Source organism: Anas platyrhynchos, chromosome 24 (assembly GCF_047663525.1).
Source record: "Anas platyrhynchos isolate ZD024472 breed Pekin duck chromosome 24, IASCAAS_PekinDuck_T2T, whole genome shotgun sequence".
Taxonomy (NCBI): Eukaryota; Metazoa; Chordata; class Aves; order Anseriformes; family Anatidae; genus Anas; species Anas platyrhynchos.
In genome coordinates this window covers 44,079-296,307 of record NC_092610.1, presented here as the reverse complement: position 1 = coordinate 296,307, position 252,229 = coordinate 44,079, and the positions used below count along the sequence as shown (strand labels likewise).

The following is a 252,229-nucleotide window of genomic DNA, read 5'->3' as shown; positions in this document are numbered from 1 at the left end:
AGACTGTTTCCATATGTGTAGATGGGTGGTTCTTCACAGGGATTTTATGTGAATTAGTATTAAGTAGAAATATGAAGCACATGCAGTAGAAGAAACATTGCTCTCTGCAGAGGAGGGACCTACCACCATCACTTCTGGGAAAGGTGGGAAAGGCCAGTGAGGAGGAGGAGCAGGAGGACAAGAAGAAGGCAGTGGGTCTGGCTGAGCATCAGGGCACACGAGTACAATTTCAAGGTATTTATAGTTTGGCACTCATCTCCTCTTGCCACTTGCTGCTGTCAGTTGAGTTTTTCATCTGATGGATGTTGACAGTCAGATGTATCAAGATGCTATCATCCAAGGCATTACAGATTCCTGCGGCATTATTACAGGCTGGGGGAAAAAAAAAAAAAAAAAAAAAAAAAAGAGCTGCTGATATTTGCTGCAACTGAAAACCAGCCTGTTTTCTACTTTTAAGCAGAGAGTGGGAAAAACTGTTTTCAGACTCCTGGAGGTGGCAGACAATGTGCAAATACCAGTACAAGAGGAAAGCAGCCCAGCCTGGAAAACACCTGATGCAAGCCCTAGCACCACAAAGAGCTGTGTCTATGCTATCAAACAGCATCGCCTTGTCTCTCCTTGCCAGATGCCCACCTGCGACCACAGCTTCAGCCCTAGGATGTGAGTTATGGGCAATGAAGCTGTTTCCACTGGAGCAGTGGCGTTGCTCCCTCTAGGTGCCCAGCAGCAGGGGGATGCAGCCCCCAATCCCCAGCACAGCCCAGAGGGGAGCAGGGGAACAGTACCCTGCTCAACATCCCTGCCTAGCTCAGCAGCACAGCATGTCCACTTGGGTGACATTCAGAGTTTTCAGGCTTTTTTTTTTTTAATTTTATTTTTTTTATTTTGCATCTCCTTCCATACAGAGAAATGTGTGGAAGTTTCACCTCTCGTCTGGCTTAAGTCCCACTAGCATCAAGGGGGAAGAATCACACTGAAGAGGAGGGGAAAGTGGTTTTAAGGTGTCTGCACCCTCCCCACTATAAGGTGCCAGATTGATTGGAGCTCTGATTCAGCTAAGCTGAGCAAACATCCTTCAACTGTGCTAACTGGAGGAGGCTCTGGATAGGGCTTCTCCTCTTGGTCACCCTCCCACCGCCTCATGTTCCTTAAATCATGGCTGTACCAACCCCACAGACATGGTACCAAGCCCCTTTAGCACAGCTAGGGCTTGTGGACTTGGCCATTGTCCTCATGCAATCCACAAAATCAGCTTCTATCATAAAATTTCTCCTTCAGCCCTTCTGAATCAGCACTTTTTTTCCACAAGTGTATCTTTACATCTAAACACTCCAATTTGCTCCTTCAGAGGTAAGGGTTTATTATGTGGTCTACAAACCGATGGGTATTCCATGTGTTATCTATACACGGCACCTACACCGTGCTCTCAGCATGCGTTCAGAAGATTAACAATGAGCTCAGGCATCACACTTCATTACACACGTTTATTTGCATCCACGTGAGGGTAATGAACATCCCAAATGACTTACTCTGCTTGCTTGCCAGTACTCGTGGAAATCCAAAATTCCTCCCCAAAGTTCTAAGAGGCTTCAGATCAATTTTAGGACAAAACCCACATTAAATTTTTGCTCTATTACATCTGTTTATCTGTTTACAAAAACGTGTCTTTTTGTTTTGTTTTGTTTTGTTAGCCATGTTACCACAGATAGCCACTGAGCCTTTATTGTCCTCCCTGCAAACACAGCCCCACCATCAAGCAAGCCCAGCTGCAGTTGCACCTTCCCAAACAAAGTGTGGGTACAGCAACCAGAGCCACTTCTGTCACTGCTGCAAGCCTCAGGAATAGCAAGGCATTTCTGGGTTAGCAAGCCCAGTGCTTTTACCCTCAGAAAATGCTGCTACTCGGAAATAACTGACATTCATTGGTGCTAACAGGTTGTTGTAAGTGCACACGCTTTTGTGTGCTCGCTTGAAAGGGGCTTTGCAGCTCAATGACTTCCTCTTTGGTGCAGCTAAAACCGCGCCTGTCTGCAGCTGCCCACTGTGCCCTGTGCCACGAACGCTGGCCTCTGGGAAGGTCACAGCCACACTCTGCTCCCAAGGTGCAGGGCAGAGGGTCCAGCACCTGCTGTGCACACGAGCGCAGCCTGAGCGCCAGCATCCAGGCACCCGAGAAAAGCAAGAGCTCAGGCTGTTAGCACCTGCCAGTTTGGTCCATGGGGAGAGCCACTGCAGTACGCATGGTGTTTCCCAGAGTCATTATTTGCAAGGAAGGGAGGTGGGATGGTGGTTTGATGGTATATGTGGGAAACCGAAACCAGACAGTGGGGATTAAAACATATATTAATTTGGGAAGATGGCTGAAAGCAAATAAATACATGTCCTTAACAGTTCAAAGCTCTGCACATCTGCAATGTGCCACATCATTTTGGCATGCTGTATTTTAGCCAAAATACCTGTTAGCTCCTCACCCCCATGTCCTGAAACCGCAGTGCATCTCATGGCCCCCTCCAGCCCCCTGGGCTGACGGCTGTGCCCTGCCAAGACAGGACTCACTCGCCTGAGCCGCCAACGCTGACAGCACATCCCGGCCCCAGCATCTCCTTGCCTCACCCAGCCTGTGCTGGCTCTGGCTAAAGCCCTGGGAAACGAGGCATGTGATTGCCTCCATAAAACCTACCAGGCCCAGGAAACAATCTGAGGCTGTGTGCAGCCTTCACCCCGGCACTGCCTTGCTGGCGCCAGGGTGCTCTGCGCACCCCCGTGCTCGCTGCCCAGACCCCTGCCCGCAGCAGTGTGCTGCCACGCGGCTGTGGCCGAGCGGCACAATGCTGGCATTATGAACCTGGTGCCAGGGGAACGATCCCTGCTGCACGGAGCAGAGGCTGGCCACGCGATCACTCCCATCTCTGCTGCCTTCTTTTCCCTGTGTGTCTGATGGTGGCAAAGGAAAGCACCCAGGCTCTGGAGCTGCGGGTGCCCCTGCAGCAGCTGCAGGGCACTGGGGCAGTGCTGAGCTGCCTCTGGTGATGGCAGCAGCATCCCAAGAGCTGCAAGCAGAGGGAATCTGCTGCGGTCCAGGAGATTGTCCACGGAAGTAACCACAGCCCTGGGGTAAAGGGGAAAAGGAAACAAACAAAAATAACAGAAATACATAATACAAATTTAGGAAGGGACCGCAAGGCAGAGGCAGCACTGGGAAACTTGGTGCTTCTGCAGAGCACAGACTGTGCCCACCTGGAGATCTCTGGAGCCTGGAGGGGCTCTAGGGAGGTGCCAGACAGGGCGAGAGGGACAGGCCGTGCTGGCTGTGCTCCTTCCTGCTCCTGTGGGACCCTGAGGCTGTCAGAGCGTGCAATGTACAGCAGAATCACACCAGCCCCAGGGCCAGCTGGCAACCACGTCCCCATCCTGCTCTGTGCCCCAGACCACACAAGCCCCAGCCCTTGTGCATTGCTGGGGGTGACCAAAAAAGTGCTGTGGCCAACAGGCCCCCCACAGGTGCAGCTGTGAGGTCAAACATCAGTAACTTCAAGGAAAAGCAAAGTGGAAATTAGGAGCTGAGCAGCAGAGTTGCAACAGAGGGTGTTTTGGGTGACTTGGAGGGGGACGAGACCCCCCCGAGGGGGAAGCTTTTAGGTTCAGAAGGAATCACACTCCCAGGTGATGGCAAAGCCACTTCAGCTACTAAGTCATAGCCCCAAATGAAAAAAAAAAAAAAAAATCATTTTAATTTCAGTAGGATTGGAGTTAGTTCTGGCTCCAATCTCCACTGTGGGCTCCAACTCACTAGCCATGCCTTGGGCTTGGCAGCACCCAAAGGCCATGGGCATTTTGGGGCTGCTCCCTCTGGCGATGCATCCAGCCCCACAGAGGAACAGAGAATCTAAAAATATGCCAAACCTCAATTTGTCTACAGAACACAAAGAAGCTCCCTTTGCTTTTTGATTTTTCAGAAATCTACCCATTCTGAAATGCCAATGGGAACATACAAAATCACCCTTCCATTTTAACTGCTGCTCTCACAAATAGTGATGCAAAAACAAATAATTTATGGCAAACAATGTGAATTTTTGTGTCTGGTCTGTGGTCTCAGAGCATACATTATCCAAGAAGTTTTCTGCAGAAGCCAAGGAAACCAAGACAGTTGCTGGTGGATTCTCACTTAACAAATCTCCCTTCAGCAATGATCAAATCAGGAATAAATCCAAGTTCCCCAGCATGGAGAAGGCCAGGACCATGGGAGAAGTCCCAAGGTCTGTGCCCCACTGTGCTTGCTGATATGCAGGCACACCATGTGCCCTGTTTGCATCAATATGGTGGGACACACGAGGTCTAAATTAGGGATAAAATGAGCCCAAAGGTGCTGCACACACACACACTCCCAAACCCAACACCAACACCCACACACGCACCCCCAGGGAGAGCACAGCTTTGCTCGCAGTGAAGCAGCTGCGTGACCATCTCGTGCTTCAAATGCAGAGCCGGAGACATGGGGAGGTGTCAGGTTCAAAGGCTCACGTGTGTCATATGGATCCAGACACTTCAGCCAGTGGTAAAGAGGTTCCGCTTGGGATTTGACATTGTATAAGTCTGCAAACACTGGTGGAAAGGGCAGCTCTTTATTGATCCAGCCCCAGTGCCTTTTTGATAAAAACAGCTGCTTACCAAAACGCGAAGCCACAGGGCAAGGCTGGCCAGCTGACCCGGCGCCTGAGAGGAAGGGGAAGAGCAGCGATCCCTCTGCATCTCCGTTCTGCTCCTCCCACGCGCATTTGGGGCTTGAATGAAGGCAGGGGCCACCAGGAGGGTCATCCTCCTGGTCATACCCTACCAAGAACCCCAGTGCCCCCAAAGGACGTGGCGGGTTGCATTTCACAGCCAGCTGCTGCTGCCCTGCCCTTGTGAGTGGGCAGCACAGGAGAGCAAGTGCGGGCTGCAGTTTGTTACCAGGCAACTTCTGAAGCAGATAGAAAAATGAGTATTAACCCCACAGCCTGTGGGTAGAGGTGGATTCAAAGATGTTTTCCACCTTGGAAAAAAAGAATGAAAGAAAGAAAAGAAAGGAGGAAGAAGAGAAGAAAGGAGAATGGAAACAAGCCAAGACCTGACACATCATCACCCAGGGAGGAGCTCAGTGGAGCCAGCTCGCAGGGATGTGCCCGGTGAGAGGATCATCCCTGCTGAGCAGTGACCACGACACAGTGACGCTGAAGGCAGAGACCTGTTTGCAGCAGGATGGGGGCACTTGGCCACAGTCTTCCAATTTTCACCTTCTGTAAATACAAGTCAAGTCATCTGTGGCTTAAATTGTGATTAATATTACTGTTGGTATCTCACTGCAGCCAGCATGAGGAAGGTTTCTTTCTTCTTTTCCTTTCCCCTTTTCCTTTTCCTACCCTTTTCCTGGGACACCATATAAGCTGTGACACCCCAGAGGCTGAGCACACACGATCCCCCCCCCGGGGCCCATCAGCCCTTCCCTGAGCTGCCCCTGTCCTAGCAGGACAGTGGAGCCTGGCGGAGCGCTGCGATGCTGGGGGGCTCACGGACAATTATCAGCATGCTGGGCCACTGTGCAGCCCTGCCCGGGGCCCCTCAGCCCCACACCAGTGCCCTGCGAGGGGCTGGGGGCCTTGGAGGATGTGCTGGGGCTGCTGGGGGTACCAATGCCCCCCAGGCACACACTTGAGATTCACCTTCTGTGCCCAGGTGGCAGGAGCGGGCTCGCTGGCAGGAGGAGGCCTGCATGCCCCGACCTCAGCCCTGCGCCCCCGCACGGAGCTGCTGCAGGTGGGGAAGGGATGGGGAAGGGAAGGGGAAGGGAAGAAGAAGGGAAGGGGAAGGCGGTCGGGGAAGCGGAGCGCGAGCGGCGGCGTGGTCAATCCACAGCTTTTGGGGCCTATTTAAAGAGCGGCCGTGGGAAACTTCTTCAGACGTGCGGTTTCTCTAAACTGAGGGACTGGTGTCATCGCTGTGCCGGGTGAGTCACAGGCAGAGCAAGCGGGGGGTGACCAAAAAAAACAACAAAAAATAAAAAAAAATAAAATAAAAAAACCCACAACCCCAGCAGTGGCAGTGAGTGCCTCTGCCTCGGAGGACCCAGAGCCCAATTGCCTCCTGCACAGAGGATCAAGGTCAGATCTTTTAGGAGGACGAAGCTCCAAAGAGTTTTGTGTTTGTTTGTTCGTTTTTTCTCCTTTTCCCTCCAACAAGAAAAGAGTCCCCTGCCTCCAGAAAAGAAAAACGAACAAACAAAAGCCACAATTTCTTATCTAAAATTGTGTTGGGGCTGGGGAGGGCGGGAGTGGTACCGAGGGCACTTCTGGCCTGAAGGGGAACCTCGAGGGGGCCCTGGGCAGCTCTATGGCCTGTGGGTGTCTGTAGAGTTTGAGCAGCCCTGACCCTGTCCCCTGGGAGGGGCCCTGGAAGCCTGGCCCAGGGTCAGCCCCCCAGGAGGAGGAACCCAGGTGGCCCCGGAGAAGCCCAGCTCTGTCCCTGATGCTGCAGGGAGCTGAGGCGGGTCCGAGGCTGGTGGGCACTTCAAAAGGCCGTTCTCTCTGTCCTGAAGTTGTACGCCTCTTCTGCAGTTGTCCTAGCAATGGGGGAAACTGAGGCACAGCCCAGCACACATCCCCCGTTCATTGTGGGTTGGCAGTATCTTTATAAACCTGGGGTTGCCCTAACCTGGAGTTGCTCATGCTTTTGAAGTGGCACTTTTCCATGTGAAAATACACATTTCTGGGTCTCTCAATGTCATCGTGTGTGCAATGCAAGGTCCTCCAAACTCCCTCGGCTCCAGATCCTGAGTGGGACCAAGGGGTGACTTTGGCCACAAAGGAGAAATGCCGAGAACCAGGAGGCAGCTCTCCCTACAGGAAATGTCAGCACCAAGGCAGTGGTGGGGTCACAGAGGCTTCAGCAAGCGCTGCTGACGTGCGCAGGGAGAGCAGACACGGCTCGGGGGGGGGGGGGGGTTGCACCTCCCTGTAGGCGTCAGGTCTCCTCGTGAAACGAAACTGCTCTGAGATTGAAGTTCTGAATTCTTGTAATTTGTTCTGAATCATTTTCAAATAGCCTCTGCAGGTGACTCAACCTGGGAGGAAAAAGAATAAAAATCACAAAACCACATTTCATTCATGTTTGAGATGCACCAGCAGTCTGGGGAACAGGGCATAGATGGTTTCGTGCTGCCAACAGCTCTCGGCAGCAGGCAATGAGCAGCGGGTAACTCCAGCACTGAGCCAGGGCAGAGGCAGCAAACAGGCACTGGATTCTTGCTCCAGGTTCAAGAATGCATCCCAAATGCTTCTACTACTAGAAATGAAGGGCGGAGAAGTTTCCAACACTGAAGAAACCTCTCCTGCAGAGGCAGGGAGGCATTTCTGTAGCAGCACACAGGGATGTCCCTTGACCACAGCTGGTCACGTTGCTAACGTGCAGGGTGTGGGTCTGGCCATGAGCAGGGGCACTCCCAGAAGAATGGATTGTCCTCGTCCAGGAAAAATGCTCCTGGGCATTACTGAGAGCTGCAGGAGAAAATATAACAGTCCAAACCCAACAAAATGGATCAGAAAGGGGGAAAAAATAAAACAAGGTCTGCATTTGGTTTGGGAGGAAATGCTTCATTTCAGGCTCAAATTTTTCTCACGTTTTAATTTAGAAAGTAAAACCTTATCGTACTGAATCTACTTCCCCTCAGGATGTCTCTCCAAGTTAGAGAGAAATCCAAACCCTTCACTGCAAGCACTTTGTGCTTTGCTTGCAGTGTCCCCTTGGCAGGGACGGACGAGCAAACCCGGTGGCACGTCAGGGGTGCTGCAGCGGGATTTTGGGGGCACTGTCGAAGAGGTTCAGGGACCCGGCACCATGCAAGCACAGGGACCGTGGCTTGGGCTCTGCACGGCTTGAAAGGATTTGAAACCCGGCAGTCTGCGCTGCCCGCAGACACTTTTGAACTTAGCAGGAACCCTGTGGTGACACATAGACATGGGCCAGAAGTCACCTTATCTGTGACCCAGATAACTGCTGCACAGGGGCCGGCTGGGACTCAGGCTCACGCCCGCTGCGTCTGCTCCCCGGCAAGAGCCAGGCTGACCCCGACAGGCTGTAAATGCAGTTGCTGTGATGAGGAGGGCTGCAGGGAGCCCCAGCCCTCGCCGGAGGCATCTCTCCGGGGAGGCACTGGTGTTGAGCAGCCAGGTTGGCTCGGGGATGGCTTTTCACCATTTCTGCCCCCAAACCGGGCCACGGTGAGGGCAGCAGAGAGGCTGCTGCAGGACAGGGAGCATCCCCAGGACAGGCCCAGGCTGCACACAGGACCCCGGGGCTGGGCCTCCTCAATGCGGGCGCCCCCCTCACTGTCGCCTGCCATCACTCACAGCCAGGAGGAAGTGGAGGAGGGCATTTCCCCCCCCAGCAGACAGAGCCACTGCATGAAGTCATGAAATCGCCTTTTCTCAGCGATGCAGCAGACACAACACGCAGCAGCTTCCGGCGCCGGGGGGGCTGTGGCGCAGCAGCTCACGCACCCTGGCCACGGCTGCGCTCCCCAAGCAGAAGTCTGTGCTGCGCTGGGGAAGTCGCTTGTGGCCGGTGGCCCCAGGGCTGTTTGCAGCCCCTGCTGTGCTGGTCCGGCTGCAAGGGGGCAGCAGGAGGGGAAGGAGATGTGACTTCCAGTGCCCCTCCACCTGCAGCTCTCTGGGGTTGAAGAAAAGCCAGCACTGCAAACCCCACAAGGGGTTTTTCTTTCTTTCTAGTGAGAATTTATGCTCAATTACCGTCTCTCAGCACTTTGCTCCTCTCTTCCCCAGCACGTAGCAGGGCTGTGAAGGTGCCACAGGCAGCAAGAGCCTGGTGGGGGTGGTGGCCATGGGGAGGGGAACCCCAACCCACTGCGCTGCTCCAAGACCACAGGTCCAACGTGCTGCGCTGCTCTGCAGGCAGAGGGAAAGAACAAAACCCAAATCAGCCCTGTCTTGGAAACAGAAAACAAACAAACAAACAAACAAACCAAAAAAAAACAAACAAAAAAAAAAAAAACAAAAACAAAAACAAACAAACAAAAAAACACTACTACAAAACAAGGTAACAAAACCAAAGCAGAAATGAGAGTTTTTTATGGTTTACATACTGAGAGGCACACCAAGCCTGGGCACTCTGCTTACAGTGCTGCACTGCCAGAGCTGGCAGGGGGAAGGGTGGGCACTGGGGGCCACCTCTGCTGCCAGCCCCCGGGCCCTGGCAGGGCCAGCCATGCCACTGAAGTGAGGACAAACTCGCTGCTTTCTGAGTCCAAGTGAAGCAGTTCTGGGCACACACTGCTAGACCACAGCCAGGGCCACCCCCAGTCTCCTGCTCTCTCAGGACCAGTCCCAGTCGGGGTGATGCGAGCCTCCCTGCAAGTAGGATCTCCCCCTCAGCAAACACGAGCAGCCTCCCCAGGCAGAGAGCTGGGGCCCGAGCCCCATGCAATGGGCTCACACGGGTAGCTGCAGGCACTGCAGCACAAACACCTTAGGAATAATTTACCAAGAAAACCCCTATCTCATAAGCACTTCAAACCATGACTAGTGCATTTCCTTCATTACCAGCCCCAAACTTCATTAGGAATTACTTATTAAATGGGGATCTAACCTTTCTCCCGTCTGGTAGCAGATAACGAGTGTTTCATTAAGTCGTCGTGAGCGACCAGCAGCTAATGCAAGCTGCATCCGCTGGATCCGAGGGCTCTGTACTTCATTAGCGAGGGATTGTTATGCCATTTATAATTAAGTGTTCTATGCTTCGAAATACGGCGCAGCAAGCAGTGGCAGCAGTCATGGCGCAGGCAGATGGGACTGGAGAAGTGTCCTGCAGTGGACACATGCTGCAAGCGCCGCAGCGCCTGCAGGTGGAGGCAGTGCAGCCACAGCTTGTGTTGCTGCCAGGCAGCGGGGCTCTGCGACACGGCTGAAAGCAGGGGCTGTGCTCTTCCTCACGCTGCTGCCAGGGGGATTTCAAGTGTGCCACATTTTGCTGTCCCACTGACTTTGGGTGGAAGATGGCTAACATGAGCAAGGGAAGTGATGGGATTGGATTCTCACTGGGAAGGTTTCAGGTGAAATTTCTAGCGTGAAATTTGGCCCCAGAAATGAGGGTTTGATACAGCTATGATCAACTGTAGCAGGAATATCACCCACAGCCTTATCCCTAGGAATATCACAGCCCCCTTGACTTATCCCTGTACAGCACAGACTGACACAGAATCTCCCAAAGCAGCCACTCACCCTGAAGGAGAAAAACTCTAATGAAAAGAATAATTAACAGATGGCTTCATCCCTACATCCAACGCCAATAATTTAAACCTGATGAGCGAGGAAAGAAAAACCACACTCCCATTATTTCAGACTCACTAAGTTTGGTCAGTTGGGTTGTGTTTTTTCATGAGCATGCTGTCTTGCGATAAGTAATTTTCCTTAATGCCTCGAATCACTCTTGATACCACTGTGGTGTTCCTGTGGCCAGCATGAAGTATGAGGAGGTCACAGCAGATGTGTCTTTGCTGGGATGGGGTTTCAATAAATGTGAGTGACCACAGAATTTAACAGTGGAGCCCAGCACCACTGCCCACTAATTGCTTTAGCATGCTTCTGGTACCACCACAATTTCCCCTCTCCATTGCTAGGATTTGTCTACTTAATCAAATGCCCTTCATCAGGATTGTAGAAAGATGCAGCCTTGATATGTAAATACCACTTTTTCTGAGTCTTCAGTATTTCTTCAGAATCAAGTAGCCATGCATTTAGCTCAAGAGACAGCCCTGCCCAGAAAACATCTCCTTGCATCAGGCCTGGAGGACTCCCAGTTCTGTTTCCCCAGTTCAATAAGGTGCTATAATGACCCGCTGGTGACACAGCTCAACACCTCACATTTCTCAGATGAGGAAACTGAGGGACTGGTAGGGAATCACCCTCCACCTATGGTCACCCCACAGGCCAATTCTTATCTGGGAAAAGGCAAAAGGTGTGAAAGCACACCAAAGAATCAGGGCACCTCCTGGGTGCTCCCAGCGCTTGCGGAAAATCAAATGCCTTTAAGGCAATCAGAGCTAAAAGCCCAAAGACGTCCTTGGGAAGCACCAGGCAAACCAAGCAAAACCCTAATGCTGCTGAGAAAGCAGGGACTGGAGCAGGGGCTGAGCCCAGCCCAGCAGCCCTGAGTCCCAGCCCCGCTGAGGGAGTGCTCAGAATCCCCTGCGGCTGGCAGACCCGCTAGAGGCTGCTTGGAGTCATCTCTATTGAACGAACGCATGGCATTATGGCTTGTTTTGCTTTAACTAAGTAAAATCCATCTGTGTTATTGTGCTATTTCTATTCCTAAATCTTGCATTACATTGAAAGTCTTTTAAACCATCTGCACAAAAGGACTCTATGTGGTTTCTAGGGCATTTTCTGTTTAACTTGCATTAAAGTGTACCGAAGAGCTACAAGTGCATTAGCGGTCCTGCTTCCAAATTGCTGTTATAACCTTTGCCCTCAGCCAATCAATCTTGCTGACACCCATTAAAATGAGCTCATGGTGCCGTTTTTATGGCCGGATTAAGTGGTATATCTGTAGCTCAGGCGGTTCGGTAAGGGCGTCACACTGCTAATGATTTCTTTATTGATCTTTAATGATTTCCTACATTAGTACAAGCAACATTAGCCTCAACAACATGCTCCGGGACAGACTGACTAAATAATTCACTGCAGCAAACTGTGATCACATAACTGCACATTCCTCCTTTGCGTTAAGAAATGGAGGTGGAAGCTGCGTAATTATATTCTCTGATATAACAGAGAAAGCTGTTTCCTCCCCCCAGTTTTCTCCCAGCCTCCCCACCCCCAAGCCACTGACAGCCCTGTGGTGTGAAGAAATTTTCCCATAAGGGGCCAGGGATCTGCCCCAAATTACTCACCAGAAGAAATTATTAGCACTGTCAAGGCTTTGCTCTGCTTCTGCCAAGGAAAAGCAGTGCCTTAGGGGCTGAGGGGACATTAGGATGAGCCAGGGTCTGACAGGTCTCAGCATCAGGGCGCTGCTGGGATGATGTTCAGAGGAGACATCACTGATGTAGGATGCCAGATGCTGCCACTTACCCATCCACACCCTGGCACACACGTTCCCCTGCAGGACACCCCACAGCCAGGGTTTCACAGCTACAACAGTATTTAAGATCCAAATTCCCAGGCTGTGGTTTGCTTCACGTAGGGACATCTGGGCAGTTTGGGGAAATGTTGCACCAGGGCTGCCTGCGAGGGGAGGTCTGAAGGTTCCTGGACCTGCTCTGGCTTGCTCTGCTTCACCTCTGAGGAGCAAAGAAGAAATAAGAGGTTTAACAATCCTCAACATACTAAAACAAACTTTTAAAATCACTGGGATGAGGCTGACTTTCATTCCTAGCTGGAGTTCAGATGGAGGTCTCCCTGTGCCACCAACACACACAGGATGTTTAAAGGAAACCACCTACAGAGCTCACCTGTAGAGGAATGGCACGGACAGCACAAAGGCATCCTGCAGGCAAAGTGCTCTGCTGCACTGGTGGTAAGAGCAGCAGGGGAGGGTGTCCATGTCCCAGCTCCACACCAGTGCCATGGCAGGGTCACGCAGCTGCCGCAGCAAGCCAGACACCAAGTGAGCAAGGAGGCTGCCACAGCCACCTCCTGGCCACAAAGTCCAGGGGAAGCCCTTCAAAAGCAGATTTGGCAGCATCACTTTGTTATTTCCTTGGTTCAGCCTACCCCAGAGGTTCTTCCTTTGGTGGCACACTGAGGATCTAGTCCAGGACAGCGAGAGCTGCTCCCTGCCAGCTTCTGGCCACTAAGCCAGCCTGCCCAGCTGCATGGCTCAGGATGCACCAGGTGCTCAGGTGCTGCGAAAAACCCAGCTGCAATCTGCAGACTTTCTGCCGGGAGGTAACGGGGAAGCGCCAGTCCCGCTGCCGCACCATTTAATTGGGCAAAGCACTCAGTGGCGTGGGTCAAATTCTCCACGGGTGCTGGTGTAAAGCCAGATGAGGCTGGGCATGCCACAGTCTTCATTAGCGTAACTGGTTGCAAACCACAGCTCTTGACCTGCAAATAGAAATGATTTCTTCATTAATGGAAATGTCAACAGTGGGGAACCTGTGGTTTCTAATGACACAGCCATTTCATCAAGCATACAGACAAACTATTAAGAAAACAAAAAAACTGTGGCCTTCTTCCCTCTCCCCCAACCTAATGCAGGGATTTTTTTTTCTTGAAATGAAATGTGACACTTCGAGGTCGTGCAGAGAAGGAGCTCTTTCCTACAGAGACACAGAGTTAAACCTCATCATTACTCAAATTCACAAAGTAAACCCTCCCTGATGCTATCACCGGTACATCAGTGACAGGAAAGGCTTCAGGATGGCACCTGCGAATGTCACAGCTTGGTGGGTCCTGAGGACAAGGCCAGAGGGGCACAAGGACATGGCGTGGTTGAGACAGGCTGCTTTGGGGAGTGCTGTGTTTGCCTGTGACCAACGAGGTGTCTTAATGGTGTTCCTATTCCTACTGCCCTCCCCTATCCTCTCACCAGATAGCTGCCAGGGGGACTGCTTGTGTGACACAGGGCCTCTGGGCTTTCATAGGATTTTTCTGTGTCCTACAAATCACCGCTGACATCAGGTGCCAGGGTACCAGTGCAGAAGACAGTGGAGGCACTGCAGCCAGTGCCTTCCCCTGCCGGCACTTGCCAGCCCCTGAGCATGCAGAAGCTGAGAGCTCCACTGGGTGATCTCAGTGACCAGGAAAAATGTGCTAGAAAAAAGGATTTTTTTGGAGTCTTGGTACAGATGGGCCTGCTAAACAAATGAGACTGCTCAGATGAGTCCAAATTAGAAGCCAGAAAAGACAGACCGTGGCTCTAAACAAATAAACAAACTAAAGCAAGAGCTCATTTGCATCCTTCAGCCCTCAAATAAACCGCAGAGGATATTCTTGGCAGAAATGCAGCGACAGCATCTAACACCTGGGGTAAACTCTACTGTCAGTAGCACAAATTGCTGTGCCAACCCCATGTCCCACACACCAGCCCTCTTAGAGCTCCCATCAAGCACAGCAGCAAAACCTGCCCCCAAAACTTGCCAAGGGCTATCTTCCACCTCTCCTGCCCGGACGCTGCAGCACAGAAGATGTGCTTGTTGCTGCAATTATTTGCATGAGCAAAGCACCAGTGGCAACGCTGAGTTTGCATCATGTTAAGCAGAACCACTGCAACCCAATGCCTAAGTTGGCAGAGTAGGATTTTGCAAAAAAAAAAAAAAAGATGCACTGGAAGGGCTGGGAATGCAAGAATCGCTATGACCCCATGGGCACCAGCTCAGGTGACAAACGGGCATCCTAATGATGGTTCAGAAGTGAAAGCCGGTGTCCAGCCCCGCAGTCATGGGCAAAGAGTGGAAAAAATAAACAGAAAAGACTCAACTGTGGCTAACAACAACAACAAAATAATAATAAAAAAGCCTGCTTATTTTATTTTTTTTGGTGACTTTGTTTTGTTTTATTTTATTATTTTATTTTATTTTATTTTATTTTATTTTATTTTATTTTATTTTATTTTATTTTATTTTATTTTATTTTATTACGGCTATCCCTGGGTGGCTGAGCATGGAGGGTGGCAATGCTGCAATCTCAGTTAGAGAAAGTGTGTTCTCTACTGAGCAGAAATAGACCAAAAGGCAAGAAAACAATCAACCAACAACAACAACAAAGCATTGAAGCAGAGCACTCAGACAAGGTAGAGGCTCAAAACTGATCCTGCACTCCAGAGAGGCATTCTCAGAGCAGACTCAATTGCTGGGTCCTGAGCTCATGAGGCTCAGGCCCAGCCCTCTCCACGCTGCCACACCGCGAACAGCACAGGGCAAACATCCCCTGCCCCTGATGCACAAAATACCAGCTGGGACTTCAGCCTCCTCAGCTCAAGCTTTACAAAGTATTTTCCAATATTATGTTTCCAACACTATCCTGCCGTGCCTGTGGAGAGAGCCTCATCACATGCTCCATCAACACCCCTCTCATCCCAGCTGCCCCGAGCTCGCACAGGAACCATTTCCCAACGGTGAAAAAACACCGTGGAGCAGTGAAACCGGCTCCTTGATGCCAGCTCTCCTCTTTCACAGCCTGGAAGATGTGCAAGGCTGAGGGCCTGCCCATGTTTTCTTCAGGTGGACATCTCCACAGACACGCTTCACACCTCAAAAAGCATGCTCTGAAATGTGCTTCCAACAAATACTGCTCTGGTTAACCTATCAGTGGGAAGATGTAAAGGCTACCAGTAAAGGATACAGTCATCAGGCGAAGTCCTCAGCTGGCAGAAATCAGTGTAGCCCCTTGAAGACAAGAAAGCAATGTCACATTTTGTTAGCTGAAGCTGCATTTATGCACACATTCGGAGTGGTGAGGTGGTAGTGGCCAGGAGTGCTTTGTGCGAGGCTGTTCAGGCAGCTGCATCCCTAAGAGACGCAGCAGGGAAGGCTGGTGGCAAACACCATGCCCTTGAGTAACTTTGAGTAATTATTTTTTTTAAGGGGGGTGGGTAGGGGAGGTGGGTGTAAGGTATAAATAGATAAAGTGACATTTAATTGCACAATCTACACACAATCAGTGTTAGATAGCTCATAAAGCGGCAACAGCCTTGCTGCACCAGAGGGAAGTGTCAGGTGGAGATGGATTACAGCGAGAAAACAGATATTTTTGTTCTCATCCATGCCCTTTACATTTATTCAGAATAAAACGCTTATACTCCAGGGAAAGAGCATCCCCTGGAAGGAGCAGTGATTGACTGTTACTTAGGGACAACATCGTGCACGGGACTGCCTCCCACAGCCCACGCAGAAACCTCATCCCCTGGGCCTTCAGCCCTCGGGGCACCGGGGCAGCCGCGGCGGGGACGTGCGGGCGGGGAGCTGGGCCAGGAGCTGGGCCAGGAGCTGGGCCGCGGACGGCGCCGGCAGCCCCAAGCGGGCGTCCCAGAGCCTCGAGCCGCTGCCGGCCGTGGCCACCGAGGGCCCCCGACGTCCATCGGCCAGGGGCCCGGCAGCACGGGGCTTTGTCTCCCTCTAGCGCACGCCGCCCCGAAGCGGCTCCGCGGCTCCCGGCGCAGCCCCGGGGCGCGCAGGCCTCGCCCGGGGGGAAGCCGGCCCGCGGCGCTGCTCCGGGGTGAGGCCTGCGGAGGGGAGAGGGCGGCGGTGCCGGCCCTGCCCTGCCCGGCCCGGCCCGGCCCGGCCCGGCCGTGGCCGCCCTGCGGCGCGGAGCGGGGCCCAGCAGAGGCCGGCGGCCGCCGGAGCCGCTGCTCGGAGCGCCCGGAGCTCGCGTCCTGCGGCGGGGCAGCCGGGGGAGCTCCGCCTCGTCCCACACCTTCCGTATCGACTTTCCCAGTTTGTCCTGTTAAACAAATGTTCTGGCAGAGGTACAGGGGGACTCACTATCCTTGCATTACAGTATCCAGCCCGCTGATATATCTATTATTCATTTATTTTTCTATTATTCATTTATTCACTGGGAATTTAGAGGCAATCAAAAAGGCACTCTTGGTCATTTTGCTATAAAAGCATTTTTAATCCTCTTCTCTGCCAATGCAAACTCGTCTCTCTCCCTTAAAATACATTAATGACCCATTACAGGGATGGGATCTGATGCCCTGCTTATATATAGGAGCGTCTTTGGAGATTTTGAAATTGATATAAATAAACCGGGGCCTGTTGTTAATGCGTTCATTAAGCAAGGGGTGGGCTGGGATGAGGAACACAATATTTTCCACTCCGAGCTCTCCAGAGGCTCTCCAGTCAGATGTTAATGCCTAAAAACCAAACCAAAACAAAAATGACAAGTTGGGCTCTCCTGCCCTGCCCCCCAGAAGCCACAAGGACTACTGCACAGGTAGCACAAGGCTGCCCGAGCCCAAATGGTACCAGGGATCACACTGACACCTTAAAACCACCCCAAATCCCCAGGAATTATTTACCAGGCACCAGCATCCACACTTGGCTCATCCAGGAGGATGAGGCAATCGCACAAGGCAGTGGCAAAAGTCTTATCCTGCCTCTGTCCCCAGCCCCACTGCTGTCCTGTCCATCCATGCCATGCTGTGGCTCCGTTTTTCACCTCTCAGGCACACGACTGTCATTGTAATCCAAGCATACAGATAACCTTAAATTAACAGTCACTGATAATTTAGCCAGTGCAGCTCTGCATGGTGAAGCTGAACACTGGTCCATTCTTATAATGCATTCATCAGCACATTTACCCCCCTTATTTTTCGGGGGCTGGGATCTTACATCGTCATCCTTCCTGGGGGAGACATCACGGCTCTGCAGAGTACAGACCAGCACTGGCACCTCTGTCCTGGAGCCTCAAAGCCATAAGCAACTGGGGTCAGACTCGTGCTCACTAAGGGAGATGTCCTTTGGCATCAGGGGGTTCAGAGCAGATTCCATCCACATGTGAAGGCAGAGGAGCAACTAGCAGAGTACCAGCTTCAATGTTATTCCAACAACAGGGTAGTATCATACGAAACACAATCAGGTATGTCAGTCAGTCTGCTCATACACACTGAGAATTTCCTTGATTCACCAAAGCAATAAGAGTCAGAAGAAATGATCCCGTTCTGCAGTGTGTGTGCAGTCTGGGCCACTGCTTTCTTCCTCACCTTCAAGGACCACAAGTCCCTTCAGGGTCCATATCATAGTCTTCTCCCAGGAGCTAGCAGGACCCTCGTCATTAATTATTATTTTGATGTGAAACAGCAACACCTGCCACCATGCCAAGAACCATTTGCAAAGGGCAGCTCAGGAGGAGATGGATGCACATCACCACCTCTGCTTTGCATCCTCAGCAAGTACTATTTTTGAGTCAAGGGGACTTGCAGGGGAAATATCAACCATGAAAATCCAGCAGCAATGGGAGAGCAAAGAAGAAAAAAAGAATTAGACAACAGCTCTACTCCTATGCCTCTACTCCATCTCTCCCACTGCTCGACAGAGGGGCAGGAATGTCCCTCTCCCCTGGGCCACAAAAAGCGATCAGGCTCATTCAGCAGGGCTGAAGGCTGAGTGGTAAGCCCCAGGACTGTAAGTCAGCACCCCCAGGATGGGATGGCTTCAGTCCAGCCCCAGGGCTGTCCCAGACCCTGCACCCTGTTTGCTGGAGGGGGCAAAGCACTGTGGTGCTGGGACCAGGTCCCGGCAGCTCTCACAGCTGCATAATGTCTCCTCGCTTCTCTTTTCCCCCCTGTGATACTGCAGCCATTCTCAGCAGTGGTCACCTCCCCCCATGAGGTTGCCTTTCCCCACTTCTCCCTTTGCTCCCAGCCTGAGATACCAATCCCCAGTCCCACAGGTGCTTCCCAGTCCTCAGCAGCTCCTTTTGCACGTGTGAACAGCAAGAGCAGCTTGCGTGGCCACCCCAACACACCAAGACCTCTGCAAAGAGCTTCTTGCTCCATTGCATGGGGGAACTGGCCCCAAGCATTGCCTGAGGTTGCTGAGCAAGACAAGGGCAGGACAGGGCCATTGTGAACCCAAAACCCATCCTCCAGCCACCGCTTCCCCCAGCCCTGCCGGCTCAGCACACGCTGCGGCTCACGGCTGCGCCATGCTCCAGGGACAGTTTTGTGCTGTCACCCACCACACAGTTGCCTTTCGGGGTTGCACACTGAAACAAAGCCAGAAAAGGTGGTTTGCTGGTGTCCTACTTCTTCTTTAGCACCTCAACCCTTCTTCCACTTCCGTAAGTGGCTTCTTTCCCCATATGGCCTCTGCTGCTGGCTTCGTCTTCCCGGAAGGCATTTCACCTCTCATCACCCTGCTGGCCTAGGAGGATCTCCCCACCCCAGAGAAAAGAACGAAGTAGTGGATGGACTGTAAATAAGGCTTGCCTGGGGACTGGCTTGCTTGGCTGGAGATTTTCCATTTATTTCAAAGAGCCCTGGTCCAGCAGCCCAGCCACAAGCTCCTGCAGCACCATGCCGTGGCAGAGCCCAGGCAGCTGAGCAGCCATGCCAGCGGACACCCCAGGTTGCACTGCCCCTGGGTGCGCTGGCTTTTTAAATGGAAAGAAAAAAGAAAAAAGAAAAAAAAAAAAGAAACCCTCCAAACCCCCACCAAACAAATTTCATCAGCATTATGGAAAAAAAAAAGGGGGGGGGGGGGTATTGCGCCTGCAAACATTCAGGCTCCTGAGCAAGGTCTTTCACGGGTAATTCCTGCTGTAATTAACATCTCTGAAGTTAATGTATCCAAGTTTCAGGGGATAAAAAGATGCATTGTTAACAGCCTGCGCTCCTGGTTGTGTCCTGTCCAGGCTGGGGTTGGACTGACCAGGAAATCGCAGCTTTCATCTGCTATTAGTGTCAAAACAGCTGTTATACCCCGGAAATTAAAACTATTCACTCTAGTAAAGTTTTAATGTCCGCGGTTTTATTTGACGTCCTGTGACTTATGGGCTGGACTGGATTCCCCTGCTCTGATCTCCTGGATTTATGAGCCTGAAAAATTCACCAAGCGACTCTTTCAGTGCTGCAGTGACGACAGGCCCCATGCTGAACTGATGGGGAGGGAGCAAAACACAGCTGCAGGGCACCCAGCACCAATGGAGAGGTCAGCTCAGCCACAGCTGCAGGACGGAGAGCCATCCTGTCCCAGCCACAACACCTCTGCCCGAGTGCCCCGTGCGGGGCTGGGCACCACCACCTGCAGCATCGCCTCTGCCTTTCCCCACAACAACATGGAGCAAGAGGCAATGGCCAAAGCACAGCACCAGGACAGGTGCAACAGAGCACAAAGGGGAGAGAGCGGAGAGCAGGGAGGGGCTGTGGGGAGGACAACAGGAGCAAGGATCCGATCGGCATTTCACAGGCAGCTCGGTTTCCAGCTCAGTAAACTTTGTGCTGCTCTGTCCTCAGGAAACCTCCCCACTGCCCGAGTGATGCTCTGGCTGCGATGGCTGAGTCCATCCATCAGCACCTCTCTGAAGGGTGGCTGGAATGAAGCAGAGCATGGCAGGGACACCCGAGGAGAAGGGACAGGTCTTCCAGCACTGCATGGGGACATAAGGCACAGTGGGCTGCACCAGCCAGTGCTGGAGGTGGGGACATGCTGCTGCAGGAGAGCTAAAAATCCACTGTGTAACTCACCCTGGCCTCAAACTGTCCCATGCATTTTATAGTCCATGGGTACCTTCCCAGCCACTGGTACCTCCCTGCAGATTTTCATGCTGGTCCATCCAACCAGGGATTTGCACATCTGGGAATAAAGAGCGGCGGCATGACCCTGCAGCAGCTGCCACCAATGAGAGTTTTCACTGCAGGCAAGGCAAGCAGATCAATACTGTGTCCTAAATCTTAGGGAAGGTTATGCTTCACACTGTATCTCCCTGCACAGAGGCAAGGAACTACAAGCTGCCAGAGGGGAACACAAACCCGGGAGAGCAGCGCCAGCTGCAACAGGAGAGTGGCTGCAGCAGGAGGCTCTTGCTGGAGCTACAGCAGTAGCACCCTGGATTTCAGCAGGCAAAGAAATGCTTAACAGATGGATTTTGCATCCATCCTTGTGGCTCCTAGAATATCTTCATAAGCCACAATGTGCCCTTAATCCCACAACAAAATCAAGTCAAAGAGCAATTAATATTCTGATACCTGTGGCTAGCTGAAGTGATATAGAGCTGAAGAATTCTTTTTCCATTTCACTCCAACTGTGGTTTTGTTTTTTTCCAGCCATTCTCTGGTCAGTGGTTTTAGGGGCACCAAGGTTCACTTTTGTGGGTAACCTCCACTGTTAGCTGTTGATTTAATTAACTCAGGCTCCTCTGCCTTCTTGACCATACCAACCCCAGCAGGGCTGGATTTCAAACACAAGCCCTGAGTATTTCTCTTTTACAAAAAGTGAGGGATACTGAGGGGAAGCAAAGCGCCAAATTTATCTCCAGGTAGAGGAGGGGAAAAAAAAAAAAAAAAAAGTCTGAACAACTGGACTCTGCAGAGCACTTTCTCCAGAGCACAGGGAAGGGAGCAAGGAGCCACCTGGGCACCAGGTCAGCACCCAAACTGCCACACAGTTACTGCAGGTCTCAGCAAAGCAGAGTGTACAGGTATGGCAATATTGTTTGCTCAATCCTAACCATGATAAACAACAATTGTTCATGTCTTTTTTTTATTCTGCAGTGGAATCAAGTGTCAATGAACACAGCTGATAGTGATTAATGACAAGCACAGTTGTTGATAGTGAACACTCAAGGTATAACCACAGGATCCCTCCGGCACCTCCAGGAGGCAAAACCAAATGGTAGCTCCTGCTACCTCATGGAAATCTGACTGTTTTCCCCCCAACCCCCCCCCAAAAAAAAAAAAATTCTGGGCAGGCCCACCATAGAGATGATCCCATACACCAGGGATGGGGACCGCTTTGCCCTGGCACAGCCCCACAGCTGCTGTCCATGCAGTCAGCATCTACAACGTCCTGCCAAGTGGGTTTTAAAGAAGAAGGCTTCAAGTCCTCTGGGTTAGAAAAACAGCAGTTACCTACAGTCCCAACAGTATTCACTAACAAAGTCACCAACCCAGACCCATGCAAGAAACACAGACCCCAGGGGCTTAGCACCAAGAAACCCCAGCAAGAACTGTGGATGTCCTTCATCCCCTTCCTGAACTTCCCTAACCTTCACTGGCAGCCGAAACCCTGTCCGAGTGATTAGCCCAGGCAGGTGCTGCTTTGTTTTTAGCAATCTCATTGAAATTTAAATTGATTTGTTATTTATCCAACTGACAACAAAGAGAGAAAAAAAGTCATAATTCTGTGCACTGGGGAGATTGGATTCCTGTATCACTGTCAGCTGCATTAACTTACTTCCTGGATCTAAATTCAATTAGGGCAGCATTCCCTAGCATTAATAAATCAATACCAATGCCATTTTGATATATTTTGAATGTCTTTCATTATATATTTCAGGGCAGGGATTAGTGCTGAATTAGAAGTTAATGGGACGTGACAAGGCAAATCAAGTTGGGTAAGTAAAACCTTAGAGCCGTTAGCTATAATTGCTTTCTGTTTCAAAAGATTGCTTTGGTGAAACAATGAGTTGTTGAACTTTTCTCGTTGGGAGCAGTCCCAGCCAGGGGGACTGTCTCCCTTTACAGTGGAGGAAGAACAATTAAACACAATCAGAAAGCCTCCAGCAGGATGTGTGTCTGCACTGTGATAGTGTCATAGCATTTACTTCTATGGCACCAAATGCCTCCTGCAGCAGCGTTTGGGGCAGGCTTGCACCTCGCTCATGTCCCCATAGCCCCTGGGGCTTGCCATCTGCCCGCAGCGGAGAGGTTGGGCTACGCCTGCTGTCACATCACCTACACCAGCACCACACACTAGCTTTTATACCAAAGGATTCTGGGAAAATTGAACTGATTTCAAGGCTTGATTAAAAATAGATGAGAGAAAACATTGGTGCTGCGTTATGGAATTTGTCCCCAAACCGCTGTAATGTGGTCTTATGAAAACCAACATGAAAACCCACCAGCACGAGCATGAGTCCATCCATTTGATCTGCATGTTCACCCTGTCCCTCTCATCTCATCTCAGGTATTTTTCCACAGCAACAGAACAGACAAAATGCTGCACACAGGGACTCATTGCAAAGCAAAGGGGAGTTCCCAGAAGTGACAGAAGAGCCTTTACCTGGGACAAGGACAGTTATGGATATTGGGAAGAGCACGAGGAACAGGTAAAGAGAGCAGTGCTGCCGGCACAGCTAAAGGCATAGTAGGGCATCCTTAAGGCTAAATGCAAGAGGCAATCCAGGTCCTCAGCTGGGGTTAATCTCACTGACTCCCACAGATGACCTGGCCCTGATTTTGGCTGCCTATTTCTCTGGGCAATAGTCCTTTGATAGCTGCTGCAGTGAAGGTAAATCTTCACATCTCTTCCCTGCCGCACATGAGCCTGCTGCCTCTCAAATTGATCAGGACAGTACTGATTGTAGATTAAGTGACTGGCTATCAGTGACTTGAATCCTGTCCATCAATCACTCAGTTTGGTCCCTTGCAAAACATTAGTGAAGTAATTCATCAGGGCAACTCTTCCAGACAATAAACTAGGCACCTTACAAAATGGAGCATGCAACTGTTAAAGGTCTTAAAAGCATTTTCCAATTATGAATGGCCTGAAGGGAGCCATTCGTGCTGCATCTGGGGATGAATAAAGATGGAAAATAATAGTATATCAATGGTATTGCAACTTTGCTGTATTAATCTTTTAAGAATTAAAGTTGCTTGTCCCTTCAAAACAGGAATGGCACAAGATGCCTCTGGATTTTGATGCATTAAAAGTGGAAAAATTTTTAGTCTAAGATTTCTTCTGACCTATCCCCATGGACTTTGTCATGGTCATGTCCCCTCGAAGCTGGGGAGCCTGTACAACAGACAGAGGCGTGTGGGAAAGGGGCTTGATTGCTAACGCAGTTTCCTAAGTTTTGGGGCCAAGAAGCAAACTTTCAGGGGGATCCTCCAGCTCCCCCACTGAGCAGCAGCAAAGCTGATGCATGCAGAAGGCAGCAGAAGACAAATCCTGCACTCAGACAAGCTCATCACCACTGCTTTGAAAATATAGATGTTTTACTGAACCTGGGATCATCCAGGACCCCTCTCAAAACCAGCTCAAAAATCAGAAGTCAAACACACAAAAAACCTACACACCCTGCCAGTCAATCTCATGCCCTTCGCCAACTGTCGTGGTGAAAGCCAAACAGACACAGCCGTGCTGGCTACTCCTGCACCAGAAAGCTTCCTCCTCTACCAAACGCCTTGCTGAACTCAAACTCCACAGCATCAGGAAAGACTAGTGTTTCCATTGCCAGGCAAGCAAGTAAGGCCCCAAGTTGCATTATGGTGTACATAAAATCAAAATCTGCTATTAAGAGCAATTTGGAGTCAGGATTGCCCTTTGAAACCAGGTGTTTTCACTTTCAGGGGCACCATGAGCTGCAAGAATGGGACATTTATATGGATTTTCCATAGCTGACTTGGAGAAAAAAAATAGCATGGAGGCAACTAAACCATAGCCCTTTGAAAACAAGTGCAGTTGCATCCTTTTGGAATTCATTAGATCCTCCCTCCTCAAGCGGGCAGGTGCTGATCTGAACCGTGGGTTGTACAAGGGAAAGAGGCACTAAAAGAAAAAAAAAAAAAAAAAAGACCACATTTTTGATCAAAACCATTTAGCCCAGACAAAAAACAAGTAGCTCTTTTTCCGAGTAGACTCCAAAGACTCATAAAAGGATGCTGAAAGCTGAATGACCTTATAAACCTCAGCCCCAAGTGTACTTGGAGGCAGCTTGGCTCAGACTGTGGCATCCGATGAGGTCCTGGAACTGCTGTGCCCAGCGGGAGCGCACCTGAAGGCAGAGACCACCGCCCTCTGGGAGATGCAAAATGCCAGAGCAGACCGAGCCACGGCTGTGGATCCAGGCCTGGAGGCAGGATCCATCCCTCCCACCCGCACAGTTTGCAAAATGCCTCCATTGGAGCTTGGCTTCTCTGAAGTCCTTTTCTCTGGCAGGGCTCTATGAGAAGCCAGAGACATTTTGGCCACATCTGCGGCTTGCCAAATTAAACAGGTAATTTTATTCCCACTTCTGAGCTACTATAATGGGGGTTTATAACTCCTAGAGGGTCTGGAAAGTCAGCCATCACAGGCTTTTATTTAACTTGGCCATGGAGACAGAAAATAAAAAATAAAATAAAATAAAATAAAATAAAATAAAATATAAAATAAAATAAAATAAAATAAAATAAAATAAAATAAAATAAAATAAAATAAAATAAAATAAAATAAAATAAAATACTTGCTCAATTAACACAAGCATCAGGGAGGATTTTTCCACCTCAGATACACACAGCACACTCTGCTGGACATGCTCCTCTCATTGATTCAATGGTAGTAGCTAAATCTGGACAAAACATACCCAAAATAAAATCCAGGCCTTCCTGGCATTGCATCTCAGGCCCCCAACAGGGAAAACCAAGTGGTGGCATGCCAGACTTGGCCACCTTCACCCAGCCAGCAAGGGCCACACAAAGGTGCCTGTGCATCTGTGGGCTGTACTCGCCCGGCTGCGCTCTCCCCAGACCCTTCCCTCGAAGCCTGCACGTGTTCATGCACGCGCTCTTGGCCCTGCCCTAGTGTAAAGGACACCTGAACTCTACCCAGCATGAAAAGGCAACAGCCAACACTCAGCCAGCTGCTCCCTGCAACTGTCCCCCGGTACACTAAAGGGATTTATTTTCCTCGAGTGTTCAGATTTTATTTTTCAGGTCCCAATCTTTCACATCAAGCAAACAGCAATCAAAACTCAGCAACCCATGCTGCCTCTCTCCCTGCAGACCCCAGCCCAAAGTGCCCCTGGTAGCCCCGTCCCAGCACTACCTGCCTCCCCCACCTTCGTGCCAGGTGAGACACTGAAAGCAGCCACGATCTGTGCTGGTTTCTGACGACTTCCTTGTCTCACACAGCAGCTTCACCCACTCCGGGGAGAAGAAGAAGAAGAATCAAGAATTGCTTTGCCCAGATGCATTGCACAACCTTTAAAAAAGCAGAAGCCCTACTTGCAGAGAAACCTGCTCTGGGCAGCTCAGACAAACCCCAAACCTCCCTGCCCACAATCTTGAGCAATAATTTATCCCGACCACGACGGGGATGTTCTCTCCCCATGTTGCAGCTCCCTGAGCACAGCACAGCCCTGCGCACAGCCCCCAGAAAGGCCTGAGGTTTGCTCGAGCCGTGAGGAGCACCCACCCAGCTGCTGTGGTCTCATTACGAGAGCCTTCATGATGCAAACGTGGCACAACAGTGCCAGCCACCTCCTAGCCCAGAGAACGAAGGAGGAGGTGGAGAACAGGGACTGGAAAGCTCTAAGACCCCACATCTGCCTAAGGGATGTTTGATTTTTCTTACTTTTAAGTAATTGCAGATGTAAAATGAACAGCAATAAGAGCCTGAGCTGCTGAGGCCCAGAGCTGATGCGAACTCCCATGTACAAATGTGAAAATTAGATGAGGTGTTGGTTGACCCAAGGGGGGAAAAACAAAAAATGAAAATGTTTCAAACATTCCAGCAATAAATCGGGCAGTTCCTGAATTACTACTCCATTAATGGAGTCTGCTCCACGGGCACACCATTGAAATCTGCTATAATCTCACAAAAATCAATGCAGTGATAGCACGACCAGTCTGGAATAATTTATGCATTTTCTTGGACTCCTGAACAGTGTTTCTTCTAGGAGGCTCAAAGACATCAGTGATGGGGACAGTCCCGCAAGCACATGCTCACCTTAAAGCCCAGCCCTAGTGCCATCGTCACGGGCAGGTGGGTAGAAGCAAGCATGGGCAGAGGAACATTACTGGATCAAGAGCAATCAGATCCAGGACTGAAGAAAACAGGAAAAATCATGCAAAACCCACATTAACAGCAATCAGAGCAGTAGCTCTCCTTTTCTAGATGAAACAGAGCTCTTATTTCCCTCCCTGGAGAAATTTTTGAGACTCCCTTTCACCAGGATTAGAGCCTGTCACAAAGTCAGTAGGACTCATTTCACGGACGAGTCCATCTCCCCCTACTTCTTGCCTTTACTTCAGACATGACCTTTTGATTTCTCGGGTAGAGTGTAAATTACATGTCGCCAGCATAAAATATTAAATCCAATTTATATTTAATTATTGATGTTATTATGTATTCCATAGTAATGGCAGCAGGAAAAAAAAAATCTACCCCACCATTAAATAGCTTGGTTGCATTAGCAGCTTCTTGAGGTTAGATATCTTCCTCTGTTCCTTCTTAACGGTAAGATTGATGGGTATGGGGAAGTTTGTAAATAGTCTTCCAGAAATATTTTATCTGATTATTGTACCTATAAAAGGGATCAGGGAGGGGGAGAAAGGGCCTTTTTAAACCGCTACTAATTATTTGTTCAGATAAAGGGCAAACAGCTCGGCGATCTGTGTGCATCTAATGCTCTCCAGCAACCCCACTGGAGGTCGGTTGCTTCAATAGCCCCCACAGGCAGAGACAAGGCTATGGAAACCAGCCTGGGTTTAAGAAAAAAAAAAAAAAAAAAGGCAGTGGAGAACCACAGTGGTTTTTCCAGCTGAGACTTAACCAGTGTGTTAAACTGAAGTTTGACGTTTTTACTAAAATATTAATTGATTCTACTTCGACTTGATTAAGCTAATTTTCTATCCATATATATTTAATGCCAGAGCGATTCAAGGTACACAGAGGTTTGCTGTGTAGGTTTTGCTTCTCTTGCCCTCACGTGGGACAAGATGGATTTATGGACGTGCAGCATGGGCTCCCGCTGGGAAGGAGCTCATCCAACCTCTGCAAACACCTTCACAACCTGCCCTGGCCAGGCTGCACGTCCCACTGCCACCGCTGCCCTGCTCTCCTCCGGCCAGGGACACAAACCCACAGCTGCTGGGCTGCAGTGAAGGCTGAACCTCCCCGAGGAGCCCTGAGCAGTGCCCACCCCAGCTGCGGCAGGGCAGCGAGCAGCCACTGCTCCTGCAGGGGGCTGCTGACAGCCACCCCACCCGTGCCCCCCATTCCTTCCCCTGCACAAATGCAATAATAAATGTATTTATTTCTGCAGCACCCGTGCCCCCTGCCTCATCTCCCAGCACAATTAAAAAAAATAACAATAATAATAAAATACCATTATCCCTCCCACTTAAAATTTAAATCAATAGATTAGATGGAGAGAATCCAACTCAAGAAAACTGAAGAGAAATAATTGGTCTGGGGGCTGACAGCAGGCTACTAAGTGCTCAAGTGTCACCGTGCTGGGTGACAACCTTTGGGACCAGCCAAGCTACGGAGGCAAGGGGGGAAGTTCCTCCCCTTGAAGCACGTCACAGAGTTACTCCCCACAGCGTCCAAAAGATTTGCTGCTGCTTTCCAGCTCCCACCAACACCCTGCCAGCATGAAAAATAACCAGGTTTGGCATTTAAAGAAATGCAGAAAGGGAAGACAGAAAGAAAGAACGAGGCCCACAGGAACAATTGCATAGCAGACAAGTGAAGAGAGCCAATGCACAGGCTCCGAGCAGCAGGAGGGCAGGGAAAGCTGAATGACTGCTGCATCGAAAATAAAGAATTTGGGTAACTCATGAAAGGCTGGGAAGCCGCAGAGCCCCCACAAGCCCAACCTTCCTTCCAGCAGCCTGCTCCCGTACAGGAGGTTTGTTCAAACAAATGAGTGGGTTCCATGATATTTCTCTCCCCTTCATTTGGACAGCTGACAAAGCCGTCAGAGCAGCTCAGCTTCACCACGGCCCCACATGCTGGCAGCAGATGGGCAGCTCCTCCAGCGAGAGCTTCTCAGCTAAACCTGCACGTTGAGTGACATCAAAACGCTATGCAAGTTTCATTCCGTTTCCTGAAGTATCATCTTAAAAGTCAAAACTGTCAAACACATTATGCCAGTGTTTCAAAATAAAGCACTCCCCCTTCTTAATGGGAAAGGTTTTTTGTTTATTTGTTTTCTGCTTAGAAATGTTCCTTAGTGGCTTTTTAAATCTGGCCAGGAGCCTTTTCCAAACAGTTCAGAAGAAAATACTTTGTTGTTTATTTATTTATTTCTAAGTGGATTAGCTGAATGATCTTGTAGGTATTTTCAGAGAGGTAAATGCAAGGTTAGCCAACAGCCACCCTATCCCCAGCACAATATGGAACAAAGACAGGGGTGTAGACTCCTGAAAGCTGCCAGCCCCAAGACCACAGAGGACAACCCAATTCCTCCTGCAGTGCGTGAACAGCAGCCCCAGGCCAGGCCAGCCCAAATTTTACCTTTTTGCTACTTTCCAGCCCTTGGTTGTCCCAGGGGCTAGACACCCTGGGAATGGTACAGACAGTACATCAGAAATTTTGACACCACAACAGCCCCAAGGAGCAACAACAGCTTTCCAAGATTCAGATTTTTCAAAGCAGGCTCTGCATATTGTAGCACAGGAGCAAGTAACACCCCCCCCCCCACACACACACCCCTTCACCAGATCTCTGGGGAGATGCTCAGGTGCAGCAAAGCCACAGTCACAAGCTGCCACCCCTCCCACCACCTGCAGCTGATTAATCCCTAATTGCCTCCACCCTGTCAGTGCCGCCCTGGGGGCAGCTCAGGTGCCAGGCATTTTATGCTGCACCTTATCATCCCCCAAACCATGCCAGCTCCACATTGCAGGCCTGGGCTTCATTTCTGAACCTGCAGGACACAGGGCTCTAGTGATCTTTAATGAGATTTGTCCCTTGTTACGCCCCCCTTGATTTCAACCAACCCCTCTTTTCCATTCCCAGGAAGGAAGCTAGAGTTGTGCTATGCCTGTGCTGCTTCCGCTGCCACATCTGCACCCAGCTTGCTGACTTCTCAAGAAGCTGCTTTCAGCATTTCAAGTTTTCAAGTGAAGCGACTCTCTGTTGCTCCTACTTTTGTGCTCATATCTTGCCAGGTTGATATTTCCTCCTAATGTACTCGTACACACTAGGTCTGTTGTTCAACAGGTGTAGGGGAGCTGAGCCCAGCAACTCCTCAGCTCAGAAAATTAATTTTTCTTAAAAGTACTTATGCCACATCACGAAAGGATGCTACCGCCACGACAACAGTGCTAACTGTTGCACCAAGCCCTGTACTGTCCCCAAAGAGCCTGCTGGATGATGCCTTCCTAAATCACAGCTGTGCACGTGGATGGCTGATTCAAGGATGTCTGCAAGAAGCTGCCATCAAAGCAGATGTGGTGCCAGCCCTGTGCTGGCCCAGGGACCCGTGTGTCTTCATTACCATTCTCCTGCTAATAAGCATTGGCTTTTTATTCTATCAAATTATCCCCTTCGATGCCTAAATCAAGTTCGAGCCAAGTCCTCTGCCAGGACCTCTGATCTGGCAGCATCGATTCCTTAATCACGTTTGTCCATGTCCTGATCTCTACAGTTACTTTAATGGATGCTTATGTACATGAATTATAGTCCAGCCCGTGATGTTTCTCAGAAATACTTAGAGGGCCCCCAGCAAGCACCAGGGACCCGTGCAGCCCCATGCTTGGCTTTCTACACCTAAAAATGTTGCCTGGATTACTTTTTTTTCTCTCTCTCTCTCTTTTTTTTTTTTTTTTTTTTTTTTTTTTTTTCTGAAGAGCAAAATTCAAGGTGCTTCAGTCTCTTTTACAGGCACATACGGACACAGAGGGACGGCTGTGGGAGCAGCGCTGCCGGATGCACAGAGCTGTGGGCACAGGCGTGTCGACAACCCCAGATCACTGCTGATGCCTCCTGCCAAGAGGCGGCTTGCGAGCGGCAGGTGAAAGCTCTGCCCGGAGCAGCGGGGAGGCACACGGTGTCCCCACGGCCTGCAGCAGGCCAGGAGCCGGGCCGGGTGGCTGCTCCACGTGCGGCTCGTTCCAGGACCTCGGGAGCAGGAAATTGTCCGGGCACCACTGCGGCGAGGGCCACGTGCAAGCCCCGCTCCTCCCAGCGTCGACAGGAAACCACAGAAAAGCCTGGGCCTGGAAGGAAACAGGAGACACTCTGGTTCTGAAGGGAGGAGGGATAGCGAATGCTGACAGGTGGGGATGTTTCAGCGAGCACATTTAACCGCTCAGCAGGGACTTGTTGCTCACCTCAGGCTCAGCTCAGCCCCATGAGGGGTGAGTGCAGAGGGTGCAACGCTCCCCGGGGTGCTCTGCCTACTGCACACTGCCCCAGGCACTCCCCTCCCCTCCTGTCCCCTCCACATGAGCCCCCTTGGGCTCCAAAAGCTTCCAGGGCCATATTTGTTTCCCCCCCTCCCACCTCCTCCTGGCGGCATGACATTGCCTGCTAATTTTACTCTGTCTGGCCGGAGCTCGCAGCCACTGGTTCTTGTTACGCCTCCTGCAGAGCAGCAGCGCAAGCACGCAGCATTTTTGCAAAGTTACAGGGTAGCAGAAATATACTCGTTTTGTTTTTCCTTTGGCCACTCTGTCGCACTTCCAAAGTTGGGAAAAAAAATTATGAAGTAGCAAGAGAGGAAAAAAAAACACATATTAGACAAACACATAAATAAACTCTGATTTTGGGGGTTGATCGCACTCCAGAGCAGAAAGGAGAGGACAGAAAGATGGAAAAAAATCAAAATCCAGAATATTAGAGTACGTTTTTTTTAAAGAAAAAATAAACAACCCAAAAAAACAAACACAAAAGCAGTGACGCCAGCCCATCGTGCAGCAGCCCTATGGAGATGGGCCGTTGGCAGCAGCTCCTCATTGCCAGCCCCAGCCAGGAGCCCTGCCCCGCAGCTGGGGTCCACTTGGATGAACAAATACACATCTTCTGCTTGTCTTTCCTGACAGATCTGCTCCCTGCCAGCCCCCTCAGCACGGGTCTCAGCCGGGCAAGCACACATCTTCACCTCATGCCATTGTGCCAAGTCCCAAGTAGGCAGCAAAGGGAGGAAGGAAATGAGGATGAACTGAGGACAGTTAAGGGCATCTGGGAGAGATGTAAAATGTTAGTGAGAGGGAAAGCAATGAGGTGTATTTAAAGGAAAAGTACTGTCATGGAAAGGAAGGGATCTGGCACCAAAGGAGGGCAAGTAAGGCTGGCCAGCAAGTAAGGGCTTGGAGCTGTGGTCAGTGCAGAAGTCCATGGGGCACTTGCTCAAACAGCCCAGGGAAAGCCGTGACAGCAGCGAGTGGAACAAGGAGCTGCCACCTGCCCCCATGGAGGACGAGGTCTGGGGAACCACTGGGGACACTGGGGGAGCTGCTGGGTATGGGACCCGAAACCAAGCTGCAGCAGAGGGAAGCCAGGGGCACTGCTCAAGCCCATGAGGTTCCAATCACGGCCCTTCCTGAAGGGAAAAACACACGTAACAACAGAGGGCACAGAGCACAAAATGCTGCTTTCACCCAAAATGTGAGAATTTAAGCTGTTGGTGCACAGGATGTTTAGGTGTGGGGCTCGGCACCCCTCGGCACAAGGTGGGCACCCGGTACCACAGAGGGAGGAAATCATCCCAGCGGCATGCGAGGAAGCTGCGGGGCTGGGCTGGGATCCGGCATGCAGTCCTGGTTAACACATGTCGCAAAACTGAAAGCCAAATGGAGAAGGAAACAGAAGGTGACAGTAAAGATACCGTGACTAAAGGGATCTTCCAGGGCTGGTTAGAGGAACTGGCTTTGCCTTGAGGTGGTCGGGGATGTGCTGGAGCGCTGTGCACAGCCCCACAGATACCATCAAAATGCCACCCAGGTGGTTACAAGAATGACAGATAAAGGCAGCAGAGCAGGAACATATTTGCAGAAGTGACACCCTCTGGGGCTCAGCACTGGTTGTCGGCTTGGCCTCATGGTTTCTCAGTTTTTCTCCCACCAGACAAAGATGTCCCTGCTCCTGCACAGACAGAGGGCTCACACGGGGAGCAGCTCCTGACTCCCGCCTGGGATTAGCACCCTCTGAGGGCTTCCTGGCCCAGGCCAAGGGTTTGAGGGGGGCAGAGTGCTGGTGCAAGGTGCGTGCTATCAGCATGCCTCTAAGGCCTCCTGCAGTTAAATGACCAAATGTTTTTGCATCACTGTGTTTTCTGTTTTGGTGCATTTGTTATCATGCACAAAGGAGGAAGCGACCACTCCAGGTACCTCCCAAAACAGCAGGAAAAATTTGCATCCCCCCAGCAGAAACCAGTGCTGCTGAGCCTGCCCAGGACCCATGGGTGCCTGGAGTAAAGGATGCTCTCAGCAACTCTCACAGGAGCACTTCCTACAGGATGACTGCAGAAGATTTAAGACAGGTTACAGCCTGGGAGACTTGAAGCACTGGAGAAGATCAGACCTGAGTTTGCATTTTCCTGAAGGACAAAACCCCCCCCCACACAAGAAACAGCTCCCAGGTTTGATTTTCTGCAAGAGTCAAACAAATCCAGCTTGCTCACAGCCCCTCTCTGCTCCTTTCACCAAAGCTTCACCATATTAAGCAGCTGAACTGCATCATCCAAGGAGTGTCAAATTGGTTTTAAATGGTTCTAATTATAACCAGGAAGTTTTAAAGTGTGTGGGTGGAAAGGAATGCATCAGATTAATTTAATAGCAGTTACCACGGCACAATAGTCCTTCAATTAAGAGTTCTTTCTGTCTGTTTTTTTTTTTTTTTTTTTTTTTTTCCTGTTAATAATAAATGTCACAAATGAGAATAGACATATTACTTCATCAGATGCTTTGGCATATCTTGTCGCTGAAAGCCTTTCGTGCAGAAATAGTAGCTGAAAGGGTAATTTTATAAGGCTTAGCACTCACTTAACACTTTAGAGACCAAAATCATCCCTCAGAAGAAATTCAATAAGCTGCACCTGTTTGCATCAGAGCAGAATCCAACTCTCCCCTTGTAGTAGCAGGACCGTGCTGTGGTGCCTCAGACACAAGCCTGCATCCTGCTGCTAGGAGATGCCTCCAGTGGCTGGGGAGACCACAGGGGACAGCTGGGGGTCAGGGAGCCTGGGGACCTCAGCTCTGTGCTCTGGAAATGCTCTCACTTGTTTTCCATTTTGTTTTCCCAGGCCTCTGAATCCTGCACCGTCCGTGGGGTGGCTCTGCAGGACACACATGGCTGGGGGTGTGGGTGGGCAGCAGGGGTGCAGAGGCTGGCCCTGGCGGGGTCTCTGCAGGCGGAGAAGGGCATGGCCCGCACAGGGGCAGTTTCCTCTCCCCCTCTGGCTTTGAACAGTATGGGGGGTTGCTGAAAACCAGGTGCTGAGATGGGAAACCGTGTGTTTTAACACTGCTGCTCTGCAAGGAGTGTCTGCGAGCGGGGCTGGGAGGCTGCTGGGCAGCCCCGGGGAGCAGCCTGTGCCCCAGCTCCTTCCCAGGGCTGCAGACAGGGCCTTGTTAGCAGAGGTGCTGGGCAGCGGTGCCCACACAGCCCCGTGCCACAACGCTCTGTGCCCCCCTGGGGGCTGCTCCCTGCTCTGCCGTGGGCCGCAGTGCACACCTCGTGTGTCCCTGGAAAAGGCAGCCAGCGGCCCCATCACTCCTCTCTGAACTTCCTTCATAAAAGCTGGCAAACTTCAGCCCTAATTGCTTCACACCTGGGTTACAGACGTGGTTTCCAGCATTCCCTTCCCAGAGCCACGCAGTGTGCTGGGGCAAGCTCACATGTCCCCGACCGGCCTCCGCTGTCCTCGCAGTTTGTTTCTCCCTCCCAGGTCCCAGATGCAGCCAGGCAGGTTCCTCCCTACAGCTGGGAATTTTGCTTGGATCTAGCTCCCAGCGCTGCGGAGGGGAACCCTCTGGCTCTGCCTGAAATAGCCTTTACTGTTATTTTTTCCTCTTTAAAAGGTTTATTCTGGTGGGTAATAAGGGGGAGATCACTGGGATAGGGGAAAACCACAGAGCAACCCAACCCAGCCAGTTAATGATGAGGGAGGATGCAGCGGCTGCAACCAGGAGACAAAAATACTGGGAAGAGCCAGCAGAGGCATCTTTAAAAAGAAAACCTGTGGCTGGCAGGAGAAGTATTGAGGCTGGGGGGAATCAGGAGACACCCTGGCACCTCTGGGCTCCTCAGGACACTGGGAAGAGGATGGGGGTAAGAGGGGCATAGCCCCTCTGCTGGCAGTGGGCACCCCACAGACCCACAGCACCTCTGGATATGCACCTAGGGCAGTGCACTGGGAGCACTGGGGAGATCTGGCCCCTGTCCCCACCCTGCACTGATGATGAAGTGCAGCTTGGGGGTAAGGTGCCTGCTGTTTACGAGCACCGGCGGTCCTTTAATATTTAATGACAGCTAAAGTGTGCTTCCCACACGGGGGGGCTCAATGCGGGGTTACAAGAAAGTGATACTCAGACTGGAATTGCTCAATCTCAGTGGTGGCAAAAAAGCATCAAAATGAAATTTCTTGCTCCACCCTGCCTGGTTTGCTGTGGGGGGGCAGGGGGAGAACAACAAATCAGGGGCAGTGGTACCCAAAGCACCTGAGGGGACCTGGATGCCACCCCAAGAGCTTCTGCGGCGCCGTCCTCGCTCAGCGCTTCCCTGTCCCCGCTAAGCCTTGCTATGAGGTCGATGTTTGCCCCACAGCTCTGGCAGTTTCATGCCACAGGAGTTGCCTTGGACGCCATCAAGTGCTGAAAAACAGCAGAGATTGACTAATATTCTCCAAAATACAGCATTGTCTTTGTGATTTGTATTTAAGTTTGGCCAATGCAATATCGAAGAGGTGACTGGAGGGACTTTGGTACTAAAAACAACACACAGGAGGTAAACATGGAGGTTTAGTATTTTACCATTGCGGCTTTGAGATAGTTTATGACACTGGGCTAATAACTCACAAACCAAAATCTTCATCGATCGGGAAAAATGTCATGTTATCAGCCCCCTGTGCCTGGAGAGGCATCTCCCTTGCAGCACCCCCTGCTTCACTGCCCACCGGGGATGTGTCCGTCCCAGTGTGTCCTTTGGGACGTGCCCAGCACGACACCCTTGCCATGGGCCCCATTTTCTGGGACAGGGTGCCACAGGCTCAGCCCCTCAGCAGAGAGGATCCCTGGGGCCAAGCTTGGGCTTCATCCAGGGCAGAGGGAAGATGAGGATCTTCAGGATCCCAAATCCTTGGGGTGCTTCTCAAAAATGAGATCCTGGGGAACGTTTCCAAAGCCACCTCAGTGCCAGCCAGGGCTTAGCCTCCTACAAGGGTGATTCCAAAAGCAGATTTTGGTGCATGTTTGGTTTTGCCTACTGCCCACGGCAGTAAGAGGTGAATCTGCAGCATCTGCCCAAGGGGCTGCGGCTTGTGCTCCACAGCAGGAGTGGTTCCTGTGGAATGGAGGGCGAAGCAGCCCCAGCAGGGAGGGGAGCAAACCCCCGGTGTTCACGGCAGGCCCTTGGCCCCACAGTGCTGCAGAGTCGATGTGACTTGTGCCAGGACCAGTGGTGCCGCCTCCATGCTGCCTGGCTCATGGCAGCTTCCCACCGGCCTCCTCCCTCATAATCGCGACAGGGGGACCACAGGTCCCATCCCTCCTGGTTATTGGCAGCTAATTAATTGCCACTTGTCACATTCCCCTGGGGAAGCATCTGCCCCCACCAATCAATCTCTGCTGCTGCTGGGTTTGAGGGGCCTCAGAGACATCCCCAGCCCACCAGGACCAGCAGGGCCCATCGCAGAGAACCGGGCTGGCACCTCCCGAATCGGCTGCACATGGGCATGGCCCCATGCCACAGGGTGGTGAAGGCCAGCGGGTGACGCTCAGGGGCATCTTTGCTGCATCTTTTGCCAGCGGGTGATGCCCAGGGGCAAACTTGCACATCAGCCAGGGCCTGAACAGTGAGAAACTCCAAGGTGAGCACCCCAGGCTGCTCGCCTGCTGTCTCACAGCAGCATATTTCTGTGATATATACTGTAAATCTGCTTCATTTGAAATTCATAGTTAATGACCGAGTTGCTCTCATCCAGGAAACTCTGTGAGGTTCCGGCTTTTAAGGGAAAAGATGTAACCAGGCAGGAGTTGACAAGCACTGCAGAGAGCTGCCCCGCTCTCTAGGCACTTAAGAAGTCTCCAAAAGAAACCTCACCCCCGAGGGACGGCTGTGATCTTCAGCAAGGAGGGGGCTAGGGAAGAGCTGCTCGGGGTGCCCAGGCTGTCACCTCTGCAGGACTGAGGCTTTGGGCACATCGCTCTGGGAGGAAGCGATGAAATTCCTGCTGTGTGCCACTTTGGGGTCACAGTGGGCTGTGTGGGGTCAGCAGTGCCAGGAGCTGTGTCTGGACATGTTGCTGCTTCCTCCCCTCACCCTTAGGGCTGCAAATCCCAAGAAACCCCCCCCGTGCATCCCCCAGCCCATCATCCCAGCCTGAGCTACGATCCTGGACTGATAGGGTATAACATGGAAAGGGAAGGCTTGGGCAAAGCTCACCCATTGTCCCTCATCTGGCAAAACTGTGGGATCCCCCCCACCCCACTGCCTGCCCCACGGCAGGGCTGGGACCGGGGACACCCAGCGGGACCCCGAGCAGTCTCAGGGAGAAATGGGGTGAATTTGCCATTTTGCCCACCACCCGCTACTAGCATTAAACACAAACCGTTGCCATCATTTCAACTATGTGATCAGGAGCCTAATTCAATACAATTAGGATCATTGTTTGAGGGTTGAGCATTTAGCTGAAACCCTAAGCCAGTCCTGCAGTAATTTGGCTGTGGAGGAATTGATTTTGACCATCAGCACTTTCTCATTTTCAATAGAGTATGAACGTAACCAGGTTAATTTCTGTTAAGCACATTACCCAGGTACTTTTTGCTCTCCAGCCCAATGATTATGTGTCTGATCTGAAAGATTATAATTGCAACCCAACAGGACACAAACTGTAGTCTATGATTGAAAGGAACAGGATTGAAAGAAAAGCAGCTTCTCTTCTACCTAAAAAACAAACAAACAAACAAAAGCAGACAATCTTCATTTTTCCCTCTCTCCAAATGTCTCCATAGTTGTGGTGGTTTCTAAATGCAATACGGCAGTGTGGGAGATCTGTTCCAATCAGTAAATACGTCCTGAATAATCTTATCTTCAATACGCTGGCATGTCTGCAGCCTCACTGGATTAATGCCTTCACTGCAAGTTTGATTTGCTCCTATGCAAGTTGTAGGCCTGGGTTTCCTTCCCTTTACCTGATGCTTCTGCTTGCAAAGGGCTTTCCAATGTGACTGAAGCAGGGACCCCCACCTCACGCAGGAGAGCAGGGGTCACCCCCAGCACCCCCACCAGCCCAGCATCCCTCAGGCCCCCAGCCCCACTGGCAGAGGGGATTTGGCCGTGTCAGGGTCACAGATGTCAGCATGCTGCTGGGAAGGCACCGCTGTGAGCTGGCCGGCAGTAACACAGCAAACACCCCGAGTGTTTCACCCTCGCTCAGCCCCGCAGCTCCCCCAGGCCTGCGGCAGGGAACGGTTCTCACCCCAAGGACATCCTTTCCCCCCGCTGCTGCCACCCACCCCCAGGCTGGGGCTGGGATGAGCCCTGTCACCAGCCCTGACTGTACATTACTGCTCCTGATCATAATAACGTTCTTCCGCTTATAAAGCACCTTTCATCACGAAGCAGGATGGAGGGCGGCAGCTGCTGAACAGCACGGAGCGGTGCAGCACAGGCAGGGCCGGGCAGGAAGTGGAAGCGGCTCCTGCAGCTGCTGGGACGGTGCAGGAGAGCCGTCCTCACGCCACCGCGTGCTGGAGCCTTATCACATCCCCCGGCATGCTCCCAGCTTCCTTCTGACACGCAAGGAGCCCATGTGGCAGGCTGCACATGACAGCGCCGATGTGACGTGCAGCGGCTGTGCAGGGGGCAGCTGCACCCCGCAGGTGCCCAGGGGAGGAAAGCTGCCCTTGGCCGTGGCACAGCACCACTCCTTCACGCCTCCTCCAGCAGTGCCTGCTCCCAGCACAGCAACCCTGACCCACGGCATCGCAGAGCCCGGCTGTGGCACTGCGCAGGTCTGTGCGGGGCCACGGACACAGCGACGCCGCGCACTGAGCCACGGCACCAGGCACCAAGCACGGAGGCCGGCTGACACAGCGGTGTCCTGGCTCGGGGTGAGGGGCTGGCCGGCCCCCTGTCCCGGCTGTTGTTTTAAGCACCACCTCTGTACAGAGGAAGCTGGGGGTGGTGCAGAAGCTCACGTACAGCACAAATTGTGCTTTCTCTCCCTGCACAAAGAGCTGCTGCATCGCAAACCTGCGGCATCTTCCCTTTCTGCCTCATCATGGCCCCAGCATGAGGGTGAATGGCACAAACCCTGACAGAGCACTGACCTCCCTGTTCAGCCGCCCTCTCCTCATGCCCCACGGTGCTCTCCCAAGGTCTGTCCCAGACAGACAGCGCAGCACCTCCCCGGGCAGTGCCAGGGAAGCACTGTGCTCCAGCTGGGACACTCTGCCTGGCAAATAGTTCAGACCAAATGCTCAAAATCACTGACAAAGGAGGGTTCTGGGAGTCCCGCAAGGCTGCAGCCACGTTCCACCAGGCACCATTGGCTGTGGCTGCTGCTCACTGGAGCAGGACCCACTCTGACTACAGGGGACACTGCCCTGCCTGCATCAGCCTCCCATGGCCAGGAGCAGGGAGCAGGACACCAACGTCAGGACCCACGCCAGCGCCTCCAAGGGCTCAGCCAAGCCCTGTGGGTGGGAAATGTCTTCAGGGCCAGGGCTCATTACCTACCGAGGCTTGGCCTTCATCGGGGGGGGCACACTGTGGCCTCTGTCACGCTGGAGCCACAGTCATTTTTCTGAGGAACAGCACAACCCATGCCATTCGCTGCTGCCCAGATTGCCTGATCAACACAAGGAGCTTCATGCTGCAAGGATGCCTGGTGCCTCTGCAGAGGACACTCAGACCTGTACCCTGCGGACCCCCGATAACAGCGTCACATTTGCTGTACTGGCTGGGAGATAACTGATGCTGTTCCCTCACCAACCCTCAACCAGGATCTTCCCTTTTGAGAGACAAATATAACTGAGATGAGTCAGTTCCTCCAAGCTCCCATCCCCTGTACAATATGTAACTGGAATTTTTCATTTCGGCACTGCAGGGGAGGCATAACTGGAGAAGACAATGGAGTCAGCTACAACCCAAAAAAGCAGTGCCAATTCTGTGTGCATGAGAAATAAAAACATTTTTAAATCTAAAAATAAATTAACTGTAAATGACAGCAAGAGCAGATCTGCATGTACTCACTGTCAGCCTGCGCAGGACCAGTCCTCACTCCTTGGCATGAGGGAGGATTGGGTGAATTCCCTGCTCTTCCAGGTCAGGCTGTGATTTGCAGCAGTACCACCAAGCAGGTAATGCACTCGGCACCTGCATGAGGAACTGGGCTCACCGAGTTGGCATCAGACCCAGAAGCAAATCCACAGAAGCCAGGAAAACCTCTTGGGTTTTTATAACTGCATTATGGTAGTGAGAAGGGAAAAGAGGCTCCACCAAGCTCAGTGCTAGGCTGGGCCAAGGCATCATAGAAAGCCATAAAAACCATCCAGCTTCCCATGATTAAATAAAAGGGCAGCATGTACACAAGCAGCCGATGGCCCCACTCTGCAGAGGGACAGCTGAGCTGCAGCCTCTTGGAATGGAACTTTGTCAGGGAACGGAGCCGATATCCAGCAGCCTCTGCTAAGGCCACCTTCCTTCCCTGTCGGCCCCCCCGGTATCTCCTAACTTGTGTTCGGAGCAACCCCGTGCTCAGGTATCCCAGGACATTGCCTGGATGCTCCAGAAAATGCAAGGGCAGCTGAGGCACTGAAGGCAGGAGGGGCACAGCTTATGTGGTGTTCCATGTGTGCTGGTGACCTCTTCCCACACATGGTGAAGATGGCCCCTGAAGTCAAGCACTGTTTTAGGGCATGTGAGCAGGGCCAAATCCTGATATTCTTCTTTACAAGCATCAAGACTTGCCAGGACATGGCCAGGGCTGCTGCTGCTGCAGCAGCAAGATGTTTCTTTCGGCTTTCCTTGGCTCCTGTCATGCGCTGATTGCCTCCACTAATGAACATTTCCACGGGGCCACCTGTGCAGAAGGCGAGGACATCCTTGCTGCAAAGTGCTCAGAAGCAGTGAGCAGAGACACTGGTACAACCACAGTGCGCTGTACCTCAGCCCGACAGCACGCCGCCCAGCTCACTGTGCAGCCCGGACAAGCACGCAGCCGGCTGCTTTCCTCAGCAGCCAGGTGAAATCTCCCCTCCTCCAGCCCTGGCGAGCCCCATCCTCGAGTGTGCTGGCAACCCTCGCGTGGCCAGCCTCAGGTGCCTCACAGGCATGTAAATGTGATGCTTCCCAACCAACTGCAAGGGTACAGAGAAGGCAGGTGACGGGAGACTCCTCCACCAAAAAAAAAAAAAAAAAAAAAAAAGGAGAAAATCCTCTCCTCTTTCTTGAGATATTGTCAACGGGGCTATGTAAGTGCCTTCAGCCTCCCATTCTTTGCCCCAGTGTGCTCTGTTTCACAGCGCTAGTTCCACTAGGTTTGGCTTTCTTTCTTTTTTCTTTTTTTTTTTTTTTTTTTTCCCCTCTGACTTGACTCCTTGCTGGGTGATGCTGTATTTGATATTTTTAATCACTCAGCATGCATCAGAGTTTGGCAGTGGAAGAAAGTGAAGTTAAACGAGAACAGAGAGAGTTCGCCTCAGCCAGGGCTCGTTGCCACTGTCACAGCCCCTCAGCGCTTGTGCTGCGTTTCCCTCTGCTGGAAAGGCGCGAGCTGAGGCCGGCCGCGTGGGATCCTGCAGCAGCTCTCCCCCTCCTGGGGCCCGCATCGTGCCCGCACAGCCCCCAGCCCCCAGCCCCCAGCCCCCAGCCCCCAGCCCTCCGCCCGCCTCCGCTGCGCGCCGCCGCACACCTCTTACACGCGGAGAGGCAGCTGCGTGAACCCCCGAGACAAACCCTTACACCCCGATAATCAATTTATAAGCTTATCATCAGCGCTGCAGCCGGACAACCCCGGCCGCCCCCGACGCACCGCGGGAGGTTTCGCTCCCCTGGCTCAGCCGCCGCGGCCAAACCTCCCCGCGCTGCTCGCCCCGAGCGACCCCGCGGCGGGCGCTGCGGAGCCTCCCGGACAAGGAGCAGCCGTGGGGGGCCAGCACCCGGCTCCTGCCCCCCGTCTCGCGGCGGGGGCTGATTTTTGGCTTTTTGGCCGCGTCCCCTCCGCGCTCCCCGCCCCGGCTCCCGGCGGCGCTCCCCGAACCCCGGCGCCCCCCCCCCTCCCCCTCCCCGCCAGGGGGCGGCCGAGGCCGCGGCACGGGCCGGGCCGGAAGTGCGTCGGCAGCAGCGGAAGCGGAAGCGTCGGCGGCGCTGATGGCGGAGGTGGCGGCGGCGGCGGAGGCGCGGGGCTGCTCCGAGGCTCCCGATGGGGTGAGGCGGCCGCGGGGGGACCCGGCCCGGCCCGGTCCCGCTTCCCGCGGCGCCCGCGGCTCAGTGCGCTTTGTTCCAGGGCTCCTCGGGCTCGGAGGACGAGGCACGGCCCAGCCCGGCGGCGGCGGCGCAGAAGCGGGAGCGGTGGCTGCGCAAGTTCCGCGAGCTCCACATGAAGCGGGTGCGCGGCGGTGGGGGGGTGGGGGGAGTGCGGCCGGCCGGGGAGGGCGTGGGCGGCCTCGCGCGGGGCCCGGGGTCGGGACCCACGCACAGCCGGCCCCCGCTGCCGCGAGTACCCGGGGCTTTGGGGGGTGGAGTTTGACGCGTCTGCAGAGCTTTGTGAACCGCTTTGTTCCCAGAACGAGGCTCGCAAGCTGAACCACCAAGAAGTGGTAGAAGAAGACAAAAGGCTGAAGTTACCCCCGAACTGGGAAGCCAAAAAAGCGCGCCTGGAATGGGAACTGAAGGTGGAGGAAAAGAAGAAGGTAAACACAAAGCTGTGGCTTTCCATGAGCTGCAGTGAAGCTCCCCCTTAATGCCTGCAGGACTCAAGAGAGAGTTTACAGGGGGGTTATTCCTTGGACGCTGTATTGTTGTTGAATATTACTTGTGCTGTATTAGGAGTGTGCAGCAAGAGGAGAAGACTATGAGCGAGTTAAACTTCTAGAGATCAGTGCTGAGGATGCTGAGAGATGGGAAAGGAAGAAGAAGAGGAAAAATCCCGATCTAGGATTTTCAGGTAACAGTTTAACTATATAATTATCCATATTCCTAATGAACACCTTGTTAATATTTTAGTTGCAAACTGAATCATGAAATAAAAACCTTCACCTTAGCAGTGATTTTCTTCCAAAGATTATGCAGCGGCTCAGTTGCGCCAATACCAGAGACTAACCAGGCAGATCAAACCTGATCTGGAGCAGTACGAGAAGCTGAAGGAACAGTAGTAAGTGTAACTTCAGTCATCTATCTCCCAGGTTTTTAATTTTGTAATAAATACTGAAGACTTAAAAAACTAACCCTTTCAGGGATTTCTGTATATTCTCTCAAGCACTGTACTACTAGCATTTTGAAATGCATAGCCTACCTGATCATCCTCCTCCTAATCTCTACTTCGATAGAGAAAAGGTAGCATTGTAATTAATGTTTTTTTTTTCCTTCAAATTCAGTATTACTGAGTTTGAAGCAGTATTTTGTATATTGGAAAATATTCAGACATGCAAGTGAATTACTCTATTTCTTGGAGTCAGTTGTGGGTTTTTTAAGTTCCTTTTTTTTTTTTTTTTGTGGAAGTCTGACAAATTTTAAATGAAGTTCTAAAGTTTAGAATTAGAGTTTCAGTGTTGATTTTTCTGTCTTGTATGGGCATGTGATATTGTCTCATAGTTTGTCTCCAATACTAGCAGTTACCACTGCATCTTCAACTCCTGCAGTTAGACACGAGTTAATGCCTTGTGATATTAAAAACCCAAACAGAAACAGTGGAATTTCAGTCAATAGTTATGTAAACTGGTGCCCGTCTGTTCCCCTTGCGCAGTGGTGAAGCATTGTACCCAACATCTGACAGCCTTCTCCATGGAACTCACGTGCCAACTAAGGAGGGGATTGATAGAATGGTTGCAGATCTTGAAAAACAGTAAGTAAATAAGATAAAATTAAGAAAAGCGTGGCGTGTAGGAATTGTGTAATGATGTCCACGTGATTCCTCTACATCTTCACACACTGACACTTGTCTTACAGAATTGAAAAACGTGAAAAATACAGCAGAAGACGTCCTTACAATGATGATGCGGACATTGACTACATTAATGAGAGAAATGCCAAGTTCAATAAGAAGGCAGAGAGGTTTTATGGGAAGTACACAGCTGAAATTAAACAGAACTTGGAGAGAGGAACAGCTGTCTGAACGGACATACAAAGTACATCCTGCTGCCTCTCCATGCTTATTAAAGTTTGATGTGGATATTTTGCATGCACTTTTAAACTGTATCAGAAATATACTTGGTAGACCTCAAAGTAACTTGTACAATCAGTAGTGTATTTAATGCAGTAGCCGTAGTGCACGTAGTATATAGCACAGCTGTACAGAGCTTTTACTTGCAGAAGTAGCCACCTCCTGTTTCACATTCCAAATAAATAAATAAGCTCTTGCCACATGATTGAGAATAAAGCATGTCAGTATGTAAAGAAGGGCAAAGTCCCTGAAAATATTTGTTTAGCAAGAAGGTAAAAACCCTTCAAGAATGTGCATTACTATTCTGAGTGGGAAACTACTCAGTGTTTGTGATTTGCCAAAGGTTGGAGTTCTTCCAGGGGCAATACCTGAACAGTAATCACAATACTCAGGCAGAACTATGTTCCACCCTCACTGAGAGGGCAAGGAACGTGTACAACCTACAGCACAGTTCATATCACTGCAAACTATGGAATTGTTAGTACATCTGACAGCATTGTGTGAGTTGTCCCACTAGAAACCTCAATTCTTTAAGTAGCTGCATAAGTTTTTATTCTACATTCACCAACTCTGCACTCACACCTCAACAAAAGTAAGGCCTGTAAGTGTCCAAGTCCTATACTGAAAGTTTTTGAATGAAGATAGCGAACCCTCTCTCTGTATTCAGGCAAGTGACTCATTTTAAAGATGCTTCCTGACTGGAATATTCCATTTCAGTTCATTTTAAGAGCCCTTTGTTTTTACAGAATTCTTAACCCTCAGGGTGGTCCAACATTGAAGCAGGCTGCCTAGGGAGGGGTGATACCTATCAGAATCAAGAAGCATTTGGAAAATAGCCTTAATGCTTTAACTTCTGGTTAGCCCTGAAGTAGTCAGGCAGATCCAATGGTCTTTGTAGGTCCATTGCAAATGAACTCTAAACTGATACAACAGCTTATTAATTTGCTTTCACATGTCATAGGGTCAGTCTTCGTAAGCCATGGAGCTAAATGCACAGCAGTGCTAAATATTTATGTATAATCTCTACAACTGGTTTCATGAAGCCTTCTCAGCCAACCTTGGCCCTTGCTTACTGTCTTACAGTGATTCTTTACAGGTTGTTTTTAAAGCAACCTGAATCAACCACAAGCCTGCAAACAAAGTTCAGGATTTAAAAGCAGAAGGTGTGACGGCTCAAGTGGAATGCTTTCAAAAGATGGAATGGGCAAGTCAGTGTCTGGACAGCAATTACTCCAAGAGGAAGGTCACTTTTCAAGATAATTCAAGTGATCTGTTGTACTTTGTGGTAATCATAAGGCAAGTGAAACCTAAACCTGGAAATAACCACTTACGGGATGTATGTCAAATTACTACTAAACAAAACTCCAAATACTTGACACATTGAGAAGCCAGTGCAAAACTAAGATTTATTTACTTGGGTCAACAGTTACACAGGTAATTTAAGTGCTCAAAGTAACAGCTACTAAACTATTCTTTAGAAAAAGTTACCCACCTGTAAGTTCTAGGTCATTAAAGCAATACAAAAATATTTACAGATATACACAAGATTCCCATCTGTGGCTTCTGGATCACCGTGCTTTGTATCTGAAAGAGAAACCTAAGATTTCAAAATTAAAGATCTCCAAATAAATACCCAATATTAACAAGTCTTCAACCTGATCAGAAAACTTTAGACCTCACCATTGGGGTATGCATACTACTACAGTCTGAGAAACAGTAAGATATTAGCGTGCCCGGAACAGTGCACATTTAGGTGAGAAGTTCACAAATGTTTTCTTCTCCTCTTTCTTGACAGGAACCCATTGCCCATAGGGACTTCCCTTTTTGTCATCTTCTCTTCCTGGAGAAATTGATGGTTCTTTAACAACATGACTTGCTGGCCTCTGTAGCACTGGTTTTGCCATTGTATTCTGGAAAATAAATTACCTTTGAAAATGCTAAAAAGATAAGGAATATACCAAGACCTACTGACTCCAAGGGGTTTATTCGCATTTAAGTCAGACTGTTTTCTTTCCAGCTCACAGGAGACCCAAGGACTACTAGGCATCAACTACGTACAATTAATTGACATGGGATTCAGGAAAGTTTTTTCCCCATAGTTGTGCATTACTAGAATTTATTAAGTTTTGGTGTAAATTGTTTCTCACATACACTTTTAAGTTTGTAGTACAGACACTCAACATTAAGTGTTGAAACGTAAACACAGATTGTAAACACACTGCTGTTTTATGTTTACAGTACTGCTAAAATACTGATCTAACCCCTCTAGTAAAGTAATTGTGAAACCATCAAGTTCAATTGTTATCGTTATTTAAGAAATTTAATTTGGCATCCAATGCTGTGGAATGTAATACAAGAGTGATGAATTACTGGACTTCCATTTTTGGAAAGTTCACTTACATTAGGGCTGAAAGAAATGCTCCTCTGTGTGGTTGCTCTCTCCATTCCACTTTTGGTTCTATCTTCTGTTAGTCTTCTGGGTTGCTAAAGAAAAGCACACAAAGCCTAAGTGGAAAGATACAACATTCTATGCAAGTTAAGGCAGTCATTACAGGTTATCAGTTTTCCAGTATGATTGTTTCAGTTCTTCACATCAAAAGTAGCTGTGAGCTTCTTTTGATGCTTTTTGATACTTTTTTTTAATTGTATTTTTTGTACTTGATGCTTTTTTTTTTTTTACATAGGCAAACAGATCCATGTTGAGGTCGGTTTGAAAAAACATGTATTATCTTTATCAATGTCCTTGTGCCAATTCACATGTGACCTGATATCCATGCCCCAGTTAAGTCTTAAAGAGGATTCAAATGATCAAAGCATGGAATGCTATACAATGAAATGTAGTGTTAGATTAAGTTGCATGACGTTCTGCATATTAATCCTGCAGAGCTTTGGATAACAACAATAAACTTATCTGCAAGTGATGCAGGCCTCCTCTTCTGTAATCTCTCAACATCTGGAATATATTGCATATATTATGAACGGGATGCCTGTACCATTTGTCTAAACCCCTTAGCAATATGAAATAGCAGCATCTGATAGATTTAACAATTAGTGCAATTTTCAATTTATCATGAATCAGATTAATGCATCATAACAGAGCCGAACTACAGTTCAGTTAAAGTTGCTCAAGTTTCTCCCTCCCTTAAATTTACAGCAACTATAGCCCACAAGTCCCTTAATTACCAACAGATTTTCTTCATCATGTCTGGAACCATAGTCATGATTTCTATAAGACAGAAATAAAGCATGTAAAATGCATTGCGTGTTTGGGTATGTAATTTCTGGGAAACAGTTTGTTGCATACGAAAAACTTGTAACAGTTAAAAAGTAGCAAAATCAACCTTTACTAAAAACTTCAACAGGCTTGGTACAGAGACTCTTTGTATTAGCTCAAAAAGAGGCTAGTCAACATAACAGGCAGTACTGTATTAGAAGAAAAACTTGAAGAGCTACATTTCGCACTCCTCCCTAACCTAACACCAAAAGCCTGTATGTGAATCAACAGCTTCTCAAAGCCCAGTGTATTTTCAGTGTAAAGTCAAGTCTACAGTGGTTTCTACAGCACTTTTAAACATTAAGTCATTTTTTGTTCAAGAGTTTGAACTTGTAACCATGAACTCCGCAGCTGAAAAATACCGTAACATCCACGCAGATCAAAAGATTTTAAAAACATTTACCTTTTAATCAAGAATATTCCAGTTCACTCTTACCTCATCTGACTCCCCAGAATCTTCATGCTCTTGTTTTATATTATTTGTCTCCTTGGAAGGAGTAAGGATCTTCAAACTTGCAGGCAAGACTATGTTATCTGTTCCCAGAGCTTTTGCAGCATTAGCTTTCGCAATTTCCAGAAGTTCCCTCTTTTCTACAAGAAAAACAAGAAGTGCCATTCTCTTATGTTTAAGATCAAAATGTACCCGTTCATGCAATCCCAAAAACTGAACATATATAGCCACTGCACTTAAGCAAGCATCAACTCTGATTAATTTTCATCTTAACTTTGGAAATTTAGCTTCAGCTGAAATACAAAAAGTATCATCTAAACTAACTGGTTTTTGTTTTAATGTATTTTTCTAGCCATGCCAAGATTTTCTTCCAAATTCTAATTATCAATTATTCTCTATAAAGCAACTAGACTTATTAACCAGACAAACTCAGCTCTCTATGAAGTGCACACTTTCTGCCTCATGCGCGATGCAAGTCTCACTGTACCTTTTTCACTCAAATGCAGAGGTGACCTACTACGAGATCTTGTTTGTGACCTGCTTCTCCAGTTCCTGTAAACTTCAGGATATATGGTTCGCCCAAATCCATAGTATCTTCGGCCTCTTGAACGTGATCTGCTTCTTGAATAGGACCTTCTGTAATAGGATCTTCCACGAGACCACGACCTACTGCGTGACCTAGACCTTGGGGAACGGTGGTACCTCCTGGAGTGTCTGGCACGGTACCTTCCTCTGTAACTCATGTAGCCACGTGATCTTGAACGGCTTCTGGAATAGGAACGAGAGTATCTCCTGTACCTCCGGGAACTATTTTGTCGAACCCGTGATTTAGATCTGGACCGGCTCCAACTCCTGGAGGAAGCTGAAGAGGATGTACTTGAACTAGACTGCAAACTACACGAGGATCTACTAGATGACCTTCTTGATGACCTATCACAACTTCTCTCAGATCTCAAACAAGAATATCTTTTCTTTGGTGAGCTGAGTTTCAAGTCATCCATGAAGTCTGCCATATCATCAGTCTTCTTAACCGTCACTTCTTCCATGCAGATACTTTCAGAATCTGATTCTGTTTTTATTGTTGTTCTGTAATACCCAATCTCCATTCCTGAGGGGTGGGGAGAAGAGAAGCAAAATCATTTGTACGGAGCAAGTCAGTTATACATCAATTAAACATTACAACATGGGCCAAAAGTTCAAGAATAATTAAACACACAGACTATTTTTCAATCCAGATTATTAGCATGTTTTATGCGTAACAACTTTAAATTTCATTATTTCCTCTTCTGTAGTCAGTCTTCTATGTGAAATTTAAAAATTGCTCCGGTTTAAACCATGAAGATGTCTCTGGAACTTTAAGAAGTTTGCGTAGGTTTTAATACCCTTCACTCAGTGTAAACACACACCTTTTGTCAAAGAGATACAAGTTGGTATTTTCCTTACACAGGAAAATAAAATATTCTGAAAGTTCAGCAATCACTTCAAGATCTTGACTGAAACGCACTACAAAACTGCCTCTGCACAACCCTCCACACATCCCAGCAGCACACGCAGCAAATCCCTGTTAAAAATATTGTCGATAACCGGTAAAAAACAAAACAAAACAAAACAAACAAACAAAAAAAACAGCTCATGTCCCTGGACGTGCCCCGTTACGGTAAGGCGTTAAAATGGCCGCCCCCGCCCGGCGGCAGCCATTTCACGGCCCCAGTTCCTGCACTGCGGCGTAACCAGCCCGCCCCGCTCCTTACGGCCGTGTCGCCGCCCCACAGACCCCGGACGGCAGCTTCCATCACACCGCGTGTATTCGGTGCTCTACCAAACAACTCCCCCGGCCTCACCACAACCTGTCGAGTCCCACGCTCACCGTAAGAAGCGTTCTCCCCGCTACTACCGCGGGCAACCCGCGCCGCTTCTCCCCGGCAGCAGGGCCCAGATGGCCGCCGCGCGATGCCGCTGAGGGAACCGCCCGCAGCCGCCTGACCGCGCCCCGCGGCGCTCCCAGCACGGCGGGCGCAGAGCGGCAGCGCCCGGCCCTCGCACCAGCGGCACCCCGCGCCGGGCCCGGCCCGGTTCCGCCGCCCTACCCCGGTCCCCGCAGGCTCCGAGCCGCAGCGGGAGGTCCGGCGCCAGACGCTGCCTGCGGGCACTCAGCGCTGCTGCCCCCCGAGACGAGCGGCGCCGGCGCCGACCGAAGCTTCCAGAACCCGTCCCCCGCTGACGCGCCGAGGCCAGCAGTGCGCACGCGCCCCCGGCCGCTCGCCGGCTGACGAGGCGCGCGTGCGTATTGGACGCCAGCGCCCCGCCCCGCGCTCGTTCAGGCGCATGCGCAAAGCGATGCCGCTCGGCGCACTCCTGGCGCTGGTGCGCCTGCGCGCGGCGGCCCCGTCCTCGGCCCGGGGAGCGCGAGGGGCCGCGCGTGCGCACAGAGCACCCCGGGCCGGCCGCGCGCCCTCGCTGCCGCCTGCTGCCGGTGAGGGGGCCCGGCCGCCGCTCCGGGCCCTGGGGCGGGCGGGGCGCGGGGCGGGGCCGTTCGCAGCCGTTCGCCGCCGCCTCCTTCGCGTCCCGCAGCGCCGCCCGAGGGTCCCGGCCTCGGGCTCGGGAGCGCGGCCGGGCCCCCTGAGGCCCCGCGGCCGCCTGGGCAGCGCTGTCTGTCGGTGCCCGCGAGGCCTCGGCCCCTGACGGGGGGCGCCGGGGGCGGGGGCGGGGCGCCGAGCCGTGGGGGGGGGGGGGCTGTGCCGTGAGAGAAACGCCTCTGTCTGTCTCCCCAGCTCCTCAGGGCGCTGCGCCATGTCAGGGCTGCTCGAGAGTGTGAGGTGCTCGGAGTGCGTTGACTGGGGAGAAAAGCGGAACGCGATCGCGTCGGTGGCTGCGGGAGTGCTGGTAGGTGCCGCGCTGCCCCCGAGCTGAGAGGGAACCGCTGGGAAGCAAAAGGAGGCCACGGGGAGGGGGGGGGCGTTAGCAGCAGGATTAGTGCTGGGATGTGCTCTGGGTGCTTGCAGCCGTGCGAGTTTTTCGGTTTCTATCCACGTGATTACTATTGGAGTAGATAAATCACGGGTTTTGCTCTTAACTGTTACTGGACTAAACTGAAAACAAAACTAGGCGTGCCATAAACGAGCTCTGTAAGTATGTTTTTGTAAGCTGGCATTTTTTTCCTAAAGCAATCTTTTGTATTGTTAAAAGGTTTGCATCTGTATTTTAAACTATTGTGCTTTCTTTTTTTAATAGTTCTTTACCGGTTGGTGGATAATCATAGATGCAGCTGTGAAGTACCCTAAAATGGAAGACTTCAACCATTCTTACCATGCTTGCGGGGTTATAGCCACAATTGCATTCCTAATGTAAGCATAACTTTATCATCAGAGCTACCCACTCATAGAATTTCTGTGCTGTTACGAATTTAAAAAAGAGCATAGGCTTTAAATTGAGAAGTAACTGAGAATAACAAATCAAGGTAATATCTGATTGTTAGTAACATCAGAGAATGGTTTGGGTTGGAAGGGACATTAGAAACTATCTAGTTCCAGTGCCCCTGCTGTGGACAGGGACACCTTCCACCAGCCCCAGGCTGCCCAAAGCCCCTTCCAGCCTGGCCTTTGGCACTGCCAGGGGTGGGGCAGCCACAGCTGCTCTGGGCAACCTGTTCTAGTGCCTCACCACCCTGAAAGGAAAGAATTTCTTCCTAATATCTATTCTAAAACTACCCTGTTAGTTTAAAGCCGTTACCCCTTGTCCTATTATTATACTCCCTGATAAAGAGTCATCCTTCCCTCCCCCCCAGCTTTCCTATAGGCCACTTCTAGGTACTGGCAGGTCACTGTAGGATCTCCCCAGAGCCTTCTCTTCTTTAGGCTGAACAACCCCAACCTTCTCAGCATCTCTTCATAGGAGAGGTGCTCCAGCCTTCTGATCACCCTAGTGGCCCTCCTCTGGGCCTGCTCCAACAGGTCCATGTTCCACTTATGCTGGTGGTCCTAGAGCTGAATACAGTATACCGAGTGGGGGTACTGCAGATATGTAAGAGCAGATTAGAGGAGGAAAAATCACCTCTCTCAACCTGCTGTTGTGAACCTTCTTGTGAAGCAAGCCAGGATAATATGTCTTATATTTGTTTATAGTAAGTATAGTAACCATCTAAAAAACTGGACATCGTACAGACCCACATGTTCGTAGTATTTCGAGATTATTTTTTTTTTAGGTTTTAGCGTTGTTCTCCACTTCCAAAAAAAAAGTGTAAGAAGTGCACCTCTATTTAAATGGGTTTCTGAGAAGTTTCTCCTATTGTTTTATAAATATTTTTTTCTTGCTTTACCAATGTTTACCCACTTCCATCCTGTTTTCCACTTCCATCCTATTTTGCACATACAGGATCAATGCGGTGTCTAACGGACAAGTTCGGGGTGACAGTTACAGTGAAGGCTGTCTAGGACAAACAGGTAAAGTGGTGCAGGTTATCATATAGGGATCTGTGTGAAGTCCATAATTCTTGGAAGAGTTGTAACAACTATACCAGTGTACACGTTGTGTTTTTCTGCATATCTCTGGTGTGTCACAAAACATGCTCTGAAACTAAAGCGTGTTCAAAGTTACAGGTGTCTGTACTCAGACACAGGCACAAAACATCCATACGTCTTTTTTTAAGGTGCTCGGATTTGGCTGTTCATTGGTTTTATGATGGCTTTTGGATCTCTGATTGCTTCTATGTGGATCCTTTTTGGAGGCTATGTTGTTAAAGGTAAGACACAACATGGAATGTGATTTGATCCATTTTTGAAAAGTTCAAATATTTTAAATGACTACAGAATTTTTGCAGCTTATGTTTAGATTGTTTCTAAGGAGGTCCAGTTTCAATATTTTGGTTTCCTGAACACCCCTACTTTCCCTTTTTCTGTTGTGAAAGGGAAACAAGCTGCCTTGCCCATATGTAAGGAATTTGGGTAGCTATTGTTTGATGTCAGTGGAGTAAAATTAGCAAAGCCTTAGGCCGCAGTATGAGCTCCCTGTAACCTGGTATGCAGTGGTGTCAGTCACAGCAAGCCACACTGTGCAGGGGGCCTGGGTGGCAGTGATGGGGAAGGGGGGATGTGCTGACCAAGGACGGCGCCAGATGAGAACCTGCCCCACAACAAAGAACGGCTGATTTGAAGGAATATAACTTCTATGTGTCCAGAACTGATTGCACCACAGTGGATGAAACAAAGATTTTACAGGTATAGGAACCCACAGAAAGTTTTCAGTGGGGTCCTTCCTTGGAGGCATCCAGCTTGAGCTGATACATGGGTACCATTAAATTCTCACTGCTTTAAATAGTTGACTCTTTTGAGTGAATTCCAGATACCTGGGGAGACCCATTTTGCTAGGGGAAACAATGGGGATCCCCTTACATGAATGCACATTTTGGGTTATAGAACAAGACAGATTTCTTTTATTAGGAAAGCTAAATGATTTTGTGGAGCACAAAAGTCACTGAAATTATTTTCTAGTGGGGTTACCCTTGTGCTCATCCTTGTTTTGCACAAGTGAGTAACAGAAATTGGAGAAAACCATCTTGTCAGAGAACAAAAAGGGTTATACCAGATGTACAGTGCTATCTTAATTCCATGAGAGAACAATCTGCCTTAGGTGGATTTGTTACTAGTAGTAACAGCGCTAGAAGTTTGTTGTGAGATGGAGTATTCTTGAGAAGTACTTCTGAAGAATTAATGGAGATTTTTGTTTTCCTTTAGAAAAAACAGTAGTATACCCAGGAATAGCTGTGTTTTTCCAGAATGCATTCATCTTTTTTGGGTAAGCCTATTGGCCTTTGTTTGTTTCTTACTGATTGTTTTCGTTCATTAAAACTGGAATTTGCTGTAATCTGTTTTTTACTTCAGCTCTATTGTTTTGCAATTGGATATGGGTGAATAAACTGTTGGTTAAGGCACTCTGTGATCTGTCTGCATAGGTCTTGTTGCAGGACCAGGACACGGATTTACAAATACTTCAGCTTGCTCCCTGAAATCATGTATTTAAAATATTAGGTATTTAATATTCTCCCTTACATACTTATGTACCTTTATTGTTTTAAACAGAGGACTGGTCTTCAAATTTGGTCGCACAGAAGATTTGTGGCAATGAACATGCCTATGGAAGTGCGTTGGCTATGTCTTTTTTTTTTTTTTTAACTGCATAACTCCAAAAATTTTGTAAAACCATTTTGTATACAGTGACCTTCAATTGTGTCTGAAGATAAAACAAGGAAAAATTAAATCATAGCACTAAAAATTCTGTTTTCTTCTTCTGATTTAAATGTAATGTTTTTGACAAATGTAAAACTGCTACAAGTAACAATGGAAGTCACTTTTATACGTTTGCTGTAAGTAAATAGAATAGTGGAAAACTGATGTATTTAACCAACTGTTTCTATAATATTTACAATCCAAGACCTACTAAAATGCTTTAAAACAATTTTTTAACATATTTATTAAATATTTCCTATATCCAGACAATATAAACAGTTCTTCAATTTCAAAATTTACTGGTACGTGGCTTTTCTTGTATTAAATAGAATGGTGCTGCTTTAGACTTTTTTCCCCCTGAGTAATTCATTTATTCTATGGTGATATTGAGAGAGTCACTGGTAAATAATTTACTGTTGCTGTGGATTACACAAGTACAAATTATACAGTTGCTCTAGCTGTAAATAGTTCATCCACAAAGCTTGCTGTAAGATATTTCCTAACAACAATAAAAACGAGGGAAGAATACTCTTCAGCTGGGAGTTAGACCAGGGACGGTCACTACCAGGGAGAATTCTGATCCCATAAGCATACTCACGTGAATGGTGAGATACAGGAAGAGCTGTTTTACCCCTTCCTCTACATACATTTTGGCTACTTGCTCAAGAAATCGCTGAGCAAAAAGATGTGGAGGAAAGGGAGGGATAAAATCTGATTCTAGCAGAAGTCATTTTACAGAAAACATCAGAAGAACTTTGTGTTGCAGAAGTTATGTTTGTTTCATTGCTGAAAAGTAAGAGACTGAATATACAAATTCAGCTTGGATTGCAGGATTACAAAGGCAGGAGTGCACTAACTGTGAGATAAGGCAAGTGTGTGAGTGCATATGTATCAAGCTGAATAGCACTGTAAGCTGATGGAAGCTGCATGAAGTTGGTAAAGTAAGAAAGATCACTGGCTATTTTGTGGGCTGGAATTAAGAAAAACTGGCACTTCCTCTCTGAGTAACTTTGAAACCTGTCTCACATTTCCTTTAATTGCAGTGATCTACTTTGTTTATTCTCTAGTGAATGAGTTGAGGTCAGCATACATTGCTACAGTGAACAAAGAACTTACCCTTCATTTTCAGTGTTGCAATTTTCCCCTCATTACTTCATTTTTAAGCAAGTGTGCTGAGTAAATAAAAACAATCAAAGCTTGACTTTTTTAATTATGTAAGAACTTGCATATCAACTATTTGGAAATAATGAAGAAACACAGGATTGTAATCCATAAAAAAGGGGCTTGTTTACACAGAATCTTCTGCACAGTGAGGCTGTAGCTCATGGACCAAAGCCCCTGCTTGTCTCAGCTGGAGTCCTTTGCAAACAGGTATGTGCTGTGTTCCATTCAAATCAAAACTAAGGCCTTTAAAAGATATTACTGGCAGTCTTAAATCAATAAATTTTAAAATCTTTTAATTTTCCAAGTTGATCATCCACCCAGTACAAAAAATTAAAAAAAAAAAAGTGCTATTACCTATTCTTGTATCTACAGTGTAGAAGCTCTATACAATGTTTCTTAAAATGTTTAAAAACCAAACAACTTCGTTAAAATATGAAAAAAGAAAACATCAAAATTCAGCGTGAGACACTTTAGAATTTGGGTTTTAGCATTGGTATCATGAAGCTTGTTGTGCAAAATTAAGCCCAGTCTGGTTAAATTTATTGTATAACCAGCCCTATCAAAACAAAGGGGAATACCCAAGAAAGGACTGTTCCCTCCTTCTCTGACTGACATTCATGCCTTTACAGCACCCGGAGCCTTTTGGATAGCTGGCCATGTGCAGACTGTCACTGCTCAAGAATAGTGTTCTAAGGCTTGTTCCTGAAGTAATGAGTAACAATGCTGTTAATTTCAGTGACACCATCCACAAGCAGAACAATTTAATTTCTTGCCGTTTGAACATCCAGAGAGCCTAGCCTGAGCCACCCAAGTGTAGATTTTTCTTCAGGCAGTCAGATAACTCAAGAGTTCAGTCTGGCAAGATGCAGAGTTCTGGCCCAGATCCAGCTCAGTCATTAAATCCCCACTTTACAAGACCTCTAACAAAATTTAGCTTAAAAACAAGCACTTTAACGCTTCACTACATCAGAGTAAGTGTACTCCCTGTACACATAATATTAAAACACATATTTTGGCTTTTAAAGTGGGGAGTTAAAAATAGCTTTCTAAAAATTTCTAAGCATTTCCACTGATAAGCCGTTACAGCGATGAATGCGGTGAACTTTTTTGTACATGTTCTATGAACTATTTAAGGCAAGACCATTAAAGCAGAAAAGCTAAATGCATAATAACTTTTACATCTGTAAATTTACAGCCTGGTCTTTCAAGAATAACTAGAAAAGTTTGTTACCAAACTTGTGTGGGAAGGGTTTTTTGAGTATGAGAATTGATAATTAAGTGCTCTTTCATCCCATCATAGTTACTCATTTTATCAAGTGACCTTTTCTTGGTTGATCTTTCATGTGGGTTCATCCATTCAAAATCCAACGGCCAAATGGGGAAACTGCAAGACAAATATTCTTGTATCAGAATATTTTATGCATCAAGTCATCATATGAAAAAGGTAATGGAGAGCCTTACTAGAAGCTTATTCTAATTTCTATGATTCAGACATTGGGTCACATTCAGCACCTAAACATGCACAAAGCCTGTGTTTATGCACCAGCTTTAAAAGCCACTCTACGCCCAGTGAAGGCCAGGAGACTTGGTCTGCTTACTGGCTTCTAAAAATCCCACTCGTAGGTGCTCAGATTTCCTCAAGGATGGTATATGAAGCACAGGATGTCAGAGCATGTAAGATTATGCATTACAACAGACAAGATCATCTCAGATTTAGCTCTGTGCCCACCAACAGCTCTGAGAGTCGTAGCTGAAGGATATGATACATACATTTACAATATGCAGGCTCTAAACAGTTCATCAAACGGCATTCAAAGTGGACTATGAAATGAATGCTTGGTGCTATATATACTCCTACATGGTTAACTTTACCCTGAAACTTACCTCCCAATAAAACTGGTCTTCAAAATACTGTGATACAGGGATGATCTTCAACAGTTTGAAGTTTAAGATTAAACCTATTTGTAAAAACATATACATGTATCACAGAAAGGGGATGTCTGTGTATAACTGAAAGTTTCTTAGTAACACACATGCAAACATAACATCAAAATACAAAAGTGGAACAAAATGCTTCATGGGAGCCCCTTGACTCAAGTTGACTTTAAGTACAGAGAAGCTTGCCAGGATTAAGGCCTGTATTATAAAAGCTTAATTTGTACAGGTAAAGCCATTAAACAGTCTGCCAGATTCTAAAGATCATTAATAAAAGTCATTAATTTCTTGCTTGAAAACTGCCTGAGTTTTTAAAGCAAACAGGCTTATCAGCATTGTTAGCTTGAGATTTCAGGTGGAAACATAGATTTTAAAACTTAATGACCGAATGATTGTTTAAGCTGTTTTTTGTAAAAACTGCTTGATTAGCTCAACCTCGTTAACTACCCCCGAGCTAATGCAAGGGTTGCAGATCAATTAAAGCACAAAAAATAATTTTAAAGTATATTTCACAGGAACTTTTAACTACCATTTTTCTTCCACTCATACCAGAATTAATAGAAAAACTGCAGCTGCCATAAAATAGCAGAATGTCATATGAGGAACACATGAGCCCTGATGACCCCAAACCATTAGTGATCAAAGGCCTAATATTTGGCTTATGTAAGCAAACCTCTGACATTAGTGGAACTTTGCAGATTTATACCAACAGGCCTAAAAAATGAGAAACTAAGATAGCATTTTTCTGTCCGTAAGACAATACCAAAATGTAGAAATATTTTCATCCTCACACATCTGTATGAAATCTGAAGGAGGATGTTAAGCATCTGTTTAAATAAATGTCACCAACAAATGAATGGTGCTAGCAGGTTATGTTGAATACATCTCTTCTTCAAAGCCCTCCTATGAAGAGTTCCTGGTGTTAATGTGTCAAACAGTTTCCTTCTATATGAACAAATCATTCATACATATACGTTTATACGTTTATACACTTTAACACCCCAGTTACACTGGCATCTTTATACAAAGACTTGCACTGACATGGTAACAGATATAGTAGGAAGACATACCCTTTGCCCACAAGGAAAATGAGGAAGATATTACTGAAACGTTTTTCCATACTTACCTGTAATAAAACCTGTTATCAAGGCAACACTGATGGTCAGGCAGAAATCACTGATGTAAATCATGACCATATAACCCAGGCTGAAAAGCAAAACAAGTGTTTCACCTTTGACAGTTTGATTTTAACAGAATGTGAATTAATCTGCCTCAAGTGGTGCACGTGCACATTTCCTGTCAAAACCTCAAATTATTATTTTAGAATCTTTATATAGCTGCAATTAGATGTTTTAAGAGATCCTAGCAGAAGCCTAATACAGACTGATATTGCACCGTGATTCATTCTTATATAAGCTGAGAAACTTACACAGAGAACTTCTTACATGATGCGACATGGGCTTGATTTGTGAAAATGAGGTGCCAGTGCCATTTCAAAAAAATCCTACGTAGACCTATACTTCACTGACCCTTTTGCAGGATATCTCCCCAAGTATAATTTCCAGTTGGGTGTCCAGAGTGGCTGTAGTCCAGGCTGGCATTTTTGCCCCTGATTAAAGGCAAAGCCTTTTTCAGACAGAAATGATTTTTACTTTTTTTTTCTGTATGCTGTATTAGCATACAAAGCTTTCCCAAAACACAAAAGTCAAAATGAGTCTTGGAAGGATGTGCTTCTCCATCCATCTCCCATGTCTGCTGTATTTAATATGAAATGAAAAGGAAGAGAAAATGGAACCAAAACATAACATTAAAGTTTTGATCCAAAGCCTGCTCAGCTCAGAAAGTCTTTATGCTAACTTTTTTGGACTTCAGAGATGATCTGAGGTTATCTGGTAAAATATGATTTATCTGTGATGACTTTCAGGCTTTCTGTATGTATGAGAACTCTACTCAGGGTACCCTACAATAATCATTAAACTTATTAATATCAAAAAAAGACGTACCTTGGTGAAATAGTCCATTTTTTTATTACTGAGAGAACAACCTGGGCAACAGCTCCAAGTAAACCAGGCAAGCCAAAAGTGAAATGAACTCCAGATGCATCATGAATCTTGAGCGCAGGATTCAAGCATCTCTGGAAAGAGGAAAAAGTTTAACTGACAGACAAAACCTCAAGTCGATTACAGCACATTGCATATCTTTGAAAAATAATTTTGGTCTTTTAACTTGCAATCCTGCACTCCAGTCAAGTCTTCGTTTCCTGGCTTTAATTTCTTTGAAAGAGAGGTTTACTCTGAGGTATCCTACGCTGGAAAAGAAGTTTATACAGCTTATACAAAAATGAATTTCAGGTTTTGAGCATTACCTGTAAACAGAAAGATCCTAATATGGTTATCACACTGGCAAGCAGACCCAAAATCATCGCAATCCAGGGATAGTCAATACTTTCTGCTGTGTAACAAACAGTAACCCCACCCGCTAGTGCTGCACTGTGGACATGAGTCTGTAAAATAAAATAACAAAAACATGGAGTGAGAATTCAGGCATTGCTTGTCTTATAGCTGTACAATATCATAGACCACTAATCTTATGCAAGTAGAATGTCTTTTGCATTAATTTGTGATTCTGTATACTGTGAATTACCATCTGAGAATATAATTTCTAAGTTACATTTAAAGACTTCTGCTTGGCAGGCTAATGACAAATGTGAAGCTGAAACTTTGGAGCTGTTTTTACATAATAGCTATTATACCTTTGGTGCTTTACAGAAAGTAACAGAAAAATAGCTTTGCCACACAGCAGTTTTCTCTCATGTCTTACCATTCTGAATTTTCCATCCTTTGTGGTCAGAACAGACAACGTGAAGGCAGTTACAGCACTCACTGCAAGTGCAAAGTAGGTATTGTAGATGGCTTTGGTCTTGTCTCTATCAGCTAGTACAGAATTGAAGCTTGGCCAGAATACCCAAAGAAAGAGAGTACCTTGGAGACAAAGACAAGCAACTATCATTACTTGCTCTAAAACACAGCAAATCTATGATAGGCTGTGTCTGGAAGGCTCCAGCCCACATTTTTCCATTTGCTGCAATTCTGCAATTCCCTTGTTGTGAACAGAGGACAGCAGCACTTTACAGCACAGACAGCCCTGGGAGCTGACTGCTACTCCAACACCTTCCCAGAAACTTGGTAACGTCATACATGCAGCCAAATCAAGGCTCTACTGGGAGTTGGCTGGTCTTTCATGGAGCTCAAGCCAGGATGTACTTAATGCTTTTCAAGAACACCTTTAAAAACAACTTTCTTATATACAGTCCCCTTAAACAGAGGTTTAAATACAAGTGGGAACAATTTCACCATTCATTTCCAAACGATAAGCATTATGCTTGTTCTGCACAGGCATTTGAAAACAGACTTTCAATGGTACCAAAAATAACGACATCCAGGACTATTAAGCACTGCTGAACAGAAGAAACTTTGAAAATCCAGGAGCTTTGCGCCTATGTTTTTGCACAGACGTACGTAAGTGCACAGACGACAGCACAGACAAGCTGCAGTTTATTTCGCTTTGTCTAGACATTAATTGTTGTTGTTCAGCTTCCATAGCTAATGTTCATGTCTCCATAACTGAACCAGAGAGGTACCAGTCCCTGAGCACTTCACCTGACAGTAAAATTTTAAGTTTTCTTTTGTCAAGTCTTTTGTCAAGTGAAGACAACTGAGAATTGCAAAGATGTTAGTTCAGCTGGTGACAGTTACATAACAGAAGTCACAATAATGAGGAAACTAAACTGCTTCTTTAAGAAAAAAATGGAACTCCCATATGTTCAGCCTGTCATTACTCAGATCCTTTCTCGTGCGCATGTCTGTATCATATTCCCCTCCCTTCAGTGGGTTTTTATCTTCTCATTTACGTTACTAGGCAGGGACTGTATTTTTATATCTCTGTACAGCACCTTGCGAAGAAAAACTGAGCCTCAGCCCAGCTGGAACTCTAAGCACTACTGAAATACAAGTAATAACCTCAGTGCACATGTCCCTTACTGATCTGCCTATACAAGGCCAAAAGAGAGAAGTTAGTTGGGAGAGGGAACAGTTAATTTGCTGTAGACTTTAAGCTGAGACTGACACAAGCAAACTGCCTTTGCAAGAGTGACCTACATGCCTGGTAGGAAACCTGCTGAGACTCACCAACTCATTGTCAGAAACCATGAACCACAGCAGCATTCTGTGCTGGACAGCACTCAGACCTGTACTTTGAATGCAAAAGCTTCTGTGTGCCATGGCCTGTTCCCCAAAACCTCCTTCGTGCTCTCACTACAATCTCTTCTTCCGTCTGAGGCATTAAACCAAATGTCTTACCCAACATTGACAATAAATACGACTTCGGGGTACTTGCATTCTTCTCAGACCTCGGTGATGGCTCAGAGAAACGTGAAGAGACTGCCAGACCAAAGTAGGCTCCAAACAGGTGAACGTGCTTCATGCTGATATTGTCTTGAATCTGTGTCATCGGAATACTTTTGTAACATTTTATGCCACAGAAACCCTTTGATTAAGACCCTGATATAGTTACTCATACAACCTCCCTATGGACTATTTGTTATCACTGTCACTCAGTTTAAGCAGGAGTTATTAATGCCACATTAATTTATGAGCTCGGTGTAGCTCATAAACACAATTCATTTACAGAGAGCCTGAAGTACGTTGGCATTGTACATTAAAAGCAGGTCTTTCTGTGCTGTCCAGGCTGGGCTTTTCTGTCATTCATGCTGTTAATCTCCCAGATTGAACCAACAGGGAGGGAGCAAAGGTTTAGGATAATCAGTACCTTAGCAAAGGTCAAAGCTTTCATTCATGTGTTGGGGGTGGGTCAGGGCATGGGTAAGGTCAAATGCACTATATCCCAATCCATCAGATCAGCTTATCCTTCAAGATCAAGAATCAGTCAATTATACCGGTGCAGAATACTGAGCATTTGGAGGTTGATGCTTAAATGTACTCTCAGGGTCAGACGTCATATCTCAGTGAAATCATAGCCACAATCTAACTGAATGAGATAAAATACACTGATGTTCCCATCAGCATGGCACTAAGGAATCACCAAAAAGCAACACTTCCACAGTCCATGTGAAACTTTCCCCTCTGTTACTAGAAATCATACTACTGTACCTGCAGGAATTGCTTGTTGATCCATCTGCTCACATGGAAAATTATTATCTCTACAACTGTCATCACAATTAATTGTAAAGGGTTCGTTTTCCCAAGAACTGCTCCACTGGAGATGGCCACAGCAGTCATACTCACAGCAGCCATTGTTATGCTGTAATGAAAGAAAGAAAATAATTCCATACTGGGACCACACCAGGGGCAATGAAAGAATGACAGATGGCCAAATGTACTTAACACTCCAAAGCCCTCCAAAAAAGTCTGCAAATGACCATGCTAATTAACAATCAGGTCAATAAAACAAGGCATTGTCTTTGACAGAAAGCAGTCAGCAGCTCCAGATCAGTTCTTGTGAGAACTGGAATAATTACATTTTAGGATCACGTTCCTTTGTTTCTTTGGGAAATAATAAACCTTCCATCAGAATGGAGCACTGGACACCAAGTACGATAATGAGGAGGTTGAATCCTGTGCTGCTAAAGCTGTATCTTTTCAGAAATGCCAGGAAAAAGCCAAATCCAAAAATCACCATGATGTTGACATCTTGAAAATCTGCATGACAGAAAAGACCAAGAGAACAGTCAAGTGGTTAATGCAGACTGAATTTCTGGTTTAAAAATAAATAAATAAATAAATAAAATTACCATTAACTAAGAAGCCTTTAGATAAAAAATTGTGTGTCAATATTATTTTTTAAAGATTTCCAAAGCTTTCTTTCTGATCCATAAGCAACCAGAAAGACAATACCGTTGGCCCTGAATTTAATTTTACACAGCGACCTCAGAACAGATGAACATGGAAACCATTGCATAAAAGGAAGAGGCTGTCCAAGGTACAAAGCCTTGGATCTGTAGGCCTGGAAGTATCCCCCAGGACATGCTAACAGTCATAGTCTCATATGGCTGCGCAGACCTCTACGTATGGCAAAATATTAAGCTGCTTGTAAGCAGGTCTCATTTTTCCTGGCTATAAAACAGGGAGGGCAATACCAGAATGTCACGAGGATTAACCAACTCACTTCTGCCCAGCACTGTGAATATTTTATACACTATGGCTATAGCATACTCTGCTCATACATTCCTTTAATCAACGCACAAAACAAATTTCCAAAATATATTTAAGCCCTTAATTCCACTGTAATAGCTTCACGTATTTGGAGCAAGCATTCAGTTGGAGAACACTGCCATCCTGAACTTCTGCTTTGTGGCACGCTGCCTTGCATGCCAACACTGCGTGAGGCTTGGGCCCGTAGCTCAGTGCAGTACCTGCCCTCAGAAGTTTGTGCTTACAGGAATCAGGATTACCACCAACAGACAGCAGAAACAGATAAGCAAGGCAGTTGGTATCACGTCTTTGTTCACTGCCTTTGCTTTGATATGAATAAATATAACACACGGCAAAGAAGAGTACTTAAAGGTCAGTAAAAACATTCTACTCAGTAACAAAAACAAAACTGCTGAATCCCAACTCTGCTGCACTGCAAAATAAAAGCACACACACAAAAAAAAGCCCTTCCTTTCACAGCTAAACCAGCAGTCTTACCTGTGTAGGAAATGTTTGTGATGAAGTCATTGTAATGTGGGAACAAAAAGTAGAAGAGGATGATGAAAACAGTTTCCAGAAAAAGGATTAGCCACGGCACGCTTTTTCGGAAGCTGCGGTAATTTGAAGGCATTGTGCACTAGCACTAGACCATATATAAGCACAAACGCATTAATATTTTTTCTATAAAAATGTTCCAGTAACCTCAACCCAATAGAAAAGGCAGAGAGGAGAGGGAGGAGGGGCAGGAATAAAGGAGATAAAAAGCCTAAGAGGCGTCAGCAAGGAACAGTTCCTTATCTGTGGCAGGTCAGGAGCCCAGGCTCGCCACAGCTGACACAGAGCTCTGAGTGTTCACGAACACACATATCAAACTGTCAATGCTGTAATGCTCCAGGACACCTTCCATACAGCTGCTCTGGTGCCTTACAGATAAGCTACATTGCAAGTAAAGAAATGGACTCGTAAGAGTAGGATGTTGAAGTTCATGCTAAATCATTATTTACTTACATCTAGTCGTCCTAGATCCAAACCCCTCCATCTAAACATCAGGGAGGGTCCCACCGAGATCCGGACTGTGATTCTTGGGCTGGTTAGCCTCACACACACTGACCCCAACCCAGTGCCGGGGAACTGAGACTCTCTGTACAAGAAGAAGTAACACAGCATTTTCTGTGCTACTTGCAATATTGGTCTATTTTTGTAAGAGTACGGCTATGGATGCAGCCACAGTGAACACTCTAGTAAACCTTGATAACCCCTGGGCCTGGAAGTTGCAGGCAGACGCACTGCAGGCTTTAAACCCTCCCAATTCTTTCTTTCAGATCTAAACTGCTTCCAGAAATTTATCAACTTTTAGTACCACATTGTGGCTACAAGGTACTTGTTGCCTTATGGGTTGTGAGCTCTTTGGTTGGCAAAGGCTTTTTTTTTTTTTTTTTAAACAAACAAACAAACAAACAGGAGCCATTAGTTAACATTTTGGGCACATAAGAAGGGCTATATGGTAAAAATTAGCTATGTGCATTGTGTGTTCTTATCCACAGTCACTGTAATTTGATAGATAAGGCTATATGCCCTGTTGAGGACAGGCAATTAACGGCTCCATAATCTGAATTTCTTCAGATTATGAACTATAATTCTTCTGGTTACTGTCTCCTCAGTATTCACTATGCTTCTGGGAAACGGAACCCTTCTTTGTTCAGGTAGCGCAGACCAACATCCTGAGGTGATGGCTCTGACTTCCTACGTAGAGGCCGTGTCAAACTGAGTGCTGTGCCAGAAGCCCCATCGAGGAACAAGTATAGAAACTTGGCACAGCAGAAAAAAGGCACAGACAGTTTGTAACGGCAGGTGGGAAAGGGAAAAACTCCCCCAGGAAGAGGCCTAACTCAAGATAGCAGAAACTATGTAAAAGTGAAGACTGGGGGGGGAACAAACAACACAACCATAAAAACAAACAACAAAGGAGCGAGGGGTTCACAGGGGCACCGAGGTTGGAGGAGACCTCCAAGGTCACCAGGCCCAGCCCCCGGCCTAGCAGCAGCTCTGTCAGGCACCGTCCTGCGGCACGGGGAGGCGCTGTTGGAATGTCAGAGCCGCACGGCGCCTCCCGCAGCCGAGGCCGGAGGCAGCAGCCACTCCCCTGCTGCAGAGCACGCCGCAGCCCGGCTGCCGAGCCGCGCGGGAAACACTCGCAGCCGCGGTGCTCGCTCGGGCTCTCCTCGCGGGCGACCCGGGGCCGCTCCACTCGGGCCTAACGAAGCCGCGGCGCTGCCGAGGAGCGGCCCCGGGGCCGGCGGCGGCACCCCCGGAGCGCGCAGCCCCTCATTGGCCGGGCCGCCTCCTGCCGCGGGCTCTGATTGGTCCAGCCCCCCGCCCCGCCCCGCCCCGCCCCGCCCCGCCCCGCCCCGCCCCGCCCCGCGGCCGGGCCGCCGGCTGTCAGTGCCGCGTGCGCGTCCCCGCGTGCCGCAGGAGGCCCCCGCGAGACGTCCGGGCGGGGCCGCGCGGCGCTGGGCGCACGGCGCGCCCGGGGACTCGGCTCTCCCGACAGCTGATTTGCCGGCGCGGCTGCCAATCGAGAGTGAGGGCGGAGCTCTTCGGCGTCGCGCTGACAGAGGGAGTTAAGCCCCGCCTTCTTCCGCTTCCGACTGGATAGCTGAGCTGTCCTGTTCTTTTTCTTTTTCTTTTCTATTGGGCGGCACCGCTGTCAATCGCGGCGCGGGGCGGGAACTAGCGCGAGACGGCAGTAGGCGGGAGCAGAACAAACCCCGCTCAGGGATTGGCCTAAAAGCCATCAGTTCGCGAGCCCCTTTCCTGCGACTGGCTCCCCTGGCCGTCAATCAAACGCGCGGGCGGGCCACCTGACCTCGCGGGGGCGGGACCAACTTCCTGACGCTCTGATGGGCCTCCTCGGCCGTCCGTCTGCCCCTGCCCGCCGCCGATTGGCCGGGCGCGCCGTCATTCCGGCGCCGTCAGCCCGCCGATTGGACGGCAGCGGGGGAGGCGGGGGCGTCGCGCGGCGGCTGCGCGGGGGGACGCGGCGGGGAGGGACGGGCCCGGAATTATTTTTATTTCTTTGTTTCCAGGGGGGGAAGAAAAAAAAAAAAAAAAAAGAAAAAAGGCAAAAACAAACAAACAGCAAAAAAAAAAACACACCAAAAACCGGAGCCGCCCCGCCCCCACCCCGCGCAGGGAGGCGCCCCGCGGGGCCCGGATGCTGCAGCCGTGAGCGGGGCCGGGCCCGGGCCGGCGGCATGAAGCGGCGCAGCGCCGAGTGCAGCAAACTGCGGCGGCCGCTGAAGCGGAACCGCATCGCCGAGGGCATCTACGGCAGGTACCGAGCGGCGGGGGGGCAGCGCCCCGCGCCCCGCGCCCCGCCCCGCCGCGGCCCGGAGCTGCTGGCCAGGGTCCTGCCGCCGCCCCCCGGGGGGGGGGGGGGGGGGGGGGGGCTGGGGCCGGGCTGGGGCCCCCCCCATGTCGGCGGTGCCCCGGGGCGGCCGGGAGCCCTATGGCGGCCCCCGCGGGCAGCCCCAGGCGCTCGGCCGAGGCTCCCGGCGGCGCGGCGCTGGCAGCGGGCGGCGGGCGGGGGCCGGGAGCCGCTGAGGGCTCGCCGGGCGCGGAGCGGAGCGGGCCGGGCCGGCGGCTTCTTGCGTGCGGAGCCCGGCCCGGGACCCCCGGCGCTGCCTGCCCGTGGGCCCGTTCGGGGCGGTTGTGAGGGGGTTGTCCGGGCGCTCTGCCGGCCTGAGCCAGGAGGGCGAGTCGGGTACCAACGCGATCGTAACGCGTTTCGGAGGAACGAGGAGTTTGTTGCCGTGGAGGGTGGCGAGGGGACCTTTGGCAGCTGTGGTAAAGACAGGGGCCCCGCTCTGCTTTGAGTTTGGGTTATCCGTGCAGCTGCTGGGAACTTGAGCCTGTAATTCAGAGATGTTGTGCACAGGTAGCATCCCGTGCACCTACAGATTTCTAAATTAGTGAAATTACTCTAGATACTATAGCCATTGACTCAGTTTATCTTAATTGCTACCCTCCGTTTATACAATCCCAGTAAATGCAGTTATCAGTAGGGAGCATCGTAGTGATACAAACAACACAGCCAGGCTGAACAAATAGCATGATTGGGATACTTGAACCTTTTAGGATTTTTGTTTGTTTTTTAAATTAAGAGCAATCTTCCTGTCCTTGTTCCACGGTGCAGTTCCCTTGGTCCAGTCTTTCAGTGCAGAGCTAGTCACAACTGTCCCAGGCAGACACATGCGAACGTAACTGAGAGTTGCAAAGCTGGAGAGTTTTGGAGCAGTTGAAGGAATGAGAGAACTGGACTCTGATGGCAGGCTTCACTACGGGTGCTAATCTGTAACAGTGTGCAAGAAGTGATAGAAAAATATTTTCTAATCACAAAACAGAGTCAGAAACGTAAAATGCTGGGTTGCATTGAAAAATTAATATCCTGGCTCCCTTCACGTTGCTTTTATACCAGCTTCTGCTGTATCCTTTTAAACAAGCTTTTCTAAGGGCTCACAGCCTTTCTTACTTGGAATTACACAGCTGTAGTTCTTACTTTCCTCAGTGTTCACTCTGTAAATTTAATGGCCTCAGCCCTTCATAAAGACTTCCAAAGTTATTTGTGAACAATCTTCCGTTCCCCACCTCTACCTTCTCCATCAAATTTTCAACAGCTGCACAATATTATGTGCAGCTGTGATAAAGACTTAGGCCGTTTAGAAGTACTACAGAACTGTAGCATTGTACAGTGGAATACTGTACTGTACTGTGATACTTTTCTGCGGAAAGAGTGTTGTTATCATTAAAACCTTACTGTGCCTTCAGTAGATCTCCAAAAGTAACAAATGGTTGGTAGGCAGAGATCACCAGATCTCTTGTTTCCTCAGTTCGTGCTCAAAATTTTGCCTTTGTGCTTCTCAAGCTGTCTGTTGCTATTGTTCTATAACTTGTGAGTGCCTAACATCTTATGCCTTTGACACTGCTCACGCATTAATATTTCAGTTGTTAATTGAAGTGTTCACTGCAGCTTGTCATCGGTTAAGCAATTAAAGTTTGCTTGTTACCGCTTCTTTCTATGTATCCCAGTCCTCATACCGGATCTATTTGAAATCCTCTGCCTTTATTTTGGTACTGCTTGTTTTGTCTCTACACAGTCATGTTGGCAGTTCGTACCAATTTGGTAGCTGGTTACATTTTGAGAGCAATCCCACTTGCAGTTGGCCTAACTTCCACATCAGCTGACTTCTGCTCTGTGTTGTGGATTTTCAGACTGTGGTCCTTAAATGCTCTGTGTTCCTTTAGTGCTGGGATTTTTTTTTTTTTTTTTTTTAGCTCTGTGTATATTGCTTTTTATCATAGGCATTACCTGGGCTGGCAGCCAAGTGAATGCATAGGAGAATGTGTATGTGTCTGTCATCTCCCAGTGGTGACTGAGATACCCGCTCGTGGGATAAGGGCAGTTCATGCCCCTGGGCATCTAATAGCATCTAATGGGGTGGTATTTCTTGATATCGGGATGTCTGTGCTGAGATACTCACGTGGTTCTGCATACTACCTAACTTCTGATATAGCTTATTTCCAAGGACCTGATTTTGGATTCTGCCAACAGCTAAATAAACTGTAAAGAAAAAACAGTTCACTACTAACCATGGCCTCTTCTTAGGCTTTATTTTTAAACCCATGATGATTCTTCCTACTGATTTATTCCGGCACTTTTTTTTTTTTTTTCCCCTCATGTAGAAAGCTTATTAAAAAAAAAAAAAAAAGTTATTCCTAAACTGCCCCTGAGGTCTGTAACAAACAGACAGCGCTACCTTTTGTGGCTTTAGACTTGAGAACTGAATTTAAGTTAGTTTACGTTTAAATGTATTCTGTTATGTAAACCATAATGGTACGTGTGTTACCTCTTAGTTCTGCCAGTAACTTTCATTCCATGCACACTGCAGGTCCTCTTGATTTATTTCATATGTTCTGGACTGGTGTTTTCAGCTGAGTTACCACAGTGGGCTGATAGCTTCTCTTGTTCCAGCACTACAATACTGATTGCTGATTATATACCTGTGGTTCAGCCAGTCTGATACACTTGCTTCCAGAATTACTGAAAAGAGTTCTCTGTTTTGTCTACCAACACTTACATTTCCATGGTTCAGTGATTTGTGTGTTCTGTACTGTATCGAGATACTGAATAAGTAGTTGGGGAGACTTCCTGGGATTCTTTCCTTTTGGAAAACTGACTTGGCAAGTATTTTGCATAATAGTTTCCAGTATGCATACCACGTCCCAGCAGTCATGTTTTCCTTCTTGCATACGTGCTGTGCTCATTCCGCACTGCTTTTCTATCCACTAATGATAGTTGTGTGTGTATGTAAACACACACATATGTATAATGCTTTTTCCTTTGAAAATTTCCACTGGTATTCATCATAGAATTACGGAATGGTTTGGGTTGGAAGGCCCTTAATGACCATCTAGTTCCAATGCCCCTGCTGTGGGCAGAGACACCTCCCACCAGCCTGGCTTTGGGCACTGCCAGGTGTGGGGCAGCCACAGCTGCTCAGGGTAGCCTGGGACAGGGCCTCACTGCCCTCATAGTGAAGAGTTTCTTCCTTATAGCTAATCTAAACCTACCCTCTTTTATTTTAAAGCCATTATGCCTGTCCAGGTAGATGATGTCAGTTGCTCTCCCCTTATCCCCGTGCAGTGACCCCATCACAGAAGGCCACCAGATTTGTCAGGCATGATCTGCCCTTAGCGAGGCCATGCTGGCTGTCACTGGGCACAGCCTTATTTTCCACGTGCCTTAGCGTTGTTTCTAGGAGGATCTTGCGCAGCACAGAGGTGAGACTGCCCAGCCTGTAGTTCCCTGGGTCTTCTCTTTTTCTCTTTTCAAAATGGGGGTGGTGTTTCCTCTTTTCCAGTCACTGGGAGCTTCATGGGACTGCCACAACTTCTCAAATGTGATGGGCAGTGGCTTAGCAACTACATCCGCCAGCTCGCTCATGAGCAGTGGATGCATCGCATCAGGCTCAATCAACATGTGCACGTTCAGGCTCCTTAGGTGGTCTTGAACCTCCCTTACTGTGGATGTTCAGTAAGCATCCCAGGCATCCCAAATGTTCTGTCAGGCATCAGATAGATAACCCTGAGACTGTGGTTGCTGACCGTTTGGTAATTTCATATGCGTGTTAAACTTTCCTTTTGCAAAGTCTGCCTCTGCATTCAGTGTCCTGCCGGTCTCAAGATGCAGTCTACGATACTGTAATTATATCATGAGTCAGGCTGCAAAATGAAGTGTTCCATCAGCTCAGCTGAGATTCACTTTGCAGTGTGTGGGGCAGGGCTTCAGATAGTAGTGGGATGGAACAGAGGTTTCATTTGCTATCAGTTTGGATTTGGGGTACCTAATTGTTTTTACTTCCATCGTTGGTTTTTGTTTGGTTGTTTTTTTTAATGCTTTGACATTACAGCAAGAACAGTATCTGATTCTATGGGGCAGTGAAAAGAGAGGAAAGAACAAGAAGAATGGAAAAAAAATAAAGAGGAAATGCCATCTGGCACTTGAGTGGGGAGGATGGAGGAAAAGTAAGGTGGACAAATAGTTATTTGAAAATTCAAAGAGGGAGAATTGACCTTTTAATGGAATTTACAGTACTGTTACCACCGCTCTGTCCAGTTCAGTACCTCATCAATGTGTTCATCCTTCCCCCTTAGCCCCCACCTTGTATTACGTTACAAGACTTGAGATGATATGCTAGTTTTATAGGGGAAGCCTTGTCCTTAAGCCTCAGACAGATCACTGAAATCAGCTTTTTTGATGTGTCAGAAAATTAATCATTCAGATTTTAGGCATTTCTTTGCAACCAATTTAGGCGTACAACCTTCCTCCCCCTGTACTGAGAACCAACTCAGAACTATAACTGGCATCATGGACTATGTTTGAGCCTTCCTAGTGGCGTGAGGGCTCATGAGGTTAGAAGGCACCTCTACCTAACAAATGGTGCTTCTCAGTGAGGATACTGACACAGCAGCTATAAAAATTGGAAAAAGGTGTGGATGTGCCCAGAAAGATCAGTGAATATCCGAGGTTCACAGGCACTAAACGGCTGGTGCTGGATTCCAGAGGAGCACCGGCTGGCTGGGGTGTAGGATGAGCATGTTGGAAGGGAGGCACACTGGGGACAGCGACTACATACCAATAGGAAAGCAGAGAAGGGAGAAATAGTGTCTGGAAGGAATTGGGAGACTGAAGAGCAAAGATGAAGTAGGAGTGGCTAGAAGAAAGTGGAGAAAGGGAAGAGGGCTATGGCTAGATTGTTTGTCTTTTTATTTGTGCAATCTCATTTGAAGGGTCTGTCATATTAAGCAAAAGAACAGAAGAGTGATCAGCCTGTCAAAATGAGAGCTCTGCTACCTGTTTTTCTCTAGGGTTACATCCTTGTTGGACATTTCTGAGCTATCACTAATTGAAGTGTTCACCGGAGGGGAGGCTTTTCATTAAGCACTTGTAAATTAACCTTTAAACTGCGTGCTAGTCAGTAACAGCAAGTCTTGGTGTGCACCAGCCCTTTATAGAAGAAGGGAAGTCGAGATTTTTGCTCCTTTCTTCCTCCTCCTAAGAGCCACTGCTGCCTGCAGCCCCCAGTGTGCCGCAGGGACACTCGAGCTGGTTTTAGCCTGGCGGTGTAAGTGGCCGTGCCGGAGCTCAGCACGGTTCGCGGAGCTGGCCCACCCGGAGCAGGGAGCTGATGCCTGCAGCCTGCCACCAGTCCCGGGTTTAAAGCTTGGGGTGAATTCTGGGCTGCAGGCTAACGTGGATGCAGCCCTCTGGATGGACGGGGGTCAGCGTGCCCCGTTGTCAGGAGTCTCTGAAGTAGTCTGAGTGCAGTCCCTTGAAATGTTTTAGTGTGCGTGTCTGCACGCGGGCCCGTGCAGGTGAAGATGTGAACAGAACGTCTTGCACAGCGGTGAGCTTCGTTGTTGAGATAACAGAAGTGGATGAAGGTTTTTATAAAAGGAATAAACTTTCATGCGTCTTTAGTCTTATTCTCACGAAACTCTTCATTGCTTTTGAGCCCTTCAGATGGCCAAGAAGCAGGATCTGTACTGCTGGGCGAGCCTTACTGCAAGCATTGCATTGTTACAATTCCACTTTGAAACGGGGGGAGCCTCAGCATGGCCTCTGGGTTTGATACGAGTGGAATGTAACCGTAATCTTATTCAGCACGTGCTTTAACTTGGATTGGCACCTAACAGCTGAATTAGTTCCGACAATTCTGTTTTGCTAAGAAAAATCCAGTCTCTGCGGATTTCAGTGGCAGAAAAGCGTGCAACAGCCATCACTTGAACCCGGGAAAAAGCGCCTGCACAGCTGCTCTGCCAGCCGAGCAACCAAAATGGTGATTGCCCACAGGAGCCGCCCTTCTGCTTGTGCTCGGAGCCGCACTCGTGCGGTTCGGCAACGTGGCCAAAGCGAGAGGCGGGGGGGGGGGGGGGTGCCGGTGCCGGGGGGCGGCCGGGCCCCAGGCCCGCAGCGGGACGAGGTCGCTGGGGGGTGGCCGCTGCTCGGAGCCTGCCCGGGGGCTGTGTCGGCAGCAGCCCCTGCCGGCCGCGGGCCTCGCCGCACGCCCGCTGCCTTTTCTGCCCTGCTCAGTCCGCGGGCTGTGCCTTTCTTCCAGCCCTCTCCCGAGGGAGAGCGGTGCGGTGCTGCGGGGTTAAGCCGCAGCGCAGTCGGAGCGTTGGCTGGGCGGAGGATGGCAGTGAGTGCAAGCACAGCCCACCGGGACGGGGTTTTTGCTGTGGCTTTCATACATACCTTGCTGTAGTCTCATGTAGCTTCGTTCCTCTGCAAGAGCAGTTTTCAACTAAATGCCTGGGACTGGTTCCGTAAACACTGAAAAAAGCTGAGTCTGACTTTCCTAGGTGTGCACGTCATTAATTTCCGTGCCATTCAAGAGGCTACAGGAAGCACTTTAACTGCTTTGCGTATTCGTTTCAGTCCCACTATGTTAAGCTCCAGATATATTGTTTTTCAGGTTCCACTATAAGTGGAGAAAACACCTTCAAAAAGGGGGGGGGGCAGAGGTGGGTTAAGTGTAGGAATATGTACTTACTGTGTCCTAGACTTCTGAAATGCATTTTCTCTAGACTCTGTCGTTAAGAATTAGTACGAATTTAAAGCGTGTACTTGCAAATACCCCAGAGAGCATGTATGTGTTATTGTAGCATATATTAGGTTCCACCTCAGAAATTCTTCTCAGGGGCTCTAGTCACAGTGAAAACCTTGGAACTGGGCTCTTTGGGGGACAGCCTGATGGCACACAGTAAGTGAGAGTAGCTAAGCAAAAGCTTTTTTTGGTGGGTAAAGAGGTAAGGCCAGGTCAGTTGATAAATGTTTTTTTCAGGGACATGCAGTTAATCTTTGATGGAGGAAACGATTTGCAAGCAGGAGCAAATTTCCTTGGTGTTGGCAGATGAAAAATAAATTGTAACTTCTTGCAAAAATCGTATCAGTTGTATGAGTTTGAAACTTCATCACTATCATTTGGAGGATTGGAAAGGTTTGTGAAATACAGAGAGGACTGGATCTTATTAAAGGTTTCCTAAGGAGAGACATTCAGAATAGCTCTACATCATGCAGGGAGCAAAAGTACGTGCAACAGTTTAGCAATAAGACCAGTAAAAATAAACTTTAAAAAAAAAAGTTTCCCTGATAATAGCCTTTCTTTCTGTGTTTTTCCTTCATCATCTTGAGACGAAACTTTATCTGAAGTGCATCGAGCAGGTTGTTCTACCTGATCTGGTGGGAGGTAGAGAACACTTTTCACAGAAGTCCCCTGTTGTGTATCTTCTCTGATGCTCTGAATTCCTTCCTCAAAAAGCCACGTCAAATTTCTGCGCTCCTCATGGACCCTACCTGGCATAGCGTGTCCTGACTCTTGGCAACATAGCAATAACTGTCCCAGGGCAAAGTTCTGCTGGTTATGTTGGAAGTGTGATACAGAGGGAACAATAAGTTACTAAAAGGAAAAACTGTCCTTAGTTTTAAATATATATATTAAAAACAAAGCAAAAATAACTTTGTTATGAGCCAGTGTAGTGCAAGAAGGTTGCTTTTTGATGAACTGCAGTGATACACTAGGTCTCCGGGCTTTGATGGAAAAGGGTTTTTGCTTGCTCCTTTGTAGCAGAATGGATTGGGCTTATCCCTCAAGTGCTCCTGTATTAGTGATGATCTCAAAATAATTTGACCTTTGTAGCCAAGATGGATCATTAATGGTTCAAAATCATGGAGTAAGAATAAGGGAGTGTAGCTTTAAAATAACCAAAAGAAAAAAAAAAGTGGTCTCAAGACTCATGTGCCTCCATTTTTTTTAAATGGATCTATCTACTTGAATATGGATATTGTCATATATAACCCTTTGACAATTCAGTGTCAACACACCAACTGCTATAGTTACAGGTTTAGATTATATCCAAATTTGTTGATAGTGCAGTTTATGTTAAATGTGGAAAATGAATAGTCTGAGGAAGGGAATACAGAATCTTCTAAGCTGCAGGTACAAGAGACTGCGAACTGAAAGGGAGGTGTTTCAGCTGTGACAGCATCCCTATTTGCAAGATTGCTTTGTAAAAATACAGTGCAAAGCTAAAGAGAGGTTGTCGCTGAATGTCTTATAAGAGCAACAAGCCTTCTATAACGGCTCTTCTAAAATAAAAATATAAATAACTTCATTAGACGGGGCTCAATTTTAACGTAATAAAGCTACCTGTTTTGTAAAGTAATTTTGAACGAAATTTTCTTACCTGTATTGCAGTTGCCTCCAGTTCTTATTCCTGAACATTTAATTAAAAAAATAAATTAAAAAAAAAAGTTATTTTGTTTTGTTCTTTCTATTGAAACACTGATTGAAATTACTTTTCTTTTGCTTTACAGTACCTTTCTGTATCTGAAGTTCCTAGTAGTGTGGGCACTAGTACTGCTAGCAGATTTTGTCCTGGAGTTCAGATTTGAGTATCTGTGGCCATTCTGGCTCTTCATCAGGAGTGTTTATGATTCTTTCAGATACCAAGGTTTGGTAAGTATAACGTAGAATTACTGTGATGTTTCAGCGTAAATGCCATGTTACACAACTAACTTATTAGCAGTTTTGATCACTTTAACAAGAAGAGGAATTTTCAAGTGACTAAATGATCTGTGCTCAACTCTTGTCTCTCTCAGACTTCCTTTTTCATCTGTGGCAAGTGGAAGTGAAATACATAGCTATCAAAATACTTGCTATAGGCAAATATTGTTTGAATTTCTGAGATCAACGAATTTATTGAGATCCCTGTATAACAGATTTTCTTTAATAGAATACAAAAGACTTTTAAAATACTTATTACTTTCAGAGAGTAAATTACACTGCTGATTTTGATATTTTTTTTTTTTTTAATTTAATATTTTGCCAGGAGGTTTTAGTAATGATAATACTACATGAACAGTTGTAAATATAGTCTTCAAACGAAGTAGTAAGGAATAAATACAGCTGTTTGGAGACTTTTTGGAAGAGCAGGCAGGAGACAAGTATTCTCGAGTTCTACATGTTGTCCTTTCATTGGATAAGTTTGTATTTTCATCACCTAGACTGCCCCACTTCTTTACCCCAGTTATAAACAACACTAGTGTTTCCATGTTGAAATCACTGTGGTGTCACCATTAAAAAATAAAATGATGTTTGCTGGAATAAACTGAAACACTATTCTTCTCCCCTACCCTTCTTTTCTTTTAGGCCTTTTCAGTATTTTTTGTCTGTGTCGCATTCACATCAAATATAATATGTCTGCTCTTCATACCAATACAATGGCTGTTTTTTGCTGCCAGCACGTATGTATGGGTACAGTATGTCTGGCACACAGGTAGGTCACTATTCTTTAACTAAAATTTACTAATTTGAATATGTATCTTACAGTCTTCAGTAGCATGTGGAAACTCTCTTGTATTTGTTAACACACTTGCTTTAATGTACTTTTGTTATAGTAATTTTGTTGGTGTTGTTATCTTTAGTATGCTTATGTGCAATTGATACTTCTCTGGGTGCATCTTCTAGAAGTCATTTAATGACTGACTGATGGAGTTGATGGTATAGAAGCAGGAATTCCAGACTAATAAAAAAATATTTTTTTCCAACTTCAAAACACTTCTGTAGCAGCTCTACAAATACTGATCAAATGCAAAAAAAAGTGTGAAATGACGTAACACTCATTCCAATCAGACAGCATATTAGTCAAATAAAGGAAAATTACCACATTTTCAGTTCTTCTTTATCAAATCTTTGTGCCATGTGGATTCAGCTTCAGATCAAAAAGGTTTCTAATACCAATTTTGTTATTAACTCTTACTGTGGTTGTGATAATGGTTGCTTGAACGGTCTGAGACACATGGAGAAATTTTCTTCCCTGACTTTTTTTTTCTCATCCTTAGGGTTGTTGTTGATTATTTTTAGAAATCCTGGAGTTCTGGTGCAGCAGTTGGGTTTGGGAGATGGTTTAGTTTACATGTGTGTTAGTACTTGACATGAGTTATGTATCTGTCTTTCCTTGGTCAAAAAAAGTTGCAGGATAGCATGGATCATTTCTCAGCTTACAGGTGAAAGCAGTCATCTTTTTGACAAGTTAGTCATTTATAATAATGACAGCATGGGAGCTAGTGGGAGAGACTATGAACCAGTTGCTGTCCAACATAAAGTAAATTTAATTTAAACAACAACAACAAACCAACCCTGGAGTTCTTTTTAGGGTTATATTAAGATATTAAAATGATATCTGAAGTTGTTCTCAGAGCAGATGTTTAGAAACCATAAGGGAAAAACGTGGTGGGCCAGTTCTAACTCTACTTATTTAGCTCTTTTAATATTTTGCTGCAACCTTAGGAATTAATCTTTTTCAATGCTCATCTAAATTAAGGGGGGTTTGGTCTTCTTTTTTACTGAAGTTATGATCTTTTTAGGTGGTAGGTCTACCTAGTTGAAACATTCAGTCCTGATTAGCTGAGAGTTTTTACTATGGGTTTCTAACTCATGTAGAAGGTTATTCAGGAGAGACCAAAGCATCAGGTCCTCATAAAAATACTCTTAGTTTTGCATTTGAGACTTGTTTCCAAATAAGTACAAAGTATGTTGATATCAGTGCATAATCAAAGACTTCATTTATTTTTCTGAAGCTTGTGGCATGCAAGTGGAATTGAATTGTTGAATTTTATAGTGGCTGTATTACAGGCAACAGTGGTGGTTTCCATTGGCCAAGAGGACTACGACCTTAGCTTTGGCTACTGTTTTATGTTGTTACCAGTAGTGCTAGAGAGAGAAATCTGGAAATCAGTAGTGTCCTCAGTGTCTCTGTGCTCTAGAGGTCTGAGTCAGATACCGTTGTCTGCACTGCTGTTTATGGAGTAACCAGTACCATGCTTCCTCGCTCCTATTTTCTCAGCTGACTCGCTCGCTGCTGATACTAAGCTATACCTAACTTGGAGTACAAAAGTAGTTCAAGCACACCACTTCTGACTCAAAGATCATAAGCTGTAACATTACCTCATCTTCTGCACATTCTTCCACTTGTGTTCCTTGTCGTATACAGCGTTGTGCCAAGCTATTTCATTAGCTGTACATCTGTTATTTTTCACTGGTGACTTGTAAAAGTAATAAAGCAAGATAAGGAGACAAAAGTTTAGAGTTGTTTTAAAATAAAGACATCTTAGATATTTTATTATGCAAAAAAAAAAAAAAACCTCTTACAATTCTATTTATATATGTCTGGAAATTTTCCTTGACTTTTGGAATCTTTTAAAAATAACTTTGAAATATCTGCTGCTTGTAATGTTACTAAGATGTTCCTCTTCTTCCCCCCCTCCACTCAATAGAGAGGGGTGTGTGTTTACCAACAGTATCACTGTGGATACTTTTCGTTTATATCGAAGCGGCAATTAGATTTAAAGATTTAAAAAACTTCCATGTAGATCTTTGTCGTCCATTTGCAGCACACTGGTAAGTTGTATTTTTTTTCTCCTTTTTCCTTTTTTTTTTTTTTTTAACTTTTATTTTGCCAGAAAACTTGATGTTCAGGGTTTAATTCACCCCTCTCACAGCTGTCATTAAATATTCCATGCAAAATGTAAACACTAACCAAGCACAGTTGTTCTGAAAATACAGTTCTTGTGAACTGTAGGGAATTTGTAGCATGGATATTCCTAGCATTTTTTGAAAGTTCTTGCTAGTCATTTATAAATTTTATATAGATAATAATGAATATATGATAAAAGTAGCATAACAATAATTTCGCTGATAATTTATGCATTCCATTAAGAATTTTATTTTTTTTCCAGTGACAAAGCACTCCTCTGTCCCCCTACAATGATAATGGTTCTCATGACTGTCTAATTTCATAATTCACCAGAGAAGGTGAATAAGCTTCAGCTTGAAAGTCTTGTCAGAAAGCAAAACAAACAAAGAAACCCTACTTACTACAATAGTTCCTTGTAACTGAAAAGAGTGACTTCAGGCAGAAGACATAACTACAGAGTATCCATACCTAGAAGAAATGCACTTTTAACTCCATACATTTTTAACATAGTGTGCATCAATCATGTTAGGTTTAAGATGTGTTCTTGGGGTCATTCGGTCCAGTTTGCTGTGATACAGTCTTCAATAAATTAGGCATTTGTCATTTTAATTTATATTATCTGCATTGCGCAACAAGTCCGTTAAACACTAAGTTAATTCTATATCAGGCTACAAAGCAGTTTAGGAACGGTGAAAAAAGGTCTTTCTGTTGCTGAGCTGGATGCAAACATTTTGGATTGTCATCAGTGTTTTAAAATCGTAGCTGCAGCTGACTTTACCCAGTATTACATAGAAGTGTTTGCAGAGATCATATCAGGTGCATGTGCAAATGATTCCTGCGTTCTGGAAGCATACTTAGAAATGCAATTTGCACAAAGCCAATACTGAGCAAAGAGTGAGAAGACTCTGATAGTTAATACAGTTATCTGCATCTGAGTTTTGCCCTGATCTAGGACATCTTCAGTGTTCAGAACGCAAATTCATGGTGCTTTGTTAAAATATTTGCCAGAGATGTATGTATTTATATGCAGGGATGGTTGTTCACTCCTCAAGTATCCCTGTTAATAAGTAAACTAGCATGATTTGTTGGCATTCTGTATTGCTTGTGAAAACTGCAGCAAATAAGAATATTTAATTCTACGTGGTGAAGCTGGTATAAATAATTCCAAAGTTCTGCCACCCTTCTGTCATCCTTGTAAACAACTGGAACGGCAGAGCCTGGCTGAAAGTGAGGATTTTTTTCATACCTTACCTGTCAGTAAGATAAGTGGGAGAAATAAATTAGAGATTAGAAGTTGTTTACTTCTACCTTTAAGGTCAGTCTTCTAAACCAGGAATTCTCAAAAGCCATTCACTGCCCACAAGAGGTGTCTTCATTGTGGTCACCCTCAACAGCGCCAGGTGGTTATTGAGGCTGTACCTCCAGGGATCCTTCTAGCTGTGGCAGGGCTGGGTGATGGTAGGGTGCTCTAGCTCACAGACTTGGTCCCCACCAGAAGTGTAGTAGCCCCAGAGCTGTATGTTCCAGCATTTTTGTCAGCTCCTATTTCTCAGCCTGTGTTGCAGTAAGAAGGTATCACAGGGCCTGTTGCAGAGGCAATCTTTTGCAAAACCATTGCTTTGTCTCTACAGAGCGGTGGAAAAGGCATATATGTTCTTAATTTCAAGTGTGAAGGGATGGGACTAAGAATCAGTTTCTCCTTTCAGTCTTCTGGTTAGATGTTTATTATGCATCTCCCAGCTTAATATATATTAAATGTCCCTTTAGGGGAACTTAGGAACTTCTGCTGTAGTTGGCTGTTATCTCCATAACGGATGTGTAATTTGTACTTGTCTGAGAGCTGTCTTTGCTATGCATAGTGCAGCTACATTGTTATAACCTTTTAATCTATGCTACAGTTAATTGCTGTCTGTAACAAACCGTAATTTTATCTTGGTAATGTCATCTCTACACTTTAAAATATGGCTTTATTGTAGTACAGCAAAAAAGTTTCATATATTGCTTCCTATGAAAAGTTGTAATCCATATGTATTCGCAGCTTTTGGGTTTGTTTATTTGCTATTATGATTACATTTTGAATAACAAAGTTGCTTTTTCCTAGTATTGGCTACCCTGTTGTGACTTTGGGCTTTGGCTTTAAAAGTTATGTCAGCTACAAAATGCGTTTAAGAAAACAAAAAGAAGTTCAGAAAGAGAATGAGTTCTACATGCAGCTTCTCCAGCAAGCTCTGCCCCCAGAACAGCAGATGCTACAAAGGCAAGAGAGGGAGGCAGAGGAAGGTAAACTGTACTTATTACTTAATATTTGCTATTATCACCTGCAATTAAACAACAACAACAACAACAACAACAAAACAAAACAAAAAAAACACAAAAAGCCTGCTGAAGAACAGCTTCTCTAGTCCGTGTTGTTATGATGTGAGTCTTGTGAATTTAGAGGAGACAGAAATTAAACTTTTGGCAGTGGTTAATATGACAGTAGAAACTAATTATGTTCTGTCTAATTAGTTTCTTACTAGGAACAACATCAATCTAGTAGGCAGCGCTCTATGAAGATGGAATTATTATTATTATTAAACATCTAGGTTACTCCTTGCTGTCTGTAAAGTGGAAAAAAATCTGAAAATGTCACATGGCTTCTATTGTTTTTTTGTTGTTGTTGTTTTGTTTTGTTTTGCTAAATAGACTCTAATGATTATCGTCTGCATATTTTTCTGTGTTGTAATGTTGATTGATTCTAATAAACTATTTTTTTATTTTGGTATTACAGCCAAAGGATTATCTGAGATGGATTCCTCAATACTTTTGCAGCACAATGGAGGCATTCCAACCAATAAAAAAGTATCTGCAACATTGCCAGAGCTAGAATATAGAGAAAAGGGAAAAGAGAAGGACAAGGATGCTAAGAAACACAACCTTGGAATAAATAATAATATTTTGCAACCTGTAGACTCTAAAATACAGGAAATTGAATATATGGAAAACCATATCAATAGTAAAAGATTAAATAATGATCTTGTAGGAAGTACAGAAAACCTCTTAAAAGAGGACTCATGCACTGCCTCATCCAAAAATTACAAAAATGTTAGTGGAGTTGTGAACTCCTCGCCTCGCAGTCACAGTGCAACTAATGGGAGCATCCCTTCATCATCTACTAAAAATGAGAAAAAACAGAAATGTCCAAGCAAGAGCCCAAGTGCACATAAGGACTTAATGGAAAATTGTATTCCTAATAACCAGCTAAGCAAACCAGATGCATTGGTGAGGTAAGTTTGATTTGAGCATTTTATAACAGCCTCCTTCAACCTCTCTGGGTGCAAGTACGTTGGATATGCTTTTTTATTGTTTGTCTTTGGAAAATGTAATTTATGATCTCGTAAAGAAAACAGAATTTTCTAGGAATGAAATAAGATAGCAAGGAGATAGTCCTCTTGGGTTCTGTTCCTGACTTTTGCCTGTGGTTTGCTATGCAACCTTGAGCAAATTGCTTGCCTTCTACCTCAGTGTATGATACTGGCCTACCTCACAAGGGTGTCATGAGTCTTAATATCTGTGACAGTCATTTGATAGAAGGTGTGAGAAAAACGTGGAGAATCATTATTTTAGAGCTCAGTGGATGTGTTCTTGACAAATGTTCCTTGGAGTGACCTTTACATCTCCAGGGAGTTCGGTGGGTTTTCATGCCTGAACTAGTTTTGGTTTTTACTTTGGTGGTGATGCCATTTTACCCCTCCGAAGTGTTTGGCATTTGGTTTAATCTTCATTTTACAAGTACAGGTGCAAAGTATCAGCTACTCTGTGACTCCTTGGAGCAATAACTTAAGTTTCCTATTTGCATACCTGATAACATACTGGTTTAAATACACATCGTAGAGATTTAATTTAGCTGCCTTGTAAACTATGAAGATTGGCGAAATCCCATCTTTAAACTCCAGATAAGCATATGTAAATAAAGAAATATGTGTGACATGCAGCTAAGAAATAGAGCGTGTAAGTCCTGAGACAGTGTTGTCATTTTTTGTAAAAACAAATACTTGTAAGAAAGACAATGTGTAAAGTGTTCAAAATAGGACAGAGCTATGTCAGAACAAAGCTGTTGCACAGTTGCATGCTTTTCTGTCATTCCTGACCTCTGTCTCTTTTTCCCCTTCTCATGTGCTGAAAACGCTTTGGTCAACAAATCTTTGGTGGTTAACTCAACTGGCAGCTTAGGTTCACTTTCCCTGCTGAAACCTTTTGATAATTGGACTTTTGACTCTGGTCTGTCTCTGAGGATTTGTGCTATGTGAATACAGTTATCTCAATGAAAATACTGTTTTCTGATGATCTCTCTACCACTGATTGGCATATTTCTGCCAATTAAATAGCCAAACTTTTACATATTAATGTCTGTTGAAAACTTGTATAAGGTAAATAAGGAATAAGCTAGTCAATCTCATCTATGACCCAAATTCAGCCAAGATTAATGGGATGCAGATGGCTCTGTCTTCAGCAAGGCTGTATCTAAATGAATGTGTACAGGACTGCTGTATTTGTACGCCGTCAGTTTCAGATGGCATCTCTGCGCTTTTTACATGGCTTGCTTGCTCACTGAAGAAGAGAATGATCAGTTCAGCATTGCTGCAGCCTGAAACATTGTTAAAAAGTCCTGAGAAAAGAGGAGGGAAACACTTTATAGGATGATCTGCTGTTCAAGAATTCTGCCCCATGTAGCTATGATAAAGAATGAGATTTAAATCTCATGTGGTTTAGGTTTTAAATTGCACATTGAGATTTTTAAATGCTGTTCATCATGTGGTCTAATCTCACATTTGGTCATTTTAATTGTCCAAAGGGAGATTTCTAATGCAGAAATGAGAATTAGATAGGCTAGATTATGCCCTTACAGAATATAGCTCCTCTAATTCCCGGTGTAGAATTGCAGGAAATTCTACATCCTGGGTACGCGATCAGTGTAACTACTTTCCTTTTTTTTTTTTTTTTTTTTTGTCAATTGTTTCTGTGTGACGTGTGGTCCTTTGTATTATTCCTCACACTGAATTTTAAATTCACGTTTATTTTTTTTAGCTTGTCAGTCGATGAGGTGTTGCTATCATCCTATCCACTTCCAGTGGTATTGCTCATTCCAGTTATTCAACTTTTGCTTTGCATCAAGGCTGTACTCTGAAAAGGACAGTATAAAGTCCTGCATCTGTGTCTGACTTCCAAATCAGATCTGTTCAGCTTCCAAATAAAGATGCTTTTTATAACTTCTTGTCCAGCAGACACAGAGCAGGATGTCAGAGCCAAGCTGCTTTCCCTTTTTTGTTTACAAATGATTTCCCTGAGCTAACGAACAGATATTAAATGTAAACAATGCCTTATAACTGCTATGGACTCAGAATTGACAGTTGTTTGAGACAGCAAAGGTTGTGTCAGTTATGTGTGTTAGTTTTGTTTGTTTTGGTGGTTTTTATTTTTATTTGTATATATATATTTAGAACAAGACAGCCTTGCATGCTTCCTAACTTTCTCTTAAATATTTAATGTAACATGTTATATCTGAAGGGTTCAGCTAAGTAATTTAGGGGCTTATATATATTTATGGATATTTGAAACGGGATTTTTTTGTTGTTGTTCTGCCTGGAAAACGGTTAGTGCATATTTATATTTCAGAAACATAAGCAAATATTTAGCTTTTAAGAGTTAAGACAAAAATATTTCGTGTGAAATATTCTGAGATTTGAGGAGAAATAGCTTTTAGTGTTCTGAATTATTCCCATGTTTAGTTTTCTGGACCGATCCCCATCACTTGATATGTCAGTGACAACAGTCACTGTTATTGTCATTTTGATAGCTAGAGTAGAAGGATTCAGGAGGCTCTGTCCCTGCCAATCAGTCTTCAAAGCAATCTCTTTGTCTTAGGCTTTTTGATCTTAAAATTGAAATGAGTGTCTGGTTCTGACGAGTGCTAAAATCTGCTGTTTGTTTGTCAAGTACTTCGTCATTGCATCTCTGTCATTATTCTGTCTTATTTCTGGACACCGCAGTAACTGGGCTAATGGAGAGGTAAAATTGGTATCCTTTGGATATTGTATATCAGTAACCGCAGAACGAGCTGACTTCTTGTTGTCATTTCAGTGTCAATTCGGAGATGCAGCAGATTTTGTTCATGTTTAAGGGGCCTGATGTATGGAACAAGTCCAAGCTGTAATTGTAGCTTGCAATGTGTTTTTGAATTGGGTATTGCATGGTAATACTCATGTCCTGGCTCCAGCTATTTGCACCTTAAAACAAACAAAACTAAACACCCCACCACTGCCCAAAAAAAACCCTAGTGATGCAGCTCAGCAAAAGTGTCTGTATCCATAGAGGTCTTGCCTCTTGCACGTGTTGAAACAAGCTGTCTGACATACTCGTTACTCGCAGAGATAGTTACGGCATTCTGGAAACTGAATTAAGCAACATATTTGTGAAGTAAGGGATGGCCCATCACATCTTATTTTGCTTTCCTAAAACTCAGTGTTCCTGCAGAGACAGACTTGGAAGATTTTAATGTAAACCTCCGTTTCTCTCATGTTAATCTTTTGTGGCACCGTTGGTGTCCAAAGAGTGATTGTTTCTTCTTCCTTATGCCTGATGCCTGAAATGGCTTTTGTATACCAGAAGGCTTTCTCCTGTCAGCTACACTGGAGAGAAGATGGTCAGTGTTCTGAGTGATATGATGGGACTGAGGAAAGTGGAGAACAGAAAATAAAAAGCGTTGGGAACGTAAGGCAGAAATCTGTGAGATCTCTTCCTCCAAGCCTTTTTCAGGCCATTGTCAATGTAGTGCATGGACTGTTCAGAAACAGTAACCTTTCAAAATGCCAACTACTTCAAACAATTCTGTGCAGAAGAAAAATAAGTAACTCAGCTTCCTGCCTATGCATTATTGTCATTTTGGTAATAAAAAATGCTCTGCGGAACTGCTGGCAGTAGTCTGGTACTGAGAGTGGGAGAGCCTCAGTGCTGTGTGATTGCATTGGCAGCTTCAAAGAAGTAGGTTCCCTTCAGGGGATGGATGCCTGTGGCTTATGCCAACAGATTGGGCAAGAAGAGAACAAATTTTTTAAAAATGTGTCTCTTAGAGAAGCTCTCAAGTGCCCTCTGGGTGATTTAAAACTTTAGGTGAATAATATAAATATAGATTGTTTTAATTTGTGTACAATTACCAGATGATTATGGAGATGAATTAATTGAGTAAGCAAGGGCGTGCTATTCATCAAACAGTTACCAATACTTAAAAGTATTAACTCAGCCTGAGTTGTCACTAAGTTGGTCTGTCAGTCTTCCAAGAAGCACTTGGAAAAATGCTCTGTCTTGCAGGTGATTGTTCATTGATCTTCTCTGTTACTGAGATCAGTAAAGGTAGGCAGTGGTGCTAAAAGAAATAAAATCCCTAAATTTCTGCTTATACTGATGACAAACTGAAAGAAATTGACCTTGGTTGTATAAGCAGCCCAATGTAATAATCCACAGCTAAATCTTCATTTTAAAAACAATTGTGTTTCAAAATTACTTGAAGTTTGTACAGCAACAGAGAAAATTTCTTCTAGAACACAAATTGTCCCCCTTTGTAAATAGGAAAAAATATTTTTCCAATAAGCCTGGAAATAAGAGACTTAAGCAGAAAATGAAATAGTAGAAACAGTAATAGTGTTATTTTGTCATTTTGTGTCACTTATTGTGAAATTGTATTGGTTTACCCTGATGAAGTACTTCCACTTTAGAAATGGGTCAACAGAGAAGTGGCTTGTTTATTTTGTTTTGTTTTTCTTTTAATCTCCTTGTATTGTCCTGAAAATGATGGATGACTTCTATATACAGAGAAGAGCTTTTAACTCCTCTTTTACAGCAGAAATTTAGGCTAAAAATATTTGCCTAGACTTCATAAGATGGATGAGCATACAGTTAGAGATGTAAAAAGTACAGAGAATGCAAAAAGTACATATTTTGGAGGGGAAATTAACTTTATGACTTTTTTTTAATGAAATTGTATCTAATTTTGGCAGGTCTGGTGTCCTGACGAGAAAAGCCAACTAGGACACACTTGGTTCTTACATTCTGATGGATTACTAGCTTCCTAATTCATTTTGGATAGCCAGGAACATTCGTTTGCTCAATAAATTGCAGGAAAATGTCTGCTATGGTATTCGATTGTATTTCTGAGAGTAGGCATCCTTTCTGCTCACCTTTGTGTGCACTCCACAGATCATAGAGGCTTCCACTTTCTTTACAGTGCAGTCTGGACCAGTCCTGCGAGCTTTGCAGGTACAGAGCCCTCGCTGAAACTGCCACAAAAGCTGTGAACCAGATGGCTTAAGTTGGAATAGTTGTGAATAACCTGTTACCAAAAATACTAATTCAGCTTGTAGTGTGCCAGCTCCTGACTTACTCAGGCATTACTTAATCAGGGCCTCTTTTTCTGGGTTTCTAAATATCTGTAATAAATCCAGATGTATCATATTTGAGCAAGTTTGACATAGTTGTAGATATAGGCAGAATGGTGTTTACGGCTGTCTTTCTTTCACTGGTACCACTTTATTGTAGAGTGGTATATTGAAATTGTTTATGAATGCTTGTCAATATGAAGTGTGTGCATGTGATTTATGTGCATAGCTTTTATGAACCGTTGTTAATATTTATGAAAACGTATGTTAAAACCAATCGGTTGTTGATATACAACAGTTAACGCTTCCGACAACGTTAATAATTTTGCTCTTTGCAAAACACTTAGTCTCTGTTTATTAGAAGATTTAAATTGGACTCTTACATTGTCAGCCAGTGACTGTCCAGCTCTACCACCTAACACACTGAACACACAGACCCCCATGAAAATTCATACTTATTATCATCTGCTGATGGATTTTCCATTTTTGGCTTGTGTGTGATGGTTAAATGGATGAATGAATCTTTGGTAATGTTTTCAAATTCTTTTTCTCCTACAACAGAGTGCAAGATGTTGAAGTGATTTGTGGTCTTCATTATGAAATGTTCATTTGCTTAGTACGATTACTATTTGCCTAGTAAGGTTTTTTTGTTTGTTTGTTTTTTACATATACCTTTGACCCTGATTTATACTATATTAAAAGAAATTTGTCTATACTTTCTAGTTCTACTGCCCTAGAGGTAAGCTCAAAGAACAGTGTAGTACAGCTGCAGAATGTAGGATCTGAACATCTGAGGTTTTTGCTGTTAGTTCATCCCAGTAGACTTCTTTGGTTGAGTTTCAGCCTGTTACAGATACTCTTCTATGAAATTCCAAAAGTTCAGTGATTCCACATTTAACCTCTTGATTTGTTCAAACAGGATGGCATCATGCCTTGTGCTGTCACATCGCACACTGGCATTTTAGGTTGAGATTTTCCTGCATTGAAGCCCAAAAAAGTGAAGTGTCTCATTATGAAGACAAAGAGCTATAACCTTTAATCTGGAGTATTGAATGTCACTAAGAGCAGTTCATTCTGGCTTTTGTGACTATTTTCCCCAAATTGTAATGTTCAACTAGCATTAAGTCTATGGAACTTCAGGAAATAAAAACATCTTTCTTCTTTATAACCATTTAAAAACTTAAATTGATAACTGACAGGGCAAATGAGGATAGCACGCGAATGACTGAGAGGCACACAAAAAGAGTTTGTGACAGTGCTTGTAGAACATGATTTGACTGATGTATTTTTTTATTCTAAGAACCAATAATCTCATTTTAAAAATGTGGGGAAAAATGAAGGTGAGCTGGGTGACTCTTCAGAAACTGGTGCTTTATTTAACCAATTCTAGATGAAAATATTTTAATTAATAAGCTTCCATGAGTCTTCAAAACTTTCCAAAGCTACAATAACTGTGTAGCAGATGGTCTGTGTTCAGGAGGAATTAAAACTAAATTTGCTGACTCCTGAATTGTGGATTACTTAACACGTACTTTTTGTTTAGAGTGTACATCTTGTACTTCAATAAAGAAAAAATGTTTAGTGAGAACTCACAAGTGCACTCCATAGCTCAGCTATTGCTAACAATTTGAGAAACGTAAAATGAGTTCATCTGTTCATCTGTCAGCATTTACAGTTTCTCAATTTCAATTTCCTATCAGTTTTATTTCTACTTTGAGTGGAAAATGTAGTTCCATAGGATGTTTTACAATGCTGCAGTGCAGTGCATGGAGAAAAGCTAAATTCCTGTGGGGAGTTATAAATTGTGTGTATAGCTGTACATAGAGTTATATATGTATAGTAACACAGATTATTCAACAAAGAGAGATGTAATTTCTTAGTTGTTCAAGTAAGGAGGGTTTAGGGGGGCAGATAGTATGATGTTTACTCTGTGCTTATTTTTATATAATGTGCTTGAACATTTGTGTATCTGGGAAGTTGAAATTGTCTTCTAAAATTGTCTATCTTAGGTTGGAACAAGATATTAAAAAGTTAAAGGCTGACCTGCAAGCAAGCAGGCAGATCGAACAGGAGCTACGTAGTCAGATCAGTTCTTTGACTAACACAGAGCGGGGAATTCGGTCTGAAATTGGACAGCTACGGCAAGAAAATGAACTGCTCCAGAACAAGTATGTGTTTCTGCAAATCTGTGTAAATTAGTTGCTGATGACTGTAGTTTACTAGAAAGGAAGTACTATGTTAAAACTCTACAAAATTTAAGGTGCTTGCCTGCAAGTAAAGCAAGACCTAATTGAGACTAGTGACTGGAATTTATGTTTAGTAAATGAACTCCTCTGTTAAATTCTATACCTGTTACCTTCCAGATTGCACAACGCTGTACAAATGAAACAAAAAGACAAGCAAATGATCAGCCAGTTGGAGAAGAAACTAAAGGCAGAGCAAGAAGCAAGAGCCTTTGTAGAAAAACAATTAATGGAAGAAAAGAAAAGAAAGAAGTTGGAAGAAGCAACAGCTGCACGTGCTGTTGCATTTGCTGCTGCTACAAGGTAGTTGGTTCTAATGTAGAAGCAACCTCAGCTCCAGAAAATGTTTGAATTGTAGCTGTTGTCACTAAGATGCACTTTTTACCATTGTGTACATAAAGGGAAAAAAAAAAAAAAACTTTATTTTTGTTGAGGTTTGTTTGTGTTAAGACAGTGGGAGTATGGGGAAGTCACCTTCCATTAAGTTCAGTCTAAGTACTCATATCCATTAAATACAGGATGATGAATACACTCTAAATTATTGGTTCTACATTGATTGTATTAGCAGAGGGCTATTGTGCCCTGTGGATTAGTCTTCTTATGAGGAACATCCCATTTCACATGGGGACTGTGAATCAAGGTTGTGTGCTGTGTCCTTTTGGCGAAAATTCTGTCTTTATCTCAAATCTCAAAAATATTCTAATCTAGCCAGTGACTACCAGTGCTCAGCACAGTGATGTTTCAGTAGTAATGTAGGTGCATAGATGTAAAGCTTTTCAAGATGAAAGCATGGCAGAAGTACAGATGACTGCAGTGTTCCTAATGTCTAAAAATAATTATTTCTGCTTTTCTATTCTCCATAGTTCATAAATGTTCCAAGCAATTTCCTAGTACTTGAGGCATAACATTAGGTAACTCTTTGCAGCTTGTTGCATTGTTGCCATAAGGGAAATTCACTTGCTGAAAAGAACAAAGTTAGTTTCCTCTTTTTATCCTTCAATATTTATATTAATTTTTCATGTTATAAACAATTCAGGATTGTCAGCCGCATTATTTTTTTTTCACTGTCTTCCCTTTTATTGTTTTTCCTACAGAGGAGAATGTACTGAAACTTTACGGAATCGTATCCGAGAGCTGGAGACAGAGTGCAAGAAGCTAACAATTGACATAAAGCTGAAAGAAGATCAGATACGAGAACTAGAAATGAAAGTTCAGGTAAAAAGAAAGTACCAGGGGCTTAGGTCAGCTCACAATGAGTGCTTTCAGACCCCTGAAACTGGTGAATATCCATAAGAGGCAATCAACACCTTTAAGTATTAATCTCTTCAGATGTTTTTCTTCCTTGTCTTACATCAGGGTTTGTAAGAATATGGGTATAAGAAGTGTTAATTGTCTCATTTCCATACCACTCAATTATTTAAATGATTTAGATTTTTCTTTTCTCAGAACCAATCGTCTGGATAGACTGAGGAGAATATACATGTAATTTCCATAACATCTTTCCTATAATGTGAGGAACTTGTAGCCAGTCTACATCATTATAAACTTCATTGTTGGCAAGTAGGATTGCTTACTCAGCGTAGTCATAATCACTAGCCAGGCTTGGATTTTTTGGTGAAGGTGTTTGGATATTCAGCACAGTTAGGTTCAGTGTGGGAGGTATGATGAGATAAAGAAATGCCTCTTATCACACAGTCAAAATAGCTTAAAATGTGGTGCTTGTTTAGTATCACTTTTAACTCTCTAGCAAGAGGTTAGTTCCCATTCTAGCCATTTTCCTTGTGGGAAATGTTTTCATATTCCACAACTTAGCTCTTTGTGCTTCCACGAGAGTACCGTACAGCTTCACAGCTGGCTCTTGGAACTGATGAGGTGGATTTCAGGGAGGGGGGGGGTGTCTCGATGATACAGATCATAGAGGGCTGAGAAGCAGAATGATTGGTACTTGCTCACTGTGCTGAAATTATTCTTTGTACAATATGGCTTTAATCACTTATGTGATGGTCATGTGTTACTGGAGGTAATATTACAGTGTCCTCAATTAACTGTCATCTTAATTTTACAGTATTAATACCAAGCCCAGTAGTGGTGTGCTGTGAGGAAGAGAAAGACTTCTTGGTATATCTCATGTGTGAAGTCTATATGAATAACATTTGTCCCAATTACTCCTACAGGAACTGCGGAAGTACAAGGAAAATGAGAAGGATACGGAGGTGTTAATGTCAGCTCTTTCAGCCATGCAGGATAAAACACAGCACTTAGAGAACAGCCTGAGCGCAGAGACAAGAATCAAGTTGGATCTATTCTCTGCATTAGGAGATGCAAAACGGCAGCTGGAGATTGCCCAAGGTAATATGGGATAGTTTAATTCAACTCAGTAGTATAGACTGGAATGGTGAAAACATGACAGAACATCCTGCCTTTTTATGTAGGGGTGTGCTGCGGTCCACACTCAAGAAAGCTTGCAGTGGGATTTTGTCTTATAAATCATTTTGAATGTGAGCCTAAGATTTCCAATTGAATTAATTTCCCTAGGTTATTGAACTAAGCTGATAAATATCAAGACAGTGTTTTAATTTATTTTTTGATAATTTTTCTGCGTTTTCATGAACCCTAGAGCCTGAACTTCTTTTAAAGAGCTAGAAGATAAAACAGTAGCTGCCATCTATTAAGCCCTTGCATGGAATCTTAATAGCATGTTGATACTCCTGAAATAAATTCAGCCTAAATGTGGGGAAAAAAAAAAAAAAAAAAAAAAAAACCACAAATAAAACGGTGTCTTACACACTTCATGCCATGGGGTAAGCAGCTGACGCTGGCGTCTGTCTTTGGCTGCCGTTGCAGCCACCAGAGGGAGCGTTAAGCCAGTATAAAAGCTCTGGCCAGACTGTCCTTTGTTCAGCCGTGCAAACTGTGAAGGAAAATTAAATAACCTTTTGATTTAGCATCCATTTGATTTCCTTGCAGAAGCTTGTTTGGTTGCAGGAAAATTTGATTAGAGTAAGAATGTCTTTTGTTCTCATTTCATTGGTGTTTCTCTTTACATAGTTACATAAATTGATGTAATAATTTTGTGAGTGTCTACAAAGGGAGTTTTGAAAAACGGTGAGAATAGGACAGTTTTGAAAATAAGGAAAATAACACATTTAATAAGCTTCTGCTTGCAAAATATGAACTGGAAAGTGCAGAAAAAAGTGAGCCACAGAAATAACGTTTTGGTATTGTGCAGCTGTGAATCCAAACAATGCAATATCTAATATAAGTGCCATGTCTACTTGCGTTATGTGGTAACTAGAGATAATTAAACATAACTCACCAACACACACTGGCAGTTGCATGAGTTGTGCTTTCACTGGTATATAATATCAAAAAGCTGAATGTCTTCTGGGTGTTTTACATAAATGGTGGAGGGCAAAAACATACAGCTGGTTCTAAGCGATGCAATTTGTTGTTTCAGGGCAAATCATTCAAAAAGATCAGGAAATCAAGGACCTAAAACAGAAGATTGCAGAAGTTATGGCAGTAATGCCCAGCATAACATACACTGCAGCCACCAGCACTCTGAGTCCTGTTTCCCCACATTACTCTTCCAAATTTGTGGAGACCAGCCCTTCTGGACTTGATCCCAATGCCTCTGTTTATCAGCCCATGAAGAAATGAATGCCAATTTTCTTTTTGCCCAGTAATTTTGTCATGCTGAAGGCTTCACACAGGAGTGTCTCTTGCAGTCAAGATGAAATTGTATTGTGTGAGACTGTATTTGTTGTCATTTAAAACAGGAAAAAAGAACATCTGGATTGACTAGAACTGCCCATCAGTTTTTCTTGTAAATTTTTAGAAAACCTCACAGAACTTTTGCGATTTATTTTCCTTGGCCAATGCATTAAAAATAATTCTTGGATTTCAAATAGCCAATTTTGCCTTCTTATGTACTCCTGCATGGTTTCCTCTTGAAAAATACAGGGCTTTGCTTGATTTTGAACCCTTTCTTTTTTTTTTTTTTTTTTTTTTTTTAAACAATCAAGTTGAATTTGCAAATCAGATTCATTGAGAAATAGTGAGGTAAAGCCTTTGGTTTTTACAGTGAAAGGGTTAAATAATCTATCAAAGCTTTGATTTATAGTCATATTAAATAAAAATACATGATGTTTCAGAAAATAATTTGGTTACCCCCTCAAAGGACCAAACAAATTTTAGGGGCGTTGTTTAAGCAAAAGAAGAAGAGAATAAAGAATGATATGATGGTGGTTGTTGTGTGAAATATTTATATTCCCATTGGTGTTTCTAGTGATTGATAATTGCTAACAGTCTTGTTCACAGTGCCTTGGGAAAAGACATTTCAAGAGGAAACTTGATAGTTTAAACTATTTTCCCCCCTTCACTGTCATCTAGCTTATATATCAAGCTCATTACAGTCTACTGCAAATTGTACTTGGTAATTTGGATGTTCATTATAAACCAAAGTTACATCTTCTGTTTATTTTGATATAAACTCAGCAGTGTTCTGTAACTTGCCTTGATTATACAGCATCATGGAAGGCACAATATTAATACAGGAAGCGTTATTGTGAAGGCGGAATTGTGCAATGTACTGTATACAAGAGACTGTAAAGCTGGCTAATAAAAGCTGCAGTTCTGTTTTTTTTTTTTTATTATTTTTATCATTATTTTATTCTACCATGATTTACACTCTACATCACCTTGTATTTGACAGTTCAAATGGAGCAGAATATTTTTCAGCTTTTGTGCCAAGGAGTTTTTAAAGAGTTTTTAACAGAAATTCATAAAATGCACAAAGGCTTAAAGTCAAATGTATAATATACGCTGATAGAAAGTGTTTGCACTGGTAACTTCTGAAGTGTTTCAGTTTTTTGAGGGTGGGGATTGTGGAGAGATGGGAAGCAAAAGTGTGCTGAGAAGTAGCAGAATTATAAACCCAGCATTATGATTTTGCAAACATGCAGTGGACGCTGGAAAGTTCTTCTCAAGAAAAAACAACAACAAACACCAAAAACCTTATTTCTTTCAAGTTTCATGGTATTTGGCATGTATGCCTCAATTAAAAAAAAAAAAATGAAGTAGTACACCAGTCAGTAGAAGTGTTAAAGTTTCATAATTTTACTCACAGATATCTTTTTGGGATAAAACTTATGGCTTTAGCCAGGTGTGCATGTTCCTGTCATTTGCATTTTTGAATCATCTTGTATAATTGTCACCATAAAAGTGTTACTCAGAAATGTCATAGTTTTTTCATCTTTGTGTAAAACATGAAATAGTGTCACTGAGTTTTTGTGCTGAGGTTACCCCATGTTGCTGTCTACTTTGGCTACTGTCTCAATGCAGTGCCAGAGCTAAAAGGAACAAAGGGACCACTCTGGCTTCTTGTAGGTTAGTAAAGCTCCTGCTGGTCTTAGTGCTAGAGGACGAGGCCCAGGGTCGGTCAGTATCATTTGCAGTGGCACAGGTTTTCTTAGGCCAGTCAGAATGGAGATCCCTGCCCTGTGCCAAAGGTATTCATAAGGTATTCATGATCTGTCTCCCACGTTGAAGAGCATTTTTGGTCAAACTCCTGCTCCCTGTAACACTGATCCCCAGCACAGCGTGGTTAGATTTGCTGTTGGCTGAGTTCCTGGTGCCACCTGCACTTGCTGACTCTGCTTGAGGGTGAGAGAAGGGGGCTGACGATCCCTGCTGAGTGCTGCACCTCTCACGCAGGGATCTCAAAATGCTTCCAAATAGGACAAGGATTTTGCTTTGCAATTTGAAGGAAAAAAAAAGATAAAATAAAAAGGATAAGAGGCCAGCAAAAGCCAAGGCTCTTTTCCAGAAGAGGATTTGGTGGCTTTTTAGAGAGGTCAGTGCCTGTTGTTCCCTTTGTGATCAGCTGAGATCTGAGCACTCTGCCTTTGGAGAGACAAGCTTAGCAGCCACGTGACCAGATTCCAGCATTGCTATTAAAAGCTCAAAAACCCCTAGTCAGCTCTTCCCCTGAGTCTGAATATGAAAAATAAATAAAGGGAAAAGGAAAAAAAAAAAAAAGTCAGATTATTGTGCTTGCTATCTGGCTTTCTGAACTTCCACTTTTTGTAATTTTTACCACAAAAATCTAGAGACCTAATTTTTTTTCATAGAAGTGAAGACTTTTAATCTGATAACATAACCCTCAAAGTTGCACGTAAAACAGCAATACTTGCAAGGACTAACCATTCCAAAAGGTACAAAGCACATCCAGAATAAAACTGGAAATAAAATTGTCTCTGGTCTCTGCATGCACTCACCGTTAAATGCTTTTTAAAATTTTTTATTTTTTATTTACCAGCATTTTCCAAACAGTCACAGCCCTGCCTGCCCCCCTCTTCGTGGGAAGGACCAAGGACATTTTGTTGGGACAGAAATCCCTGATAAAGTCTACGTCTGGACAGCTGGGTACACCTCCCCAAAGGCAATGCGCAGTATGTACAGATCTAGCGGAGACATACAGCTACAAGGAGCAATCTCAGCACGCAAAGAAAATCTGGACTGGAGGGTAAGGAGATTATAAAGATTAAATAAGATGAAAAGAGATGTTTAGAATTATTATTAGCTTCAAAATCTGCACAACCAGAGCAGCAAAGCACTGTCCATATGCTGTTTTACATCTGCATAGTCTTGATGGCTTTGTTCCTGTCTACACCTTGAATGTAATGTTCTGGTACAATCTGAACACAAAGCAACACTAGCAATAATAAAGTCTGTCTCTAATGAGACAGCACTGGACGTATTGAATCTGGCTGGGTAGAAGCAGCTGGAAATAGCATCTTAAATGCAGTAATGTGACAGGAGAGATGACACAGACAGTACTGCTGGGTAGAGACAAATGAGAACACAGAATTTTCTTAAGGAAAGCCTGAAAAAATGTTATAATTAAGAATGAGTTAAATTGAGCCTAATGCTGAGATTACATCAGGTCGTTGTGGCTTTTCACAGAGTTCAAATAAACCCCCTTTGCATCTGTGCTATGAATTTCCTAATCTACACCTGCTCTAATGTGGCAGAAAAAAGGTTGCTCACAGCAGCAAAGGATGTGAGATGAGGGGGGAATGGAGAATCTCCTAGGGGCTTGCTTTAGGGGATGAGAATAGGTTGAAAGCTTTTTTGAAGGAAATACATAAAAATCAAGAAATGGATTTTGCTCTCTCTTTCCTAAAAAATCCCCATCTGAGCAATGGGGCTATTCTCTAGAGGAAGATTTGCCTCTGAAAGGGACGGATGCTGGACCCAATGCCATCTTGGAGAATTATACACGTTGGTGTGTTTTTGCAGGGGAGTATGTAAAAAAAATCACTGAAATAATTCATTGCTATTTTTCAGCTTATGTTGTTCAACTCTTTTGAAATAAATAAGCTGTTAGTGATATTGTGACATCCCTTGCACTCTGCCAAGCCTGAAGTTGCACTCTGTCAGGGACTGAGCACATGCTCCCAGCCCTGACTTCCATCTCGAGCTTCCGTACCACAGAGTACGCTGCCTTGCTGAGTATATTCGCCTCCCTAAGGCATGTGGCCACATCATCAGGGTGCCAAACCCCAATGCTTAATTCCAAGCATGACATTAAAAGAGACCAGATCCAGCCTTTGGGGGAGTAAAGCAGGAGTAGCCAAAATCCCAGCAGCCCAGAATACACCTGCAAGCATACTTCATTATTTGAGTCAAACTGAGGAAAAGTTTCAGCTATAAAGAATGGGAGACTATAAAATCCTGGATATTTTGGTGTTGCGTGTGGTTTTTGTTTGTTTGTTTGTTTGTTTTTTTAAGTATGGCAGTTCAAAGAGTCGTCTCAAAAAGAATTATTTTAGTTTTGGTAAGGGTGAATAATTTAAAAGGTTTAAAAAGTTTAAATAACCCCAAGGAAAAAAAAAAAAAAACCTTCTGAAATGACTGGGCAGAGCATGGCAGGGCTGGGAAGGTCAGACAGGCTGTGCTCACAGCTAGCAAGAAAGCAACGTTTCAAAAAACAAACAAACAAAAAGCTGTTGTGCCATCCTCAGCCCTTAGACGTGAATGGAGAGATTTGACTTTGCTTCCCTGGCCTGTACAGCTCACCTGCCTGCGGGCTGCTCTTGATGGTAGGATGGCCTGGGCTTCCTGGCATGACAGGAGGCTGAAAGGTACAAAGCTGTGAGGTTGAGAGCCCGAGGCCCTGCCTCCCTCGCGGGGAGGTGACACTGGTAATTTTTCACCCTCGCAAGGATCTTTTAAACTCAAATTACGACTTGCAGGGAGGCTGGCTTCAACATCATGGCCACATTTGAGACCTTGACTCGATGACTCCTCTCTCCCAGGCTGCTGTCACGCCGTTGTGGGCTTTCACTCTCTGGCTGCGGTGGCACCTTGAAGAAATACCTTCTGCTGCTCCCAGCAGAGCCAGCGCTGCCGGCAGAGCGACGGGTGAGTGACACCAGTGCTGGGAGAGCTCCGCAGGGGCCGGCGGCACCGCCGTGTGCCCCACGCTCTTCTCTTCGCACCAGGAACCCGAGCCAGACCCTGCGGTGCGCTGGGCGCCTCGGAGGGGAAGGGGCCAGCGGCACGCAGAGCAGCAGCACGCGGCGGAGCCTCCCCGTCAGGATGCCGGCCGGAACCTCCCGCTGGGACCGCCGCGCAGCGAGGCAGGAGCCGCTGCCTGAGCGGAGCCGAGCGTGGCGGTGTATTGAGAGAGAAGAGATTTGGCCAAAATACGGGAAAAGGGAAGCCAACGCCGGGCGGGGCAGACACCTGCCCGGCGGTTTTCTCAGCCTTGGTTATCAGGGAGCCGATCGCCGAGGTGCCGCCTGAGCTCAGCCGTGCGGCACGTCCCGAGCACGGGGCTGGGCCCCCCCCGCACCCCCGTAACCCCGGCTGCTGGGGCCGAGCCCAGCGGCAGCCGCGGGGACGCGCAGGGAAGCGCGCGCCGAGGCCGGGCTCCGGCCCCCCGCACCCCCCCCCCCCGCTTGGGTGTGCGCGTGGGGGGGACGCGGGCACGCGCGCGGGGGGGGGGGGGGGATGGGGGCGGGGCTTAGCGGCCGGCCCCGCCCCCGGACGCGGTCAGCGCGGGCCGTGCCGGGGCGGCGCCGCCGCCAAGTTGCGGAGGCCGCGGGGCAGCAGCGGCCATGGACGCGCTGCGCTCGGCGGGGCGCGCCCTGCTGCGGAGCCCCAGCGTCGCCAAGCCGGCCTGGGCCGGCGGCCGCCACAAGAGTGAGAGCCGCGCGGCCCCGGCCGCTCCGCGCCCCGCTTCTTCCTTCCCGTGTTCCCCCCCCCCCCCCCCCCGTGTGCCCCGCTTCCGCCCCGCGCCCTGGCTGCGGGTGCTGCTCCCCTCCCCTCCCCTCCCCTCCCCTCCCCTCCCCTCTCTCCTCTCCCGGCGGGCGGCTCGGGGCTGCGGGGCGGGGGGCCCGGTGGCCCCGGTCCTCGTGTCCCAGATCGCGGGACCCCCGGCGGGGAGGGAGCGCGAGCTGCGGGGGCTCCGGCCGCGGCGTGGGCCCGGCCCGGGGCGGGCGCTCGGCTCCTGCCGGCCGTGTCCCTGCGGCGGCCGCCGGAGACGAGCCCCGGGCCGCCCCTTGGCGTGCGCGGCCGGCGCTGGGGCCGCTCCGGCGGGCGGCGCAGTTGGCGAGGGGCCGCGGGAGCGGTGGGAAGGGGCCGGCCGTGCCCGGAGCCCTGCTGTCCCCGGGCACGCTCCAGCTTCTCCGTTTTGCTGCCCTCCTGGCGGGATCGATCCCGGGTTCTGGCCCCTTTTTGTGAGAATGAAGGGGCCGGGAGCTGCGGGAGTTGAAACCGCAGCTCGATGGTGCTTTGGGGGGGGGGAGAGGCCGGCAGCCCCGTGGTTGCAAACGCCTGGTGCTGTGCTGGGACTTGTTGAGCTGCTCCCCAGAGCGGTCCCACGGGGCAGAGACGCTCCTCGCTAACTGCAAAGTGTGGCAGCCCTTCAGTTCGGGCTGCGGACCTCCCTGAGCCTGCAGAGCAATGACCTTGCGGACCAGCCTGTCCCAGGCAGGCGCCTCCCGCCTGCGGGGCCACATCACCTGTGCCAGGCCAGCCTCGGGGGCCTGCTTCGGGAAGGGCAAAGCCTGGGCGCGTTGTGCTTGCGTTAACTGGAAGGTGGAGAAGGTGGTGGGAAATGGTGCTGAGCAGGGCACGTGGAGGAGAGTCTGCACATCCCTGCCACGCTCGCTGCCTGTTTACGTGCTTCAAGCTGACAGCTTGTTGTGTGTTCGGCCGTGTGGTTTCCGTGCCTCTCACCTCAGGTGGCACACTTGGAGGTTCTTCCCCAGGCTGTAACCGCTCGCTGCAAGCAGTGCCAGAGCAGGGGTGCTGGCAGCAAAGGGGCCAAATGGAGCAGAGGCTCTCCTGGGCTTTTACCTGGGAGCAAAGCTCTGCCCAGTAGCAGGAATCAAAGGAGGGAAAAAATCCCGGCTTGGAGATTGTTGATGCTTGCTCCTTGATGCCCTCGTCAGCTTCTTCTTTCAAAAAGCCCTTCAGTGTCTGCACCAAAACCACCCGTGTTTCTGTCTCAGCTCAGTGTGAGGAGCAGGTGCCCGGGGCCTTCCTGCAGCCGGTGACGCTGAGGCATTGCCCCCGAGCACACATGGGGTCCCTGTCCTCAGTGAGTCCCTGCTGGGAGTGCAGCGTGCTGAGCTCCCACCTGGTGGTGGAGCTTGTGTCAGGGGAGAGGCCATGCACCCGGAGCCCTGTCCAGAAGATGAATGTGATGGCTGCTGTTGCAAAACGCCAAGGAGCCTGGGTGGCCGTCCTGAATCTCTCGGGTGTGGCTCGTGCATAGTATCTGAAGCTGAGGCATGGGTGGCTGATGCTAAGAGAGCAGTCCTGCCTGCTTGTGGAGCCAAGGCAGTAACAGAAGAAAGGGCAGGGAAGGTTTTGTCTTCATCTACTGAGAACTTTTGTCAGCAGCCAAGGCACAGAGCACGCCTGGGACAAAAAACATGACGGAAATGGCTGAAATCCTTGCTGGGGCGACGCTCTGTTCAGAGGAGAGAGGATGGAACATTGCACCGGCTGAAATTTCCTGCAGAGGGGCTGTGGGAGGCAGGGGGTGTGCTGGGCTAGATTTGCCCAATCTGTCCCTCCGCCTCCATGCAGGGATCAAGGAGAAGCTGTGTTGCAATGCCACGGAGCAGAAGTCAGGGTGGTGAGGTCAAGGGGTGGTGGTGCTCGCTTCTCTTATCTGTGCTGCCTTGGAAGGATTCAAGGGCAGTGTGTGGTGGGAACATGGGGTATGCACCATGACCAGCTGAAGGAGTGGGAGCAGGCGGCTGCCTGGCTGTTGTATGCAAATCTCTTTCCTGACATGCTCGCCCAGCTTTGGGTGCTGAGGGTGGGAGGGTAGCAGCAACACCCTTGGCTTTTGAAGAAAGCAGGCTCTTTGCTGGCATCATCCGTTTCCAGACAGGGTACAAGGTGAATACAGCATCCCACGTGTCCTCGGAGCTCTGGGTGGATTTTGTGTGTGTGCTCACCAGCAAGCACTGCTCTGAGACTCATGCTGGCCAAGTGAAGAAAAGCTGTTTTCCTCTTCTCATATTGGCTCCCGGAGTGGAGCAGCTCCTCTTGCCAGGTGCCTGGCTCAGCCTGCAGCCAGGGCCCTCTCCTGCTCAGCAGGACCTGCTCTGGCCGCACAGCTGCACGGCTCCCTCCCTGCAGCACAATCCTCACCAAGCTGGGGCTTGGGCTCAGAAGCTCTTGCCTGGTGGTTTTCTTTTCCCCCTGCAGGCAGCCCCTTGGGACCTGCTGGTAGGTTTCAGGTGGGTTCTTCTTGACACCCATGTTGGGAGTGGTGCCGGGTTTGTGGCTTATCTGCTATCTTGCCTTGCCACAGGGCTGCATGCCTTGGGTCACTCAAGAGGCATGTCCCCCCTTGCTGCAGCCCCGCCCCTGCTCTCCAAAGTGGCTGTGGATTTGCAGAAAGTTGCTGAGTTTGGCCCTGTTGCTTGGAGGCAGCCAAAGCTTGGGCTGAATACAAGACAACAAAGCCTTCAGGGGCATGTTTTGTCTGCAGCCGGCATAAACTGTTCTCCAGGAGCCACGTTGCTCCCAGGGCTGTAGGGCATCTCGGCTGCAGCATTACCTGCAGAGGTAAGAGCCTGGCCTCTTCCCCCTCACCTGCTGCAGGGACCCGAGCCTGTCTGTTCTGGCATGTAAGAGGCTGGCTCCCCCTGCATGCACGCACCGCAGAGGCACGCAGGCTGCCTGTGCTTGGCATAAGACACTCTGCCCTTCTGCCCTGCCCCCTCTCGTGTGCACTGTAGGAACACACAAACCACATCTTTCTGGAGGAAAGGCACTGCCAAGGCATGTTCTTGGCCATAGGGTGCTACCTGAGCACCACGGCATGTCCCAGCCTCTGGTGCTGCACTGCCATGAGCTGGACTTGGTGATCCTTTTGGTCCCTTCCAAGTCAGGATATTCCATGATTACAGGAGGGCTTTGGTTTGTATGCTGCAGCCCACAGCCAGCGCATCATGTGCACCTTGGTATAGTTGCCTCCTGCTCAAAGCAAGATTCCTTTAATATGAAAGCTGCAGATCCTGGGTTGCAAGCTCTGTGTCGGGAACTAGAAGTCAGAGGTTAAATCCTGTGGTGCAATTTCAGTCTTACAAATCTACTGCTGTTTCCCACGCCTTTCCGGGAAAAGGAGGAATAGTCACACTTGGACATGCACGTCTGTATCTTCCAGCCTGCCTGACTTTCAGTGTGATTCCAAATTTATCTCCCTTTTTAGGACCCTCTTTCTTTAGGTGCTGGTTAGCATAGGGTAAGGATATTGTGGTGCACAGGGTGGGCACTGAGTCCTCCCCTCCATACCTGGCTGGGCCTGATGCTCAGGAGTCCTTTGGTTTTGGTGTGAACATGGGTACCCTCTGTTAAACTGAAGAGCTGATGGATCTTAAAGAGTCACTGACACATGCTGGGACTGGTGAAGGCTTGTCTTCCTGGGAAAAAGAAAAATGAGGGGGTTGCTCTTGCTGCCTTGGAAGGCTGTGGGGGCTGAGGGTGATGTCCACTGCGTGAACACCTCTCAGCTGCTGTTGTGTGCAACTGAAGCATGCTGTCACCTCCCCTGACAGCCAGCTTTCTGCTCCACCACCTTACACCAGCACCTTGTGAAATCTATTGTGGCAGGGCTGTCTGGTTGCTCAGCACATGTAGCATGCACTCAACCCATGTCGACACGGGACCCCAGCTGGTGAAATGCTGTGCCCTACCGGCAAACTTCCCTTGTGCATTTGGGATTCCAAGAGCCTCTCTGTTGCCCCCCTAGAGCTCCCAGAGAACTGGACTGATACCCGAGAGACGCTGCTGGAGGGGGTGCTTTTCAGCCTCAAGTACCTGGGCATGACGCTGGTGGAGCAGCCAAAGGGTGAGGAGCTCTCTGCAGCTGCTGTCAAAAGGATCGTTGCAACTGTGAGTATCTGTGCTGGGATGTGAGCCCTGGAGCATTTGCAGAGCAGACCCGTGTCACCTTCTGGCACCAGTGATGATTTTAAAAGCTGAGGGTATGGAGGCAAAGCTCTCTTTCTGCAGGCTGTGGTGGTCATCAGGGTTGCAGGTTTAGCCCTCGCAGAGGTGAGGTCTGCAACTAGCTAGCTGTGTAACTTTTTGGAGAGAAGCTGTGCAGTGAGCTGAATGTAACTTCAAGCATGAAAGCTCAAAACTAGTAAATAAAAGGAAGCACCTTAAGTCTTGTTACTTTTTAAGCCACAGTCTGACCTTGGCACAGGGGATGTCTTGCTGCTTGAGCAGGATTTGTCAGTGCAACTTGGAGCTGGCTGCTTAGGATCCCTCATTCTGCAGGGCTGTCCTGCTCCCAGCACAGCTCCCTTAAGTGCTTATGCTCTCATGGCTTCCTGAATTTGCACTGGTGCACCCCGCTGCTCTGGAGCTGGTCCTAAAATGAAAACTCCCTGGGGTGCCATCAAGCATTTACAACTTTGCATATTTTGGCCAGACCAGCCAGGACTTTGTGCTGATGGTTGTGGTGACAATTCTAGTGCTAGACTCCTAGACTTGTACCTCTGTGCTGTGTGGGGTGCGGGGTGCACATCCTTGTCTCACTAATGCCAGGGTAAATCACTCCTTAAGGGAACATAATGGTTTAACAAGTGCCTTAACACACCTGGTAGTAAATTCAGTCTCTAATACTAATTACTGCTATTAGGATGTCTATTAGGTAGTCTATTGCATATCTAGAGTGACTGATCTGCTGTGCTCATATAGCCTTAGATGTGTCCTTGCTGAAAGCCTGCAACTTTCCCCTCCCTCTTTTCCTTCCAAAGGCAAAAGCAAGTGGAAAGAAACTGCAGAAAGTTACTCTGAAGGTCTCACCCAGAGGGATCGTGTTAAATGACAGCGGAACTAACGAGCTGATCGAGAACATCTCCATATACAGGTGCGTTATGGGACACGCTGCAGCATATGTGTGCCCTGAGCCCTCCTCACCTGCCTGTGCCCAGTGTGATGAGACAATCGTTCTGTGGTGGCATCTTAGTCCCCCCTCCTGGGTGGCCAGCTCTGATGTCCACCCAGGCCTGAACTGACGTCTCTGACCATCGTGTCTTAAAGCAAAGCAGCGGTGGGAAAAGGAGCGTGATCCCTATACTTAAGGGAAGCATACGTGTCATGCAATAAGTGTGTCCAGTGGTGCGGTAAGGGAAGACATAATGAGCCTAGACATCTCGTGTGAGTGCACTGCTGATCTGCAGCCAAGCGCCCCGTGGCCATGTGAAGCTTTGCTGAAGAAATGCTGAAGCGGGTAAAGGCAGGGGGTGGATGTGGAGGGTGGTCAGAGCATTGCTGAACAGAGAGGGATGTGAGTGCTGGAGCTGGGGCTGTCCCCCGCCCTTGCTGGATGCTGCGCTCCACGCTCTTTGCTTCTGATGTGTTTACATCACTCTGACAAAGAGCAGGGCTTAGGCAGCTGTTGAGACCTAATACCAGTGTGGGAGGGGATGGTGAGGCTGGATTATCCTATATCCACTCCTGGATTTTTTAAGTGTATTTTCAAAGAGTATCTGGTTTGAGGCAGATGCAGGCCAGGAGGAGCACAGCTAAGCTCAGATCTGTCCCTTTCCGTCTCTTCTGTCCCTTCTCCTTTCACCCTTCATACGCTCCACTTTCTGTCTTTCACCTGCCACGTTACATCCCTTTGCTATGCATGGGATGGGGAGCGCTAGATTGGGGCACTCTCTAGCAGGACTACTAACTTACTTGCTTTTCTCCAGTTTAAACTAAGCAGTCACCTGCAGCCACCTCCCTTGGAGATAAAAAACACTGCTTAAAGAGCAGAGCTGGGTGAAGTGGCCGTGAGTGTGATCACACCAAAATTGGTATTGCTATGCTGGTGTAAAATCTTATGTGAGCATAGCCACGGGCCTTGGGTGTTTAGATGCTACCTTAAATTCTGCCCAGACCCTTTCATGGCCAGCAGTAAAGCTGTCCCTCCCCATCAGTGCTTGTATACAAGCATCCCCTTGGTTCAGCTTAAATAGGCTGTTATGTGGGGACTGATGCTGCTCCCCAGAGATGCTGGTGATAAGGGGTGAAAGCTGGGAAAGCAAGTGGGGATTATCCCCTCACTCTCCAAGTACGCTCCACCATTGCTGTTTCCAGGGAGTTCCTCTAACAACTCTACTGTCTTCTGTTTGGCTCTTTTGTCTAGCAGGGAGATGCCACCTCTGAGCTCTTGCCCCAGGTCAGGTGCTCAGTCAGGCAGCAGGACAGGATGGCTGCAACTAAAACGTGGCTGTTGTCACTGGTGTGCTGCTGCGAGAGGCCTCGCAGTTATAAAACCTCCTCACTTCAGAGGCGGGTGTGAATTGCCCTTTCCCTGCAAATAAAGCCCATCATATTTCAATCTGAACACTGGAGGTTGTGGGAAGACAGCCGCATGTTTGCGTAGGTGACCTTTTGCAGCTTTGTTGTGGTTATTAAAAGACCAGAAATGCTGCTATGGGGACAAATGGGAGAAAGGACTAGACTTCCAAGTGCCTTTTTAATCCAGAGCACAGCTCAGCTCTGTAAGACTAAACACAGGCTGTTGAGTGGAAGCATCCTCACATGCAGTGAGAACCTAATGCAGTGTAAATACATTTTGTATGCTGCTTTTTAAGTTTCAGCATCTCCCGGGATCTGGGACTTTCCAGTCCCTTCCCCACAAAGCCTCTGGGGCAGCAAGAGCATGAGCTGAATGGGCAACGCAGGGCAACAGGAAAACTTTCACCAAAGTGTCCCACTTTTTCCTTGAGCTTTCTTGTTCTGTACCACCTGTTTGATCTGCTGTATACCCAGGAAAGAGTCGCTGCTTGTGCCTACTGCCTAGCACTAAATATCCAGGGCAGCTCCAGCTAGTGCTGCCTTTAGATGAGATGCTTGGTCCTGCAGCTTTCTGGCCCAGAAGGTCCCTGAGGGGAGAGCCTGTTGCTCTTCCAGAGCCTTGTATTCCAGCGTAACCCTTGCCTGGAGACTGGAAGAGATGCAGCTGTTCCAGGGATGCTCCCTCAAGGGAGGCTGAGCTTCCTTCTCTGCATCCTGTGTTCTCACGTCAGGGCTCTCAGAGCATCCTATGCATCTGCTGCTGCAGATCTCAGAGCCCAAACTTCAGCCTTTGACAGCTTTTCTTTGGTGCTCCTGCATCATTTTCCTTCCCTGGTTTGAGAAAGCACAGGGAAACCTCAAGATTAATTCATAAGTTGAGGAAACAAGTCTTTCTGTTTCCTCTTGTAACCTTATACTCCAAGGAAGATCTTCCAGAGTCTCTCTGAGGCAGAGCATTAGATGTGTTCCCAGACTGCCATGCTGCAGTGCTTTCTTGCCTTCTAGAACCTGTCCTTCTCCCACAAGGTGAAATGTTTTCTCTTCTCTCCTGCCTCTGTGTGATGCACATGGTTCGTGCTGAGCTGTGCTGTGGCTGGCTACGGAGGGGCCAGCAGCTGCTCTGAGTTTCTCTTGCGCTCAAACCAGCAGCATTACGTCCTCTGTGCTGGGCTTTGTACTGAAGCTGGGTAGTGCTCCTGCACTCTCTCTGCCTTCGCTGTGTGGCCCTGATGCTTGAAGACACGGTGCAGGAGTTTGCTGGCAGGTTTGATGAGGGGTTGGTTGGCCTGTGCGTGCAGTGCCCCAGACAAGACGTTTCGTTCTGTCTTTCAGGATATCCTACTGCACGGCAGACAAGATCCACGATAAAGTGTTTGCCTACATTGCCCAGAACCAGCTCAATGAGAACCTGGAGTGCCATGCCTTCCTCTGTACCAAACGGAAAATGGTTAGTCCAGAGGAAGAAATGGGGATGTGGCGTTAGGAGGAGGAAGCAGAGAGGGGCTGCACGAGTACTGCAATAACAGTTTTTGCCCTGAGCTATAGCAAGGGGAGTCCTTTCCCATCTAAAGGCCGTGGGACAGTACTTGTGCAGGCGCTCCATGGTCCTGATGTGGTGCTATAACCTGTCTGCAGGCAGTTAATTGCTGCGCAGTGGCAGGCGATCACTCTCTAGAGGGACCACACCGCTGCCATGGAGCATGCACGAGGAGGAGGTGTGACTATGGGCTGGATTCAGCCAGTTGTCTCACATGGACAGGAAAGGAAAAGCCTTTCTGCCCCCAAGGTCTGAGACTGGGGTGAGAGCACCTGGGCCTGGACGAGCACCTGAAATCCTCCTGCCTTGCTGCAGTCCTGGGAGCTGGGACTCCTTTTCCTGCTCAGCAGCTGCTTCCCAGGACTGCAGGAGCCTTGATACATCATGGGCTTGAGAGGCTTGGAGAAGTGTGGATGTCTCCAGGGAGGATGATGATAGCAAGGTGCCAGGGGGAGGCCTTTAGCCAGTGATCCTGGGCTTACTATTCTGTCGTCTTTTTTTCCACTGAAGCTCCCTGTTCAATTTTTGCTGACATCTTTGCAGACAGAGCTGTGTCCTCTCAGAAAGAGGTGTCAGGATGTGCAGTGTATGAGACCCCACTGTGCCAGAAATTAGGGCTTGAAGCAGAGACCTGCATATGTAAACCAGTCTGGTTTTTGCTTTGAACCTTCTTGTGGGATTTTTCCTGCTGATTCAGGGCATCTCATGGAGGGAGGGCTCTCAAATGGTCAGGATGGGCAGGAATACAACACTTTACAAGCTGGAAGGGGAGAGAAGTGGATCGCTGGGCAGTGGCTCCGTATGATAACGTGGGAAAGTCCTTGGGGCTCTTAAGTAGAGCATCATGTGGGTCTGACAGCAAATGGCAGGAAGGGGTGTAGGAGAGAAGGACAGGTCAGATCCTTCTGCCCCCAGAAATCCTTCCTCTGGAGGGACCTGCTGTGTCTGTTGGGGGTCTGAGCAGAGAGCTGGATGTCTTGGATCTGCTTCCCTCCTTTCCAAGCCAGGAAGCAATAGCCCAGGAGGCTGCAGGAGCTGTTCCCTTTGGTGCATCCCAGTATGGTGATTTCTGGGTCCTCATGAGCATCCCTATCTTCTCCAGCAGGCTGGCACTGCTGCTTGTGCCTGGAGCACAAGTGACTGCAGGTCTGATAATATTCTTCACTTCTCCCAGTTCTTTTTTTTTTTTTTTTTTATCCCCTCTTGGGAGAGAATAATGGAAGCTACAAGTTGTGTCTCCTGTGGTATGCATTCCCATCCTTGCATGGTGAAGATAAGCCTTGCTCTGCAAATTAAAAGTTAAATCTCTCAATTGGTAAATGAATTATCTCATTATACATCAGCACAGTACATCTCCCTCCAAATGAAGTTCTCCAAGGCCTTTTGTGGCAAAAACTGGAAATATTTCTCTTTGTCTATAAAATGCATGAATGTCATGCTGGTAAGGTGGTGCCCTGCTCCCGGACCAGGGACTGCCTCTGTCCCAGGGCAGCATCCCTGAATGTATGCATAGCTACCAGTCAACAGGCATGTCATTCATCTATATTTTTAGTTCATGAGTAATTCTCAACAGTGGCTGTGTCTTTAAGCTGTCAAATCTGAATCAAGCTTAAAATTGTAAACAGCTGTGAAGGGGTTTTTGTACTTAATTACCATATTTAAGTTTTTAACCATAAAATGTTTCTACTTCCATCAAAGATGTAAATAGCTCTGACATTCAAATGAGCTCTCATGCCTTGCAAGGCTTAATTGCTTTGTTGCAGTCTTCTCTCTTCTTCCCATGCAGGACTGCATGGCTTTTGGGAGAAGTGTGTTCTCCTTCAGCACTTTCCCCTATGCCTCTGTCCTCCAAACTGCAAAGGGCTGTAGGTTATGTGCTCCAGGATCTGGGTTTGTTTAGCTTGTAACTTCATAAAACAAACTTTGGGGCTCCTACAGTGTGCCAACCGTGGTGTTTTACTTGTTACCTCCTTGCACTCTAAACTGCCAGTGAGCTCTGCCTTCTCCTAATGAAACTAGCATTTATGTTGCTATTTATACATCTTAAGCAACTTGTGTTATTTAAGGTGTGTTTTGTTGTTGTTGGTTTTTTTTTTTTCTTAATACTACTCAAACTCTTGGCTGGGGGAGGAATGAAGGGACTGAAATGAAGGTGTCCTGCTGCAGCCCTGTCTGTGCATATGTCCAGCTCGAGGTTGTTGCAAAACAAACCCGAAGTATTGGTTTAAACCCCTGGGACCCAGCCTAGCTTGGGGGGAAGAAGGGGAAGACTCTGTGGGTCTCCCACATCTCACCTCCCAGATTACTCCTTGTCCAGGAGAGCTGGGAACTTGCCACATTTTGCCCTGTTGTCTGCTGTTCTCAGAGTATCCTCATGCATGTGGTCTCGCTGGGTGCTGGAGAGGGCAGCAAAACACAGCCCTGTACTTCTCTCCCTGGCTGTTGTGTGACAACAGTGACAGTGGTGTGGTCCAGGCTGCTTGGGCTCTGACCAGGTGCTGAGTCCCTTTGCAGGGTTGGTCATTCTGGGCATGATGCTCTGTGGCAGATACTGCACAGCACAGCCCCTGAGCAGGGAGCTACAGCTTTAGGGGAGCCATGGGGACAAGCCTGGGGCTGTGCAGCAGTTGCACTTGTTGAGATTGTGTTTAGGTGTGGAGTGTGTGAAGAGCTGTGCACCCTGTGGTTGGGAGTGGCTCTTCTTTCTCCTTGGCAGCATAATGCTGCTGATGTCTCTTCCTCTGCCTCCTCCATCCTCCAGTTGCAGCTTAGGATGTCTGCAATATGCTCTGTGTTCTACATGGAGCAAGTCCCTGTTTCCATCAATATTTGGTTACCTCTCCATAGCCAGGCAGTGCAGGAGTACATGGAGCGGAGGACTGGTTGGATCCATGTTAACGTGAATCTGCAAGGCAGAGCCTCCAAATGATTTCAGTCTGTGAGGACCCGTCTATTAATGTACTGCCTAACCACTGTCTTTCCAGGCCCAGGCAGTCACCCTCACTGTAGCTCAGGCGTTCAAAATAGCGTTTGAGTTCTGGCAAGCCTCCAAGGAAGGTGAGTTTTACTACTTTCTCCATTCATTACATGTACTTCTACTCTTCCACACAGCTGCAGTCCTTCCAAATCTATTTACTTTTGCCAAATTGGCTGTAATGTCCTTATGCTCTTAGTGTGGATCCCCACATCCGAGTTTGATTTTGGATTTGAGTTGGACCCAAAAGTTCAAGGGATGACTCTGTTTTTCTGGCTTTCAAATGCTTTTTCTTTTCCTCTTGCCCTCAAAATTTCCAGGCTGCTGTTAAGGTTGGTCCAACCTGTGGCATGATTTAAGTCATCTTCCAGGTTTCACTAGACAGCCTTGTCAATCAGGTGGAATTTTGGCTGCACTCCTTTCTTGCAAGTAGGTTTGGAGGACCAAGTGTTTATCTGTGGTATCTCAGGAGCCCTGCCACTGTCAATATTTTGCTTTTACCTTTCAGAAGATTATAAAACACACCCAGAGCTTGGGCTGCTTTGGGCAGAGGAGACCTGGTGACCTGTTGTAACTGTCCCTGCTGGCCCTCCTTGCAAAAGGCTTTATGGGGTAATGCTTTGCCAGCAGTGATAGGATCTCCTTCTTTTTCAGAGAAGGAGAAGCGGGAAAGGTCCGTCTTGGAAGGAGAAGGGTTGAGCAGCCCAAACTTGGATGCCCATGCTTGCCCTGACACACGTAAGTCACCAGCAGCAGAAATTTGTCTCAGCCTTGGGGATGGGGGCATCAGGCTGCTGCCTAATGTTTGTGGGTATTTTCCTGGGAGGGCTTTGATAATCAGCGAGGAGCAGGCACTTTTTTTTTTTTTTTTTTTTTGAGATGTTGCCCTTGGTAGAGTGCCTGGAGTGTAGTCGAGGAGTTCAGGATCCTTCCATCTTCCCATTAAATATCTCTTGCACCCCATTGTACACAGCTGCTGTCTCCCCAAATCTGTTTACTTCCATCCAAGACAAATTGGCTGTAATGCCCTTAAGAGCTTAGCATGGATCTCCACATCGCAAGTTTGATTTTGAGTTTGCGTTGGACCCAAAAGACTTGCTGTCCCGTTGGCTGTGTGAAAATAAAACACTTAAATGGTAAAAGCCCTCATAATTCATTGTCTGGCCATGGGTCCTCTGAAACACTGGATGTATAGCCAGGAAGATATGGGACAGAAGGCTAATCTCCCTTCCATGCTGGCCACAGAGATAAGAGGATTTGGCACAGAGGAAAATAGCATTAAACTGGGCTTACTTCCAGACTGGCATATCTCATTCTCTCATGTGAAGGCCCAGGACTGGATGAATCTGTCACAAGTGGTGGCAGAATAGAACAGATGAGATCCAAGGCTGCAACTGGTGTAGAAATAGGCCCTGTTGTCTGCCTGGCCACAGGCTGATGATTTGCAGTTGGAGCATTTCTGCATCTGCACATATCACAGTGTGGTGGGGAGGATTTAAGGCTTCCCTGTGGTGTACTGGCAGCCCCCAAGCTATAAACTATTCCTTGTCCAGTGCAGGATTTTCCCTCATTCCTATAAAATAAAGATGCATCCTTGTGAGATGTTGAACTGATGTCATGGTCTGAGCTGAGGATATCACCCAGTCTGTTCCCGCTCTGTGGTTGCTGTTCCCATCCCATGGGCTATGAAGCCCTGGGGTGGGATGTCTCAGCTTTGCCCAGGACTGATCCTGAGTCCTTCTGAATGTAAGCATGTACCCAGGAGCCTCCTTTGATGGCTGATGGAGGGGCAATCTGTCTGATCCTTCCCTGCCTCCCTGATGAGGGGATCTCAGGTGCCTGATGTGAGTATCTAGAATTAATTGGGTAGAAACCACAGCCTCAGCCATTGTGAATGTAGCTTCTCCATATTAAAAGCTGTGGCCATGGTGAAGGAATTCAATGCTGTCCCCTAACATTACCCTGAAGGGAAAGAAATTGCTGCAAAACAGATTGGTTTTGTGTCATCTGTGTTTTGGTTTTTTTTTTGTTTTGTTTTTGTTTTTTTCCTCCCCTGCCTCGTTCCCTCTCTTCTTTGCTCACAGCAGCAGTCACAGCGAACTTGCTGGATTTAGAAGATCCTGCCAAACTGACCCTGAGTGGCAGTGCAAACTCTGCACATTTAGATAACAGCATGTTTGGGCCCAGCTCCTCTGTAAATAACAACATGATGTGGGTAAGTGCCCAGGACACTGTAGCATCTGCCAAGCTGACAGGGATTGATGCTGCCTCCATTTTGTGTGCTCTGGGTCCCCTTTCAGAGCTTGCTCTTGGACAAAACTTGCATTTGGTCTGTGTGATTCTGTGTGTGTGAAACCCCCCTGGGAGCTCTCAGGCAGCTGAGCCATTCAGGGTTTCAGACATGCCCAAGCGAGCTTGGTTTTGGTGTCCTACCTAGAAATTGAGTACCTAATGTCCTTTTTAGGATCAGTAAATAAATTAAAGCAATTTCAAGCTGCTCTGAAAAATGCTGCTGTCAGATAATTTAATATTATTTATTCTGTAACAGCATTTCTCTGTGGTTTGTCACTTAATTGAGAGACCACCTAACTGCTCTATTCAGGGGAAAAAAATCATTGTTCATGGCCTTTGTCTACTGTTCACTAAAACCAGGTTATGTTTACATTTGTTATTACTTTTAGTTTTCCCTTGTTCTCATTTGTGGCTTTGTCTTGCTTGTCTGAGCATGTATGGCTTCTCTAAAATACCCAGTCATCTGGCTTAACTGTTTCACAGACTGGCAATAGAAAAATAACCCAGATGATGTTTCTGGGTGTGCATCCATAGGGGAGCTTCTTGCACAACCAAGTGCTCCCTCACCAGTAGGGCTGGGGCTGATCTTTGAACCCCCAACCTCTGACCTTGTTCCCACCGTGTTTCCTCTCTGGAAACATGCTGCCTGTAATAATTCGGGAGAATTGAATGATAAAGGCCTTTGTTTGAAGCCTGTTTCTTGTGTCTGCCAGGTCTGAGGCACTTCAGGTTAAACCTGAAGATCAATTCCAAGTCATATAAAATCCTGGAGGTTTACCAGCAGTCTCTGAACCCTCCCTTCTTGCAGTTTTCATACTTTGCGTTATTACATCAGATGGAACCAGCTTTCATCTTAGAACAAGGTGGCAATTTTCAAGCAGGGAGTTTGTGGGCATTGGCTTCTTCAGAAGGACCCAGTTGACCACAGAGGGGAATCTACTCCAGCTGATGGGCCAGGTCCAGCCTGTGGGCAGAATTAGCCAGGTTTGGATATGGTGGAAAAAGGCCATCCCTCTCACCTGTCTCTGGGCTGTGAGGGGTGCACAGAATCCCCAGACTGAGCCCTGGGACCTGCTCTGAGCAAGCCTGGACAACCCAGAGTTACATCTCTTACCCTGTGACTTGTATGGAGAGTGAGATAAAACCTGCTTAAGGAGGCAAATTGCTGGTAGAAGTGTTGCTTTAGGCACTCAGAAGTCTCTCTCTCTATATATAATCTGCCATGCTCAAGTATGGAGTTAGATCTCTAAATACACTTCTGTGCATTCTCTTAGCAACTACTTCTCTCTCTTTTTATCTCTTTAAAAAAGGAAATGGATGATGGTCTCGACGAGGCATTTTCAAGGTAATTCTGATAACTCCCTTTACGAGCTCACACCACCAGGGACTAGCCCAAAGGGACCAGCGTTTTTCATAGTGCTTCTAATCCAATCAGCTGCTGTGATCTGACCTAGGCAACTGCCCCATCGGTATCTCAGCTCCTAATTGAAAGACAGGCTCTGAGACTGGCTGATAAGCCAGTATTTTGACAACCTTTTAAGGACAGAGAGAGGCTGCGTGTGACAGGAAATTGAATTCCTCAAGCAGCCAGCATGTCTGCTCTTGCTTTCCAGGGAGGTTTGAAGCTGCCTGTTTCCAGCTCCTGTGCTAGCTGTGGCAACACTGGTCCCAGCTTCTGGCATGGGGGTCTTTATCCTTCCTTTCCGTTCTGTGAGGCTTGTACTAATCCTGGTATCGCAGTCTCATCTTTCCCCAAACCAAGAGCAAACTGCTGAGGGCAGCGTTCTCCTTCCCTGCCGAGTCCAGTTCCACTTGCAGCTTTGTAGTAACTCTGATACACTAATTTTGAACTAATTTTGAATTAACATACTTGAGCACATTCAGAGTTTGCGGCCATAAATTCATGTGGCTTAACTTACTTTCAACTTTCAAGTCCAAATTAAAACCTTCCCTGGAGGTTCACACTGAGCAATCCAGCAATGGATAACTGACCCATTTTCTTTTGGGTCAGTTATCCTGTCTGTCCTTGCGTAGACAGGTCTGTGCAGGGTGACAGGGATGTTGAGGTGCAAAAAACTATGTGCTCAGCCCTAAGAAGATGGACCTTTGTATCTCATTTGGGTCTTGGAAATGATTTAAAGGTTCCACTTCCATGGCAACTCTGTCCAAAGTCACATTCAATAAAGGGACTGCTTGATGTTAATGTCATCTGTTTTTCTCACCTCTGTTCCTTGCTCTGCTTAAATAAGCAGATGTTATTGCAGTCTTTTGTTTTGCATTGCTGGATGCCGAGCTGTTGCATCGCCCCTGGCCCCTGTCATTTGAGTAACACGGTATTTGGACTGCACATCCACTGGGGTGGATGCTTTTGAAAGTCCTCCTGCCAGAACATCATTGCTGGTCATTTTTCTACTTTATTAAAAAGTGTATGCATGGTTAGTTTTACCTGAGGTTTATTCAATGCCGTGCATCTGTTATATGGAACACGAAATATTTGTATTGATCTGTGGAACTGGGAGAACAGATGCTGCAGTGTTATGTTTCCACAGGGGTATTTAATAGCACAACAACGAACTGGGGCTTGTTAAGTGTTGTGGAATGTCCAGGACCTGCAGAGATGGAAACTCTTTAAACTGATCCTGTGGGCTGCTAAACACCAACTGAGACTGTCTTAACACAAAGAGTTAAATGTTTAGGCCAGGGACCTGGGAGGCAGGAGGGCTGCTTAGAGCTGCTGCAATCTCTAGCAGGCAGAGAGTGACAACGCCATGAGAACCCAGGCCTTGCAGTGAGGCTGCTCCTTTGGCCAGTGGAGCCTTTATGCTGAGATAAGAACCCAGTTAATGACACACCCGCCAGCAATATCTAATAGGAAGAAAAAGACACTGTTCTGCCAGACCGTGAACGTATGGGATGTTCCCACTGCAAATTCCCTGGATGCCTGTAGGGGAAATGTAAGGATAAACAAGCAGAAAAGCAGCTATTAATGAGAGAGTTGCAAACGTTACACGCCAACTCTCCCCTTACTGAATTACTACTTTCCGTTGGAGGACTTTAAATGCATAACTGAAGTTCGGATTTGGCATTAAAGATGCATCAAGCATCCAGGCTATAAACTGCATGCATTTCTGTTCTTATTTTTTTGTTTTTCTTCCCTCTTAGACTTGCTCAGTCGAGAACAAACCCTCACGTTCTTGACACGGGACTGACAGCTCAAGATATCCAGAGCGCAGAAATGCTTTCACCTGTAGATTGGGATAAAATAGATTCAAATACAGGCGAGAAAGATGATGTGTTCATGTTTTGAAGTCAAATTTATCTAATAGCTGACATTAGAATAACCAGTAAAAGTCTGTGGACTGAATTATGCTCTTCCAGGTGCTGTACACAAGGGACTATTCTGAGGGATCATCACCAAGTCAGATCATGTTATGGCACGACTTAGACCAAAGCTTTAGAAATCTAATGCTGAGAGGTTTTTTTGTTTTTTTTTTTTTTAACCTTTTATCTAAACCGTAAGATGCTCTTGAACGTATTTATTCATAGCTTTGCAGTTTACATACATTATTGGAAGGTGTGTAGAGCATCTACCGTATTTGATGGCAATATACCATGGAAGAACCATCAGCAGTGCCTGTTCCTCTCTGCAAAAGACTATGCAACACCAAAGTCTCTGCGTATACGCATTTCTAGACAAAGATCTGCAGATGCAAATGCAGTTGCAAGCACGACTGTTACTAAGCTACTGTTTCTTGAACAATACATCACCTACCTAGGCTAAGGGGAAGAGAGTTGCTGCAGCTGCTAGCGATGATAAAATCGAAGAGGTAGCAAGAGGTAGCAAAGACGTTGCTTTTGTTGGGAATGTCTGTGATACTCTCACAGTTGTCAATCACCCATACATGTTCTGGCTTTTTCTTTGCCAGCTTCTTAAAGGAATTGATGCTTTTTACCCAAAGATTCTATGAAGTTCTGCACTTTAAAACTTGAACTGAAAGCAGTGGTCCAAAATGGCAAACTAAGCAGTGCCTGTGATATCTCCTCAGAAGCTATTTATCCTTCTTCCAAAACAAATGAACAACAACAACAAAAAAAATGACAGTATTTCAGGTCTCTTTCGAAACTGCTCACATACACTGTTTCTGATACAACTCGAAATACTAAGGCTCAGTTGCATTGTTGGTTTACAAGCAAAGCCACCAGGGAGTAACCAATCTGCTTTTCTAAAGTGTGTTGAAAGTTGCAGGTTTTCTGAATCCAGTAGCACAATAGATTTGTGTTCTTAGCTCTGCTAAGTGGATTTGGCCATGCGTGCCTTTTTACTGTCTCAAAACTATTTGGTAGTTGTTCACTCAATAGACTCAGATGGAATTGGATTAGACAAGACCAGTACTTGGATGTTCAGTTAGCAAAAGGTGCCCCTTTCAGTGGTATTCCAGTCCTCTTCCCCCTATAGTCACATCTGCTGTGAGGCTTAAGAAGCTCTTTTCATCTATTCGTGGAACTGAAAATAAGTAATGGAGGTATAAAGCTTATGCTAATTAAAAGATTAAGTTTAATAATCCTAAATAGTTGCACTGACAGTTTGTAATGTTCGTGGCCTTCTGTGAAGTATACTAAGTATACTAAGCTGTTTTATAGATTTGTAACTTGGAATTTGTAACTTGGACCTTGGTTTTGAAACACTAATTCATTTGTCAGAAAGGTCATTATAATTCTTTGTTTGCTAGTAAACAAACAAACAAAACCTCTTTGTCAGCTTTAACAGTTTATTAGGAAACAGCTGAATGACTCTTAGATTTGATTTTTTTTTTCTCTGTTATTGTGATAAGGTATTGAGGACTTGGGAAGCCAACTCACCATGTCTCTTAGTAAAATGCGTTCCCTGCTTATTCTGCAAAATTGTGTTTAGAGCAATTTTACATCTTGAACCTACTATGCCCATGACTTACTTGATGTCATGTGTAGCATCGCTCTCTTGCGATTGAGGGAATTACTCAAAGTTCATCCATGCTACAGAGGCACACAGTAGAGACATGAACCTAATGGACTGTGAGGCTTTCTCTGTACGTTGTACTTCTCCATTTCTAGAGATTTGAGAGTCATATACTGAAATGCACAATACTATATATGTATGTATATAGTTTTTAAGAAAACCTAATGCTGTAAACAATATCTGTATGGAGAAAAATAAATATTCTGCCATTTTTTGGAGCATCTGTGCTGGCCTTACTTTTACTGTGGCATTTTGTGGAAGTCTTTTGAGTTTTCTTTTTCCCTTTAGGCATAGCAGTAAGCAACGAGAAACAGTGGGAAAAGAAAGTTTCTGTCCATCAGAAGACTGTTTCTGGGGCTATCTATATGGAGAAATGATGGCTGCATTTGGGCACCATGTGGCAGCGCTGCTTCCAGGGCATGCTTAGCGGGACCAGATGTGGCCACACGGGCTGTAGCAGAAGGGCGTGCAGCATCTGCCTCCTATGCCGTGGGCAATGTACTAATGGGGTCAGGAGGTGACTGCAGTCTGCTTAGTATATCTGCCCCTGCTTAGCTAAATCAGCCTCTAGGTAAGGATGATAACAGAAGATGAAAGTCAATGATTAGTCTCATTGGCAGGTATGTGTGGTGCTGGTAACATCAACAAATCAAAAGCATCTTAGCTGATAGTATTTGAGTCACTGTGCACTGTACTTCTCCCTTGGAGGGAGTTTAATAGTTGGCATTTAAATAAAACTGTGCAGAGAATACCCTGTACTTCCCTGCATATCCAGCCTCTCCTTGCAATTCCAGCTTTTTCTGGCTACTAGCTCAAGAGCGGTTGGGCTCCTGCAGCTGCTGGTTAATCACACTGCTAACACTCACCTGGGAAGCAAATGGAGAAATTAATTTGGGAATGCCGACAAATAGATTTAACCTGAGTACAGGCATGCTCCTTGGGCATAACAGAGCTGGGTTCTGGGTGGAGGCAGATGCCTCTCTTCCAGTAGCGTTAGGCTATTGTGAAATTTGCGTCTCAGTGGAGCAGAGACTCCCGGCGCACCCAGCGCTGTTTGCTTACCACTATTCCTTTAATGAATTGTAAACTTTGGTTGTAACCCAATTTAGGACTCAGTCATTTATAACACTATCAAAAAAAAAAAAGTTCATTTTTCTGTTTAAATCGCCTATTCCAGTGCAAGGAGATGTCTCAGATGATGAGTACTGGATGCCAACAGTCTGCTTTTGTGCATAACCGATGGCGGTGCTGAGGTACAAATGGATCTTCTAACTTTGATGTGACTTTTTTTTTTTTTTAAGCGACAGTTCAGAAGCTTTCAGCGCCCCTTTCCTTCACCTCCGCTGGCAGCTCGTGGGAGGGGGAGGCAGGCGTTTACCGAGTGGCAGCAGCCGGGAGGGGGTCCCCGCGTACCCGCCCGCGACGTGGGGCTGGTTTAAAGCAACCGACCGGCCTGCAGCCGCGGCCGGGGCGTTCCAGCCAGGGTCTCAGCCTCGGGCACAAGCCCTTTGGAAGGTTTCAAGTATCCAAACGCTCGTTCCCTACGAGAAGGCTGCGGCTGACAGGCTGACGGCCCTCGGGTGCGCGCAGTTCGACGTCCCGCGGGGCGCCGCCACCCAGCCCTGCCGTAAGCCCCCGTCAGGGCCCCGCCGCCCCTCGGGCCGCCGCTCGCCGTGCTCCCGCGCGTGCCGCGGCGGGGTTGTGAGGGCGCGGGGCCCTTTGGGCCCGCCCTGCCCGGCCCCCGAGCGCCCTGAGCGCCGCGGGGGCCGCGCGGACGGAGCCGCCCCTCAGAGCCCCTCGCAGCGGGGGAGCGGGCAGCGGCCCCCGCCCGCCCCCCCCGCCGCCCTCTGCCAATCGCAGCGCGGGGGGCGCTCCTCGCAGCCAACCGAGGGCCGGCTGCAGGACAGAGGCGGGGCGAGGCTCCCGGCTCAAGCCAGGCAACCGCGGTAAATAAGGGGGCGGGGCCTCGTCGGCCTCCTGGCGTCGGGGAGAGCCAACAGGCGAGGCCGCGCTCCAGCAGGTAGCCAATAACGAGCGAGGGCGGAGCGAGGCCCCGGGTCGGTGGGGGTGCCGGAGTCACGACCGGCAGGGCCCGCGCTGCTGATTGGCTGACGGCGGCCCTGCCTCCTCCTCCTCCCGATGACGTTGGCTGGGGCGGGGCGGGGCCGGCGGCCCTGTCGCAGCGAGCGGCGGCGGGGGCGGCTCGCGGGGCGGGCGGGAGAGGGTGAAGAAGAATCCCCCGAGGAGCCCGGGGCTGGCAGGGGCAGGGGCAGGGGCAGCCCTCCTCGGCGATGGGTGGGCGGGCGAGCGGAGCTCCTCCGCCGAGAGCTGGGCACGCGCTGTCCTCGGCGTCCTCGTAATTTAAGGAGCGCGCCCGAGTGCCGGCAGCAGCGAGGGGTTCTCGCTTCCGAGATGCGCGGGCAGGGCTGAGAAGGTTTTGTTCGCTGTAGGACTCGGAGCCGCTCGGATCTATCGGAGGGGTGAGTAAACAGGGCTGGGAATAGCAAAGCGGCTGCGATCCCATTTCGACGTCGTGCTTGCGGGCAGCGCGGTCTCTGCCCATAGGAGCAGGGATTTTTTTTTTGGCTCCTACGTAGGTCTTTAAAACGCGTTCTGCTTTTTGGAAGTGCTAATGCTTTCCTGGTCTGGAAGTTGGGCTCCGTTTCTTCTAGCGCACCCAAGGAAGGAATGAGAGGAAGGGAGTAACGGCGAGGCAGAGATTTGGGAGAGGGTAGGAATTCACTGGGATCCATTTTGCAAAAACGAAGTCCGTAGGTTTTTCCTCAAGAATTTTAGGCCAAGTCGAGCTTTCCGCATGGATTATTTGTGGACCCCATTATCTCCATCCCTGTGCGTGAAGGCAGCTTCTGAAAGCCTGGTGAGGAGAGAGAGAAATATCCCTGGCCCTGTCTGTCTCGCCCTTGGCCCCGAGCACCCTGCCCGCCCTTCTCGGGCTCCTCACTCCTCGTCCCCTCGCTCCTCGTCGGAGCGCCGAGCCCTGTGCTCGGCCCGAGGGCTGCCCGGCTTCTGGTGAGAAGAGGCCGACAGCCAGGAGCTGTGAGGGACGGCGCAGAGCTGCTCGCAGACCAGAGAGCTGCTGGCAAGTCAGAGAGAGCGAGCTCGTGTGGCTGGAGGGTGGGGGAACGGCTGGGGAGGCTGCAGCTCCTCCATTAAATAAACGCGCTCTTATCATCTTCCCCGCCCCCGCAGAAATGCTGCAGCATGAACCCACCGCCTAGAGGGACGGCCCCGCGCCTCCCCGGCCCCGCGCCCCGCGCCGGGCTCTAAGGCGCCGTCCGGCTCGGAGCCTGCGCGGGGGACAGACGCCGGCAGCGGCCCTACCAGCGGGATGCGCTCACCGCCGCCTTCATGCCGGGAGGGGGAACCCTGAATCGCCGCTCCGCGCCCTGCCAGCCCCTCGGGCCGTCCTCCCGCGCCCCGGCCCGGCGCCCGCTGGCAGCCCCTGCCCGCCCTCGGGCCCCGGGCCTGCGGCGGGGGCCCGCGGCACGGCCGGATCCGGAGCCGTTCACGCGTAACCCGCCGGCGGCCCCCTGCGAAGGCGTCCGCCGCAGCCGGCGGGGCGGGGGGTGGGTCCCTGAGCCCTTCGCTGCGGCAGCCGGCGGCAGCGGCGGCGGGCGCCGCGCGGCGGCTGCGATCCCGTGCCCATGGTGCCGCCGCGGAAGCCGCCGGGGATGCCGGGCTGGCCGGCGGCGCTGGGGCTGCGGCTGCCGCAGAAGTTCCTGTTCCTGCTCTTCCTCTCGGGGCTGCTCACGCTGTGCTTCGGGGCCCTCTTCCTCCTGCCCGACTCCTCTCGCTTCAAGCGCCTTTTCCTGCCCCGCCGGGCGGCCGCCGCCGCCGCCTCCTCCTCGTCTTCTTCCTCCGCCTCCTCCGCCCGCGACGCTGCCCTGCCCCGCGGCCCCCCCGCCGCCGCCGAGCCCCGCCACGCCAGCCCCGCTGCCCCCCGCCGCCTGAGGGAGCAGCTCCGCGCGGCCGGGCCGCCGGCACACACGGCGGCGGCGGCGGCGTCCCGGCAGCAGGTGAGGGGCGACGGGCGGCGACGCGAGCTCGACACGGGGGCGCCCCCCGCCGCCCGGGAGACGCGAGCTCCGTCCCGCTTCGACTACGAGCGGTTCCGCCGAAGCCTTCGCCACCCTGTGCGGGGCGGGCGGCCCGGCGAGGACCCCGACGCCCGTGCCCGAAGGATGAAGATCAAGGAGGTGAGAGCCCCCCGGCTTGCCGTCGCCTCCCCTCGCGGTCTTCGGTCATCCCTCGCCCTCCCCCCGTAGCCGCTCTCTTACCTCTCCTCCCCTCCGGTCTTGTCACCCCCTCTCCTTTCCCCCGGCACCTCTCGGTGTCCCTCACGGCCTTGACACCTCTCCTTCTCCTCAGTCACGCTCTGTCCTCCCCTTGCAGCCCTGTTGCCCCACTGGTCGCCCCTTGTGGCTGCTTCATGGTGTTGTTTCCCCTCACAGCCTTGCCCCCCTGCCCCCCAATCATTCCTATGCCTGCCCCACAGCCTCACCCCCCCATCCGCCATCCCTCGCCCATCCCACACAGCCGTGTTCCCCAGCAGTCTCCCTGTGGCTTCCACCCACAGCCTCATTTGCTCCTAATCGTGCCTCATTACCCCTGCACTCCTCATGCTCCCCTCATTTCCCCAGAGTTGCCCTGTTCCCATTTCTCAACCAGGCCACTGGAAACTCCCCCTTCCCGCCCCCTTTTCCCATCTCCAAGGAGGATGACATGAATCAGGGAAGGAGGGGGGACAGGACAGGACATCTCTTTCCCTGGGGGTGTCCTGCAGCATCAGTTCGCTCCTGTGATGTGTCAGCGGGTCTGTGTTTGCCTGTGTATGCACACCTCTGCTCTCACTGGAGGTAATGTTAGGGTACACAGTAAGGTTTAACTAGAAATTAGAATTAAACAAAAGGAAATTTTATTCCGGTTGTTACTGAGGGAAGAAAGTTGCTTGGTGGGAAGTGGTTGTGGTTGTGCAAAAGGCTCCTTCCCTGGGTACAAACACAAACCTGGTTGCTTCACAGTATTTGAACACACAAAAGCTTGTAGGAGATGATGAAACTGTGCTCGTCTGTGGGCATGGACAGATGGGATGCACTCACGTGGTCATGGGAGAGGAGGCTTGAGGCTGACTGTAAGTTATTTTGTCACATAGTCCAGGTGCAGTTGGCTCAGGACTTGTTACCTGTAAACAGTGGCCTGAAGATTGCTCTCATTTAGACCCCAACATGCCTGGGTAATGTTGGCAGAAGGGTTACATGGATGTAACGGAGGGGAGAATTTGGCCTGGTGCCTCCAGTTTGGGTATAAAAGCCTAGCAGCCATACAGATACTGCAGTGCAGTCTGTGACCTAGATAACTTAGAACTATAGATTCTGCTAGCATTAGAATGTGTTTGCCGTATCTCTTGCTATGATGAATAAAAATCTTGTAATAACTTTTGATTCTGTAAGTGATGACAATGAGTAAGATATGCAGATTTAATTACGCAAAGTACTAATTTCCTGATTTCCTTCTGTCACAGAGGTGTAGGCTATTCCATAGAGATGCTGACCCATGTTAAATAGGGATGGAAGAATAAGAATACCAAGGGCTTTCATCTACAGTAATCTGGGTTTTAAAAACACTTATAATCAGGAGGAGATTTTTTTTTTTTTTAATCTTGTTGGTCATTAAAACAAAGGCTGCAGCTAATTCTCTGCCAGGCAACCATAGACAACACACTCAGGGTACTGAGTTTCTGTGTGGTCCCACGTGTGATTGAACTATGCTTTTATTCTGCCTTTTGGCTTCAGGGGAGTCATAATATTACAGTACCTGGCCCTCTCACGTGCTTGGAGCTATGGGAATGTGTGCTTTAATAAATTGTAGAGTATGATAGTGTGACGTACTCATGAGTAACCCAGCTTCCACTTTATACAAACAAATCAAATTGGAAACCAAATTTATGAGAGCTAGTGGAATTCATTCCTTCATTTGTTTATCACTTTGTTTGCTTTATCGCATAAATACTCTTTATGTGATGTGAGAGACGTGTGTTATGTAATGTGTGTAGGTAATGTGTGTTAGGTAATGTGTGCTGTAGCAGTGAGTCTCTCTTCTCTCCTTCTTCCAGAGCTGTAGGCCCTGTAATTCGCTGAAATGTGTTCTGAACTGTCACGATACTTTAGGTTTTCTTTTTCCCCACTTTAGCTGTTCTTACAGGTCAGCAGATTTGTAATGGGCAGGATTGATATGGGTGGAATATGTTGATCCCCATCTGCCTGCCAGAGCCTAGTTGAAAGCTAGGAGAAGGGCTGATGCCAAACACAGAGACTTGGAACTTTGTTTTCTGATAGGACCCTTCAGTCTGAGCAGGGGTCTGAGCTATCTCCTCTTTTCCACCCAACCTCTAAGCTTTTTGAAGCCAAAGAAGAGGGTATGACAGTAGTATCTGGGCTGCTATCTGTGTGCCCTGTAATGTGGCACTGCAAGGTCTTTTTTTCTGCTTAAAAGGTAATGTTGTCCAGAGTGTAAAACTCCCCACTGTGGTGTTGTCTTCTTTACTTTTGTTGGGGAAAGCTCTGAGCAGCACTAGGGGCACCAGAGCCGTTTGCAGATTAAGGAGCCCAACCAGAGGGTATATCTGCTATGCTGACTCTGTGCTTTGAATGCTGTGTTTCCTACTGGTGCTGAGCTGAACAAGAGGTGGATTAGCAAATTTAAATTATATGTATGTCTGTTAGAGGTAAGTACTGCAATGAGCTGGGCTGACAAAGGGCAGGCAAGTATTCTCCTTTGCACTGGTGGGTAACTTATCGGAGTGGCAGGCTTCTTAGGTTTAGTTTATCTTTTTAAAGACAAGTCCAGAGTCAATAAGCAGTTCTTTCCCTTAGAGGAAAAAAGAAAACACCTGTATTTCACAGGCTACTTTTGCAAAAGGTCATTGGTTACCTGAAGAATTGCCTAGGATATGCAGCTGTGTGTTATTGTGAGCAGCCAAGTACAGTGGGCACTCAAACCTTTTGAAGAAATTTCCAATAAAATCATATAGCCATCTCCCCACGTTAAAGGTTGGGAAATTAAAAAAGATCTTGGATGCACCTCTTAAACTGACTTCTGAAAAACGTATTGGTTCTATAATTGATTAGTCATGCATGGCTTCACAGGGAATAGTATTTGGCACATGTGGGAAAAAAAAAACAGCTAATGACTGATGTTCAAAAACAAGCACAAAAAATGTATTTGTAGTCAGAAAGTGACTGCAAAGATGCCACAGTGGGAGTCCATATTTATTCGCTTTCAACAATTTCCAGATCAAATTGGCTCAGTGAAAAGTCAGAATGATTTTCCTTTCAACTGCTGCTACTGCAAGCTCAGCCTCAGATCTGGGAAAATCAAACTCTGTGGTTTCTGTCTTTTGCATCGTAACAAGTAATAAAGATTTTGCTGTTGGAGCTGAGCTGACAGTTTTGTTGATGATGGATGAAGCAGAACAGACTGCTTCTTGCAGTCCCGCTCCTGCGTGTCTCATAGGTAGGAAAGTGGTGTGGAGAGAACAGAATGCCTATGAAATATTTTTATGCCAACCCTGCAAATACCATCTAGTGCTTAAGAACAACCACTGCAACCAGCTAGACCTGCAAGTGTCCATCGAAGTGGAATAAGCAGGCTTTCTTAGGAAGTTCTTAGGAAGAACTTCTTTACTGAAAGGGTAGTTAGACACTGGAACAGGCTGCCCAGGGAGGTGGTGGAGTCACCATCCCTGGAAGTCTTTAAAAGACGTTTAGATGTAGAGCTTAGGGATATGGTTTAGTGGGGACTGATAGCGTTAGGTCACAGATTGGACTCGATGATCTTGAGGTCTCTTCCAACTTAGAAATTCTGTGATTCTGTGATTCTTCCAGTCATGAACGTCAGAGAAAACAGGTGAATGCTGAAATAGACTTGCTGGTTCTTTCACTCTTCAAATACAAAAGGCAAGTTTCCTTGCCTGACATCAGAGAATACCTAATAGTTTAACTTGACTGAGTCCATTATCCCTTTTGAATAAGTGAATATGTAAAATTCCCAAGTTTTTCAGTCCTTTGCTGGAATTGTACTCTTGAGTTTGAACCATACATTCATCTCTCTCACGATTAGTAATACTGAAGTGTATTTATTTTGCACTACAGTTGTTTTCATCCTGGCTTTTCTTTTTGTTTCACCTTGTTGTCCTCTTGTAAGACAGCTCTAAAGATGTATTTGCTTTTGAAAATTGGAACACAGGAAAGAAGCCCATCAGAGTCCATGCACAGAGTTATCCCGCGTCATTCTGCAGGTTAGCAGGCACCTGTTAAGGTAGTCTTCTAAACACAAATATGTTGATGGTTTGTCACCAAAAGATAATTGACAAGAAACAGAAATGTTATTGGGACTTAAACTCTTGTGGAAAGTTGTTTGGTGTTGGTGGTTGAGTTTGATTTGTGTGATTTTGACAGTCCAGACTAGTGATCCCTTCTGTAGTGAAAAAGAGCATCTTGTTGTGGCAGAGCTGGGGAAGTCTTGCATTTTATCCGTCTGAATCTCTAAGGGAGTTAATAATTCTTCCCATGTTTTTAAGTTCCTCTTTCCTGAAGTTTCTTCTCTTCAGTTTTTTATCTTTCCTGTATCTTTACCTCTCCATGCACTATTCACTTATGTTTGCTGGCACAACATCTTCACTTTTCTCTGCATCATAGAAGCTATAGTTAGATTTGTTCTTAGACACTTTTTAGACAATTTTTTTTTTCATAGAATCATGGAGGAAATAAGCTGATGGTACTGGAGTGACCAAATAGCACAAATAACTGCTATTTCTATTAGACTTTTCCAAAAGCTTTGATTCTAGGAAGTGGAGAAGATGAGACTGAAGCTTTTTGCCTCTACTCAACCACCGTGTGCTTTGGTCTATACTTAGAATTTGTTCTCAGAAATGTTGCCATTCTCTTACAATTTAGCATCTCATTAAGACACTGTAACTGCAAAATCAGCTGCTTTTGCTGACATGTTTCCAGATTTAGATGCAGCTGGATTCAGCCGTGTCTTAATGCCTGAGATGGTACTGTCAACTGATTTTTTTAAATTATTTATTTTTTCCCCCCTCTTTACACAGTTAAATCTAGTTGCGTTAGGAATTTAATTAGGAGTTAGTATAATTGTGTTTTTCTACTCTTCCTCCCATTCAGCTTTCCCGGCAGGGGCAGTGAATCAGGAAGACTCAAGTTCTATTTCTGTCCTTATCACTAACACTAATGACTTTGGGCTGCTAAGTGCTGTATTTTTCTTGTTCCTCCAGTGCAGATGTGCCTGCTAGTCTTGCCTTTTTTCTGATTGTGGCAGGGAGGGAATGCTTGCCTCTGTTGATTAGAGGTGAATAACCAATCCTTAGTTTGGCCTCTCTTTCTGGGAACAGCAAGCAGAAGGTGAAACTTCTCTTTTTCTTCTTTCTAAATGCAGGATACCGAAAGGTGCCTTGTGGCTATGTGATGAAAGATAATTTCTTCTAATTTCAAGAAGAATTCCTCCATTGCTTCCAGTGATGGAGATCAGTTTTCTAAGCAACGGACTGCTGTGTCTGACAATTTTGCAGGAGAGAGTGGGCTGTGGTGGTGAATAATGCCATGAGAACCATCCATGCAAATTTGAAAACAACCTGCCAAGGCTTTGCCAGGCCTACCACTTGATTGAGTTACTCTGTTTTATTTACTTCTAGATAAATTATTTGCTACATGTCACTTTACAGTATCTATCTATCATCTAACACTAAATAATCAGCAGATGTATTTACAGTCAATAGGTTGACAAGGTTTTGAATTTTATTTTAGAAGCTGTTACAAAGAGCTGGATCATATGGGTGGAGTTGCATATTCAGTCTGGTTCTTCGGGTATAGAAACATGAGCTTTTACCTTGCGTTTAAGGAAAAACTGGATGAAATAATGGCAAAAGCAGCTGTCAGAGAGCTGACGCTTTCCTGAACTTTGAGCTTTGTTTCGGAGGATATATTTGTAGAAATTTGCTTTTGAGGAGGCAGGAGTTAGTTGTTTTTTGTTTAGTTCTTTTAAAGAAGAGTAGTGTGAGTGTGCATGTGTGTTAGAACTGCTGCCTTGCAGTCCTCAGGGAAAGTTTAATGTGCTGAGCATAGGCGGGACAGTTCATGTATCCCAGAAGGAATTGTTTGAGTTGGAACAGGTTTCTCAGAAATTGCCCAACCCATCTGCAGGCTGTCTCTTAGGAAAACACTTCTGAGTTTTGATAGGAAGATGCCAAAATGCCATAGATCTCCCCCTTCTTCCTTATGAAGGTATTCTGTTAATTAATAGAAAGAAAGCTTCTGTGCAGTGCTAGACCGTTTTCTTTGCTTGCTCACCACAGAATTAGGTGCATTGTGTACCTCTGTAGTGTTGCTTTGCCAAGTTGTATGTGTAAGTGCTGTGAGGTGGGCAGATAAGATGGTAGGTGGTTTTGGACTTTGAGTTTCATAATCAGAATCATAATGAAACGTGAAAACTCAGAAATTAACATCCATGTATTTAGGTATGTGTCAGCTTTGGCCTTATGTTTTTATCCCATTTTAATTATTGTTTTGAAATATCAATGCTCCTCACAAAGGTCAGTAATCTAGAGATTGAGGCGTGTTTCCAAAATTCCCCCATGGTTTGCACAGCCCAGGCCAAAAGTGGATTCTCAGTGTGTCTAATATTGTGGTACTTCTGAAATGTTCCATTCCCAAGTTTTGCACCAGGAGCATTGGGTCTAAAACACCTGAGCAAAGTGCTCCATGCAGTCCCAGTCATCAGTGTTCCACGCAGATTAAGCTTTTATAATTAATGGGCCATTGATTGCCGGTTTTAGCAGTGACTGGGCAAATATCATCCCTTCCCAGAACTGAAGTTCAGAAAACTTTTTGTTCCATTAAGTGCTTTAATTCAAACTTTCTTTTTGCAGATGATGAAATTTGCTTGGGATAGCTACAAACAATATGCATTTGGAAAAAATGAACTACGACCACTGACTAAGAATGGCCACATTGGTAACATGTTTGGTGAGTTCTGCATCAATTCCAATGTAAACTCGCTGGATTTTTAAGGTCATGCCTGCTATTATGTTAATTCCTTTCTATGTAGTGTGGTGAGGGTATCTGCAACACCTTTGATCTATCTTCTTTCCACTTTTATGAAGTGATACACACAGCACAGCTCCTAGGAGTTACCTACCCCTGTCTTATTGCTGGGAATATCGTTCCTACAGGCGTCTTTGAATGCTCAGACTGTATCACTTCTGTGTACAGAACAATGCTAAATCCATGCATTGTCTATTAAAACATTAAGTCAGTCCCAACCTGACAATGCTGCTGTTTGTTTAAGCTTATACATGTCAGACCAAACTGAGCATTTTCTCTTGCATTGCTCCACTGTTGAGCAGGATGTAAATTCCATGAAATATTGAATGAGTGAACAAATATTAAATTTTGTTTTATACTATGTGGTTACTTGCTTGCATAATTTTACTCTTTAACAGATTACCTTTTTTAATTACGTGAGCCAGAATCTGCTTTAGCAGCCCTTTCTCACTCCTCTTTGGAGAAAGCTTGCTATCCAGGGTTCTTTTGGCTTCTTTCCCCAGGACTGTTTTGCAGAGATTTTCCTAGATTCCCTCATCCAGAGTAGACTGGAATAGAGTTTTTTAGTGATCAAATAATCTGTGAACTTTATTTCCTCGGGGTAAAGGGATTCGACTACTATAGTAGGAAGAAACGTTCCCATTTCTGTTTTTGCACTCTCTGGGTGTCCTAGCCCTTCTCTTAATCAGTTTGTGTGACATGCAGCCTCCTGTGGAAGCCTCGTTAGCTTTGGGGAACTTGGGATTTGTGTGAGAGTGGGTGTTTGAAGGTGGAAATAGCATCACATATCCTGTAGGATGGCCATAATCTTAAAGAGCAGCAGCCCTGTTTGGCCTCTGAATTGCAAGTGCAGATAGCCCTGATGGAGATGTCAGAGGACAGACTGGCTTGCAGTTTAACCACAGCACTGGGAGAAACCTTAGGGTTCTGCTTGTGGCACCACTATCAAATCCTTTAATTGCCATGGATAAGGCACTTGTCTCTTTAGTTCCTGCAGAAGTATCGGAAGAGTTAACTGTTTGCAGTATCTGTAAGTTGCATGGAAGTTGCATTAACAATTGTTGGGGTCTGGAGGAAGCAGTTTGGGAAGAATGCATTGTAATAGCACAGGCTGCGAATGACCAGCCACTGCTCTTACTCATTCTCACTTCCATCAGGAGCAATGATTTGTGTTTGTTCTTCTTTTGTCATCTTCTTTGCACACCCCAATAATACTGATTCCTTACTTAAGAATTTGCATTAACTTTGGCACATAGTTAAGCATTTTGCAACTTTTCCATTCTGGCAAACTTGTCAGAATTCCTCAAGGAGCATTCCTGTAAACAGACGAAAATGCTGAAAGCTTTTAAATGCATTTATCATGACAAAACAGTTGGCAGAACTTAGGCTTGTTTGTAGCATGTCTGTGAGCACTCTTAAGGAAAATGGTTTGGAGCACAAGAATTTGCAGCCAATTGTGGAAGAGAAAGTACATGGCATATTTCAGCTTCTCAGTAGTCTTTTCCTCCTTCCTTGATACCGTGACTATGGCAGATCACAAACTCAGCTCAAGTCAACAGTGTTGTAATGTTGAAAAAGAAACAAGTCTCACCTCTGGATGGGTAACTAGCGTGTGTTTTACACAAGGCATGGAAAGGCTCCCATTCTCCACACTGGCAGAGACTCAGCTAGGACAGCGTCCACTTCAAGAAACATTTGGCTCATCTGGAGAGTTTGGAGGGGAGCAACTGAGGAGAAGGCCGTAGGATGTGACCTACAATTAAGCTGGAAAGGTCTGGGGTTGCTAACCCTTGAGTGGATAAAAATGAAGAGAACTTGGTATCAGTTTTCAAAGACACAGAGAGATACTGCAATGTGTAAGACAATAAACCATTCTCCATATCCATGGGGAGAAACAAAGAAATCACAGCTTAACTTTCATCAGGAGAGCAGGGTCAGACACCAGCACAAGCTTTAAAACTGTAAAGCACTGAAGTAGAATACCTGTAGTGACTTTCCAACTTTGGATACCTTATGGTGGATGGCTTAAGAAGAGTAGAAGTAAATAACCTCTCACTGTTTGTTTTTCATTTTGTGATTACTCACTAAGATGAATGAGACTTTTTGGGGACCTGCAGTTCTCACAAAGATGCCCCTTGGAGATGCACCAAAGTGATACTGGGGAAAAAAAGTGATTCATAATATGCTTTTTGGTGGTTTGACTCCCTGCAAACCCCCAAAGCTACCTTAGTGACAAGAGCACATCACAGTTACAATTTTGGATGTACACAAAAATCAGGAAATTAAAAATGCTGGTTCCCGTAGCAACCAGGATGCAGCCTGTCAACAGAGAAGAAATGTTCTCGCCTAGTCAAAAGGTGTAAATTTTAATGCCTGAAGGCAACTTTTATCTCCAGATGATTGAAGAGGGCCTCAGTGAAGTCGATGAAAGCTCTCTATTCTCATTTGCAGAGAAAAGCCCGATCCTTACTTCCTTCATTCCTGAATTACCTGCTCTTGCTTGCAGAACACAGCACAGAGTTGAGTTTGGAAATCAAGATGCAACACAGACAAATCATGGCTGCTGTGAAGACCATCACCTAGAAGACTATGATCTTGGACCACTCGGCATTGCAGTGTTCACATAATTTGTACTTTTCCATCCTCCAGCTCTTTGAAGACATTGTATTCCTGTATAATCATGTGTTCAAATAAAAGCACTGTGGCTAGAATTAGACCTAAGTCAGGTGTTCTTAACTGCATGTTTGTTTCAGAGCAAGGATATTCTGAGCATGTTGAAATAAGTATAGAAACAACCTTTGCCTTTAGAACTTTCTCTTGAAATACTTTCACTTTCCTGCACTGATCTTTTTCTCATTTTTCTTTTGGGAGCTGCATATAAGGTGTAAGGGTGCAGTGGATTTTTCTAAGAATAAAACATCACAAGAAGGAGGAACAATTTCAGTAAGTCCAAAAATCCTCCCACTGTTTCACTCTGAAGCCTCAAGTAAAAGCTAAGGGATTTTCTTGAAATTCCAAAAAAATCTGTCAAGAGACTAGAACAATCCTGAGAGGCTAAAAGAGAGCATTTTTTAAAATTACAAATAAAAAAAAATATAAAACTATAAAAAATGCTTACTACAACACTCTGAACACATAGATCCACCCTTGAAAACAGTGAAAAATCTGAAAGTTGATGTCTATGGGATGATGTAACAACTACTGATTAAGAGAGGTAAGAGACTTCTTTTGTCTCAAAAGGTAGCACAGATGAAAAAAATAATAATGTCAGAAACAAATACCTGGCAAAGTTATAGGAAATGAATTTCTGCAGCAGGTGCCATATGAAATGTAAATAAAAAATTGTCCAAATCTAACTGTAATCCAGATGAATATCCAATGAGATACATAACAAAAGTGGCAAGAAACTTCAGCAATAGCACAAGAAAAAATATGATAAAGCAGTAAACGTGAAATCTAACACAACAAAGCCAGTTCTGAACTTGTCTAATCTCTTCAGAAGTTTCAAGAATGGAATAAGAGTGAATTAAAGCAAGGAATGTAAGTGGGTTTTCTACTACACAGTTCATAGTTACTCATCTCCTCTGAATAAATGAAGAAAACTAAATACAGGAGGATAAAGATAAGCAAGTCATGAATCTCAAGACACTTCCAACATATTTAACAAATAACTGAAAATGCATCTTTTAAGTATTTTTAACTTGCTCTGCTTCCTAATATAGTTTCTAGTAGCGCAGGTGTGTTTGTGTCTGCAGCAGAAATTCCATAAAACATTTGACTGCAAATTGTGGCTAGAAGACAAACTGCTCTCAGCATTTCTGAAAGACAAATTCTTTCCAAAGCAAAGGTACCTCTGTAGTCAGGGTCTTCAAGTTTAGTATTGAACTCTGAATATTCCTTTTTATAATCTACTCAGCAGGGAGTGGTGCCATTAAGATACTTGGAGTGGATACTAGATGTCAGTTGTATCCAACTGGATGTGCCAAACCTCCAAACAGCCTTTGCTGTGAAGTTGCCACCAACATCTCCATAGTCCAGAGAAGAATCAGCGAAGTACAGCTACACCCACTCTCGGTTGGCTGCCTGTTAATCACACGCTCAATAACTCTGAAGATTAGACAATTATTTCAGCATAATTAGTGTCTGGAATGAGGCACAAGCAACATATATAAAGGGGGCATTAAAAAAATGCCTAAGGACAAGCTCACTGTATTTTTTTTTAATAGAGCCCCCTGGAGAGTGAAAAAGGAAAGCCAAAAATCCAGTCACTGTCTGCACAGTAACAGGGCTGCTCACGCATGTCTTACTTCCTCCACAATGCTGTAATGTTCTATTCCTCAGTGCTCCTCAGCATCTTGAAAAGAGCTTCTATAGAATGCTCTCTAATCATAACAGTTCAACAGGATTTTTTTTCTTCTAGTGTTTTCTTGTGCTACTTTAATGGCTGTTTTTCATAATTTTTTGTTCCTTCTCTTCCGTTTTGCTGTGAGCAGTAGTTCTAACAAATTCCAAGACACACTCCTACTTTTAGGTCTCATTAAACTCAAAACTCTGCTCAGGGTCAATGAAAAGTTCATGAAATTTGCAAGGGAGCAGAGGATGACTAATGGTTTTACACTGAGATGATGTGAATTCTGCTCTGTTTCCTGCTAAAGACAGGCCCAGACCAAATCCTCACTGTCCAGTCTTTGCAGCTGTCCTCATATCTAAAGAGCTGCACAGAGATTGTGGATGCAAACATACAGACACTGGAAGGTGCGCCTGTGCTTAGCATCATAGGTCAAGACTGTTCCCCACTGAATTTTCTGAGTTTGTTCTTTTATTTTCTAAGATGTAAGTCTCAGCTGAAGGGAGATAAATTTATTTGGTTCAAATCAAACATTTTCAAGAATTGCTCACACAATGAAGCTGATCTGGTCTAGCTCAACCCAAGAATAAGGGCTTTAATAGCAAAGGTGTTTGAAGAAGCCCACAGGACACCACATGGGACATTAACATTTTTTTTTCCCATTTAAACTTTTCAAATGAGCATTTCAAGCTTACAAGGCACTACTGTAGTAAGTTTAAATCTCTGTGTGAGGTTTAGGATTCAGTGGAACCCTGATGTTTGAGCTAATGTTTGACACAGCAATTTGAAGGAAGCCACCATTCTTTGCATGACCCAAGGAGAAAGCAGAGCAGGAACGGGTCTCTTGCAGTAGTAATGACAACCTTGGTGTCTGGAAAGAGCAATATTAGGCAGGTGGAAGGCGGGAGGGGGGAAGTAGCAGGGTTAAATGTTAGATCTTATATGGATTACACAACCAATCTCCAACAACTTTGATAATAGTACGATATCTTGATTCACTAATTCATGCTGACAGGAGTCAAGTTTGTTGCTACACATTTCAGTGACACCAAAAACCGATGTAAAGCTAAAATGCCCTTCCTCTGAAAATAATATTCATCTGGGTAACATTACACGTGAAAAAAAAAAAGATGCCAGAGAGCAACAGTGTTTCAGAAACATCTTCATTACGGTATATTTTTCTCTTTTAAAAGCCCATGAAGACAACTGCATAACGTAATGTGCAATAGGCAGCAGAAATAATTCAGCACACAAATTCAGAGAGCAATTATTACTATTACTATCATTATTTTAACCACATAAAAAGACTCCAGGGTTTTGTAATTTTGTGATCATAGGGAAACAGACTCGGGCAGAACAGAAAATTTGCACCAAGTGATTGCACAATTGGAGGTTAGCATGTCTCTTCGGGTGGCCAGAATGGTGTTACATTAGTATTTTCATCCAATTACCTTTCCCGTGTTAAATATTCATACATCACCACCTGTTGCTTCTAATTGAGGTGGGCACATTTCCTGATTGCTTGATAGTTTCTTAGCTAAATCCCTGATGATGAAAGAAGCAGCCATTTGGAAAATGTTTGGCTTGATGGGCAAGACTGGATGGTTGAAGGGACTAACTCTGAGACAGAAAGCCTTCCGTGTCCAATTGAGCCCAGCACCTGAGGTGGCAGTCAAAGAGCTCTCTAGCTTCTGTTAGCAGTTCCCATGAAAGGAGCTTGTTATTATAAATCCATCTCTAAGCAGTATCAGTGAGAAAAATAACCAGAAGAAAAAAAAAACAAACAAGACAGGAGCACTCAGAGGTGCATGCTTTTCAAACTTGTGTTTTATCAAGACACTGATTTTAATTAAAACCAGTTAAATTTTTTGAAGCTGTCACTACCAGCAAAATGAGAGGGGATCTCAGTGTTTTCAGTTCTTGTTTTGCCCTGTGTCACTTGTTCTCTAAGAGGTGAAGATAAATAGCTAGTAACAATTGGAGTATTTTGTGTGAGCAGTTAACAAGTTCATCATGTTTTGTAGAAACTGCTTCCTAATTTTTATTCCAAACAAGATTTCAGCACTAGTTTTTGTTTTGACAAATGTGTCAAAAAACGGTGAGAGCCAAGGCCTTTCATTTTTGATCTAGGTTTACATTGCACTGATCTAAATTCCTTCACCTTTTATTCTTGCCTTTCAGTTGTACACTTGTTGTGGTGGTTTTACTCAGCTGGGCAGCTGAGGCCACTTTCCCTTGTCTTATCACTTGGTGCTTGGGAGAAGAGCCCTATCCCCACCTTGCTAAATGGCACAAAGAACAATTTTATTCAAGGGAGATTATGTTTAAAAGCTGGTGAAGATACTTGTCTCATGTTGCTTGGGAATCCTTGCTCCTTTTCCAGTATTGCAATGTCATTGCATCTAGGCGCACATTACATTTAGCATTATTCCCATGCATTTAGACAGCAAAGCTGGTGAGAGTTGAGAGAGACTGCCTTGTTGTGTGCGCTGTATGTTTGGCTTTTGCAGCAGGGCGGCAGTACTTTAGATCACACACATACAAGGTGTCATGTTTACTGGATCCTCAGACACAAAGTAGACATGGGAGTTAGGCAAAACCATTAGTAAAAGGCTTATCTCCTTCCTGATGAGCAGGACTATTAAAGACCCCAATCTTAGCTGCTAGTTTGCTGAAGCATCAGTTTTACAGGTTTTGTAACAACTCTTAAGGGACAGGCAGCCTTGCAGCTGGGAGTTCTTCAAGTTGCATATCTGGCCTGTGATGCTCTAGGTTGGCTATTTTGGGGAGAGGGGAGTGAGTGAAGGTGACACTCTCTTTCCCTCCCATCACAGCTGCTTCACTTTGTCTAGAAAATGAAACATGTTGCTGAGCTATGGAGGCTGAATATGTCATCAGGCTAGGACACTTGTTTAACTTCTGAGAGAATTGGGTGCTTCTGTGTAGTAAGTCTGGTACCAAAAGGTCTTGAACAGGTAGATCCCTAGCCCATAAATACCTCACCCCAAGGATGTTTCTCCTTGGTTTTCATATTCAGGTTTCCTAGAGCCTGAGTAGCTTTCCACAAAAAAAATTATTTTGTCAGTAGGTGCTCTTTGACCCCCAAAATTGCAACTGAAAAGTGATGTCCATTAGGTAGGAGAGCTGTTTGGATTTGGTAGGAATGGAGCTAGAAAAGCCAGAAGGAGAGAGGGCTTGGTTCACCTGTGTGAGCTCGTATAGAGAGCATGCAAGTGTGTTCTGTGCAATTCTGGAGAGAGATCCTGAACTGTAAACTCCTGTACCAACTGTCCCTTCTCCTTGGGTCTGCTGTTCTCCATCCTTCTTAATAAAAACTCTCTGATATAGGGTGAAAGTAAATGAATCATGCTTTGTTACCATTGAGCCACTCCGTTGCCTAACGTTTGTCTCTTTTGTTGGTGAGTCACTGACAACTTATTCCAGCAGCTTGATGGACCCCCGGGCCCTGTTCCCACTGGAAGGAGTGTGATGGGGCGTACTTTGGATAGTATCTGAATAGGCCGAAAAGATGACATGCGGCTCAGGCTCCATGACCCAGAAGGCCGATAGATTGGTTCAGTTACAGGCAGCACTTAGCAGTTTGAACTGACAGAGGAGCAGCAGAGCAAGGGAAGATGAACCATTTTCTGAGCACAGTGAAAACCTCAATCTATTTTCTGGTGCCAAGGGAGCACATTGAAAATATCCTGGATGCTCTTGCAAGTGTTCTGCGCTCTCTTTGGTTTTCATTTTTCTTTTTTTACAGTCTAGTTCTGTCCCCCTCCTCTTCCCTCCCCGCTTCTGTCCTTTTCTTAAGTCCCTCAGTCATATAGTTGCTGAAACTGTAGAGAAATCTACAAAGTACTGTGCATTTCAGCTTGCTGTTGTCTGCCTGTAGGGTGCACAAGATGTAGACACTGGTTCTTTCAAGCTGGAGGTTTTTGACCTTGGCTGCAAGAAGCCACGTGAAAAGTTGTGGCTTTCTCTGAAGTGACTGTCTTCTGTTCTGTATAGCTTCCACAGAGGCTGAAGGAGAGAGAAAGCAGGGATAATATAATGGTCCGTTGATAAAAGAGGGTTCTTTGGTGTAAAATCTTTGTCTTTTGTTTGATGGGTCATCTTGCCTCTTAAAAAACCTAATCCTGTCCACTGGGCCCTTTATAATGGAGGACCTCCGCTGTGCTGTATAAGCAATGCGTGGACCAGTGTCCTATCCCAGTATGACCAGTGGCAGTCCCTTGATTTGTAAATGTGAGCACTTGCAAAGCGTTGACTGCATTTGAATTTCATGTGTTGAATTAGTGGCTTATGAAAGCTTCGCTAAGTCAGATGTAACCCCTTATTACACTACTCATGGTCAAATGTGCAGTTGCATTGTGTATCTGATGCTGGTATGTTTGAGTGGCCTGTTTCTGCCTAAATTGGTGGGTTTGATTTGCTGGTAATGGGTAGCTAAAAGGTCGACAGATGCAGCAGCAGTTGTGATCGTTACCACAGTTATACTTAGTTCCAGCTTGGTGCTTTGCAGTTCTTTTCAAGTCTTAATCAGCTTTTACATGTTTGGCAGGTGGTAGGCTAGATATTCTCCACCTTTGACCAGCCCTCATGTCCTCCTTTTAAACCATACACTGAGAAGAAAGTTGTTGCTTTTTTTTGTCTACACACTGGTTTGCTGGGACCCTGTAGGGGAGGACGTGAAAATGTGTGTAGCTTGTACATGTGCCAAGGGACCCATCTGATTACTTGCAGGTTCCCTACTTGCCTGAGTTGGAGCTTTTTACCCCTTACAGTCCTTGTTCAGCATGTGATGGGGACCACACATCTGTTGCTTCTTGGCCATAGCTCATAGGCTCATTTTTAATCAATACAAATCTCTTTGTTGGGGTCAGAGGAGCCTCAGGCTGCAGTGCCCACCCTTCTCGGCTGCCCTTCCCTGTGCGCAGCTGTGTTCCACGACGGCTGTCCCTCGCTGCAGGGAGGAACCTGGCTTTGAGTCAGTGCTGCAGTGGCATGGCAGACTTCTGTATGTGTTAGTTTCTTAAGTTGTTGAGGCTGATATATGACTTCCAGAATATTTCCCTTCTGGTCCAGTGAGCACACGTTAAACTTCATAGCGAGTCCTTTGGAGATGTGCTTTGTCTTGCAAACTCTTGCTGTAAGTGGCTTTAACAAACACCCAAGCTATAAGGCATCAGAAGGGGATAGAAGGGGAACAGAGGATCGTGAGATGTTCCACGCAGCTGATTTAATTCAGACTAGAATGAGCCACTGTGGGCTTTATCTGTGGTTTTTAGAGACAGAATTGACATCAATTCCACTGAAGGCCCCACTAAGATAGTGTCACTTGAATGTTCTTGTTCCTTCAGACTGACATTAAAGCACATTCCCACGGAGGCTGTGGGTGTTTCAGTGTGTGTACAATGCATTCTCCTCTCTGTGGTGCACTCCATTCAGCACCTTTCACAAGCATTATGTTAATTAATGTAACATTTGTTAGTGATTTCTGTGGCAGCACTCACAAGTGAGCAGGAGGATGACAGTTGCCCTGTGTGGGTGGAAGTAGGAACAGAGCAGCCTTGTTGCCTGTATGGATGTCTCCATTCTTCTAATGCACAAAAGAGCAAATACACTTGTGACTTAGGATAGGGTGGTACAGGGCCTCCTTCAGTGTGAGGGGTGATTACTGCCATGAGCTGTTGCATCTGGTGTGCTGCGTTCCCTCACATGAAACATCTGGCAGAGACCCCGATGCTTGCTCTCACAAGAGCTGCCATGAAGTCCATCAGTTAAAAATGCCATGGTCTCTAGACAAGCATCACTGTGTTCTGCCTGAGGTCCCAGTTTTTCTCCCTGGTTCCAGCAGAGGGTTCCTTTTCCTAGTCAGAATGGTTGTGCACTCTTATGGGGCAGTATAGGAGCTGGAGAGGATCTCAGAGTGGTGTCCAGTAGACACACCATCCATTCTGGCCATCAGCTAAGAAGTGACCTTGCCTCTTGCCAGCAAGGTTTAGCTCCACTCCAGGCCAATTTTGCAGCAGGATCAGTGGAGGAAATTTGTTAGCACGCAGGGTCTTAGATTTGTGGAAACAGGAAAAAATTCAGACGCGGAGTTGTTCAGACACTTTCAGAAGGTTTTTGTCTGAGGATTTCAATGAAGCTGAAACCAGTAATTTAGAGAGGGAAGTGTCAGCAAAAGCCAAAAGTGGCAGAGTGGGTTTTGATTCCTTTTCCTGTTGAAGCTGCTTTCCCTTTGATTATATCCATCACATTACAATGCATAGACCTGGAAGGGTGTTTCTTTTTTTACATCTCACAAAATAATGGGCAAATATCACTATCTTTATAAATGGCTGTGTTCTAGTAACCATGCTGGGATGTGTATAGCACCATCTTTCGACAGCTGAATGTAATCATCACCACTGGAGGTTGTGTCACCAGCTCTGTCATGATCCAATGAAACAAAGTCCAAGCAGAAACCTGAAAGGGATGGAGATTCTGTTGTAGCAAAGAATAATCAGTGTGTACAGGAAGGTCCGGGTCTTTTTGTGAGGCTGAGAGGGCTGGGGATGTTCAGCCTAGAGAAAAGAATTCTCTGGGGGAGACCTCTTTGCAACCTTTCAATACTTGAAGAGGTCTTTTAAAAAAGACAGAGGACTCTTTACTCGGGTAGATAATGATAGGACAAGGGGGAATGCTCTTCAACTAAACGAGGATAGACTTAGACTAGACATTAGGAGGAAATTCTTCACTATAAGGGTAGTGAGGCACTGGAACAGGTCGCCCACAGAAGCTGTGCATGCCCCATCCCTGGAGGTGTTCAAGGCCAGGCTGGATGGGGCCTTGGCCAACCTGAACTAGTGGGTGGCGTCCCTGCTCATGGCAGGGGGGTTGGAGTTAGATGGTCGTCGAGGTTCCTTCCAAACCAAGCCATTCTATGAATCTGTGAGTCTTAGATGTCCTCTCTGTGCTGGCATGTGACAGGGACACAGCAGCAAAGTCTTGGTGCCTGGTTTGCTCTCTGCATGGCTGTGGAGGGCAGGGAGGTTCCTTTGTATCTTCTCATGGGTAGCTGAAGGTGACACTGTAGCTTTTGCTGTTGCTATAGACCTTAGCTGCAGGAAAAAAAAAAAAAAAGTCAGATGTGCAATTGTTTCAAAGCTGGTACAGAAGAAAGGAACCTGTGACAAAACCGATGTATGAAACAACTTGCAGTTCTTCAGATAAAGAGTGTTTAGGGGAATGTTTAAAACAAATTTTGAAACGATACAAAGACAAGCCAGCAAGGAAGCATGGTTTGCCCCCACCTTATCAAATACAGAGGAGGAAAGCTGAGCAACTCTGAGCTGTATGCCTTAATGAAGATTCAAGCATGTTCCTAATCCTCTGGTGCCTTTCATGTATTTAAAGGCCTGACTTGTTAAAAGTGTAAAAGGCTCTATAAATTCAGGCACTAATTTTCATTTCAATTAATCATTCCAGAAAATTGTAACTTTATTGTCTCTTTGTCTTTGTTTCAGTTAGAAGATGCAACTTTTTTCATTGTCTCTCTGCAGATTCTGAAAGGCTTTGTGGATTATATCATCAAATTAAATCAACCCCGTTAGTGTTACTCTCAGAATATCACAGTAATGGGCTGTGCCTCAGGCACTTCTTCCTTTTTTAAAAATATTTTGCTTGTCTGTGTTACTCTGAACTGGTGTATTTTTCCTTGCTAATAGGAAAGTGTATAAAAAGTTACATGATCATTAATATTGAAGAATCATTAAAGTTGATAAAAACAGCTCTGACTGCAGAAATGTTGTTTTTCATGGTCACTGCTTTTGGAAAACATGCTGTACAAACCTCAGCTTGGCTGTTTTTAGAACACACCAGTTGATCTAGTGGCTATTTGATTCCATCTGTTGCACTTTGAGAGGTAGCTTCAGTTAGATGAACATTCTGCAAGCCTGTTAGGAATAAATGGATTTCTAGAGACTGTCTTCATCTCTTTTCCACAGTCCCTGTTTTTGATGCAGACAGCATCTGAAAGCCAGGAATCTGTAGCTGAGCAGTAAAGTCTTGGTTGGGTTTTTGTTAAAGTGATGATGTGCTGACTGGCTGAAAAGTAAAAACTGCAGTCTTGTAACATCAACAAAATAAGGCAGGATATCTTTCTTATGGGAGATGAGTGCTGAAAGCATACATGAGCCCTACAAGAAATTGGTGGATCTGAGCACTTCTGTGGGGTAAGGGTATTGTGTACATCAGACAGTCACATTTTTTTCTTAATAAGAAAAGGCCAAAGTCTTAAAGTTCATAACACATGACTCACCTTTGCCTTCTTCTCTCCTCTGCTGTAGTTCCTTGACAGCACATCCAGCTAGGTTTTTCTCTCTTAAGCAGAACTACAATTGAAGTAACACTGAAGGTATTACAAAAGTGCCAACTCACTCTGCGCATACAATAGAAGGCTGGGAAAGCTTGGAAAATTTGGGGTGGTATTTTCAAGTCAGATAGAAGAAGGAACTGACTTGAGCCGAATAGAAGGATGTCTTAGGAAAACACAGAGGGTCTTGAGTCATGGTGTGCTTTGTACCCTTGGCTTTCTAGTGCTAGGAATATTCTTAGTGAACCCTAATAGAAATAAAAGTTTGGCACTGGGATATTCCAAACCCAGAGTTGTTAATATCTCTGGTTTCATTTGCTCTTAACTGCTCCGAGACTCTTTGTATACCCCGTATAGTTTTCTCAGCGTGCACGTCATGTCATTCTGTCTCATTGAAATCTCTCTTACAGTATTTGCATAAGACAAAGCTTGGCATACATTTTGTTTACATGGATGACATAGTAGGTCCAAATACTTGGTTGGTATTTGCTTAGTCTGCATGTGTCCCATTGCCATCAGCTGGAGAGCGGTGGGCATGCTCACAGGGACTCTTTGTTTTGCTAGCCAAAGGAAGGGAGCCATCCCCAGAGTCACCCACTCTCTGTTTATGATTCATTAAGATTAGTTTCTGGTCTCTTTGCTGCCAGCTGAGGCTGTGCTGTGTGTATGCTGGCAATAGGAAAGCCTGGATCATGAGTTGGAGCAAAAGTACTTTGTGGCCTAGATAACAAGCACTACATCAGGAGAGAATTGATCAAAGTGCTTTCTTAGATGCTCTTGCACAATGAAAATAAAATTATTTTCCATCAGAAGAGGCTTATGCTTGTAACTGGGTTAGAAAGAGGCTGAATTTGGGTTTGCAGATGAACAAAGATTAGGGGTGCAATTGTGTAAACATTTTGGCCAAGATAAGAACTGAAAAACAAGGCCAAGGATTGCAGTCATGACTGGTGTTCTAACGTGCAGACCTTGAGCTGTTCTTCGGGAGTATTTTTTCTGAACATTATCAGGCCTTTGAAAATTGTGCCTCTCCAAAGCAACATATTTTGGGTAGTGGAGCTCACTAGTCCTGTCAAAAGAATCAGAAAAAGTGGCTAGTCTGGATCCCATCCAGAAATCCCCGCTACTGGGACTGGAAGCTGCTGCCTGTCTCAGCTCCTGCAGATTTATTTAGAGGTAAAAAAGACTGCACAAATGGGGCTTCATCACACTTTTCTGTTTGCAGGAGGTCTTCGAGGAGCTACAGTGGTAGATGCCTTAGATACTCTGTACATCATGGAACTTGAGGAGGAATTCCAAGAAGCAAAAAAATGGGTGGAGAAGAGCTTTGACTTGAATGTGGTAAGTCAATTTCTGGCAATGTCTGTCTGTATCAGAGAAATGCTTAGTGCGTGTTTTGCCAGTTCTAGTTACAGAGCCTTCTCTAAGAACCATTTGAGGAGGGGACATCTGAAGAATGCAGGGGAAGAAACACTCAACTCACAGATTTTTTTAATTTATTAATTTATGTGTTTTTTAAGGCCAAAGGGACTGCTGCGATGATTCGCCCAATCTTCTCCCTATATGTAGCAAAGGCTTCCAGGCAGGGATCACTGGATCAAACTCAATGTCTGACTGAAAATGAAATTCGGTGTTTAATATTTTGTTTTTGTATTCTGGTCTCGGCTGTACAACATCTGTACTTATAGGATACTCTGTAGAATTTCTTTTCATGAAAGAACAAGTTCTGCTTCATCTTGGTAAAATGTCTGTCTAAGATAAAGCAAGTTTTCTTTTTACATGCTGTAGGTTAAGATTAAAAACACTGGTCTCCTTCACTGGGTCCTTTGCTGGTATGCAAAGCCGTTGCTGAGGCTTGTGCAGTGGAAATGTAGTGCCTTGAGAGCAAAGTGGGAGCACATATTGAGCCTAGCTTTGAAAGGAAGGGCATCATCTCTGAAAATGGCTGAAGATGGTCATTCTCTGTGGTCCTTGAAGCTTTCCTAGCTACTTTTTCTTAGAGGAAAATCTGTTAGATTTGATGGGACTCTGGGACAATACATCCTTTGCAGTGCTATCAAATGAAGGATGCTGTCCCTGTCAGTACATAGAGGCTTGTAAGAAAGCATGAGAGGGAATCTTTGTCAGGGAGTGTAGTGATAGGACAAGAGGTAATGACTTTAAACTGAAATGTGGTAGATCCAGATTAGGTTTGAAGAAGAAATTCTTGCTTATGAGGGTGGTGAAGCAGTGGAACAGGACATCCATCAAAGTGTTGTCTGCCCCATCCCTGGAAATGTTCAAGGCCAAGTTGGATCGAGCTTTGGGAAACCTGGTCTAGTGGGATGTGTTGGAGGTAAATGATCTTCAAGATCCCGTCCAACCCAAGCCTTTTGGCTTGGTAATTTGTGGGAGAGCAGATGGGATCACATCAGTGGTGTACAGAGAATGTTAAAATCAAAGTGCAGTTCAAACTTTTATTTTGTAATGCCAGCCTACTTGTCTGTCATGAAAAATGGTTCTCCTCATGAGAGAAATGAATGCAGTTACCTTTGTGGAAAAACATCATTTGGGAGTGCATGGCTAGCACTCATGTATTCGTAAAAGGAAGACCACCTCTGATAAACTTGCTGAATGCTTGCAGCACATTACTGAATTGATAAACAAGGGACAAAATCAACTGGGAAATTAATTTATTTGGATTTCATAAAAGCTTTTAATCTTGGCCTGCAGAATAGATTGATCTGCATAGACAAGAATGAATGCTATGGATTGATAGGTGGTGTTAGAATGCACAGCAGAGGGAGAAAAGAGGGGAAATGAATTTAAAAATGGCTTTGTACAAAAGACTCTGACAGTCCGGAAGAGTGAGGCAGGAACTCCCAAGATGCGCAAGATCTGTTTGGAACTGGATGCTCTGCTCTGCCTAATGCTATTTCAGTCATTATCTCAATAAAGGATTTGCTCTGATTTGAAACCTGCAGATATTTGGAAATGAGAGGCTAGTGCAGAGGTTCAGGTCTACTTTCCCCTGCTCACTGAAGGTGTTGTGTTGGTGGAAGATCTTTCTGTTTTGTGCCTTTATGCATTTGCATGAGGGTAGGAATCATTTATCAGACAGATTCACCAGCACATTTTCAATGCACTCATTTTGACATTTGCTGATCATCAGCTGAGTAGGCAGAGCAAAATGATTTCCAGGTGAGTGTGTTCTTGAGTGATTCAATGAGCCATATTCATCTGTGTCTGCTATCTCTGTTGGTGGGGCACACATATATCATGCAGTTTGTTTCTTCATAAACATGCCTATGACATACATCAGACTGTGGTCATTTCTGTTCCTGCAAACTAGGGTGAGTCTTTGAATGACAGGAAGTACCTCACGCAGGAAGTGCATTTCATCTGTCTAATGCAGTGATCTCTTCACAAAAAATGGAGAAAATATTTTTTCCATGTGGCTGTACCATTTTTTCTTTAAATAAAACTTTTCAGAGGGCATTTTTTCTGCTAACCTAACTCACAGATCTTTGCAAAGTGTAACCCAAGACAGGGTTGAAGTGATGGACAGTACACCTGCCCTAACTGATTTACGTATCATTAGCTTCTGATAAATGGGCAATTTCAATATTTCTCTTCCCTTCATGCTCCACCTGTCACTGTAAAGCAAATAAGGTGCTTTGAGATCTTAGATGAAGAAGTGTGTTACAGTGTTAGTGAGAACTGGGAGACTTCAGCATCTGCCTACAATCTGTTTGCCTTAGCTGCCATTTGTGTGCGCAGACTTTGCAGTCAATTATATCATTTTGTGTTTTCAGAATGGAGAAGCATCCTTGTTTGAGGTGAACATCCGCTATATTGGAGGACTGTTGGCGGCGTACTACTTAACTGGAGAAGAGGTTTGCTTCAGCAGCATTTTCCAGCAACTTTTCTCTGTGTATCAGAGTATCCCATCAGCCTATACAACTACAGTCTAAATCTATAATTTGTATGTGTATTGAAATGCTACTAATGTTCTTTTAACTGCCTCACATAATTACCTTGCATAGACCATGCCTGGCTCACTTGCACAGATTTTTCTTGTGTGGGCAATTCTAGCAACATATGTTTTCACTTGGACGCATTGCTCCCCAGTGAAATGCCACGTGCAGTGATCTTTGCATTTGTTCCTTTGCATTCTAAACTTTGGCAGTATTTCATCAAACATCACTCCAGGTTCTGCCTCAGACTAAGGAGGGCAACTGGTTAGTAGCCCTTGCTCCAAACTCTGTCTGGACAGTCTCTCTGTTGCAGTAGCTTGTAAGATAAAGTGCCGTGGGGCACAAGGAAGGAAGGGGTTGTCAAACTGCCATGTAGAGTACCTGTATCTTGCCAGCTCACATGCCAAAGTGATATAGCTCCACAAATTGTCCGTTGGCCTAGTAGGGACAGGAGCACATGTCTTAGGGGGTCACAGCACCTCTTGTAGAATGGTGAAGCAGCCATTCAGTGGATGCTCCCATCCTTCAGCAATTCTGCGTGAAACAGGAGTCATTTACTGCCACTTCCCTTCTTTCTCTCCAGCCCTGTAGAGGCCAAAGCTTAATGCCATAATCTGTTTTATAATATGGCTGAACTGGAATTTTATAGTTGGCTATAGAGAGATCAGGAGATTATTTGTTTGTCCTAGAAGCCTTAGGCAAGCAGAAAGTCTGTTTCAAGGAGGAGTTTTGTGAGTGAAGGAACTGTAAGAATGGCTTTTATATAAATTTACCTCTTGTGCCATACACTGTCCATGGCTCGGTGCTGTCCAACATAATAGCACTGGATGGCTCATCACTGCATGGTGGCACCGTGGAGTCACACACGGGAGCTGCTCTGTTACTTTAGTTGCATTTTAAATGAGTTCCAGGAATAACTTCTACCTTTAGAATGACTTCTACCTTACCCCACCAGGGAAAACTTTCAAAGACTCAGTGCCTCTACTCAGGGCCTCTCAGTGACAACTTCAACAGGCTTCAGATCAACAGCAAAAAGAAACCACATTAAACCATAAAACTCCAATAGTGACCTCTTGAAGTGCAGTCAGCAGCAACACACAGCAGCCAGGACAGTGCCTGTCATATACCTAGTCAATGTCACCAGGCTGAAAGGCAAAATGCAAGTCTCTGTCTCCTGGATTTCCCATCCGAATCAAATTCCTGCTTCCCTGTAAGTGCATCGAAGGCCTGCTAGCTCACAGGAGATCTCAGCTTTCTTCAGTGCTGCAGTTTTGGAGCAATAAATTCCTGCTTTCTTAGAATTACTATGACAGCTTGGGCTGATACAGTGGAGATAGAAGTAAAAGGCTTCCACTTAATCTCTTAAGTCACCTGCAAGCTTCCCTTGATCAGGTCTAAGCTCTGGAGCAAAAATTAGTGCGTGCAGCAGTTTGTCCCAGAACAATTGTGTATGGCAGCTTTGTGCTACGAGCCACCATAAGCTATAATTTGATTCGAAAGCTCAAAACTCAGGCATTGTGATTAGAAAAAGGAACAGCTTAGCCATTAAACCATGAATCCCTCCTGTAAATTAGTTACAAGTTAAAGAATGTTTATTGGAAATCATGGTTTTTTTTTTTTTTTTTTTTTTTTTTTTTTTTTTTTTTTTTGCTACAGTACATAACACCATCTAGGAAAAGACATGTTGTAAATCTGATTCTTTGGATTTTAATTCAGTCATTTCACCACTCCTGTGTGTGCACACTGGGAAAATGTAAGAATTTGTCTCAAAAGAGTACTCTTTTGTTCAGTTCAGATAACTGAAATTTGCTGCTAAGGTATTTGGGGTGTTCTGTGAGCTCCACAGCTCTGGCTACTCACATACAGGTTGAGGGTTTGACGGGGACCTTGGGTCTGGCTTAGTATAGATTTTTAGAGGACGTTTATACAGACACCACAATTCACTATGACTTTTGGTTCAGATCTGTTGTGCAGTGGATCTATGGCAGCAGAATATCTGAAATGGTAGATTCATATGGTGCAATACTTCCATTTTTTTATAATCAGGAGTGTGAAAAACTGGATTTAAAAGAATCCAGCATGACTAGTATTCACAAGCAGTCCATCAAATATTGATCCTCTCTTCTTCTTTTAACAGGTCTTCAAGAGTAAAGCTCTGGAACTTGGAGAGAAACTTCTGCCAGCTTTTAACACCCCCACTGGTATTCCACGTGGCGTCATAAATCTGGGCAGGCAAGACACATGTCCTTACAAACGTATCATTTTAACATTGAATGTAAAAGACCAGGACCCAAGCAGGAACAACAGCAGTTCCTCAGAGGTGCTCCCCTCTTCTTCAAGGACATTTGTTTTGCCATCTCAAAACCAAGAGGTGCTTTGGCAGAGATTGCAGGAGACTCAAATTAAACCCAGCTGTGTTTTATTAATTTTGGACTGTCCGCAGTTTCTTCCTCTACCTGTTGGCAGGGCTCCCTGCTGCAATAGCATTTCCTTCACTCTCATTTTCTTTAAAAGGTTATTTGTAGTCTGCACATAACATGGAGACCTGTATATATATTTTTTGTAATGTGCCCAACTAAATACATGTGAATTTATCTGTGTTCCATGTTTGGGGAAATTGGGAAAGGAACTGGATGGGACTGGCTGACAGTTTTGCTACTAGAAAGGGAGGAACATACAGATCATATAGTTTTCTCCGTGCTGGCAGCACTCAGGCAGGTGTGTATCCTTCAATTAGAGTCACAATATTTCATGTAGGATAGGTGGTAGTCTGTTGCTGGAGGTGATCTTTAAGACATCTGCATTAAATAGCTTGTTGAAGGTCACTTGGCAAAGAGAAGCCAACCTGCAGGCTGGACTCCCAGTCTCTGATTCTCTCCAGTAGACAGTGTTCCCTGCCAATAAGGGCTCGTTGGCTCCTTTTGATGCCTACTAACAAATTCCCCTGGGTAAAAGCTGCATGCTGGCTGAAACGCAGACAGTAGGCAATGTGTGTTGACAAAAGCCTTTCATCCTCACCTCTTGCAAAACTCAGAGCAGCAGCCATGAAAATCATTATTCATCTCTTAGCCCAAATCTCCTGTTTGGTTCCCATCTCTGTGAAGTGCAAGGCTGTCACATGTTTGACTCATGCTGATCCATTGCTCAAATATCACTGTCACCCTTGAGTTGTCTCATCTGCATGTGACCCCAGTGAAAATTCAGGCCACCACCAAGACTTTAATCGTATTTTTACAGAAGAGATGTTTGCTTCTCCTGTGGCTGATAAAGATTTGGCATAGACTAACCTTTTAAAAACCCTCCCCTGCCCTTTGTGAAGACAAAGGAAACAGACTGTGCCTGCCTAGACATTCCCAAAATGTTTTGCTGATGACCTTGTCTAAGGGCAAAGAAAATCAAAATACAACTGAACCCCCAACCTGGAACCCATATTACTGGCTTGAGCTCTGGCATCAGCTGTGAAGCTGCTGTGAGGGCTTGGAGTGTCAATTGATATAGAAGCAAAGATGATGTGAGCTAAATCTGTTGTCTGACTAGTGCAGAAACATGATGAACAGCCACATGCTGTAAACCCAAAGGGGAAGGGAGTTATTCAGTGTGAGATAGCATGTGGAACTGGAAGCAACAGGAAGAGAGGTGATGCTGTGAGAACAGATGTTTAACCGAAATGCTGGGGCCGAAACAAAACCCAGGAAAGTTTTGCAAGAGGAATTGTCTCCCCAGTGCTACTTTTGCAAGGCTGTGCTAATTCCAGAGGGAATTGTCAACTGAAAAGCAGGACAGTCTTCCAGCATGTGTAGGCTTTTGGTGCAGATAAACTTTTATGAGTGGATAGGAATGGCATTCAGTGAAACAAATGCTGGCATTAAGTCAATTCTGAGTATACATTTTTGAGGACCCAAGTACAAAGACAGCTCATGTCCCCCTCTTCCCATAGCTAGCTGGTCTTCTCTCTCTTAACAGGTTACCTTGCAGGTGTCCCCTCCTCGGTGGTACTCTTGTAGTGCTTTCACACAGGCTCCAGAATGATATCTCATAGAGGCTTGTTTTCCATCCAGCTGGTCTAACTGCCATGTTGTTTGCCAGGTCCTAGAGTACATTGTCTTCTCAAGCTGATGCTTTGTGCTCTCTGCCTGTGTGTTACATTGTGATTTCTCTCCTGACGCTTCCTGTTCCAGGTCACTGGCCCCTGCTGTCCTTCACAGCTTCCCTAAACCTCTGCGTCTCCAGAACCTTATTCATCCTCCTCCTTGCTTAGTCTTTCTGACTTGGCACTGTTTTACTGCTTTGGATCTCTGTGAGAGAAGGAGGTGATACAGTCATATTCAGTCCAAGCTTGCCCTGGACAATGTTTAATGAAGACCCATAAAGGGGCATAAAGAGAATAGAGCTCTGGGCATTTTCCTGTGTCTAGAAGACCAAGGTCCTTTAAAAGGTGTTGAGATGTTGTAGTATAGGGCAGGTGTGAAGATCCAGTTTGTTCAGTCTGTAATGCTGAAAAATGTTTTCCTGCAAGGGGTCATTTTAGGCTCCTCTTTAACCCCAAGACAAAGTGCAGACACTCCGTTTCCTCCAGACCAGTTTTTCCTGAGTTTTACTGTGTTTTGTCACTCAGAGCTTAGATGCTTGTCAGCATGGTCCTTGCAGGCAGTGGCTTGCTGCATGTGTGGGACAGAGGTTCCCAGGGGAAAGTCGTGTCAGCTGCTGTGTGACCCCCCGTCACTACAAATACAGCCTCAGTTGGCTGCTCCCAAACACTAATTTGAACTAGCTCAGAAGCCTGTTTCTGCTTTGTGAGATTGTATTTCCTACCATCTCCCTCCAGTGCAGTAAATAAAGAAGAAATTGATTCTTTGTAGAAATGAGAACACCATGGGATTGTTTAGCACACCCATCCTAGGTCCAGCTACTTTCAGGTTCAGCAGATATGTCCAATGTGATATTAATACCACCATTAACCTGGTCAGACTGGACAGAGGGGTTTCAGCCATAAATGCTTGATGTTACTGGGGTACCCATTTTATCTGCAGACAGTGTTTTCGATGGAAAAGCTGGTGATACAGCATCCTGACAGTTTGCAGGGAAGGCTGATGTGTGGCTGTGACTGAACAATTTGAAACAGAGTGAACATATTGCTTATCTCATGACTCTTTTTGTCTGGAGGTGAAACAAATAGCTCTGGACTTGAGATGGCTTTCCATACATCACATGGAGGGGGAAGCATTTTTCCCCTCAGAAAGGTTGTTAGTTTGAGCCTCCTGTAAACAACAGAAACACTTCTGGTTTCATAGACAAGATTTCAGACGCCATCTAGTGTTCTCCCCATCACTGGAAATTTGTTACCTCATCAGTACCAACCAGAAGCAACACTTGCAGAGACAGGAAAATCAAAGCCACATCACTTAGATAGTTTGGGCAAGCTTCCCTGAGCAAGAACCTGCAGAGCCTATTTTGGCTTAAGGACATAGGTCACCTTATTGTCTGTGTAAATTTCAGAGAGGTGTAGAGCTGTCATCTGTAGCAGTGGTCTACAAGAAGGAAATGGTTGAATGTAGAAGCAAATCCAGGAAGGAGGTGAATGACACTGTTAGTGCTTGGAAGAGCCCCTGCCCTTCCATATCCTTTATTTGGTTTACTTTGAGGATAAAGGGACAAGGGATGCCTTCCTCATCCCCAGAATTGGTTTCTTCCTTTGCTCCAAGGAGGATTTCTCTCCATCCATGCATGGGTTTGGCAGGGTGAGAGGGGGAAAAAACAAAGTGAGAAATGATACACAAAAGTAGGATCAGAGGCACTTTGTAAAGCTGGCTGCTTCAGACTGTTCGCCAGTTTCTGTAGTTTTATTCTGTCCTTCCTGTTCTTGCAAGATGAGTACCGGTAGGGTACTTTCAGAGTTAGATTTGTTCTGTGTAGATGTTAAGGTTCTCAGTGGCTTTTTACTACAGTCAGGTTTGACCAATGGCGACTTTCTCCTAGCACTGATGTTGATGTATGCTGTATCCCCCTGAAACCAAGCATACGTTGGGAATATCAGAGTTGTATATGACTAAAGAAGATGAAATTTTGTTGAAACAAGGTGCTTAGGGACAGTCTGGATTCTATGTAAAATATCAGCTTTGTGGGATGTTTGAGATGTAAGTCCAGTCGAGGCTACTTAGTGATGTGTTTTATCCCAAAGTGTCTTGTATAGTGCGGCTTGTGAATGTTCTTTCAAAGTTTCCTTTAAGCTCTTTGGGAAGGCTTACTTTCCCACAAAAAATGCAGTTTCCCAGTACGTGCAGTCTGTTTGTCCTATCCTACACAATCCTTTGTAAAGCTAGTGCTCCACCCCACTAGTATTGGTAGAGTCCTAAAAATCTATATATGTCCTTTACATGGCCCTTGTTGACACCTGATGTGCATTGCATGCACATAGCAAAAGCACGGTTTGCACTGGGGCAGGGAGTGACCTCAGGTGTTGGCTGTGTTTTCGTGGCAATGAAGGCTCCCTTTTCTCTCCTTGCAGTGGCATGAGTTGGAGTTGGGGTTGGGCATCTGCCGGAAGCAGCATCTTAGCAGAATTTGGTACCTTGCACTTAGAATTCCTGCATCTCACAGAGCTCTCTGGCAACCCGGTATTTGCGGAAAAGGCAAGTACTTCCCAACTGACTAATGAAATCGTCCGTTCATACTCATGGGGGCAGGGCTGGAGCAAAGCAGCACGTTGGTTTGCCTGCAGCAGAGAGCATGGCAGCAGTGTCCTCTCTCCTCAGTACTAGTACAACTTACACAGGAGAAATCTTCCAGAGTGGGACATGGGTCCAGAAACCTGTATCTTGCAGGGTGTGTAGATCACTCGACTTCAGACCAATTGGCTTTGGAGGGCAGCTACTCCAATGTTTTCTTCAGCCATTTTTATTTGCTGTAGCAACCTCACCTGCATGTTCCCATCACTTGTGGGGAAGATAGGAACATTTTTCCCAGTGTCTCAGTTGTGTGGCATTGTAGTAGAAACTTACTCAGACAAGGGCACAGCCAAAATAAAGCTGTATGTTGGATCTCAACTGAATATAATTGTTAATTCTTATATCCTAATAGCAGTTCCTCGTACTCACAGACCTTTTTGCTCTAAAAAGCCATTATGCTCGAGCATTAGCTCATTATGCTCTAGCCAACAAGATTTCTGCTGAGATTTTATGTGTAGGACAGTCCTGACAGTTGGCATATTGGATTCCTTCTATGTAACTTGTAACTGAAAATCTATTAATATTATACACTACCTTGAGCTTTTTTTTTTTTTTTTTTTTCCCCACAAGTGATCTTGTAGTGCATGTGAGAGCAATTTAGTAAATATGCCATTGGATACCAGTTAGTCATTAGCTTTCACTGCACATACCTGAGAATGGCCTTTGAGGGCAACAGTTTGTTCCAGGTTGAATCCAAACTACCTCCATGAGCTTAAAAGAAATGAGGCCTATCCAGAGTTCCACAGTGGGTTGACAACAGACAGTGGTTTTGGGATTGCCAGTAAAAGCCTCAGAATGGTCCATTTCTAGGGTATTTCCAGTGCAGGTCTGTCAGTTCTGAATCAAGAAGAGAGTTTATGGAGAAGAGAGGAAGTAAGAGATGGAAGGAACTTGGAAAGCAAAGTGAAGAATATTATGGACTGTGTGGAAAGCAAGAGGAATGCTACAGAGGAGTGGTCAGGAGAGAAAAGCAGAGTGTGAAAGGAAGCTAGAAACCTAGGAAATTCTGTAGACAAGACAAAGAAAGATTGTTGATTTGAAATAAAGGAGACAAGCTAAAGATGCTTGAGAACAGTGATAAAGACAAATTGATCAGAGGAGAGTTGGGGGTGGGTGAGAAAAGACCAGTGGAGGGACCAGGACAGGGTGTGAAAAGAAAGTGCATGGGAAAGAAATGATGGAGGGGGGACAAGGAGAGATGAGCACTGAAAACACAAGGACAAGAAGACGCAACATTGAAAACCAGAATTTCATCCATATTCCAGGTTCAAACTGTGGCATTTTGAGCCAGTCAAGCCACTGACCCCAGTGTAACATATTTTCTTTGCCTGTTAAGCCCGTAGAGGGATAAAGGCTGAATTTTTCTGATGGACTCCTATTAGCTGACCATGTCTGGTGTGTGCCACAGAAAACATATCCCATTCATCTTGATACCCTCTAAGAGAGAAAACAGGATGATAAGGGCTCAAACAGCCCATCCTGTGCGAAATGATTTCAGAGAAGCAGATCAACTCATTAACTTGCAGCTTGGGACTTGTGTGATTTTAGCAGGAATAAAGTCCATCTGTGTCTTTTATTCAAACATGTCATTACTGAATTTTAGTAGCATGGCATACTAAATATTATGCAGCCTGATGACTTACGTGGAAATACCATCTTAAGTCTGTAGCCAACTTTTACATACAAATCATTTGATTTCATAAAAGATTTAGAGTTTATTAGCTGTAGGTTATGGTAGAATATGTGTACTACTTACCACTTACTTTCATGCATTATGGGAAAGGTCTGTTGAATTTAATGGGGGTGAAACCAAGGGAGGTTATAGAGTATAGGTAAGGCTGTGCTAGCACATTAAAGCAGCTGTCTGTTGAAATTAAAAGAGCAAATTCGTCATGTTAAGTGACCGCATGGTGAATTGAAGTACTATGTGAGTCATGCATTCCTGCCACTCCTTTCCCTTTGGATCATGACAAAATCACTCTGCATCCTATACATTTCCACCCAGATCCCAAATCCTTAGGATTTCTTCTGGACCAGCATTGGGAAACTGCTTCTGCTGCTTACTGAACTAGGGCCTTACAGGATTTTTAGAATCATTTTTAGAAGTCCACAGAACTGGACAAAGATTGTGCTGAGGAGTCCAGCAGGAAGGTCTCTCCATCACAGACCTCGCACTGGAGAGCCATGTCATTGAGTTCCACTTGCATGATGATTCACAATGTTGCAGGGCTGCTGTGCTTGTTCAGGCACGGATTGGCACTGATGAATTAGAGTTCTCAGGGACAGTGAAAACGGGTGTTTCTTTTCAGCAGATAAGTAACATAGTTCTCATCTCTCATCTCTCCTAGGTGATGAACATCCGCAAAGTCCTGAACAGAGTTGAGAAGCCACAGGGTCTTTATCCCAACTTTCTCAGCCCAGTGACAGGGAACTGGGTGCAGCGTAGGTATCAGTCTGTATTCAGAGTCCCACCTGTAGCATTTAAATCTTTACATTATTCTTTAAGAAGAAATAGTAACTGTCAGAGCAGCCAGCCAAGGAAATGTCTTGTCAGGAAGCCTGTTATAAATGTGATTAGATAATGCAACCTGATTTGGAAGATGAAATATAGTAATTATACACTTACTCCATCAGCATTGTTTCCAGCTGCGTCTTACCTCCAGAAAGAGAACTAGGCCTTTCCTTCACAGGGGAGGATCATGGTACCTGGTTCATCACACAGATACTAGAAATCAGCATATCTCTTTAAGATCTTATCCTGCAGTCATCACCTAGCCTGTGGGCTTCCTTGGGAGTTGCACAGGATGACTGTGAGCAGAAGCCCTGTGAGACTTGGTTCCTGAGAATGCGGTAGCAAATAGGAAACCACTGGAAGAGGCTTGCATATGCTCAGATCCCCTGAAGATTTAGGAATGCATTTGCTTGTGTGCATTCGTATACCTGTCAGCATGGTACCTGCTCTGTTGTGCAATTTGGTGCAAAACAGTGAGACAAGTATACATACTTTTTCTTTTGTTGGGAACCCAGCACTGTCCGGCCACGCAGACACTGGCACTAAAACAATTAGTGCCCTGATATAGAAAAGGGAGAAACAATTAGGAAAGAGCTTGGAAAGAGCAAGAAAATAGTAGAGGTAGTGTTCCCAGTGAAAGATTATTTATTGTCTTGCTTTACACACACAGCTACTTCTTTACCCAGTGAAGAGACTGTACTCCTCTTTTTGTGCCACCAAAGGGGCTTACCCTCTGATAGTTACATGAGAAAGGCTGCTTCTTCTGGTCTGTCACAGATCCCTGACCACAGCTTTCCACTCTGTTAAGGATTTGCTTGGTTTCGTGAGGGAGGTTAGCTGGATTTAATGTTTCTCTGTCAAAGGGAAGTCTTTTTTTTTTTTTTTTTTTTTTTTTTCTGAAGCTCTTTGTAGCCTGTCAGTGGATTACATTTTATATTGTTTAAGCAGATTTTGGATCATGCATTACTTGGTGTCCCTGTGTCATGTTGCACAGATCCCTCCAGACCTTTCTAACTAGTATTTGTGAGTAATTTGTGAGTATCTGATTGTAAGTGACAGGCAGTTGCATGGCTGCCATCATCTGAGACAGTGAGAGCACACCAGCTGTTAGCAATCCCTGATCTATAACTGCCAGATCAGCATGTCTAATGCTAATTGACAGGGCTTGTCTTGAAAAGTTTCCCAACAAAGCATCTTGGGTGGCTGCAGTTGTCCCGTTAAACCAGAGCTGTCCTTTGGTGCCATGAAGAAAGAAAATAGGCTTCTATGTTTGTCCCATTAACTGATCTTCCATGTTATCCCAATTCCTTTGTGAGCCGCTCAGCTTCCCCTCTACATTTGTCTCTGCAGAGTTGTTGCAATATGTTCCACTGGAAAAATTAATCTTCTGTCAATGACCAAACCCCTGAGATGCTACTTCCTTTTTGTTATTCCCAGCTGGTAGCCATACTGCACATTTTCCCAGACACAGGCATTAATTCTGCCTGTTGATTGGTGCTGAGAGGAGAAGTGTATGTCTCTTAGATCTGCTGTTGCCGTAACTGCTCATTAGTGAATCTTTGGGAAACCGAAGAGCTGTGCTCTTAATTCAGATGGCTAAAATAGTCAGCTTGATAGTGACTATTAATGTCTTCTGCCAGTAATTCTATTTATGTCTCCAAATTTGACTTCATTGTACTGACCTGCTCCCATCCCTTGCTGACCTAGAGAGGGGCCTGTTGTTGGTGCTCAGAGCTTATTAAAAGCAGTCTCTGATTACTTGTTCTGGGATAGAGTGATTTATGCAAAAGGACTAGAGATGTTCTCTCTCCTAGGCTTTCACATGATGAGGACAACTCCTGGCATAGAATCCTGTAACAGTTGTTCATAATGTAATGGTTGTGGTCTGAATCTGCATTCCATTTAGGGAAAAGACTCAGCATCTTCTGCACCTCCAATATTACTGCTGCAAAATAGGTTAGGAAGGACTAAAGAAGGAAGGCAGCTGCTGCCTGCTACAGAGATGTTCCTTGTAGGTACCAGGCTCTCATTTTCTCTCTTTTCATTAAAGCTGTTTGCAGGAAGATGTTTTTCTTGGAATTACTGTGATTTTCTTAAAAGGTGTATCTTTGACCTGGCTGAATGAGCAGGTCTTCTAAATGAAGAGGCAGTGCTGTGCCTCTTCTAAGTGCAGTTGTTACCTTTAGAAAATTAAAGCACGGTCCCCTGCTGGAATAAAAGATTTGTTTGTACAAAGTACGTAGGAGGCAAACACTGGCAAAGCTGTTGCCATATGGAAAGCAATTACATACCAGAGCTTCTGCTTCGGTGACGTTATGAATAGCACACTTAAGATCACAGACCTTTTCTTTAGAGACAGGCTGTGCAGCTGTTGTTTGTAAATAGTCTGTGCTCTTTTTTTCCCCCTGAATTCATGTGTCTAATCTCACTGTTTTGCCCTGGATTGTTCCATAGATCAGTAAAATGTACTGCACGGGATTATTCAATTTTATGATTAGGAAAATACATGGCTGTTGATCTCTCCTGTTGGTAGGACTTAGCATTTAGAATAAACCTGAGGACATTATATATGTACAATGAAAGGAAAAATAAAAATCTGAAGAGGTAACTCCAAAAACCGTGCCACATCTGCTTACATTTAAAATGGGGAAGTGTACAGACACAGAGGTGAACACTGTTAATTAACAGAGACTCTTCAGACCGTGGTTGGTAATTTGACTTGTTCTTCTAAAAGGGGGAGTTCTTCACTACTTCAAGGAATTAATGTTACTTTTTCCACCGTGGTATGGCTTAAATATATAAATCCAACCAGCAGTTCTCCCCCAGCAAAAACCTGCAGCTGTCCTGCCCATTTCACAATTAATTTGTTAACATCCTCACTCGTAAGGTCATTGCATTGCATACTCTGAATAGGTAGCCTGGAAAATCTGATCTCTCCAGAATACAATATTCGGTGACCATCTTTGCACCTGACACTATCATTTTAATACACCAACAACCTCAGCCTTCCCCATGGCAGGGCGTTCCACAGTGAGCCAGGACTACAAATGACAGAATCTAGAGGTCTCTGTGGCAGCTCCTTGCTGGCAGCTGTGTCTGATCCAACATGCATTCTCCCTTTCCTGAGGCAGAGAGGAAGCACCCAGCAGCTTCACATAGATGGAGGTCTATTGATACCTGCATTTGGTTTATGAGGCTGGGATTTATGATGATCACTTCACAAAGCAGGAAGCATCCTCAAGTTGCAGTATAAATAAGTGTTGCAAAATGAGACATCTGAATAGTTCTGTTAAACTTGTAAAATGCTTTGTAAAATGACGGAACATTTTTCTTCTGATTGCACTTTCCACCTTTCTTCGTTTCTGGAAAAGTAATGCAGCAAGCTCTCCCCTGGAAACTGGAAAGGAAGAGGAAAGAACAAAGACATCAAATAGAACATAGTTGTTTGCTCTTTGTAACGCAAGTGCTCATTGTATATCACGAATCTGAGTTCTTGTTTTTGGCTTTCTCACTATAGACCATGTCTCTATTGGAGGACTTGGAGACAGCTTTTATGAATATCTCATCAAATCTTGGCTGATGTCAGACAAGAAAGACTCTGAAGCTAAAAAGATGTATGATGATGCATTAGAGGTAAGGAGCAGGCTCGTACTCTATTTTTGGTTAGAAACATTGTTCATCAGAATGTTTCAGGCAAAAGTGTTATAGATTTTTGAGTCTAATATTCACTCCTCACCCTGTCCACTAAGTATCCTGAGATCCTGCTTTTCATCCCTTTAGGCAATAGAAAAACATTTGGTCAGAAGGTCTGCTGGAGGATTGACCTACATTGCTGAATGGAGGGGAGGCATCCTGGATCACAAAATGGGCCACTTGGCTTGCTTCTCTGGGGGCATGATAGCACTTGGAGCTGAACATGCCAGTGAAGAGAGGAAGCAACATTACATGGATCTTGCTGCAGAAATAACAAACACCTGTCACGAGTCTTATGCACGTTCAGGTAAACCTGTGGGCTGCCTAGAAAACATGAGGAAGGGAGAGTCTGCAGCCTAACGGACTCAGTGTTTGCGTGGCAGAGGATTACAGCAGGGTGTTTTGTGCTCCAGCAGTATCTTCATCAGTGTATATGATTTTCAATTGTCTTTTCCAGGATATCTAAAAGAAGGCAGTATGTTTTACATGGCAGACAGCTGGAGCAGCGGGACAGACAGATGTAAGCTCCTGTGAACCCAGAGCTGAATCGTAGTCCTGCTTCTCAGCCACAGAATAAGCCTTCTCCCAACAAGACTGTAGTTTGATTCTGTCCTTTCGCATCCTTATGCAGACAAAAGTAGGAAATTAACAGTGATTAATTGCCGGGTGCGCACTATATGGAGCAGAGCAGCTGAGAAGACCAACAGGAGAATGTTGGAGACCTGCAGCTGCTAGTACAAACTGAAAAAAAGGAAGTTTCTCAGCCTCTCCTGGCTGGCTAAGTCTTCCAGTTTGACAAGTCCAGTGCAATGTATTTCACACACACAGTGTGTTTATCAGTCAGTATTTTGGGAGGGCAGTGACTGGTGATGTATGAGACTGGGCTAGTTCTCTGCCTGCAGGGCTTTCAGCAAGATAAGCTAGCTTTGGACTCTTCTTTCTCTGAAGGCATCTCTGTAGCTGTTCTGAGCCTGCAGGCAGCAAAGCAGTAGTCAGCGTTCCAGGACCTTTCCAAACACATCTGTGCTAGTTGTTGTTCCCAAAGATTGTTTCACCACATCAGCAAGTCCATATTGGCAGCTGTGATCCAGCATGTTTGCCTATTAAACTTCAGGTTAACCTGAAACGGTATTTGCAGATAACCCCCCATCGCTTTGGCACATAGAGAAATAAAGGAAATCAAATGAACTAAAAACCCTCTGGCTGTGAGTGCCTAGAGCCAATTTTCACCCACAACAGTATCCATCAGCATAGAAAGGACAGTAGCAAGCCTGCCCACAGTGATTATAGTGATGCCATTTCAACAAGCTCATTGTTTGCAGAGAGTGTCTGTGCACTGGCTCTCAGCAAATAGCACAGTTAGCAAACAACGTTAGATCCACATGTAGACAGGAGGGCCAAGGGAAGGTGTGTGAAATATTTAGAAAATACTTAGAACAATAAAATGACTGCCTGAAACATGGCATTGTGGTAAACACGTGTAGCAAGAGAAACCTGGAGGAGTTGTGGACTCGAATGAGGGTGGAAAGGCCTTGCAGAGGGATCTGGATAGGTTGGAGAGCTGGGCGATCGCCAACCGCATGAAGTTCAATAAGAGCAAGTGCCGGGTCCTGCACCTGGGACGGGGAAACCCTGGCTGCACGTACAGACTGGGCGATGAGACGCTGGAGAGCAGCCTAGAAGAGAGGGATCTGGGGGTCGTGGTAGACAGCAAGTTGAATATGAGCCGGCAGTGTGCCCTGGCAGCCAGGAGGGCCAACCGTGTCCTGGGGTGCATCAAGCACGGCATCGCTAGTAGGTCGAGGGAGGTGATTGTCCCGCTCTACTCTGCGCTGGTGCGGCCTCACCTCAAGTACTGTGTGCAGTTCTGGGCACCACAGTATAAAAAGGACATGAAACTGTTGGAGAGTGTCCAGAGGAGGGCTACGAAGATGGTGAAAGGCCTAGAGGGGAAGACGTACGAGGAACGGCTGAGGGCACTGGGCCTGTTCAGCCTGGAGAAGAGGAGGCTGAGGGGAGACCTCACCGCAGTCTACAACTTCCTCGTAAGGGGGTGTCGAGAGGCAGGAGACCTTTTCTCCATTAACACCAGCGACAGGACCCGCGGGAACGGGGTTAAGCTGAGGCAGGGGAAGTTTAGGCTTGACATCAGGAGGGGGTTCTTCACAGAGAGAGCGGTTGCACACTGGAACAGGCTCCCCAGGGAAGTGGTCACTGCACCGAGCCTGTCTGAATTTAAGAAGAGATTGGACTGTGCACTTAGTCACATGGTCTGAACTTTTGGGTAGACCTGTGCGGTGTCAAGAGTTGGACTTGATGATCCTTAAGGGTCCCTTCCAACTCAGGATATTCTATGATTCTATGAAACCTGATGTGGCATGATCATAAGCAACCTCCTCTTCCATGTGTTTCAAATAAGGAGAGAGTTGGTCTTGTAAGTGGGATCTGAATGCCAGCTGTTCTTTGCAAGAGACTGAGAGTCTCAAATAAGGGACACTCAAAAAGACCAATGTACTTGAATGTTTTATTCATGAAAATGTAGTGAAGTGGATTAAGCTTTCCCCAGCTACCTGATGTCCATTTTTCGAGGCTGCTAGTGGACCAGAAGAAAGGCAGAGGAAGTGGTTGCAGGTCCCGAGGTACCTTTTATTACAGCCTCCCTGCCCCAGTACAGTTGAAATGGCTCAGTCTGCTGGGTCCCAAGCTCTTCAGTGAGGAGCTCTGCTATCAAAATCAAGTGTGGTGCAGTTCTTAAGACAATATCCCAGCCCAGCAAAAAACCTAGGATGTGGGGGAGATTTGTACCTGCTCCACACTCACATCTGGTCCAAGCCTTTTGTTTTGTCAGCTGTATTCACCCTCAGAAATGCTTTATCCTCAGCTAGGTGGTACCCAGGCATACCACAGAATGAGTGGGAACTTTGGGTAGTGAGCATAGCTCGTGTGTTCTATGGAGATGCCACTATTTTGATAGTAGCTGTGAGGTTGGTATGATACACAGGCATGACTGATCTGCTCTTCTGATCTCACACAAGCCTTAGTCAAATGCCTGCATCCTGAACACCATAAAAGCACCTGGATAATCTGTTTATCTGTTTGCTCATCAAACTGCTCATTATAAATGTGTGATTTTGTCTAGACACCAAACTTGGTCCTGAAGCCTTTCGCTTTGACACTGGAACTGAAGCCATGGCAACCAGACTCAGCGAGCGCTACTATATCCTTCGCCCAGAAGTGGTAGAAAGCTACATGTACATGTGGCGACTGACACATGATCTCAAGTACAGACAGTGGGGCTGGGAGGTTGTGAAGGTATGGTTGCAAAAATCACAATAATAATTCTTACAGGCTGCTGGATTCTTACAATAATCTTTCCTCTGGTCAATAAAAAGACCAGAAATGATTTAAATCATAAAGATACTAAGACTCATTAGTAATGGGAAAATCACAATATACAAAAATATACAAAATATACAACATCGCTTAAATTAGTATGGCTTCTCTGCTGATTGTAGTGAATGTTTTCTTTGCCCTTTGGGCTATGCTAAAATCAAACAATCAATCAAAACAGTGGAAGTTTATGGAGAGGAGTGTTTCAGTCAGCAAAACCTGCTGTTAATGTAACAGCCCTTTGCTAAAGGAGTGAACCTTGTATTTGAAATACCTGCACTACTCTGAACCATTGGCTTGGAGCTCGCCAGGGAAAATCAGCAAACTTGGCTTTGCCTTATTTTCCCACTACCACTTCCCGTCCCTCATCTCTTCCAAGCTCATGCAATAGCTAGTTGACTGCTGTCCTGCATCCTAGCTGGGACTACATTCAGTGGCAGAACTGTCATTCATCTAGTGCCCTGGAAAAGAGGCTCCGCAAACAGCTAGATTTGCCACTTTTGATCTGTTTTTGCTACACGTGTAATGTTAAGGTCAATCAGTGAACCAGTTGAGGAGGTTTATGTTTGTCTTGCTATTTGATTAGAACTAACTTTTCTCCTGGAGACTGGAGTAAGCACCAGTGAGAGGCGGAAGCTACGATAAACTTGGAATTTGATTTATAAAGCTGACTTGCAATGTGACTGACAATGATTAATGAGTTACTCCATGCTATTGTGCATTACTCAGATTTCTTTTCCTTTCTCAGGCCCTGGAAAAGCACTGTAGAGTAGAAGCTGGTTTTTCTGGCATCCGAGATGTTTACACTACAGTCCCAACCCATGACAACATGCAACAGAGTTTTTTCCTTGCAGAGACTCTGAAGTAAGTCTGGTATCGTTGAGGCCTTTCAGAGTAGCATAATTCCTGCAAGATCAACACTTTTGTCTGCATGATAAGTCTCTATTGAGAAAAGCCTTTTATCCTCTGTGGGGAAAATTGGGAAAGGATGTTGAAGCTTTGGTAACTTCCTTCTGTAGAACCACTGCTGCCATAGGGTGTCTCCAGGTTTCTTCTCATGTGCTGGGTTTAAAAGACTCTTCTGTGATCCATAGTCACTCTAAATAAATGGGAGGCTTATTTAGGTCTGATTGTTTAAGTGATAGCTGTCCCCTCTGCCAGGTTAATGCCCTGCACAAAGAGGAGGCATGACTACAATTTGAATTTGCTGCCCCATGGTGTAGATTTTCTTTTGCTAGTAGCTTGAGCTAATGTCGGGTGGCTGAGCACAGATGCTCATCCCATTTTGTTGCACTTGCCCCAGGGGTGGTAACTCCCAGCAAGAGAGTGAGGCAGGCAGGCAGGAAACCTGTCACCATAAACCATGGCAGCTGAGGCCAGTGGTGGCCCCATCACAGTCCTGCTTGCAGTGCTTTCTTGTACATGCTTGGAGTCCCACTTGGGCTTCGTTAATCTCCCTTTTGTCCGTCTTCTTCCCTCCCACCCCTGCCTTATGGCTCCAGGTACCTCTATCTTCTGTTCTGTGAAGATGATGTGCTGTCCCTGGACGACTGGGTGTTCAACACAGAGGCTCACCCCCTGCCAGTCAACCACACAAACTTTAAAACTAAAGCAAGTGTGCAGTAGTGAGGCCATTGCCCAGCACCATGCTTCTACAGCATCGGCAGGTTACTGCATTTCCTTTCCATTAAAGGAATTTGTGTTGTTCCTAAAATGTTATTTTGGGGCACTAGTCCAATTCCGGACAGTATTATATTGGGAAGCTGAAACCGTGACATAAGCACCTTATTTTCCTCTGTGAGGAGCATTATTAGACTGATAATGAGATGTTTATTCTGGGCCATACTGTACACAGTTCATAGACATTCCTTTATACAGAGAATTTATATGAAATCCACAGACTTTGCTTTATAGTGGCCAAAGGACTGGAAGTTTGCCATAAAATAGACTTCCCCACAACACACACACACCTCCTTTCATTCTTCTTTTTCATTTTTTCCTTTTATATACTGTTGGATTTATCACCTTTCTAATTAACAGTTTTCAATATACTGTGCTTTCTAGGTGGTGTCAAAATTGTAACTAAATCAAAACCTGTCAGTAAATTTCTTGATCCTAATGTATTTTTATATATTTTTTCTGTGCTCTTAAAACACATTTACCACACATCATATCTCATTTAACTTTCCCTTAGTGTTTTTGTGTTTTTCTACTTTTATTTGGAACTAAATGTTATGAGTCACTTGTAATACTTTCACTGCTGTAATAGTCAAATCTGTGAAAGAGAATAAAAGTCTTGTAAAATAAAAAGCATTTATGGGTTGAGCCTGCTTTAAAGCCATCTGTCAAAGACCTGTTACATTGTGCTTGGAATAACTAGGTGACAATACTGGATTATTTCAGGAATATTTCACAATGTATGTTGATTTCCAGCATAGCCTACTTGTATGGATAGCAATTCCCACCTGCACCAGCTCTTTTAAATCATTTGTTCACTGTCCGGTACAGATTAGCAGGAGTACTATTAAATGTCTTATTTTATAGCAAAAACTAAATCATCCCCAGATAAGTTTGCTCTTTCATATACATTGTTTCTGGAATAAAGTAACAGGAGAAAAAGAAAGGAAAAAAATGAAGCCAAATTCTTCCGTGTGTCCTGGTACTGAATTAGCTTTTTACCCTGTGTGTCCTTGGTATGTGACTCTGGGCAGGGTAACTGTGTAGAGATGTTCATACATCACTCTTGTTCTGACCCTGGTAGTTGTAGAGTACTTGCTTAGCAGTACTGCTTAGCAGTTCTTGCAACTGGGGATGGATCTTGAATTGTTGCTCCCACCAGCCTTTTTTCTGGTCATTGCAAAGCTGCATGGTCTTTGGTAACAGAATATTTTTCTCCATTCTTGTGACACTCTTGATAATTGGTTCAGTCAGCACTTAGGGAAGAAGAAATTGCTTGAAGCAAGTTGTGGGAACAAAAAATGTGTTTCTAAATTCATGCCTGTGTAATTCCCAAAGAGAAATAATGTTGTTAGATATGGATTTAGCATTATTCAAAGAATAAAGATAGGGGATGGAATGCTTAGCATAGAGGAATGGTTATTGGTAAATAAATGTTTTGCAGCAGCGGAAAGGAAAGGAAAGGAAAGGAAAGGAAAGGAAAGGAAAGGAAAGGAAAGGAAAGGAAAGGAAAGGAAAGGAAAGGAAAGGAAAGGAAAGGAAAGGAAAGGAAAGGAAAGGAAAGGAAAGGAAAAAGAAGAGAAGAGAGGAGAAGAGAGGAGAAGAGAGGAGAAGAGAGGAGAAGAGAGGAGAAGAGAGGAGAAGAGAAGAGAAGAGAAGAGAAAACAACAACAAAAAACAGTCGTAAATTTTTCTGAGCAATGGAAGGATTTCAGTGTAGTTGCATATAAGTACAAGAAGGAGACTGAGTTAAGGGGAAAAGATTAAAATGGCTATATTTGTATCTCTCTTGGCCATGCCACTGCTAAGGAGCAATGTGGCAACCCCACCGAAGAACCTGAAAAGCACAAAGAACAGTTTCATGCTGTTGTAAAGGTCTGTGACCAGCATGATGGCAGAAATGGCACACAGATGGCTGGCATGCAGGAACGATTGCAGGGATCATTGCAGGATGGCAGCACAACGTCTACTTCCAGATTGCTGAGGAGCACTGAAGCCCCCCAGGCTACCTAAGAAGATGGATACAGCTCTTTTTGGCTATATACCGAGACCACTTTTGAAATTGCTTGGTGTGTGTATGGGAAACATGCCACTCTCCGATAATTAAAAACAAAACTACGGAGAGAAATGAGACTGCAGCGGAGGACGGTGAGCAATCTACTCTAAGAGCCCGCGTAGCTGATAAACTGCAGCAAATTTAAAGCAAAAACGTAGCTTTTCCTCCGAGGCATACCAAAGCCTCCCCCCCCGCCCGGCCAGGCCTCCTGGCGCGCAGGCCTTCACCCGGCCCCGGCCCCCCCTTCGCCGGCGCCGCCCGCCTGACGCCTCCCCCGGGCCGCGGGGCAATGGCGGCGCGGCGGCGCTGAGGGTGGCGGCATGGCGGGGCCCGGGGCGGTTTCTTCGCGGCTGGCGCTAGCCCTCGCCGCCTTGGCCGCACTGGCCGCCGTCAAGTACTACCGGGACGCCGAAGCCGCCCGGCAGCAGGTACCGAGAAGATGAGGGCTCGGGGGGGGCGCCTGTAGCCGTGCAGCCCCTGACGGAGGAGGGTGCGTGCGGAAATGGCGGGAGGAGCCGGCGGTGACGGTCGCCGCAGGGCTGTCGGGACCGCAGGGGCGAGGGGACGGCGGGCCTTGAGGTGGCGGCTGGGGTGGAGGTGGTCGTCTCTGGCCTGAGGTGAGCGCGGAGCTTTGGTAGCCAACAGCCGTCAGTGGCTGCGGGGCATGAGGTGGCTGTGAGTGAGGTGACCGTAGAGCTGTGGTGCTCACCGTACGCGGCCGTCTGTGGGCTGGAGGTTCTGTAGAGCAGGCTGAGGTGTTTTAGAGCAGTGGCGGGCACCGGCCTCAAGTCATCGCTGGGATTGTGTCAGCCACTGCCAGGCTGCAATGGATGCAGAGTTGTGATCGCCACCAGGCACTGATGGTGACCGCAGATCTGTGGTGACCACCGGGCTGGAGATGGCCGCTGTTGGGCTTGAGGTGGCTGCCAAAGGCTGAGGTAACCGCCAGACACCAGAGACCATCACACAGCCCGGTGCGGGACACAGGCACCTCCCAGTGAACTCCGTGATGGCAGAGCTTTACTGCCAGCCTCACGGGTTTGAGCTGTGCCTAGCCACGGTGCTTAGGGTTTGCGCTGAGGACTGTTTCTAACTCAGTCATTGTGTCTGGCTGGGCCTCTGCCTCCTCCCCTGTCTGCTTTGAGTCCAGTGGCCCCAGCCAGAAGAGGGAGGGACAAGCGAGAGCCTCAGACCCCCAGCCCTCTTCTTGACATAATGCTTTACACCTCGTCACATGGCCTCTAAAGATGTCTTTTCTTGCTACTTTATTTCCTTTAAAAAAGGCCCCAAATGCTCAGATTTTTTTTTTATACTAAAAATGCAGCTTTTGTGTGCCTTGAATGACTGTCAGTGGAAGTAGCAAAAGAATAGAGAATGGGAGCTGAAAAATGCAATTTTATATTTTTAAATTTGGCTTCTTGATATTGTTTCTGATTGTAATTTTTATAATTCAGTTGACTTGCATTAAAATGCAGGCGTTGGTATTTCTATAAATAAAAAGACAAGTGTTTTTAAAGTGACAGGGCACTGCTGGAGATAGGAACAAAATGTGAACAGTCCAAGGTGTTTATTATTTTCCATTTAGATGAGCAACCCACGAGCAGGTGGGAGAAGAATACTCTTTGTGAACACCATAGCTCTCTTCCTCTACAAAATGACCAAGAAAGCTGTACTTTGTGAGTATGAAAATGAATTTGCGAAGGGAGTGATCCTGCAGAGCTGATACAGTGTGACAGTACTTTCTGGGGCACAGCTTTCTCTGCTTTAGCTGGCTCCTTAAAGGGATGCGTTGTTTGGTGGAGACAGGAGGCCTGTAGGGCTGCTGTATTCAGCTAGCTGCTGGTGTTCATGAGATACGCTCATGCATGCACAGCCATAAGTCGCCTGACCAGAAAGCTACTGTCTGTCTCTCTGACCAGTTGTGGTCGTCGGAATAATTTTCTGGTGGTTCTGCGGCTGATGTTTTTTCATTGCTTAACCAATGTGAAAAGTGGAGGCTCAGAGGACTGGAGAATGCTCTCAGTTATTACCTGTAGATTGAGTTTTGGATGATAGTGTCTAACACTAGACACTCATATTCCTTCCTTCATATTCTGCCATTTTAGATGCACTCAGAGAGCATAACTGCTTCTCATTCTGCCTTCAGCCCTCTTAAGCAAACGATCATGTCTTTTTCCCAATACTACAGCAGCAGGTGGTCTAACCAGCCAAAAACTTGGTCACTCATTTGCCTTCCATCCCTTGAGGTCTGTGTCTGTGAAGTACAAAAGAAGAGACACTCTGAAAGATTCATAATTCTAACATGCTGTGGAGAGGACTAGGAAGTGGACTGTCTCCTCAGAGCCTACTATGCATCTTAAGTCGGCCTCCTGTGCAGAGCAGGATGTCATTTTGCAATGCCTGCGCAATTCCCTGTACTGTGTGCTTGCTCCCGGAGAGTGAGTGATCACATGGGCCCTTGCAAGATTAGTGCAGTATGTGGTATGCCCAAGCAAGCTCTGGAGCAGAGAAATATACTGAAGCCTGGCCCAATGGTTTGTGACATGACTCTGGCGTCTGGCTGTCAGGTAACAGGACAGTTGTTCAGGAAAATGTTGCTACTGATTTATACGGCCAAGTATGTTTGTCCCCGTTTGTTGGGGTTATAGAGGCTGAGTTTTGTCCCCAGGAATGTGGGAATTCTTGAGTGGTTTGCTCCTGTATGTAGATAAATAACTATCTTGTTCCTTCTATGTTCCATGTTTTGGATCCTTGTCTTTCTTCAGTTGTGTCTGGGTCCATATTTCTAGTTTATGCTCCAGGCTCTTTATTTTTGCCTCTCAGTCCTGAAATTACCTTGGAAGGCTTTTAAGTGCTTCTGTTGCTGCAGTTGGCTTCCAGGCTGCATTAGTTCTGCTTCAGGCTGGCAGGCAACAGATGGAAAATAAACTAGTTCAGGAGCTCTGGGGATGGTAACAGTGCTGCAGGCAATAGAGAAAAAAACACAGTGAAAGAGCAGGCTACAGAGTATTTGTCCTTGCAGCTTTAGGCTTTTACTTGGGTGACAGGGGAAGCTGTCCCAAAATGATAGATCACAGGGGATCTGCTGTAGGCTGGCTGGAAGTGATGTGAATTGTCTGGCTTCCCAGTGTGGAGCTTTCTCATTCTGCCTGCAGGTTGTCCTTTTCCCTTCAGTGCTGTGAGTTCTGCAGACTGGAAATGACCAGAATAATTTAGTCTTTCAGGAAATGTTCCAAGTGAGACATTGCGTTTCGGTGCTGTTTTCCACTGGAGAATCTCCACATGGGCTTTGCAGGCTGTCCCGCTAAGTATTATAGAGGGAGAAACTGAGGCACAGGGTGGCTGGGATTATGTAGGGTTTCTGGAGAAGGTGGTTTGAGTTGTGGCTCCAAGTGTATGACAGAATGAGTAGGCAGTAGTCCCTGTGGAGCAAGGGATCAAAATGCTCAGTGCAGTCCTGACACTGGAGACTTGGATGGCAACCTGCTGCAGCAGGACAGTTGTGCACACTACAACTGGTATGGATCTCGGCCCGAGTTTGTTACTTTTTGCAGAAGTACAAGGCTTCAATTGACTTCCTTGGTGTTTTTGTGATGTGACTAGTCGCATATTTGACTGACGTTGTTTCACTATGCATTAGCTAATTACAGAAATCAGGATCTCCTGGTTGTCGTGGTTCTGCTCGAGTGGGCAGCTGAGCTCCACCACAGCCGCTCTCTCACTTCCCCTCCTCAAAGAGGAATGGGGAGAAAATATGATGAAAAGGGCTCAAAGGTTGAGATAAGGACAAGAAGATCACGCAGTAATTATTGTAACGGGCAAAACAGACTCAGCATAGGGAGACAGTAAGATTTATTGCTTATTACTAACAAGCTAGAGAAGTGAGAAACAATGGAAAGAAACCAAAAGCACCTTCCTCCCCCATCCACCCTCTTCTACCTCCTCCCCCTGAGCGGTGCGGGGGAATGGGGGTTATGGTCAGTCTACAGCGCTTCTTCTCTGCCGCTCCTTCTCGGTCACTCTTGTCCCCTGTGCTGTGGGGTCCCATCCACGGGATGCAGTCCTTGATGAACTGATCTGGCGTGGGCTTCCCGCAGGCAGCAGCTCTTCCAGAACTGCTCCAGATATGGGTCCGTACCACGGGGTCCATCCCTCAGGAGAAAACTGCTCCAACCTGGCTCCCCTACGTGCAGCAGCTCCTGCCAGGTCACCTGCTCCTGCGTGGGCTCCTCTCCACGGGCTACAGGTCCGGCCTGGAATCTGCTCCAGCAGGGGTCTTCCACAGGCGGCAGCCTCCGTCGATGCAGGGCCACCTGCTCCACCGTGGTCTCCTCCACGGGCTGCAGCGTGGAACCCTGCTCCACCGTGGTACTCCATGGGCTGCAGGGGGACATCCTGCTTCACCAAGGTCCTCACCACAGGCCGCAGGGGACTTCTGCTCCAGCGCCTGGAGCACCTCTCCCCCTCCTTCTGCACTGAGCTTCTGCACTGGTGCCTGCAAGGCTGTTCCTCACTCCTCTCACTCGCCCAGCTGCTGTGTGGCACAGCGTTTTTTTTTCCCTGTCTTAAATATGCTCTCACAGAGGCGCAAAACAACATCGCGTATTGGCTCAGCTCTGGTCAGCAGTGGGGCCCTTACCAAACATGGGGCAGCTTCTAGATCCTTCTCACAGAAACCACCCCAATGCCCCCCTGCTACCAAAACCTTGCCACGTAAACCCACTACACTGGTGCCCTGAATATTCATGGTTTTTGGAGTGCCTTATAAAAGTTGGAAATTTTTCTGACAATAGACTTTTTCATTTGACTCTGAGTGACTCATTCAGTTTGAATTACTTAGCCAGATGTAGTTTTAACATGCTGATGCCAGCTATTCCTGGACACTGATCCTTACTGTAAATAGCACAAAATCCTGCCAGAGGGCATTAATCCTTTGATTTGATCACTGTGCTTCTGTGCTGGAAGGAATGCAAATGAACTCTGAAGCTGAGAGGGGTCAATGATTTTCTGTGAGAGATAGGAGTGAAATCTCACTTGTCTCTTCTTCCCAAATTAGGAGCTGGCACTGAAGTCTTTGGGAAGTGAGGGACTGTTTCTCTTTTCTTCTCTGGACACGAACAATGATCTGTACCTCAGTCCAGAAGAATTCAAGCCAATAGCTGAGAAGCTGACGGGTAGGTTTCTACCTTGCAGAATTCTCTCTGCATAGACGGAGAAAAAGCCAAAGATAATGTCCTCAGCGATTTCTCTTGATGTCTTTACTTTTTTTCTGTGTGCTGTTTTGGGTCTTATTTACATGAAAAGAGGCTGGTAATGCTTTACATATATTTGAAGAGCCTTAAGCAGTAAACATCACTTTCACAAAGTTCAGTTTTTATAAGACTTAAGGGTTCCATTGCTGGACTTCGCAAAGTATGTAAGTTACTTTGTCTAGAGTTTACAGAGGATTTGGGATGCGTGAATGCAACAAATAAAGCTCAGTCCAGTCTAGGCCAACATTATTAGTGAGTCTTATTTCATTCATATGCTTCTCTGGCTATAGCAGTCTCTCAGATAGCAATTGTGAGAGATCATGCTTGGAGACTGTAGCAAATGTCTCTTGGTGGTGCCAAACAGGAAATGTGGTTATGGTAATGTGCAGGAGAATTTACAGTACAATTGTAATACAGAGAGTTGTTTGCTTGTGCTGTAATGAATTGGTTAAAGTATGTGTGTCCTCTTGTAAGAGTGCTTAACTGAACCATGGGGGTTTGTAGTGTCATCTCCTGAAAAAAGGGCTCCCCTTCAATTCACGTAGCAGAAGCCATTCTCTGGAGTGGGTTTGAGTTCTGATGGGTGTTCCCTTGCATACAGCATGGTAACAGCTGGGAAGTTCCCAGTGCTCCTGTTTTAGCCAGGAAAAAATGTATAATCATTCAGATGGCTGAAGAGGGGAGGAAGTTGAAACAGCTGCTTAAATTCCTGTCTCTTTGTCTAGGGGTTACTCCTGTCTCAGAATTTGAAGAGGAAGAGACGCCTGATCCAACCGGGGAGACATTGTCCATTGTGGCTAAATTCCAGCCTCTGGTAATGGAAACGATGACAAAGAGCAAAGATGGTTTCTTGGGAGTACGTATCATGCAGGACATGTATGGCCAGAAATTCCAGTATAAACACATCCTATGGGCTGGTGTGATAATCATGAATAAGTATGAGCGAGGTGGTCTGGCTCCGGGCAGTAGTACTTGATTTGACCGACAAACTCACTGCTTTCTTCATCGTTGCCTTGTTTTCAATGCATTCAGCGCTCAGTCCCAATTAATACGCCCCTCCTGGAAAGCTTGAAGCGGACATTAGAGGTGGTTTTCCTGGAACGAAGTCCAAAAACAGTGGTGTTATTTGGCCTGTTCCACTGTCTCCCATTTCCTGTTGCTCACATAACTGAAAGTTGACAGAACTATTTGGATGTGTTTGAGGTGGTGGGAAAAATTTAAACATGATTATTTTTTCCCCCTGTCCTCCAAGGCATAGTTATATCCATCAGCATTGCTGCACATTTGAGGAGTCTGGTCTAGCCTCTGATGCTATCTTTTGTTAACAGATTTCTCACGTTGCTCTGTCTGGGCTGAGGAATTGGACTGCTCCCGCAGCCCATAAGAGTGTAATGCTTGCCAAACACTTTAAAGCCTTTCTTCCTCCAAAGAATAAAGTTGATCTTGGGGATCCGTGGTGGATAATACCTAGTGAATTGAACATCTTCACCGGGTATCTTTCTAACAACAGATTTTACCCTCCGCCTCCCAAGGGCAAAGAGGTGAGATACAAAATTTGATTTCTATATATCTGAGAGGTGGCTTTTGTATAAATGTGTACTGCCTTATGGCCCAGATTAACTGCTTGGACAAGGCTGTTGCAATATGTCTCCATGGACTTTCAAAGGCAGCTAAAACGCTGCAATGTACAGCTAGAAGCGCTGTCTTCTAAATCAGAGGTAAAAATTGAGAGCAGGCAAAAGCTCTGTGTGTCTGTCATAGACAGATGAGCTGAGCAGAGTGACTTCATCTTGCTTTAAGAGTTTGGGTTCTTAGGCTAGCCTTTCCTCAATGGGGCTGGCGGGGGGGAGCGAGCAGGCAGGCTGGGGGAAACGGTCATTCAGAAAGCACTTGAATGAGGTGATTGTATTTTGCAGAACAGTTGCTTTTTGCCACCCTGGAGGTGAGATATTTCATTGACAACTGAAGTGACGTGTATACATAGTTTGTAAAGCCAGGTGTTTATGTCGCATTCACCTGGGGTGCCCAGATAGGTGTTTGTGATCACATAATTTATATACTTTCACATCCTGGTGTGTTTATTGATTGCATACCCACTCTTTGAAAGTCTTAAGTAGTGTTGTTGGATACAGCCCCATAGATCAGTTTACCATGCTCAGACATTCACCTGACTGGGAGGATGGAAACTTGGAACAAGGGGAATAGCATAAAAAACATGGAGGATGGATTTATTTTAAAGCCAGTCTCTAGTTTTATCTGCTTACTTTGTGACTAGGCAAGTCTCCGAGCTGATTTTTAAGCCATGGCAATTTTCTTGTCTTCCTGATCTGGCAGGTAGTTATGGTAGTTATTTTGGAGCTGCATCTGACCTGTGATCTGCACTAGGGAAACCATTCTAATTTTTGTTCTCTAACAATTCTTTCCCTAGATCACAATCCACAGACTTCTGAGCATGTTCCACCCACGCCCCTTTGTAAAAACCCGCTTTGCTCCCCAGGGATCTGTGGCCTGTATCCAAGCCATCAGCACCTTCTACTATGCCATAGCATTCAGGTAAGGCCATGGGTCCAGGTTGTTAGAGGTGTTGGGTAGACCTCTCATTTTGTACCATATCTCAGGGGAGTGGAGAAGGCTGCTGTAATCCAATGCCATAGTACTGGATCTGCAGTCATGTTCCCAGACAAGACAGATGTGCCCTGGCTAGGAGGGAGGTAAAGCAATTCTAGGAGGAGGGTGGTACCCATTCAGCTCTTGCCCATGTGTGATGCCTTGCTGATGCCCAAAGGAGGCACCCATGATCCCAGTGGCATTGAGTCGCTGGTGAAGCAGGGACTGTTGCCTGGGCCCAGGACAGCAGCCATCCTCTGTCACCCTTGACTTAGAAATGACCCTTGTTGAACAGAGAGGGCCTGATTATTAAAGGAACTTGCTAGATTTTGTTTAATCATGGGATAGAGTGTTTCTCCAAGGCAGGGGGGGAATATTCTGTGGAATTGTTCTAATGTTTTGTTGTGATTGTTAAACACAATTTTATTTGCCCGATCAGGATGGAAGGGAGGCTGAGGGAGCTCTAGACTGTTCCTATGTTTCAAGGACTGATAACGTAATTCATCCTTCCTGGATGTGTGCTAACTGCCCACTTCCAAAAAGCATCAGTACCAGAAACTCTGCTGATCCAGGGAATCTGCTCCAGTCTTTTACCTTTTTATTGTGTGACATTAAAAGGTTTTTGAATTGAACCTCTCTCCCCTATTAGCTTTGTAAGTCTGGTGCCTGGAGATCATTTCTCCCTGCTGTCATTTGCAGTACGTGATTCTTTCTCTCCTGGCACTGGAGCTCATGGCTCCCTTCTAATTTCAGGATCCACGCTGAGTTCCAGCTGAATGAGCCACCAGACTTCCCTTTCTGGTTTTCTCCAGGCCAGTTCACAGGACACATCATCCTCTCCAAGGATTCTTCCCATGTCCGAGAGTTTAAGCTCTTTGTCCCTAACAACAGGTACAGCTGTTTCTCCCTTTTCTATGTGCTGAACAGACTTGAGGACAGTTATAAATGAGACCCAGTGGAATCCCTAGTGATTTTAGTGTCTGTCTGAAAACACTGAAGTTCGCCAAAGTCTGATGCTCATGCTTCAAAATAGTTTTGCTTGTCATTTCACAGGTTAATGTTTTGTGTGCGTAGCTTCTGGCGGCTCATTCCTGCTCTCTGGCAAGCAGCTGGAAGCATTTTAGGGGAAAGAAGCCTAAAATCTCTTTGCCTGTGACGGCTGGAGTGAAAATTCTGACATTATCCTGGTGACTCAGTCCTTATGGCTCTGTCAGTGTGTTTGTTAGAGCAAGCAGACACTTACGGCTCTGCCAGAACTCCTTGACAAAAGCCCTTCGCCTCCAAAAAAAAAAAAAAAGACAATTTTAAAAGTTCAGCAGGTTCAGAATGTGCAAGTTAAGTGTTGTCAGGAAAGGGTGTGCAAACATACTTCTCTCTTCCCTTAGTTTGACAGTACTCAACGGTATGAATGCATTTGCCCAGAAGGTCTGGTAGGTGCCTAGACCCTGAGCTAACAGGGATCTAGTGTTGCTAGTCTTGTGCAAGGAACACTGCGATCTCCAAGGACCTAGAGATTCTGGGCCTCAGTGCTGACCCTACAAGAGGAGCATTAGGGTCTTCTATACACAGCTTTAGTATTGGGTGACTGAACATATTGGGTTCACCTTGCAGGTCCCTGAACGTTGATATGGAGTGGCTGTATGGGGCGAGTGAAAGCAGCAACATGGAAGTGGATATAGGTTACCTGCCTCAGGTCTGTAGCCACAGTCAGTCTTCTGTATGCATGCAGTATCTTGGCAGGAACTCATGCTGCCGTGCACCTGAGCTGTATGACTTCAATTATCCCTGCTCTTGAGAGTTTTCTGTTCAACACTCCAATATAATAATCTCAGGTGATCTGTGTATGTCTTCCACAGTAATGTGGCTTAGTACTGGCAGCTTTTATGACCCGCCCTGGGTTGAATCTTAAGCTCCTGGAGTCATGCGACTTTTTTCCATTTAAAAAGTTGTCTGCCAGGCAGGGGGGAAGATGGAACTAAACCCAGGCTGTGAGCCCAGATGGGGGTGTATAAACAATGGTGTATCTGGTTTTAGAAACTGCATGAAGATATTTGGTGGTAATCCCAGCTGTTGGGACAGGAAACATAAATTAGAATTATGAATGGCTGAATTGAATGGAACCATTTTCTCCTAATCTAGATCAATGTTACTTTTTAGTTAGCAAAAGTCATGAAAACAAACTTAAAAAATAATTTCTGTTGTACCTGAGCTCTAAGCTACAGGGAAGCTCCTGAACAGCTTCCCCAAACAGCACCCTCTCAGGCTAGCCATGGGCTGTATAAGGGTTTTGTTGATGGTATGAATGAGACTAGCTCTGCAGATCCCAATTATTTTAAAGAGTTGGCGTCCCACAGTCAAAAATCTCCTCTGGGAAGATGGCAATGTGGAATGAAGAAGTCTCATGCATTTACAACTTAGCAAGCAGAGACAGACGATAATTGAAGGAAATGAAGGTGCTTTCATGTTAATCCCCAATAATAAAACACATCTGCAACCGTTTAAGTGCAGCTCCAGGAGACATAGATCCAGCTCTATCTTCATTATAAGCTGTACAGTCTTAATTTGTATCTTCATCCTGTTCTGGAGTACAGAATAAACAGGAGTGGGATATCCACAGTTTCTAACTCTGAGCTTTTTCTCCTGCAGATGGAGCTGGAATCCACAGGGCCATCAGTTCCCTCTGTGATCTATGATGAAAATGGAAATGTCATTGACAGCAGAGATCCCTCAGGGGAGCCTATTCAGTTTGTTTTTGAAGAGATAACCTGGCAGCAGGAAATCCCCTGGGAAGAGGCAGCCCAGAAGCTGGAAGTGGCCATGTATCCGTTTAAGAAGGTGAGGAAGGGGCTGTACTCTTCCTTGAAATGTTTAATTAGGGCGGATCATTTTTACTGAGCTGGCCAGTCCACCTTGAGGATGAGCAGAAGCCAGAGGCTGTAAACTGATCAACATTTAGAGTAGTGTGAAGGGTGTCAGAGCTCAATGTGTGCCTCCCAGGCACTGCTTGTGTGGCTTGATGGGCCTCCAGTTTTTAGGTGAGGAAGAACAGCAGCTTTGAAGGGGTTGCACAGCAGCACAGGCAGGAACAAGGCCTAGATGTCATGTGCCCCAGACTTGTATTGTAAATGTAGGCTCATCCTTCCTTCCTCTTATCAGTAGTCACTAATGCTGCTTTTGTGTGAGGCAGGTAATTGCACAGCTTTTGAACTTGTTTTTCTCTGGCATTGCTTTTGCAAATTTCAGCTGCTTTTGGATCAAGTTTTCCTTATCAACAGGAAACACACAATCCGCCTGTGCTGCTGCATCCTGCAGTGAGACACAAATTAATAGCATTGGGTGACCTAAACTGTTTAACATATCAGTAGCCTGTGAAGCAATGGCAACTGCCTGTCACTGTTTCCTTGGCTAAAGGAGTATTTCAATGGCTGCCTCCTTGTGCTTGAGCTTATGAATGTCCCTTTGTGCTGCCAAGATGTTAATAAAGTTCCCTTCATTTGAGTAATTGAAACAATCTCAGTGCACGGTCCCTCACAGACAGTTTTTAGGCCATTTCAGTGAGGTTTTGTAGTAAATATGTGAAGTCCAGATTTCACAGGCTACTGAGGTGCATTTGCAGACAGCCTGCCTGCGATTGTGCAGATGCTGCCTGCAGTGTGTAAATCTGGGGCTCTGTGTGTGCCAGTAACATCCCACCTTGCTGTTAGGAGCTCACTGGCTGTTGGTCAGGCCTGAGGGTAATTTTAGCTTCCTGAACATTTCCCAAAGTAAAGGCCCTGTGTCACATGGCAACACAGTTAATGCTACAGACTTACCATCTGCTATGCTACATCCTACCTGAGCAGCAGTAACAAGAATACCAGCTGAAAGTGAGGGTGAGAAGAGATTGCTCCTGCCCAGGAAATGCCTGTCTGCCCCCCATAGTCCCTGAAGTGACGGAAGATGAAAGCTGCCCCTGGGGAGAGGGACAATTGTAATTTGCTTCGATCTACAGAAACTACTGCAGATCTGTGCATGTCACCTGTGGGATGTGGCAGATCTGGTTCCTTCTGACCCCACTCATATGTGGGGGCTGTTCCGTGTCTATTTCTCAAGCTGTCTGTCTGCCTCCAGGTCTCATATTTTCCCTTCACACAAGCTTTTGAGAGAGCAAAAGCAGAAAAGAAGCTGGTGCACTCGATCCTGCTCTGGGGTGCCCTGGATGACCAGTCCTGCTGAGGTGAGGGACACTACCACAGTGGTTGGAGGAATGATGCACCTCGTTCTGGATCTGAGAAGAGCTGGGTGCCAGGGAGCTGGTCAGGAGCCAGGGATAAATAAATGTTGTATTACTTGTTTTGGGTGCCTGCACAGAAAAGGGCTGGAAGTGGGGAATTACTGATCAGAGCATAGATCCCCAGTGGCAGGATTAGGTCTATTTTAGATAAGTCCTAGACCAACACACTAATTCAAATGACTTTGTTGAAGGTAAGCTGTGCATCTGGTCTTTCTCTTCCCCTCTCAGTCTGCTAGGGTAGAGGCTGCATCTGTGGATTAAAATGGACACTGCTTTCTGCTTTGTTGCTAACACCTGCACAGAAGAAGCCAGAGCCAGGGGTGGGATTGAAAATGTCCTGATGTGTAGTCATTCCCCAACGTGCCCAATAATTTGCATGCCACATTGGGCAGGAGTAATGGGTGGGAGAGGTGCGGGTATCTTTAGTCTTATTTGCTCTGCTCAGTATGAAAAGCAAGAGGCACTCAGGGTAGATGTGCAGTGCCTGATCCTTTCCAAAATGCACCAAACCAGTCAGCTTCCATGATAAGCTTGTTCTGCTCCTTGTGTTGTCTTTCAAGCGGATGGGGTCTGCTCTGGTGAGCCTTCTCTACCAGCAGCACAGACTGGAAGCAGCAAGCAATGGAAAACTGCCAGCAAAGGGGAAATTAGACAATATGCCAGGCTGGGGGAGCTCACCAGCTGCTGCAGCAGCTCAAGCAGTGGTGTGAATCATGGCAATAGTCAGCTTGGGAGTCACTGCAAACTACTGTCTGCCTTTCTTTGTATGCCAGGTTCGGGGCGAACTCTCCGGGAGACTGTCCTGGAAAGTTCGCCCATCCTTGCCCTGCTGAATGAGAGCTTCATCAGCAGCTGGTCGCTGGTAAAGGAGCTGGAAGAGCTGCAGGTGAGTGCTGGAGCCACATCTGCCTTCTTTGTGTTTGGTGCTGGTGAACACAGTGCCAGGAGGTGCTGGCAGGAGGGGAGAGCTCACACCTGTACCAGTGGGGGCTCCAAGCCCTCTGTGACCTAGCAACTGCAGTGGCAAAACAAACACTAGATGGAGGCAAGCTAAGAAAACAGCACAGCGAACCCTTTCATTCCATCATGTTGCCCATATTAAAAAACAAACCAGATGCTTCACTGCCTTATCCCCATCCAAGGCTTTTTGTGCTATCAGCAAGCTGGCTTCTCTGTACCCAAGGGAGCAACCAAAATAACACTGAATCCTGATCCCCTGATTGCACCTTTCCCCTCTTGTGAGCCTGCCCCTAGGCCTATGCTGTCAGCTGGGGTCAGTTACAGAGCTGGAGACATTAGAAAAAGCTAGGGTTGGACTGTTCATGTGACTGGGAACTGCCAGTAATGGGATGATCTTATTTTGGGGGGAGAAAACCTACAGCTGAAATGTGAGGAGGGGACACTGGCTGAAAGGGAATACTAAAGCAGATCATGACAATATAGACAGCTGTCATGGTGGCTTTTTGGGCTGCCCCCTCATCCCATGTTAGCTTTACTCCTTCCACTCCATTCTGCTCATTTTGGTGTATGTAAGAATATTTCTCTGGGTTCTCCTTACAGACCAACAGAGAGAACGAGTTCTACAGCAAGCTGGCTGACCTGCACCTTGAGAAATACAATTTCCCCGTGGAGATGATCATCTGCCTCCCAAATGGCACGGTGGTATGTTCATTACCCCTTCAGCTGGGCTTGGTTCTCCCCACCAGAATGTGCTTTCATCTGCAGAGCCTGAAGTGAGAGGTGTGCTACCTCTGCTGTTCTCTGGCTCCTCTGACCTTTGTGGGCTGTGCTTTGCTCTCAGGGATGCTGTGACAGACAGACAGCAGCAAGTGCTCTACCAAGAAGTCTGATACATGTCTTTTTATTCTGAAACAGGACAACAACAGTAGGGGAGAAAAACAATAAAAAATGAACCACGTCTGCCTACATTTCCTCGTTGACCTTTGTTGGAGTTGGTGGCATTTTAAAAGCCATTGTAGCTTTTTTTCCTGCATCCATTGTCCCTTGTGTTAATGTTCCGCTTAAATCTCTCCTTGGCAGCAGCTTCTAAATATGTTTACCTATATCTTGCTTCCCAGAGTTTTTCACAGCAGATCAGCCATTAGCAAGTCCACGCACTTTGGCTTTGCTGTGCTCCCCAATGATCCCTTCTGCCTTGGATTTGGAGAATGACAATAGCTCCTGATGCTTCATGCTGTGGGGCTTTGCTGTGGGTCAGTGGCCTGGCTGCCTGCAGTGGAGGATCCTACCATTGCTAATTTGACTGTCCCCCACACTGCCCAGACCTTAGCTAGTAATACTTGCAGTGACTCCTTGCTGTCTCTTTAGTGGCTCTCCTCCAAACTAGGCTGTGGACCGGTGAGTGGCTTCTGCTCAGGAAGTTAGCCTGTAAGGGTTTCTGTGGTCAGTGGCTACACATCCCCCTGTCCTTTATCCTTTGGGGAAATGGAAGGCACAGTGGCATTTTAAGCTCACATACTGGTTTTGCAGCTACGCTAGTCTGAGAACATGCACCCCCGCAGTTAGCATGGGTGGGCTACCACATCCCTAGCCCTTGATCAGAGCTAAGTTTTATGCTTGCATGAGTTTTTCCAAATCACCTTCGTATTTTTCTTAACCTAAGTGAGGGCTCAGCACTTCCAGGGAGAAGAACAGACCATTGTCTTTCACACATCTTTCCCTAACTAAAATAGAAACCTGAGTCCTGGATGCTGAATTAGGATTTGCAAAATGTTTGAGATTCTTTAAGAGTTGTTACAGTATTGTCACCTGTGCCCTGGCAAGAGGCCAAGGCAGTAGATGAGGTATTGTGCTTGTCTTTAAAATCTCCTCTCCTCATCTGTTTTCTTTCCCAGATTCACCATATCAATGCCAACTACTTCTTGGATATTACTTCTATGAAGCCTGAAGATGTTGAAAGCAGCATCTTTAGTTTCTCAAACAATTTTGATGACCCTTCTACTGCAACTTACCTCCAGTTTCTGAAGGAAGGACTGCAAAGAGCAAAATCATACCTGCAGACCTAAAAACAAAGGCACCTGCATGCCCCCATGGAGATGGCCAAACACTTCAGACATCTATTTTGATTGCAGCAGTTCTTCCTCATCTTCATGCCACTGATTTTAAGATGCAGACTGTTCCAAGAGTGGTGTCTTCCATACCTTCTTGCCAGCAGCAGCAGCAGCTCCAAGCTGTCAGCTACTCTATGGCATGGATCCCAGTTCTTTGTGGTGACATTTATTGACAGCTATGACAACCAGTGCATAGTGGGACTGTAGCTGAAAATGTGTAGACATGGAAGTAGGAGGATCTAGCTGGAGGCTTGATCTCTGGAGTAGCCTCCTCCCAGCTCCCTGGATGCCTCAGACACCTATCCTGTGTGACATGGTGTGGGAGCTGTCTCAGTTATACACGTTCTTTGCATCTGATGAAGGTGGTGAGGTTGACACAGTGAAATTAGGAGTGGAGAACAGGGCTTCTGAGGTATGGTGTAGTTTAGAGATGTTAGTTGTGGATTAATTTGAGGATTAGGGACCAGAGCCTCTGGAAGTGAGCTCTACCTGTACAGTATGTGAGTGACAGGCTATGGACACCATAATGAGAAGTACTCCCATCCCATTCATACCAAGGCTACTCCCACCCCACCTGGTATGAGAGCTTTATTCTTCCAGTGTCTCTTCAGTGGTGATGAAATACTCAGTCCATGCTTGCTCTGATTTTCTAAGTCCTACTGAATGATGAACCATGACGAAGTTCCCTTTAGGAAGGGAAGGTTCAGCATTATCCTGAGAGCATTAACTGCCCGAGAACAGAGCAGTTTTACAGTGGTATGAAGAAACTGTCAGGAAACTTTCCCAAATAAGCAGTTGTTTAACCAGAACGTAATTGTCCCTTTTCTGCAAACATCCTGAGCAGTTGTTCCTACCCCATACCAATGCCTGACTACACAGTGAGTGCAATTTGGGGAAGGAAGGGTTAAATGAAATGGAGTTTTTAAGCATATTCTAGTAAATAGGTGAGATTAAGCATCTTCAGTATATAGCTGCAAACAGCTATGGCTGTTGATGCTTTTTCTGCTCTCCGAAGCACAATTTTATTGGACCAAATCAAAAGTGGTGGGAATGCCTTTTTTATTATTATTATTTTTTTAGGAAGGAGTAGAATCACAGAACAGTTTGTTCTATGATTGGAAAGAAGCTTTGGAGGTCTTCTGGTCCAACCCCCCTGCTCAAGCAGGGGCGCCTGGGACAAGTTGCGCAGGACCATGTCCATTTGGCTTTTGAAGATCTGCAAGGAGGGAGACTCTACAACCTCTGTGGGCAGCTTATTCCAATGCTTTGTCACCTGCACAGAAAAAAAGTGCTTCCTGATGTTTAGACGGAACCTCTTTGTGTTCCAGTTTGTAGCTGTTGCCTCTTGTCCTGGCACTGGGCACCACTGAAAAGACCCTGGTTCTGTCTTCTTGCACCCTCCCTTCAGCTGTTGATACACATTGATAAGGTTCCTTACAAACTTCCTCTTCTCCAGCCTGAACAGTCCCAGCTCTCTGTGCCTCCTTACAAGAGAGGTACGATGGTCTCTCTGTTATCTTGGTAGCCCTCTGCTGTATTCTTTGCAGTATGTCCAGGTCTCTCGTACTGGGGAGCCCAGAGCTGGACACAACCCCAGGCGTGGCCTCAGCAGCGCTGGGTGGAGTGTAAGGGTCATCTCTCTTGACTTGTTGGCAATGTTTTGCCTAATGCAACCAAAACCAGTTAGCCTTCTTAACAGCAGAGGCAGTTGCTGACTCACGTTCAACTTGTCTTCCAGGGCTCCTAGGTTCTTTTCTGCAGAGCTGCTTTGCAGCGGGGTGGCCTCCAGCATGTACTGATGTCTGGCGTTGTTCCTCCCCACGTGCAGGACTTAACACTTTGCCTTGTTGAACTTCGTGAGATTCCTGTACCCTTTCCTCATCCTGCTCTAGCCCTTCTGTCTTCATCCATGGCTGCAGGCTGAGTTTAGATGGACCTTTGGATAAGCCAGGGTAGCTTTAGTAATTGCTCTAGTGAGATTAATTACCTGTGGGATTTTTTTTAATTGACTTAATAACTATGCATTAGCTCTGCACTTTTACAGCACTCCAAGGGCCATGTGGTAATTACAGGGTTGGGTTACAGACAGCACTTTTAGTGGTGGCTGTGGAAAGTGTCAAAGCTTCTAGGCAGCATTAGAGACCAAGCTCCTGGCATGCTGGCAGTCTCAGCCCCCTCTGTGTTCCTTCTGGGGACTTCAGTCCAATCCAAGAGCAACAGAGCAAACCATGTGCTTACCTCCCTCCAGTTCCTTGGGAAGCACAGCTTTAGCCTAGATCCCCTCTCCTATCTTTTACAGGGCTTCACGAGCTTGTTTTGTTAGCATCTTTTGCTAGTGCCGCAGTCAATGGCTTCAGACTTCCAGGTGGTGTTTCTGAGTTGTGTGCTTGTGGAGAATTCATTCCATTTGCTTTCCTTCAAGTGGTTTTGCAGCAGAAGGGGTCAGAGAGGACAGGCAGTAGCTGAGCATTCAGGGGTTATCTTTGCAAGGCATGGAAAATCAGTTGCAAGAGAGGTTCTGCAAAGCCAGGGAGTACCGGGTGGAGGAGGGACGGGCGCCCTTCGCCCTCATGGTGCGGTTGTGCACAGGGTGGCAGGAATTGCCTGAATTGTGGCAGGAGCCCAGGCAGACCCCCGCGGGCTGGAGCCATCTGGGGCATTCTGGGTTCGGCTGTGTCCCCGTGTGCGCATTAACTACAAAACTGCCCCAGCTCATGAGCCTGGCACTGTCCACGTACTGCTGTGGGTGGACTCTGGACAGAAACTGTTGCCTGAGGCCTTCTTTTTAATGTGTGCCAAGCTTTTTCTTGCATTTGTAAACTTACTACGTTTTTTTCAGTAAGCTTGTAATACTCTGAGGGGGGGGGAGGGGGGGAGAGACGCTGCTTTTCCCGCTGCGCTGCGCCCTGTGACGCTCTGCTCCGAAACCCACGCGCGGCTCAGAGCCGATGTCCCGCAGCAGCGACGCGGGGGAAAGCAGCGCTGCTCCCCCCTCCCTGCCCCGCGCGGGGCGGGCTGGGCTCGCTGGTGGCCGTTGGCTGTGACGCGCTGCCCGCCGGGGCTGGAGCCGCACTAAAAGCCGTCCCGCACCTCTGCCTCGCGCACTCCTTCCCCTCCGCGGGGGCGGGCGGGGGGCGGGGGCCAGGCCGCGGCGCATGCTGGGGCCCCGCGGCGGAAGGGTGGGGGCCGAGCTCTGCTTCCGGGCCGCGGCGGGCAGGCAGGGGGGCGGGCAGCGGGGCCGCCGCCGCCTCTCAGGTACGGCTGGGGGGGGGCGGGGGGAGCGGGGCCGGCGGCCTCCTCGGGCGGCGGGGGCGGGGCCGACCCGCGCCTGCCGAGCTCCGCGGGGCGCCGGCGCCTCGCCCGGCCCGGCCCCGCCTGTCGCGGGTCGGCCCCGCGGGCGGCCCGGCGGCAGCCCAGTCGCGCCTGTCTTGCAGGGAGAAGCCCCGGCGTGGCCCGCAGCGCCGTGCGATGGAGCCGGTTCGCGTCCGCGGGACCCGCAGCACCCTGCCGTGAGCCCGCCCCGGGGCCGAGGTGCCGGTGCCCGAGATGGCCGCTGATTCCGTAAGCACCCGCCCCCAGCGCACGCTCCCCGGCCCGCCGGGCGCCGCCGGGCCCGCTTGTCCTGGCGGCCTCCCGGAGGCCGACCCCGCGGTCAGCGCTTCCCCTTCCGACGCTGAGTTTAAAATGCGCGTTAAAGAGTGTTAAACGCAACCGTGTGGCTGTTGCGCTGAGACCGCCATTCGGGCGTTGTGTGTGTAACAAACCCGAGCAGTGAGTTCTTTAACGGGCTTCTTGGTGGCCTGAGCAAAATAAGCTCTTCGGATTCCGGTCTGTCACCGTGGTATTTGCTGCCTGGTCTAGTGCTGTGTCTTGTCAGAAGGCCAGTGGCAAAGCTGTAAGAATGGCAGAGGGGAGAACAGTCAAAGGGGCAGGGCTTTGCTCTTGAATCTGTTTCATTAGTAACCAGAGATTGCTAAAATATTATCTGTTTCTGAAAATGCTTGCTAAGACTGCTGTGATGAGCTCCCAGTTTAGATAGGTGGTGTGGTTGAACGCAGCCATTCACTCACCCTTCCCCCCCCCCCCCCCCCCTCAGGGATGGGGGAGAGAATCAGAAAAAAAATGAAAGCCTGTGCGTTGAGATAAAGACAGTTTATTAGGACAGAAAATAAAGGAAAATAATAATAATGATGATAGTAGTACTACTGCTAATAGTGCGTACACACAAGTGATGCACAGTGCAGTTGCTCACCACCCGCTGGCCGATGCCGAGCCTAACCCCGAGCAGCTGCCCCCTGACCTGGGCCAGCCCCCCTGTGTACTGTTCCGCATGACCCCAGATGGGTTGGAATACCCCTTCGGGCAGTTGGGGTCAGCTGTCCTGGGCCTGTCCCCTCCCAGCTCCTACTGCACCCCCAGCCTGCCCGCTGGCAGGACAGAGCGAGAAGCTGAGACGTCCTTGGCTTGGTGTAAGCACTGCTCTACAACAACTAATCCATCAGTGTGGTATCTACGTTATTCTCATCCTAAATCCCACACACAGCACCATACAAACTACTAGGAGGAAAATTAACTCTATCCGACCCAAAACCAAGACAATAGGCATTGAATAGACTTAATGCTTTGCCATTGTCCAGGAAAAGTTCACGGTTTTATCAGTGCAGGTTACTTTCAAGGATCATGAAAGTGAAGGTGTTCCTTTAAATGAGACTTTTCTTCTGATTTCACTTTTCTTCTGGGTTATTCACATGATAATGTTTTCTTCCTTTCTGCATAGTTTAATTTGTAACTTAGTGTCTGTTACTGAGTGCTTTTAGTTTTCAGTCCTGAAAATAGTACACCCGTGCTTAAAATACTCCCTAGTAACTGGCAGGCTGTCATTTATGTTAGGCTAAAACACAGTGTTATGGAATGAGGACCTAAGCTATTTCTGGGCTCCAAATGAAAAGCATCTCTCAACAAATAAAAAATGAGAGATCAGATTGCATGTGATGATTTCCAATTTAATAGATTTTAAAAAGGACGAGTGAATTGAAATGTTAATAATATAACATGGCTTCTTGTAGACAATCCCCATTTGGCAGAACAAACCACATGGCTCAACACGCAGCGTTGTCAGGAGGATTGGGTCAAACCTTCCTTTAAAACCCTGTCCCAGAGCAACCTTCGAGGTAAGTAGACTCATAGGGAATTTGGTGATTGCATGTAGGAGGCTGCCATTCTTGAGCAATTTTAGGTACTGTCATGAGCTGCAGTATTGTGAACCAAATGCGTCTGTAGACTAGTACTTAGAAAACCTTTTATGTAGCAGTGTATTTAATTTTTAAGAAGTTTCTATTTCTTTTTTGTAAATCCTGTGCTTGTAACTGATCATTGGCAAACATTGAGGAAAATACCTCCTAAAATAGTGTCTGTGCACAGAGTTAGAGAGATGATAACTAGAGGAGACAGAAGAATGTTGCTGAAACACTGCCTTGTTTTGTGACCTCTGGCAGCTGCAGGTAAAACAAGGTTAATATGGAAATGCTTGCATCACTGTTTAAGATCAAGGCCAGTGCTGGGATTTGTAATGGCAAAGTGATGCGCGTGGCCTTGGCAGTGTGTTAAGCCGTATCAGGTATCCATTTACTGCCTTGCAGTCCCAAGGAACACACACAGAAGCTAACACTGAAGCACTGCATTTCTGTAAGCTAAATGGTGTTTCTGTCACGCATCTGGCAGATGCATCTGCTGGCCTGACGAAGGGGAAAAAGTCTCTAATGGACAGTATAGCAAATCTGGGGCGGCTTCAGGAAACAGAGCCACTGTTAACTTACTGTAATTTTCTTCTTTTTAGGTTCTACCAAATGTTTCAGAGCTCTATTTAAATGATGTCCCTCCAGTCCCAACCTTGGCAGACATTGGGTGGATAGCAGCAGATGATGAAGAAACATATGCTAGGGTTAGGTTGGTTTCCTTTTTGTATCTGCTGATCTTTTCTTTTTTTTTTTCTTTTTTTTTTTTTTTAATAAGCTGGTTTATTTTGCCTAGCATAATCTAGTAATTGATCAAATGCTCTCAACTTACAGTCCTTTTGAGATCTGATACAATGCATTTTGAACGGTGTTTTTCCCAAGAGACAGGAAAAATAATTTGGACAAAGGACCTTGGGAGGAATTCACAGGAAGCGCTAAGGGCACTAAGAGCTGAGCCATGCCATGTTTTACTCACTGAAAGATCTGGGCAGAGTAACCCACTGACTTGTGTTATTTTCAGCCTAGAAAGTTGAAGAATTGAGTTCACAGAATCGCAGAACGGCTGAGTTTGGAATGGGCCTTTGTTGGTCGTCTGGTCCAACCTCCCTGCTCAAGCAGGGGCACCTAGAACAAGTTGCGCAGGACCATGTCCATTTGGCTTTTGAAGATCTGCAAGGAGGGAGACTCTACAACCTCTGTGGGCAGCTTATTCCGATGCTTTGTCACCTGCACAGAAAAAAAGTGCTTCCTGATGTTTAGACAGAACCTCTTTGTGTTCCAGTTTGTAGCTGTTGCCTCTTGTCCTGGCACTTGGCACCACCAAAAATTAGTCCCAGTTATTCTGGGACTGAAACATTCTGCCCCAGGAGTTTGGTTCTGGTCAATTGAACTTTTGTGCTCTAAGCAGGATGGTAATAATAGATATCTTGTGAAAGATACTTTTGAAATCAAAGGCAGAAATTAATGGGTAAGTGACATGTGCATCCAGCATGCTCCTCAGTATGGAGACAGTTAGTTAGTGGGTGGGAAGCGACTTGTAACTTTGTGAGCACACCCTGACTTTTGTCCCTGCATCCTTTCACCAATTCTTCTGTCATTTGGCCACGATTTCTTTGACTTTGTGTTCCTTGTAATGTGGAGAAGCAGCACATACAGCGGTGCAGCCCACCTAAACAACTGTGTGTAGAACGTAGTGGTGCAGAGGCTTAATTCATTGTGTTGAATTATTTTGCTGTCCTGAGGTGGAGGCAGAGAAATGACAAACATTTTCACTGGACTTTGTCAGTGACCAACATTTTTTTGTCCTGTAGAAGTGATACGCGCCCTCTGAAGCACAAATGGAAGCCGAGTCCCTTCACTGTTATACAGCGAAATGCTTCAGTCCCCAACCTGAGGAAGCAGGGAGAGAAGCTGCTCGCCTTGAAAAAACCTGGTTTACCAGCACTGAGTCGAACAACAGAGCTCCAGGATGAGCTGAGTCACCTTCGAAGTCAGATAGCTAAAATTGTTGCTGCAGAGTCAGGTAGGAATATGAGTTCCCTTGTTCTTTTTGAACAAGAAGGGCTGACTTAGAGAACCATGTTATTTCCTCCATACAGAACAGACTTGCTTGTTTTTATTTTAGCAGAATTGTCACTCTTGTTGGCAGGATGCCATCTTTGGTGCCAACTCAGTGCTGGTTCTTTGTCTAGGTGCTTGTATTTGTTTTGTTGCAGGAGTCCTGCTTGTCTTTAAGAAATACCAGGTGTTGCTTTGTGACTGCATTTGCTGCATTTGATCTGGAGGCTGTTTGATTTCAAACACCTTGTTTCATGAAAATATGTGGTGTATTCTCACTGTTCACTGCTCCAAGTTGGCCATTAGTGTGAGGGCTACATCTTGATTTGGGTAGGAGTGAGACGACAGTGCTTGTTTCTTTTGTAAACATGGTAGTGTCATATACGTAACAAATAAAGTACTTGGGGAAGAAGTTGTATTTAGATGCTATTAGATATTTCTTCTGATGATCCATTCACTGCCATGGGAAAATACTATTGTGAGGTAATACATGCGGAGTATACTGGTCTTCCTGTGTTTGTGTTTCCCGTCACATTCAGCTGTATAATAATACACTGGATCCTGTATGCCACATGCTTCCACTCTTAGAGCAGCATGGTTAAATGAAGCCACTGGAGGCAAGGGAGCTACATTGCCCTCAACTCTGCAGGGAATAATTGTAAAACAGGGCGTTGCTGATGTCTGCTTCAGAGAAGCTGCGTATTTCCTCTTCCCCCTTTACGTAAGATCACAGGGACAAAGCATTTGGAATAAAGAACAGGGCAAATTCTGTTTTACTCCCCCTATATTGTGAGAATAGTTCTTATTGACTTATTATCTTCTAAGTCAATAATGGGGAGGTACGGTTTAGGGCCTAGCTGTAGCTCAGTAATCTGAACTATTTAGCTGGCTAATTTTAGAAAGACTGATGTCAGAAAAGAAGTATTGTGCAATCTGCTTTATTTTATACTATTAGAGAAATCCCCTCACGGGCAATTTATCTGCAAGTATACTGTTGAGGCTAAGAACATTTTGGTTTTATTTCCCCCCCTTCTGTTTTATGTAATATATATCTAACTCATTTTCATTTCATAACACTTGGAATTTATATAGATGTTTTTATACTGATGACATTTAACAACAGGAGCAAATTAGTCTCATCCTTCCTTTGAAGCAGGTGAATGGTATTCTCATTTTACAAGTGGTGATGGAAAGCAAGTAAGGTCAAAAATGCCTGTAGTCACAGCAGAACGTCTAGTGTAAAGTGCAGGAGCTTTTGAACCAGTTCTGCATTCACACCAGTCATAATGGTATGGGGAGGAGGGAGCATGAAAGTAAATGAAAGCTGTTTTCGTAGTGGTGAAGAGCAAGAAGAGAAAAATTAAGACAATTTCGATCTACATTCTGACACAGGCTTCACCTGTGATCCTGAGCAGCAGCTAAATCTCTGTTCCTCCATTACTTGTCTGTAAAAATTGAAAAAGTAAACATTATCTGACTTCTTCAGGGACTGGGTGCAGTATTTGAACTGCAGGGGTGATACAGTGATGGGTACAATAGGGATAGAGATACATAAAATGAGTTGGTGGTATAAAAAGTACTGAAGAAGGTCTTGTGTTACCACATGGTGTTTTAGGAAGCAGAGTAACCATGGAGGGTAACACAGAGAATATGATGTGCTTTTTGTTCATTTTGAAAATAATATAGGGGAAGATATCTCATAATGCCTCTAGAATTATATTCTGTTGTTTTGGAGGAAAAAAAAAAAGGATATATAAGTTGGTGTTTGTTTATCTATTCACCTATATTTTCTCTTTCAGCTTCTCCTTCATTCACACCAGACGTATTATCTCCAGGAAGCTCAAATGCATCTTCTCCTTTACCTTGTTTTGGACCCTCTTTCCAATCTACAACTTCCTTTGTCATTAGTGATATCACAGAGGAGGAAGCAGAACTGGAAACTCCCGAGCTTCCATCAGTCTCCATGCTTTGTTCTGCAACCTCTGAGTGTTGTAAATCGGAACCAAAGGATCCTGATGAGGAAGATTCTGTGTCTCTTTCCAAGGCCAGCAGTTTTGCAGACATGATGGGCATTCTTAAAGACATCCATAGGATGAAGCAGAGCAAAGACTTGTAAGTGCTTCTTTTACTCTGATTTTATGTTCTCTTTCAAAGTTTGTCATCTTTTTTTGTCTGTCATATCACTGTAGACATTGGACATAGCATTTATCTTCTTGTTAGTGCTGCTGTATATTCATGATATGGGGGGAGAGGAATGGCTATTTGTACTAGAACTTGCTAATATTTATGCTTTTTGTTTTTTTTTTTTTTTTCCTTTATGATGGCTTATCTGCTTGGTTAGAAAGCAGTAGAGGGAAACTTAAACCGATTAGCACGATGTTTGGCTATTTCAACCTGTTCAACTGAAAAAAAAAAGAGTGTTTTGCCCAGCTGAAGACCAGAAGTATATGTACAAGCAGCTTTCAGAGCGAGGGCTGCACTCCTGTTCTCTGCTTGCAGTGGTTCCAGGTGCTGGTGCTTACGCTGTTTGAAGGCCCAAGTTGTCTCTGGTTGGGAAACTGCAGGTTTTTGTACAGGAATTAAACATGTGGAGTGTCTCATGTTCCTGACTTGCTCTGATTTGCATCAGGCCCAGCTCTGAGCATGGGCAGAGTATGTTTTCATTTGCCTCATTATGAGTTTACATGTATACACTGATCATGAGAACATACCTCAGGATGCTGATATGCTGACTGCTGCGTGGCTGAGGCAGGATTCTGCCCAGCTGAAAATGTAGCTTCTTTAATACATTAGCTGTACTGTCTTTATCTTATATGTGAAATTACAGTAATGAAATTCAGTTTCCAAATTCTTCAGTACCAAAGCTCTCTCCACCCATTATGCCGTGTCAGTAAGATTCCTGGCCAAAAACATGTTGCATGATGGTTGTTCACACCTTCTATGCCTAATTCAGTTTAAAAGAAATGTAATTCTCAGCATATTTTCAGCATAACTTGCACCATCCACGACTTTATCCAGTAGGACTTCACAGTGCCTTTGTGGAGGGCAGTTCCAGTGAGCTGATGGGTGCCCCATTTAGACTACAATATGCACAGATACGCACAGATACATTTCCTTTGACTAAGTTTCTGGCTGCTGTAGCAAGGCAGGGACTCAAACCCACCGTGGCATGAGGGGGAACTTGACCCCAACCTAGTCTCTGGATATTATCTCCCACACGTTTTTGCCACTAAGCCTGGAGGTCCTAAAAGGGAAAACTTCCTTTTATGCAGGCTCTGGATAGCAAAGTCCAAGCAGCTCAGGATGGTGATGTGACCTAGGGTCCCATCTAGTGTAGGATAACCCAACCGAAAGCCCCAGGACAAACGGACACAATGACCAGCGTTCTGTGCCGTAAGCCAATTTATTACTGCGTGACATTATCTTATATAGTGTCAAAGCGTCCCACCCAGGAACCCAGGACCCCTCCCACTGTGCTCGCAGGCACCCCAGACCCCTCCTTTCGTGCATGTAGGCACAACCCAGAATAATCCCACAATCTAGGGTGCCAAAACTGCTAGGGGATCCCATTGTTTTCCCAGCAGAGTGGGTCTCCCCAGGCATCTGGACTTCACTCAGTCAACTCTTATTTAATGCAGCAAGAATTTAGTAGTACCCGTATATCAGCTCGAGCTGGGTGCCTTCAAGGAGGGACCCCGCTCAAAAGTTTCCCTCGGTTCCTATACCTGTACAATCTTTGTTTCATCCACTACAGTCTAATTAGCTCTTGACACATACAGGTTACATTCCTTCAGATCGGCCGTTCTCTGTTGTGGAGCAGGATGGCTTCTGTTATCTCCCAGGGCAGGCTGTCATCTGTATACTTTTTGTTGTTCTAGCACCTCCTCTATTTGTAACAAAAGGTGATGATTAAGGCTGCAGAAAAAAAGCTTAAAGAATCTCACCAGAGGTGCGAACGATCAGCTTGGGCACTTCTATTTACTAATACACTGCATGTTTGTCTTCCATATAGAAACCGAACTTCAGTGAAGGAGGAAGACCCTGCTGTTCTTATAGCTGAAGTTTTGAGAAGAAAGTTTGCCCTAAAGGATGAAGATCTAACTATGAAAGAGAAATGATGTTACTGTTATGAAACTCTGTAAGCAAAAGTGTTAAGTTCCTAGATTTTTTTCACGCAGTAGCTGTCTTCCTAAGGATTGAACCTTTTGCCACTTTTATTTATTACAAATTTTCTGCACTGGACACTTAGAAAAGACCCTTCAGATTTGTTTTGTTATATATATATATATATATATATATATATATATAATTTTTTTTTAAGATGGAAGTCTGTTCCCCTCTGTATTTTGATGTTGATTTTTGCTAAGGATCTTCTAAAGAGTGCAGTGAGTGCTGCTACATTATATTCCTTCTGCTTACTCAAATTAAGTCACGTTAACTTAAAACTTTTTGTTGCAATATAACTAGTTACCATTTCCAGTATAAATCTATGTCACGCACCCAGTTCTTTCTGTTCTGAGTATGGTACAGAGCTACCGCAAATAAGCTAATTAATGCTTCCGGGTCCACAGCCTCATAAACACTGAAGAATCACAGTTGTAAAAGGTGTCTTCCCAGTAACGTTGTCTAATCTGATGGTAGGATGAAATTGAAGTCAATGATAAAACCAGTCGTGTCTAAGGGCTGTTGGCTGAATTTAGTATGTCCTTGGTATTTCTTAACTCACGTATTATCCGCACAGTTGCATGAGAAAACAGCCTTAATTTATTGCCAGTAAACTTAATGTTTCATTAAAGAGTTTGTATTCAAATAACGTATTTTATCTAGCACTCAAAAGGTATACTTATTGAACCACCAACGCTAAGAATGGAGCACCCACCAGAAGAACTAGCATCAGAGAAAAGGGAAGAAAGATATTGACATTGGTTATGAGTATAGTTCTCACTGACTGATAACGTTTCCTTCAGCTACACGTTCTCTGCAGTGTTCCTTATCGCTCTATTTAAAGTATGATTTTTCCTTTATGTAAACTGAAGCCTTAAAAAGAGAGTAGTTGTCCTTTATGTTATTAACATGTCCAAAACATGTCTGAAATGGTGCCTTGTATCCGGGGGATGGGAGATTTCAGCTGCTACAGATGAGGTGTTAGATGATAGTGCTGCAGATGAATGTTTCCAGATGCCAATGATTTTCTTAATCCACCAGTCCCTCAGGCCTTGAAAAATGAAATCATCATCCCTACTTTAGAAGTGAGAGAAGAGGCTTTTATTTCCTCTGAAAAGGAAATGAGTGAGTGAGACTAGAAATAGCATTTACATGTAAGATTTAATCAGTTTTATTTATAGGATATGCAGCTGCAGTTTAAAGAACAGCTCTTCCCCACTGAGATGCAAACCACAAGCTGATTATTCTCTCTGAACCAATAAGGATTGTTTGGATAAGGATTTGGTGGGAATTAGTATGCCTCCAGAGAAGATGGGACTATAACCACAAGTCCCTGTTCCTGGAATGTGCTCCATGTGCAAGCTGGATTTAAGAGACAGTATTGACTCAATTAACTTTTAGACTATGTCTTAACTCCAGTTTTACTTGTTGTACTGAAATTCTAGCCCAAAGGGAAAGTAAAGGTATCTAAAATGGCAACATTTTCAAAGTTAAAGCAGTGGTTAAGAAAAACTAGATGTACTCAACTTTTTTTAAGTCATGTGCTTTTTTTCTAACAAAGTAGCTTGTTTTGAAGTGTGATCAGGGTCTTCGATGGACTGTGTTCTCCGCTGCTTAGGACCCCTGGGGTTTTTGAGCAGCTAGTCCCTGCACTTCCAAACAGATAGAATATAAAATGCTACAGATCTAAAAGCAGAAAATTAAGTTGAATATGCTGTAAAAGCATAATATAGGAAGTACTACTGCTGTTAAGAGATATGGGGCAGAAAAAAAAACCTCACACCAGGTGTTGAATATATGCAGGGCGCTGCTGCGGGCACGGGTAGGATGGGGGGGGGGGACAAAATGGGGGGGGGCACCAAGAGGGGGGGGGGGGTCCATGGGGCTTGGGGGGACCCCAACGGGGGGGCGGAAGGGGGGGGGGGAACCAAAACGAGGGGGGAACCAAGTGTGCGGGGTGCGGTTTCCGGGGGGACACATTTGCAGGGCGCACCGGGGGAACCAAAATGAGGGGGGAACCAAGTTAGCGGGGTGCGGTTGCCGGGGGGATGCATTTGCGGGGCGCACCGGGGGGGAACCAAAATGAGGGGGGAACCAAGTTTGTGGGGTGCGGTTGCCGGGGAGATGCATTTGCGGGGGGCACCGGGGGGGGGAACCAAAATGAGGGGGGAACCAAGTGTGCGCGGTGCGGTTGCCGGGGGGACGCATTTTCGGAAAGGACCGGGGGGAACCAAAATGAGAGGGGAACCAAGTGTGCGCGGTGCGGTTGCCGGGGGGACGCATTTTCGGGGAGGACCGGGGGGAAACAAAAAGAGGGGGGAACCAAGTGTGCGGGGTTTTGTTTCCGGGGGGACCCATTTGTGGGGCGCACCGGGGGGGGAACCAAAATGAGTTGGGGGGGGAACCAAAATGAGAATGGGGGTCCATGGGGTTAGGGTTAGGGTTAGGGTTAGATCCGTTAGGGTTAGGGGGTTAGGGTTGGGGTTTGGGGGTTAGGGTTGGGGGTTTAGGGTTGGGGGTTAGGGGGTTGGGGGATTAGGGGGTTTGGGGGTTGGGGTTGGGTACTTGGGGGGTTAGGGTTAGAGTGTTAGGGTTAGATCTGTTAGGGTTGGGGGGTCGGGGTTTAGGGTTGGGGGTTTAGGGTTGGGGGTTAGGGGGTTGGGGGGTTAGGGTTAGGGGGTTTGGGGGTTGGGGTTGGGTACTTGGGGGGTTAGGTGTTGGGGGGTTAGGGTTAGAGGATTAGGGTTAGGGTTAGATCTGTTAGGGTTGGGGGGTTAGGGTTAGATCCGTTAGGGTTAGGGGGTTAGGGTTGGGGGGTTAGGGGGTTGGGGGGTTAGGGTTAGAGGGTTAGGGTTAGGGGGTTAGGGTTGGGGGGTTAGGGGGTTGGGGGGTTAGGGTTAGAGGGTTAGGGTTAGATCCGTTAGGGTTAGGGGGTTATGGTTGGGGAGTCGGGGGTTAGGGTTGGGGGGTTAGGGTTAGGCTTAGATCTGTTAGGGTTAGGGGGTTAGGGGGTTTGGGCGTTAGGGTTAGAGGATTAGGGTTAGATCCGTTAGGGTTAGGGGGTTAGGGGGTTGGGGGGGTTAGGGTTAGAGGGTTAGGGTTAGGCTTAGATCCGTTAGGGTTAGGGGGTTAGGGGGTTTGGGCGTTAGGGTTAGAGGATTAAGGTTAGATCCGTTAGGGTTAGGGGGTTAGGGTTGGGGGTTTAGGGTGTGGGGTTAGGGGGTTGGGGGGTTAGGGTTAGGGGGTTTGGGGGTTGGGGTTGGGTACTTGGGGGGTTAGGATGGGGGGTTAGGGTTAGAGGATTAGGGTTAGGGTTAGATCTGTTAGGGTTGGGGGGTTAGGGTTAGATCCATTAGGGTTAGGGGGTTAGGGTTGGGGGGTCGGGGGTTAGGGTTGGGGGGTTAGGGTTAGAGGGTTAGGGTTAGGGTTAGATCGGTTGGGGGGTCGGGGGTTAGGGTTGGGGGGTTAGGGGGTTGGGGGGTTAGGGTTAGAGGGTTAGGGTTAGGGTTAGATCCGTTAGGGTTAGGGGGTTATGGTTGGGGGTCGGGGGTTCGGGTTGGGGGGTTAGGGTTAGGGGGTTTGGGGGTTGGGGTTGGGTACTTGTGGCCCGCGGGGCGCCCGGTGGCCCTACCGGCGTCACCAGCGGCCACCTTGGGGTCAACGGCGGCGGTTTTGGGGTCAACGGCAGCGGTTTTGGGGTTTCGGTCTGGGGGGTGCTGACATGCCCCTCCCCGCACCCCCCCAGGCATCCTGGCCCTGCAGCTGCCCCCGGGGGGGCTCGACGCCGAGTCCTACAGGTGAGAACCAGTCCCCTCCGCCCCCTAAATGCGCCCCCAACCCCCAAAATGCCCCCAGACCCCCCCCAAATTGACCCCCCCCAATTTATTCCCCCCCCTCCAGCGCTTGCCTCCACCTGGCCGAGATGCAGCATCGGGTGCGGAAGGCGCTGGCAGAGTGCGTGCGGCTGCTGCGGGCATGGGTAGGACGGGGGGGGAGACAAAATGGGGGGGGGGCACCAAGGGGGGGGGGGGTCCATGGGGCTAGGGGGGACCCCAAGGATGGGGCGGGGGGGGGGGGAACCAAAATGAGGCGGGAATTAAGTGTGCGGGGTGCTGTTTCCGGGGGGACACATTTGTGGGGCGCACCGGGGGGGGGAACCAAAATGTGGGGGGAACCAAGTGTGCGGGGTTTTGTTTCCGGGGGGACCCATTTGTGGGGCGCACCGGGGGGGGAACCAAAATGAGGGGGGAACCAAGTGTGCGGGGTTTTGTTTCCGGGGGGACCCATTTGTGGGGCGCACCGGGGGGGGGGAACCAAAATGAGGGGGGAACCAAGTGTGCGGGGTTTTGTTTCCGGGGGGACCCATTTGTGGGGAGCACCGGGAGGGGGGAACCAAAATGAGGGGGGAACCAAGTGTGCGGGGTTTTGTTTCCGGGGGGACCCATTTGTGGGGCGCACCGGGGGGGGAACCAAAATGAGGGGGGAACCAAGTGTGCGGGGTTTTGTTTCCGGGGGGACCCATTTGTGGGGCGCACCGGGGGGGGGGGGGGGACCAAAATGAGGGGGGAACCAAGTGTGCGGGGTTTTGTTTCCGGGGGGACCCATTTGTGGGGCGCACCGGGGGGGGGGGGAACCAAAATGAGGGGGGAACAAAGTGTGCGGGGTTTTGTTTCCGGGGGGACCCATTTGTGGGGCGCACCGGGGGGGGGAACCAAAATGAGGGGGGAACCAAGTGTGCGGGGTTTTGTTTCCGGGGGGACCCATTTGTGGGGCGCACCGGGGGGGAACCAAAATGAGGGGGGAACCAAGTGTGCGGGGTTTTGTTTCCGGGGGGACCCATTTGTGGGGCGCACCGGGGGGGGAACCAAAATGAGTTGGGGGGGGAACCAAAATGAGAATGGGGGTCCATTGGGTTAGGGTTAGGGTTAGGGTTAGATCCGTTAGGGTTAGGGGGTTAGGGTTGGGGTTTGGGGGTTAGGGTTGGGGGTTTAGGGTTGGGGGTTAGGGGGTTGGGGGATTAGGGGGTTTGGGGGTTGGGGTTGGGTACTTGGGGGGTTAGGGTTAGAGTGTTAGGGTTAGATCTGTTAGGGTTGGGGGGTCCGGGTTTAGGGTTGGGGGTTTAGGGTTGGGGGTTAGGGGGTTGGGGGGTTAGGGTTAGGGGGTTTGGGGGTTGGGGTTGGGTACTTGGGGGGTTAGGTGTTGGGGGGTTAGGGTTAGAGGATTAGGGTTAGGGTTAGATCTGTTAGGGTTGGGGGGTTAGGGTTAGATCCGTTAGGGTTAGGGGGTTAGGGTTGGGGGGTTAGGGGGTTGGGGGGTTAGGGTTAGAGGGTTAGGGTTAGATCCGTTAGGGTTGGGGGGTTAGGGGGTTGGGGGGGTTAGGGTTAGAGGGTTAGGGTTAGGCTTAGATCCGTTAGGGTTAGGGGGTTAGGGTTGGGGGTTTAGGGTGTGGGGTTAGGGGGTTGGGGGGTTAGGGTTAGGGGGTTTGGGGGTTGGGGTTGGGTACTTGGGGGGTTAGGATGGGGGGTTAGGGTTAGAGGATTAGGGTTAGGGTTAGATCTGTTAGGGTTGGGGGGTTAGGGTTAGATCCATTAGGGTTAGGGGGTTAGGGTTGGGGGGTCGGGGGTTAGGGTTGGGGGGTTAGGGTTAGAGGGTTAGGGTTAGGGTTAGATCGGTTGGGGGGTCGGGGGTTAGGGTTGGGGGGTTAGGGGGTTGGGGGGTTAGGGTTAGAGGGTTAGGGTTAGGGTTAGATCCGTTAGGGTTAGGGGGTTATGGTTGGGGGTCGGGGGTTCGGGTTGGGGGGTTAGGGTTAGGGGGTTTGGGGGTTGGGGTTGGGTACTTGTGGCCCGCGGGGCGCCCGGTGGCCCTACCGGCGTCACCAGCGGCCACCTTGGGGTCAACGGCGGCGGTTTTGGGGTCAAAGGCAGCGGTTTTGGGGTTTCGGTCTGGGGGGTGCTGACATGCCCCTCCCCGCACCCCCCCAGGCATCCTGGCCCTGCAGCTGCCCCCGGGGGGGCTCGACGCCGAGTCCTACAGGTGAGAACCAGTCCCCTCCGCCCCCTAAATGCGCCCCCAACCCCCAAAATGCCCCCAGACCCCCCCCAAATTGACCCCCCCCAATTTATTCCCACCCCTCCAGCGCTTGCCTCCACCTGGCCGAGATGCAGCATCGGGTGCGGAAGGCGCTGGCAGAGTGCGAGCGGCTGCTGCGGGCACGGGTAGGACGGGGGGGGAGACAAAATGGGGGGGGGGCACCAAGGGGGGGGGGGGTCCATGGGGCTAGGGGGGACCCCAAGGATGGGGCGGGGGGGGGGGGAACCAAAATGAGGCGGGAATTAAGTGTGCGGGGTGCTGTTTCCGGGGGGACACATTTGTGGGGCGCACCGGGGGGGGGAACCAAAATGTGGGGGGAACCAAGTGTGCGGGGTTTTGTTTCCGGGGGGACCCATTTGTGGGGCGCACCGGGGGGGGGAACCAAAATGAGGGGGGAACCAAGTGTGCGGGGTTTTGTTTCCGGGGGGACCCATTTGTGGGGCGCACCGGGGGGGGGAACCAAAATGAGGGGGGAACCAAGTGTGCGGGGTTTTGTTTCCGGGGGGACCCATTTGTGGTGCGCACCGGGGGGGGGAACCAAAATGAGGGGGGAACCAAGTGTGCGGGGTTTTGTTTCCGGGGGGACCCATTTGTGGGGCGCACCGGGGGGGGGGAACCAAAATGAGGGGGGAACCAAGTGTGCGGGGTTTTGTTTCCGGGGGGACCCATTTGTGGGGAGCACCGGGAGGGGGGAACCAAAATGAGGGGGGAACCAAGTGTGCGGGGTTTTGTTTCCGGGGGGACCCATTTGTGGGGCGCACCGGGGGGGGAACCAAAATGAGGGGGGAACCAAGTGTGCGGGGTTTTGTTTCCGGGGGGACCCATTTGTGGGGCGCACCGGGGGGGGGACCAAAATGAGGGGGGAACCAAGTGTGCGGGGTTTTGTTTCCGGGGGGACCCATTTGTGGGGCGCACCGGGGGGGGGGAACCAAAATGAGGGGGGAACAAAGTGTGCGGGGTTTTGATTCCGGGGGGACCCATTTGTGGGGCGCACCGGGGGGGGGAACCAAAATGAGGGGGGAACCAAGTGTGCGGGGTTTTGTTTCCGGGGGGACCCATTTGTGGGGCGCACCGGGGGGGGAACCAAAATGAGTTGGGGGGGGAACCAAAATGAGAATGGGGGTCCATTGGGTTAGGGTTAGGGTTAGGGTTAGATCCGTTAGGGTTAGGGGGTTAGGGTTGGGGTTTGGGGGTTAGGGTTGGGGGTTTAGGGTTGGGGGTTAGGGGGTTGGGGGATTAGGGGGTTTGGGGGTTGGGGTTGGGTACTTGGGGGGTTAGGGTTAGAGTGTTAGGGTTAGATCTGTTAGGGTTGGGGGGTCCGGGTTTAGGGTTGGGGGTTTAGGGTTGGGGGTTAGGGGGTTGGGGGGTTAGGGTTAGGGGGTTTGGGGGTTGGGGTTGGGTACTTGGGGGGTTAGGTGTTGGGGGGTTAGGGTTAGAGGATTAGGGTTAGGGTTAGATCTGTTAGGGTTGGGGGGTTAGGGTTAGATCCGTTAGGGTTAGGGGGTTAGGGTTGGGGGGTTAGGGGGTTGGGGGGTTAGGGTTAGAGGGTTAGGGTTAGGGGGTTAGGGTTGGGGGGTTAGGGGGTTGGGGGGTTAGGGTTAGAGGGTTAGGGTTAGATCCGTTAGGGTTAGGGGGTTATGGTTGGGGAGTCGGGGGTTAGGGTTGGGGGGTTAGGGTTAGGCTTAGATCTGTTAGGGTTAGGGGGTTAGGGGGTTTGGGCGTTAGGGTTAGAGGATTAGGGTTAGATCCGTTAGGGTTAGGGGGTTAGGGGGTTGGGGGGGTTAGGGTTAGAGGGTTAGGGTTAGGCTTAGATCCGTTAGGGTTAGGGGGTTAGGGGGTTTGGGCGTTAGGGTTAGAGGATTAAGGTTAGATCCGTTAGGGTTAGGGGGTTAGGGTTGGGGGTTTAGGGTGTGGGGTTAGGGGGTTGGGGGGTTAGGGTTAGGGGGTTTGGGGGTTGGGGTTGGGTACTTGGGGGGTTAGGATGGGGGGTTAGGGTTAGAGGATTAGGGTTAGGGTTAGATCTGTTAGGGTTGGGGGGTTAGGGTTAGATCCATTAGGGTTAGGGGGTTAGGGTTGGGGGGTCGGGGGTTAGGGTTGGGGGGTTAGGGTTAGAGGGTTAGGGTTAGGGTTAGATCGGTTGGGGGGTCGGGGGTTAGGGTTGGGGGGTTAGGGGGTTGGGGGGTTAGGGTTAGAGGGTTAGGGTTAGGGTTAGATCCGTTAGGGTTAGGGGGTTATGGTTGGGGGTCGGGGGTTCGGGTTGGGGGGTTAGGGTTAGGGGGTTTGGGGGTTGGGGTTGGGTACTTGTGGCCCGCGGGGCGCCCGGTGGCCCTACCGGCGTCACCAGCGGCCACCTTGGGGTCAACGGCGGCGGTTTTGGGGTCAACGGCAGCGGTTTTGGGGTTTCGGTCTGGGGGGTGCTGACATGCCCCTCCCCGCACCCCCCCAGGCATCCTGGCCCTGCAGCTGCCCCCGGGGGGGCTCGACGCCGAGTCCTACAGGTGAGAACCAGTCCCCTCCGCCCCCTAAATGCGCCCCCAACCCCCAAAATGCCCCCAGACCCCCCCCAAATTGACCCCCCCCAATTTATTCCCCCCCCTCCAGCGCTTGCCTCCACCTGGCCGAGATGCAGCATCGGGTGCGGAAGGCGCTGGCAGAGTGCGAGCGGCTGCTGCGGGCACGGGTAGGACGGGGGGGGAGACAAAATGGGGGGGGGGCACCAAGGGGGGGGGGGGTCCATGGGGCTAGGGGGGACCCCAAGGATGGGGCGGGGGGGGGGGGAACCAAAATGAGGCGGGAATTAAGTGTGCGGGGTGCTGTTTCCGGGGGGACACATTTGTGGGGCGCACCGGGGGGGGGGAACCAAAATGTGGGGGGAACCAAGTGTGCGGGGTTTTGTTTCCGGGGGGACCCATTTGTGGGGCGCACCGGGGGGGGGAACCAAAATGAGGGGGGAACCAAGTGTGCGGGGTTTTGTTTCCGGGGGGACCCATTTGTGGGGCGCACCGGGGGGGGGGAACCAAAATGAGGGGGGAACCAAGTGTGCGGGGTTTTGTTTCCGGGGGGACCCATTTGTGGGGTGCACCGGGAGGGGGGAACCAAAATGAGGGGGGAACCAAGTGTGCGGGGTTTTGTTTCCGGGGGGACCCATTTGTGGGGCGCACCGGGGGGGGGGAACCAAAATGAGTTGGGGGGGGAACCAAAATGAGAATGGGGGTCCATTGGGTTAGGGTTAGGGTTAGGGTTAGATCCGTTAGGGTTAGGGGGTTAGGGTTGGGGTTTGGGGGTTAGGGTTGGGGGTTTAGGGTTGGGGGTTAGGGGGTTGGGGGATTAGGGGGTTTGGGGGTTGGGGTTGGGTACTTGGGGGGTTAGGGTTAGAGTGTTAGGGTTAGATCTGTTAGGGTTGGGGGGTCCGGGTTTAGGGTTGGGGGTTTAGGGTTGGGGGTTAGGGGGTTGGGGGGTTAGGGTTAGGGGGTTTGGGGGTTGGGGTTGGGTACTTGGGGGGTTAGGTGTTGGGGGGTTAGGGTTAGAGGATTAGGGTTAGGGTTAGATCTGTTAGGGTTGGGGGGTTAGGGTTAGATCCGTTAGGGTTAGGGGGTTAGGGTTGGGGGGTTAGGGGGTTGGGGGGTTAGGGTTAGAGGGTTAGGGTTAGGGGGTTAGGGTTGGGGGGTTAGGGGGTTGGGGGGGTTAGGGTTAGAGGGTTAGGGTTAGGCTTAGATCCGTTAGGGTTAGGGGGTTAGGGTTGGGGGTTTAGGGTGTGGGGTTAGGGGGTTGGGGGGTTAGGGTTAGGGGGTTTGGGGGTTGGGGTTGGGTACTTGGGGGGTTAGGATGGGGGGTTAGGGTTAGAGGATTAGGGTTAGGGTTAGATCTGTTAGGGTTGGGGGGTTAGGGTTAGATCCATTAGGGTTAGGGGGTTAGGGTTGGGGGGTCGGGGGTTAGGGTTGGGGGGTTAGGGTTAGAGGGTTAGGGTTAGGGTTAGATCGGTTGGGGGGTCGGGGGTTAGGGTTGGGGGGTTAGGGGGTTGGGGGGTTAGGGTTAGAGGGTTAGGGTTAGGGTTAGATCCGTTAGGGTTAGGGGGTTATGGTTGGGGGTCGGGGGTTTGGGTTGGGGGGTTAGGGTTAGGGGGTTTGGGGGTTGGGGTTGGGTACTTGTGGCCCGCGGGGCGCCCGGTGGCCCTACCGGCGTCACCAGCGGCCACCTTGGGGTCAACGGCGGCGGTTTTGGGGTCAAAGGCAGCGGTTTTGGGGTTTCGGTCTGGGGGGTGCTGACATGCCCCTCCCCGCACCCCCCCAGGCATCCTGGCCCTGCAGCTGCCCCCGGGGGGGCTCGACGCCGAGTCCTACAGGTGAGAACCAGTCCCCTCCGCCCCCTAAATGCGCCCCCAACCCCCAAAATGCCCCCAGACCCCCCCCAAATTGACCCCCCCCAATTTATTCCCACCCCTCCAGCGCTTGCCTCCACCTGGCCGAGATGCAGCATCGGGTGCGGAAGGCGCTGGCAGAGTGCGAGCGGCTGCTGCGGGCACGGGTAGGACGGGGGGGGAGACAAAATGGGGGGGGGGCACCAAGGGGGGGGGGGGTCCATGGGGCTAGGGGGGACCCCAAGGATGGGGCGGGGGGGGGGGGAACCAAAATGAGGCGGGAATTAAGTGTGCGGGGTGCTGTTTCCGGGGGGACACATTTGTGGGGCGCACCGGGGGGGGGAACCAAAATGTGGGGGGAACCAAGTGTGCGGGGTTTTGTTTCCGGGGGGACCCATTTGTGGGGCGCACCGGGGGGGGGAAACAAAATGAGGGGGGAACCAAGTGTGCGGGGTTTTGTTTCCGGGGGGACCCATTTGTGGGGCGCACCGGGGGGGGGAACCAAAATGAGGGGGGAACCAAGTGTGCGGGGTTTTGTTTCCGGGGGGACCCATTTGTGGGGCGCACCGGGGGGGGGAACCAAAATGAGGGGGGAACCAAGTGTGCGGGGTTTTGTTTCCGGGGGGACCCATTTGTGGGGCGCACCGGGGGGGGGAACCAAAATGAGGGGGGAACCAAGTGTGCGGGGTTTTGTTTCCGGGGGGACCCATTTGTGGGGCGCACCGGGGGGGAGGGGAACCAAAATGAGGGGGGAACCAAGTGTGCGGGGTTTTGTTTCCGTGGGGACCCATTTGTGGTGCGCACCGGGGGGGGGAACCAAAATGAGGGGGGAACCAAGTGTGCGGGGTTTTGTTTACGGGGGGACCCATTTGTGGGGCGCACCGGGGGGGAACCAAAATGAGTTGGGGGGGGAACCAAAATGAGAATGGGGGTCCATGGGGTTAGGGTTAGGGTTAGGGTTAGATCCGTTAGGGTTAGGGGGTTAGGGTTGGGGTTTGGGGGTTAGGGTTGGGGGTTTAGGGTTGGGGGTTAGGGGGTTGGGGGATTAGGGGGTTTGGGGGTTGGGGTTGGGTACTTGGGGGGTTAGGGTTAGATCTGTTAGGGTTGGGGGGTCGGGGTTTAGGGTTGGGGGTTTAGGGTTGGGGGTTAGGGGGTTGGGGGGTTAGGGTTAGGGGGTTTGGGGGTTGGGGTTGGGTACTTGGGGGGTTAGGTGTTGGGGGGTTAGGGTTAGAGGATTAGGGTTAGGGTTAGATCTGTTAGGGTTGGGGGGTTAGGGTTAGATCCGTTAGGGTTAGGGGGTTAGGGTTGGGGGGTTAGGGGGTTGGGGGGTTAGGGTTAGAGGGTTAGGGTTAGATCCGTTAGGGTTAGGGGGTTAGGGTTGGGGGGTTAGGGGGTTGGGGGGTTAGGGTTAGAGGGTTAGGGTTAGGGTTAGATCCGTTAGGGTTAGGGGGTTATGGTTGGGGAGTCGGGGGTTAGGGTTGGGGGGTTAGGGTTAGGCTTAGATCTGTTAGGGTTAGGGGGTTAGGGGGTTTGGGCGTTAGGGTTAGAGGATTAGGGTTAGATCCGTTAGGGTTAGGGGGTTAGGGGGTTGGGGGGGTTAGGGTTAGAGGGTTAGGGTTAGGCTTAGATCCGTTAGGGTTAGGGGGTTAGGGGGTTTGGGCGTTAGGGTTAGAGGATTAAGGTTAGATCCGTTAGGGTTAGGGGGTTAGGGTTGGGGGTTTAGGGTGTGGGGTTAGGGGGTTGGGGGGTTAGGGTTAGGGGGTTTGGGGGTTGGGGTTGGGTACTTGGGGGGTTAGGATGGGGGGTTAGGGTTAGAGGATTAGGGTTAGGGTTAGATCTGTTAGGGTTGGGGGGTTAGGGTTAGATCCATTAGGGTTAGGGGGTTAGGGTTGGGGGGTCGGGGGTTAGGGTTGGGGGGTTAGGGTTAGAGGGTTAGGGTTAGGGTTAGATCGGTTGGGGGGTCGGGGGTTAGGGTTGGGGGGTTAGGGGGTTGGGGGGTTAGGGTTAGAGGGTTAGGGTTAGGGTTAGATCCGTTAGGGTTAGGGGGTTATGGTTGGGGGTCGGGGGTTCGGGTTGGGGGGTTAGGGTTAGGGGGTTTGGGGGTTGGGGTTGGGTACTTGTGGCCCGCGGGGCGCCCGGTGGCCCTACCGGCGTCACCAGCGGCCACCTTGGGGTCAACGGCGGCGGTTTTGGGGTCAACGGCAGCGGTTTTGGGGTTTCGGTCTGGGGGGTGCTGACATGCCCCTCCCCGCACCCCCCCAGGCATCCTGGCCCTGCAGCTGCCCCCGGGGGGGCTCGACGCCGAGTCCTACAGGTGAGAACCAGTCCCCTCCGCCCCCTAAATGCGCCCCCAACCCCCAAAATGCCCCCAGACCCCCCCCAAATTGACCCCCCCCAATTTATTCCCCCCCCTCCAGCGCTTGCCTCCACCTGGCCGAGATGCAGCATCGGGTGCGGAAGGCGCTGGCAGAGTGCGTGCGGCTGCTGCGGGCACGGGTAGGACGGGGGGGGAGACAAAATGGGGGGGGGGCACCAAGGGGGGGGGGGGTCCATGGGGCTAGGGGGGACCCCAAGGATGGGGCGGGGGGGGGGGGAACCAAAATGAGGCGGGAATTAAGTGTGCGGGGTGCTGTTTCCGGGGGGACACATTTGTGGGGCGCACCGGGGGGGGGAACCAAAATGTGGGGGGAACCAAGTGTGCGGGGTTTTGTTTCCGGGGGGACCCATTTGTGGGGCGCACCGGGGGGGGGAAACAAAATGAGGGGGGAACCAAGTGTGCGGGGTTTTGTTTCCGGGGGGACCCATTTGTGGGGCGCACCGGGGGGGGGGAACCAAAATGAGGGGGGAACCAAGTGTGCGGGGTTTTGTTTCCGGGGGGACCCATTTGTGGGGCGCACCGGGGGGGAGGGGAACCAAAATGAGGGGGGAACCAAGTGTGCGGGGTTTTGTTTCCGGGGGGACCCATTTGTGGTGCGCACCGGGGGGGGAACCAAAATGAGGGGGGAACCAAGTGTGCGGGGTTTTGTTTACGGGGGGACCCATTTGTGGGGCGCACCGGGGGGGAACCAAAATGAGTTGGGGGGGGAACCAAAATGAGAATGGGGGTCCATGGGGTTAGGGTTAGGGTTAGGGTTAGATCCGTTAGGGTTAGGGGGTTAGGGTTGGGGTTTGGGGGTTAGGGTTGGGGGTTTAGGGTTGGGGGTTAGGGGGTTGGGGGATTAGGGGGTTTGGGGGTTGGGGTTGGGTACTTGGGGGGTTAGGGTTAGATCTGTTAGGGTTGGGGGGTCGGGGTTTAGGGTTGGGGGTTTAGGGTTGGGGGTTAGGGGGTTGGGGGGTTAGGGTTAGGGGGTTTGGGGGTTGGGGTTGGGTACTTGGGGGGTTAGGTGTTGGGGGGTTAGGGTTAGAGGATTAGGGTTAGGGTTAGATCTGTTAGGGTTGGGGGGTTAGGGTTAGATCCGTTAGGGTTAGGGGGTTAGGGTTGGGGGGTTAGGGGGTTGGGGGGTTAGGGTTAGAGGGTTAGGGTTAGGGTTAGATCCGTTAGGGTTAGGGGGTTATGGTTGGGGGTCGGGGGTTCGGGTTGGGGGGTTAGGGTTAGGGGGTTTGGGGGTTGGGGTTGGGTACTTGTGGCCCGCGGGGCGCCCGGTGGCCCTACCGGCGTCACCAGCGGCCACCTTGGGGTCAACGGCGGCGGTTTTGGGGTCAACGGCAGCGGTTTTGGGGTTTCGGTCTGGGGGGTGCTGACATGCCCCTCCCCGCACCCCCCCAGGCATCCTGGCCCTGCAGCTGCCCCCGGGGGGGCTCGACGCCGAGTCCTACAGGTGAGAACCAGTCCCCTCCGCCCCCTAAATGCGCCCCCAACCCCCAAAATGCCCCCAGACCCCCCCCAAATTGACCCCCCCCAATTTATTCCCCCCCCTCCAGCGCTTGCCTCCACCTGGCCGAGATGCAGCATCGGGTGCGGAAGGCGCTGGCAGAGTGCGTGCGGCTGCTGCGGGCACGGGTAGGACGGGGGGGGAGACAAAATGGGGGGGGGGCACCAAGGGGGGGGGGGGTCCATGGGGCTAGGGGGGACCCCAAGGATGGGGCGGGGGGGGGGGGAACCAAAATGAGGCGGGAATTAAGTGTGCGGGGTGCTGTTTCCGGGGGGACACATTTGTGGGGCGCACCGGGGGGGGGAACCAAAATGTGGGGGGAACCAAGTGTGCGGGGTTTTGTTTCCGGGGGGACCCATTTGTGGGGCGCACCGGGGGGGGGAAACAAAATGAGGGGGGAACCAAGTGTGCGGGGTTTTGTTTCCGGGGGGACCCATTTGTGGGGCGCACCGGGGGGGGGGAACCAAAATGAGGGGGGAACCAAGTGTGCGGGGTTTTGTTTCCGGGGGGACCCATTTGTGGGGCGCACCGGGGGGGAGGGGAACCAAAATGAGGGGGGAACCAAGTGTGCGGGGTTTTGTTTCCGGGGGGACCCATTTGTGGTGCGCACCGGGGGGGGAACCAAAATGAGGGGGGAACCAAGTGTGCGGGGTTTTGTTTACGGGGGGACCCATTTGTGGGGCGCACCGGGGGGGAACCAAAATGAGTTGGGGGGGGAACCAAAATGAGAATGGGGGTCCATGGGGTTAGGGTTAGGGTTAGGGTTAGATCCGTTAGGGTTAGGGGGTTAGGGTTGGGGTTTGGGGGTTAGGGTTGGGGGTTTAGGGTTGGGGGTTAGGGGGTTGGGGGATTAGGGGGTTTGGGGGTTGGGGTTGGGTACTTGGGGGGTTAGGGTTAGAGTGTTAGGGTTAGATCTGTTAGGGTTGGGGGGTCGGGGTTTAGGGTTGGGGGTTTAGGGTTGGGGGTTAGGGGGTTGGGGGGTTAGGGTTAGGGGGTTTGGGGGTTGGGGTTGGGTACTTGGGGGGTTAGGTGTTGGGGGGTTAGGGTTAGAGGATTAGGGTTAGGGTTAGATCTGTTAGGGTTGGGGGGTTAGGGTTAGATCCGTTAGGGTTAGGGGGTTAGGGTTGGGGGGTTAGGGGGTTGGGGGGTTAGGGTTAGAGGGTTAGGGTTAGATCCGTTAGGGTTAGGGGGTTAGGGTTGGGGGGTTAGGGGGTTGGGGGGTTAGGGTTAGAGGGTTAGGGTTAGATCCGTTAGGGTTAGGGGGTTATGGTTGGGGAGTCGGGGGTTAGGGTTGGGGGGTTAGGGTTAGGCTTAGATCTGTTAGGGTTAGGGGGTTAGGGGGTTTGGGCGTTAGGGTTAGAGGATTAGGGTTAGATCCGTTAGGGTTAGGGGGTTAGGGGGTTGGGGGGGTTAGGGTTAGAGGGTTAGGGTTAGGCTTAGATCCGTTAGGGTTAGGGGGTTAGGGGGTTTGGGCGTTAGGGTTAGAGGATTAAGGTTAGATCCGTTAGGGTTAGGGGGTTAGGGTTGGGGGTTTAGGGTGTGGGGTTAGGGGGTTGGGGGGTTAGGGTTAGGGGGTTTGGGGGTTGGGGTTGGGTACTTGGGGGGTTAGGATGGGGGGTTAGGGTTAGAGGATTAGGGTTAGGGTTAGATCTGTTAGGGTTGGGGGGTTAGGGTTAGATCCATTAGGGTTAGGGGGTTAGGGTTGGGGGGTCGGGGGTTAGGGTTGGGGGGTTAGGGTTAGAGGGTTAGGGTTAGGGTTAGATCGGTTGGGGGGTCGGGGGTTAGGGTTGGGGGGTTAGGGGGTTGGGGGGTTAGGGTTAGAGGGTTAGGGTTAGGGTTAGATCCGTTAGGGTTAGGGGGTTATGGTTGGGGGTCGGGGGTTCGGGTTGGGGGGTTAGGGTTAGGGGGTTTGGGGGTTGGGGTTGGGTACTTGTGGCCCGCGGGGCGCCCGGTGGCCCTACCGGCGTCACCAGCGGCCACCTTGGGGTCAACGGCGGCGGTTTTGGGGTCAACGGCAGCGGTTTTGGGGTTTCGGTCTGGGGGGTGCTGACATGCCCCTCCCCGCACCCCCCCAGGCATCCTGGCCCTGCAGCTGCCCCCGGGGGGGCTCGACGCCGAGTCCTACAGGTGAGAACCAGTCCCCTCCGCCCCCTAAATGCGCCCCCAACCCCCAAAATGCCCCCAGACCCCCCCCAAATTGACCCCCCCCAATTTATTCCCCCCCCTCCAGCGCTTGCCTCCACCTGGCCGAGATGCAGCATCGGGTGCGGAAGGCGCTGGCAGAGTGCGAGCGGCTGCTGCGGGCACGGGTAGGACGGGGGGGGAGACAAAATGGGGGGGGGGCACCAAGGGGGGGGGGGGTCCATGGGGCTAGGGGGGACCCCAAGGATGGGGCGGGGGGGGGGGGAACCAAAATGAGGCGGGAATTAAGTGTGCGGGGTGCTGTTTCCGGGGGGACACATTTGTGGGGCGCACCGGGGGGGGGAACCAAAATGTGGGGGGAACCAAGTGTGCGGGGTTTTGTTTCCGGGGGGACCCATTTGTGGGGCGCACCGGGGGGGGAACCAAAATGAGGGGGGAACCAAGTGTGCGGGGTATTGTTTCCGGGGGGACCCATTTGTGGGGCGCACCGGGGGGGGGGAACCAAAATGAGGGGGGAACCAAGTGTGCGGGGTTTTGTTTCCGGGGGGACCCATTTGTGGGGCGCACCGGGAGGGGGGAACCAAAATGAGGGGGGAACCAAGTGTGCGGGGTTTTGTTTCGGGGGGGACCCATTTGTGGGGCGCACCGGGGGGGGGAACCAAAATGAGGGGGGAACCAAGTGTGCGGGGTTTTGTTTCCGGGGGGACCCATTTGTGGGGCGCACCGGGGGGGGAACCAAAATGAGTTGGGGGGGGAACCAAAATGAGAATGGGGGTCCATGGGGTTAGGGTTAGGGTTAGGGTTAGATCCGTTAGGGTTAGGGGGTTAGGGTTGGGGTTTGGGGGTTAGGGTTGGGGGTTTAGGGTTGGGGGTTAGGGGGTTGGGGGATTAGGGGGTTTGGGGGTTGGGGTTGGGTACTTGGGGGGTTAGGGTTAGAGTGTTAGGGTTAGATCTGTTAGGGTTGGGGGGTCGGGGTTTAGGGTTGGGGGTTTAGGGTTGGGGGTTAGGGGGTTGGGGGGTTAGGGTTAGGGGGTTTGGGGGTTGGGGTTGGGTACTTGGGGGGTTAGGTGTTGGGGGGTTAGGGTTAGAGGATTAGGGTTAGGGTTAGATCTGTTAGGGTTGGGGGGTTAGGGTTAGATCCGTTAGGGTTAGGGGGTTAGGGTTGGGGGGTTAGGGGGTTGGGGGGTTAGGGTTAGAGGGTTAGGGTTAGATCCGTTAGGGTTAGGGGGTTAGGGTTGGGGGGTTAGGGGGTTGGGGGGTTAGGGTTAGAGGGTTAGGGTTAGGGTTAGATCCGTTAGGGTTAGGGGGTTATGGTTGGGGAGTCGGGGGTTAGGGTTGGGGGGTTAGGGTTAGGCTTAGATCTGTTAGGGTTAGGGGGTTAGGGGGTTTGGGCGTTAGGGTTAGAGGATTAGGGTTAGATCCGTTAGGGTTAGGGGGTTAGGGGGTTGGGGGGGTTAGGGTTAGAGGGTTAGGGTTAGGCTTAGATCCGTTAGGGTTAGGGGGTTAGGGGGTTTGGGCGTTAGGGTTAGAGGATTAAGGTTAGATCCATTAGGGTTAGGGGGTTAGGGTTGGGGGTTTAGGGTGTGGGGTTAGGGGGTTGGGGGGTTAGGGTTAGGGGGTTTGGGGGTTGGGGTTGGGTACTTGGGGGGTTAGGATGGGGGGTTAGGGTTAGAGGATTAGGGTTAGGGTTAGATCTGTTAGGGTTGGGGGGTTAGGGTTAGATCCATTAGGGTTAGGGGGTTAGGGTTGGGGGGTCGGGGGTTAGGGTTGGGGGGTTAGGGTTAGAGGGTTAGGGTTAGGGTTAGATCGGTTGGGGGGTCGGGGGTTAGGGTTGGGGGGTTAGGGGGTTGGGGGGTTAGGGTTAGAGGGTTAGGGTTAGGGTTAGATCCGTTAGGGTTAGGGGGTTATGGTTGGGGGTCGGGGGTTCGGGTTGGGGGGTTAGGGTTAGGGGGTTTGGGGGTTGGGGTTGGGTACTTGTGGCCCGCGGGGCGCCCGGTGGCCCTACCGGCGTCACCAGCGGCCACCTTGGGGTCAACGGCGGCGGTTTTGGGGTCAACGGCAGCGGTTTTGGGGTTTCGGTCTGGGGGGTGCTGACATGCCCCTCCCCGCACCCCCCCAGGCATCCTGGCCCTGCAGCTGCCCCCGGGGGGGCTCGACGCCGAGTCCTACAGGTGAGAACCAGTCCCCTCCGCCCCCTAAATGCGCCCCCAACCCCCAAAATGCCCCCAGACCCCCCCCAAATTGACCCCCCCCAATTTATTCCCCCCCCTCCAGCGCTTGCCTCCACCTGGCCGAGATGCAGCATCGGGTGCGGAAGGCGCTGGCAGAGTGCGAGCGGCTGCTGCGGGCACGGGTAGGACGGGGGGGGAGACAAAATGGGGGGGGGGCACCAAGGGGGGGGGGGGTCCATGGGGCTAGGGGGGACCCCAAGGATGGGGCGGGGGGGGGGGGAACCAAAATGAGGCGGGAATTAAGTGTGCGGGGTGCTGTTTCCGGGGGGACACATTTGTGGGGCGCACCGGGGGGGGGAACCAAAATGTGGGGGGAACCAAGTGTGCGGGGTTTTGTTTCCGGGGGGACCCATTTGTGGGGCGCACCGGGGGGGGGAAACAAAATGAGGGGGGAACCAAGTGTGCGGGGTTTTGTTTCCGGGGGGACCCATTTGTGGGGCGCACCGGGGGGGGGGAACCAAAATGAGGGGGGAACCAAGTGTGCGGGGTTTTGTTTCCGGGGGGACCCATTTGTGGGGCGCACCGGGAGGGGGGAACCAAAATGAGGGGGGAACCAAGTGTGCGGGGTTTTGTTTCCGGGGGGACCCATTTGTGGGGCGCACCGGGGGGGGGGAACCAAAATGAGGGGGGAACCAAGTGTGCGGGGTTTTGTTTCCGGGGGGACCCATTTGTGGGGCGCACCGGGGGGGGGGAACCAAAATGAGGGGGGAACCAAGTGTGCGGGGTTTTGTTTCCGGGGGGACCCATTTGTGGGGCGCACCGGGGGGGGGAACCAAAATGAGGGGGGAACAAAGTGTGCGGGGTTTTGTTTCCGGGGGGACCCATTTGTGGGGCGCACCGGGGGGGGGAACCAAAATGAGGGGGGAACCAAGTGTGCGGGGTTTTGTTTCCGGGGGGACCCATTTGTGGGGCGCACCGGGGGGGGAACCAAAATGAGGGGGGAACCAAGTGTGCGGGGTTTTGTTTCCGGGGGGACCTATTTGTGGGGCGCACCGGGGGGGGAACCAAAATGAGTTGGGGGGGGAACCAAAATGAGAATGGGGGTCCATGGGGTTAGGGTTAGGGTTAGGGTTAGATCCGTTAGGGTTAGGGGGTTAGGGTTGGGGTTTGGGGGTTAGGGTTGGGGGTTTAGGGTTGGGGGTTAGGGGGTTGGGGGATTAGGGGGTTTGGAGGTTGGGGTTGGGTACTTGGGGGGTTAGGGTTAGAGTGTTAGGGTTAGATCTGTTAGGGTTGGGGGGTCCGGGTTTAGGGTTGGGGGTTTAGGGTTGGGGGTTAGGGGGTTGGGGGGTTAGGGTTAGGGGGTTTGGGGGTTGGGGTTGGGTACTTGGGGGGTTAGGTGTTGGGGGGTTAGGGTTAGAGGATTAGGGTTAGGGTTAGATCTGTTAGGGTTGGGGGGTTAGGGTTAGATCCGTTAGGGTTAGGGGGTTAGGGTTGGGGGGTTAGGGGGTTGGGGGGTTAGGGTTAGAGGGTTAGGGTTAGATCCGTTAGGGTTAGGGGGTTATGGTTGGGGAGTCGGGGGTTAGGGTTGGGGGGTTAGGGTTAGGCTTAGATCTGTTAGGGTTAGGGGGTTAGGGGGTTTGGGCGTTAGGGTTAGAGGATTAGGGTTAGATCCGTTAGGGTTAGGGGGTTAGGGGGTTGGGGGGGTTAGGGTTAGAGGGTTAGGGTTAGGCTTAGATCCGTTAGGGTTAGGGGGTTAGGGGGTTTGGGCGTTAGGGTTAGAGGATTAAGGTTAGATCCGTTAGGGTTAGGGGGTTAGGGTTGGGGGTTTAGGGTGTGGGGTTAGGGGGTTGGGGGGTTAGGGTTAGGGGGTTTGGGGGTTGGGGTTGGGTACTTGGGGGGTTAGGATGGGGGGTTAGGGTTAGAGGATTAGGGTTAGGGTTAGATCTGTTAGGGTTGGGGGGTTAGGGTTAGATCCATTAGGGTTAGGGGGTTAGGGTTGGGGGGTTAGGGTTAGAGGGTTAGGGTTAGGGTTAGATCGGTTGGGGGGTCGGGGGTTAGGGTTGGGGGGTTAGGGGGTTGGGGGGTTAGGGTTAGAGGGTTAGGGTTAGGGTTAGATCCGTTAGGGTTAGGGGGTTATGGTTGGGGGTCGGGGGTTCGGGTTGGGGGGTTAGGGTTAGGGGGTTTGGGGGTTGGGGTTGGGTACTTGTGGCCCGCGGGGCGCCCGGTGGCCCTACCGGCGTCACCAGCGGCCACCTTGGGGTCAACGGCGGCGGTTTTGGGGTCAACGGCAGCGGTTTTGGGGTTTCGGTCTGGGGGGTGCTGACATGCCCCTCCCCGCACCCCCCCAGGCATCCTGGCCCTGCAGCTGCCCCCGGGGGGGCTCGACGCCGAGTCCTACAGGTGAGAACCAGTCCCCTCCGCCCCCTAAATGCGCCCCCAACCCCCAAAATGCCCCCAGACCCCCCCCAAATTGACCCCCCCCAATTTATTCCCCCCCCTCCAGCGCTTGCCTCCACCTGGCCGAGATGCAGCATCGGGTGCGGAAGGCGCTGGCAGAGTGCGAGCGGCTGCTGCGGGCACGGGTAGGACGGGGGGGGAGACAAAATGGGGGGGGGGCACCAAGGGGGGGGGGGGTCCATGGGGCTAGGGGGGACCCCAAGGATGGCGCGGGGGGGGGGGGAACCAAAATGAGGCGGGAATTAAGTGTGCGGGGTGCTGTTTCCGGGGGGACACATTTGTGGGGCGCACCGGGGGGGGGAACCAAAATGTGGGGGGAACCAAGTGTGCGGGGTTTTGTTTCCGGGGGGACCCATTTGTGGGGCGCACCGGGGGGGGAACCAAAATGAGGGGGGAACCAAGTGTGCGGGGTTTTGTTTCCGGGGGGACCCATTTGTGGGGCGCACCGGGGGGGGAACCAAAATGAGGGGGGAACCAAGTGTGCGGGGTTTTGTTTCCGGGGGGACCCATTTGTGGGGCGCACCGGGAGGGGGGAACCAAAATGAGGGGGGAACCAAGTGTGCGGGGTTTTGTTTCCGGGGGGACCCATTTGTGGGGCGCACCGGGGGGGGGGAACCAAAATGAGGGGGGAACCAAGTGTGCGGGGTTTTGTTTCCGGGGGGACCCATTTGTGGGGCGCACCGGGGGGGGGACCAAAATGAGTTGGGGGGGGAACCAAAATGAGAATGGGGGTCCATGGGGTTAGGGTTAGGGTTAGGGTTAGATCCGTTAGGGTTAGGGGGTTAGGGTTGGGGTTTGGGGGTTAGGGTTGGGGGTTTAGGGTTGGGGGTTAGGGGGTTGGGGGATTAGGGGGTTTGGGGGTTGGGGTTGGGTACTTGGGGGGTTAGGGTTAGAGTGTTAGGGTTAGATCTGTTAGGGTTGGGGGGTCGGGGTTTAGGGTTGGGGGTTTAGGGTTGGGGGTTAGGGGGTTGGGGGGTTAGGGTTAGGGGGTTTGGGGGTTGGGGTTGGGTACTTGGGGGGTTAGGTGTTGGGGGGTTAGGGTTAGAGGATTAGGGTTAGGGTTAGATCTGTTAGGGTTGGGGGGTTAGGGTTAGATCCGTTAGGGTTAGGGGGTTAGGGTTGGGGGGTTAGGGGGTTGGGGGGTTAGGGTTAGAGGGTTAGGGTTAGATCCATTAGGGTTAGGGGGTTAGGGTTGGGGGGTCGGGGGTTAGGGTTGGGGGGTTAGGGTTAGAGGGTTAGGGTTAGGGTTAGATCGGTTGGGGGGTCGGGGGTTAGGGTTGGGGGGTTAGGGGGTTGGGGGGTTAGGGTTAGAGGGTTAGGGTTAGGGTTAGATCGGTTGGGGGGTCGGGGGTTAGGGTTGGGGGGTTAGGGGGTTGGGGGGTTAGGGTTAGAGGGTTAGGGTTAGGGTTAGATCCGTTAGGGTTAGGGGGTTATGGTTGGGGGTCGGGGGTTCGGGTTGGGGGGTTAGGGTTAGGGGGTTTGGGGGTTGGGGTTGGGTACTTGTGGCCCGCGGGGCGCCCGGTGGCCCTACCGGCGTCACCAGCGGCCACCTTGGGGTCAACGGCGGCGGTTTTGGGGTCAACGGCAGCGGTTTTGGGGTTTCGGTCTGGGGGGTGCTGACATGCCCCTCCCCGCACCCCCCCAGGCATCCTGGCCCTGCAGCTGCCCCCGGGGGGGCTCGACGCCGAGTCCTACAGGTGAGAACCAGTCCCCTCCGCCCCCTAAATGCGCCCCCAACCCCCAAAATGCCCCCAGACCCCCCCCAAATTGACCCCCCCCAATTTATTCCCCCCCCTCCAGCGCTTGCCTCCACCTGGCCGAGATGCAGCATCGGGTGCGGAAGGCGCTGGCAGAGTGCGAGCGGCTGCTGCGGGCACGGGTAGGACGGGGGGGGAGACAAAATGGGGGGGGGGCACCAAGGGGGGGGGGGGTCCATGGGGCTAGGGGGGACCCCAAGGATGGGGCGGGGGGGGGGGGAACCAAAATGAGGCGGGAATTAAGTGTGCGGGGTGCTGTTTCCGGGGGGACACATTTGTGGGGCGCACCGGGGGGGGGAACCAAAATGTGGGGGGAACCAAGTGTGCGGGGTTTTGTTTCCGGGGGGACCCATTTGTGGGGCGCACCGGGGGGGGGAACCAAAATGAGGGGGGAACCAAGTGTGCGGGGTTTTGTTTCCGGGGGGACCCATTTGTGGGGCGCACCGGGGGGGGAACCAAAATGAGGGGGGAACCAAGTGTGCGGGGTTTTGTTTCCGGGGGGACCCATTTGTGGGGCGCACCGGGAGGGGGGAACCAAAATGAGGGGGGAACCAAGTGTGCGGGGTTTTGTTTCCGGGGGGACCCATTTGTGGGGCGCACCGGGGGGGGGAACCAAAATGAGGGGGGAACCAAGTGTGCGGGGTTTTGTTTCCGGGGGGACCCATTTGTGGGGCGCACCGGGGGGGGAACCAAAATGAGTTGGGGGGGGAACCAAAATGAGAATGGGGGCCCATGGGGTTAGGGTTAGGGTTAGATCCGTTAGGGTTAGGGGGTTAGGGTTGGGGTTTGGGGGTTAGGGTTGGGGGTTTAGGGTTGGGGGTTAGGGGGTTGGGGGATTAGGGGGTTTGGGGGTTGGGGTTGGGTACTTGGGGGGTTAGGGTTAGAGTGTTAGGGTTAGATCTGTTAGGGTTGGGGGGTCGGGGTTTAGGGTTGGGGGTTTAGGGTTGGGGGTTAGGGGGTTGGGGGGTTAGGGTTAGGGGGTTTGGGGGTTGGGGTTGGGTACTTGGGGGGTTAGGTGTTGGGGGGTTAGGGTTAGAGGATTAGGGTTAGGGTTAGATCTGTTAGGGTTGGGGGGTTAGGGTTAGATCCGTTAGGGTTAGGGGGTTAGGGTTGGGGGGTTAGGGGGTTGGGGGGTTAGGGTTAGAGGGTTAGGGTTAGATCCGTTAGGGTTAGGGGGTTAGGGTTGGGGGGTTAGGGGGTTGGGGGGTTAGGGTTAGAGGGTTAGGGTTAGGGTTAGATCCGTTAGGGTTAGGGGGTTATGGTTGGGGAGTCGGGGGTTAGGGTTGGGGGGTTAGGGTTAGGCTTAGATCTGTTAGGGTTAGGGGGTTAGGGGGTTTGGGCGTTAGGGTTAGAGGATTAGGGTTAGATCCGTTAGGGTTAGGGGGTTAGGGGGTTGGGGGGGTTAGGGTTAGAGGGTTAGGGTTAGGCTTAGATCCGTTAGGGTTAGGGGGTTAGGGGGTTTGGGCGTTAGGGTTAGAGGATTAAGGTTAGATCCGTTAGGGTTAGGGGGTTAGGGTTGGGGGTTTAGGGTGTGGGGTTAGGGGGTTGGGGGGTTAGGGTTAGGGGGTTTGGGGGTTGGGGTTGGGTACTTGGGGGGTTAGGATGGGGGGTTAGGGTTAGAGGATTAGGGTTAGGGTTAGATCTGTTAGGGTTGGGGGGTTAGGGTTAGATCCATTAGGGTTAGGGGGTTAGGGTTGGGGGGTCGGGGGTTAGGGTTGGGGGGTTAGGGTTAGAGGGTTAGGGTTAGGGTTAGATCGGTTGGGGGGTCGGGGGTTAGGGTTGGGGGGTTAGGGGGTTGGGGGGTTAGGGTTAGAGGGTTAGGGTTAGGGTTAGATCCGTTAGGGTTAGGGGGTTATGGTTGGGGGTCGGGGGTTCGGGTTGGGGGGTTAGGGTTAGGGGGTTTGGGGGTTGGGGTTGGGTACTTGTGGCCCGCGGGGCGCCCGGTGGCCCTACCGGCGTCACCAGCGGCCACCTTGGGGTCAACGGCGGCGGTTTTGGGGTCAACGGCAGCGGTTTTGGGGTTTCGGTCTGGGGGGTGCTGACATGCCCCTCCCCGCACCCCCCCAGGCATCCTGGCCCTGCAGCTGCCCCCGGGGGGGCTCGACGCCGAGTCCTACAGGTGAGAACCAGTCCCCTCCGCCCCCTAAATGCGCCCCCAACCCCCAAAATGCCCCCAGACCCCCCCCAAATTGACCCCCCCCAATTTATTCCCCCCCCTCCAGCGCTTGCCTCCACCTGGCCGAGATGCAGCATCGGGTGCGGAAGGCGCTGGCAGAGTGCGAGCGGCTGCTGCGGGCACGGGTAGGACGGGGGGGGAGACAAAATGGGGGGGGGGCACCAAGGGGGGGGGGGGTCCATGGGGCTAGGGGGGACCCCAAGGATGGGGCGGGGGGGGGGGGAACCAAAATGAGGCGGGAATTAAGTGTGCGGGGTGCTGTTTCCGGGGGGACACATTTGTGGGGCGCACCGGGGGGGGGAACCAAAATGTGGGGGGAACCAAGTGTGCGGGGTTTTGTTTCCGGGGGGACCCATTTGTGGGGCGCACCGGGGGGGGGAACCAAAATGAGGGGGGAACCAAGTGTGCGGGGTTTTGTTTCCGGGGGGACCCATTTGTGGGGCGCACCGGGGGGGGAACCAAAATGAGGGGGGAACCAAGTGTGCGGGGTTTTGTTTCCGGGGGGACCCATTTGTGGGGCGCACCGGGGGGGGGAACCAAAATGAGGGGGGAACCAAGTGTGCGGGGTTTTGTTTCCGGGGGGACCCATTTGTGGGGCGCACCGGGGGGGGGGAACCAAAATGAGGGGGGAACCAAGTGTGCGGGGTTTTGTTTCCGGGGGGACCCATTTGTGGGGCGCACCGGGGGGGGGGAACCAAAATGAGGGGGGAACCAAGTGTGCGGGGTTTTGTTTCCGGGGGGACCCATTTGTGGGGCGCACCCGGGGGGGGGGGAACCAAAACGAGGGGGGAACAAAGTGTGCGGGGTTTTGTTTCCGGGGGGACCCATTTGTGGGGCGCACCGGGGGGGGGGAACCAAAATGAGGGGGGAACCAAGTGTGCGGGGTTTTGTTTCCGGGGGGACCCATTTGTGGGGCGCACCGGGGGGGGAACCAAAATGAGGGGGGAACCAAGTGTGCGGGGTTTTGTTTCCGGGGGGACCTATTTGTGGGGCGCACCGGGGGGGGAACCAAAATGAGTTGGGGGGGGAACCAAAATGAGAATGGGGGTCCATGGGGTTAGGGTTAGGGTTAGGGTTAGATCCGTTAGGGTTAGGGGGTTAGGGTTGGGGTTTGGGGGTTAGGGTTGGGGGTTTAGGGTTGGGGGTTAGGGGGTTGGGGGATTAGGGGGTTTGGAGGTTGGGGTTGGGTACTTGGGGGGTTAGGGTTAGAGTGTTAGGGTTAGATCTGTTAGGGTTGGGGGGTCCGGGTTTAGGGTTGGGGGTTTAGGGTTGGGGGTTAGGGGGTTGGGGGGTTAGGGTTAGGGGGTTTGGGGGTTGGGGTTGGGTACTTGGGGGGTTAGGTGTTGGGGGGTTAGGGTTAGAGGATTAGGGTTAGGGTTAGATCTGTTAGGGTTGGGGGGTTAGGGTTAGATCCGTTAGGGTTAGGGGGTTAGGGTTGGGGGGTTAGGGGGTTGGGGGGTTAGGGTTAGAGGGTTAGGGTTAGATCCGTTAGGGTTAGGGGGTTATGGTTGGGGTTGGGGGGTTAGGGTTGGGGGGTTAGGGTTAGGCTTAGATCTGTTAGGGTTAGGGGGTTAGGGGGTTTGGGCGTTAGGGTTAGAGGATTAGGGTTAGATCCGTTAGGGTTAGGGGGTTAGGGGGTTGGGGGGGTTAGGGTTAGAGGGTTAGGGTTAGGCTTAGATCCGTTAGGGTTAGGGGGTTAGGGGGTTTGGGCGTTAGGGTTAGAGGATTAAGGTTAGATCCGTTAGGGTTAGGGGGTTAGGGTTGGGGGTTTAGGGTGTGGGGTTAGGGGGTTGGGGGGTTAGGGTTAGGGGGTTTGGGGGTTGGGGTTGGGTACTTGGGGGGTTAGGATGGGGGGTTAGGGTTAGAGGATTAGGGTTAGGGTTAGATCTGTTAGGGTTGGGGGGTTAGGGTTAGATCCATTAGGGTTAGGGGGTTAGGGTTGGGGGGTTAGGGTTAGAGGGTTAGGGTTAGGGTTAGATCGGTTGGGGGGTCGGGGGTTAGGGTTGGGGGGTTAGGGGGTTGGGGGGTTAGGGTTAGAGGGTTAGGGTTAGGGTTAGATCCGTTAGGGTTAGGGGGTTATGGTTGGGGGTCGGGGGTTCGGGTTGGGGGGTTAGGGTTAGGGGGTTTGGGGGTTGGGGTTGGGTACTTGTGGCCCGCGGGGCGCCCGGTGGCCCTACCGGCGTCACCAGCGGCCACCTTGGGGTCAACGGCGGCGGTTTTGGGGTCAACGGCAGCGGTTTTGGGGTTTCGGTCTGGGGGGTGCTGACATGCCCCTCCCCGCACCCCCCCAGGCATCCTGGCCCTGCAGCTGCCCCCGGGGGGGCTCGACGCCGAGTCCTACAGGTGAGAACCAGTCCCCTCCGCCCCCTAAATGCGCCCCCAACCCCCAAAATGCCCCCAGACCCCCCCCAAATTGACCCCCCCCAATTTATTCCCCCCCCTCCAGCGCTTGCCTCCACCTGGCCGAGATGCAGCATCGGGTGCGGAAGGCGCTGGCAGAGTGCGAGCGGCTGCTGCGGGCACGGGTAGGACGGGGGGGGAGACAAAATGGGGGGGGGGCACCAAGGGGGGGGGGGGTCCATGGGGCTAGGGGGGACCCCAAGGATGGGGCGGGGGGGGGGGGAACCAAAATGAGGCGGGAATTAAGTGTGCGGGGTGCTGTTTCCGGGGGGACACATTTGTGGGGCGCACCGGGGGGGGGAACCAAAATGTGGGGGGAACCAAGTGTGCGGGGTTTTGTTTCCGGGGGGACCCATTTGTGGGGCGCACCGGGGGGGGGAACCAAAATGAGGGGGGAACCAAGTGTGCGGGGTTTTGTTTCCGGGGGGACCCATTTGTGGGGCGCACCGGGGGGGGAACCAAAATGAGGGGGGAACCAAGTGTGCGGGGTTTTGTTTCCGGGGGGACCCATTTGTGGGGCGCACCGGGAGGGGGGAACCAAAATGAGGGGGGAACCAAGTGTGCGGGGTTTTGTTTCCGGGGGGACCCATTTGTGGGGCGCACCGGGGGGGGGGAACCAAAATGAGGGGGGAACCAAGTGTGCGGGGTTTTGTTTCCGGGGGGACCCATTTGTGGGGCGCACCGGGGGGGAACCAAAATGAGTTGGGGGGGGAACCAAAATGAGAATGGGGGTCCATGGGGTTAGGGTTAGGGTTAGGGTTAGATCCGTTAGGGTTAGGGGGTTAGGGTTGGGGTTTGGGGGTTAGGGTTGGGGGTTTAGGGTTGGGGGTTAGGGGGTTGGGGGATTAGGGGGTTTGGGGGTTGGGGTTGGGTACTTGGGGGGTTAGGGTTAGAGTGTTAGGGTTAGATCTGTTAGGGTTGGGGGGTCCGGGTTTAGGGTTGGGGGTTTAGGGTTGGGGGTTAGGGGGTTGGGGGGTTAGGGTTAGGGGGTTTGGGGGTTGGGGTTGGGTACTTGGGGGGTTAGGTGTTGGGGGGTTAGGGTTAGAGGATTAGGGTTAGGGTTAGATCTGTTAGGGTTGGGGGGTTAGGGTTAGATCCGTTAGGGTTAGGGGGTTAGGGTTGGGGGGTTAGGGGGTTGGGGGGTTAGGGTTAGAGGGTTAGGGTTAGATCCGTTAGGGTTAGGGGGTTAGGGTTGGGGGGTTAGGGGGTTGGGGGATTAGGGTTAGAGGGTTAGGGTTAGGGTTAGATCCGTTAGGGTTAGGGGGTTATGGTTGGGGAGTCGGGGGTTAGGGTTGGGGGGTTAGGGTTAGGCTTAGATCTGTTAGGGTTAGGGGGTTAGGGGGTTTGGGCGTTAGGGTTAGAGGATTAGGGTTAGATCCGTTAGGGTTAGGGGGTTAGGGGGTTGGGGGGGTTAGGGTTAGAGGGTTAGGGTTAGGCTTAGATCCGTTAGGGTTAGGGGGTTAGGGGGTTTGGGCGTTAGGGTTAGAGGATTAAGGTTAGATCCGTTAGGGTTAGGGGGTTAGGGTTGGGGGTTTAGGGTGTGGGGTTAGGGGGTTGGGGGGTTAGGGTTAGGGGGTTTGGGGGTTGGGGTTGGGTACTTGGGGGGTTAGGATGGGGGGTTAGGGTTAGAGGATTAGGGTTAGGGTTAGATCTGTTAGGGTTGGGGGGTTAGGGTTAGATCCATTAGGGTTAGGGGGTTAGGGTTGGGGGGTCGGGGGTTAGGGTTGGGGGGTTAGGGTTAGAGGGTTAGGGTTAGGGTTAGATCGGTTGGGGGGTCGGGGGTTAGGGTTGGGGGGTTAGGGGGTTGGGGGGTTAGGGTTAGAGGGTTAGGGTTAGGGTTAGATCCGTTAGGGTTAGGGGGTTATGGTTGGGGGTCGGGGGTTCGGGTTGGGGGGTTAGGGTTAGGGGGTTTGGGGGTTGGGGTTGGGTACTTGTGGCCCGCGGGGCGCCCGGTGGCCCTACCGGCGTCACCAGCGGCCACCTTGGGGTCAACGGCGGCGGTTTTGGGGTCAACGGCAGCGGTTTTGGGGTTTCGGTCTGGGGGGTGCTGACATGCCCCTCCCCGCACCCCCCCAGGCATCCTGGCCCTGCAGCTGCCCCCGGGGGGGCTCGACGCCGAGTCCTACAGGTGAGAACCAGTCCCCTCCGCCCCCTAAATGCGCCCCCAACCCCCAAAATGCCCCCAGACCCCCCCCAAATTGACCCCCCCCAATTTATTCCCCCCCCTCCAGCGCTTGCCTCCACCTGGCCGAGATGCAGCATCGGGTGCGGAAGGCGCTGGCAGAGTGCGAGCGGCTGCTGCGGGCACGGGTAGGACGGGGGGGGAGACAAAATGGGGGGGGGGCACCAAGGGGGGGGGGGGTCCATGGGGCTGGGGGGGACCCCAAGGATGGGGCGGGGGGGGGGGGAACCAAAATGAGGCGGGAATTAAGTGTGCGGGGTGCTGTTTCCGGGGGGACACATTTGTGGGGCGCACCGGGGGGGGGAACCAAAATGTGGGGGGAACCAAGTGTGCGGGGTTTTGTTTCCGGGGGGACCCATTTGTGGGGCGCACCGGGGGGGGGGAACCAAAATGAGGGGGGAACCAAGTGTGCGGGGTATTGTTTCCGGGGGGACCCATTTGTGGGGCGCACCGGGGGGGGGAACCAAAATGAGGGGGGAACCAAGTGTGCGGGGTTTTGTTTCCGGGGGGACCCATTTGTGGGGCGCACCGGGGGGGGGAACCAAAATGAGGGGGGAACCAAGTGTGCGGGGTTTTGTTTCCGGGGGGACCCATTTGTGGGGCGCACCGGGGGGGGGAACCAAAATGAGGGGGGAACCAAGTGTGCGGGGTTTTGTTTCCGGGGGGACCCATTTGTGGGGCGCACCGGGGGGGGGGGACCAAAATGAGGGGGGAACCAAGTGTGCGGGGTTTTGTTTCCGGGGGGACCCATTTGTGGGGCGCACCGGGGGGGGAACCAAAATGAGGGGGGAACCAAGTGTGCGGGGTTTTGTTTCCGGGGGGACCCATTTGTGGGGCGCACCGGGGGGGGGGGGGAACCAAAATGAGGGGGGAACCAAGTGTGCGGGGTTTTGTTTCCGGGGGGACCCATTTGTGGGGCGCACCGGGGGGGAACCAAAATGAGTTGGGGGGGGAACCAAAATGAGAATGGGGGTCCATGGGGTTAGGGTTAGGGTTAGGGTTAGATCCGTTAGGGTTAGGGGGTTAGGGTTGGGGTTTGGGGGTTAGGGTTGGGGGTTTAGGGTTGGGGGTTAGGGGGTTGGGGGATTAGGGGGTTTGGGGGTTGGGGTTGGGTACTTGGGGGGTTAGGGTTAGAGTGTTAGGGTTAGATCTGTTAGGGTTGGGGGGTCCGGGTTTAGGGTTGGGGGTTTAGGGTTGGGGGTTAGGGGGTTGGGGGGTTAGGGTTAGGGGGTTTGGGGGTTGGGGTTGGGTACTTGGGGGGTTAGGTGTTGGGGGGTTAGGGTTAGAGGATTAGGGTTAGGGTTAGATCTGTTAGGGTTGGGGGGTTAGGGTTAGATCCGTTAGGGTTAGGGGGTTAGGGTTGGGGGGTTAGGGGGTTGGGGGGTTAGGGTTAGAGGGTTAGGGTTAGATCCGTTAGGGTTAGGGGGTTAGGGTTGGGGGGTTAGGGGGTTGGGGGATTAGGGTTAGAGGGTTAGGGTTAGGGTTAGATCCGTTAGGGTTAGGGGGTTATGGTTGGGGAGTCGGGGGTTAGGGTTGGGGGGTTAGGGTTAGGCTTAGATCTGTTAGGGTTAGGGGGTTAGGGGGTTTGGGCGTTAGGGTTAGAGGATTAGGGTTAGATCCGTTAGGGTTAGGGGGTTAGGGGGTTGGGGGGGTTAGGGTTAGAGGGTTAGGGTTAGGCTTAGATCCGTTAGGGTTAGGGGGTTAGGGGGTTTGGGCGTTAGGGTTAGAGGATTAAGGTTAGATCCGTTAGGGTTAGGGGGTTAGGGTTGGGGGTTTAGGGTGTGGGGTTAGGGGGTTGGGGGGTTAGGGTTAGGGGGTTTGGGGGTTGGGGTTGGGTACTTGGGGGGTTAGGATGGGGGGTTAGGGTTAGAGGATTAGGGTTAGGGTTAGATCTGTTAGGGTTGGGGGGTTAGGGTTAGATCCATTAGGGTTAGGGGGTTAGGGTTGGGGGGTCGGGGGTTAGGGTTGGGGGGTTAGGGTTAGAGGGTTAGGGTTAGGGTTAGATCGGTTGGGGGGTCGGGGGTTAGGGTTGGGGGGTTAGGGGGTTGGGGGGTTAGGGTTAGAGGGTTAGGGTTAGGGTTAGATCCGTTAGGGTTAGGGGGTTATGGTTGGGGGTCGGGGGTTCGGGTTGGGGGGTTAGGGTTAGGGGGTTTGGGGGTTGGGGTTGGGTACTTGTGGCCCGCGGGGCGCCCGGTGGCCCTACCGGCGTCACCAGCGGCCACCTTGGGGTCAACGGCGGCGGTTTTGGGGTCAACGGCAGCGGTTTTGGGGTTTCGGTCTGGGGGGTGCTGACATGCCCCTCCCCGCACCCCCCCAGGCATCCTGGCCCTGCAGCTGCCCCCGGGGGGGCTCGACGCCGAGTCCTACAGGTGAGAACCAGTCCCCTCCGCCCCCTAAATGCGCCCCCAACCCCCAAAATGCCCCCAGACCCCCCCCAAATTGACCCCCCCCAATTTATTCCCCCCCCTCCAGCGCTTGCCTCCACCTGGCCGAGATGCAGCATCGGGTGCGGAAGGCGCTGGCAGAGTGCGAGCGGCTGCTGCGGGCACGGGTAGGACGGGGGGGGAGACAAAATGGGGGGGGGGCACCAAGGGGGGGGGGGGTCCATGGGGCTGGGGGGGACCCCAAGGATGGGGCGGGGGGGGGGGGAACCAAAATGAGGCGGGAATTAAGTGTGCGGGGTGCTGTTTCCGGGGGGACACATTTGTGGGGCGCACCGGGGGGGGGAACCAAAATGTGGGGGGAACCAAGTGTGCGGGGTTTTGTTTCCGGGGGGACCCATTTGTGGGGCGCACCGGGGGGGGGGAACCAAAATGAGGGGGGAACCAAGTGTGCGGGGTATTGTTTCCGGGGGGACCCATTTGTGGGGCGCACCGGGGGGGGGAACCAAAATGAGGGGGGAACCAAGTGTGCGGGGTTTTGTTTCCGGGGGGACCCATTTGTGGGGCGCACCGGGGGGGGGAACCAAAATGAGGGGGGAACCAAGTGTGCGGGGTTTTGTTTCCGGGGGGACCCATTTGTGGGGCGCACCGGGGGGGGAACCAAAATGAGGGGGGAACCAAGTGTGCGGGGTTTTGTTTCCGGGGGGACCCATTTGTGGGGCGCACCGGGGGGGGGGACCAAAATGAGGGGGGAACCAAGTGTGCGGGGTTTTGTTTCCGGGGGGACCCATTTGTGGGGCGCACCTGGGGGGGAACCAAAATGAGGGGGGAACCAAGTGTGCGGGGTTTTGTTTCCGGGGGGACCCATTTGTGGGGCGCACCGGGGGGGGAACCAAAATGAGTTGGGGGGGGAACCAAAATGAGAATGGGGGTCCATGGGGTTAGGGTTAGGGTTAGGGTTAGATCCGTTAGGGTTAGGGGGTTAGGGTTGGGGTTTGGGGGTTAGGGTTGGGGGTTTAGGGTTGGGGGTTAGGGGGTTGGGGGATTAGGGGGTTTGGGGGTTGGGGTTGGGTACTTGGGGGGTTAGGGTTAGAGTGTTAGGGTTAGATCTGTTAGGGTTGGGGGGTCCGGGTTTAGGGTTGGGGGTTTAGGGTTGGGGGTTAGGGGGTTGGGGGGTTAGGGTTAGGGGGTTTGGGGGTTGGGGTTGGGTACTTGGGGGGTTAGGTGTTGGGGGGTTAGGGTTAGAGGATTAGGGTTAGGGTTAGATCTGTTAGGGTTGGGGGGTTAGGGTTAGATCCGTTAGGGTTAGGGGGTTAGGGTTGGGGGGTTAGGGGGTTGGGGGGTTAGGGTTAGAGGGTTAGGGTTAGATCCGTTAGGGTTAGGGGGTTAGGGTTGGGGGGTTAGGGGGTTGGGGGGTTAGGGTTAGAGGGTTAGGGTTAGGGTTAGATCGGTTGGGGGGTCGGGGGTTAGGGTTGGGGGGTTAGGGGGTTGGGGGGTTAGGGTTAGAGGGTTAGGGTTAGGGTTAGATCCGTTAGGGTTAGGGGGTTATGGTTGGGGGTCGGGGGTTCGGGTTGGGGGGTTAGGGTTAGGGGGTTTGGGGGTTGGGGTTGGGTACTTGTGGCCCGCGGGGCGCCCGGTGGCCCTACCGGCGTCACCAGCGGCCACCTTGGGGTCAACGGCGGCGGTTTTGGGGTCAACGGCAGCGGTTTTGGGGTTTCGGTCTGGGGGGTGCTGACATGCCCCTCCCCGCACCCCCCCAGGCATCCTGGCCCTGCAGCTGCCCCCGGGGGGGCTCGACGCCGAGTCCTACAGGTGAGAACCAGTCCCCTCCGCCCCCTAAATGCGCCCCCAACCCCCAAAATGCCCCCAGACCCCCCCCAAATTGACCCCCCCCAATTTATTCCCCCCCCTCCAGCGCTTGCCTCCACCTGGCCGAGATGCAGCATCGGGTGCGGAAGGCGCTGGCAGAGTGCGAGCGGCTGCTGCGGGCACGGGTAGGACGGGGGGGGAGACAAAATGGGGGGGGGGCACCAAGGGGGGGGGGGGTCCATGGGGCTGGGGGGGACCCCAAGGATGGGGCGGGGGGGGGGGGAACCAAAATGAGGCGGGAATTAAGTGTGCGGGGTGCTGTTTCCGGGGGGACACATTTGTGGGGCGCACCGGGGGGGGGAACCAAAATGTGGGGGGAACCAAGTGTGCGGGGTTTTGTTTCCGGGGGGACCCATTTGTGGGGCGCACCGGGGGGGGGGAACCAAAATGAGGGGGGAACCAAGTGTGCGGGGTATTGTTTCCGGGGGGACCCATTTGTGGGGCGCACCGGGGGGGGGGAACCAAAATGAGGGGGGAACCAAGTGTGCGGGGTTTTGTTTCCGGGGGGACCCATTTGTGGGGCGCACCGGGGGGGGGAACCAAAATGAGGGGGGAACCAAGTGTGCGGGGTTTTGTTTCCGGGGGGACCCATTTGTGGGGCGCACCGGGGGGGGGAACCAAAATGAGGGGGGAACCAAGTGTGCGGGGTTTTGTTTCCGGGGGGACCCATTTGTGGGGCGCACCGGGGGGGGGGACCAAAATGAGGGGGGAACCAAGTGTGCGGGGTTTTGTTTCCGGGGGGACCCATTTGTGGGGCGCACCTGGGGGGGAACCAAAATGAGGGGGGAACCAAGTGTGCGGGGTTTTGTTTCCGGGGGGACCCATTTGTGGGGCGCACCGGGGGGGGAACCAAAATGAGTTGGGGGGGGAACCAAAATGAGAATGGGGGTCCATGGGGTTAGGGTTAGGGTTAGGGTTAGATCCGTTAGGGTTAGGGGGTTAGGGTTGGGGTTTGGGGGTTAGGGTTGGGGGTTTAGGGTTGGGGGTTAGGGGGTTGGGGGATTAGGGGGTTTGGGGGTTGGGGTTGGGTACTTGGGGGGTTAGGGTTAGAGTGTTAGGGTTAGATCTGTTAGGGTTGGGGGGTCCGGGTTTAGGGTTGGGGGTTTAGGGTTGGGGGTTAGGGGGTTGGGGGGTTAGGGTTAGGGGGTTTGGGGGTTGGGGTTGGGTACTTGGGGGGTTAGGTGTTGGGGGGTTAGGGTTAGAGGATTAGGGTTAGGGTTAGATCTGTTAGGGTTGGGGGGTTAGGGTTAGATCCGTTAGGGTTAGGGGGTTAGGGTTGGGGGGTTAGGGGGTTGGGGGGTTAGGGTTAGAGGGTTAGGGTTAGATCCGTTAGGGTTAGGGGGTTAGGGTTGGGGGGTTAGGGGGTTGGGGGGTTAGGGTTAGAGGGTTAGGGTTAGGGTTAGATCGGTTGGGGGGTCGGGGGTTAGGGTTGGGGGGTTAGGGGGTTGGGGGGTTAGGGTTAGAGGGTTAGGGTTAGGGTTAGATCCGTTAGGGTTAGGGGGTTATGGTTGGGGGTCGGGGGTTCGGGTTGGGGGGTTAGGGTTAGGGGGTTTGGGGGTTGGGGTTGGGTACTTGTGGCCCGCGGGGCGCCCGGTGGCCCTACCGGCATCACCAGCGGCCACCTTGGGGTCAACGGCGGCGGTTTTGGGGTCAACGGCAGCGGTTTTGGGGTTTCGGTCTGGGGGGTGCTGACATGCCCCTCCCCGCACCCCCCCAGGCATCCTGGCCCTGCAGCTGCCCCCGGGGGGGCTCGACGCCGAGTCCTACAGGTGAGAACCAGTCCCCTCCGCCCCCTAAATGCGCCCCCAACCCCCAAAATGCCCCCAGACCCCCCCCAAATTGACCCCCCCCAATTTATTCCCCCCCCTCCAGCGCTTGCCTCCACCTGGCCGAGATGCAGCATCGGGTGCGGAAGGCGCTGGCAGAGTGCGAGCGGCTGCTGCGGGCACGGGTAGGACGGGGGGGGAGACAAAATGGGGGGGGGGCACCAAGGGGGGGGGGGTCCATGGGGCTAGGGGGGACCCCAAGGATGGGGCGGGGGGGGGGGGAACCAAAATGAGGCGGGAATTAAGTGTGCGGGGTGCTGTTTCCGGGGGGACACATTTGTGGGGCGCACCGGGGGGGGAACCAAAATGTGGGGGGAACCAAGTGTGCGGGGTTTTGTTTCCGGGGGGACCCATTTGTGGGGCGCACCGGGGGGGGGAACCAAAATGAGGGGGGAACCAAGTGTGCGGGGTTTTGTTTCCGGGGGGACCCATTTGTGGGGCGCACCGGGGGGGGGAACCAAAATGAGGGGGGAACCAAGTGTGCGGGGTTTTGTTTCCGGGGGGACCCATTTGTGGGGCGCACCGGGGGGGGAACCAAAATGAGTTGGGGGGGGAACCAAAATGAGAATGGGGGTCCATGGGGTTAGGGTTAGGGTTAGGGTTAGATCCGTTAGGGTTAGGGGGTTAGGGTTGGGGTTTGGGGGTTAGGGTTGGGGGTTTAGGGTTGGGGGTTAGGGGGTTGGGGGATTAGGGGGTTTGGGGGTTGGGGTTGGGTACTTGGGGGGTTAGGGTTAGAGTGTTAGGGTTAGATCTGTTAGGGTTGGGGGGTCCGGGTTTAGGGTTGGGGGTTTAGGGTTGGGGGTTAGGGGGTTGGGGGGTTAGGGTTAGGGGGTTTGGGGGTTGGGGTTGGGTACTTGGGGGGTTAGGTGTTGGGGGGTTAGGGTTAGAGGATTAGGGTTAGGGTTAGATCTGTTAGGGTTGGGGGGTTAGGGTTAGATCCGTTAGGGTTAGGGGGTTAGGGTTGGGGGGTTAGGGGGTTGGGGGGTTAGGGTTAGAGGGTTAGGGTTAGATCCGTTAGGGTTAGGGGGTTAGGGTTGGGGGGTTAGGGGGTTGGGGGGTTAGGGTTAGAGGGTTAGGGTTAGATCCGTTAGGGTTAGGGGGTTATGGTTGGGGAGTCGGGGGTTAGGGTTGGGGGGTTAGGGTTAGGCTTAGATCTGTTAGGGTTAGGGGGTTAGGGGGTTTGGGCGTTAGGGTTAGAGGATTAGGGTTAGATCCGTTAGGGTTAGGGGGTTAGGGGGTTGGGGGGGTTAGGGTTAGAGGGTTAGGGTTAGGCTTAGATCTGTTAGGGTTAGGGGGTTAGGGGGTTTGGGCGTTAGGGTTAGAGGATTAAGGTTAGATCCGTTAGGGTTAGGGGGTTAGGGTTGGGGGTTTAGGGTGTGGGGTTAGGGGGTTGGGGGGTTAGGGTTAGGGGGTTTGGGGGTTGGGGTTGGGTACTTGGGGGGTTAGGATGGGGGGTTAGGGTTAGAGGATTAGGGTTAGGGTTAGATCTGTTAGGGTTGGGGGGTTAGGGTTAGATCCATTAGGGTTAGGGGGTTAGGGTTGGGGGGTCGGGGGTTAGGGTTGGGGGGTTAGGGTTAGAGGGTTAGGGTTAGGGTTAGATCGGTTGGGGGGTCGGGGGTTAGGGTTGGGGGGTTAGGGGGTTGGGGGGTTAGGGTTAGAGGGTTAGGGTTAGGGTTAGATCCGTTAGGGTTAGGGGGTTATGGTTGGGGGTCGGGGGTTCGGGTTGGGGGGTTAGGGTTAGGGGGTTTGGGGGTTGGGGTTGGGTACCTGTGGCCCGCGGGGCGCCCGGTGGCCCTACCGGCGTCACCAGCGGCCACCTTGGGGTCAACGGCGGCGGTTTTGGGGTCAACGGCAGCGGTTTTGGGGTTTCGGTCTGGGGGGTGCTGACATGCCCCTCCCCGCACCCCCCCAGGCATCCTGGCCCTGCAGCTGCCCCCGGGGGGGCTCGACGCCGAGTCCTACAGGTGAGAACCAGTCCCCTCCGCCCCCTAAATGCGCCCCCAACCCCCAAAATGCCCCCAGACCCCCCCCAAATTGACCCCCCCCAATTTATTCCCCCCCCTCCAGCGCTTGCCTCCACCTGGCCGAGATGCAGCATCGGGTGCGGAAGGCGCTGGCAGAGTGCGAGCGGCTGCTGCGGGCACGGGTAGGACGGGGGGGGAGACAAAATGGGGGGGGGGCACCAAGGGGGGGGGGGGTCCATGGGGCTAGGGGGGACCCCAAGGATGGGGCGGGGGGGGGGGGAACCAAAATGAGGCGGGAATTAAGTGTGCGGGGTGCTGTTTCCGGGGGGACACATTTGTGGGGCGCACCGGGGGGGGGAACCAAAATGTGGGGGGAACCAAGTGTGCGGGGTTTTGTTTCCGGGGGGACCCATTTGTGGGGCGCACCGGGGGGGGAACCAAAATGAGGGGGGAACCAAGTGTGCGGGGTTTTGTTTCCGGGGGGACCCATTTGTGGGGCGCACCGGGGGGGGGAACCAAAATGAGGGGGGAACCAAGTGTGCGGGGTTTTGTTTCCGGGGGGACCCATTTGTGGGGCGCACCGGGAGGGGGGAACCAAAATGAGGGGGGAACCAAGTGTGCGGGGTTTTGTTTCCGGGGGGACCCATTTGTGGGGCGCACCGGGGGGGGAACCAAAATGAGGGGGGAACCAAGTGTGCGGGGTTTTGTTTCCGGGGGGACCCATTTGTGGGGCGCACCGGGGGGGGGACCAAAATGAGGGGGGAACCAAGTGTGCGGGGTTTTGTTTCCGGGGGGACCCATTTGTGGGGCGCACCGGGGGGGGAACCAAAATGAGGGGGGAACCAAGTGTGCGGGGTTTTGTTTCCGGGGGGACCCATTTGTGGGGCGCACCGGGGGGGGAACCAAAATGAGTTGGGGGGGGAACCAAAATGAGAATGGGGGTCCATGGGGTTAGGGTTAGGGTTAGGGTTAGATCCGTTAGGGTTAGGGGGTTAGGGTTGGGGTTTGGGGGTTAGGGTTGGGGGTTTAGGGTTGGGGGTTAGGGGGTTGGGGGATTAGGGGGTTTGGGGGTTGGGGTTGGGTACTTGGGGGGTTAGGGTTAGAGTGTTAGGGTTAGATCTGTTAGGGTTGGGGGGTCCGGGTTTAGGGTTGGGGGTTTAGGGTTGGGGGTTGGGGGGTTAGGGTTAGGGGGTTTAGGGGTTGGGGTTGGGTACTTGGGGGGTTAGGTGTTGGGGGGTTAGGGTTAGAGGATTAGGGTTAGGGTTAGATCTGTTAGGGTTGGGGGGTTAGGGTTAGATCCGTTAGGGTTAGGGGGTTAGGGTTGGGGGGTTAGGGGGTTGGGGGGTTAGGGTTAGAGGGTTAGGGTTAGGGTTAGATCGGTTGGGGGGTCGGGGGTTAGGGTTGGGGGGTTAGGGGGTTGGGGGGTTAGGGTTAGAGGGTTAGGGTTAGGGTTAGATCGGTTGGGGGGTCGGGGGTTAGGGTTGGGGGGTTAGGGGGTTGGGGGGTTAGGGTTAGAGGGTTAGGGTTAGGGTTAGATCCGTTAGGGTTAGGGGGTTATGGTTGGGGGTCGGGGGTTCGGGTTGGGGGGTTAGGGTTAGGGGGTTTGGGGGTTGGGGTTGGGTACTTGTGGCCCGCGGGGCGCCCGGTGGCCCTACCGGCGTCACCAGCGGCCACCTTGGGGTCAACGGCGGCGGTTTTGGGGTCAACGGCAGCGGTTTTGGGGTTTCGGTCTGGGGGGTGCTGACATGCCCCTCCCCGCACCCCCCCAGGCATCCTGGCCCTGCAGCTGCCCCCGGGGGGGCTCGACGCCGAGTCCTACAGGTGAGAACCAGTCCCCTCCGCCCCCTAAATGCGCCCCCAACCCCCAAAATGCCCCCAGACCCCCCCCAAATTGACCCCCCCCAATTTATTCCCCCCCCTCCAGCGCTTGCCTCCACCTGGCCGAGATGCAGCATCGGGTGCGGAAGGCGCTGGCAGAGTGCGAGCGGCTGCTGCGGGCACGGGTAGGACGGGGGGGGAGACAAAATGGGGGGGGGGCACCAAGGGGGGGGGGGGTCCATGGGGCTAGGGGAGACCCCAAGGATGGGGCGGGGGGGGGGGGAACCAAAATGAGGCGGGAATTAAGTGTGCGGGGTGCTGTTTCCGGGGGGACACATTTGTGGGGCGCACCGGGGGGGGGAACCAAAATGTGGGGGGAACCAAGTGTGCGGGGTTTTGTTTCCGGGGGGACCCATTTGTGGGGCGCACCGGGGGGGGGAACCAAAATGAGGGGGGAACCAAGTGTGCGGGGTTTTGTTTCCGGGGGGACCCATTTGTGGGGCGCACCGGGGGGGGGGAACCAAAATGAGGGGGGAACCAAGTGTGCGGGGTTTTGTTTCCGGGGGGACCCATTTGTGGGGCGCACCGGGGGGGGGAACCAAAATGAGGGGGGAACCAAGTGTGCGGGGTTTTGTTTCCGGGGGGACCCGTTTGTGGGGCGCACCGGGGGGGGGGAACCAATATGGGGGGGAACCAAGTGTGCGGGGTTTTGTTTCCGGGGGGACCCATTTGTGGGGCGCACCGCGGGGGGGGAACCAAAATGAGGGGGGAACCAAGTGTGCGGGGTTTTGTTTCCGGGGGGACCCATTTGTGGGGAGCACCGGGGGGGGGAACCAAAATGAGGGGGGAACCAAGTGTGCGGGGTTTTGTTTCCGGGGGGACCCATTTGTGGGGCGCACCGGGGGGGGAACCAAAATGAGTTGGGGGGGGAACCAAAATGAGAATGGGGGTCCATGGGGTTAGGGTTAGGGTTAGGGTTAGATCCGTTAGGGTTAGGGGGTTAGGGTTGGGGTTTGGGGGTTAGGGTTGGGGGTTTAGGGTTGGGGGTTAGGGGGTTGGGGGATTAGGGGGTTTGGGGGTTGGGGTTGGGTACTTGGGGGGTTAGGGTTAGAGTGTTAGGGTTAGATCTGTTAGGGTTGGGGGGTCCGGGTTTAGGGTTGGGGGTTTAGGGTTGGGGGTTAGGGGGTTGGGGGGTTAGGGTTAGGGGGTTTGGGGGTTGGGGTTGGGTACTTGGGGGGTTAGGTGTTGGGGGGTTAGGGTTAGAGGATTAGGGTTAGGGTTAGATCTGTTAGGGTTGGGGGGTTAGGGTTAGATCCGTTAGGGTTAGGGGGTTAGGGTTGGGGGGTTAGGGGGTTGGGGGGTTAGGGTTAGAGGGTTAGGGTTAGATCCGTTAGGGTTAGGGGGTTAGGGTTGGGGGGTTAGGGGGTTGGGGGGTTAGGGTTAGAGGGTTAGGGTTAGATCCGTTAGGGTTAGGGGGTTATGGTTGGGGAGTCGGGGGTTAGGGTTGGGGGGTTAGGGTTAGGCTTAGATCTGTTAGGGTTAGGGGGTTAGGGGGTTTGGGCGTTAGGGTTAGAGGATTAGGGTTAGATCCGTTAGGGTTAGGGGGTTAGGGGGTTGGGGGGGTTAGGGTTAGAGGGTTAGGGTTAGGCTTAGATCCGTTAGGGTTAGGGGGTTAGGGGGTTTGGGCGTTAGGGTTAGAGGATTAAGGTTAGATCCGTTAGGGTTAGGGGGTTAGGGTTGGGGGTTTAGGGTGTGGGGTTAGGGGGTTGGGGGGTTAGGGTTAGGGGGTTTGGGGGTTGGGGTTGGGTACTTGGGGGGTTAGGATGGGGGGTTAGGGTTAGAGGATTAGGGTTAGGGTTAGATCTGTTAGGGTTGGGGGGTTAGGGTTAGATCCATTAGGGTTAGGGGGTTAGGGTTGGGGGGTCGGGGGTTAGGGTTGGGGGGTTAGGGTTAGAGGGTTAGGGTTAGGGTTAGATCGGTTGGGGGGTCGGGGGTTAGGGTTGGGGGGTTAGGGGGTTGGGGGGTTAGGGTTAGAGGGTTAGGGTTAGGGTTAGATCCGTTAGGGTTAGGGGGTTATGGTTGGGGGTCGGGGGTTCGGGTTGGGGGGTTAGGGTTAGGGGGTTTGGGGGTTGGGGTTGGGTACTTGTGGCCCGCGGGGCGCCCGGTGGCCCTACCGGCGTCACCAGCGGCCACCTTGGGGTCAACGGCGGCGGTTTTGGGGTCAACGGCAGCGGTTTTGGGGTTTCGGTCTGGGGGGTGCTGACATGCCCCTCCCCGCACCCCCCCAGGCATCCTGGCCCTGCAGCTGCCCCCGGGGGGGCTCGACGCCGAGTCCTACAGGTGAGAACCAGTCCCCTCCGCCCCCTAAATGCGCCCCCAACCCCCAAAATGCCCCCAGACCCCCCCAAATTGACCCCCCCCAATTTATTCCCCCCCCTCCAGCGCTTGCCTCCACCTGGCCGAGATGCAGCATCGGGTGCGGAAGGCGCTGGCAGAGTGCGAGCGTCTGCTGCGGGCACGGGTAAGACGGGGGGGGAGACAAAATGGGGGGGGGGCACCAAGGGGGGGGGGGGTCCATGGGGCTAGGGGGGACCCCAAGGATGGGGCGGGGGGGGGGGGAACCAAAATGAGGCGGGAATTAAGTGTGCGGGGTGCTGTTTCCGGGGGGACACATTTGTGGGGCGCACCGGGGGGGGGAACCAAAATGTGGGGGGAACCAAGTGTGCGGGGTTTTGTTTCCGGGGGGACCCATTTGTGGGGCGCACCGGGGGGGGGAACCAAAATGAGGGGGGAACCAAGTGTGCGGGGTTTTGTTTCCGGGGGGACCCATTTGTGGGGCGCACCGGGGGGGGGGGACCAAAATGAGGGGGGAACCAAGTGTGCGGGGTTTTGTTTCCGGGGGGACCCATTTGTGGGGCGCACCGGGGGGGGGAACCAAAATGAGGGGGGAACCAAGTGTGCGGGGTTTTGTTTCCGGGGGGACCCATTTGTGGGGCGCACCGGGGGGGGGGGGGGGACCAAAATGAGGGGGGAACCAAGTGTGCGGGGTTTTGTTTCCGGGGGGACCCATTTGTGGGGCGCACCGGGGGGGGAACCAAAATGAGTTGGGGGGGGAACCAAAATGAGAATGGGGGTCCATGGGGTTAGGGTTAGGGTTAGGGTTAGATCCGTTAGGGTTAGGGGGTTAGGGTTGGGGTTTGGGGGTTAGGGTTGGGGGTTTAGGGTTGGGGGTTAGGGGGTTGGGGGATTAGGGGGTTTGGGGGTTGGGGTTGGGTACTTGGGGGGTTAGGGTTAGAGTGTTAGGGTTAGATCTGTTAGGGTTGGGGGGTCCGGGTTTAGGGTTGGGGGTTTAGGGTTGGGGGTTAGGGGGTTGGGGGGTTAGGGTTAGGGGGTTTGGGGGTTGGGGTTGGGTACTTGGGGGGTTAGGTGTTGGGGGGTTAGGGTTAGAGGATTAGGGTTAGGGTTAGATCTGTTAGGGTTGGGGGGTTAGGGTTAGATCCGTTAGGGTTAGGGGGTTAGGGTTGGGGGGTTAGGGGGTTGGGGGGTTAGGGTTAGAGGGTTAGGGTTAGATCCGTTAGGGTTAGGGGGTTAGGGTTGGGGGGTTAGGGGGTTGGGGGGTTAGGGTTAGAGGGTTAGGGTTAGGGTTAGATCGGTTGGGGGGTCGGGGGTTAGGGTTGGGGGGTTAGGGGGTTGGGGGGTTAGGGTTAGAGGGTTAGGGTTAGGGTTAGATCCGTTAGGGTTAGGGGGTTATGGTTGGGGGTCGGGGGTTCGGGTTGGGGGGTTAGGGTTAGGGGGTTTGGGGGTTGGGGTTGGGTACTTGTGGCCCGCGGGGCGCCCGGTGGCCCTACCGGCGTCACCAGCGGCCACCTTGGGGTCAACGGCGGCGGTTTTGGGGTCAACGGCAGCGGTTTTGGGGTTTCGGTCTGGGGGGTGCTGACATGCCCCTCCCCGCACCCCCCCAGGCATCCTGGCCCTGCAGCTGCCCCCGGGGGGGCTCGACGCCGAGTCCTACAGGTGAGAACCAGTCCCCTCCGCCCCCTAAATGCGCCCCCAACCCCCAAAATGCCCCCAGACCCCCCCCAAATTGACCCCCCCCAATTTATTCCCCCCCCTCCAGCGCTTGCCTCCACCTGGCCGAGATGCAGCATCGGGTGCGGAAGGCGCTGGCAGAGTGCGAGCGGCTGCTGCGGGCACGGGTAGGACGGGGGGGGAGACAAAATGGGGGGGGGGCACCAAGGGGGGGGGGGGTCCATGGGGCTAGGGGGGACCCCAAGGATGGGGCGGGGGGGGGGGGAACCAAAATGAGGCGGGAATTAAGTGTGCGGGGTGCTGTTTCCGGGGGGACACATTTGTGGGGCGCACCGGGGGGGGGAACCAAAATGTGGGGGGAACCAAGTGTGCGGGGTTTTGTTTCCGGGGGGACCCATTTGTGGGGCGCACCGGGGGGGGGAACCAAAATGAGGGGGGAACCAAGTGTGCGGGGTTTTGTTTCCGGGGGGACCCATTTGTGGGGCGCACCGGGGGGGGGAACCAAAATGAGGGGGGAACCAAGTGTGCGGGGTTTTGTTTCCGGGGGGACCCATTTGTGGGGCGCACCGGGAGGGGGGAACCAAAATGAGGGGGGAACCAAGTGTGCGGGGTTTTGTTTCCGGGGGGACCCATTTGTGGGGCGCACCGCGGGGGGGGGAACCAAAATGAGGGGGGAACCAAGTGTGCGGGGTTTTGTTTCCGGGGGGACCCATTTGTGGGGAGCACCGGGGGGGGGAACCAAAATGAGGGGGGAACCAAGTGTGCGGGGTTTTGTTTCCGGGGGGACCCATTTGTGGGGCGCACCGGGGGGGGAACCAAAATGAGTTGGGGGGGGAACCAAAATGAGAATGGGGGTCCATGGGGTTAGGGTTAGGGTTAGGGTTAGATCCGTTAGGGTTAGGGGGTTAGGGTTGGGGTTTGGGGGTTAGGGTTGGGGGTTTAGGGTTGGGGGTTAGGGGGTTGGGGGATTAGGGGGTTTGGGGGTTGGGGTTGGGTACTTGGGGGGTTAGGGTTAGAGTGTTAGGGTTAGATCTGTTAGGGTTGGGGGGTCCGGGTTTAGGGTTGGGGGTTTAGGGTTGGGGGTTAGGGGGTTGGGGGGTTAGGGTTAGGGGGTTTGGGGGTTGGGGTTGGGTACTTGGGGGGTTAGGTGTTGGGGGGTTAGGGTTAGAGGATTAGGGTTAGGGTTAGATCTGTTAGGGTTGGGGGGTTAGGGTTAGATCCGTTAGGGTTAGGGGGTTAGGGTTGGGGGGTTAGGGGGTTGGGGGGTTAGGGTTAGAGGGTTAGGGTTAGATCCGTTAGGGTTAGGGGGTTAGGGTTGGGGGGTTAGGGGGTTGGGGGGTTAGGGTTAGAGGGTTAGGGTTAGGGTTAGATCGGTTGGGGGGTCGGGGGTTAGGGTTGGGGGGTTAGGGGGTTGGGGGGTTAGGGTTAGAGGGTTAGGGTTAGGGTTAGATCCGTTAGGGTTAGGGGGTTATGGTTGGGGGTCGGGGGTTCGGGTTGGGGGGTTAGGGTTAGGGGGTTTGGGGGTTGGGGTTGGGTACTTGTGGCCCGCGGGGCGCCCGGTGGCCCTACCGGCGTCACCAGCGGCCACCTTGGGGTCAACGGCGGCGGTTTTGGGGTCAACGGCAGCGGTTTTGGGGTTTCGGTCTGGGGGGTGCTGACATGCCCCTCCCCGCACCCCCCCAGGCATCCTGGCCCTGCAGCTGCCCCCGGGGGGGCTCGACGCCGAGTCCTACAGGTGAGAACCAGTCCCCTCCGCCCCCTAAATGCGCCCCCAACCCCCAAAATGCCCCCAGACCCCCCCCAAATTGACCCCCCCCAATTTATTCCCCCCCCTCCAGCGCTTGCCTCCACCTGGCCGAGATGCAGCATCGGGTGCGGAAGGCGCTGGCAGAGTGCGAGCGGCTGCTGCGGGCACGGGTAGGACGGGGGGGGAGACAAAATGGGGGGGGGGCACCAAGGGGGGGGGGGGTCCATGGGGCTAGGGGGGACCCCAAGGATGGGGCGGGGGGGGGGGGAACCAAAATGAGGCGGGAATTAAGTGTGCGGGGTGCTGTTTCCGGGGGGACACATTTGTGGGGCGCACCGGGGGGGGGAACCAAAATGTGGGGGGAACCAAGTGTGCGGGGTTTTGTTTCCGGGGGGACCCATTTGTGGGGCGCACCGGGGGGGGGAACCAAAATGAGGGGGGAACCAAGTGTGCGGGGTTTTGTTTCCGGGGGGACCCATTTGTGGGGCGCACCGGGGGGGGGAACCAAAATGAGGGGGGAACCAAGTGTGCGGGGTTTTGTTTCCGGGGGGACCCATTTGTGGGGCGCACCGGGAGGTGGGAACCAAAATGAGGGGGGAACCAAGTGTGCGGGGTTTTGTTTCCGGGGGGACCCATTTGTGGGGCGCACCGGGGGGGGGGAACCAAAATGAGGGGGGAACCAAGTGTGCGGGGTTTTGTTTCCGGGGGGACCCATTTGTGGTGCGCACCGGGGGGGGGAACCAAAATGAGGGGGGAACCAAGTGTGCGGGGTTTTGTTTCCGGGGGGACCCATTTGTGGGGCGCACCGGGGGGGGAACCAAAATGAGTTGGGGGGGGAACCAAAATGAGAATGGGGGTCCATGGGGTTAGGGTTAGGGTTAGGGTTAGATCCGTTAGGGTTAGGGGGTTAGGGTTGGGGTTTGGGGGTTAGGGTTGGGGGTTTAGGGTTGGGGGTTAGGGGGTTGGGGGATTAGGGGGTTTGGGGGTTGGGGTTGGGTACTTGGGGGGTTAGGGTTAGAGTGTTAGGGTTAGATCTGTTAGGGTTGGGGGGTCGGGGTTTAGGGTTGGGGGTTTAGGGTTGGGGGTTAGGGGGTTGGGGGGTTAGGGTTAGGGGGTTTGGGGGTTGGGGTTGGGTACTTGGGGGGTTAGGTGTTGGGGGGTTAGGGTTAGAGGATTAGGGTTAGGGTTAGATCTGTTAGGGTTGGGGGGTTAGGGTTAGATCCGTTAGGGTTAGGGGGTTAGGGTTGGGGGGTTAGGGGGTTGGGGGGTTAGGGTTAGAGGGTTAGGGTTAGATCCGTTAGGGTTAGGGGGTTAGGGTTGGGGGGTTAGGGGGTTGGGGGGTTAGGGTTAGAGGGTTAGGGTTAGATCCGTTAGGGTTAGGGGGTTATGGTTGGGGAGTCGGGGGTTAGGGTTGGGGGGTTAGGGTTAGGCTTAGATCTGTTAGGGTTAGGGGGTTAGGGGGTTTGGGCGTTAGGGTTAGAGGATTAGGGTTAGATCCGTTAGGGTTAGGGGGTTAGGGGGTTGGGGGGGTTAGGGTTAGAGGGTTAGGGTTAGGCTTAGATCCGTTAGGGTTAGGGGGTTAGGGGGTTTGGGCGTTAGGGTTAGAGGATTAAGGTTAGATCCGTTAGGGTTAGGGGGTTAGGGTTGGGGGTTTAGGGTGTGGGGTTAGGGGGTTGGAGGGTTAGGGTTAGGGGGTTTGGGGGTTGGGGTTGGGTACTTGGGGGGTTAGGATGGGGGGTTAGGGTTAGAGGATTAGGGTTAGGGTTAGATCTGTTAGGGTTGGGGGGTTAGGGTTAGATCCATTAGGGTTAGGGGGTTAGGGTTGGGGGGTCGGGGGTTAGGGTTGGGGGGTTAGGGTTAGATCCGTTAGGGTTAGGGTTAGATCGGTTGGGGGGTCGGGGGTTAGGGTTGGGGGGTTAGGGGGTTGGGGGGTTAGGGTTAGAGGGTTAGGGTTAGATCCGTTAGGGTTAGGGGGTTAGGGTTGGGGGGTTAGGGGGTTGGGGGGTTAGGGTTAGAGGGTTAGGGTTAGGGTTAGATCGGTTGGGGTGTCGGGGGTTAGGGTTGGGGGGTTAGGGGGTTGGGGGGTTAGGGTTAGAGGGTTAGGGTTAGGGTTAGATCCGTTAGGGTTAGGGGGTTATGGTTGGGGGTCGGGGGTTCGGGTTGGGGGGTTAGGGTTAGGGGGTTTGGGGGTTGGGGTTGGGTACTTGTGGCCCGCGGGGCGCCCGGTGGCCCTACCGGCGTCACCAGCGGCCACCTTGGGGTCAACGGCGGCGGTTTTGGGGTCAACGGCAGCGGTTTTGGGGTTTCGGTCTGGGGGGTGCTGACATGCCCCTCCCCGCACCCCCCCAGGCATCCTGGCCCTGCAGCTGCCCCCGGGGGGGCTCGACGCCGAGTCCTACAGGTGAGAACCAGTCCCCTCCGCCCCCTAAATGCGCCCCCAACCCCCAAAATGCCCCCAGACCCCCCCCAAATTGACCCCCCCCAATTTATTCCCCCCCCTCCAGCGCTTGCCTCCACCTGGCCGAGATGCAGCATCGGGTGCGGAAGGCGCTGGCAGAGTGCGAGCGGCTGCTGCGGGCACGGGTAGGACGGGGGGGGAGACAAAATGGGGGGGGGGCACCAAGCGGGGGGGGGGTCCATGGGGCTAGGGGGGACCCCAAGGATGGGGCGGGGGGGGGGGGAACCAAAATGAGGCGGGAATTAAGTGTGCGGGGTGCTGTTTCCGGGGGGACACATTTGTGGGGCGCACCGGGGGGGGGAACCAAAATGTGGGGGGAACCAAGTGTGCGGGGTTTTGTTTCCGGGGGGACCCATTTGTGGGGCGCACCGGGGGGGGAACCAAAATGAGGGGGGAACCAAGTGTGCGGGGTTTTGTTTCCGGGGGGACCCATTTGTGGGGCGCACCGGGGGGGGGAACCAAAATGAGGGGGGAACCAAGTGTGCGGGGTTTTGTTTCCGGGGGGACCCATTTGTAGGGCGCACCGGGAGGGGGGAACCAAAATGAGGGGGGAACCAAGTGTGCGGGGTTTTGTTTCCGGGGGGACCCATTTGTGGGGCGCACCGGGGGGGGGAACCAAAATGAGGGGGGAACCAAGTGTGCGGGGTTTTGTTTCCGGGGGGACCCATTTGTGGGGCGCACCGGGGGGGGGGAACCAAAATGAGGGGGGAACCAAGTGTGCGGGGTTTTGTTTCCGGGGGGACCCATTTGTGGGGCTCACCGGGGGGGGGGGGAACCAAAATGAGGGGGGAACAAAGTGTGCGGGGTTTTGTTTCCGGGGGGACCCATTTGTGGGGCGCACCGGGGGGGGGGAACCAAAATGAGGGGGGAACCAAGTGTGCGGGGTTTTGTTTCCGGGGGGACCCATTTGTGGGGCGCACCGGGGGGGGGAACCAAAATGAGGGGGGAACCAAGTGTGCGGGGTTTTGTTTCCGGGGGGACCCATTTGTGGGGCGCACCGGGGGGGGAACCAAAATGAGTTGGGGGGGGAACCAAAATGAGAATGGGGGTCCATGGGGTTAGGGTTAGGGTTAGGGTTAGATCCGTTAGGGTTAGGGGGTTAGGGTTCGGGTTTGGGGGTTAGGGTTGGGGGTTTAGGGTTGGGGGTTAGGGGGTTGGGGGATTAGGGGGTTTGGGGGTTGGGGTTGGGTACTTGGGGGGTTAGGGTTAGAGTGTTAGGGTTAGATCTGTTAGGGTTGGGGGGTCCGGGTTTAGGGTTGGGGGTTTAGGGTTGGGGGTTAGGGGGTTGGGGGGTTAGGGTTAGGGGGTTTGGGGGTTGGGGTTGGGTACTTGGGGGGTTAGGTGTTGGGGGGTTAGGGTTAGAGGATTAGGGTTAGGGTTAGATCTGTTAGGGTTGGGGGGTTAGGGTTAGATCCGTTAGGGTTAGGGGGTTAGGGTTGGGGGGTTAGGGGGTTGGGGGGTTAGGGTTAGAGGGTTAGGGTTAGATCCGTTAGGGTTAGGGGGTTAGGGTTGGGGGGTTAGGGGGTTGGGGGGTTAGGGTTAGAGGGTTAGGGTTAGATCCGTTAGGGTTAGGGGGTTATGGTTGGGGAGTCGGGGGTTAGGGTTGGGGGGTTAGGGTTAGGCTTAGATCTGTTAGGGTTAGGGGGTTAGGGGGTTTGGGCGTTAGGGTTAGAGGATTAGGGTTAGATCCGTTAGGGTTAGGGGGTTAGGGGGTTGGGGGGGTTAGGGTTAGAGGGTTAGGGTTAGGCTTAGATCCGTTAGGGTTAGGGGGTTAGGGGGTTTGGGCGTTAGGGTTAGAGGATTAAGGTTAGATCCGTTAGGGTTAGGGGGTTAGGGTTGGGGGTTTAGGGTGTGGGGTTAGGGGGTTGGGGGGTTAGGGTTAGGGGGTTTGGGGGTTGGGGTTGGGTACTTGGGGGGTTAGGATGGGGGGTTAGGGTTAGAGGATTAGGGTTAGGGTTAGATCTGTTAGGGTTGGGGGGTTAGGGTTAGATCCATTAGGGTTAGGGGGTTAGGGTTGGGGGGTCGGGGGTTAGGGTTGGGGGGTTAGGGTTAGAGGGTTAGGGTTAGGGTTAGATCGGTTGGGGGGTCGGGGGTTAGGGTTGGGGGGTTAGGGGGTTGGGGGGTTAGGGTTAGAGGGTTAGGGTTAGGGTTAGATCCGTTAGGGTTAGGGGGTTATGGTTGGGGGTCGGGGGTTCGGGTTGGGGGGTTAGGGTTAGGGGGTTTGGGGGTTGGGGTTGGGTACTTGTGGCCCGCGGGGCGCCCGGTGGCCCTACCGGCGTCACCAGCGGCCACCTTGGGGTCAACGGCGGCGGTTTTGGGGTCAACGGCAGCGGTTTTGGGGTTTCGGTCTGGGGGGTGCTGACATGCCCCTCCCCGCACCCCCCCAGGCATCCTGGCCCTGCAGCTGCCCCCGGGGGGGCTCGACGCCGAGTCCTACAGGTGAGAACCAGTCCCCTCCGCCCCCTAAATGCGCCCCCAACCCCCAAAATGCCCCCAGACCCCCCCCAAATTGACCCCCCCCAATTTATTCCCCCCCCTCCAGCGCTTGCCTCCACCTGGCCGAGATGCAGCATCGGGTGCGGAAGGCGCTGGCAGAGTGCGAGCGGCTGCTGCGGGCACGGGTAGGACGGGGGGGGAGACAAAATGGGGGGGGGGCACCAAGGGGGGGGGGGGTCCATGGGGCTAGGGGGGACCCCAAGGATGGGGCGGGGGGGGGGGGAACCAAAATGAGGCGGGAATTAAGTGTGCGGGGTGCTGTTTCCGGGGGGACACATTTGTGGGGCGCACCGGGGGGGGGAACCAAAATGTGGGGGGAACCAAGTGTGCGGGGTTTTGTTTCCGGGGGGACCCATTTGTGGGGCGCACCGGGGGGGGAACCAAAATGAGGGGGGAACCAAGTGTGCGGGGTTTTGTTTCCGGGGGGACCCATTTGTGGGGCGCACCGGGGGGGGGGAACCAAAATGAGGGGGGAACCAAGTGTGCGGGGTTTTGTTTCCGGGGGGACCCATTTGTGGGGCGCACCGGGAGGGGGGAACCAAAATGAGGGGGGAACCAAGTGTGCGGGGTTTTGTTTCCGGGGGGACCCATTTGTGGGGCGCACCGGGGGGGGAACCAAAATGAGGGGGGAACCAAGTGTGCGGGGTTTTGTTTCCGGGGGACCTATTTGTGGGGCGCACCGGGGGGGGAACCAAAATGAGGGGGGAACCAAGTGTGCGGGGTTTTGTTTCCGGGGGGACACATTTGTGGTGCGCACCGGGGGGGGGAACCAAAATGTGGGGGGAACCAAGTGTGCGGGGTTTTGTTTCCGGGGGGACCCATTTGTGGGGCGCACCGAGGGGGGAACCAAAATGAGGGGGGAACCAAGTGTGCGGGGTTTTGTTTCCGGGGGGACCCATTTGTGGGGCGCACCGGGGGGGCGGGAACCAAAATGAGGGGGGAACCAAGTGTGCGGGGTTTTGTTTCCGGGGGGACCCATTTGTGGGGCGCACCGGGGGGGGAACCAAAATGAGTTGGGGGGGGAACCAAAATGAGAATGGGGGTCCATGGGGTTAGGGTTAGGGTTAGGGTTAGATCCGTTAGGGTTAGGGGGTTAGGGTTGGGGTTTGGGGGTTAGGGTTGGGGGTTTAGGGTTGGGGGTTAGGGGGTTGGGGGATTAGGGGGTTTGGGGGTTGGGGTTGGGTACTTGGGGGGTTAGGGTTAGAGTGTTAGGGTTAGATCTGTTAGGGTTGGGGGGGTCCGGGTTTAGGGTTGGGGGTTTAGGGTTGGGGGTTAGGGGGTTGGGGGGTTAGGGTTAGGGGGTTTGGGGGTTGGGGTTGGGTACTTGGGGGGTTAGGTGTTGGGGGGTTAGGGTTAGAGGATTAGGGTTAGGGTTAGATCTGTTAGGGTTGGGGGGTTAGGGTTAGATCCGTTAGGGTTAGGGGGTTAGGGTTGGGGGGTTAGGGGGTTGGGGGGTTAGGGTTAGAGGGTTAGGGTTAGATCCGTTAGGGTTAGGGGGTTAGGGTTGGGGGGTTAGGGGGTTGGGGGGTTAGGGTTAGAGGGTTAGGGTTAGATCCGTTAGGGTTAGGGGGTTATGGTTGGGGAGTCGGGGGTTAGGGTTGGGGGGTTAGGGTTAGGCTTAGATCTGTTAGGGTTAGGGGGTTAGGGGGTTTGGGCGTTAGGGTTAGAGGATTAGGGTTAGATCCGTTAGGGTTAGGGGGTTAGGGGGTTGGGGGGGTTAGGGTTAGAGGGTTAGGGTTAGGCTTAGATCCGTTAGGGTTAGGGGGTTAGGGGGTTTGGGCGTTAGGGTTAGAGGATTAAGGTTAGATCCGTTAGGGTTAGGGGGTTAGGGTTGGGGGTTTAGGGTGTGGGGTTAGGGGGTTGGGGGGTTAGGGTTAGGGGGTTTGGGGGTTGGGGTTGGGTACTTGGGGGGTTAGGATGGGGGGTTAGGGTTAGAGGATTAGGGTTAGGGTTAGATCTGTTAGGGTTGGGGGGTTAGGGTTAGATCCATTAGGGTTAGGGGGTTAGGGTTGGGGGGTCGGGGGTTAGGGTTGGGGGGTTAGGGTTAGAGGGTTAGGGTTAGGGTTAGATCGGTTGGGGGGTCGGGGGTTAGGGTTGGGGGGTTAGGGGGTTGGGGGGTTAGGGTTAGAGGGTTAGGGTTAGGGTTAGATCGGTTGGGGGGTCGGGGGTTAGGGTCGGGGGTTAGGGTTGGGGGGTTAGGGTTAGAGGGTTAGGGTTAGGGTTAGATCGGTTGGGGGGTCGGGGGTTCGGGTTGGGGGGTTAGGGTTAGGGGGTTTGGGGGTTGGGGTTGGGTACTTGTGGCCCGCGGGGCGCCCGGTGGCCCTACCGGCGTCACCAGCGGCCACCTTGGGGTCAACGGCGGCGGTTTTGGGGTCAACGGCAGCGGTTTTGGGGTTTCGGTCTGGGGGGTGCTGACATGCCCCTCCCCGCACCCCCCCAGGCATCCTGGCCCTGCAGCTGCCCCCGGGGGGGCTCGACGCCGAGTCCTACAGGTGAGAACCAGTCCCCTCCGCCCCCTAAATGCGCCCCCAACCCCCAAAATGCCCCCAGACCCCCCCCAAATTGACCCCCCCCAATTTATTCCCCCCCCTCCAGCGCTTGCCTCCACCTGGCCGAGATGCAGCATCGGGTGCGGAAGGCGCTGGCAGAGTGCGAGCGGCTGCTGCGGGCACGGGTAGGACGGGGGGGGAGACAAAATGGGGGGGGGGCACCAAGGGGGGGGGGGGTCCATGGGGCTAGGGGGGACCCCAAGGATGGGGCGGGGGGGGGGGGAACCAAAATGAGGCGGGAATTAAGTGTGCGGGGTGCTGTTTCCGGGGGGACACATTTGTGGGGCGCACCGGGGGGGGGAACCAAAATGTGGGGGGAACCAAGTGTGCGGGGTTTTGTTTCCGGGGGGACCCATTTGTGGGGCGCACCGGGGGGGGGAACCAAAATGAGGGGGGAACCAAGTGTGCGGGGTTTTGTTTCCGGGTGGACCCATTTGTGGGGCGCACCGGGGGGAACCAAAATGAGGGGGGGGGGGAACCAAAATGAGAATGGGGGTCCATGGGGTTAGGGTTAGGGTTAGGGTTAGATCCGTTAGGGTTAGGGGGTTAGGGTTGGGGTTTGGGGGTTAGGGTTGGGGGTTTAGGGTTGGGGGTTAGGGGGTTGGGGGATTAGGGGGTTTGGGGGTTGGGGTTGGGTACTTGGGGGGTTAGGGTTAGAGTGTTAGGGTTAGATCTGTTAGGGTTGGGGGGTCGGGGTTTAGGGTTGGGGGTTTAGGGTTGGGGGTTAGGGGGTTGGGGGGTTAGGGTTAGGGGGTTTGGGGGTTGGGGTTGGGTACTTGGGGGGTTAGGTGTTGGGGGGTTAGGGTTAGAGGATTAGGGTTAGGGTTAGATCTGTTAGGGTTGGGGGGTTAGGGTTAGATCCGTTAGGGTTAGGGGGTTAGGGTTGGGGGGTTAGGGGGTTGGGGGGTTAGGGTTAGAGGGTTAGGGTTAGATCCGTTAGGGTTAGGGGGTTAGGGTTGGGGGGTTAGGGGGTTGGGGGGTTAGGGTTAGAGGGTTAGGGTTAGGGTTAGATCCGTTAGGGTTAGGGGGTTATGGTTGGGGAGTCGGGGGTTAGGGTTGGGGGGTTAGGGTTAGGCTTAGATCTGTTAGGGTTAGGGGGTTAGGGGGTTTGGGCGTTAGGGTTAGAGGATTAGGGTTAGATCCGTTAGGGTTAGGGGGTTAGGGGGTTGGGGGGGTTAGGGTTAGAGGGTTAGGGTTAGGCTTAGATCCGTTAGGGTTAGGGGGTTAGGGGGTTTGGGCGTTAGGGTTAGAGGATTAAGGTTAGATCCGTTAGGGTTAGGGGGTTAGGGTTGGGGGTTTAGGGTGTGGGGTTAGGGGGTTGGGGGGTTAGGGTTAGGGGGTTTGGGGGTTGGGGTTGGGTACTTGGGGGGTTAGGATGGGGGGTTAGGGTTAGAGGATTAGGGTTAGGGTTAGATCTGTTAGGGTTGGGGGGTTAGGGTTAGATCCATTAGGGTTAGGGGGTTAGGGTTGGGGGGTCGGGGGTTAGGGTTGGGGGGTTAGGGTTAGAGGGTTAGGGTTAGGGTTAGATCGGTTGGGGGGTCGGGGGTTAGGGTTGGGGGGTTAGGGGGTTGGGGGGTTAGGGTTAGAGGGTTAGGGTTAGGGTTAGATCGGTTGGGGGGTCGGGGGTTAGGGTCGGGGGTTAGGGTTGGGGGGTTAGGGTTAGAGGGTTAGGGTTAGGGTTAGATCGGTTGGGGGGTCGGGGGTTCGGGTTGGGGGGTTAGGGTTAGGGGGTTTGGGGGTTGGGGTTGGGTACTTGTGGCCCGCGGGGCGCCCGGTGGCCCTACCGGCGTCACCAGCGGCCACCTTGGGGTCAACGGCGGCGGTTTTGGGGTCAACGGCAGCGGTTTTGGGGTTTCGGTCTGGGGGGTGCTGACATGCCCCTCCCCGCACCCCCCCAGGCATCCTGGCCCTGCAGCTGCCCCCGGGGGGGCTCGACGCCGAGTCCTACAGGTGAGAACCAGTCCCCTCCGCCCCCTAAATGCGCCCCCAACCCCCAAAATGCCCCCAGACCCCCCCCAAATTGACCCCCCCCAATTTATTCCCCCCCCTCCAGCGCTTGCCTCCACCTGGCCGAGATGCAGCATCGGGTGCGGAAGGCGCTGGCAGAGTGCGAGCGGCTGCTGCGGGCACGGGTAGGACGGGGGGGGAGACAAAATGGGGGGGGGGCACCAAGGGGGGGGGGGGTCCATGGGGCTAGGGGGGACCCCAAGGATGGGGCGGGGGGGGGGGGAACCAAAATGAGGCGGGAATTAAGTGTGCGGGGTGCTGTTTCCGGGGGGACACATTTGTGGGGCGCACCGGGGGGGGGAACCAAAATGTGGGGGGAACCAAGTGTGCGGGGTTTTGTTTCCGGGGGGACCCATTTGTGGGGCGCACCGGGGGGGGGAACCAAAATGAGGGGGGAACCAAGTGTGCGGGGTTTTGTTTCCGGGGGGACCCATTTGTGGGGCGCACCGGGAGGGGGGAACCAAAATGAGGGGGGAACCAAGTGTGCGGGGTTTTGTTTCCGGGGGGACCCATTTGTGGGGCGCACCGGGAGGGGGGAACCAAAATGAGGGGGGAACCAAGTGTGCGGGGTTTTGTTTCCGGGGGGACCCATTTGTGGGGCGCACCGGGGGGGGGAACCAAAATGAGGGGGGAACCAAGTGTGCGGGGTTTTGTTTCCGGGGGGACCCATTTGTGGGGCGCACCGGGGGGGGAACCAAAATGAGGGGGGAACCAAGTGTGCGGGGTTTTGTTTCCGGGGGGACCCATTTGTGGTGCGCACCGGGGGGGGGAACCAAAATGAGGGGGGAACCAAGTGTGCGGGGTTTTGTTTCCGGGGGGACCCATTTGTGGGGCGCACCGGGGGGGGGAACCAAAATGAGTTGGGGGGGGAACCAAAATGAGAATGGGGGTCCATGGGGTTAGGGTTAGGGTTAGGGTTAGATCCGTTAGGGTTAGGGGGTTAGGGTTGGGGTTTGGGGGTTAGGGTTGGGGGTTTAGGGTTGGGGGTTAGGGTTTGGGGGATTAGGGGGTTTGGGGGTTGGGGTTGGGTACTTGGGGGGTTAGGGTTAGAGTGTTAGGGTTAGATCTGTTAGGGTTGGGGGGTCGGGGTTTAGGGTTGGGGGTTTAGGGTTGGGGGTTAGGGGGTTGGGGGGTTAGGGTTAGGGGGTTTGGGGGTTGGGGTTGGGTACTTGGGGGGTTAGGTGTTGGGGGGTTAGGGTTAGAGGATTAGGGTTAGGGTTAGATCTGTTAGGGTTGGGGGGTTAGGGTTAGATCCGTTAGGGTTAGGGGGTTAGGGTTGGGGGGTTAGGGGGTTGGGGGGTTAGGGTTAGAGGGTTAGGGTTAGATCCGTTAGGGTTAGGGGGTTAGGGTTGGGGGGTTAGGGGGTTGGGGGGTTAGGGTTAGAGGGTTAGGGTTAGGGTTAGATCCGTTAGGGTTAGGGGGTTATGGTTGGGGAGTCGGGGGTTAGGGTTGGGGGGTTAGGGTTAGGCTTAGATCTGTTAGGGTTAGGGGGTTAGGGGGTTTGGGCGTTAGGGTTAGAGGATTAGGGTTAGATCCGTTAGGGTTAGGGGGTTAGGGGGTTGGGGGGGTTAGGGTTAGAGGGTTAGGGTTAGGCTTAGATCCGTTAGGGTTAGGGGGTTAGGGGGTTTGGGCGTTAGGGTTAGAGGATTAAGGTTAGATCCGTTAGGGTTAGGGGGTTAGGGTTGGGGGTTTAGGGTGTGGGGTTAGGGGGTTGGGGGGTTAGGGTTAGGGGGTTTGGGGGTTGGGGTTGGGTACTTGGGGGGTTAGGATGGGGGGTTAGGGTTAGAGGATTAGGGTTAGGGTTAGATCTGTTAGGGTTGGGGGGTTAGGGTTAGATCCATTAGGGTTAGGGGGTTAGGGTTGGGGGGTCGGGGGTTAGGGTTGGGGGGTTAGGGTTAGAGGGTTAGGGTTAGGGTTAGATCGGTTGGGGGGTCGGGGGTTAGGGTTGGGGGGTTAGGGGGTTGGGGGGTTAGGGTTAGAGGGTTAGGGTTAGGGTTAGATCCGTTAGGGTTAGGGGGTTATGGTTGGGGGTCGGGGGTTCGGGTTGGGGGGTTAGGGTTAGGGGGTTTGGGGGTTGGGGTTGGGTACTTGTGGCCCGCGGGGCGCCCGGTGGCCCTACCGGCGTCACCAGCGGCCACCTTGGGGTCAACGGCGGCGGTTTTGGGGTCAACGGCAGCGGTTTTGGGGTTTCGGTCTGGGGGGTGCTGACATGCCCCTCCCCGCACCCCCCCAGGCATCCTGGCCCTGCAGCTGCCCCCGGGGGGGCTCGACGCCGAGTCCTACAGGTGAGAACCAGTCCCCTCCGCCCCCTAAATGCGCCCCCAACCCCCAAAATGCCCCCAGACCCCCCCCAAATTGACCCCCCCCAATTTATTCCCCCCCCTCCAGCGCTTGCCTCCACCTGGCCGAGATGCAGCATCGGGTGCGGAAGGCGCTGGCAGAGTGCGAGCGGCTGGTGCGGGCACGGGTAGGACGGGGGGGGAGACAAAATGGGGGGGGGGCACCAAGGGGGGGGGGGGTCCATGGGGCTAGGGGGGACCCCAAGGATGGGGCGGGGGGGGGGGGAACCAAAATGAGGCGGGAATTAAGTGTGCGGGGTGCTGTTTCCGGGGGGACACATTTGTGGGGCGCACCGGGGGGGGGAACCAAAATGTGGGGGGAACCAAGTGTGCGGGGTTTTGTTTCCGGGGGGACCCATTTGTGGGGCGCACCGGGGGGGGGAACCAAAATGAGGGGGGAACCAAGTGTGCGGGGTTTTGTTTCCGGGGGGACCCATTTGTGGGGCGCACCGGGGGGGGGAACCAAAATGAGGGGGGAACCAAGTGTGCGGGGTTTTGTTTCCGGGGGGACCCATTTGTGGGGCGCACCGGGGGGGGAACCAAAATGAGGGGGGAACCAAGTGTGCGGGGTTTTGTTTCCGGGGGGACCCATTTGTGGGGCGCACCGGGGGGGGAACCAAAATGAGGGGGGAACCAAGTGTGCGGGGTTTTGTTTCCGGGGGGACCCATTTGTGGTGCGCACCGGGGGGGGGAACCAAAATGAGGGGGGAACCAAGTGTGCGGGGTTTTGTTTCCGGGGGGACCCATTTGTGGGGCGCACCGGGGGGGGGGGAACCAAAATGAGGGGGGAACCAAGTGTGCGGGGTTTTGTTTCCGGGGGGACCCATTTGTGGGGCGCACCGGGGGGGGGAACCAAAATGAGGGGGGAACAAAGTGTGCGGGGTTTTGTTTCCGGGGGGACCCATTTGTGGGGCGCACCGGGGGGGGGAACCAAAATGAGGGGGGAACCAAGTGTGCGGGGTTTTGTTTCCGGGGGGACCCATTTGTGGGGCGCACCGGGGGGGGAACCAAAATGAGTTGGGGGGGGAACCAAAATGAGAATGGGGGTCCATGGGGTTAGGGTTAGGGTTAGGGTTAGATCCGTTAGGGTTAGGGGGTTAGGGTTGGGGTTTGGGGGTTAGGGTTGGGGGTTTAGGGTTGGGGGTTAGGGGGTTGGGGGATTAGGGGGTTTGGGGGTTGGGGTTGGGTACTTGGGGGGTTAGGGTTAGAGTGTTAGGGTTAGATCTGTTAGGGTTGGGGGGTCGGGGTTTAGGGTTGGGGGTTTAGGGTTGGGGGTTAGGGGGTTGGGGGGTTAGGGTTAGGGGGTTTGGGGGTTGGGGTTGGGTACTTGGGGGGTTAGGTGTTGGGGGGTTAGGGTTAGAGGATTAGGGTTAGGGTTAGATCTGTTAGGGTTGGGGGGTTAGGGTTAGATCCGTTAGGGTTAGGGGGTTAGGGTTGGGGGGTTAGGGGGTTGGGGGGTTAGGGTTAGAGGGTTAGGGTTAGATCCGTTAGGGTTAGGGGGTTAGGGTTGGGGGGTTAGGGGGTTGGGGGGTTAGGGTTAGAGGGTTAGGGTTAGGGTTAGATCCGTTAGGGTTAGGGGGTTATGGTTGGGGAGTCGGGGGTTAGGGTTGGGGGGTTAGGGTTAGGCTTAGATCTGTTAGGGTTAGGGGGTTAGGGGGTTTGGGCGTTAGGGTTAGAGGATTAGGGTTAGATCCGTTAGGGTTAGGGGGTTAGGGGGTTGGGGGGGTTAGGGTTAGAGGGTTAGGGTTAGGCTTAGATCCGTTAGGGTTAGGGGGTTAGGGGGTTTGGGCGTTAGGGTTAGAGGATTAAGGTTAGATCCGTTAGGGTTAGGGGGTTAGGGTTGGGGGTTTAGGGTGTGGGGTTAGGGGGTTGGGGGGTTAGGGTTAGGGGGTTTGGGGGCTGGGGTTGGGTACTTGGGGGGTTAGGATGGGGGGTTAGGGTTAGAGGATTAGGGTTAGGGTTAGATCTGTTAGGGTTGGGGGGTTAGGGTTAGATCCATTAGGGTTAGGGGGTTAGGGTTGGGGGGTCGGGGGTTAGGGTTGGGGGGTTAGGGTTAGAGGGTTAGGGTTAGGGTTAGATCGGTTGGGGGGTCGGGGGTTAGGGTTGGGGGGTTAGGGGGTTGGGGGGTTAGGGTTAGAGGGTTAGGGTTAGGGTTAGATCCGTTAGGGTTAGGGGGTTATGGTTGGGGGTCGGGGGTTCGGGTTGGGGGGTTAGGGTTAGGGGGTTTGGGGGTTGGGGTTGGGTACTTGTGGCCCGCGGGGCGCCCGGTGGCCCTACCGGCGTCACCAGCGGCCACCTTGGGGTCAACGGCGGCGGTTTTGGGGTCAACGGCAGCGGTTTTGGGGTTTCGGTCTGGGGGGTGCTGACATGCCCCTCCCCGCACCCCCCCAGGCATCCTGGCCCTGCAGCTGCCCCCGGGGGGGCTCGACGCCGAGTCCTACAGGTGAGAACCAGTCCCCTCCGCCCCCTAAATGCGCCCCCAACCCCCAAAATGCCCCCAGACCCCCCCCAAATTGACCCCCCCCAATTTATTCCCCCCCCTCCAGCGCTTGCCTCCACCTGGCCGAGATGCAGCATCGGGTGCGGAAGGCGCTGGCAGAGTGCGAGCGGCTGCTGCGGGCACGGGTAGGACGGGGGGGGAGACAAAATGGGGGGGGGGCACCAAGGGGGGGGGGGGTCCATGGGGCTAGGGGGGACCCCAAGGATGGGGCGGGGGGGGGGGGAACCAAAATGAGGCGGGAATTAAGTGTGCGGGGTGCTGTTTCCGGGGGGACACATTTGTGGGGCGCACCGGGGGGGGGAACCAAAATGTGGGGGGAACCAAGTGTGCGGGGTTTTGTTTCCGGGGGGACCCATTTGTGGGGCGCACCGGGGGGGGGAACCAAAATGAGGGGGGAACCAAGTGTGCGGGGTTTTGTTTCCGGGGGGACCCATTTGTGGGGCGCACCGGGGGGTGAACCAAAATGAGGGGGGAACCAAGTGTGCGGGGTTTTGTTTCCGGGGGGACCCATTTGTGGGGCGCACCGGGGGGGGGAACCAAAATGAGGGGGGAACCAAGTGTGCGGGGTTTTGTTTCCGGGGGGACCCATTTGTGGGGCGCACCGGGGGGGAACCAAAATGAGGGGGGAACCAAGTGTGCGGGGTTTTGTTTCCGGGGGGACCCATTTGTGGTGCGCACCGGGGGGGGGAACCAAAATGAGGGGGGAACCAAGTGTGCGGGGTTTTGTTTCCGGGGGGACCCATTTGTGGGGCGCACCGGGGGGGGAACCAAAATGAGTTGGGGGGGGAACCAAAATGAGAATGGGGGTCCATGGGGTTAGGGTTAGGGTTAGGGTTAGATCCGTTAGGGTTAGGGGGTTAGGGTTGGGGTTTGGGGGTTAGGGTTGGGGGTTTAGGGTTGGGGGTTAGGGGGTTGGGGGATTAGGGGGTTTGGGGGTTGGGGTTGGGTACTTGGGGGGTTAGGGTTAGAGTGTTAGGGTTAGATCTGTTAGGGTTGGGGGGTCGGGGTTTAGGGTTGGGGGTTTAGGGTTGGGGGTTAGGGGGTTGGGGGGTTAGGGTTAGGGGGTTTGGGGGTTGGGGTTGGGTACTTGGGGGGTTAGGTGTTGGGGGGTTAGGGTTAGAGGATTAGGGTTAGGGTTAGATCTGTTAGGGTTGGGGGGTTAGGGTTAGATCCGTTAGGGTTAGGGGGTTAGGGTTGGGGGGTTAGGGGGTTGGGGGGTTAGGGTTAGAGGGTTAGGGTTAGATCCGTTAGGGTTAGGGGGTTAGGGTTGGGGGGTTAGGGGGTTGGGGGGTTAGGGTTAGAGGGTTAGGGTTAGGGTTAGATCCGTTAGGGTTAGGGGGTTATGGTTGGGGAGTCGGGGGTTAGGGTTGGGGGGTTAGGGTTAGGCTTATATCTGTTAGGGTTAGGGGGTTAGGGGGTTTGGGCGTTAGGGTTAGAGGATTAGGGTTAGATCCGTTAGGGTTAGGGGGTTAGGGGGTTGGGGGGGTTAGGGTTAGAGGGTTAGGGTTAGGCTTAGATCCGTTAGGGTTAGGGGGTTAGGGGGTTTGGGCGTTAGGGTTAGAGGATTAAGGTT

The 252,229-nt window shown here is 49.9% G+C and overlaps 8 protein-coding genes across 23 annotated transcripts; 6 read left to right on the top strand and 2 right to left on the bottom strand.

Annotated features, from left to right (window-relative positions):
- Positions 1 to 41,811: 41,811 nt before the first annotated feature.
- SYF2 (SYF2 pre-mRNA splicing factor) lies at positions 41,812 to 44,115 on the top strand. Its single transcript, XM_038167168.2, has 7 exons — positions 41,812 to 41,956; positions 42,036 to 42,137; positions 42,316 to 42,441; positions 42,578 to 42,695; positions 42,812 to 42,902; positions 43,494 to 43,592; positions 43,697 to 44,115. The coding sequence occupies exons 1-7, from the start codon at positions 41,900 to 41,902 to the stop codon at positions 43,860 to 43,862; spliced, it is 759 nt and encodes a 252-aa protein (XP_038023096.1). The 5' UTR covers positions 41,812 to 41,899; the 3' UTR covers positions 43,863 to 44,115.
- Positions 44,116 to 45,297: 1,182 nt separating this feature from the next.
- On the bottom strand, positions 45,298 to 49,878 carry RSRP1 (arginine and serine rich protein 1). Of its 3 annotated transcripts, XM_038167164.2 has the most exons (6): positions 49,723 to 49,871; positions 49,042 to 49,196; positions 48,123 to 48,743; positions 47,621 to 47,775; positions 46,311 to 46,394; positions 45,298 to 45,820 (listed from the first exon to the last, which is right to left on the bottom strand). In XM_038167164.2, exons 3-6 carry the CDS (start codon positions 48,739 to 48,741, stop codon positions 45,635 to 45,637), a joined length of 1,044 nt encoding a protein of 347 aa, XP_038023092.1. In that variant the 5' UTR covers positions 48,742 to 48,743; positions 49,042 to 49,196; positions 49,723 to 49,871; the 3' UTR covers positions 45,298 to 45,634. The 3 variants fall into 3 exon arrangements, with proteins under 3 accessions (XP_038023092.1, XP_038023091.1, XP_038023089.1); XM_038167163.2 differs by lacking the exon at positions 49,042 to 49,196 and having other exon boundaries at positions 49,723 to 49,878; XM_038167161.2 differs by lacking the exon at positions 49,042 to 49,196 and having other exon boundaries at positions 49,503 to 49,874.
- On the top strand, positions 49,359 to 54,202 carry TMEM50A (transmembrane protein 50A). 2 transcript variants are annotated; one of them, XM_038167170.2, is made up of 7 exons: positions 49,359 to 49,503; positions 50,407 to 50,518; positions 50,867 to 50,979; positions 52,007 to 52,074; positions 52,281 to 52,373; positions 53,365 to 53,425; positions 53,710 to 54,202. In XM_038167170.2, exons 2-7 carry the CDS (start codon positions 50,426 to 50,428, stop codon positions 53,753 to 53,755), a joined length of 474 nt encoding a protein of 157 aa, XP_038023098.1. In that variant the 5' UTR covers positions 49,359 to 49,503; positions 50,407 to 50,425; the 3' UTR covers positions 53,756 to 54,202. The 2 variants fall into 2 exon arrangements, with proteins under 2 accessions (XP_038023098.1, XP_038023097.1); XM_038167169.2 differs by lacking the exon at positions 49,359 to 49,503 and adding an exon at positions 49,975 to 50,108.
- On the bottom strand, positions 53,708 to 65,543 carry LOC119713575 (RH-like protein). 3 transcript variants are annotated; one of them, XM_038167159.2, is made up of 11 exons: positions 64,173 to 65,543; positions 63,663 to 63,807; positions 62,492 to 62,672; positions 62,124 to 62,274; positions 61,314 to 61,455; positions 59,776 to 59,936; positions 59,321 to 59,458; positions 58,959 to 59,089; positions 58,082 to 58,161; positions 56,905 to 56,978; positions 53,708 to 56,404 (listed from the first exon to the last, which is right to left on the bottom strand). In XM_038167159.2, exons 2-11 carry the CDS (start codon positions 63,793 to 63,795, stop codon positions 56,378 to 56,380), a joined length of 1,218 nt encoding a protein of 405 aa, XP_038023087.2. In that variant the 5' UTR covers positions 63,796 to 63,807; positions 64,173 to 65,543; the 3' UTR covers positions 53,708 to 56,377. The 3 variants fall into 3 exon arrangements, with proteins under 3 accessions (XP_038023087.2, XP_071883613.1, XP_038023088.2); XM_072027512.1 differs by lacking the exon at positions 63,663 to 63,807 and having other exon boundaries at positions 64,173 to 64,305; positions 65,170 to 65,543; XM_038167160.2 differs by lacking the exon at positions 63,663 to 63,807.
- Positions 65,544 to 66,171: 628 nt separating this feature from the next.
- MACO1 (macoilin 1) lies at positions 66,172 to 93,556 on the top strand. The gene is made up of 11 exons (XM_038167153.2): positions 66,172 to 66,498; positions 75,100 to 75,241; positions 75,935 to 76,061; positions 78,061 to 78,184; positions 80,362 to 80,540; positions 81,031 to 81,526; positions 88,681 to 88,839; positions 89,035 to 89,217; positions 90,009 to 90,129; positions 91,089 to 91,263; positions 92,372 to 93,556. Exons 1-11 carry the CDS (start codon positions 66,419 to 66,421, stop codon positions 92,572 to 92,574), a joined length of 1,989 nt encoding a protein of 662 aa, XP_038023081.1. The 5' UTR covers positions 66,172 to 66,418; the 3' UTR covers positions 92,575 to 93,556.
- A 4,398-nt stretch (positions 93,557 to 97,954) lies between these two features.
- Positions 97,955 to 162,990, top strand: LOC119713574 (low density lipoprotein receptor adapter protein 1). 7 transcript variants are annotated; one of them, XM_072027445.1, is made up of 19 exons: positions 97,955 to 98,124; positions 102,200 to 102,342; positions 103,215 to 103,327; positions 106,084 to 106,198; positions 109,273 to 109,345; positions 109,917 to 110,000; positions 111,347 to 111,477; positions 127,514 to 127,610; positions 141,627 to 141,742; positions 144,196 to 144,276; positions 146,495 to 146,589; positions 150,863 to 150,986; positions 153,431 to 153,524; positions 157,112 to 157,227; positions 157,375 to 157,594; positions 157,745 to 157,807; positions 160,427 to 160,599; positions 161,426 to 161,541; positions 162,180 to 162,990. In XM_072027445.1, the coding sequence occupies exons 1-19, from the start codon at positions 98,040 to 98,042 to the stop codon at positions 162,301 to 162,303; spliced, it is 2,163 nt and encodes a 720-aa protein (XP_071883546.1). In that variant the 5' UTR covers positions 97,955 to 98,039; the 3' UTR covers positions 162,304 to 162,990. The 7 variants fall into 7 exon arrangements, with proteins under 7 accessions (XP_071883546.1, XP_071883547.1, XP_071883548.1 ...); XM_072027446.1 differs by having other exon boundaries at positions 97,956 to 98,124; positions 111,350 to 111,477; XM_072027447.1 differs by lacking the exon at positions 157,745 to 157,807 and having other exon boundaries at positions 97,956 to 98,124.
- A 1,654-nt stretch (positions 162,991 to 164,644) lies between these two features.
- SELENON (selenoprotein N) lies at positions 164,645 to 182,702 on the top strand. Of its 5 annotated transcripts, none has more exons than XM_038167157.2 (12): positions 164,646 to 164,838; positions 169,467 to 169,584; positions 170,388 to 170,476; positions 170,991 to 171,203; positions 172,091 to 172,215; positions 173,023 to 173,160; positions 173,881 to 173,962; positions 174,916 to 175,104; positions 176,380 to 176,485; positions 177,316 to 177,428; positions 178,103 to 178,204; positions 179,398 to 182,702. In XM_038167157.2, exons 1-12 carry the CDS (start codon positions 164,731 to 164,733, stop codon positions 179,566 to 179,568), a joined length of 1,554 nt encoding a protein of 517 aa, XP_038023085.1. In that variant the 5' UTR covers positions 164,646 to 164,730; the 3' UTR covers positions 179,569 to 182,702. The 5 variants fall into 5 exon arrangements, with proteins under 5 accessions (XP_038023086.1, XP_038023085.1, XP_038023084.1 ...); XM_038167156.2 differs by having other exon boundaries at positions 164,648 to 164,838; positions 170,388 to 170,518; XM_072027450.1 differs by lacking the exon at positions 164,646 to 164,838 and adding an exon at positions 164,906 to 165,027 and having other exon boundaries at positions 170,388 to 170,518.
- An 18-nt stretch (positions 182,703 to 182,720) lies between these two features.
- MTFR1L (mitochondrial fission regulator 1 like) lies at positions 182,721 to 191,954 on the top strand. Its single transcript, XM_027448660.3, has 7 exons — positions 182,721 to 182,868; positions 183,048 to 183,174; positions 184,680 to 184,784; positions 185,450 to 185,559; positions 186,659 to 186,870; positions 188,705 to 189,017; positions 190,918 to 191,954. Exons 2-7 carry the CDS (start codon positions 183,160 to 183,162, stop codon positions 191,021 to 191,023), a joined length of 861 nt encoding a protein of 286 aa, XP_027304461.1. The 5' UTR covers positions 182,721 to 182,868; positions 183,048 to 183,159; the 3' UTR covers positions 191,024 to 191,954.
- The last annotated feature ends 60,275 nt before the right edge of the window (positions 191,955 to 252,229 follow it).

Excerpts from the sequence above, each read along its gene's own strand:
- SYF2 (XM_038167168.2), top strand. The coding sequence starts at position 41,900 with ATGGCGGAGGTGGCGGCGGCGGCGGAGGCGCGGGGCTGCTCCGAGGCT. Across the intron at positions 42,442-42,577 it reads AGGTGGAGGAAAAGAAGAAG|GAGTGTGCAGCAAGAGGAGA; the intron begins GTAAACACAAAG and ends GTGCTGTATTAG. Across the intron at positions 42,903-43,493 it reads GAGAAGCTGAAGGAACAGTA|TGGTGAAGCATTGTACCCAA; the intron begins GTAAGTGTAACT and ends CCCCTTGCGCAG.
- RSRP1 (XM_038167163.2), bottom strand. The coding sequence starts at position 48,741 with ATGGAGATTGGGTATTACAGAACAACAATAAAAACAGAATCAGATTCT. Across the intron at positions 47,776-48,122 it reads TCTGCATTTGAGTGAAAAAG|AAAAGAGGGAACTTCTGGAA; the intron begins GTACAGTGAGAC and ends TTTTTCTTGTAG. Across the intron at positions 46,395-47,620 it reads ATTCTGGGGAGTCAGATGAG|CAACCCAGAAGACTAACAGA; the intron begins GTAAGAGTGAAC and ends GCTTTTCTTTAG.
- TMEM50A (XM_038167170.2), top strand. The coding sequence starts at position 50,426 with ATGTCAGGGCTGCTCGAGAGTGTGAGGTGCTCGGAGTGCGTTGACTGG. Across the intron at positions 52,075-52,280 it reads AGGCTGTCTAGGACAAACAG|GTGCTCGGATTTGGCTGTTC; the intron begins GTAAAGTGGTGC and ends TCTTTTTTTAAG. Across the intron at positions 53,426-53,709 it reads AATGCATTCATCTTTTTTGG|AGGACTGGTCTTCAAATTTG; the intron begins GTAAGCCTATTG and ends TGTTTTAAACAG.
- LOC119713575 (XM_038167159.2), bottom strand. The coding sequence starts at position 63,795 with ATGCCTTCAAATTACCGCAGCTTCCGAAAAAGCGTGCCGTGGCTAATC. Across the intron at positions 59,459-59,775 it reads AGGATGGAAAATTCAGAATG|ACTCATGTCCACAGTGCAGC; the intron begins GTAAGACATGAG and ends TTTATTTTACAG. Across the intron at positions 56,405-56,904 it reads AAGACCAGTTTTATTGGGAG|TTTCCCCATTTGGCCGTTGG; the intron begins GTAAGTTTCAGG and ends TTTGTCTTGCAG.
- MACO1 (XM_038167153.2), top strand. The coding sequence starts at position 66,419 with ATGAAGCGGCGCAGCGCCGAGTGCAGCAAACTGCGGCGGCCGCTGAAG. Across the intron at positions 88,840-89,034 it reads AATGAACTGCTCCAGAACAA|ATTGCACAACGCTGTACAAA; the intron begins GTATGTGTTTCT and ends GTTACCTTCCAG. Across the intron at positions 91,264-92,371 it reads GCAGCTGGAGATTGCCCAAG|GGCAAATCATTCAAAAAGAT; the intron begins GTAATATGGGAT and ends TTGTTGTTTCAG.
- LOC119713574 (XM_072027445.1), top strand. The coding sequence starts at position 98,040 with ATGGACGCGCTGCGCTCGGCGGGGCGCGCCCTGCTGCGGAGCCCCAGC. Across the intron at positions 106,199-109,272 it reads TCTGTACCAAACGGAAAATG|GCCCAGGCAGTCACCCTCAC; the intron begins GTTAGTCCAGAG and ends CTGTCTTTCCAG. Across the intron at positions 153,525-157,111 it reads GACAGGGAACTGGGTGCAGC|ACCATGTCTCTATTGGAGGA; the intron begins GTAGGTATCAGT and ends TTCTCACTATAG.
- MTFR1L (XM_027448660.3), top strand. Across the intron at positions 185,560-186,658 it reads GAAACATATGCTAGGGTTAG|AAGTGATACGCGCCCTCTGA; the intron begins GTTGGTTTCCTT and ends TTTGTCCTGTAG. Across the intron at positions 189,018-190,917 it reads ATGAAGCAGAGCAAAGACTT|AAACCGAACTTCAGTGAAGG; the intron begins GTAAGTGCTTCT and ends TCTTCCATATAG.